Source organism: Cynocephalus volans, chromosome 1, assembly GCF_027409185.1.
Source record: "Cynocephalus volans isolate mCynVol1 chromosome 1, mCynVol1.pri, whole genome shotgun sequence".
NCBI lineage: Eukaryota > Metazoa > Chordata > Mammalia > Dermoptera > Cynocephalidae > Cynocephalus > Cynocephalus volans.
Genome location: NC_084460.1, coordinates 255,270,905 through 255,559,262, shown reverse-complemented (window position 1 = coordinate 255,559,262; position 288,358 = coordinate 255,270,905). Strand labels below are relative to the sequence as shown.

Below are 288,358 nucleotides of genomic sequence, written 5' to 3'. Positions count from 1 at the left end.
ACCAAGGGCACCAGAAATATTTAAAACCATAAATTGTAAAGTTAGAAAACAGAAACATTTTTAAGATGAAAATACCATGATTCAATATGTGTTATTTTTCATTTTGGGCATGAAATAATAATTCCCTTCGATGTAGTTTTCCACAGAGATGAATGAAGGAGAGTAACTTTCATCAAGCACCTTATCAAGAAAGCTCTTTACTTTTGTAGTAGAAAAAAAATTACATATAATTCTCCAGTGCCATCTGTAATTTGCTGAGCGCTTTGCTAGGGAAAGGTCTATGTTTTTAGAGCAGCATCTGGGGCTGGGCTGAATTGTTCATGTAGCAAGGAGTGGGACAATCAAGGCTGTGAGGAGGATACAAGAAAGGAGACACCTACCTGCAAGGCTGAACTCAAGGTTAGGAGAAAATAGACCTTGTGGCCAAAATCTGGGGGAAAGATCACAGAGAACTTTAAGTGAAATGCTGTGTGCCATGTGATGCAACCCCCTGAGACCTTGCAAATCTTCACTGAGTACACCCAAATCATAATATACTTCCTATAAATGGATTTCCTGCCAATGCTTGTGAAGGAGTTTAATTTTGTATCAGTGTTGTAGCAGCGTTAGCCTGAGTGGATGAGAGGGTACTGTACATCTGGGCTATACCTTAATTATCTTATTGGGAACTAACAGAAATCCTAGGAAGTATGCATTATTATTATTTTTAAAAATATTTTTATTGACAAATAAAAATTGAATATATTTATGGTGTACAAAATGTTTTGAAATGTGCACACATTGTAGAATGGCCAAATCAAGCTATTTAACATATGCATTTACCTCACATTCTTATTTTGTGTGTGTGTGTGTGTGTGTGTGTGTGTGGTGAGAACACTTAAAATCTACTCACTCAACAGTTTTCAAGTATACTATACATTGTTATTAACTATAGTCACCGTGTTGTACAATAGATCTCCTGAACTTATTCTTCCTATCTAACTGAAAATTTGTGCTCTTTGATCTGCATCTCCCTGATCCCCCTCCAGTCCCTGATGAGCACAACTCTACTTTCTGCTTCTATGACATCAACGTTTTTAGATTCCACATATAAGTGAGATCATGTGATATTTGTTTTTCTGTTCTTGGCTTATTTCACTTAGCAAAATATCCTCTAGGTTCATCCATGTTGTCACAAATGACAAATTTCCTTCTTTTTCAAGGTTAAGTAGTATTCCATTGTGCATATAAGCCACACTTTCTGTATCCATCTATCTTCTGATGGACGCATAGGTTGATTCCATATTTTGGCTACTGTGAATAATGCTGCAGTGAACATGAGAATGCAGATGTATCTTCAACATACTGATTTCATTTCTTTTGGATATATACCCAGTATTGGGATTATTGGATCAAAATGGTAATTCTATTTTTAGTTTTTGAAAAACCTCCATATTTTTTCCACAATCGCTGTATTAGTTTTATATTCCTACCAATAGTGTATGAGGGCTCCCTTTTCTTCATATCCTTGCCAACACTTATTGTCTTTTGTCTTTTTGATAATAGTTATTCTAACAGGTGTGAAGTGATAGCTCATTATTCTTAGTTGCCTTTGAGGAAATTAATGCCCAGAGAAATTAAGTAATAACCTATGGAAAAAACATAGGCTGTCAAGTAGTAGTAAGTGATAGATTTTGAGTCAGATATCACATGGTAAAAACTTTCTATACTTTCGTCATAATGCCTTCTGTCATTTCAATTTGATTTTATGTGAGACTTCACACAAAAGCACATCGTATGTCCACATTGCTATTGTAGGTCAGAAAATACATTGCTATTGTAGGTCAGAAAATAACCAGTGTTTTGATCCACCTAGTTTGAAATCTATCTTTCCTTAGAATATTATAAAGAAGAGCTATTTGTACCTTCTTCTGGTTTGTGGATGGTAGTTGAGAACCACCCAGTCATTTACAGTGACATTCTTGGCAAAGAGAAAGTTATAATCATTTTGCAAAATTGGTGGTTGTGATATACAAGGAGTAATGTTTTTCTTAGTTCCTGAAATCTCATGCTACTTGTTCGTGTCCACAAACTGGTAGAGGGTAACACTCAGCTCTCCTCAGATCCTCCGTGAATTCCATTGTCTGGTTTTGAGCTCCAAAGCTAAAATCTAGAAAACTTGGAGTAGAATCACAGGAAAGCTACTACATGATTAAATATTTGAGAATTGAGATTTTTAAGGACAATTTGGGACTAGTCAGTCTAGAGAAGAAAATGCGAGGTGTGATTTATTTGCTCTCTTCAAGTATGGAATTAATTTTTTCCATACAAAGGAAAGTAATTGTCTGTTTTCTAACCACATTATAGGCAGAATTGTTGGAAGGGCTTAAAATTTAGATTGGTCATGAAAATGGTTAAGGACTGGAGTCAGTAACCAACTAAATCTATGGAATCTCTCATTCCATTTCAGTAAGATAAGGCTAGACCTTGGTTTCAGAGCATCAAAAAATTTTAGGAACACAAGTGATTATTTTATCTAATATTCTAACTTTACAAAGGCTTTGAGAGATTAAGCCATGCTGAATAGGAAAAGCTGTATCTAACACTCAAATCTGATTTATGTAAAATTTTCTTCTTGACCAACCAAAAGCTACACAGTTTCTCCAACTTCTGTAATGTATAGCTTTATGTAAAAGAGATACTGTTTTAATGCAGAATTAAATTTATACAGAATAGCCACTAATAGTGGCATGTTTTCTCTAAATATTGTTTGTTAAAAAAAGATAAAGTAGTTCTTGTGTATTCTTCATAGTTTAGTCCATGAAAAAGTGTATTATTTTCTATATGTTCACTCACAGTTAAGAAATTTCATTTTTTAAAAATAATTAATTACCAGCAAATCTACACTTGTCAAACATATGAATTTTCTCTGAACCTCCAACATGCCAATCTTAATTGCTTCTTATTTCTTGGAGGTAGGGTGTTTGTCTGAAAAATTTTTTCTAAGTGAAGAATATGCTGAATAGAATTTTGCTGAATAGAATGACTAATATAAAAATAGCATGAGGTCTGGAAACAATTTAAACTTCTGCCACATATTCAATAAGCCAGAGAAATGGTGCTGGAACTACTGACAATTTTAGGCAACAAAATGAAGTTTTATCCAAAGAGAAGAGAATGTTATATCTTAGTGGAAACAATGCCAATTTTCTTAGAATTCTTAGTTTGGTTATTGTAATTCTGACTAAGCAAAGAGGCCATAGGCACGAAGAGCTTCCTTTTTAATTTATTTAAAAATTGCTGTGATCTAAAGAGAGTTGGAAAAAAAACAAAACCAGAACTCTATATAAATAATATTTTCTGAAAACAATAGTGGATAATATAATTTTAATTGCCAGTTTGGAACAGGGAGATCTGTAGATCTGTAGATCTTAACATCAAATATGTGAAGATGCATCTTTGTACTGTATGGTCAATAAAGACCATATAGAAGGAATCATAAAAATATTCTTTAAAAGGATGGATTGATAAAAAGCACTGGGCTATGAAACCAACAAAAATATATAATATAATGTCAAGACTTTTTTGGTGATGGGTTTGACTAGCTCACTTGATTTGATAGAATCGTTTTCATAGTTTGACCTTACAAGCATTTCTATAAATATAAATATAACATAAGGCAACATTGTCTGTATCTACTATGGCGGCCCCAGTCCATTAAATGGAGTCAGTTTTCCCTTCTGAATCACATCTCTTAGGAGCACATAAAAGCTCACACTTAGGCATCAACCCCCATTTGACTCTGCATTTGGTATCCTGGTTCCCCAGTTCCCTGGCATTCTTATTTTATTGGTCTTTTAAGATGGGGAGATGGCACGGAATTAAATTAATCAATTCCCTTTTATTCCTATATGTTTGGAACACTTCCTATTTTCTTCCTCACTCCTTATGCAATGATTTAAATGCATTTAATGTGTATGTTTTCATTTGCATGTGTTTTTGCAAAATGAATATTTTTGTACGTTTATTTTTAATAACTGGATATATAGTGATGGACACCCTGATTGCCTCCAACTTCCCATTACTACATAGTACTCTACTAAAAACATTTTCAGTGTTATTATGTAGCTGTTTAAGGATGTTTGGATGTGTATATATATGTATGTAGAATGGCTGGTCATAAACTGTACGTATACTTTATTTGACTACCTAGTAATAAAAAGAGGTTTTGGTGCAATATTTTAAGGTATCTTTTTATAGCATTTTTGCGGTATAACTCGCATACCATGAATTCATACTTTTAAATTATATAATTCAATGTTTTTTAGTATATTCACTGAGTTCAAGTATCACCACTATGTAATTTTGGAATTTTCATCACCCCAAAAAGACACTCTATTCCTATTAGCAGTCACTCCCTGTTTTCCCCTCACGCCTGCCCCTGACAACCACTAATCTTTCTGTCTCTATGCATTTGCCTATTATGGAAATCTCACATATACAGAATTATTCAGTGTACAGGATACTTCAAAAAGTTTGTGGAAAAACAGAATTAAAAGATAATATGAATCCATGAACTACTTGTTTGGCCTTTTTCTTTCTTCTGGCTTCTTTCACTTGGCATTAAGTTTCAAGATTCATCCAGAGGTGGTAGCTTGGTTTCGTTCTTCATTTCTTTTTATGGCTGACTAATATTCCATTGTATGGATATAGCATGCAAATATTTAACCATTCATCAGCTGATGGACATTTAGCTTGTTTTCACTTTTTGACTATTATTAATAATTGTAACATGAACATTGGTGTACAAGTTCTTGTGTGGACATGTTTGCAATTCATATAGGGGTGAAATAAATATCTGGGTCATATGGTTACTTTGTGTTTAACTGTTTGAGGAATTGCCAGTCCGCTTTTCAAAGTGGCTGCACCATCTTACATTCCTACTAGCTGTATATGAAGGTTCTAATTTCTCTATTTCCTCATCAATAGTTGTTACTGTTTTTCTTTTGATTCTAGCCATTTTAGTGCATACGAAGTGGTATCTACCACATTGTGGTTTTGATTTCCCGGTGGCTGATGATATTGAGCACTTTTTTTCATATGCTTACTGGCCATTTGTATATCCTTTTTTGGATAAATGTCTATTCAGAACATTGTGGGTTGAATTGTGTCCCCTAAAAAGATTTGTTGAAATCCTAACCTCCAGTACCTTTGAATGTGACCTCATTTGGATTTAGGGTCTTTGAACATGTAATTAAGATGAAATCATGCTGAATTAGAATGGACCCTAATCCAGTGACTGATGTCTTCAAAAGAAGAGGGAAACTTGGAGAAAGAACACACATGAAGTATGCCATTTGACAATGGAGACTGAAATGATGTGTCTACAAGCCAAGGAACACAAAGGATTGCTAGCAACCATCAGAAGCTAGAAAGAGGCGAGGGCGGATCCTCCCCTAGAGTCATCAGAGAGAACATGGCTCCAATGACATCTTGGTTTTGAACTTATAGCTTCTGTGAGAGAATAAGTATCTGTTGATTTAAGCCACCAAGTTTGTGACAATTTGGTAAATCTATCTTTTCTTTTGTTGATTGTTCCTTTGGTGTCACATAAGAAACCTTTGGTTAATAAAAGGTCACTCTGGTTTACTCCTGGGCTTTCTTCTACAAGTTTTGTGGTTTTGCTCTTACATTTAGGTTTATGATTTGTTTTGAATTAGCATTTCTTTTTTTTTTTTTTTTTTTAAATTTTATTTTTTCGATATACATTGTAGCTGATTAATGCTCCCCATCACCAAAACCTCCCTCCTTTCTCCCTCCCCCCCTCCCCCCCAACCATGTCCTTTCTGTTTGTTTGTTGTATCAACTTCAAATAATTGTGGTTGTTATATCTTCTTCCCCCCCCCCGGTTTGTGTGTGTATGTGTGTATGTGTGTGTGTGAATTTATATATTAATTTTTAGCTCCCACCAATAAGTGAGAACATGTGGTATTTCTCTTTCTGTGCCTGACTTGTTTCACTTAATATAATTCTCTCGAGGTCCATCCATGTTGTTGCAAATGGCAGTATTTCATTCGTTTTTATAGCTGAGTAGTATTCCATTGTGTAGATGTACCACATTTTCCGTATCCACTCATCTGATGATGGGCATTTGGGCTGGTTCCAACTCTTGGCTATTGTAAAGAGTGCTGCGATGAACATTGGGGAACAGGTATACCTTCGACTTGATGATTTCCATTCCTCTGGGTATATTCCCAACAGTGGGATGGCTGGGTCGTATGGTAGATCTATTTGCAATTGTTTAAGGAACCTCCATACCATTTTCCATAGAGGCTGCACCATTTTGCAGTCCCACCAACAATGTATGAGAGTTCCTTTTTCTCCGCAGCCTCGCCAGCATTTATCGTTCATAGTCTTTTGGATTTTAGCCATCCTAACTGGGGTTAGATGGTATCTCAATGTGGTTTTGATTTGCATTTCCCGGATGCTGAGTGATGTTGAGCATTTTTTCATATGTCTGTTGGCCATTTGGATATCTTCCTTAGAGAAATGCCTACTTAGCTCTTTTGCCCATTTTTTAATTGGGTTGCTTGTTTTCTTCTTGTAAAGTTGTTTGAGTTCCTTATATATTCTGGATATTAATCCTTTGTCAGATGTATATTTTGCAAATATTTTCTCCCACTCTGTTGGTTGTCTTTTAACTCTTTTAATTGTTTCTTTTGCTGTGCAGAAGCTTTTTAGTTTCATATAATCCCATTTGTTTATTTTTCCTTTGGTTGCCCGTGCTTTTGGGGTCGTATTCATGAAGTCTGTGCCCAGTCCTATTTCCTGAAGTGTTTCCCCTATGTTTTCTTTAAGAAGTTTTATTGTCTCAGGGTGTATATTTAAATCCTTAATCCATTTTGAGTTGATTTTAGTATACGGTGAGAGGTATGGATCTAGTTTCATTCTCCTGCATATCGATATCCAGTTATCCCAGCACCACTTGCTGAAGAGGCAGTCCCTTCCCCAGTGAATAGGCTTGGTGCCTTTGTCAAAGATCAGATGGCAGTAAGTGTGTGGGTTGATTTCTGGATTCTCTATTCTATTCCATTGGTCAGTGTGTCTGTTTTTATGCCAGTACCATACTGTTTTGGTTATTATAGCTTTGTAGTATAGCTTAAAGTCAGGTAGTGTTATGCCTCCAGCTTTATTTTTTTTGCTGAGCACTGCTTTGGCTATTCGTGGTCTTTTATTGTTCCATATAAATGTCTGAATAGTTTTTTCCATTTCTGAGAAAAATGTCTTTGGAATTTTGATGGGGATTGCATTGAATTTGTATATCACTTTGGGTAGTATGGACATTTTCACTATGTTGATTCTTCCAATCCAAGAGCATGGAATATCTTTCCATCTTCTTGTATCCTCTCTAATTTCTCTCAGCAGTGGTTTGTAGTTCTCATTATAGAGATTTTCACCTCCTTGGTTAACTCAATTCCTAAGTATTTTAGATTTTTGGTGGCTATTGTAAATGGGCAGGCTTTCTTGATTTCTCCTTCTGCATGTTCACTATTGGAGAAAAGAAATGCTACTGATTTTTGTGTGTTGATTTTGTATCCTGCTACTGTGCTGAAATCATTTATCAATTCCAACAGTTTTTTTGTAGAGGTTTTAGGCTGTTCGATATATAGGATCATGTCATCTGCAAACAGGGACAGTTTGACTTCATCTTTTCCAATCTGGATGCCCTTTATTTCCTTCTCTTCTCTGATTGCTCTGGCTAGTACTTCCAACACTATGTTGAATAGGAGTGGTGAGAGTGGGCATCCTTGTCTAGTGCCTGTTCTTAAAGGAAAAGCTTTCAGCTTTTCCCCATTCAGGATGATATTGGCAGTGGGTTTGGCATATATGGCTTTAATTATGTTGAGATACTTTCCCTCTATACCTAACTTATAGAGGGTCTTTGTCATGAATGAGTGCTGAACTTTATCAAATGCTTTTTCAGCATCTATAGAGATGATCATATGGTCCTTGTGTTTGAGTTTATTAATATGGTGTATCACATTTATTGATTTGCGTATGTTGAACCAACCTTGCATCCCTGGGATGAATCCCACTTGATCGTGATGAATAATTTTTCGTATGTGTTGCTGTATTCTGTTTGCTAGTATTTTAGTGAGGATTTTTGCATCTATATTCATCAAGGATATCGGCCTGTAGTTTTCTTTTTTGGTTATATCTTTACCTGGTTTTGGAATCAGGATGATGTTTGCTTCATAGAATGAGTTTGGGAGATTTGCGTCCGTTTCAATCTTTTGGAATAGTTTGTAAAGAATCGGTGTCAATTCCTCTTTGAATGTTTGGTAAAATTCTGCTGTGAATCCATCTGGTCCTGGGCTTTTCTTTGTTGGGAGCCTTCTGATAACAGCTTCAATCTCCTTTATTGTTATTGGTCTGTTCAAATTTTCTACGTCTTCACGGCTCAGTTTTGGGAGCTTGTGTGTGTCCAGAAATTTATCCATTTCCTCCAGATTTTCAAATTTGTTGGCGTATAGTTGTTTATAGTAGTCTCGAATGATTCCTTGTATTTCAGATGAATCAGTTGTAATATCGCCTTTTTCATTTCTAATTTTTGTTATTTGAGTCTTCTCTCTTCTTTTTTTTGTTAGCCATGCTAATGGTTTGTCAATTTTATTTATCTTTTCAAAAAACCAACTTTTTGATTCGTTGATCTTTTGAATTGTTTTTTGGTTTTCAATTTCATTCAGTTCTGCTCTGATCTTAATGATTTCTTTCCGTCTGCTAACTTTAGGATTGGATTGTTCTTGTTTTTCTAGTTCTTTAAGGTGAAGTGTTAGATTGTTCACTTGCCATCTTTCCATTCTTCTGAAGTGAGCATTTAATGCAATAAATTTTCCCCTCAATACTGCTTTTGCAGTATCCCACAGGTTTTGGTATGATGTATCATTGTTTTCATTAGTTTCAATAAACTTTTTGATTTCCTGCTTGATTTCTTCTTGGACCCATATGTCATTAAGTAGAATGCTGTTTAATTTCCATGTGTTTGTATAGTTTCCAGAGTTTTGTTTGTTATTAATTTCTAGTTTTAATCCACTGTGGTCTGAGAAGATACATGGGATAATTCAAATTTTTTTGAATTTATTGAGACTTGATTTGTGACCTAATATGTGATCTATCTTGGAGAATGATCCATGTGCTGATGAGAAGAATGAATATTCTGAGGTTGTTGGGTGGAATGTTCTGTAGATATCTGCCAATTCCAATTGGTCTAGAGTCTTGTTTAGATCTTGTGTTTCTCTACTGATTCTTTGCCTAGATGATCTGTCTAATATTGACAGTGGAGTGTTCAGGTCCACTGCTATTATGGTATTAGTGTCTATTTCCTTCTTTAGGTCTAATAGAGTTTGTTTTATAAATCTGGCTGCTCCAACATTGGGTGCGTACATATTTATGATTGTTATGTCTTCTTGATGGATCAGTCCTTTTATCATTAAGTAGTGTCCCTCATTGTCTCTTTTTATGGTTTTTAGTTTAAAGTCTATTTTGTCAGATATAAGAATAGCCACTCCAGCTCGTTTTTCTTTTCTGTTTGCATGGTAAATCTTTTTCCATCCTTTCACTCTTAGTCTGTGTGCCTCTTTATGGGTGAGGTGGGTCTCTTGTAGGCAGCATATAGTTGGGTCCTGCTTTTTGATCCAGTCAGCCAGTCTGTGTCTTTTAATTGGGGAATTTAAGCCTTTAACATTAAGAGTTGTTATTGAAAGGTGTTGATTTATTCCTAGCATTTTATTGGTTGTTTGGTTGTCTTAGGTGTCTTTTGTTCCTTGCTTTCTGATTTACTGTTTGGTTTCTTTGTTTGTTGGTTCCTTAGGTTGTAGATAGTGTTTTTGTTAGCTTGTTTTCTCTTCATGAATGCCATTTTTATTGTACTAGCGGGTTTAGATTTTTCTTAGGTTTTTATGGCAGTGGTAGTTATTTTTCAGGAACCAAACCCAGTACTCCCTTGAGGATTTCTTGTAAGGGTGGTCTTGTGGTAGTGAACTCCCGCAGTTTTTGTTTGTCTGAGAAATATACTATTTGCCCCTCATTTCGGAAGGATAGCCTTGCAGGGTAGAGTATTCTTGGCTGGCAATCTTTGTCTTTTAGTATTTTGAAAATATCATCCCATTCCTTTCTAGCTTTTAGGGTTTGTGATGAAAAGTCTGATGTTAACCTGATTGGGGCTCCCCTATAGGTGATTTGACGCTTCTCTCTTGCAGCTTTTAAGATTCTCTCTTTGTCTCTGAGTTTTGGCAATTTGACTATGACATGTCTTGGAGAAGGCCTTTTTGGGTTGAATACGTTTGGAGATCGTTGAGCTTCCTGGATCTGAAGATCTGTGATTTTTCCTATACCTGGGAAGTTTTCTGCCACTATTTTGTTGAATATGTTTTCAATGGAATCTCCATTTTCCTCCCCTTCTGGAATACCCATGACTCGGATATTTGAGCGCTTGAGGTTGTCTGATATCTCTCTCAGATTTTCTTCCATGTCCTTGATTCTTTTTTCTTTCTTTTTGTCTGCTTGTGTTATTTCAAACAGCCCATCTTCAAGTTCAGAGGTTCTCTCTTCAAGTTCGACAGCCTGCTGGTTAAACTCTCCGTTGTGTTTTTTATTTCGCTGAATAACTTCTTCAGTTCAGCAAGTTCTGCTACATTTTTTTTCAGGACATTGATTTCCTTGTATATTTCCTCTTTCAGATCCTGTATATTTTTCCTCATTTCATCATGATGTCTAGCTGAGCTTTCTTGTATCTCATTCAGTTTCCTTAGAATTATCACTCGAAATTCCTTGTCAGTTATTTCAAGGGCTTCTTGTTCTATAGGATCTAGAGTATGAGATTTATTAACTTTTGGTGGTGTACTTTCTTGATTTTTTGTATTTCTAGTGTCTTTTTTTTGGTGTTTATTCATTGTGGCAGGGGGTTTCACAGTCCACCGGTTTAAGACTAATGACTAACTAGGATGTTGCTGTGGTTGCCAATTTGGTATGGCTCCCGCCGTGACTGCTCAGTTGGCCTCTAGTGTCTTGTGTGTGTGGTTGCCTCGGGTCTTGGGCTTCTCCGGGGATCCACCTTTCTGGTCAGCTTGTACTCTGCTGGGCTGGTGGATCACGTACCACAGGGTGTGTGATCTCTGTTGAGCTTTCACTTTCTGTACAGGACTTCTCCCCGTTCCGTGTGCTCTGGCCCAGGCTGTTAGATCGTGCAGTGGCGACCCCACCGGGTGTGTGGTTTCTGTCGAGTCTCCGCCTCCCTGGCCGCACGTCTCCCCCCTCTGTGCACACTGTGCTGGGTTGGGGCGTGTCTTCTGCACCCCTCGTCTATCAGCTGGGCCTTCAAGACCCTGCTCAGCACCGCCTCGCCCAGGAAGTCTACCAGGTTTCTGCTAGGCACAGACGACCGGTCTCTCTGGGTGCCTTTGTAGCACTGTGTAGATCTTTCTCGGGTCTTGTTCACCTTTGTATCCCCCCGGTATAAACCGAGTCTAGTGCCCGCCTGCAGCCTGCTCTCCGGCAGGTTCAAGCGGACCTGGGAACTCTCCTACCACACTATTTCCAACCAGAAATTCGTTAGGCTTTTTTCCAAACTGGTGGTCGCAGAGATGGTATCTGCCTCCCAGTAACAGGAAGTTTACCGGGGCGGAGTCCAGGGTGTGGTGGAGTGACAGTCGGCCCGCCCGTACTTCCTAGCCCTCCCAAAACTGGTCGGGACGCCCCACACCCCCAGCCCCGCCAGAGAACCGTGGAGGGAGTGGGAGAGGAGGTCGGCCCGCAGGGTCCGGAAAGCCCCGCGCCAGGCCAAGCAAATGGGCTCAGTGATGGCCGAGCAGGGCGGAGCTGCCCGCACCTGGGAAAATGGAGGCAGCACCGGGGCAGTGAGTGGCCTGGTGGTGCAGGCGGGGAGCCGCGTGGGCATCCACCCCCCGAACAGAGCTGTGCCAGGGATCACTCACAGTGCTGTGCCAGGTCGGGCGCTCGCTCTGTCTCTGGTTTGTTGCCTTCCGTGTTCTCGGCGCTGCCGCCTCGGGCTGTTCAGTCGCGGCGCCGCTCGGACGCTCCCAGGAGTCTTCTTTAATGCCGGCCTGAAACCTCGAATCCTGGATAGGGCAGCTGGCCGCCTTCAGTGCGGCCCCAGCCTCCGGGATCCTGGCTGCATCCACAGCAGCCCTGGCGCCGTGTTCCCTGTTTCAAGACTCACTTTTGCAGCTAAGAATCAGTTCTTTTCCTGCTCCACATTTCAAAGCTGTTGCCTGTAAATGAGGCAGCCTCTCCTGCCGGGGGCAAAGTGGCGTTGAGCCCCCACGACCGGCCAGCAGCAGCAGTCCTCCCTTAAGAGATGGCCAGAGGAAGGTCCACAAGTTTCCCGGCTGCCTGAGGCCCAGTGGCCGCCTTTTCCACCTCAGCTACTCCGCGCCAGCCGCCGCAGCAGCCGCCATCTTGAAACTCTGAATTAGCATTTCTATATGGTCTCAGTCTTCCAGGAATTTTTGTAACACTTAGCCCTTTGCAACTGTTCTGAAGAGTCTCTATCTGCCTGCTCTTCGCCAGGCTCAAGCAACTGGTACCAATCCAGCATATTTCCTTGTACCACTGTAATTATTTAAGTAAAAGATCACTTTTCTACTCGTCTATTTCTGAGGTCTTTCTTTTACTGGATGATGTTTTTCTTCAGTACTCTGAGGATTTTATTTTGTGTTCTTTGTGGGTCACCTGTCTTTGCTTTTTGATTGCTTTTAAGATTTTTGTTTTCTCAGTTTTACTGTGAGATATTTAGTCAGAATTTCAATTTTGTTTTTTCATTTTTTGAGTCAGAGAATTCATATCTTTTGCCTGTTTTTATTGGGTTGTGTATTGTTTATCATATTAAAGCCTTCACATGACTATTTCTGATTATAACTTATTTCCCTCCAGAGTTAACAGCAATTCTAATTTTTTCTGTGTGTATCTCTTTGCTTTTCTTTATAGTTTTACCCCCTTGTATGCATCCCTAAGCAATGTTTTCATTTTTTCCTGCTTTTGATTATATAAATATAATCATGCAATAAATATGCTTTTGAGTCTGCCTCCTTACTCTCAACATGATGTTTTAAAGATGTATTTATGTTGTTTCAAATAGCTGTAGTTATTTGGAATTGTATGCAATATAAAATGAATTTCCTCTATCCAACTTAAAAAATATTATAACAAGTTTTTGGTTTAAATTTCTAAGACTGTCTTCAGAATTTAGATAGCTAATTGGGACAGATTATAATTCTGTGGTATCTAAATAATATTTTTATCAGATAAATACCATTATTCTACTGTTTCCTAAAAAACAAAACAAAAAACCTCAAAACAGCTGTAGTTTGTTCAGTTTCATCACTGCATAGTATACACTATATAAATACAACACTACTCATTTATCCATTTTTACTATTAATGGACATTTGAGTTGTTTCTGAATTTGGGCTATTAAAATTTTGCTGTTTTGGAACATTCTTATACATGTAACCTGGTGTATACAGAGTATACAAATCCTTTGTTATTTACACATTTTTCAACTATATTCTCTTAGTGTGGCTTGCCTTTTAATATTTTTGGTGATTTTTGTCATAATTAATTTTATAGTTTATATCTTTGTGTTTGGTTTAAGAAAGTACAGTGAAGTCAGAAATAAATTCTATAATTTTTCTAGAATTAAAAAAATGCTTAAATTCTCAATTCATGTGAAATAGTTCTTTTTTTTCTGACTGCTCTGTGGTGCTCCATCTTTCATACTTAAAGTTTTTGATTATGCATGAATTTATTTTTGGGAACTCCATTCTGTTCCATTGCTTCTTTTGTATTTTTTTTGAACCAATAAATATTATATCTTTTTATTATTTTGTACAAATTTTAGAATTAACTTTTTAATTTATACAGAAAACACTCCTTTGAGATTTCTAGTGTAATGATGTTAAATATAAATGTCACTCAAGAATAAACATAGTCATAATACTGAGTTTTCCTTTCAATGAGCATAGGAAAACCATTATCTAGGTTTTCTTTAATAAATTTCATATCTTTGTAACATGTTTCCTGGAACTCTTTTACAAATTTTGTTACATTTTTCTTTGATTCTTTGTATTTCTTTTCGCTACTATGAGTTGTAGCTTATAAACATATTTTCTAGCTGTTTGTAGCTGGTATATGGGAATGAAATTGATTTTTTCTGATTGTAATTTAAAACATCTTTCTGTTATTGACTTTTAACTTAATTTCTTTATAGCCAGAGAACATAGTTTGCATGATTACAATTTTTTGAACTTGAAAGTACTTGTAATGGCACACATAGGATTTTTTAAATGATCTTACCAGAGGAACCATTCCATGTCTCTCCATACATCCCATATGGGTTTGAAGTTGCCTAGGTACCTCCACCTAGACCTGTGGTTTTCAAGACTGGGGATGTGGGAAGGAGTATGCTCTTTAGGGAAATTTTGGATATTTGTAAGAGCCTTTTCTTGTTACCATAATTGGAACTGACATTCAGAAGTTGGAAGCTGGGGGTGCTACATTTTTCTCCAGAATGCAGGAAAAAATTGTCCCACATCCTGCTTGACTTGAAGGTTTGCCGGTCAGGTAAGTGAAAAACCCATTCATAATTATTTGAGTCTAGAGACAGCTTCATTATATATGCAGACACAGACTATTTTCTGAACATTTAAAATATATAATAAATTTGTCTGTAATGCAACTGGGAAGTACATTCAATCTGCCTATAATTATTTAAGCTTTATATCTAGGTACTGAATATTAAAAAGAATCTGTGATAATCAGATGAATATTGTCCTGCTTATATTAAATCCATATTGGTTGATTATGAATAGGTACAAGGCTTTTATTATTTCTTATGCCATCTAGCGTAGTCATGGTTGAACATTTACATATTGAAATACACATGACTTTATTTTAAATTTCTTTTAAATTTTTTGTTTCCATTGCAATAGAATAATACATTGATTTGTTAAAATCAGGTATGTATGTAACTTAAATTTTTGAAGAATTATATTTTTAGAAATGTAATTAAAAATTATATTTAAAATATATATTAAAATTTTTTTTTGTAAAAGAAGGCACTGAGTCTGTCAGGGTTTAAAATCACCTATCTAAATAGAGAACCAGTTGTTGAACCATAAATGGCAGTTCATGTCATAAAGAGTTTTAAAGTTTTACCCCACTCCACAAATACATTGGGTAAGATTGGCAATAGTCTTATGCTTTTGTACAAAGGATTTAAAAAAATCTTTGTCCTGATGAGAAGATAGTAAGGTGTGTGTGTGTATGTGTGTGGTGGGGCAGGGAGGGGGAGAGAGAGAGAGAGTTTATAATGTAAGGATTAAGGAAAATAAAAGCTTTCAGAGAAAAAAAATTGAGGTAGAGTTTGGACAGGTGGTATCTTTTTTTTCCATTGTGGTTTACATTTGGTGCTGCTAATATTTTCCTTTTCAATTGGAAGGCTAGATGGGAACATCTCTAAGGGAATGGAACAGTTTCAAATTATTTATATGTAATTTTGTTTAAGGAGTCAGCATTTGGAAACTTTGGAAGAGAAGTCTTATTTTGAAATTATTTGAATTTGTAGTTCATTAGAAATTAAGGTTAAACCATTTGACAAATTCTTAGTAGTATTGGTAAAACATTAATAGAAAATAATTATATTTTTATTAAGATTGCCATTAACTATAATGTGTATGCTCTTGATTTTCATGCTTTGGGTTATGTTTAAAAATTCTTTTCTTTCATACCTCCCTGTATTTGGAATTGCTTGAATTGCTTACCTCTTCCTCTAACTCTGTGTTTTAGATGTCTGTTTAGTCTGTTGCTATAGCAATCACTACTGTGCTTCCTAATATTTGGCTGGAAGGTCAAACTTCCGTTGTAGGTGATAGACATGGCAATTTTGTCCCAGCCACTGGCCAAAATAAAGGACAGTGTGAATGGATGGGAGGATAATTACACTCTATCCCAAATTCTGTGTGAGTGTGAGCTACACGTATTACAAGCTGAAAGAACAGGAAATCTAAGCTGGGTCATGAAGCCAAAAATATAAAATAGTTACTGACTCTTAGAACTGAGACCAAAAACTAGCTAACAGACATCTGATTCATATGCATTGTATGATGGAGGAGATAGACATCTATGATTCACATTTTCTCCTGACCAACTGCCAACTCTCTTCTGACTGACCAAATGTTAAATATCCTTTGGAAGTTTTCCTGGTGTTTCTAGTCAATCTGTAAATCTCATTACTTTTTAAAACAGTCTTTCCAGAACTTCTCTTATATTTACTTTTCCATTATTTTCTGCATAGTTTTCCAGAGTGTACTTTACTTAAGATATTATTTTCAACATGTGTAGGTAGATATCAGAGTCATTTTGCTTAAAAGTATAATTTTGATTAGAAATCTATAACTTGACAGTGACATCTTGGTGTTTTCACCATTAATTTCTACTAATACAAATTAATTAGAACAATTAGGAATACTGAAGATGCTGAATGGATTCTGTGTGACTATGTTGATTGTGAGAATTATATCAAGCATATTTTTATTCTCAATAATTTTACATAGAAAAGTTTGGGCAAAGGGTCAGATTAGAAGGATTTGATAGATTTTAAAAATAATTTCAAAAATTGTTATAATGAAGTAAATGTCATATATATATATGTGTCAGTCTTTAAAGGAATTTGAATATCTCCATATAGATCTGACCTGAACTCTTGTTTCTGGCAACATTATATTCTAACCACTGAAAACACACAAATATCTGTTCTATTAAATATTTCATTGAAGGGGAATGACATTGTGTATCAGTAACTAGTTCTCATGCTTTACAATGTTCATTGGACAGAAGATTTTCATTTTATATAACCAAATTCCTACTACTGTTATGTAATTTCCCTTTTATAGATTCTAAAGGTAGAGAACATCTGGTCACCATCTTTCTTCCTTTCTTTTACTTTTTGGCAAATGCCATTAGCAGAACCCTCTCCTCTGACCTTTACTATTCAAGTCTGACCTTAAAAAGGCCCCACTTTATTTTTGTCTGTAGTGTAGTGTAGGGCCTGGAACACAGGCAGTGTATTCTTTGTTTACTTCAGCCTTGTTGGACAAATCATTTCTCAGCTTTCCCTTGATTCAGAGAGCTGGGCCCACTGATTTTCACACCACAAGTCTAAGCACTGCATCATTTTCTAGATCCAACAGGACACTCAGAAGGTGGTAAAACAGCCTCAGCTCCCCATGGAGTCTGACTCTATTAATTAACCTCCCAGTTCTAGAGACTGGGCCTCTCTCCTGTCACTGTGCTATCTACATAGTCTTATTAGCCAACTAGACCTGGCATTTGCTGGCTATTGCACTCCTAGGTTACCCTACAAAGACAGTATCTCTCTTTGATAAAAGTTTTGAATTGAAATCTGTGGGTGACTTTCTGAGAAATTGTGACTCCCTTTAACTTAACCATAAGTTGGACTGTTGAAAGGAGATAGATGAACTATGGTTTCTAGAGGTGGGAAAAGGGAGGGGAGAGGAGGGATAATGGATACAAAAGTACAGCGAGATAGGAAAAATAAGCCCTATTGGTGTACAGTCAATCCAGAAATCTATAATCAATAATGTTTTACTGCATGTAAGCAAATGACTAGAAGAGAGGAAAACAAATGTGCACATCACAAAGAAGTGATTTAAGTTTTTCAGTGATGAATAGGTTAATTACACTGATAGATCAAGACACATAGTATACGTGAGTATACGTGCATTGAAATACAATTCTGTACCCCATAAATATGTACAGTCAATATTTTTCAATAAAAAAATGAAATGCACAAAGATTAAAAAATAAAGTAGGCTTGACAGATTTAACTTAAAGTCTGCAAACTGTTTTAATTAATGTCATTTAGGATATGAAAATTTTTTGACAATGTGCAATAACAAAACCCTAAAGCCATAAAAAATATTGTGTACATATGTATTCTTTTCCTAAGAGACTTTATAGCTTTCAGCAGTGTACAGCAAAGTTTAAAAACAAATTATATTTTAGAAACGTAGGTATACTGAAAGATTTAGGAGTGCAATATCATGATGTCTATAGCCAATATAAAATAAAATTGAAGAAATAAATGCTTCCCTTGCTTTCATATGTCCCTATGTGTCTAGCACTGGGCATTTCTGATAAGCTGCCTTGTCCTCTTCTGTCTCTTCCCTTTGTGGATTCCTATGCAGAAACGGGGACCTCAGCCCAGTTACCAAGGTCCTGTGGCCCTTAAATATTCTGCCCAGAAGACAACTGCCAACCTTTTTGGCTTCCTAAACTTTGCTGGCTTCTCTCTCCTGATAGGGACCCGAATATCTTCACTTGGAAATACCATTAACAATGGAGCAATTCCAACTTTGCTTCCAGGCCTGCTAAACTCTGTGTGGTCAGTTACTGCAGCCAAATATCTCCTAGTATCTGTGTGTACTTAATGGGTAAATCTTATGGCAGGTTCCAACATCTGCTGTCTCCACATCACCTTGTGAGACCATTTGCCAAATACAAAGATGTAAAATATGAAAATTTGGGTCTCTCCTTAGTCTTTTCTGCTCATGTCGTTTGTTATTGTAATCAGAGAAGAAAGACAGTCAGAGAATAATTAAGCAAATGGGTAGTTATATTCCCTGAACTTAAAAAAAGAATAAAATCTGAAACTTGGTCTAAATTTGGGACAAAACAATTGGAATTGAGGCCAGCTTGGAAAATTGATGACATATGGTTACCATAGTGAAGTAGAACAATAATACTGTCACTGTGTGAGGTTAAACATAACCTCGGACAATTAGGACTTGAACGAATATTCCTATAAGACTCTATAAATGGACAATCTTAGAATGACATCCAGTACTCAGACACATTTTTTCTCCCACTTTCGAGAAGGAAATCAGTACCTATATTTTGCTTGTGTAATTATCTCCTAGTGCACTTTTTCCTTGAATGGTGATTATTCTGCCATCAAAGGCTAGAGTGGACCAAGGGATCACTACAGATTACTTGGCTAGGGTGTGTAAAGGGTGACTAGAAGTCATAATTTGCTCTTTTTTCTACTCAGATACAATTAATTTCTCTGACCTGCCAATCTGCTCTGTTGAAGTGTTGGGAAGAAGAGGTATAGGATAAAGTTAGAATCATCAGAATATGGACAAGAATATTGCACCTGGAGGGAGTTTTGGAGACATGTGGTCAAGCTTTTCAGCTGAGAAAATGGGTTAAGATTTGGCAGGAGATTTGCCCTGGCTCAGAGCTGACACCCAGTTATCCTGGGTCCTGTATGCATGTTCTTCCTGTTTTGCCATAATGCTCCCTGGCCACTATGCTATTTTCTGGGCTGCGGCAGTTCTCTGTGCTTCCTCTTTCAGAGAAAAGAGGAATAAAATCTCAAATACAAATGAAAAAAGAATTCTTGTAACATTACAAGTCTCTCTTTTTATACACAGACTCAAACAGATAACATCTTTTTTATAATCTTTCATTTTGAAGGTATGCTTAAGTTTAAAAACTGAATATTGCACTTTTACAGCAATCTTGGGACCTGAATTGCCATGTTAAGCAAAGATAGGACACCTCCACTTTTTACTTAATTAGTTATCATGTCCTGTTCCCAATAAAATAATCAGATGTCTTTAGCTAAGATGCCCATTTGGAAAAAAATGGTCATTTAAAATTATGAAGAAAAGCAACAATATAAATAAACTATTTTGGATACAAAATTAGACATTGTAGAGTAATTATAAGCCCAAATATTTTAGTTTTTATTGACAAGTGGAAAAAAATATGAGGCACATGATTACCCTGTCAAAGTCTGTGGAATTATCAATTTAATCATCTGGAAACATACTTTTGCACTTACAGAAATTGACTTCACAAAATAAATAACAGAAATCGCCCCAATATAACTTATTTTCACAACAAACTTAATATACTTATTTCACAACAAAAAGGATTAGGTGTATTGCTAAAAAGGATTTTCATTGGATATGATAAAATATGCACACCTCCATTTGGGGTTATATTATACTTGGAAGTTTTGCTTTTAAAATATATTCTATGGTAGCTATTAATGTATGATAATTGCTTTGAGGGCGGGGGTAACTATTATTTTTCTTTCTATCCCTGGAATCTGATCCATTTCTCTGCATATCACATATGTTAAAATTGTTTAATTGATAATGATGATGTGTTACTGTACCTGTGATAATAAGCATTACATCTAAGTATGATATGGATATTTTTAAATTTCAAATTCCAATTCAGAAAGACGAAATCTACTTTACAGCCATGTACTAGAATTAAATTTGACTATGTTGAGGCTCAGATCATGTTTTCTATATATTGAGATAAATGATATATCTTAAAAGAAAATACTGAAATCAAATAATTGAGGGAATCTATGTATGTTTGCATAATTTTTATATTTCAGGACCTCATGAATTATTTTAGCAGAGAATCATCAGGTAAGGGAGCTTCAAAATTTATGTAAATATTTGTATTATCTTTTAATTTCATTTTCCATGAACTTTTTGAAGTACCCTCATATAATAAGAAGAATTTAAATTTTCAGTGTGTGCCAAGATTAGAAGATCTTCTAAAAACTGAGGAACCCTGAATAAAAATGTAAATACTGTTGGCAAGTACTGTGGGGGCAAATTGGCTCTCTCATATTTTGCTTTACATAAATTACTACAACCCTACAGAGGACAATTTAGTACTATCTACTAAAATTATGAATGTATATAGCTTTTCATTCTGAGTACTAATCCTACAGATATGTGGATATATGTGTAAAATGAGGTACATGCAAGTCATTAACTGTAGTATTGCTTGTAATAGAAAAGCTTGCAAATACTGTCAATTCCCAACAATAATAGACTGGTTAAATAAATTATGATGAATCCAGAAAGGAAATACTATGCAGGTGTAAAAAGTATTGAGGACATTCATTTATGATTTGCAAAGATTTCCAAATTTTCCTAATCATAAACTCCTGAATTATCCATACTTACCCACCCAGTTATAGTGAGCTGTGGACAACTTTCAGCCTTTAGAAGCTAAGAACAGAAGTTCTCTAAGGTCCGGTGGTCTCTCAGGGGCTCTACATGCCTGGTTTCTCCTTTGGAACTCACCAATCTCGTTAGTCATTCCTTTATCTCGGGTGAGAAGGGAAGCCGTGGGGAATACTGCTAGCAGCCCTCATTCTACCAGGAAGAAAACAGCATGGGAGGGATAATTGTCCTCCAGACATTTCCCATCTTCCTGTTTCTTTTTTAAAAAATTTAATTTAACTTTGTCAATATACAATGTGGTTGATTATTGTGGCCCATTACCAAAACCTCCCTCCCTCCTCCCTCTCCCCCTCCCTCTCAACAACCTCATATCTGTTCGCTTGTCATATCAACTTCAAGGAATTGTAATTGTTTGTCTACTTCCCTCCCCCCTGGTTTATTCGTGTATTTATTTATTTATTTTTGGCTCCCACAAATAAGTGAGAACATGTAATATTTCTCTTTCTGTGCCTGACTTGTTTCACTTAATATAATTCTCTCTAGATCCACCCATGTTGTTGCAAATGGCAGTATTTCATTCTTTTTTATAGCAGAGTAGTATTCCATTGTTTAGATATACCACATTTTCCATATCCACTCATTTGATGATGGACATTTGGACTGGTTCCAACTCTTAGCTATTGTAAATAGTGCTGCAATGATCATTGGAGAACAGGTATACCTTCGACTTGGTGATTTCCATTCCTCTGAGTATATTCTCAGCAGTGGGATAGCTGGATCATGTGGTAGATCTATCTGCAATTGTTTGAGGAACCTCCATACCATTTTCCGTAGAGGCTGCACCATTTTGCAGTCCCACCAGCAATGTATAAGAGTTCCTTTTTCTCCGTGACCTTGCCAGCATTTATCATTCAGTCTTTTGGATCTTAGTCATCCTCAATGGGGTGAGATGGTATCTCCGTGTGGTTTTGATTTGCATTTCCCAAATGCTGAGTGATGTTGAGCATTTTTTCATGTGTCTGTTGGCCATTAGAATATCTTCCTTTGAGAAATGCCTATTTAGCTCTTTAGCCCATTTTTTAATAGGGTTACTTTTTTGTTGTTGTTGTTTCAGTTCCCTGTATATTCTGGATATTAATCCTTTGTCAGATGTATATTTTGCAAATATTTTCTCCCACTCCATTGGTTGTTTTTTAACTCTGTTAATTGCTTCCTTTGCTGTGCAGAATCTTTTTAGCTTGATATAATCCCATTTGTTTATTTTTCCTTTGGTTGCCCGTGCTTTTGGGGTCATATTCATGAAGTTTGTGCCCAGTCATACTTCCTGAAGTGTTTCTTCTATGTTTTCCTTATGAAGTTTTATTGTTTCAGGGTGTATATTTAATTCTTGAATCCATTTTGAGTTGATTTTAGTATATGTTAAGAGGTATGGGTCTAGTTTCATTCTCCTGCATATTGATATCCAGTTATCCCAGCACCATTTGCTGAAGAGGCAGTCTCTTCCCCAGTGTATAGGCTTGGTGCCTTTGTCAAAGATCAGATGGCTGTAGGTGTGTGGGTTGATTTCTGGATTCTCTATTCTATTCCATTGATCAGTATGTCTGCTTTCATGCCAGTACCATGCTGTTTTGGTTATTATAGCTTTGTAGTATAGCTTAAAGTCAGGTAGCATTATGCCTCCAGCTTTTTTTTTTTTTTTTTTTTTTTTTTTTGCTCAGAATTGCTTTGGCTATGAGCCAAGATGATGTAGAAAATCCTAACAGACCAATAACAATAAAAGAGATTGAAGCTGTTATCAGAAGGCTCCCAACAAAGAAAAGCCCTGGGCCAGATGGATTCACAGCAGAATTCTACCAAACATTCAAAGAGGCATTGACACCAGTTCTCTACAAACTATTCCAAAAGATTGAAACAGAGACAATTCTCCCAAAATTTTTATATGAAGCAAACATCACCCTGACTCCAAAACCAGGTAAAGATACAACAAAAAAAGAAAACTACAGGCCAATATCCTTTATTAATTTAGATGCAAAAATCCTCAATAAAATACTAGCTAACAGAATACAGCAACACATATGCAAAATTATACACCATAATCTAGTGGGATTCATCCCAGGGATGCAAGGTTGGTTCAACATAAGCAAATCAATAAATATGATACACCATATCAATAAAATCAAACACAAGGGCCATATGATCATCTCTATAGATGCTGAAAAAGCATTTGATAAAATTCAACACTCGTTTGTGATAAAGACTCTCTATAAGTTAGGTTTAGATGGAAAATAACTCAACATAATTAAAGCCATATATGATAAACCCACTGCCAATATTATCCTGAATGAGGAAAAGCTGAAAGCTTTTCCCTTAAGAACAGGAACTAGACAAGGATGCCCACGCTCACCACTCCTATTCAACATAGTGTTGGAAGTACTAGCCTGAGCAATCAGAGAAGAGAAGGAAATAAAGGGCATCCAGATTGGAAAAGATGAAGTCAAACTGTCCCTGTTTGCAGATGACATGATCCTATATATTGAACAGCCTAAAGTCTCTACAAAAAAACTCTTGGAGTTGATAAATGATTTCAGCAAAGTTGCAGGATACAAAGTCAACATACAAAAATCAGTAGCATTTCTATTCTCCAATAGTGAACATGCAGAAAGAGAAATCAAGAAAGCTTGCCCATTTATAATAGCCACCAAAAAAAATAAAATACTTAGGAATAGAGTTAACCAAGGATGTGAAAAACCTCTAAAATGAGAACTACAAACCACTGCTGAGAGAAATTAGAGAGGATACAAGAAGATGGAAAGATATCCCACGCCCTTGGATTAGAAGAATCAACATTGTGAAAATGTCCATACTACCCAAAGTGATATACAAATTCAATGCAATCCCCATCAAAATTCTAATGACATTTTTCTCAGAAATGGAAAAAATTATCCAGACATTTATATGGAATAACAAAAGACCACGCATAGTCGTCTTCCTATTTCTAACCTTTTGTCCCTCCAATCTATTTAACATGCTGTCAAAGAGCAGCACTCTCAAAACACAGGTTATTTTTTCCATCTCTTTCCATGAGAACCTTCAGAATGTTCTTGTTGCCTACAAAAATGAAATTTAAAAATCCTTAAAGTTGCCTTCTAGTCTTTCTAGAGTAAGGCAAGGCAAAATCTCAATCCTCACTGAATCCTCAGTACTGAGTACTCTGCCTGAGATCTAGCAGGCACACAATAGAAACATCTGAGTGTATGGAAACTAACTAACATATATATGTTGAAGGTCATAATCATTCTCTAATCACATTTAAAGCCCCACCTCCTATGCCGATGCTCCTTGTACTCTGGCCATTCCACACTATTTGTCAGTCCCTGCTCCACCATTGTACTTTTAATGCATGATGTTCCAGAGAGTAGAATGTTCTTACATCTATTTTCTATCACAATTATACTCCTCTTTCAATGTACTCAAGTGCCACTTCCTTTATGAAACATTCACTTATTCCCTTCATCAAAATGAATAGCTCCTCCCCCTTTACTCTTACAACTTGTTTGTGATTACATTAGTTCTTACATCATTCCACCTTATGTTATAGTTAGATATTTTCAAGACTACTTTACCCATTAGATTATAAGTTTCTTGAGGGGGCTTAGTTTTATTGTATATAGTGTCTAGCTTTGGAACAAACCTACAGTAAGAATTAATAAATGTTTGTCAAATTGAATCATGTCCAAATTTTTGAAAAGTGTTTATTTACAAGGCAGTAAATTTTTTATGCACAAATAATTATTTTAGCATGGGAAATATAAATTTAGTTTCTTTTGTGATATATTGGTATTTGTCAAACATTTGTCCAAATAATAGTGGGTGCTGGGGTTGGGGAAGAAAGGGTGGCCATTTGAATGGAGAATAGCAAAACTACAGAGGGTACTAAAAGTACCCTATAGGGCCAACCTTGTGGCTCACTCGGGAGAGTGCGGTGCTGGGAGCGCAGTGGTGCTCCCGCCGCGGGTTCGGATACTATATAAGGATGGCCGGTGCGCTCACTGGCTGAGCGCAGTGCAGGTGACACCAAACCAAGGGTTGTGATCCCCTTACCAGTCTCACACACACACACACACACACACACACACACACACACACACACAAAAGTACCCTATAAATTTTACTGTACATTGAAAAGAATGTTGAATGGCTTCACATTTTAATAATTAATTTCAGTGCAATTTTTGATTTGCATGAAATTTATATTTGAACTAGGCTTTTAGTATGTTTAGATTTTAACTTTGTTTTTAAATTAAGTTAATCACACATTCTATTAATCAACATTTGAAATTTATGTCTGGATTCTGAGACTCATATCACTAAAAATCTTTGGATCAGAGGTATGTGTTTCTAATACATGGGAAAGAAACTGGCTAGCTTGTTTTGTGATTGGTGGAAGGGGAAATAACACATCATTGCTTTTACCCTCTATGCCCCATAAGACATATCCCTTGGGCAGAGAGGTAGGAGGGGCTGTGCAGATGTATATATTTCTTGATGAATAAATTTAACTGTTTGTGGGTAGTAGAACAGAGGTGATAAGATATAGAATGATTATGGTGTCTTTGGAATGAAAGAGGTGTGTATTGATGCTTTCAAATGATAGGAGCTTTGTTCCTAAGTTGAGTGAGAATCTGTGAGGTACTTTACTTCCCAAGTTGGCCCCAGATTTACAGTTTTCCTGGCATCCTTCAGCAGCATTTGCTTCGGCTGCAGTGGAATCCTGTCTTTTGGCTTTTAGTGACAAACCGGGGCAGCCTGACTCTGGTAATGTAAGGGAGAATTCTCTGTGCCACAGGGCCTGCATGGCTACAGTCAGGGAGGTCTTGCTGCTGGAGGCCCAGTCAGGAGCACAACACCGGAGTTCAGGAGAAGGGGCCATGGTGTTGGTCAGCCCTGAGCATGCTCAGGCAGGTTTTTCTCTTTTGCACCCCCAGACTTAGAAATCTGGATGGCACATGTGTTTGGCTGGCTGCCCTCCAAGACATTTTAAAGCCCTGCCCAAGATCTTTTAGTGGAACAATGATGCTGGTTTAGATCATTGGCCATAGCAGCCTTGAGTTTTTAAAGTAAGTTAAGCCAACCAATATTTACACCCCTCATAAGTGAAACATTTTGTGAATGTTTGTGAAACATTCAGATGCCTGCTCACACAATGAAATGTGATGGAACTCAAACAGGATAAAATAGCTATCATCTCTGTTAAATTATAGCACACACATGCTTAAAGTTAAACTTATCTTAATTGAGAAGATTAGGGTTTTACTTTTTGAAAAGATTTTGTGAGAATAATAAAATGCCAAAGGGCAATCAACAGAGGACCAAATTGTATAAACTCAAGATTACTTAATGAGTACCTTTCAGATTGCTTCCCCACAACAGTTTCCAGGATGGTAAAATGTTAGAAGTAAGTATCGACTGCAAGGACAGTCAGTTTATGGCAGTAAGTAGTTTATAATTTAGTTGTTGGCTTAATTTGAATTATTTGTCATTGAGTGAATGAGTGAATCATCAAATAGTTATGGCTTGGATTAGTTCTTCTAAGATACCAATCTGATCATGTGTTCAGCACAGGAATAGCTGCAGTGTGGAAGCGACTCATGGAGGAATGAGGGGAGATTAGTTACCTACATCAAGCCTTCAAATGCAAGACTCTACGTGATAAGTGTCCAGAATGAAAAAAAGTCCTGTGAAAAGTACAGAGTCAGGAAAAATAATGTCTGGTGAGGCTTTCAGAGAACTTTGACTAAATTTAATTAAAATCTAAAATATGCTAAGTGTTGAGAATTCAAAGACAACTAAACTATGGACTCTGGGGTGAGGTTGGATTTTGTCAGATGGAAATCAAAGTGAAAGAGATGGCATGGAAAATGATCCAATAGAAATAAAAATGCAGTATGTTTAGGGTATAAGGAACATGCAACAAATATGAAGACACATGAAGCTGGGAGGGAGACATAAATGTCTGGATGATGCATCAGACTCTCCACATATGTGGTTAGTGAGAGAATTGATAGCTAACACTTATAGAGCACTTCATTGCCAGCTTTGGTGCCAAGAACCTGGTATGGATTACTGACATAAATTTTCACAACATCTCTTGAGGTAGGTACTGTGTTTATCTCTACTTTACAGATGAGAAAAATAGATCTAAGGGAGGTATAGTCACTTGACCAAAGTCATAAGTTAGTAGTAGGGAAGACAAGTCTGGGACAAAGGCAATCTGATTCAAGAACCACATAACCATTAAACCTTCCTGCCAACTCGTCCCTGACCTTATTGATAACAACTCTGAAATGTTCCTTAAGAATGAGCTCCTTCCCTCCATCAGCTCCACTGCATCATTCATTTAGCTCTCTCAATCTCTCAATATCATGGCAATATTCTCTAAGCTGCCTTTATGCTACCAGATGTCTTCTCTTCTAGTTCACCCTACAACTGTCCCCAGTATTACCTTTTGAAAGCACAATGCTGATCTTATCTCTTCTTTGTCAAACCAGTGTCTGACTGTCTTTAAGAACAAACCCAGACTTCTTAGCGTAGCATGTGATGTCCTTTTAAATCTGGCTCTAGTTCAACTTTCCTTTACAACCCCCATCATCTGCAACTCCTTTGTCTCCTCAAAACTCAAATATCCCAGCAGTACTCAAATATACTTTGAGTACAAAATGCAAGAGGAGTTCTAGAGTCTCTTGAAAATGTTATTTTTTTCTGATGCCTTTTGAGAGTTTTTGTAGGGGAAATGTTGAAATAGTAAGAAATTAAGCTGAAAAAAATAGAAGTTAAAAAATAAAAAAAGACAACACACAAATGGGACTATGTCAAACTGAAAAGCTTCTGTACAGCAAGGAGCACTATCAAAAAAGTGAAGAGACAACTTACAGAATAGGAGAAAGTGTTTGCAAAGTTTCAGAAGAGGAGCTAATATCAGACAGGGAGTTAATATCCAGAATATATAAGGAACTTCAAACAATTCAACATCAAAAAAGAAAAAAAAAAAAAAAAAAGAAAGACACAGTTTAAAATTGGGCAAATGACCTGAACAGACATTTCTCAAAAAAAGACATACAAATGGCTAATAGGCACATGAAAAAATGCTCAACATCATTAATCATCAGGGAAATGCAAATTAAAACCACAATGAGATATCATCTCCTCCCAGTTAGAATGGTTATTAGCAACAAGCCAGAAAATAACAAATGCTGGCAAGGATGTGGAGAAAAAGGAACTTTCCTGCATTGCTGGTGGAAATGTAAATTGGTAGAACCATTGTGGAAAACAGTATGAGGTTCCTAAAAGAACTAAAAATAGATCTACCTTACCACCGAGCCTAACTCACTACTGGGTATATACCCAAAGGAAATGAAATCAATATATTAAAAAGACACCTTCATTCCCATTTTCATTGTAACACTATTCACAATAGCCAAGAGATGGAATCAACCTAAATGCCAATCAGTGAATGAATGGATAAAAATACTGTGGTGTGTATACGCAACGGAATACTATTCAGCAATAAAAAGAAATGATATCCTATCATTTGCACCAACATGGATGGAACTGGAAACCATCATGTTAAGTGAAGTCAGGCACAGAAAGACCAATACTGCATGTCTCTCTCATATGTGAAATCTAAAAAAAAAAAAAAAAAAAAAGAAAAGAAAAAGTAGTGGTTCTCATAGAAGTAGAGTAGAATAATGATTACTAGAGGCGGAGGGAAAGGGGAGAGGAGAAGTGTTGGACTAATGGGTACAAAACTATGCTGTGTACCCTAAATGAATCATTGTGCAGTACATGCATGTATCGAAACAATACACTATACCTCACAAATACATACAAGTAAATGCTAAAGAAAGAAAGAAAAATGTAAAAAAAATGGGTAAATTAAAATTTTTTTCCAAAGTTGGTGGGGGTGAGGGGGTGGGGAGGAAAACACTGAATGGCAGGTTAAAGGGATTTGGGATTTATTAAGTAGACAATGAAGAACTATTTAAGACTTTCAAACAAGGAAATAGCCCATCATGGTAGTTCTTTAGAATTAATTTGTTGGCGTGGCAAAGTTAGATGGTAGAGAGAGTCTGTATGCTTAGTTCACTATGAATCCCATGTGCCATGAACACCGCCTGGAATATAGTAGGTGCTCTATAAATATTTGCTGAATGAATTAATTCCAGAGTACCTTCTGGGAACTTGTGTTACACAATCTCATTCTCTCTCTCCATTTTGATCTTCATTTCTCTCTCCCTCACATACATGCATACATCCTTTCATTCATTCTGATCTCTTTTTCCTTATTTAGTATTACAGGATAATTTTCTAACTTAATTATTATTATAATCATTATAATTCATATTCAGTAAACATTTTCTAATGATTTACTGTGTTATAAGATCAGTTTGAGGGGTTTTCTCATACTCGATCACATGTAATCCTCACAAGAAGCCAGTGAGATAGGTGTCATTACTACCGTTTTGCACATGATTTACACCATTAAACAGGGTGTTCTCTACATACCACAGTTATTGAAAAATTCATATCATGATTACTTTTTGGTCTCTGACTAAATCATGGTGATGGATTTGGCCCCACTTTAGTCATCTTTCCTCAAGATAAAAATAGCAAAGGGAAAGGAGTGAAGATGGGATGGTAGCTCTAGAGGGGATCAGGGTTGTGGGAAGATTTCTTTTCTCACAAAAGTAGAAGTGCGGTTACACAATCTAGGGTGAAGGAAGAAATACTATGCAGTGGTGTGAGGACAGTTATGAATCAAGACCTTTAAAGGATATGGTAGTGGATGGAATTAATCACTGAAGTGAAACCTTTAGTTAGCTTTGGAAAGGAAGAAGGATACTTATTCCCCATGAAGGAAGTAGAGAAAATAGTAGAGCTCTAAGCTCAATTTCCAACTAAGGGAACGGAGGGCATTGCAGGAAATTATGTCAGTAAGTTTAGCCAGTCTATTGAAGATCCAGCTAAAGTGACTCCAAATTGGTCACAGAAAAATTGGGGCAATTGGCTAAAGTATTACTCTCTAGAGATGCAAAAGAGTTTGGTTAAACTTCATTACTCAGTTAAGAGCATGGGTTATGAAGTCTAATTGTCTGGGTTTGAATCTTGGCTCCTCCATTTACCTACTGCATGACCTTGGCAAGTTACTTAACCTCCCTGTGCTTTAGCCCTCAACTGTAAAACGGGATGATACAGTACCAATCTCATAGGTTTGCTGTGCAAATTATATGAGTTAATATATCCAAAGCTGCAGGAATTATACTCTGTACATGGCAAGCCGTACATAAGTGGGAACTGCTGCTGCTACTTGTTCCAGTTCTCTGGCTCCTTAAGCATCTTGAATATTGTTCATTCTTTTCATATAGTGTGTTTATATTCTGGAAGATATGGCTCAACTATAGACCCGAAGTAAAATATGTTATTCCTCCCTTCTCTTTTACAACCATACCTATGTACATGGAATGATATGCAGTTTGTGTGGAGTGGTGCCTGTGTTACTTGAATTGTTTTATTTTTAATTAAATAATTAAGCATGAGTACTCAATCTAGGTTGATCGTAGATAAAAGAACTACTTTTCAAACTCTGGAATAAAATGATAAAGACAATTTATTGTTTTTCAATTATTCTCAAATCCCTTAATGAATTCTGAATTATTTTTGAATAAATAAACTTTGGATCCTGAATTACCATAGGAAACTATAACCAATCTACTCCCTGTTCATAAATTAGTTAGCTGCAGGAATTTGGGCATAACTTATAAGTAAACCTTATACTTCAAGGCCAACTAGAGAAAGAATTTAAGCTTTGCATTAATTATAGATTCATTGCTTAAAAACTGCTACCTTTTTTTGATATGACATGTAGACTATTTGAATTTTGGCTATTTTGGTATATACTTGCAATTAGTGATAATTATTGGTATGAAATTTCATCACCATCTTATAGAATTTTGGCAAAAGAAAAAATAATCTTGAGATAATACATGCCTACCCTATATATTGCTAACTTAATTTCCCGAAAGGTTATTTTAATGAAACCCTTTTTGGTTTGCCAAAGAAAACTACACAATTGGTCATTACTGTTGCAAAAGGTTAAAAAAAAATCATTGTACAATTTTGAGTTAAGCCAATTAATGATTTTTTTCCAAATTCTTTGAAATGCTATAACAGCCTCCTCTTTATTGGAATTATCTTTTAATCTATCAACTAAAATAGCCTTAAGGATACTTTAAAATTATTTTAATGACGTAGAAACATGGCTTGACCAAAAATAAAGTGAATATATTATGCAAAATGAACAAAATATGCCTAGAAACTTGAATTATTACTCAAACCACAGGAATATTTCTGAAATTATCACAGAAGAATATTGGGTCATGAATTAGTCTATTTTCTCAAATAAGGGTTAGGTTGAAATCTATAGTAGAAATTAAAAGGTTGAGATCCTGTGCGGTAGGAGACGCACGTAGCAGATATTGTCTCCTTCTCAGGGCTGTTATTCTGCAAGCACTCTTCAGATCCCTCTCTCTCCTGTGCACAATGGCAACTCTTAAGGAAAAACTCATTGCAGCAGTTGCAGAAGAGGAGGCAATGGTCACAAATGATAAGGTCACTATAGTGGGTATTGGACAAGTTGGCATGGCGTGTGCTATCAGCATTCTGGGAAAGTCCCTGGCTGATGAACTTGCCCTTGTGGATGTTTTGGAAGATAATCTCAAAGGAGAAATGATGGATCTGCAGCATGAGAGCTTATTTCTCCAAACATCTAAAATTGTGGCGGTAAGATTACTCTGTGACCACCAATTCTAAGATTGTGTTGGTAACTTTGGGAGTCCGTCAACAAGAGGGGGAGAGTCATTTCAATCTGGTGCAGAGAAATGTTAATGTCTTCAAGTTCGTTATTCCTCAGATTGTCAAGTACAGTTCTGATTGCATCATCATTATGGTTTCCAACCCAGTGGACATCCTTACATATGTTACTTGGAAACTAAGTGGATTACCCAGGCACTGAGTGATTGGAAGTGGGTGTAATCTGGATTCTGCTAGATTTCGCTATCTTATGGCTGAAAAACTTGGCACTCTCTCCAGCAGCTGCCATGCATGGATTTTGGGAGAACATAGTGACTCAAGTGTGGCTGTGTGGAGTGAAGTGAATGTGGCAGGTGTTTGTCTCCAGGAACTGAATCCAGAAGTGGAAATGGACAATGATAGTGAGAATTGGAAGGAAGTACATAAAATGGTGGTTGAAAGTGCCTATGAAGTCATTAAGCTGAAATGATATGAACTGGGCCATTGGATTAAGTGTGGCTGATCTCATTGAATCCATGTTGAAAAATCTATCCAGGATTCATCCAGTGTCAGCAATGCTGAATGCAATATATGGCATTGAGTATGAAGTCTTCCTGAGCCTTCTGTGTATCCTCAGTGCTCAGGGATTAACCAGTGTTATCAACCAGAAGCCGAAGGATAATGAGGTTGCTCTGCTCAAGAAAAGAGCAGATCACATCCAGAAGGACCTGAAAGACCTGTGACTACTGAGTTCTAGGCTGGTAGAAATTTAAAAATTACAACGTAGTTAACTGTGAGCCTTTAGTTTTCATCCATGTACATGGATCACAGTTTGCTTTTTATCTTCACTAATAGATGACTTTGGGCTCATAGAATTAAAGCCCATGCTTGGTTTAATGCTTACGATAGGAGCCCTTAAACAAATAAAATTAACTATTGTAGTATGAAAAAAAAAAAAGAAATTAAAAGGTCAGAAAAAGGGTAAAATTATCAGGGTTCATTAAAAAAGTCATTAATTATAAAAAGCAGAAGGAACTTGAAATTTTTTCAATATAATATGTATAGGGGTAGATGTACAGAGTTTTATAGAGACTAAAAATCATGATGAAATATAGTGTTCACTAAAAAAGTTGTTTTTCCTTGAATAAGTATTTATATAATACACATTCAATAATACTCCTTTGTCTCATTTTAAATTATTTTTCTTTCAAGAATGTACGTGCAAAATAAACTTTCCATTTTTACAGATCTCTTCTTCCACTGATACTCCAGTAGTTGCTGCCAAATATTTCTGAAATAGTTTAAAATATATTTCACTATTTAGCATCTGTTTCTTCTCCAATTTTTAACGCATGGAAATAGCTGTAGATAATGGAAAATTCTCTGAAATGCCAAATTTTTTTGTACAAATATAAAGTATGACATACACAGCTATATCTTGAGAACAGTACATACTAATTCATGACATTGAAAAAAGCACATACTACCATGATAAAAATTGTGATATTTTGTAAATTGAACATATACATACCCTTTTTCTAATATTTTAGAGCTAGTAATAAAAACTATGTGTTTAAAAGCATAGCTTAAGCTATTTGGGAAGTTAAATATTTTCAAATGAATTATAATAATTAATTGTATTTCTAGAAAAATTAGTATGTGTATTGAAGTGTTTCTCAGTTTGGAAGGCTGGACTGGGTGGCTTTGAACACCTCCTCAAGCTCTGTCTTCAACCACCAGAACTTTTTGAAATACCCTTGTATTGCAATTTAACAGTTTTTGACAGTGTGGCAATGATATTTCTTACAAAAAATGTGATATGTTTGAATGGAAGGAAGTAAAATTTGAGTTAGTCCATGTAGGATGGGTAGGGTTTGGACGGATGGGGTTTCAGGTGAGAGAGTCATTACCTGACTGAACACAGTGAAGCAGGAACCAGAAGGGTATGTTTGTATGTGAGGCATATTGTACAGTGAAAAGAAGAGGGCTTCATGTTGGCTAGAGCTGTATTTAAACAATAGCTCTGCCAATTACTAGCTATTTAGCTATTTAAGACAACTTTCCTCTGTAAGCTTCAATTTCCTTGTCTATAAAATAATAGTACCTCCCTTACAAGGTTATTTGCAAATATTAATAATCATGTATCTGAAACACCTAAAAGTGTTTCATGTAGAAAGTACTTAATAGATAGTAATTATCTAAAGGGGAAAACTAAGGAAGAAGTCTACACGAGCTGCATTGTGTGTCAGAGAATAATGAGGATATGTGGTGGCCTCAGTTGATGATTATACTTGATGGGGAAGAAAACAGGGCACCACTGAACATTATAGAAGATTGCAGAATAAAAATAAAAATGACATAACTCATTAATATTAGTAGCATACAATTGGGGATTAATGGATCCTTCAGTCTGGTGTGGCAAGCTATTTGGTTATAATGATAAAACAGTATGTGATTAGATTTGGAATGTTGAGATCCAACTTGAGCAAAGAAATATCAGTGGATAGAAAAGGCAAAATGCTATCAATATGGTTCTATTCATGGTGTATATTTTTGAGCATATTTTTATGTCTTACATTTTCCCTTTTATGTCTTAGATTTTATTGATTCCACTTGAGCGCTAACCATAAAGCATCCTCCGAGAATCTGGATATAAAGTAAGATTGTCCTCTGAGCATTATACTATGAAAATAGCACATATGGTTCAGAGATCTGCAAAGCTATCTTAAAGACACTGAATGACAACTGGGGCAATAGGACTGGAGTAAAACACAGATAAGCTGGTCACAAGAAGAACTGACTAGCTAGAGAAGCTTGGAAAGAGAAGAGAGTCAAGACATAAAACACTGACAGTGTGTACCCCTGGACTTTACAAGCAAGATCTCATTTTAAGTTACTTTAATAATTTAAATATTACTATTAAATACTTTAAAGATTACTATTGCTATGAACTGAATGTTTCTGTAGCCCTAAAAATCCGTATGTTGAAGTCTTAATCCCCAATGTGATGGTATCTGGAGGTAGGGCCTTTGGAAGACAATTAGGGTTAGATTAGGTCACGAAGATGAAGCCTTCGCGATGGAATTAATGCCCTTATAAAAGACGCAAGCACTTACTCTCTCTGCCATGTGAGGATACAGCGAAAAGGGCCCTCAACGAAAACCAAATCTGCCAGCATCTTGAACCTTGATCTGGACTTCCTAGCCACCCAAACTGTCAGAAATATTTGCTGTTTAAGATACCCAAGTATTTTTTTAAAACAGCTTGAACTAAGTAAGGCCCTATTCTTTTGGTAAGGCTAACCTTTATACCTTCTTCAAATGTACTAAATTTATGCCCTAAAGGCTGAACCTTGACTCACACATGTGATTAGCTTGGCTTGTTTAGTTATTTTTTGTTTCTTTGTTGTAAATATTGTATTAGTTTTCCAACACTGCTGTTAACAAATTACCACAAATCCAGTGGCTTAAAACAGCACAGATTTATTATCTAAAGTCTGAAATGGGTCTTGACTAGCGTAAATCAAGGTGTGGGCAGGCCACATTTCTTCTGGAGGCTCTAGGGGACAATCTATTTCCTTGTTTTATGCCAGCTTCTCGAGGCCACCTGCATTCCTTGTCTTGTGCCTCTCTCTTTCATCTCCAAAGTCAGAAATGTTGCGTCTTCAAATCTCTCTGACTCCAATCCTTGTTTTTGTCACCACATTTCTTTCCCTGACTGTGTCTTTCCTGCCTACCTCCTTTTCTTATAAGGACTTTAGTGATTCCTTTGGGCACCCTTGGATAATCAAGAATAATCTTACCCATCTCAGGATACTTAATTAAATCATATTTGCAAAGTCCCTTTTGCCATGTAAGGCAGCATATTCACAGTTTCCCAGGATTAGAACATGAGTATTTTGTGAGGCTCTTATTCTATTATAATTGTCAACATTTATAAAGAAGATATACATTAAAAAATTTGAAATTTCAGAGCCTTTTCAAAAATCCTAAGCTCTGTCAACCCTGGGTCTATACTCCATTATGGCAAAGATCTGCTAAAATTGAGTATCTGGTAGCTCTTTTGTAAATGGCTAGTGGCCCTTCAGTTGACCAAAGTTCATTTGGGACCACTTTACTAACTACTATTACCTGCTTGGCCTCTAAAGTATCTGAACCTTTGTTTTCTGTTGTGAAAAGGTATATATATTTTGACCCTGAATGGGAACGATAATAGCTCAGAAACACAGCATATTTTATTCCTAAATCTCATTGACAATTTCAGTTATAACAGAGATATTTTGTTCTGTAGAAAGCCTGATTAAGATTAATTCTTTTTTTCATTTAGTCCAATGACAGCTTTAGAATGGTTGTAATATATAACCTTGAGTGACATGGTGATTAAATTTATTGGATTCAAAACTGGATCTTGATATATTCAGTGTCAAAGAAATTAAAAGTCCATCAAATGTAGAGTTATAGTTATTTTGTTGCATTTAATTATTAATTTTTGACTTTCATAAATTCCATGTACATATGGAAAATTTGTGCCAAATAAGAATGTATATTTGGGTTTACTATAGTCTATCACTGCAAATTTGTTTCATATATAGTGGTTAGATGTATTGCCAAGATAACTAAAATACCAGAAATTATTCATATTTCAGCTTTTACCACAGTAATATTCTCATTAGCACATCATCAAACTCATCAACTTCTCTGAGGTGCATTCCTTTATAACCTTAGACCAATGTGATTCCTCATTCCTTTGAATTCTTGTGCCACTTAGTATGGTTATCATTTTATATATAATTTAAGAAAATCTTTCTTCCCAACAATATTAACTAATTTATTAATTTTCTTGAGTCCAGCTGTCTTTGTTTACTGTTCTCATTTTCAACAGTTATCATTTCTATGACCTTATTTTCATCCTCTTTTGTGCACTCTATAAAATAAGAGATAAAGTTGAGGGAACAATAAAAAAGAATGAAATGGAAAGGATAATATAATTTCTAAAGAAATGCTCACAGAGTATATATGGGGGAGGCAATAGTGTACTATTAAGGTATATAATTAAGAAGTAAAAGTTTCTTGAACTGATGTAAACAGTAAACCTGTAGATCAAAAGAGTAGACCAGATTCCAGAAAAAAACTAATAATAGTGATCAATTGTGAAACACATCCTGGTGAAATTATTGGACTTAAAGACAAAAGAAAGACCTCACAACATACAGAGAATCCTTCTTAGTGTACTGAAGAGCTAAATGTAAAAAGGTAAAGAAGTAAAACATTTAGAAAAATAGGATAATGTTTTTATGACTTTGAGGGTAGTAAATACTGTTTAAGCAAGACACAAATTGGTAACTATAAGGAAAAAAAATGATAAATTAATCTAAATTAAAGTTAGGAACCTCTGTTTATCACAGGTTAACATTAAGAGGGTGAGCAGGAGAACATATTTGTTATTCATACATGCATACATATGCACACACATATATGGTAAAGGTTTTATATCAAGAATACATAAAGAATGCCTGCAAATCAATAAGAAGTCAGACACCTAGTAAAAAAATTGGCAAATGGCTTGAATAGACAATTCCCAATAGATGATATCCAAGTAGCCCATAAATCTATGGGAAGGATCTCAACTTCATTTACTCACCAGGGAAATTGCAAATTAAAACTAAAATGTGATACCACTCTACATCCACCAGATTGGCTAAAATGACAAACAATGCTTAGTGGTGGAAAGGATGTGGAGCTACTAGAACTCATCAGTCATTAATGGGAGTTGTAAACTGGTACAACAACTTTGGAAAACTATTTGTCAAAATTTAGTAGTGCTGACTGTGTTCATATGCTATGACACAAAAATTCCATTCGGTATATATTCAGCATATGTTTTCGAACAAGCCTGTACAAAAATATTCCTAGCAGCACTATTTGTAATAGCCCTGTGTCAGGGAGTCCCAAGATCACCTCCAGGTTTGGTGTACTAAACAAACTTCACAGGAGTACTAACAAGACTCAACATGACTAGAGTCCTGTTCATGGGTACAATTTATGATAGTGAAAGGAACAAAGCAAATTCAGCACAGGGAAAGGTCTCATGGGGCAAACTCCAGAGGATACCTGGTGCTAGTTTCCAGAGTCTTTTCCCGAAAGAGTCACAAATAATATGCTTAATTCCTCCAGCATCAAGTTGTGACAAAACATGTCAGATGCTGTCTACCAGGGAAACTCGCTAGAGACTTAGTGCTTGGAGTTTTTATTTGGGGATGATTAAATATGCAGCCTCTTCTTGGCACATACCAAAATTCCAGACTTCCAGAAGGAAAACAGGTGTTCAGCATAAAACATATTTTTACAAATCATTTGCAAGTGAGCCCCTCTTACCAGTTGGATACTCCAAAAGTCTATCAACACTGGAATGGAAGAATGGGTAAATAAATTGTGGTATATTTATGCAACAGATTACTATACAATGATGAGAATTGTAATCCAAAACTCATATGCAACAATACAGATGAAACATAATGCTAGCCGAAAAATGTAAGACGTAAAAGGATACATGTTGTATTTTTAGTTTGTATAAAGTTCAGAAATACATAAAATTAAATACTATAGTGTTTTAAGTCACTTAGGGAGGTTGTGGATCTGAGTGTTGGTTACATATTTACTTTGTAAATATCCTTTGGGTCAAATACTTAAAATTTGTATTCTTTTCTGTATTACGTTCTATTTCAATAAAAAGTTTACTTATAGACATATTTTTAAATGAAAAAAGAACAAAGATTCTTGCACATATTTAGCAGAAGAAACAAAACTATAAAAATATGTAAAATTTAGTGAGATTTTATGCCACAAAATCTACTGAATTGTATTATATACTTCTGCACTGTCCAGTACAGTAGCCACTGGACATGTGGCTACTGAGCCTGTGAAATGAGGGACATCCACATTGCTGTATGCTAAATGTGTATAGTATAACTGTATGCTATAGCTATATGTTACATGTATGAAATATACACTAGGAGTATAATTCTTAGTAGAAAAAAGAATGTCACATGAATAACATTTTAATATTTTTACATGTTGAAATGATATATATTATTGAACACATTGAGTTAAGTAAAATGTATTACTTAAATTAATTTTATCTTTAATATGACTACTAGACAAATTAAAGCCATGTGTGAGGTCCACATTACATTTCTACTAGCAGTAATATAGATCATGCCATTAATTTCTTACACCAAGCTTGAGGGGTAAGTAGTAGTCCCATTTTATAGACGAAAAGACTGAGATTTAGAAAACAAAGAAAATATATGTATTATGTAATTTGGAAAGGTCTTTTAGCAAGTAATTAGCAGAACTAAAATGTATGTATAATTTTAGGTGCTGTGCTCTTCACCTCCTGCTCTACCCTTACAAGACCAGCAAGCATCATCTACCAGATTTCCAGAGGAGAATGAGTTTGATCCAAGAATTCTGTATCTAACCCAGCTATCAACCCTATGTAAATCCAACTTTCTTATCTATGCCAAGACTGAGGAAATATATTACTTACATATCTACCCTATCAAAACCTCTATTTAAATATGTAATTCAGCCAATTACAGAAAAGCTAAAATAAAGTATCTTTAAATGGAGAATCCACGGTGTGAAAGAGCTGGTGCTGGGCTTGGAATCTATGTAAATATAGGATTGAGTCTAATTATAGTCATAAGTAGAATTATGAAAGCAAAATATAGTTTCTTAAAATTCCTGAGTAAAAAATAATAAAATGTAACAATAGTAGTGATTTCAAAATCACAGAGCATGAAACAAAAACTAAGGTCTGTATAAGGGGATGGGACCAGGTTGAGGAAGTATGGTTAAAACAAGATGACTGACTGGGGAGAGATGATATCTCAGTGTGGTTTTTTTTTTTTTTTTTTTTTGTGACGGGCCGCACTGCGCTCAGCCAGTGAGCGCACTGGCCATCCCTATACAGGATCTGAACCCACGGCAGGAGCGCTGCTGCGGTCCCAGCGCCGCACTCTCCAGAGTGCGCCATGGGGTCGGCCCCTCAGTGTGGTTTTGATTTGCATTTCTCTGATGACTAGTGATGTTGAGCATTTTTTCATATACCAGTAGGCCATTTGTATGTCTTCCTTTGAAATGTCTGTTCATCTCCTTTGCCCATTTTTTAATTGGATTATTTGTTTTTTTTTTACTGTATAATTGTTTGAGTTCTTTATATATTCTGGATATTAATCCCTTGTCAGATGTATAGTTTGCAAACATTTTCTCCCATTCTTGGGTTGCCTTTCTACTCTGTTGATTGTTTCCTTTGCTGTACAGAAGCTTTTCAATTTGATATAATCCCATTTGTTTAATTTTTCTTTTGTTCCTTGTGCTTTGGCGGTCTTATTCATAAGGTCTTTTCTCAGTCCTACTTCCTAGAGTGTTTCCCCTATGTTTTACTTTAGTAATTTTATGGTTTCAGATCATATATTTAAGATTTTAACACACTTTGTGTTGATTTTGGTATATGGTGAGAAGTACAGGTCCAGTTTCATTCTTCTGCATACAGAAGTCCAATTTTCCCAGCACCATTTATTGAAGAGACAGTCTTTTCCCCAATGTGTGTTCCTGTTGCCTTTGTTAAAGATTAGTTATCTACAAGTATGTGGGTTGATTCCCGGGTTTTCTATTCTGTTCCATTGATCTGATAGTCTGTTTTTATGCCAGTACCATGCTGGCCACTATTAAAATAACCAAGAACAACCAATGCTGGTGAGGATACAGGGAAAGGGGAACTCTTCTATGCTGTAAATTAGTACAGCCATTATGGACAACAGTATGGAGGTTCCTCAAACAACTTCAGATAAAACTACCACATGATCCAGCAATCCCACTACTAGGCATATATCCAAAGGGATGGAAATCATCATGTTAAAGGGATACCTAATCTCCCATGTTCACTGTAGCTCTATTTACAATAGTCAAAATATGGAACCAACCTAAGTGTCCATTGATGGACAACTGGATAAGGAAAATGTGGTATATATACACAGTGGAATACTACTCAGACATGAAAAAGAATGAAATTATGCCATTTGCAGCAACATGGATGAGTCTGGAGAAAAAGAAAGAGAAATACTGCATGTTCTCACTTATAACTGGGTGCCGATAAAGAAAAAGAAAGAAAGACAGACAGAAAAAGAAAGAAAAGAACAAAACAATAAGTTTATCTTTCAGAAGGGTAAAACAAATCTAAGGATACTAGAGATGGGGGGGAAAGAAGGGGAAGGTTTGGAAGAGGGATAGGTTGGGTAAAGGCATAAAGAAAAATCGTGATCGGTAATGACAATATGCTTATAATAAAGTAAAAATAAAAATATAAAATAAGGTGACTGAAAATAAGATGATGAAGATCAAATATAGTTGTTCAAACAATAAAAGAAAATGAACAAACTAAAAAAAAAATTAAGTTCAAAGAAAAAAGTACGAATATATATGTACAGAGGAGACTTATTAGGGGAATTGGCTCGCGTGATTGTGAAGGCTGAGGAATTCCACGACAGTCTGTCTGTAAACGATGCTGGTAGCATGGCTTAGTCCGAGTCTGGAAGCCTTAGAACCAGGGAAGACAATGGTGTGATTCTCAGTCAGCGACTTGAGACTTGAGAGCACCGAGGTGCCCCTGGTGTAAGTCCTAGAACCCAAAGGCTGAAGAGTCTCTAGTTCTGATGTCCACGGACAGGAGAGAAGAGTATATCCCAGCTCCAGTGGATAGAGGAGACTTTTGCTTCTTCCTCTGTTTTTGTTCTCTCCAGGCTCCCAGCAGCTTGGATGATGCCTGCTCATATTAAGGGCTGATCTTTCCCACCCAGTCCACTCAGGCTCACATGCTAATCTCTTCTGAAAACACCCTCATGGACATGCCCCCAAATAATACTTTACCAGGTTTCTAGGTGTTCCTTAATCTCGTCAAGTTGACACCTACGATTAACCATCACAAGCATAAATATGAAACAAACACATTTTTTAATTGACTCTGTATTCCAAATACCAAAGTAAGGTAGTAGCCAGTAGATTCTAAGGGATTTAATTCCATATCTTTTATGGTGACTGCTTTTTAGAGTTCTTAGGGTCTCAAATCCTGTTGACTATTTAAAATGTTTATATCCATTGACAAGCAGCCATATGAATTAGAAATGTTAATATCTCATTTCTAACCATCCCTGTTTATCTCAACTTGTGGCTACATGTGGCTTTGCTTTAGAAAGCAATAATAACTTTATTCTTTAATGGAAGCATTTAAAACACTGTTTATCTTTTCTGGATCTCAGCCTCCAATTACGTAGAAACAAAATGAAGGCAGTCAGAGCAAAGGCTCAGATGCCAACAGGAAAACAACCATTTGTTCACTCAGTATAATAACCATATGTACTCCTGGTGCTGAGGCTATTATTACTATGTGTTTGCTTTTGACTGAAATTTTCTTGCTGTATTTTGAGAAAACTCTGAAATAGAGAACTCAGTGTATTAGAAATCTAGCTGTTTATTCTCTTAAATTTTATTGGTGTATCAGTGTTTCTGGGCCATAGCAGCCTTGAGGCGTAAACTAGGTCTCAATATTAGTTACACCATAGAAAGCATTTTTCTTGGATGTGATTCCAACTACTCTTCAGGAATGTCATTCCTCTTCCACCATATACTCCTTTGCTCGGCAGGCATTTTTCTTTTACTCCAGGCATGAATCCTGCTGTCAACTGTGAGATGTCGGCTCTTCTTTTCTCTCTTGCTTTAATGACTCCTGTCTTGCAAACAGGGAAGTTTGTTTCTCATGCCCACTCGGGATATTGTTGTGGATGCCTGCAGAAGAAATTTCCAGTTGCTTTCTGGAGTTGAGTGTTTACGGCTGCATCATGATCTCCATACTGGTTTTCCTGCAGTCTGCATGTGAGCTGGTGCGCTATCCCGGGTTGAGGACACGGATTTCTGAATCACCCACATCTTCTCTTTCTGCTACAAAGCCACTGGCTCAGTCTCCTGTCACTGCTGAAGCTGTTGTTACAGTGTTGCTAATGCCTTGCATTGCCAGTGCCCTACAGTGATTTACAGCACTTTTGGGTTTTACTTGGTATTCACTCACTCTTTTGTTGCAGCCCCCTGTCTTTAAGACGCAGGCTAGAGTGTGTAAGGACTTTTTAGTAGGCAGCATGATATTCAGAATCCCCTCTTCTTTCAGTCAATAGCCATATCCTTGAACCAAACTTCTGTTATTTAACTCACTTTTCCATTACAGACCGACTCCTTCTCAAGATCAAGTTGCTAGATAAAATACAGGACACCAATTAAATTTGAATTTCAGATAAACTGTCTTAGTTCCTTTGGACGGCTTTAACAAAAATACCATATGCTGGGTGGCTCATAAACAACAAACATTTATTTCTCATACTTAGGTTTGGAAAGCCCAAGATCAAGACACTTGCAGATTTAATGTATGGTGAGGGCCTGAGATTTAGTGTACTGGTTCATAATAGCCATCGCTATGTCCTCACATAGTAGATGGGGTAAGGGACCTCTCTGGCATCTTTTTATAAAGGCGCTAATCCCATTCCTGAGGCTCTGCCCTCATAATCTGAAACCTAATCACCTCACAAAGGACTCACCTCCAAACACCACTGCATTGGGGATTAGATTTCAACATAAATTGGGGGGGGGGGGAGTGCATAAGCACTCAGTCTATAGCAACAATGAATAATTTTTAGTATAAAAATGTGCCATACAGTATTTGGGACATTCTTATACTAAAAATTTATCATTGTTTATCTGAAGTTCAAATTTAGCTGGGCTTCCTGTATTTTTATTTGCTAAATCTGGCAACCCAATTCCCTGTGTCTTATTAATTTTGATGCCTGAATGGCCCTCCATGTAAGCCCAAATATGCCTCAATTCTAGGATAAAGTTAGTTTAGGTTCAAGGCAGGTATCCAATGTCAGAAATAATATATCTGTATGTCTAAATGTTTTCTTGCTGGCCTCTTCCAATTCAGTTATTAAGAATTACTTAGGTCAAGGTTGCAAACTCAAAAGCTCACAGAGTTCGAGCACCTGTTACAAATGAGTATACAGTCTGGGTAAAAATGAACAGGAGCAGTGTGTAAAATGAACAACAGGTCCCCTTCTAAAGGGAGCAGCCAATTGTGGCTATGTGATGATTTGGGCCCAATGATGCCTGACTTACAGATTTATCAAAAGAAACTGGAAATCTAGGTTTTCATGTGAAATTTCCAGGTTTTCAAATGTTGATAACTAATTAAAAAGTATTAAAAAATACATCTGTGGTCCAGCTTCGTTCTTCAAGCTGTCTGTTTTTAACCTCCCATTTAAGTCTTACATCAAACTTCTAACATCATAAATCTGAAGTGTTGAGTAGCAGTGTGTATGTCACATTGCTTTCAGCCCAAGCAGAAGAAAGAACAGATCCCCTTTCCTTGTGTACATAACTCACGTTCTAACCACATCAAAATCTTTCATGAAACTTGAAACATGACTGTGTATATATTGTTCCCTCTCTCTGGAGAAACATTTCCCTGCAACTTCCTTCCCTCCCCCAACTAGCTCAATGCCTAGCCTATTATAGAAACTCAGTATTTTATTTTACAAAAATGGAATTTTATCACACACAGTGTCTTATAACTTATCTTTCTTGCTTTTGAGAAAATAATTATGTCATGAATACCTTTCCATGTGTTGCTATTATAAATATTACTGCCCAAGTAAAGATATGGAAGAAATAGCTTATTACTCTGTTTTCACAATTAAAGAAGAAAAATATGATTCTGAGGCTCCTACTCACCCTGGGAATTAGATCCTCATCATTTGAGATGTGGTTGCTAATTCATGTCTCTGGTTTGTGCAAAAATTCAGGAAATTTACAAAGTGCCCAGATAATGGTCACTGAAAATGTCCTCATTATCCAAACTCTTGGGGTTCCTTAAAGGCAGGTGGCTCCACTGTCTCTGTGCACAGGCCCAGAGGGGTCTCACTGTGTTGCTTCTGGTCTCTCCTCTTCCACCAAGCAGCCTCCCCGCCTCCAACAGAGGTCCTGCCACTTCCCTGACACACCCAAATGGAGCAGGCCAGAGACTTTTCTCTCTTCCTAGTCTCGGGAAACATTTACTCTCTTGCTGCTTTGCCCCCTGAATTCCTCCACCAACCAACTCCTCCCTACCTCAGTTTTCCTAGAAAGAGCTAGGAAAGGCCTCCACTCTCTTATTTTTCTGAGATAGCAAAATCTCCTCAATGAGAACAGATTATCTCCTTGGAACAGGGGATGAAAAAAAAAATACAACTATGTGTTCTTTTCTATTCTTCAGTAATAAAAACAAAATGCATACTAAAGCTGTATAGTAGCTGTCACACATTAATTAAACATGTTATGTCTAGATAGACATATCTGTATATCTATATCTACATGTGTTCTTTTTAAAAAAGTTTTCGTTGGTTATACATATTCAAGGGGCACTGAGCTGACTGTCAGCATCTGTGCCCAAGATGAGATGATCAGATCAATACTGTCAGCATGCCCACCACCTCAAATTGCAATTATTTTTAAGATATCAAAAGATCATAAGAAATTATCAGTCAAAACGGAAGATTCATTTCGGGCACCTGAGGAGTCAAGTTGGTTCTGTATAGACATGGATGAGTATGTGTCCGTCTTAAATGCAATTTTGTACATGTGTTTTTTCCCAATGTGAACATTTTTTAGAGAGAGGATCAAAGGTGTTGGGTGTGGGTGAGAATCCCAGGTTTTCCTTAGGTTATTTTTCAGAAGAGGCTCTCCATTATCTTTCTTCTCTCCATCCTCTTATTTTCCTACTCTTTCTGGTAGAATTATCATTTCTTTATTTTTTCATGTGAAAAACATAATAAGTACCCTCTTAACAAATTTAGTGAACAGTACAGCATTGTTAACTATAAGCACAATGTTATACAGCAGCTCTCTGAAAATTTTTTCATCTTGAATGACTGAAACTTTACACCCATTGAAAAGAAATTCCCTGTTTCCCCCCACTCTTAGCCCCTGGCAACCATCATTGTACTTTCTGCTAAGATGAGTTTGACTACTTTAGATACCTCATATAAGTGAAATCACACAGTATTTGTCTTCTGTAACTAGCTTATCTCACTTAACGTGATGTCTTCAAAGTTCATCCATGTTGTGGCATATGACAGGATTTTCTTCCTTTTTTATAGCTGAAAAACATTCCATTACATGCATACACTTCCTTTTTTTTTAATCCATCTATTTTTCAGTGGGTATTTAGGTTGTTTCTACCTCTTAGCTATTGTGAGTGATGCTGCGATGAACATGGGAGAGCAACTATCACTTCGATATCCTGATTTCATTCTTTTGGATAAACACCTAGTAGTGAATTACTGGATCATATGGTAGATCTATTTTGAATTTTTTGAGGAATCTCTAAAGGTTTGTCCATAGCAGCTGCACAATTTTGTGTTCCCATCAACAGCGTACAGGGGTTTTGATTTCTCCACATCTTTGCCAACACTTGTTATTTCCTTTTCTTTCCTTTCTTTTCTTGTAATGTCCATCCTAACAGGTAAGAGCTGATGATATTACATTGTGGCTTTGATTTGCATTTCCCTGATGATTAGTGATGTTGAGCATCTTTTCTTATACCTGTTGGACATTTATATGTTTTCTTAGAATAAATACCTAAGTCATTTGCCCATTTTTAAATTGGGTCATTTGTTTTATCATATTGATCTGTAGGAATTTCCTTTGCATTTTGCTTATTAATCTCTTGTTAGATATATCATTTGCAAATATTTTCTCCTATTCTATGGGCTGCCTTTTCATTCTGATGATTGTTTTCTTTGCTGTGCAGAAGCTTTTCAGTTTCATGTATTCCCACTTATCTTTTTTTTTTTTTTTTTTTTTAGTGGCTGGCTAGAATAGGGATCAAACCCTTGATTTTGGTGTTACCAGCACCATGCTGTAACCAATTGAGCTAACCAGCCAGCCCTATTTTTGTTTTTGTTGCCTGTGCTTTTGGTGTCATATTCATGAAATCATTGAAAAAAGCAATGTCATGAAGATTTTCCCTATGTTTTCTTGTAGGAGTTTTACAGTTTCAGGTATTAAGTTTGTCTTTAATCCACTTTTAGTTGATTTTTGTGTATGGTGTAAGATAAGGGTCTAATTTCATTCTTTTGCAGGTGGATATACAGTTTTTCCAACACCATTTGTTGAAGAAACTATCTTTATACTGTTTTGTATTCTTGGCAAACTTCTCAAAGTTCAGTTGACCATATATGTGTGCTTTTATTTTGGGGCTCTCTTCCATTTTATTGGACTATATGTTGGTCTTTATGACAGTACCATGTTGTTTTGATTATTATAGCTTTGTAATATGTTTTCAAATGAGGAAAAATGTTTTCCCCTTTGTTCTTTCTCAAGATTGTTTTGGCTATTTGGGGGTCCTTTGTGATTCCATATGAATTTCAGGATTTTTTCTGTTTTTGTAAAAATCAACATTGAGATTTTGATAGGGATTGCATTGAATCTGTCTATCTCTCTGGTTAGTATGAACATTTTAATAACATTAATACTTCCAGTTCATGAACACAGGATGTCTTTCCATTTATTTGTGCATTTTTGAATTTCATTCATCAATGTTTTGTAGTTATTAGTGTACAAAATTTTGCCTCCTCAGTTAAGTTTATTCCTAAAGATTTTATTCTTTTTGATGCTATTATAAAAGGGATTGTTTTCCTAATTTCTTTTCTGGATTGTTCATTGTTAGAGTATAGAAACACAATTGATTTTTGTATTTGATTTTGTATCCTGAAATTTTATTGAATTTGTTAGTTCTCACTTTTTTGTGTGTTTGGAATCTGCAGGGTTTTCTACATAAAAGATCATGACCTCTGAAGGCAGAGATAATTTTTTTTCCAGATAATTTTTCTTCCTTTTCCATCTGGATGTTTTTTATTTCTTTTTGTGCATAATTTCTCTGGCCAGGATTTCCAGTACTATGTTGAATAAAAGTGGCAAGAGTGGCTTGTTTCTGATCATAGAGGAAAAGCTATCAGTTTTTCATTGTTGAGTATGATGTTAGCTGTAGGCCTTTCATACATGGTCTTGTTATGTTGAGGTGATTTCCTTTTATTCCTGATTTGTTGAGTGTTGCTATCATGAAAAAGTGTTGCATTTTGTCAAGTGCTGCTTCTTAATCTATTGTGATGATCCTGTAATTTTTATCTTTTGTCATTAATGTTGTAAATCACATTGACTGACATTTAAGTGTTGAACCATTCTTGCATCCAAGAAATAAATCCCACTTTGTCATAGTATATGGTCCTTCTAGTATGCTGTTGAATTTGGTTTGTTCATATTTTTTTTGAGGATTTTTGCATCTATAATCACCAGGGATATTGATCTTTAGTTTTCTTTTCTTGTGGTGTCTTTGTTGTGCTTTGGTATCAGCATCATGCTGGCCTCATAAAAAGAGTTTGAAAGGTTCCCTCCTCTCCAGTTTTTTGAAAGAGTTAAGGATTGACATTAATTTTTCTTTAAATGTTTGGTGGATTTTATCATTTTTTATCTGGTGCTGGGATTTTCTTTTTTTTGAAGGTTTTTAATTACTGACTCAATCTCCTTACGAGTTAATAGGTCTGTTCAGATTTTCTATTTCTTCATGATTCAGTCTTGGTAGGTTGTATGTTTCTAGGAATTTAACCATTTCTTCTAGGCTATACAATCTGTTAGCTTATAATTGCACATAGTAGTCTCTTATAATTCTTTTTGTTTGTGTCATCAGTTGTAATGTGTTTACTTTCATGTCTGATTTTATTTTTTTGAGTTTTCTTTCTTTTTTCTTACTGTAACGATTTTTTTCTTAGTGTAGTTAAAGGTTTGATCTTTTCAAAAACTCTTTTTGTTAATTTTTCCATTGTTTCTCTATTTTCTATTTTACTTATTTAATTGCTATTTGTGCTTCAAAATTACATTTCCTCATTTTTAAAAAAATAGATTCCTCTATTGTATTTTATCTTATCTCCTCTAAATTGAAATGGCAAGTGATTTCTAGGGAGATTATCTGATGTAAGAGAGGAAACTAACTTTATTTTTTCAATTGTTAGTCAGAGACCCTGTTGTAATTTATTTATTTATTTTTTTGGATGCATTTGTGTGTGTGTGTGTGTGTGTATATGTGTGTGTGTGTGTGTTTGTGTGTGTGTGTTTGGTTTGATCTTTAATGTTCTGGGCATTTTGGTTTAGATTTTATCCATAGTCCCCTTACTTTCCCCCATGGGGAGACAGACAGTCATTTTATGAGAAAGTTTTTCACCTTATTCCTTTTCTTGGCACCTCCATCCCCTTTTCCATGCTCTTATCTCTTATCTTCTCATTTAATACATATTTATATTATTTTTCTCAGAGGTATCACATTGTGATAGGATTTTTTAAAATGAACTTTTCATTAAAGTATAATGTACATACAGAAAAGTGCACATATCATTTGTATACAACTCAACGAACAAATTTTCTCAAAGTAAAACAGCCACACTAGGACCCAGATAAGTAAAAAGAATCTTATGAGCCACACAAGAAGCTCCCTGTGTACTTGCTTACAATCAGTACCGTCTTTCGCCTCCCTCATATTAACCGTTATTGAGTTATAACGCCACCAATGAACTTCTATTGATTTTTTTACTTTATGTGAATAGAAATATACAGTATGGAAGAACAACATAATACTTGCTTCTTTTGTGCAACGTTATGTTTGAAAGATTTTTGCATAATTGTGTATGCTTGTAACCACAATTTATTTATCCATTATGTTGTTAATACACATTTGTATGGTTGCTGGATTTGGCTATTAGGAATAATTCTACTGTAAATATTCTTTTCATGAACTCGTATGCATGTTCCTTACAATCTAATTAGCTTTTTCTGGACTTCTTGACTTACTTTTGACTTTCCAACTGCCTATCTTGGTCTAGTATTCACAGAGGCTCAGTGAATGAAGACAATGATCTCAATTTGGAAAAACCAGGAAGAGTCTATGTATTAGGCAAGTGCAGGCCAGACTGGTTATTTGCAAAAAATGCTGTTCAAGCATTTAGTTTTGTTGCACTAAATCTTGTAAATGAGATAGTCTGGAGGAGGAAAAAACTTTAAATCTGGATGAGAAAAATGCCTTTTCCAAGATGGCATCACTCAGTAATTGTTTTGGTGGAGGTTTTTGTATTTAAGTCATTTGAAGAAATTTATTGTCTAATAAAAACAAGATAATAGGATATTTAAGTATAAAACTAATTTATGTAGGAACACATTTTTAGCTGTATTGACTTAAACAAAACTTAGATATTTGGCCTTCTTAATTAAAATTCAAAATTTATTTATTTTTAGTCCTTAAATATTATCCATGAATTATTCTGGGAATACTTGAGGAGGACAATGAGAGTTTCTCAGCATAGGAATCTAGACCAACCTCATGTGAAGTAGTTCACAGGACCAAAGTTGCCTTACTCGGGTCCTGAGATCTATTTTTCACACACTCCATGATGTTCTGCTTTCAGCCTGCAACAGAGCTGTGCTATTGGGATTCTGGGAGGCTTTCTACCGGGCATCAGTGATTTCCTTTTCTAAACTACAAATACAACTGCCCCTTCTGAGCAGGAAAGCAGGCAGGTTTGCCTTGGCCAAAGTCCAATGGCCCAGAGTCAAGCCCTTAAGTGCTTTTTCAAGTACCCAGACTAGCTTCTCTGAGGATCAGTCTGCAGAGCAGTCTAAGAAGGAAATTACTGATCATTTCTGTTCTGGCATTTACTAGTACACAGCTGTTTCTTTCAATTTTGTAGGAGAAGAAACTTGAACTAGCACCTTTCCTGAATAGGAGGATACAACTGGTAGGAGATAGAAAATACTTTTCATTGACCTACAAGGGTTGGAGAATATATTACGAAAAATCATACTTTATAATATTTTTAATTAGATTTCCTTATTTTTCTATACAATAGTGTTTCTAACACCAGTTGTAATACTACAAGATCTTGAAATGTACAGGTATGTACTCTAACATTTCTTAGTATGTGGACCACTACCCCAGTTCTACTGAACCTGAATCTCTGGGGAAGGAGTCTAAGCATTTCCATTATTATCAGTTACATTAGATGATTCTGATGTGCACTAATATTTGTGGACATCTGGCTTAAATTCTAAAGCACACTTAGCTGAATTTACTCTACTAGTTAGCATCCGTTTGAGAATAAGAGAAAATTTACATAGCAACAAAATGATTGTGAGTTTTCTGGATCAGTGGAAATAAAGTTAAGCACTATTTTAAGTGCTTAATTCTAACAATGCCCTAGAGGCCTAGAGGTTTTTTTTTCCTTCAAGGCCTCAAGTCCTATGACTCAGAATCAACTCAGGGTGTGGTGTAGCTGTCTCATGAACACATTCATATTTAAGAAGATAAATGCCCTTAGATTTGAGTCTTGAGCAGATCCACATTGTAGAAAACTCCATTCTATAGAAATAAATTATAGTGGGGTTCTATCATCATTAGTTTGTCAAATTTTAGACCAACTTTTATAACATTGTCATGCACTATTTTTTACTCTTGCTGCTAGTGAGAGGCCGATGGGGAGAGAAGAGTGTGAAAAAAGTGAATGAATTTTTCTTAGGGACATGGTCTTTAGGGGAAATCTGTTCACAAGAGTCAAGAACTGCTCCTGTCTAAGCTCCATGTGTCTCCCTTTCTTTTACCTAATTGTAAGATAATCTAGATTACATTTTTTGAATAAATACCTTTTGGTAAAGAAGTCATACAGGCTTCATGCCATACACATGCTTTCAGTGTTAGTGTTAGCATGACTCATTTTTTCCTTTTTCGAATTTCTTTTCACAATCCCACTCCCTCTCCCAAGTCTTTAAGTTCCTATGTCTCAGTGAATGAAAGGATCATAATCATATCCTGAGAAGCAAAATAGAAAAAAAAATTTTTTTACTAGCACATGGTACTGTTCTTTAGATCTTTCCCCATTAAAAAAAATAATTAAAACAACTTTTCTATACTTTCCTCAGCTATTAAAGATAGCCTTTAGACTGCAACAAAAAGATGATTATGAGCAGATTTAATCATCCACAGACCGAAGCTGAACTTCAACCTTGTTTATGCTATAGTTATTTTTCATAATTTGGAGTGTTTAAGAGCGTGAGTATTGCCTTATCTTACCCGTTTGATTTCTGTTGAGACAGTGTATAAACTGCTCTCGGTCTTTGCTAACCATACAGATAGGAATTTACAGGTGGTATATTTCTAGTCACAATTCTAGAAAGGTTTTTTATAAACTTCTATGAGTTTACTTATTCATTCAATAGCTGGTTTTTGAGCCTCTATTATGGGCCAGACACTCTTCTTTGTACTGGAGATATAATTGTGAATAAAACCGATAAAAAGCCCTGATCTCTTAGAGCTGATATTGTAGAGGAAGGAGATGGGCAATGAAAACAAATGAGAATAGTAAGTTAGAAAGAAATAAGTGCTACGGAAAAGGTGATCAGAGTAAGAGGGTTGGGGAGGGCTGGGTGATGGTCCTCACACTTACGGTCTTGCCTACATACCACAGAGCATCAGAAATGGTACTGAGATGCTAAAATATTGTTTGAGTCTTTCATTTTATGTATTGCAGCTGCCAGTGATTTATTTCCTAATTTATATTCAAGACTACTGATGTCTTCTCAAATTCCTGTAAATTCAAGATCTTCCTAAAATATGTCCTTATGTGGAATAATCTATTTGGAATGTATATCTAAGGGATATTTGATTAAAAGTAATCAGAGACTGAAAATTTTCTCTTTGTCTTGGCTAATGTTGGGGATGATTTGCATATTAAATCTGCAGCAGAAAATTAATACTTGTCCTTTTTTAAAAATGCACTGAACTAGTTAGAACTGTAAATTTAGAATGCAATTGAAATAATTCTGAAGGAATTGACTAAGTAATTGACTTTGGAACTTGACTCTGAGAATCTTTACATAGTTATAATAAAGACTGAGGGAATTGGGCAACTAAAAATTATTTTTAAAGTCTTCTGATAAGATCTTAACAGACATAGAGTAAATGGGCATTATGCCTGTGGTGGCCACAGCAATATGCTCACCTGAGGTCACACCCTTCTTGTGGCATCTGCATCTGGTGACAGCCAAGTGGGCATCAAGGCTTCCATTTCAGCCCAACATGGGATACTGTAATGAGCTATATTTGTCCCACCCAGAACTGGCTACGTAATCTGCAGGGCTCAGTGCAAAATAAAAGTGTGGACTCTTGTTCAAAATCTTATTAAGAATTTCAAGTAGATAACAGCAGAGCATTAGGCCCAGTGCAGAGCACTTCTAAGAGTGGGACCCTCTGCCTGGGCAGGTTGTCTGCTCCTGATGCTGGTCTTGGCTCTGGAGCCCACAGGTGCTTGGCTGAGGCTTTGTTGGGGTTATAATGCAGTTCAACCTGGATTCTAAGGCTATTCTTCTGCTTATTAGTTGTGTAACCCAAGCAAGTTGCTAACTCTTTCTAAGTCCTAAATACTTTATAATAAAAAGTTTAAACATTTAAACTACATACTTTTCAGATTCACTTAGAACTCTAATTACCATGACATAAGCAACACTAGTATCTATCACTCTGTTTTCTCTCTCCGAGTTATATCCAAATGTTTTACCATACAGTCTACACCTTCCCACCTAAATCATCATGAATGTGATTATTTTCTTCATCCTTTTCGGTTTTGCCCTTACAGGTGTAGTTCCAGACTTTGGGGGAAATTTGAAACATTCAATTCAAGAGGCTCTCTGTAAGAAAAAGACTATAAAATTAAAAATACAAATTTGGTATGAGAGTGAATATTTATTTAGAATTAAAAAAAGAAATAATAATAAATTTGAATATAAAAACCTGAAAAATACCACAAATACAGAAGAATTTATTTGACTGAGTTTTAACCAATCTTTTTAGTGTTAATGCTTTTGGCTTCTCCTAGAATAATTTCTTCCTGTTATATTTGAGTTTTGGTCTGATCAATGATTGTAAAAAATATACAAAATACAAAATTAGCCTAAAGTTAAGGCATAAACAAGAGCCATTCAATGCATTTTTAAATGGCTACCGCTTTATTGTATTTTGGCTGATGCATATGTGTGATGTAGTTTTGTTATTGGAGCACTAGCTTTTTCAAGTGACTTTACTGCATCAGCAGTAATTTTGCATGTTGTTTGCACTGAAAGCACCAGACTTGTCAGGATAAGATAAATCAGATAACTAAAATATAATCTGATACATCACAATGCATAAAACAAGCATTTTTACACACTGAAGTACTTACTGTTTTTACTACTTCTATGGGTTTGTGTCCAACAAATAGAGGTACCTGATATATTCTATTTCTGTGCTTCTTACCAAAAAACAAAAAGAATACGTGATGCATCTGTAATTGTGTGCTCTGAGTTATTGAATATACTGCTGACAGAAGAGAAGTTTCATTTGACTAGGCATCAGTGAGAACCTAATGCTACAATTAAATTGTACTCAGCTGATTGGAAGAATTTTCCACACATAGTTACTGGTTTTACACTTTTAGACCTTATATTTTCTCTACTACCCACATAGATTCATTGCAATGTACATAGAATATGTCCACGTTAGTGTGTAAATTCTAGCCCTGAGTTTTTGTGTTCCAATGCTGGGTCAGTCAGTACAGTGGATAGGAGGATTTCAGCAAGCCATTCCTACGTTGAGCCTGCTAGCAATAACGTTACTATATGTGGAGTGAATGCTGAACCACACACAAAAATCCCACTCATTTAATAGTAAGTGTATCCTTGACTTAGCTGAATCCCCAAAATGCCTGTGGCCACTGCTACACTACTGGCGCACAAGGGAAAGTGTGACAAAGAGGAAGTCAGAGTGGCCTTAATTTGTTACAGTTAAGCTATCTTATTTTTTTTTGATTTCTTAAAAAATAAGATTATGTGCACACATTGCTAGGGCACATCCCAGAGCTCAGAAGAGTAAATCCACTTGGCTTTTATACTGATTACAGACACAGTCCTGTTTAAGGAATTTCTGACGTCCAGTCCTGGCATCTTCCAATGGTAACAAGATGCTGATGCCTTTTTTACTTCAGAAAGTAAATAAATGCAAAGTTCCATATCATTTGTAACCAATAAGTCTTAATTCTTTTTTTTTTTTTTTTCTTTTTTCTTTGTCTTTTTCATGACCCGTACTCAGCCACTGAGTGCACCGGCCATTCCTATGTAGGATCCGAACCCGCGGTGGGAGCGTTGCTGCGCTCCCAGTGCCGCACTCTCCCAAGTGCACCACGGGCTCGGCCCCAATAAGTCTTAATTCTTAAATAATGAAGCAGAGTAACAATGGCTTCTTTCTTTTTTTTTGAGACTAACTTTATTAAATCAGGCAGGCTGGATGCAACATTGTCACATAGATGCTTGCTGTCACTTTCCTCTTCTCTTTCTCTGTCTCTCTCTTTTTTTTCTTTCCCTCTCGTAAGAGTTCGTTCACCTAATTTTGCAATTTCCTCATTTGTCCTCACTGTTCAGTGAAGTATCCATAGGTCTGCCCATGCCTTTTCCTCCAGCAAATTTAGGTTTTATTAGATCCATTCAATAATAATAAAAACATACATTTTTGAGTATGTGCAATGTGTCAGAGACATTACTACGGGTTCAGAATGTTATTAAGCTTATTAATACAATAACACTCAGGTGGTATTACTATTTTTCCTGTTCGAAGAAATGGAGACAGAAAGCCTTGGTAATTTACCCAAGTTCAAACAGCTGGTAAGTGGCAAAGTTCAGAATTAGAATTTAGATTTGCTTGACTCCAGAACTTGTAATACTTATATCACTTCAGTAATATTTGAATTTCAGGAACTTGCTTGATTTGGGGGAGGTGGGAATTCCCTTAGAGTTCTATGTAATTAGCCCTTACTTTGGCTGGTTTTTGATTTCAGATAGGGAGAAAGTGAAAAAGGTGGAATTGGATTTTGGTGAATTTTGGACAGAAATTACTTTTAAAAGACTGAAAGTTTATAAACTGAATGTTAAGACTCTCCACAAAATGTTTCAAGCAGATACGAATTTAATATATGTATTTTCTAGAATAGCACTGTCCGAAAGATAAACAATGTGAGTTACAAATACAAACCACATGTTATTTAAAATTTCTGATAGCTATATTAAAAAAGTAAAAAAGAAATAGGTGCAATTAATTTTAATTAATATATTTTATTTAATCTATCAAAATATCCTCATTTCAACACGTAATTAACATAAAAATTAGTAATGAGATATTTTGTATTTTATTCTTTATTCTAACTTTTGGAGAAATCTGATGTATGTATTACTCTTCCAGCGTTCAGATGAGCCACTTTTCAAGTGCTCAATAGAAGCACGTGCCTAGTGGCTACCATATCGGACAGCAGTGTTCTCGGGATGACCAACCATCCTGGTTTCCTTGGGACTGAGGATGATCTTGGTACGTGGAATTTTCAGTTTTAAAACTGGACAGTCACAGGTAAACAGGGATGAGGTGATCACCCTAGAATATCCAGCTCTTCTTTTGTCATGTATGATAGCTATGTCTAGATTTTGTTTCCCCTGTACCTGAAGCACTCAATTAAGATTGAGTCTAGAGACCTAGGTTCAAAGTCTGGACCAGCAGTGTGTCAATAAAATTTTTCATTAACTTTTCTGAGCTTGAGTTACCACAACGTTAAACTGAAGATAATACTACCTCACTCACAGGAAGTTCGGGAAGATTATAATAAAACTGCATAGAAGAATATACCTAGATCAGGTCCTGGCAAAAGCTAATAATAATAGGTGTTAATTGAACACAGATTTCAAGTATGAGAAATACCTAAAGAAGCTCTTTCTGACATGCATATAATAGGAAAAAGTACCTTTCACAGAATTCCAAACTATCCTAGAGCCAACCAAAGTTAAACAGCCACCTGGTTAAGTACAGACAAAGAAAGTTCACTTGAGAACTCGGTAAAATATTCTAGAATCTGGCAGCACTCTGCACCAAAATGGTTCAGAATACACCATTTTCAGTGCACACTGCATGTGCACATCATATCTATAGCCAGAGAAAAGGAAGTGACATAGAAAAACAACCTGACTGGCTGCAGTTGGCATATGCTTTATATGGTCATATTTGGGTAGCATTCAGTCTTTGATTGGCTGGAGGTTTGGTTGCTATGATTGGCTGAGACTCAGTTGCTTGGTTACAAGAGTATACTCCTAGGTTTGGTTACAATCTGCTTATACATCAAGTTAGGTTACACTTTACTATATATAGGGAAATATTTATGTCAACTCAAAACATGTATGGAGGCAGCTTTAGGCTAAACTTGTTTAAAACATGCCTGAAGTTCAAACTGAGGTTGCCTGTATGCTCCATTTTAGGTGCCTTAATCAGACCTATGCTGTTTTTTTCTGTTGCTAGAAAATGGGAAATTAATCATGTTGGTTAGTCAGGCTTTGGGATTGTGATGAGTTCATTTGCGCTGCCCTGCCTTACCTTGCTTCTACTGCTCCCTCTTTTTAATAAAAAAGGGAGAAATAACTTTTAACTAACTTTTGCTAATTACACAGCAAATATCCATGATTACTTTATAAATATTAGAAAATAGGGATAGGTAAATTTTTATAAATCTCTGCTTAATGCCACATCCCAGAAATAAACTCTATTAAGATATTTTTTGTCATTTCTTCCTGGAATTTTCCCTATGGATACACACACACGTATATGCAATACAAGCATAATTCAGAAAGTTCATGAAAAAATAGAATTAAAAGATAATATGAGTCTTTTCATGAACTTTTTAAAGTACTCTAGTATATACAATTTTATACACTATGTTTTGTTTAACATGACATAAGTATTTTCCATGCTATTAATTAGGCATCTGTATTAGTACTGTTATATTAACTTATTATACATGTAATCCATAATTTATTCAACCAAGCTGCTATTGTTTCAACATTAAGCTATTTCTACTTTTTTGAACATAAAATATAAGGCTGTGAGTGAAGAACATACTTCTTTGTTTAGACATCCTTTTTAAAGGATAAATTCCTTTAAAAAAGGAATTGCTGAATAAATGAGTAGGTGCTTATGTATATTTTGAGGCTTTTGATATGTTTGATATGCTATTTTACATGTTTTTTTTCAAATTTATATCCCCAAGTTACCATAGAGTAACTTTATAATCTTTATTTACACCTTTGTTTACATGAGGTACTATTATCGAAATCTTTTTTTTTGTAAAATATAATCCAGACACTGAAAAATACTCACATGCAAATATGTATGTATATATGTATATATACGAATTATACTAAGGCAAATATCCTTGTAACTACTATCCAGGTAAAGAAGTAGAACATTTCCAGCCGCCCAGAAGCCTCTCCATGTGCCTCATCTCAGTCAGAGCCCCCTCTTTACTTCTGTCCGAAAATATATGCTGACTTTTATAGTGATCACTTTCTCGGATTTCTCTATGGTTTTATTATTATCAACTGTGTATCCCTAAGCATAATAGTTCAGTCTTGCTCATTACTTTAGCACAAGTCTTTTAAGTCTTCCATCTATGAATTCTTTCTCCTGGCCACTTCCCTTTTTTTTCCTTCTAATTTGAGGAACAAGGTCATGGCCTGAAGAGTTTCCCACAGTCTGGGTTTTGCTGTTTGCATAGCTATGGTGCAACTCTTCATTCCTCTGTGTTTCCTGTATGTATTGACAGCTGTATCTATAGACTTGATCAGACTTAAATTGAATTTTGTGGCAAGATCATAGGTGAGGTTATGTTCTCTCTTCAGGTGGCACATAATGTCCAGCAGTCTCTCTTTTTATGATATCAGACGTACTGATATTCAATATCTAGACCCATTGATTCTTTCTCAATTGCCAAATGATTGAATTTTTATTTTTATATTTTTTGTTTTTATTTATTAACTGGAATAATTTTAAAGAAATATGTTTTTCCTTATCTACTACTCAGTCATTAAGAGTTACAGTTTATATAGGAAAGGTAGAAGGAATGCCTGATTCTTTCCTTTTGTTTATCCAGTTTTCAAGATGACCAATTTATTTTAATATCATTATAAAATCATAAATTTAAAAATGTTTGTGCCTTGAACCACTGAAATTCTTATTTCTACTGAAGCTCAAATCTTTGACCTGTGGTGTGGAAGGCTTTTGACATTACTTTAATGGTCTTTGGTAGCTTATTCATTATTGCTGTGTCAACATGTTCCAGTCTTATCTTCTACATTTCCTCCCACAACCTTGAAATCACACATTTCTTCAAAAATCCCTGGTTTCTTTTAATAGGAAGTGATAGTTCAATACTCCAGTCTGGGTGTTGGGAATGCTCATTGCTACTGGGCTGGCCACTGTTCCTCATGGCATAGCATTTTAACATATTTTAGCTTTTTTGGAAATAGTACATTATATTTTTGATCCTTTTTTATTCTCTTCTGTATTCTCCTTTTCTTATAATAACTTCATGCAGGATTTAATCTTAATACTTTTCTCTTGGTCATGTTTTAGATAATTGATTTTCATGAAAATTTAGCAGACGCTTGGTTCAGATAATTTTTCTAACTTTATAGAACTCCCCTCACCCCTTTTTAAAAATCTTCCATATAGTGTTAAAAAATATGGCAGCTCACTTTCTGAGAGTTCCTGATTCTGTTCTTTTTTCCTCCCCCAACTCTTTTATCCAGAGCTTTTCTTTCATCAATGTTTCTGTAGCTTTTAATTTTCATTCCACTCCCAACAGTGTCACCTTAGCGTGAGGCCCTGCGCTGGAAGAGAGTCCTGGCAGATCAGTTTTAAGAATTCATAGCCGACAGACTGCCTCAGCCCATTTCATGGGCCTTTTGCATTAGTTTGCTATTGTAATTGACAAAATCCCTCCTAGCTCTGGTAAGTGTAGTAGCATGAAAGCAAATTGTCCCAGGTACAGACAAGAAGGGGCATATTGTCTATAGAGAATTAAAATAAAAGATGAACTACTGCAAGTTGATCTACTTTATATTATCAGCCTGCAGTGGTAATTCTAAATGACCTCACTGACAAAATAATCCTCTCACCTGGGTGGATCACCCTCACTGTGCCACCTCCTCCTCTAAGCCATTGATCTCAAATCGGGCTACCAGGTTTTTCAATGAATACTTGCTGGCAGCTATTTTGGGGTTGTCTTGTCATTTCTCAAGTCCATCAAATGCATTTACTTCCCTCCCTTTCTACTGCACAGCTTCCCAAATCATGCAGGTCTGAGGCTATTGGTGGTTTGTCTCTATACAGTTATGTATTGTTATCTAGTTTTGCTATAAATGTTGTCCCACAGGCTTTCAGTTTTACCCTCTTGTTGCTCTGTCTGTTTTTTATGTTATGGAAGATCCCAAAACTATACTATCACTATCTCTGTCATCTTCTCAGGATCCGCTTGGGTATTTTCATTTTTAATCTTTGTTAATCTGAAATGTGAGAAATGGTTCCTCATTCTGTTAAAATTTTCATTACTTGATTTTTAATAAGCCCAATAATTATTTTCTTGTCTATTTATTTATTTTTGACCTTTTTTTTCTTTTATACATGACCCGTTCTTAGTTTTCCGCATGTTTCCTTTGGAGTCTTTGCTTTGTTCTTTATGATAAGTAAGAACTATTCTTAAAATATAAACTTTAGCTCTTTGTCTACTCATGTTATAATAATAATGATAATAATTTTTAACAGTGTGGTATTTGTAATCTATTTATATTGACATAGATAGTTTTAAGCTTTGAATAAATTTCTTAAAAATATTTTTCTATATGATTTTTTGTTATATTTAGAGAGACCCTCCTACTGTTTGTTGAAGAATTTGGTAAGTTTACTGATGAACAATATTTAGTTAATGTCACCTCAGGATAAAGAACAATGAAATCTTGGAAAGTAGCACGTTTTCTTTGAAATGATACCAAGCAGTATTACTCCCATTTGTATCTCTATGTGTTCCAGTCTGTTAAACAAATAATAACTAAGGTTTATGCAGGACCTCACAATTTACAGACTTCTTTTACTTATATAGTTTGAGCCTCACAATAATTCACATAATCAGAATAAATAGCTCCCTAAAGTCAGCAGCAATGGATTTCTTTTCTAAGTGAAGTCTGCCTAATTATAATTCTCTCCTTGCTAATGGATCTGAAAGTCAGTATTAGCAGCTACAGTTTAAATAAAAATCATGGACAATCAGTTAGCAGACATTTGCTAGGAAATGGACTGTTTGCACATTACTTGGCATAGATTCCTAAAAAGAAGCAAAACTTCTGTCCCCACCCCTTAACTCTGTTTTTCCTGCCTGCTAGATACATTTCAACCAACAAGCCCAGCAGTTTATACTAATCTGAACAAAATAAGTTATAAAGAACAAATAATGTCCAAATACCACCCATTTTCTCTATCGCTGACAGCACCTTTAACTTTACACTTTGAAAAATGTTGTAGATCCCCATTTTTTAAGGTTTTCTGTGTTTGGTATTAAGTTAAAAGTTTAAGAAAGCCCTGCAGCACTTTTATTTGATCTGGGGAATTATTTCTTGAATAGAAGTTTTTTCTTTTGAGTGTCTCTTTAAATCAAAGTTATTAGTTCCTATGATGCTGCAATTCTGGTGAGTCAGAAATTGACCATATTTGGATTTTCAATTTTCTACTTTCAATGGCTTCCTCTGTCTTTCTTTTTAAGTTCAACAAATGTAAAATATTTTAATCAAGTGAAAACAGACAAGAATGTGACTCATTCTCCTTGGTTAGGGGTTGGTTTGCTGATGTCATCCCAGCCTCTGCGGCCAAAGCCTTCTGAGGAGTATAATCAATCTCGGGAATCCTGAACTCCAGTCAGCAACTAAAGCATTTTGTTCTAAACTCTCTTTATCTCCCTTTTCCCTCTCCTTTTTGTTTCCTTCCTAAATGGGGGTGGGGGGTGGGGGGTGGGGGTGGGGGGTGGGGGGTGGGTGGGGAGGGGAATGGATGAAAGGTCTTGAATAGTTTCATACTTGTCTTGTGTGTCATGTCATCGTGCCACATATGTTTCCTTTCACCCCGCATCTCTCACTCTACTGATTACTATATACTTCTGAAGGTCATTTGCTGTTCTTTATGTAGGAAAAAGAGCCAGAAAGATTTATATTTCACAGCTTGAAAACTCTGCTCACTCTCCTTCCCTAGCCTCCCTTTCAGAGCTGGCATTTTCCTCTGCTTTCATGGCTTCATTCTAGCCTCTTTATTCTGGGGGCTCTGAAATCTTTATCTCCAATGTCAGCCTTTTTAAAGGACTTGATTCCAATTCAACCTTCAACTGCCATCACTGCTTAGATGTCCTACAAGCATCTTTAAATATTCAGAGCTGAGTTCATTATTTCTACCACCTGAACCTGATCTTTTTTGTTTGTTTTCTACTGTAGTTAAAAGCTTCATCATCCACCCAGTCATCAAAACTGAGAGTCTCTAAAGTTATTTTGACTTCTCTTTCTCCATAATCCTTTTTTGTTGAATTAGCGTCCAAATACTATTGCTGCTTTCTCAGAAATAACTCAAGAATTCCACCCCTTTTTAGTTGTGAAAAGAAAGAACTTTGGAATAGGAAGCTTAGGGTTTAAATTCTGTCTACCTCTGCTATCTGCGTGACAGTATCTGGGACCCATTACTTAAAACCTTTCTGGGCCTCATTTTCCTTGTCTGTAAAATGGAAATAAGTATATTTCATATCATGTCATATCATAGGGATTATGGACTTAGAATAACCTGTTTATTGTAAGTACTACATAAATGTAGGCTATTGTTATTTTTATCATCATCATCTGCACTCACATAACACTGAGTTACTTTATATCCTGCCTAGAATATTGAAGCAGCCTTTTAACCGATCTTCTAATTCTGGTTCTTACCAATCCATTCTCTAACTCACAGCAAAATGCTTATGTCAGCCAGGGTCCAGTCAGAACAACGGAAGCCCACTAGGTATTTCAATATTGAAAATTAAAAACGTATTGATAATCAGTTGTTAGAGGATTGAAAAAAACAAAAGGAATCACCAGAAGAGTAACTGCAGAAGCTTCTACCACCTGTAGAGCTGAGATAACAGAGGCAGGAGGCTGTGGTTTCCAGAAAACAGGTTAAAATAAAGGCCCCATGAAGTGGGACTCGGTCTTGGAGGAAGAGGCACTGCCTGGATGCCACTGGTACCTCCAGGGCGGCCAGACGAGGCTGGCTGGGGAGAGCCAGAAGAAGCTCGAGTGCCATGGTTTAATGATGTTGACAAAAACATGAAACGAACTGAAAGGGAGGAGTCCCTTTTCCCTTCTACCATTCTTCCAGTTTCCTCCTTTGGCAAAGTCTGACAAGGAACCAGCTGATCAAAAGGTGATTTGCAGCATCCCAGAACAGAGAATAAAAGGAAGGATTGGAAATAACCCAACAGTTCAGTAATAAATATAGTATTCTTTCTAAAACACAGATGATTTCGTCCTCACCTTGGAAACATTAAGTGGCTTCCCATTGCCTGTGGGATGAAGTTCAGGTTTTTTAAACTCTGGTCAAAATCTACTTTTTCAGTTGTCTCCCCAATTCTTTTTTCCTCCCTTATTACTGCCCCATCTGCTTTCTGACTTCCAGGGCCAGCTACACCATGCGCTTTACTCTGCAGTTCTTGCTTCATTCTCCTGAAACATTTAATACCTGCATTGTTTTGTTTCTGTTGCCTCTTTGGCCTCCCTTTATATTTGGACCACATCCTGTATGTCCTTTAAGAACTAACTCTTCCATTAAACTCAGAGTTCCAGGCAAGATTAATGACCTGCTCCTCTGCATTTCCATAGATTATTAGTTTATTTGTTCAAACCAAGTGTGTGTTGATCTCTTATTATGAAATAGACATTGTGCAAAGCACTGTACATACAGTGATGAACAAAAGGTCCTTGGTCTCTGCTATGTAGAGTTCTATGAGGAATGACTTTGAACTGGGATTGGAACTAACTAGGAAGTAACTAGGCGAAGGAGGGTAGGTAGGAGGAGAACAGGAATGAATTTGGTTTTAGAGAAGTTGAGTTTGATACTCCTTTGAGACATCTAAGAGGGGGATTAAGAGGACTGTTACATAAATGAGTTTGTAGCTCAAAAGTTATGGCTAACTGGAGAAACACATTTGGAATTTCTAGCACACACATTCTAATGAAAGTCCTGGGGAGAAAGGAGAGTAAAAAAAGAGAAGAGGACTATGGCTAAATTTTTAGTAACTTCAACAATTAAAGGATGAGTCAAAGAGGATGACCGCATATGGAAAGAGAGGAGTGGTTAGAGAGGAACAGAAATAGTGAGATAAAAATTTCGAAAAGCTGGAGTAGCGACAGCGTTGAATGCTGCTGTGTTTTAGTAAGATAAGCATACAGCCTTCTGCAGTGGATTTCGTGACCTCATTAGTGATCACAGGGGGATCCTTTTCAGTGGAGTGGTGGCCCTATCAGATGGAGTAGAATAAAGAACAAGGGTGTGAAAATGGTGACAGCTAACGTAGCGAGCGCGTTCAAGAAATTTGGCTGAAAGGAGTGACCTATAACACTTATTTCATTGTATCATATTTATTTACCAGTTTTCAAACCAGCTAGCATGTGCACTTCCTGCGGACAGCTTATCGATATCTTTGTAATGTTAGCACTTTGACCAGAAACTGGCACTTAGTGAATACTCGATAAAGGAGCTGTATGATTAATGAAGGTCATTAAAGGAGATTAACCAAAACTGTAAAATAACAGAGCAAGCTCTTTGTGACTTAGATTTAACAGAATAGAAGCTGAAATGTTAATTTTTTTTTTCTGAATTATTTTTGGTCTAATTTTGAAGATGTGTTTCAATGATGCAAAAATATTTTGTATACTAAAAGTTAAAAAAAGAGGTTAAACGAGTAAGAAAATATGGACAATTTTTGAGAATACCATACTATAGTAAAAACTCTAATTCATATTCCTCTTGTTTAAGATTGAAAAGTCATACATATACCCTAATTTAATTACAATTTAACAGATACAAGCAGAAAACTAAGCATTTCTTTGATCAAGAATGTTGCTAGTTTCTTTCAAAATATATTCTCCAATCTTGTAAAAGCAAACATAGCAATTTTCAGTCTTTAATATGCATAAAATCCAAGGTCATATTTACAAAATCACATTTACTATTTTTGAAAGTATAAATTTCAATGTTTTGTAAAAATCATCTGCAATATTATAAGACAAATCAAGAGATTTTAATTTAGGCTTCCAAGTTTAAGAATATCTATATGTTCTTATTTAATAGCTGCTCACAAAACAGTTGAAAAATCATCAGAGAGCGTTGGGCCCAATTCTATACAAACTTTTCAAGTATGCGACATTGTTATCAGAGTCCTGCAGTGTCCCCTTTCACAGCCCTGCTGTGGCTCTCCCACATTTTATTGAACGCAAGCAACTTCCTCAAAATTGCTATCAGTGTGAACAGGCTGGGAAAATACTTTTTCAGGTAAGTTGTAAGTGACAATAAAGAAGGGTGGAGTTTCCTTCCTCTCAGTGACTATTCAGGCTTGTCTGTAGCCTTTCATGGTTTTAACAGAACTGCCCCTTAGCTTGAAGGACTTTAATTCACCACAGGACATATTTTGGAAAAGATATTTCCTTTCAAATCACATATACAGGCAGCAACTATTTCCACCTCTGCCTGCAGTTGGCCTAGAGGGCATGTACATTCCACATGAAAGTATATGTGCCCTATGCCCAAGCTGGGTGTAGCATCCTTAGGTTTCTGATAGTGTCCTGACGGGTAAGGACAACAGAATTTGGCCTAGATCTCTGTACTTGTACTCCTTTGTTGAATTTACCCCCCTGAAGCTCCTTTCAGTATTTGATTGGTTTAATGTTGATTGTTTTTGCTCTTGATATTTGTTTATGGGGTTATAGTCACTCTCCTGGCTTTGACATAATTCTAACCACTTGACTTTCTTATGGAGTCCATCAATGAATGTAAACTCACTTAAAGTAGCTCTTTCTCTATAGTTTCCCATTCCTGGTCAGCTGTATCAGGGGCACATTATAGCCACACTACTCCTGTTTCCTCCTCCCCACTCCATACTCAACTCCTCCACTTCTAGGCTGTGATATGACCTACATACACCTAATAGTCATTGAGAAATTTATTGTCGACTTAAGAGATGCTAACAGTGGTTTGTTGAATTGGGAGGGGGGGGAATTTCTCTTCTACTTTACAGGAAATAAGGATTTTGGTTGAATAGTGAGAAATTGGCTCTATAATTACTTAAAACTTTCACCAATATTTTAAAAATAAATGTGATATCCTGATTCTACTATGTTACACAAACTTCTAATTCACAAAAAATGTTCATTTCTTTTGCTTTTCTAGCTAATTATGGGACATTTAGAAAAAAAAAAAGCAAAACCCTGAAGATCTGATTACTTATAGGAATTATAAGAAATTAAAATATGAAAGTAGATAACCAACAATTACTGACATCTACTATTGGCCAGGAGTCTTAAAGGCAGTTAGTTTACTGATCCTCATAATAATTTCTCCATTTAGGGAGCATTAACTCCATTTTACACACAAGGGAAGAGTGGCTCATGGAGACGTGGTTAGGTAACAAGCAGGGCATGGGCATGAGAATCTTGGCCCAAGACCAAGTGCAAACTGCAGTTTGTGAACATTAATATTCACTTCAATTATTTTACTAAGAACTAGAAGTGGCCCACTGTCCCATTTAGAGATGTAACCTGCCATTGTAATCAAGAACATAGGATTTGGAGTTAGATTTCCTGGGTTTATATCCCTTTTTCTCACCAGCAGTGGAACTCTGAACACATTATTTAACATCCCCAAGACTCAATGGCTCTACTAAATGAGATAATCCTTCTAAAGCACTGAGCACAATGACTGGTATACAGTTAACACAAAAATAATTGGTTTTTTACTTAATTCAGACATTTTAGCTTATTTATAGCTTTCTTTTCTTTTGGCTAACCAAATAGGGAACAGAATAAGCTGTGTTTTTAAGGCAGGGGTCTCCATATTCCTCTGAGAAGGGATATGTTTCTTTGCTTCTTTGTAGATGCCTCAACGTGAAGGTGGGAGGTAGAGGTGACTGTCAGTAAAATCCTTAAGTGAAGCAAGGATGGAGTGCATTGTTAGGATAACAGTGTTAGGATTCTCTTTCCCTGTTTCAAGGTATGTAAAACTACAGACAAAGGGAATGCTAAAGATGTGTGGTAGTTTTAACTAGTTTAAATTTCCATAAGGTAAAACATTAAGATCTACTAACAGATCCCAAGACTTGGGGTCACAAATAAATAGCAAGTATTCTACCACTTCTAACTATACCATTTTAAGCCCATAGCAGACATAATTAATCCAGCTCAACAAGACAGAGACTTGTCTTTGAGCTCTTCCCATTTCAATGCTCCAGGCAGTCACTACAAGTCAATTGGGAGTTAGCTCACTGGATGAAATGTTTGTAGTCTTTGATTAAGAGGTTTAAAAAAAAATTTTTTTTTAATAGTATTGGGACAGAAATGTAAAGAAAAAATGAGTAAGAGAGATATCCTAGTGTGCTAAAATCAAAGTTTAAAGATGAAATGGATTCGCAAGTTTCAAAGTACTTGTAGGGAAGTTAGATATACATGAACTCATAATTTAGAAACAATGTGGGTTGCAGTAGGCTGTGATTAATTAGCCCAGAAAGAAGTGCTAAAAATTCCTCGGACTGGGAGAAATAAGGGACTAAGTGAATATTTAGTCATGACCCATTTAGCAACATCTTTAGGCAAAACCCTGCTTGGTGAATAAAATGGTGCTTCTTTTACATTTTCACTTTTGAAATGTTAAAGAGATCTAAACCCCTTCATAAGATAGCATAATTTACTAAACTGGAGAATTAAAGAGCTCATTTTTAGACAAGGAAAGTCATGGACTAAGTTCTCCAATTTTATTCTCAATAATTTTATACCATTGCTTTTCTGAACTTCAATGTGAGATATTTCACTTTTATTGAAATTCTCACACATATGTAACTAATTAATTATTATGTTTAATTAGGTCCTTTTTAGGCTAAAGGGTCACCAGCTCCTCTGTATTTTGTGATATACTTGTGAAGTGAGAAAAGAACTGTTGCCATGTAAGAAGTGGCTCTGTCAAGTCTCAATAATAAAACAGGAAGTATCACATTGCAACTGACAAGGTGACAGAAATGCTTAATACAGATCACTTATCCCATAACAAATTTAAAAATATTAAAATAGCACTCTGTTCTCTAAACTTGCTGATACATTGCAACTTTGGATATTTGTTTATCTAATTCAGCAGTTTTAGAGACACTAAAATATTCTACATAACAGCTGTGTTCCTATTTGCACAGACTCCACATCTGCCAAAGCAAATTCTGGTCTGCTCCCTGTAATTCTACCACTCCACCAGAGTTTCTCCTGTATTTGTGGGATGGGTGTGTTGATTATGAGTTAGAGTTCTGGCATTTGGTTCTTGACTACATTGTACTTAAGTCATTCTATGCTTTTTTTGGTTAGAACTTGAAAGCAATGCCACTTTTAGATTTGGGAGGGTGCAAAGAAATAAGGAAGGACAATTATATTATGGTTATTATATATCCTCATTATATTTCCTTGACCTGTGTGTATGTTTGAAGTATTCGTCCTTTCTCTTGTTTCTGAGGTATACATTAAAGTACTCCATTACAGATTTACATTTTATCTGTACCAGTGTGAAGTTACTGAGCTTGAATTTTATGCTTAGCATTTTAATGCATTTCTGTGCTTTTATTGAAAATAATATTTAGCAGAGGAGGGGTTTGAAATGTATCAGTTATAATACTGTCACTGATATAAAAATTGAGCTGTTAAGCAAAACTCTTTTGCATTAATAAATAATTTCACCATAAGATCGGTAAATTTAAGTGTAACAAATCACGAAATAAAAATAATCAAAACTGGTATCTAGAAAAGGTTAATAAATGGGCTTATGTTTTTGCTCCCACTTTCCCAGTCCTTCATCTTCATTCCTTGTGTCTGGTTGAATCTCCCAACAAAGATAATGATTTTAAAGATGATTCTCAAGTTTATTATGCCTACAATGAATGTGTCATCTTCCTCTAAGTGAGCTATAGAATCACACATTCTAGCCTATCTCTGTCAATTCACCCTACATGCTTATATACTGCCCTTATCATTTTTTTCATTTGCTCAGTAGCTCTGAGTTTTCAACTACGTGAATTCCAAACCAGGAGAAATGAAAATTTCTGCTGCCCCTGAACATGAACTTCTACCTGGTCTATCCAGTTTACTTAATTGCCTCTTGAGTAAGTCAGGGTTATTCCATCCTCCACACTTGTTCTCCTCACCTCTTCCATTCATTTCAAATCTTACCTATGTCTCAGGACATAGTCTGACAATCTGTGCCTTTTAACTGCGTAATTTAGTGTATTTACATTTACTGTTAATTTTTAACATTGCATTTCATTCTTTTGACTTATTGTTTTTTCTCTTTTTCTGTTTTCTACTTTCTTGCCTTTTCAAGGAGGGTGCTATGGGTTTAATATTTGTCCCCTCCAAACCTCATGTTGAGACCTTGATTCCGATTGTGGCAGTGTTGAAAGGCAGGGCTTTTAAAGAGGTAATTGGATTGTGAAAACTATGCTCTCATGAATAGCTTCAACCATCATGGAGTAATGGGTTAATGGTTTAATGGGTTATCATGGGTGTAGACTGGTGGCTTTACAAGGAGAGCACATGAAAACACTCTGGCTATTCTTGCTATGTCACACCCCGTGTTGCCATGGGATTCTGTACAGAGCACCACCAAGAAGGCCCTCACCAAATGTGGTCCCTGGTCCTTGGACTTCCCAGTTTCGAAACTGTAAAAAATAAATTTCATGTCTTTATAAATTATCCAGTTTCAGGTACTCTGTTATAAGCAACAGAAAAAAACAAACAAACAAACAAAAACCTAATACAGAGGGGTTTAGTGCATTTTGTTTTTTGTTTACATTCTACTTCCCCCTCCCACCACTAGATAGTATTTTCTACATTTGTTTTTGTTCTTTTAATTATTATCCTAGGTATTTTAACACACATATTAACAGTCTAAAATTAATAACTTTAAAATTTTATTAACTAAAAGAGGAGTTTAAAATGCTTTATTACCCAAACCCTATGTATGTGAATATATATTTATATAGTACTATGCATTTATTATATGTGTGTGTATGTATTACTTGCATTATATATAATTTTAACTTTATTTTATTTTATTATTTGACCTTGTAAAACAATTTTTTAAAAATGCAATGGATTAACATTGGATTTTTTAAAAATTGTTTTACAAGGTCAATGGTTATTTTGATTTACCCTTATACATACCATTTTTCCTTCGTTGTGTTTTCCTTTTGTGTCTCATATTTTTTCTGAGATGACTTTTGTTTCCTTCCTAAAATATATGCCTTGAAAATTTCACTTTCCTCTAATTTCTATTGTTGCTTTTGAGGGATTAGCTCTTAGCTTATTTGTTGTTCCTTTCACAGCACTTTTCCTTTATTTTCCTCATGCTGATTTTATAATATTTTGTGTTTGGTGTGCTGCAGTTTCAATACACTATGCTCATGGGTGGGTTTATTTTTATTTATCCTGCTTAGGTTTTTTGCATTTTTCTAATTTTGAGGATAAGGGTAGTTTTCAACTTTGAAAAGTTATTTGCCATTATCTTTTTGAATATTGACTCTTTCCCATTCTCTGGATGTTCCCCTTCTGGGACTCTAATTAGACGTATGCTAGAACTTCTTACTCTAATCTCTATAGCTCTTAATGTCCCTTTTATATTTCTCAACTTAGTGTTTTTCTGGGTTGCATTCTGGATATTTCTTAAGTTCTATCTTACAATTCACTAAATTTTTCTTTAGCTATGTCTTATCTGCCTACTTTTGGATTAGCTGAGTATTTTGTATGATTTTATTTTATATCCATTATGGACTTACTGTTAATACCTCATTTTAATACATAGTGGTTGCTCTAGGGTTTAAAATACTCATTTTTAATTGAGATCAACCATCACATGTAGTATTAAATCTTACAATAGTATTTTTCCAGTTCCTCTTTCACATCTTTTGTGCTGCTTTTATGGCATAGTTTACATTTTCATATGCTAAAATTGCTAGTATCATTGCTTTAGACATTCAATTATATTTCAGAGTAAAAATAATAAAATAAAGTCTTTGTTTTAATTTATTTTATTTTTTCATTTATTCATTCATTTATTCTTTTAAAAAAAATATTTATTGATTATACATATTTATGGGGCACAGAGCTGACATCAGCACCTGTGCCCAAGATATGGCAATCAGATCAATACTATAAGTATGTCCACAACCTCAAATTGCAGTTATCTTCCATGTCCCCCACCCAACTTCTCCCCAATTTCCTTTTCCCTCCACTCCCCACCACAACCCCACAACCCTAGGTCTGTTGTTTCCCTTTCCAAGTCCAATGCACCACTGTGGTCTTCCTTTCCTTTCTTCTTTCTCTCTTAGCTTGCACATATGAGTGAGGACATGTGGTATTTTTCCCTCTGTGCCTGGCTTATTTCACTTAACATGATTTTATCTGAAAATTTCATCCATGTTGCTGCAAATGGCAGAATTTCATTCTTTTTTTTTAATGGCTGAGTAATATTCCATCATATATACTTACTGCATTTTCCTTCTCCAGTTGTCTATAGACGGACATTTAGGCTATTGTAAATAGAGCTATGATGAACGTGGGAATGCATATATCCCTTTAACATGATGGTTTCCATTCCTTTGGGTATACACCCAGAAGTGGGATTGCTGTATCGTATGGTAGATCTGTCTGTAGTTGTTTGAGAAACCTCCATACTGTTTTCCATGATGGCTGTACTAGTTTACAGTCCCACCAACAGTGTGGAAGAGTTCCCCTTTCTCTGCATCCTTGTCAGCATTTGTTATTCTCAGTCTTTTTGATATAGCCAGTGTAACTGGGGTGAGATGATATGTCACTGTGGTTTTAATTTGCATTTTTCAGATGATTAGTGGTGTTGAGCATTTTTTCATGTACTTGTTGGACATTTGTATGTCTTCCTTTGTAAAATGTCTGTTAGCCTCCTTTGCCCATTTTTAAATTGGGTTATTTGCTTTTTTATTGTGTAGTTGTTTGAGTTCCTTGTACATTATGCCTGTTAATCCCTTGTTGGATATAGAGTTTGCAAATATTTTCTCCCTTTCTGTAGGTTGTCTTTTTACTCTGTTGATTGTTTCCTTAGTTGTGCAGAAGGTTTTCAGTTCAATATAATCCCATTTATTTATTTTTTCTAAAGTATTTCCCCTATGTTTTCCTTTAGTAGTTTTATAGTTTTGGGTCTTATACTGAAGTCTTTAATCCATTTTGAGATGATTTTGTTATATGTCTAGAGGTGCAGGTCTAGTTTCATTCTTCTGCATATTTACCTTTTTTTTTTTAACCATTCCTAGAGATCTTAATTTTTATGTATAGATCTAGGTTTCTGTCCTATTTCTTTTGCCTGAAGAAGTTTCCTTAACATTGCCTGTGCAGGGCTTCTAGTAATAAATTATCTCAGTTATTGTTTGTCTGAAAAAGAAAACATTTCTTCTTCATTTTGAAAGGTATTTTTGCTGGGTAAAGAATTCTTGGTTGACATTGATTTTTCTTTAAGCACTTCAAAGATGGTATTCCATTTGTTTTCTGTTTTGCAACCTTTCTGATGAGAAAACTGGTGCCTTTCTTTGTCCCTCATTACATAGCAAATCTTTTTGTTCTGGCTGTCTTAAAGATTTTCTTTTTAGCATTTCGAGAATTTAAGTATAATCGCTATAGTTGTTTTGTCTTTGGTCTTTATACTGCTTGACACTCTTTGAGCTTCTTGAATCAATGCCTTTTATGAATTTCATTATTTGGGGGAAACTCTCAGCCATTATCTCTTCAAATATTTCTTCTGTTCCGTTCTCTCTCTCTTCTCCTTCCATTTGTATTGCAACCATTTTTCTTTCTGTATTGTTAGAGTCTAGTCCGCTTAGCTATCCTGTAACCTCAGCTCTGTTGGGTTAAAGAAACATTATAATTTTGAGGATTATCTGGCTTTTAATTATTATTAAGGTGGGAGTAATTCCCTTGCCAGCTTTCCACTTCCTAGTCAGAAGTTAAATGCCATCTACTCCTATATTTATTTTGAGGTAGTATTTAATCATTTTGAGTGACGAAAGACATGAAAATTAGTATATTTTATTTTTCTACCTCTCCTTCAACTTCTATATTTGGACTAGTTAGTTTATTTATAATTATACCATCAAATTTATTATTTATGCCATCAAAGTATTACTAACAACAAATGACAGAGCATCCAGGGCTTGCCTTTATCACGCTTTGGCTTGAAGAAGTGAAGAGCAGTTATTGGAAACTGGGGAGAGGTAGCTGAAGGAAAAAGCTTCTCCACTGGAAAGAAGCCACTGTCTAACCACAGCCTGGCAGGAGAAAACCAGGGAGTTAAATACCCTGACCTCATTCTCTTCCTGCCTTCCAGTCTCCTGTGCTTTCTGTTGACCAAACCCAACAAGAGGCCAGAGGACAAGGGTGTCTGTTAATGCAACCTGTAATCATCAGCCTCTTAGGGCACAGAGATGTGCAAAGAAGGGTGGAGGATGAATCTGGTGGGGGCAAAAGGAGGGAACCAAGTATGTCTGTATTGCTTCTTTTGGCAATTTATTATATCAGGACAAATACTATATCTGTAGAAAACTCTGTTCAGCTGTATTTGCACAAAATTAGAACTTTGAGTTTTACAGTCTTTTTCAACTTGAATTCTAGGATTCTGACCATTTTATTTTATTTTATTTTTTGATTCGCCACCGTACAAATTGGTGAGTGGCTGAGATTTAAACAAACATACGTTCTGGGCTGTTCTAGATTTTAAACAGTAAAGAAAACCCTTGACTAAATGCTACCTTAATAAATCTTATTCTGTAGTTGTGGCATTATTTCATGGTCTATCTTCCTTGTTAGCAATTATCAAGTGTTTTACGTTTAAATTTTCAACGACCATTTATGTGTAGATTATACAAATTTTTGCTAAACAAGAAAAAAATTCATGAAGTGCCCAATGTTGCTTTTTTATTATATGCCTGATCAGTAGTTAATATTTATTGAAATTCAGCTCATAAAGAGTTACAAAAAGAATCAGTCTTGTTTCTTTCTCTTAAGGAGACATAGTCTACTGAGGATATAAAACATAAGCATGTGAAAAGATAAATAATAGTACACATCAGCATATAATATGTGGGGAATTAACAATTCAGGTTAATAAGTGTTATAGGATTTTAGGCAAGGAAAATATTAACATGGTTGAATAAGTAAATATAAAAATAAAGCAGTTGATGAAAAAATTATAAATTTGAGTAGAGTTATCCTGTAAATAAAAATCAGCAACTTTCTCTTGCTTCCCAACTTGGGATCTAAAAAAGTGACCATTGCTGAAAAAATTTTTAGCTTAGCTGCCAGGTTAAGAAATGGGTGGCCTAATGTTGGCCATCATTTCTAATAATTACTTGTTATTACTTAACTATATCCCTCAAAATGGCAACTTATGTATGTTCTATAAGAACAGGTAAAGGGCTGATTTTCAAACTTTAAATTTGTTTTCCATTTTACTATTATGAAAGAAATTTCTGGATGATTAAATTGACTTCTCAGATGTATCACTAATGAAGGTGTCTGATAAATGACTCTGGTCATTATATGTCTCCCATTTGTCAACTAACCAACATATAAAACTTTTTCTTGTCCTTCCCATCTGTAGCAAAACTTCTACCCTTCTGTTCATTTACCACTAGTACCAAGACTAGACTTCTTCAATAACTAGCACTTTTTGCCACATGTTTCATCTTTGGCTCTCCATATCCCATCTGGTTAAATTTGAAATTCATATGGTTTCATATTCATAAAGTCTTTATCCTTGCAATCAAATAATCACAGTCTGGAGGTAAAAGTTCCCACATAAGAGGAAAACATTAATTTGAAGCACCTGGCCATACTCATTTTCTCTGTTCCTTTAATGATTAAGCAGATTCTGCCTTAATGCATTTGTATGAACTTTTTCTGGAGTGTTCTTCCCCTGGAATTTCTCATGGTTGCATACTTTTTTGCCATCTGGATCTCAGCTTAAACACCATTTGTAAAATAAATAAATAAACCTAAGTAAACATCCTTTTAAAGCCAATTTAACAGCTTTAACATATCCTTCCTTAACCACAACAAAGTTTACAGGTGCTGCCAGGTGCCTTTGTGTACCACCCAGAAACTTAGAAAATCTCTCTAGAAACTCTTTCTACCTACTATTATTTAAAATACTTAAAATTGGGGAACAGCTTAAGAATTAACAGTAGAAAAATGGCTAAATAGTTTATAGATTGGACATATGATAGAATAGTACACAGCCATTTAAAGACCTGTTCATAGAATTTGTAGCAACGTGCATTAAATATTGATCTCATAGTGTTAATTGGGAAAAAAATCAGTACATTAAGCAAGGGACTACATGTAAAATGTATTCTCAAGTGAAAACCATCTTCAGAGAGAAATAAATAAGTGCTAATGATTATATCAGGGTGGTGGGTTTGTTAGTGAAATTATTTTCTTTATATTTTCTGCATTTTCCTTTTTCTGGGGATAGGAGGAAAAGGATGTGCTACTTTTGTAAACTTGAAAATTAAATACTATATTAAAAATGTAGATGAGAAATGGGCGTGCTTAGACCATGGTGTACAGCAGTGTTTGTCAAACTTTTGGTTTGTCTCAGGAGCCCCTTGCATGCTTATAGTTACTGAGGACCCCAAATAACTTTTTATGGATTATATCTATTTATATTTACTATTTAAAAAAGTAAAACAGATTTTTAAAAAAAGTTATTAATTCATTTAAAATAACAATAATATGCCCACTACATATTAACATAAATAATGCATTCTATGAAAATAACTGTATTCACCAAAATAAAAATAATTAATGAGAAGAGTGGCATTGCTGTACATTTTGAATTTCTCTTTAATGTCTGCTTAATAGAATACAGCAGATTCTGATGTTTGCATTTGATTTCAATCTGTTGCTATATATTGTTATGGTTAAAGTACATGAAAAAATCTGGGCTCATACAGATACATAGTTAAAAAAGGAAAAACCTTACAGACTTACCCCACCACCCCAAAAAAGTCTTGAGAGCACCCAGGTGTACATATACCCTCGTTCTCTGGAATAGAGGAAGAACAAGAAATCAGATCTGGGTTTGAGTCCTTAGGGATTTACTCACTAGTTGTGTAATTCTTTCATGCCACTTAATTGCTCTGAACTAAATGTTATCTATAAAATGAGGTTTGTATCTCACCTTCAGTTGAGACAGTTTGATAGGATGATGGTGTGAAAGTTCTTTGTGATATCAAAACAAAGACTTGGGATACAAAAAAATGTCATTTTTATATTTTCTCTATTTAATCAACAAAGATATTTTATAGTAATTATATTTGAATCTCTCGTGGTCATAAATGGCAAAGAAATAATATTTTGATTCTGTATATCACTTTTAAGTGAATGGAAAGTCTGTTTTTTTCCAGCAAGAATATCAGACTGTATCCCTCATTGTTCTTTTCTACCCTTCCCTGCAAACTCTTGCTTTCTTTTTAACTCATGTGGTTAGGCTAATGCTCAAGTTGGAAGTTCTTTCTGAGTTTAGGCTATTTGAAGAAACCCTATCAAACCAAGAAAACTTGTATTGATCACTAGTTGTCTTAGTCCATTTTGTGCTGCTATAGCAGAATACCTGAGACTAGGTAATTTATAATGAAAAGAGATTTATTACCTTGTGGTTTTGGAGGCTGGGAAGTCCAAAATCCAGGGGCTGGCATCAGGTGAGAGTCCTCTTTTTGTGTTCTGTGCCATCCCATGGCAGAAGGCAGAAGGGCAGGGGAGGAGGGGGAGGGGGGAGACAAAGAGAGGGGGAGAGAAAACAAAAGGGACCAAACATGCTTTTATAAGAAACCCACTCCTGCAATCAGAACCCACTCCATGATAACAGGATTAATCTATGCATAAGGGCAGAGAGCCATCAAGGCCAATTCACCTCTTAAAAGTCCCACTTTTAATAATGTTTCAATGGCAGTTAAATTTCAATGTGAGTTCAGGAATGGACAGATGTTCAAACCATAGCATTGGCTTTATCCTCTTACCCATTGAAAATACACTTTTAATTGCCAAAAATAACTTCAAGACCCCATACTGTTCATTCTTTTTCACCTTTTTGTTAATTTGTTTTGGGGGCTTGACAGTCCAGGGGACTGAACTCTTAACCTTGGTGTTTCCAGCAGCACACTCTCCCAATCATACTGTTCATTCTTAAGCAAATAATTGAATAGGATTCTTCTCAAATGGTCTACTGTGTTTGTATTGAATCATTCTTTATATAAAAGTAAAATAAATAAAATAAGAATGACAGTTTATATTTTATTAATTTTTAGAATTTATAAAACTATGAATAGTTTCCATAACAATATAAAGGGAGACATAAAAGGCCTTTCACCATCCCATTTTGCAAATAAGGAATTGGGCTCTGAGGACCTATGGAGTTTTCCTCATATAAAGTGATTAGTAAGAGGCTGTCTTAGGACTGCAGCTCATGTTTCCCATAATACTCTGTAGAATAGTCCTTTTAGAGATATCACATTTCAAGTTCTTAATGATACAAGATGAGTTTTTGTTTCATACTTTTTTAAAACCTAAAATTGCTTTGATTATACTAAGGTATTCATTTTCCTTTCTTCAAGATTTGGAATTTAGAAATGCATTTTATCTTTCTAAATATTTTAAAGGGCTAGTAACACTCACAGACTTGGGTAAGAGAGTAACCTACATATGTGTTTTCCACTTCTCTCTGCTGTGTTGACTCAGGCTGCTGAAACAGATGACTACTTTAGAGTGAGCTTGGAAGATGGGATGTGGTTGCTATGTGAAAGCAGAATTCAAATCTATGTATGGTTACTGATTCATCCACATTTTTTCTTGAGCTATGTCTTCTTTTGGAAGCAAAGATATGGGTGTGGTTCTACAAGAAATAAAACCATGCAGAGTAGTAGAAATGCATTTTTTTTTTTTTTTTTTTTTGCTACAAGAGTTAAGGTGTGGGAATATTATTGATCTCTTTCTGTGCCTCCCGGATGACAGAACATTCTGGAGAATCCAGTTCAGTAACTGTTAGCTTAGTGAAATCACTAAAAATTAGTACTCTGAAATATAATAATTAATATTTAAATTATCTTGAAATGCTGGCTAGACCATTGAAAGATGAAGGTATTGCTAAGCCTGGGATTTTATTGCACTGGGATTTTTAAATATTTCCTGGCATTCTTCCCATCTCCCTTACTGTACATATGTCATGCTTCCTCTTTAGAATTTTAAAGTATTAGGTTTTTATTCCCCCATTTTGTAGTGTTGAGTGGCCTATCATTTAACCTTGCTAGGCTACTAGTAATTTCTTTAAGCCATCTGATGCTTTTCCTTTGTGGCTTCCCTAACCTTCCTTCAGCCAATCTTTGTTGGCATGCTATCCATCTTTTAAAGTTCTTCTTAAATTCCATCACATCCACAAACTCTTTCCAGATTCCTTGTGACTCCAAGTCCTTTTACCTTACTCTGTTCTTCCATTTTTCTGTGTATTTCTATAATAGTCCTCATCCCTGTATAATGCATATTATGGATATCAGTATTTGTGTGTATTACCACCAAACCAGGTAAATCCTTGGTGAGCCAGGACTTGTCCTGTACACATTTGCATCCTCAAAGTAATCTCTTAACAGATGGGCACTGCATTGAATTGCATATAACTTTTGACACTGGAATCTTCCTCTTCCTTTAGTAGGATGGGCACGTTAGGATGAGCAAGTCACATTTGAAGCATGGGTGTGGTAACTGAGGCCACTGTCTTAGGAGCAGAGTAACTTCTTAAATCTTTCTGCTACTGATTATTTTCATATCTCAAATAACTAAAGTATTTTAAAAAGTTTTTAACAGATTTATAAAAATTGAGCAGAATCCAGAGTAAATCCAGGAAATTAAGTACATTGTAGCTTCTGGAGCTAACTGATGGGCCTTAGAGATTGACCAGAAGTCATTAGTAAAAGATCTCTTCTTACAAATAAATGTGTATAAATTTAAATTTAGTAGATTAACAGGAGAGAAATTGCCAAACATTCAAAGAATCCCTTGATTGTTTTAGATGTGTATTATATTTATGGAAAAATGATTTCAGATGTTCCAGGAAAAATTTTCAAGATGCCTTTCATTCCAAAATCATGGAAGTTGAGATGATGCTTAAAGGGAAGACAAGGCACCCTTATAAAATTTCATTCATGCAATAATATCTTACAATTGCAATTATTCCAGAGAAAACAAAAGTAAGTCTCTGTAAAATAACAAAATGAGATCCATGTGTTCTTCCAAATCTCATGAGATGATATCATTCACATTTAAAAAAAAAAAAATTAAAATAGTATAGTCCCAGCTCTTTTTGTAAGTGTGTGTTTTTGTGTATGTATATGTGCATGTTTTAATTAAATAATAATTAGGGCTAAATATACAGACTGCTCCTGATTTTTAAACATTATAACCAATGAGCCACTGGATCCTTGTGGTGTTTAGAATGTTGAAAGACTTGGCTACATTTTGACAGTATTTTAATATATAATTAAGACTTCAATTACTGTGATCAGAACTTATCTTAATGCATATTTATGTATTTATACCAAGGTGAATTCATTGATTACTTGAAGATATCTAAATAGAAATTATAATTCAAATGTATTACATATTTCTAAATCAACAATGTCATTTTAGCTTCTTAATGATTATTAAAGTACTGCACACTATAAAGAATTGTGATGACAGGGATTGTGAACACAAGTTTCTGCTGTTCAGCGTTAGTCAAGACAATCACTGCTGGCCATTTCCCATTTGATACATCTACACTGGGGAGGCAGATAGGTATGAATGTTTTCATTATCAACAGATTGTATAAGAAAATATTTTCAAAAAATTTAGTATTGAATTCTTCTGACATATTGATGACTACCGTAAATATTTTACCAAACACTGGACACAAATATGAAATGTAAAACAAAAATACAACAGAAATGGCACTTAAAATGGCAGGTTTATATAAAATTTTATCCTTTCTCAAGGGCCAATTTACAAAAACTTCTTGCAACTCCTCTCAAAGATGGAGAATTTCATAGCTCTGCAACACAGAACAGCAGTTACTAAAGGGGTTGAAAAAGGTAATTTTCCCTAACACACAGGAAAGTTTAAAATATTAAACAAAATATTGATGGATTTATGAAATAATGTAAAATATATCATATTGATTTCCTTGATCTCTACTGCGCTCTCCATAATGAGAAAAGACACATTTCTAAGACCTCTGGCTGCCACATAATTGCCGATTGAACAATGCAAGAACTCTGAGCCTGATGGGCTGAATGACTCCTTATTTTGTTGAGAAACAACTTGAGATTCTTAGACCTTTAATTTTTTTTTTAAAAAAGCAGTCCATGGAGCATAGCACAGTCATTTGGTATAAATGGCCTTTGGTGTTATTTAACTTCTGGACAATTTCCCTTTTGTAGCCTGTACCTAGTCCTGCCATCTAAAACGTTTCCCTCAGGGGAAGTCCTGACTCATGAACTCTCATTTTAGCTACAGAGAATTGTCTATTCCAACACAAACAATCATCCATGTTTTGCGATTTATTAGGCTTAAAACAATAAATAATGGATTAATGGTTAAGAATGAAGGAATACATTTTTAAAATGTAAGCATAAAAGATTTTTAAAAAAGAGTGAATTCATCATACATGAAACAGTGGATGAATCTTGAAATGTGACATAAAAAGCTACGCATAGTGTAATTCCACTTGAATAACATTATGGAAAGGCAAAACAATAGGGATGGAAATCAGATCAATGGTGCTAGGTGTGTGGATGGGAGGAGGAGATTGACTCCAAATGGAGGAACTTTTGGGGGTAAAGAAAATAGATTGTGATGGTAATCACATGACTGTATACATTTACCAGAACTCAAAGAACTGAACACCTAAAAAGATGAATTTTGCTCTATGTAAACCATGACTCAATAAACATAATATTAAATGAAACAAAACAGAAAAACCAGAATGAGGGAATGAGTGGAGAATAGTGTGGTAAGTGATTAAACTTCCTTCTAGTTACCCTGGTTTTTTATTTTTAAGTAAATTTAATAGTCAAATTTTCACCTAATGACAATTTACGTGTTTTCTAAAAGAAGCATTAACACAGTTACTTATTTTTATTTAACCAGTCCTTATTATCTCTTTGCCAGAAATTTTTCTAAGAGGTTTACAAATTTCTGCTCCTTTAATACTGGCAGCAATTACTAATTAGGAAGGTTATCTTACTATCCCTATTTTGCAGATGAGGAAAATGAGCCACAGAGAAAATGTAATTTTTTCATGGCCATCCAGCTGGTAAGCAGTGGGGCCTGCATTTGGATTCGGTCACTCTGGCTTCAACGTTTGTTGTCACAACCACTATACATCTGCAGACATTTTTGATGCTGCCTTTCTAGTTTTGAAATTTGAATTATAGTTTAATTATCAAGGTACGTGGAAAGAGTGCTAGGACTTGGAAACCTCTATTTGAGACCATCATGTGACTTCTGACAAGTCATGCTATCTCTGTGAATCTCACTAATAAAATGGGAATGATCATCTAGCCATATTATTTCACTGGGTTATTGTGAGTCTCAAAGAGTATGTATGCGCTTGAATAGTAGTAAAGAGTAGGGTGCTACACAAATCGATGCTATTTATCATATTATTTGTGATCTTGGCTCATAGGACTCTCCATAACTTCTAAATGTGGCTATTGATTGCCTTAAGTGATAAAACAATATTTTAAAATATAAAATTGCAAACTTTTCTGAAAATATGACTAAGCTAAAATAGAAATATTTAGATTAAAATGAAAATTCATATTGTAAGAATGTTAAGATGAAGTTAAAAATTCCTAATACAAAAAATAAAATATTTCTAATTAAGCCTAAATGTGTAAAGATTTCAGTAGAAATAGACAGATAAAGGTCACATATATTTATGAATTCCTTGCTTATGCAGGAGTCAAGTAGTTAAGGCTTTCCAATGCAAGTTTTCCAGTATATTTATTGAAAAACATCCATATATAAGTGGACCTGTGTGTTTTTCAAACCCATGTTGGTCAAAGGTTTGCTGTATATTTATAATATTCAGACTCTTTCTGTTCAAAAATTATGGTTTGCTATTTCAAAGCACACGTATGCAGAGACACAGCTGGTCAGTAGTGTCCTCTCCTTCTGCTCTATCACCAGTTTCTCTTCCTTACTAAGATATGGCTTTCACTAGGACCGTCATTTTCCTAGTCCTCTAGGGTTGACATCTTGGAGTCATCTTTATTATGCTCACTGCTGCTTCTGTCATGCCACTCAGTCATCAAGTTCTATTGATTCCCCACCAAACAATGTGCATTTGACAAATAACTACTGGGCAAATGTAAATAACCAAACAATGTCCTTAATATTAGGGAGTTTTGAATGTGGTAGTGGAAACAGATACATAAATAAAGTGTGATGTTAGAGAGGTCTACACAGAACAGGGTGGTCAGTTCTATGAAGGAGGAGGCCAGTTAGTCCAGGAAGGCAATGCTTGAGTTTGCTGGCTGTGTCATCCACCTAGATGGCAGAGATGTTCTCCTCAATTTCTCCCTTTTTCTAGCCTTTCATGATCCATCAGAAATTTTATTTCCAAAACATATCTTGAATCCCTCTGCTTCTTTCTACTTCCACTGCACTTCCCTAGTTCAAGCCACCATCATCTCTTATTTGGACTAAAAATGTTACCTATCTGGTGTCTCCACTTCCATATTTGCCTTGTTAAAATACATTCCTCACAAGCCATTCAGATTTTCTTATAATCAGTAAATTAGAGCATGTCATTCCTCTGTTTAACAACCCTTTGTTAGTTTCTCGTTGCATTTAGAAAGAAAAGCCAAACTCTTTCCCATGCCCTACAAGGTTTTAATGATAAACCTCGTGTCCAACCTTGTATCATACCATGCTAGCCATAATGGCTTTCTTTCTACTCTTGCATCTCAAAGCTTATTCCTATCTTTGGTAGGAGGAATAACGGCCCCCAAAGATGTCCACATCCTAATCCCTGGAACCTGTGAATATGTTACCTTACATGTCAAAAAGGACTTTGCAGATGTTATTAAGGATCTTGAGATGGGGAAAATTATCCTGGATTATCCAGCTGGGCCCAATGTAACCGTTAAAGGACTTCTAAGTCCTTACGACCTTTAAGTCCTCAAGTCTCTTTAAGGACTTGGGTCCTTAAAAGCAGAGAACGTTTTCAGAGAAAGTGATGTGACAACAAAAGTTGTCTCAGAAGATGCTATGTTCTGGCTTTCAAGATAAAGGAAGAGACCATGAGACAAGGAATTCAGTGAACTCTAGAAGCTTGAAAAACAGGGCGACGTATTTTTCCCCACAGCCTTTAAAAAGGAATGCAGCCCTGCTGACAATTCAATTTTAGCCAAATGAGACCCATGTCAGACTTCTACAGAATACAAGAAATACATTTGTGTTGTTTAAAGAAGATAATACATTTGTGTGATATTAAGCCAAGAAGTCAGTAGTAAATTTTAAGGCAGCAAACACCATTGGGATACTAGCACACCATTCTAGGCCATTCACACTTGCTGTTCCCTTTGCTTGGAATGCCTTTTTTTTTTTTTTTTTTTCCCAGTCCTCAATAATAAATTCTTTTCAAATTTTAGGTCTTAGCTTCACTGTTATCTCCTTAAATGGGTCTTTCCTAATGGTCTTATCTGTAACATTCCTCCTGCCACTAACTCTTAAACTCTCAAACAATAGCCTGATTATTTTATTTGTGACATATTATTGTCTGAAATTACCCCGTTTGCATATTTGCTTACTCATTTATTGTTGTTTTTATGCTCACGGTTGTAATCTCTGGGGAATCAGGGACCTTCTCTGTGTTGTTCACAGCTATATCCTTAGTGCCTTGACTAGAATCTGGCAAATAATAGGCTCTCAATAAATATTTGTTTAATGAAGGAATGAATTAGACCAGAGAGGTAGTTATTTCAGGCAGAGGTCAGAGACTGAGTGAAGTCCTGCAGTGTGAAAATGCTTTACGTGCCTGGGAAAATGTACGTGGCTGTGGGTGAGATAACAAGAGGAAAGCAGAAGGAGATGGGAACCAAGAAGAGACATTTATTTTTACTATCATTTTAAATATCATGTTACTATAACGTACAATATCATGTTATTATATCTTGTGAGTACTTGGGAGTCAGTTTTTTAAGAAAGGGGAGTAGTGGAGTAAAGGAATGCTTAACAAAGTCAACAGTGCTAGATGACCAACTGGATATAATTCGAGGGACAGAGTCTGCTCCCATGTTTCTGATCTTTGGGACTAGGATGATGATGGTTGTGTTAATTGGCATAAAGAACAATGGGAGGTAATGTTTTCTTTTTGGACTATTGAATTTTATGGATCTGTCCAGGGGGAGATGTTTAATGTAGGCACAGAAATACAGGTCTGCAGCTCAGGAGGAAAGTCTCCACTGGGATTCATTAGCATGTTAATGGAAATAAAGTCAAAAGATCTAATAGTTAATATAGCCCAAGACAATGGGCAAGAAGGGAAAAAAGCTGATAGTACAACACTAGAGAGCACAAATGACTTTGTGAAAGGAATTAGCAAACAGAGTTGGACCAGAAAAGCAAGGGGCGTAAGAAAAGTATGTGGGACCCGAGAAGCCGTGGGGGAAAGAGTTTTCAGTAAGAAGGGAGCAGTCAGAATATCAACCACAATGGGAGGAAAGAAGAAAAATCCTTGGGTTTATTACAAAGAGGTTGCTGGTGTCTCTGGCAAGGCAATAGTAGAGTGCTGGTGGTGAGCTCCTGCTGCAGAGGGCGAAGCATGCCTGGGAGTGAAGGAGTGGAAGGATGAAAGGGAGCACGGGAGGCGTGGGGTTAAGGGACACCTGCCCTTCCTTTTTTAAAAAATTATTTTTTCTTAAAAAAAATAGGCTGTAGGTGAGGAGCAGGTTTACAGGCTGCGGGAAAGGCACTAGTAGAGGAAGAAATGTGGCAGGTAGAGGAGAAGGAGGAGGACACTGTCAGAGGAATGTCCTGAAGGAGATGGAAAGGATGGGGTGAGAAGGGATCAAGCCCGAGAGGTCGCTGGGACACCTTTTCTCCTGAGACTGGAGTATGAGTGTCAGGTAGGTCTAAGAAGAGCTAGGAAGCAGTGAGAACATTGCCTTTGGAGTCATATGTCACTGAAATAGAATTCTAAATTTATCTCTTATTAGCTGAGCAAACTTGAGCAAGTAAATTTATTTGAACCATAATTCCTTATATATAATTTGAGAAAAATAATAAATACCTTTCAGGTTTGCTGTGAGCATTAGTAAAAATCCACCCACGAGGCACATATTATATTGTAATATGTATATTGTTGGGATGGGCTCATAGGAATTAGGACAGATTCTGAGGTCTCTACTCCAGCACTGAGGGCTAGAATTAGTTCTTGAAGAACTAAGAAATGGTACTATCCTCTATCCTCAATTCAACCACATTGATTAAACAGACATAGCTGGTCAACACCTATGTACATTTTAGTCTTTTCCAAATCGTAGTGTAGGTCCCTAAAGCCAAACATAGAGGAAAAGCCCAAGTTGCAAAGCAGTTAATGTTTTTTCCTGTGTTTGTTTTCCTGTTTTCTTTGAATTTAGCAAAGTGATTTTCAAGTCCTGGCCTTTCTCAGATATTCTAGAAAAAAATTAGCAGAAGGGTAATTTCCAGTCCTTATTCAGCCTATTCATTAAGTGGGAGCAGGGCACCCCTGGGAACAGTATGGATGACAGGTCATTAAAATGAGACATGTCTAAATGAAAAGTTATTTTTAGGGGTACAGGGTTAGAAAGTTGGAAACTACTTGGAAAACTGACCTCCTCTGGAATACTTCTCCAGAGATTCTAGCTCCGAAGATAAAATTCAAAGATTCTTAGATTTCTTCTATTAAGAAAAGTAGTAGTAATAATGCCATACTTAACATCATTTTACAATCTCTCATTTTTTCTGAATTTCTACTGATCTTAATGAATCCCACACATATTTATATGCTCCGGCTTACATTTCCTTGTTTCATGTAAATTTATTTTCTTGGCATCTATGTATGTTCCTTGAAAGTGATGGGCACACCTTTTATTTCTTCTGTGTCATTCTCTTGTTCCAGTGCTTAGCACAGTGAAGGGTGGGTGAACATTGCTGAGTATTTATAAACAGTTGACTCACCTGTATTGTATAGAACATATATTCTGATTCTAAGAGGACTCAAGATATCAAATGGATTATATAGAACTCTGAGGTCATTAAGATTTTGGCAAGCGTGAGTGTGGCACAAAAGTTCACGGATATTGCTTTTCAAAGGCATGTGAGACTGGGACTACCATATTCCCTGAAAATCTTGTTTAATGTAGCTTTTGCAATCTGGAACTTATATATTGCTCATTTTAATGTCACTAAACCCTGTACACTGGTCAGGACAAAGCCCTTTTCTCAAATGAGAAAATTGGAATACACAGAGATAAAGGACTATGTGCATGTTTACCAAATTGGTGAGTGGCAGAGATGTTGTTTGAATCAAGCCTTTCTGCACCCAAATGTAGTGTACCTTCCATTCCTCTCCACTGGCTTAGGTGACTATTCTTCTACATAATGAAACTCTCTTAGGACAAGAGAAACCTTAAGAGATATAGAGAGATTAGGAGAGGACCTATTTTCTTAATTCTAAGTATGATGTGTCACAAATTCATTTGTCTGAAATAGTAGTTTTCTCACCTGGGCTTTACCTGGGCACCCTTCTAATAATCCCCTTTCAGAGTATGGGAAAGGAAATTATGTCTGAGAAGGGGGCAAGAATACTTCCTACTTAGTCAGAAGAAAGGGTTAAAATGTGATTCTTTAAAGGTTTAAGGAGAAGAAGAGAGTGCTGAATGATCTAATTGTCAAAAACTAGGCTAAAAGGCTATATTTCCTCCCTAATGTCTTTTTCAGCTTATAGGGGAAAAGTTAAGGGGTGTGTGTCTGTCGGAAGGGTTAGGAAGGGGAGAACAGAACTCTTTCCTTCTCATAGGCTTTCTTAAAAAAATAAGAAGAAAGAAAAATAAAAATTTGTTTCTCTATTAAGCCCCGTCTATGCTTAAAACATAAATGAAGGAGGGAAAGTTCAGGCACAGAGACGCGTGCTCTGATTTGGTTGTTTACCATCAATCAGACCGTTGCTTGGCAGACACTGGATGGTTATGAGCCTGAACAAGCTGAAAAGGGGCAGGAAAAGAAGTGGAGGCAGCATTCTTCCTATTTAAAGCCGCATCGCTTGAAAAAAGTTTTCGCAGACTGTGCTGGAGCTGGTGCTGAAAAAGGGGGTTTGCAGAGGCTGCCCCGGGACTGGGGCTGAAAGGAGAAGAGCCCACAGCTGCCTTCATGGTGCTGCAATAACCTTAGAATCTACTTTTCACTCCCAGGAGGACCCCCATGTCTAATATTTAGACACGATGGCAAACTGGGTGGAAGCGAGACCTCTCCTCATTCTTACTGTTCTATTAGGGCAATTTGTCTCAATAAAAGCCCAGGAAGAAGGCGAGGATGGTGAGTTTGCCGTTTGCTTTGCTTGTGGTATTTGTTGCACGGCTTGGGAACTAGGTGGAATGTTAAGCTTCAGGAAAAGCGTGAAGAGGAGGTTCTGGTTTGAAGTTTGAGAAGGGGGCTGACAGATTTGCACCTGGGAAACGGCTGGGAAAGACAATCGGGATGTTTGTAAATCCGGAGCTTCTATGTCTGCCCTGGGAAAGAGTCCACATCTAGATATTTCTGGGAAAGCCTAAGATAAGTCCTTTTGTCTGAGTGTGAGAGTGGGAAGTTTGAAAGAAAAGAAGAATGCTTAAAACGGAGCCCGAGGCACTTTTAGTTAGAAGAGTTCCGTTCTGTGGGTTGGAGATTTCAGAGCAAGGAAAAGTCACTGCAGAAGCTGGGTAGGGTGGAGTCTTTTTTGTACTGAACTTCAGCTGCTTCATAAAATTCTTTGTTTAGAAAAACCTCTGCGGCAACTCTGATAACTCTGATTTTTCTTCGTCTTTGGCTCCTCATTCTCTTCTCTTTACAGACTTGCACTTCTTCACCATTTTCATTTGTGATCTTAAATCACTTTTGCTTACTGAGAGGCAGTCTCGTTTATTTCTTCATGTCAGAGGCTGATAGAAGCCAGATTTCTTAAACAGTGGTATTTTCCCACCCTACTGACTTGATTATCAGGACAGTGGTGGTTCCTGGCTGGATGGCGGATGGCAGGAAATCAGCATGCCTTATATATGACTTACCTGGCATGGAGTATTTGTATGGGCATTGTCCCTTAAACACAAGGGGTTTTTTTGTTTGTTTGTTTTGTCTTTTGTTTTTTTAAAGGCAAATCTTGCTGGGTTTCTGAATTTTTTCCTATGCAATTTCGTATGTTACAGTTGGGTTACATGGTATGGTTAAGCAACAATTCATGGCTGCTATAAAATATAAGAAAATATTTATATTGCTTGCAATGATTAATCCTTACTCTTGAGGGTTGCAATTTCAAATACAGACATGTACTCTTTTACAATAGGCCATTATAGAGTTTTGTAAGTATTTAACATCGAACTCAAGCTTTTAAAACAGCACATTCATTAACCTAACCTATTCTGTTACCATCTTTCGTATATATATCTATACACACGCACATATACATATGCATATATATTTTTTTACTTTCTGCTTCTGTATATTTTTGCTCGAAAGATGTTTGTAAAATTAATGTAGAGGCCATAAATTCTAAACACTTATAAAGAGTGAAAATAAGAATCTAGAGATGAATACCCAACAATCTGTCAGGAGTCCCATAGAGGGGGCACTTTCTAAAATCTTGGAACTTTTTATGTTCCAAAAAAAGAGGCAATTTATAGAAGGTAAAAATTCTTCAGTTTCTTTGTAATGGTGTAAAAGCATGTGCTGTTTGGAAGGGTGGGGAAGATAATAAAATAAGAAATAGAAGTTAGGAAAGGGGAGAAAAATACAGAAAAATTAAAATGGAAATAGAAAATCTGATTATCAAAGAAGGGTTTACTCCCCTCCCCCACCAAAACAACCAACTTTAATTTGAGACTTTTAAATACAACTTTCTCTGTTAATTTATATTAAAATTAATAACTTACTTTTATAAGGTATAGAAATAATTGAATGTTTCATGAGGTATATGAAATAGTCCATATGTTAAAAGACTTTCCCAAATAGTTGTAATTACTTTGTAGGAATTTTAAAAAATGAGTGGGATTTAATTTTCCTTAATAGTAATTTACATAAATGTTAAAAATGTGGTATTTGGTACAAAAAAGTCCCCAACTTCCAACCAACCCCACTCCCTCCTAGTATAACTAAACAGCGCAGAAGCTGGAATTCCAATCATCAGATTTTACAGAGAAAGTGTAATTGCTTGCACACATATTATAGAAAATAAATTCCTCTATTTTATTACCTAACCTCAGAGAATACACGTGATTAAAATTCAATAGCAAAAGAAAGTAGTTATGGCCCTAATTAAAGATAATACAGAAAAGAATTCCAGAATCCGGTAAATTCAGAGCTACTTATCTTCCCACGCATATTTTGGTTTAAGTTGATATTTTATGGATACTTGGCAATACTTTATTTTCCCTGTTCAGGCATGTCACAAGCTTAACAAAAGTGTCAGGATTTAGAGACTCCATGTGACTTTGAGTGTAGGGAAGAGCAACCTTAGGTAAATGTTTTAAATTAAAGAAATATCTAGGACACACATGTAAAGCAAGTACATTTTTCAAATTTTAGCTATAACTGAGTCATATAATTTACTTTGTGTACAGATATATTCCCTTGGAAATGTAGAGACCTGTTACCACATGTAAGTGCTTATTTGTAAGCTTTTGTTTTTTCTTTTTATGACTTCAAGGTATTTATTTTTTGTATTTGACTATGATTGTTTACCAGAAATGAGAAACATAAGCACAGTGCTTGCATAATGGAAATACACTTGAATGATAAGATAAAAGTAAATAAATAAAATTTTAGGCATTTTAGGTCAAAATCAGTACTACATCTCACTAAATTTTAAGAACCGATTTGATTTTTTAAATTCATAGAAATTGTAAGAAGAAAATTTGGGAGTTGGGCTAACTTTCGCTGAAATTAGTGCGTAACAAAAATCTGAGAATTAAGATGACAAAATCAACTTTTCAAGAGTTTAGTGTGTGTATGTGGGGGTGGGGGGCTTTGAAAGGTTCCATGTTTGCTTTTTGTATGAGAAAATACTAGAACATTTACAGTAAATTTTATATTCCTAAATAAAGGTCAACACCTCGTGAGCTATACACATTTTTGTTATTAGAAGTAGGCATACTTCTAATAACATAGGAAATACTCTTTGGTGTGAGTCATTGTATTCAATACCGGATGAGCAATAGAGAGAAGAGAAGGTACAGAAATGTACCATTTTGTTTCCAGATACTGTGAACTTCAGAGGCCAGGCAGGTGACATAAACAACTGAAGCAAGCGAGTGTTTGTACATCAATAGGGGATGATGGGGTCTGCAGAGAAATGAAGATGCATGTCCACTTTAAGGCATTCGAAATTAACGTTTTCAGAAAGCATTGCATAAGCCAAATAAAATATATCTGAGTGCCAAATTTGACTAATGGACCATAAATTTGCAACCCTCTTGTTGCAATCCTACATTGATATCCTGGACCCAAGCCAACTTCTGATTACTAAGAGATCCTTTCTATATCATGGTCTCCTGCATTTTTATTATGTTATGTCTGCCATTTATATCATTGTTAAGATACAAATATGAATAAGCAGATGCTTAACACTCACCGAAACTTGGATGGCATCAGGTTAAAGGAGCTACAGAACATGAATGCATACATTGTTCATTCATAAATTGTCTTAAACTCATTGCTATTGAAACAGATACTTTGGATCATGTAGGACATGCAGACTTTTATTTTACAGTCAGTGCTTTAATTTAGGTTGAACTTTATGAAGCAGAATGCAATAGTTCAGTAAGTTTTTATTTTCTCATGTAAAAGCAGCTTTTAAGTAGGCAATGAAATGTTGGCATTTTGGCCCCCCAAAGTCATCAGAATGTCATGCTTGTTTTAGCTCTCTACTCCTATATCCCTAGGGTTTGGTTCTTGATTTTATGGTCCTGGGTGGATGCTGGAGTTCCAGCCATTACAGGTACTTTCCAGGCATCTGGATAGAGGATGGCGAACAAAAGCGGTGACCACCCCCCTTTTTTATGGTGATTTTTCAGTCTCCATAACATTTAAATTTACTTATGCTTGGCCTGAATGTAGTCATATGGTCATGCAAAGCTACACGGATGGCTGGGAAATGTAGCCTTTTAGTTGGGTGACAACAGCAATGAAGGATGACTATTAGGAGGCAACTACAGTCCTGGCCACAATGAGCATATATGTTGGCCACTTTTAGTACAATAGATATTATGGTTTCAATGGACAGAATGTAGGTGAGTGATCAGATTCACCCTGGCTGTTGTTCATTCCTGAATAGACTATGAAGCCAAGAACACTGGATGAAAATGAAGTATTAGGCTGCATTTTCTTTGCTTCGTAATCTAATTCTCTTCAGATAAATTTAGAAGTACCTATAACTTTTGTTTTGAAGAGGATATCTCTCTCTACATATGTAGATTGGTAGATTGATAGATTTAGTGAATTCTTCACATTGACTAAAACAGTGTAGAATTTGACCATGACTCTAAGGATAGTTCGTAAACAACCCTCAGATCAGTGTTGAGTTGGTTGCATAAAGAATCATCTGGAGATAATATTAGTAATACAGATTTTAGGCTCCCCACCTTTCCAAATATTTTGTTTTAGTAGATTTGGATGGGGCTGGGAATCTGTATATTTTCAAAGCTCACCAGGTGAATCTGATTCACATTGCTGAACCCCTATATGAAATCTTTAACTGTGACTATTGATTTTGATATGGACCAATTGGCTTCTATGTTCCAAGGCGACACATTCTGACTTTGGTGACAACTTGCTATTCTTTTCATTTTACTTATAAGGCTGCCTAGTTAAAGTTTGTAGATAAACCACTGAAAATTCACCATCATTTCTGGAAACATAATCCAGGGCACAAATCTCCCTCAGAGTGGGTTTGGTGAATCATTCTACTATGCAGCGGACATGTGTTCTTCAAATATATTTCAAGGTGAATATATATTTTTTATTTTTAATCTTTTTTTTTTTACTTCCTTTTTTTTGTACTTTCAGCACTATCATCATAGGCCTGAAATTCATTGTGTTGATCATTCTAGACATGCATATAATGGAGGATGTGAGGCAAAAACAGAAAGAGGAAGCTGTTTTTTTGAGTAACTAGGATTTAGGAGATTGTAGTCATGTTAATTTTTGGCCAGAATAAAATCTTTTTAATCATTTCACTCCAGATTGAAGGATAATTTGTGCATCACCACCAAGTCTTACATGGCATTCATAAAACGTTTGAACACAGATCAGCTACTTTTTGATCTGATGTTTTTTGCTCTGAGATCACAACATTGAAAAGTTTAGATTTACCTATAAGACATGTAGTAATGATAGGTAGAAAAGACTAGAATTGTTAATTATTTATCGGTTTTTGGATAAATTTGGGCAAGTTATACAAGTTTATATATGACAAATCTATCTTAAATAGCATGGGCGTGGTATTCTTTGATTTGATATTCACTGTGATTTATATTCATGGAACTGGAAGGTTCATTGAAGATATGACATGACTGTGAGACATTATCAATTTACTGATAAATATAAGGTCTTTGAAATTTTTGTATAAATCTAAATGCTACAGCTAGGAAAAGTTTTTTGAGTCAGAATCAAAATAGAAAGATACTGACAATTTAGTTTTTCTTTAAATTTCTTCCCATGTAAACTTCATGCATATTTTATCTAAATTTCATGTAAGACTGATGAGCTGTTTTATTCAATATTTAAAAGGTTATATCTACTCTTGGCATTTGCATCGGGGGCAGTCTATCCTATGGAAGATTTGGCTTTGAATGTGTGACCATACTGGCAATTTTAGTGTTTTTATTTTATTTTATTGACAAATTTATACCCTTCAAAAGAAACCAAGGTAGTTTCATCTTCTACTGAATATATTCTCTAAGGAACAGTGTATCAGGGAAATGCCAATACAGCTAGATTTTCCTTACCCCCATCTTGCCTCCTACAGAGAAGGCAGTAAGTTAACAATATTAATAAATTAATGGAAATTTATCCCTATAATTTTCTGGTATAATGTTCAACTCAAAAATGCTTATGCACTTCTTTTTTCAGCTTAGATATGGGAAGGAGGAAAGACAGTCTCACACTTTTGTTTTTCTTTTTTTTATTCTCTTTTTGGGGTGTTAAATCAGAATTGTGAATTCAGTTTTAAGATGACAATGAATTTTATTCTCAGTGGAAACATTGCTTGCAGCATAACCATCATAGTCTCTTTGTGGTGTCTATAGATTAACAAGTAAAGTAAGCCTTGGTCCAACCATCATGGGAGAGAACACCTGGGTTCTGGTCCTTGCTCTACTTAGCAATTTTGTAACCTGTAGAGAGTCCTTTAACCTCACTGAGCATTTGTGTCTTTATCTGAAATACTGGGGAAATAGTATAAACCCCTGTCAATCTGATGGGACTCTTAGGAAGATCATCTGGGAAATTTACCTAAAGGTAATTTTAGGGTACTTAAATGAGACACAGAAAGTGGTATTACATCTATTTCAGTCATTGGAGATACAAACCCTAGTGGTATATTTTTTACTTTCAACAGTTCTCTGAATTGTGTGGAAGCACCTTCTGGATTTGTTCTCCTGTATTTTGTTTGTTCTCCATCTCCCTGGGGAACTTGCTCCGTCAGCCATGCTCTCTTTTCTATAACTTCCACCATTTCCTTTCTGTCCACTCTTTCCCCTTGGCCTGGACACAAGTTCAACTCTCTCCCGGGGCCTGTGTCTAGCTCCCATCCTGTCTTTATTCTTAGCCCAGCTGCTTTAAAGGAGCAGTGTAGTTCTGTCTCTGCCTCCCATGGCCTCTCTCAGCCCTCTGCACTCTGACTTTGGCCTCTCCATTCCACTTAAGCTGGTCTAGTATGATGAGGATTCAAATGTGTGATGCTCCAATGGGCCCCTTGACCTCATCTTATCAGGCCTTTCTCCTTTACTTGACACCATTGCCCACGCCAGCTTTCCTGAAATGCTACTTTCTGAAAGTTCTCCCTCGACCTCCCTGACCTTTCCTGCTCAGCTTCATTCATGGGCTTCTTTTCCTCTTTTCTTCCTTAGCACTTTGTTTTTCTTCACTGGCTCTCTCTGGATATTCTCTTCCTAGGTCATCTAAAATCTTACACACACTCAGGATTTGCCTAACGCCTGAATGCTGACGATTCTCAAATCTCTCTCTCCAGCCCTGATCTGTCACGTGAAATCCATAGGTGTGTATCCAACTTCCAACTATCCAGGGCATGGCCCAGAACCACTTCAAGTTCAATGTATTCAAAATTCAATTCATTATCTTTCCTCCAAGATTGGGTCCTTTTTCTTAAGTAGTCTTTACGTCCGTTAATGGCAACATCGTTCTCCCTGGTCATTCAATCAGCAAAATTTCACTCAGTCACTCCGCTCTACCATTTTATCTGCTAAATATTCCTCACATATATCTCTTCATCTTTACTACAAATGCCTCAGTTCAGACCCTTATCATCTGTCCCTGGATTATTGCAATAGCATCTAAATTCATCTCCTTGCTTTCCATGTGTCCACTTCCCACCTGCACGTAGATAGAAACCCTCTGTGGCCAGTGTGATATAAAAGTAAAAATCTGACCTTGTCTTTACCTTCTTTAAAACCTTCCATTGGCTCCCATAACTGGAAGAAAGAATGATGTTCAAGCTTTTTAACTTGGCATAGAGGACCTTCTTTGGTGTGGCTGATTTCTAGAATTTTATATCAGTTACCATTCCCTGCCTCAAAATAAGGAATTGCTTGCAGTTTCCACCTCTCTCCTCCCCCCTTTTCCTTTTGCTATCCCTACTGTCAGGATTCCATTCAGAACTCACATTTTCTCATGAGTGGAGCTAAGTGCTCTTTCTCTGCCATCTCACAGCACTCAGTAAACCCTTCCCACGTGTGAACCATATCATATAGAGAATGCTTTCTTTCCATGAATCCATTTTGCACGTTCCTGCCAGCTTAGTGTTCCTAAGTCTTATTTTTATTATTTCAGTCCCCAGTTTAACAAATTATTCTGACTTGCCATTGCCTATCACATCACACTTAACACCTTACAGTGACATTAACTCTTCGTGTCTTTTAAAAAAAATAAAAAAACAACCCTAAGAATGCCAAAATTATTCAGCTGAATTTAGAGGTACTCACGATCTTCTCCACCCTATCTAAACAATTACTATTATTTCTATTATTGTTACTTAACACTATTGATTGTGGCACACCATATGGCATCCTTTCTCAGGTCGGATCTAACTTTTTACTGCTCCCACATCTAATTTTTGTGATTTAGGTATTTCTGTACTTCTCGTTTTATCTTCCCTCTGCCTATTGGCATTTTCTTTCAAGTTCTATTTCAAATATTATGTCTCCTAAGAAATTAGGGGATTCTAGTCTACAATAAATACCCCCTTTCCTTTCAATGACGTTCTCTAAGTGCTTCAGGTGCGTGTTGGTGTTAACCGATGGCACATTTCTTGGGAGGTAGAAGCCATGTCATGAATTTTTACATGTTAGGTACATGATAGCTATCCCATGCATATATGCCAATTGAATATTATCTGTAAAAATCTAAAAAAAAATCTCATCCGTCATTCAAGTTTGAGTGAACTGAATTTAAATTCAGGTTTTGCAAATTATATTTGCATATTGTTGAGCAATTTTCTTGATTTCCCTGTGTCTTAATTTCTTCATCTATAAAATTGGACTTAATAATACTTTTCTCAAAAAATCATTATAAAGACTATTATGTATATAAACCATCTGCGTGGTAGCATGGCTTACAACAAATAGTAGAAGTTCATTAACTGGTAGTTAATATAATTATTACATTACTATTTAATAATAATAGCAATAGTAACAAATGCTTATTGAGTGATTATGAGAACCAAGAAGTTAGGTGTTATGGAATAATTGAACAACTTTCGTTCTCAAAGAGATTAGAGTTTATTATAAAACTTAAAATGCAAATCTTAGCTTCCATTCTACTGTGGTCATTTTGACAATACATCAATAATTTTGTCTATGTGTCACTAAGCTCTTTTAAGCTCACTTAAAAATTTTACTTTTCAAATAGAAGGGCTAAATCGTATTGTCTCCTTTTGTAGGTTTACTACTGGAGAAAACAAAAGAAAGAAAAGGAAAAGCTTCTTGCCACTGGAGACTTTCTAATGACCCTGGGATTTGAAGCTTCACTGCCCCTGCCCCCATTTAGCTCTCTGTGATTGTACCCAGTGTGTAGCAAGCCAAGCACAATCCACTCCATGCCTCAGTGCCACCTCATGCCTGTCTACCAGCCCTGTCTGTCTCAGAGTTTATTTTCTGAAAATATGATAGTCATAAAAGTCTCTATTAAAAATTGAAAGCTTATTTTCCACTCTGCATTGCTCTGGGTTTCAGGAATGAGAGGAATTGCTTCACGGCACAGGGATTTACAAGGCAGCTCCCAGGACTATTCGGATACAGTTGTGGGGGTGACCATCTTTTCCCAGACTCTGCAGCAGGTCTCTTCATTTTCCAAAGGCTGTTAATTTACTTCACTTCCTTCACTCCCAGGAGATTCTTGTGAAATCGACTCCAGAAAGCAGAAACTGGTGTGGGATATAGGCACATAATTCATGCTCACACTTTCCTGACTTTGCTGCCCTTTCTTTCTTGTCAGTCTTTCAAACTTAAAAAATAGAATTGATGGGTTTAACTTGAAGGGAAAGATGCAGGTACAATTTTGCCAGATCATATATAGCTATTAAATTCCTTAGTTAAGTCTTCGATATTCAATGTGGCTGTTCTGTGGCCATCAGCTTCAGATGTTTTCATTAAGGAATTCAGGAAATATGGATGGTTCCTGTAGTAAATATAATTTATTTATAGAGATTTAATATTTTCATGTATCTTATGTAGTAGTTGTATGCTTATTTGCTCCTGAGGTAGAAGAACCTGTCAGATTCATTTATGCTAGTTTGAAAATATTTTTAATCCTTTTCTTTCTCTTTCTTCCTGGAGTTTTATATGGAAGAAATTGCAAGTTACAGTTTAATTTAGGACATCATGTTTCTTATGTTGGTACTAAATTTTTAGCTAGAATTTAAGGTAAGATAAACTGAGGGTAACTGTCTACCATGGGAAGATGAACTGCAGAGAAGTTGCTAGTTTTTTGGCCTTTGGCTATGAATACAAAACCTCTGAAGTTTCAGCAAAGAAGACCTATACTTTCTTTGAGAGAGCAGAAGGGTCTTGGCCATTGCAAGGCGAGTGAGAGATTCTGAAATAAGAATTTTCTTTTACATGAGTTTGTCCTGGGGAAAAAAATAATTGAGGTCATAATGAGAAAGAACTGAAAATTCTATCAGAGAGCTTGTGTTCAAGTTTTAAGATGCTACAGTGTTATATCTTTCTAGGGGTTTGTAAAAAATCTCAATCCTTTCTCTAATTTTTCCCTACTTCCCCTTGAATCTTGATCTCTATTGATTAGATCAGGCATGTTTTTATTTGTGACTTTTCCCCTCCCTCAAGCATGAACTGAATTTTGCTTAGAAACCAGTCATAGATTCCTGAACCAATGGAGCAATGGAGCTCTCACCAGCCCGGGAAGGTTTCATTATGCTTAGAATCTGTTATTTATTTATTTATTTATTTAAAGTGGGGGAGGGTATTCTTTTATGTAGAGGATGAGACTAAATTGAAACAGAATTAGTTCTATAGATATAAATCTATGAACACACTCCAAGTTTCAATGTGGATATTTGTGTTTGGGTGTATGGAGGATGACAAAATAAAATTAAATTAGTGTGTTTCAGGCTATTTTAGTACATTTAGCATATAAATAAGTATGTTTCAGAAACTTGCCAAACGTACAATTCACCCGAGCTCCCCAGTGTACCTATCCCTATCATCTGTTCCTTGGGTGCAATCCTGATCTCGTGCTAGGAGTCAGAGCAGACCCAGTTCTAAGAAAACAATTTTGAAATAGTTGACTTATCTTATTTGTATTTTTTGCAGGAAATATGCTTTCAACCCCCACTGTGTTTGAAGGAAAGGCATTCAAGATTCTAAAGTCATCCTTGCCTTTCTAGGGCCTCACACTGTAGCTCGATCTGGATGTTACCTTCCCAAATTTTTCTTCAAATTACAGACTTTTTCTTCTAACCTGACCTCCTGTCAAAATTTACCCATTTGGCATCCTCTTCTTTCCTACTCCACAGCAAACCAAAAAAGTGCACGTGCCCTCTGTGGTTGTTGTCCTAGTGCACAGATTTAATAATTCCCCTGTAACATGAGCTCATAATATGGTAATTTACCTTTTAAGGTCTTTTGCTCAATATTCTTTGACCATAAGAATCAGCTGACATGGTGGCTCTTGGTGAAAACCCCAGTATCACAGAGGGACTCTGTGGTTCACACTATAGGAGGATGAAATTCAGCCATCATGGATACTCTGTACTTGTCCATGGAGGTTTCCACAGTCAAAATATTAGAATCACTTCAAGTGTCTTCTAATAGAAATGAAAGTTTCGTAGGATAATCAAAACGAAATTTGCCCAAGAAAATTTCCACTGTTTTTGAAGAGGACTTTTGAGTTTGCCGCAAATTTGCCCGAAATTGCCAGATCATATATGCCCAGAGTGACCTAACACAGCCAACTGAATTTTAGGGACATGCTTCCCAAAATGACAAATTCCTTGAAACCATTTCAGGATGGATACTGCCCTACCACCTTTTCCTTCTTTCCCTCCCTGCAATGTCACTTCTTTCCTGCCTGAAGTGATTTTTTAAAAAATTGATTTTTTTCTCTCTGAAATTCTTCAATAGCAAGTTTCAAGTCACACTAAATGGAACCTTATGCCTCTATGGCAATCAGGAGGATGTGGAAGACATGAGAGGGGGTATGGAAAGCATTTTTTAAACAATTAATTTTTTTAAATGAAACATAATTGATTATACCTATTTATAGGGTACAGAGTTGACTATCAGTATTTGTGTATAGTATGTGATGATCAGTTCAATATTATTAGCATGTTCATCCTTACAAATCACAATTATTCTTTGTGTCCCTTACCCAATTACTCTCTAATCTCCCTTCCCCTCCCCTTTTCCCAGCTCTAGTAACTATAGGTCTGTTCTCTCCTTCTGAAAGTTCAAAGTTTTATTGTGGTCTTTCTTTCTTAGGTCCTGCTTAAACATTAAGTTCATGGGAAGAAGGGTTCTTTGAGGGTAGGCAAGAGAAACCAATTGACAGTTTGCTCAGATAGCCTTAGTGAAATACACTAAAATGTAAAGCTCCATGCTAATTTCACATGACCATATGTATATGAGGTCTTGTGAGATTTATTTAGAGTATTTCAAGGAATTTGTGGAGGTATGTGACATCTCTAAATTTTTTGGTTTTTCACTCTTCTGGTTTTTTTTTTACCCTGTATTCCTAAAACACAGTCATTTTAGAAAAGATAAACTGTGCCACAATACTGTGTGTCTATTTTTTGATCTAACAGCACACACACTGTCAATTAGGTCTATAGGCAGTAGGAGTAGGACACTGACTCAGCAGTGAGATTATTTTGATTCTGGGAAATTCCCTGAGTTCCTAGTTATTACCATTTTTCTACATTTCAGGGCTTTTTACAATAAGCAGTTCCTACATTTAGAACTTCTTTTTCATTTAATCAGTTAACAGAGCCAGGGTCTACATAGTCTCACGTTTGAGGCCTGACTTTGCCCTTTGCTGACCTTGTAACCTAGCAATTTACTGTCTTCCTTGCGATTCAATTTCCTCATCTGTCTATTGAAGAATTGAATTAAATGCTTGGTGCTTTACGGGCAGTGAGGAAACGTAGGCATTACTAATACTTTTAGGGCAGATTTCCTGATTGGTCTATTGCAGATTGCTTTTTTTTTATAATTTTTATCAGACCATTCTAAATGATTAGGTTTGATAGGAGGAAGGATGGGGGAGTGGGGAATTCTAGGCAACTGGGGCATAATGGGAGGGACTGGAGGTAAAGTATTTGGAAGATTCAAAATGACAATAACAAATTTTTATTTATCTCATGTTTTTCCCTTGGGTCAGGCCTGTGCTCAACTCTATTATTCACAAAGCAAGTCTGGGAAAGCAAACCAGTAAAAACCTTGAAAGTTATACTTTGGTATTAGGACACAGTTCACAAACTTGGTGGTACATATACTCAATTTAAATCTAAATCTTTTTTTCTAACATATAGATTTTGGCAATTGTTTGCACATTTGGCACCGGCAGAGTTGTTTGAGAAAAGTGGAACTTTGCTCAATACATAAAACATTTGTTTACTTTACTGATATTTTACTGATGTCAAGATAGACCTATTTAAGCCCTGGGGCAATGTTTTTGGAATGAATGTATGCACCTTGCCTGAGCAGTGAATGAAGAGAAAGCAGTTGTTTAAGTTCATTTACTTTCTATTCAGCATGGCTAAAGGGTCCGCAATAGCACTGGCCCCAGAGTCAGATGAATGGAATAAAGTCCTGACTTATTTTTTCTTTAATAAATTCCTTATAAATATTATGTGTGGGAACCTTAATTCTCTCATTTACAAAATAGAGATACTAATTTATAATTTTCTACCTTACAGGTTCAAAATAGAGTCCATAGTATCTGTAGAAATTTTTTGTCAGCTATATAAAGGTAGTGTTATTATTTCAGTATGCCTTTATAGTGATTAATGGTTACCTAAATGCAAAATAAATTTGATCTTTTAAGTAAGCAATAATGTTAGTAACTCAAAGAAATTTAAGACTCTTCATGGAAATAAAAGCAAAGTTGATTTTTTTTTTCCAAAATTTAAAATCTTGAATTGAAGAAAGTAAAAGAGCCTGCTTATATCACTAACCAGAACACCTCCCAAAGCCCCAAAGTGGAAATTAAACAGAAAAAATGTAAGAATAGAGTCTTTGACTTGAGGATAAACAGAACAGATGGAAACATAAAATGTGATTAAAAAAAAAAATGTGTGTGTATATATATATATATATGTAACTGGGCCGTAGTCTCTTTACAAGCAAAAATGTAGCTTCCTGGCAGAAGGCTGAATCAGTATTATTATTACTTTTTTCCTTATTCATCTCTCATCAGGAAGCCTGTCTTGAAATCAAAGTTAAGCTCTCAGGGCCTGTTTGCAACATGGTATCCCTTTTCCCAGGGTCAGAAGGTGACTTGGAGCTAGAAGCTTAAACTGCTGACAAATATCCACAGCAATCTGGGCCAAGTGTTTAGACAAAGGTTCCATCATCTCTTGGGCTTGTCTACTTTCTACTTTACTCTCTGCTTGTGCAGAGAGAAACATGTAGTTAAAGAGATGAGGGACTCAACTAAATAGACTGTTACTTTCTTTCATGAATAAATTGTTGAAATAATTTTAAAGAAAAGCTTCTAAATAAAAACTGGGCCAGGACACAGGAAAACTGCATTCTAATTACATTTCTGTCATGGGCTAAGTTAGTGATTTTGTGGAAGTGACTTAAATTCTGCAGGCCTCAGTTTCCTCTGATGCAAAACTTGTGATATATTATCCAGGACCACTGTCAACACTGAAAGTCTATTATCATAGAATATTTGATATTCTATCATAAAGTTACTCACATAGGTCAGATATGTGCTATAATACTGTACTGTATAATACTGTAATATGAGGGTCTCATATACACATGTTGGTAGATGGATATGATCTCCGTGGTTAATATATATTTTCATACTATTAAATTAGGATTTGAAGTTTTGACCCAGGTTTATAGTTATTTCCTTAACTATGGTTCATTTACACAACTCCCAATTTGTAACTTTGCAAAATCATCTGCTCGTCAGTGAATGTCTCTATAACAAAGTTTGTAGGCACTGCTGAAAAAGGAGATGATCGCAAAAAAAAAAATTCAGAATAATCTGATGTCAAATTTTGTAGATTTCTGATTGACTTTGAATTTTCCAATTACAAAAGAAAATATGTAAATGTATCATGTGTTGTGTTACGCTGTTACAACCATACACTCCATGTTCTCTAAATGTTTTTGGTGGGAGAGTTTCGATGCATGCCTTCTTGCCCTTATAGCTGATGGATTTGTCTTTGCAGTGCTTATTTTTCCCAAGAATCCTTGAACCTACTAAAGTGGTATTCCATCTAGAATAAGAATAAGAATGAGAAGGAGAGGAAGAGAGATTGGGAAGGGGGAGGGGAAAGAGGATAATCCTCCTCCCCCTCCTCCTCCTCCCATGGTTTTGGGTGTTTACCTTAGGAGTAGGTCATGGAATTGTCATACTTCTTCTTGATTCCACTTATTTTATACTTCTTCATGATTTCTTGTTATCTTTTGCAATAATGCTTGCTGGGAGATATGTAAGTGTTTATGCGAATATTTAGAATGTTCGATTTATTCCATTGGGTATTTCTGGAGCACAGAACTTTTCGGAACATGTTGCTTGCCCTTCCTTATCTTCAGGGAAAATGACACTCCATTTCTGTGTTTCTTTCTCCTATTTTCCTCCTTCATTAATACTGACTGACTTCTGTAAACATCTGTGTTCCTAAGTCTTGCTAGGATTTCACTCCCAAGTACTCTGGGAAGAAAACAAGCTTCCTATGTCTTTACAAGAAGTGTGTTTGTCTAATTCAAATGCATGAAACATTCAGATTTAAAGTCTGATGAGATTTTAGAAAAACTACTCACAAATACTCATAGCAATGTTTAAGTCATAAATTCCAGCGGGGGGAAACTGTTAGGTTCTAGCTTAACGTAGACTTTAATTAATGAGATATTTGTTCATCTTAAAGCACTCGACAATAATTTACTTCTTTGGGAAATATAAATCCCATTCTATCTTCAATAGCCATTATGAAAGTGTGTCAGTAGCATTAGAATTTGCTTTGGATGAGTCTGAAAAATTTTACTTCTTATTAAAAGAAATAATTTTCTGATCTCAAGTGGTGGTGATTTTGACTTGCTTTTCTCTATGGTGGAGTTTATCCCCACCGTGCAACCTATGGGTCAGTTACTTTCACCTACTCATTGATTTGGTAAACATTTACTAAGTCCCTACTGCTTACCAAGTGCTTTACTGTGTGATACAGAAACAAGTATTTAATTCTTGCCCCCAAGAAGTTAATCATCGAGTGAAGATGAGACAAATAAAACAAGGACAATACCTTGTGTTCTGTGCTGTGGTGGAGGCAGGACAAAGGAAACCAGGGGAGCATTAGAAGGCTCCCTACCACATACTGCCTGAGTCGGGGGAGGGCTGGCATGAGAGATAGGGAAGGTCTCAGCAGAGAGCAGTCATTTCTCTATCATTTCCCTTGTCTGTATTCCAGCCTCTCCTTCACATCCAAATCCTTCAAGTCCATAATCAAATCTCATGTGCATCATCTCTGAAACCTTTTCGAATACCCCAGGCATCTTTGTTCTTTTTTTCTCTAAACTATAACTCTTTCTATAACACAATTAGCATTTAATAAATCCTTTTATGCATTGTTCATTGTTTTAATTTCACTTATTGTAAATGTCATTAATCTCTTAGTTATATTATATGCTCCTTAAGGGTGGAGACTATCTCTGAAATCCAGAAAGTCAGATTCAGATCCAGTTCTATGCATATTGTAAGTACTTAATAAATGTTTGTGACTGATATTTCCAACAATATATATTTCTGTTATCTTGATGGTTCAAAATCAAGTGCTTTCTTTGTTAATTGTCAGCTTGTTGCCTAATTATATTATTCAGCCTTGCCTAGGTTTTTGTATATTTAGCGGTGTACTTAAAAACATGGAACCAGCTTTTATGTATGGTTAGCTGTATTTAGTGACTTTTTGTCTAAAGCCTCATAAAAATATGTACTTCAAATCTAAATGGGAACAAAGCTTATTTTATACCTTACCTATTTTATTTATAGTGACTTTAGTCAGCCTTTAGGGACACACAGATGATTAACACACTATCCAGTACTGAAGGAATCCATAGTGAGGGGAACAGACATATGAACAAATAACTGTGACACAGCGTAATAAATATAGTGAAAAAATAGGAGGAGTATCTAACCCGTCTGTGAGAACGTGGGCCAGTTTCCTGCAGTAGATGGACTCAAAACATAGATGATGGATGTGCAGTAACCAGAAGAAATGATACAAGAGGGAGGAGGAAGAGGATGGCATCTAGATAAGACAAAAACACATGAAGAAATTCCCAGAAATATTGTATTAGTCCATTTCTGTTGTTTATAATGGAACACCTGAAACTGGGTAATTTATAAAGAAATGAAATTTATTTCTTACAGTTTTGGAGGCTGGGAAGTCCAGGGTCCAGGGAACACATCTGGTGAGGGCCACCTTCTCAGTGGGGGCTTCCTACAGGGTCCCATGGCAACACAGGGTATCACAGGGTGAGAAGGCAAGAGCTCTTTCATGTGCTCTCCTTATAAAGCCACCAGTCCACACCCATGGTAACTCATTAATCCAATAGTCCTCATGATCCAATCACCTCTTAAAGGCCCACCTTTCAAATGCGACAATCCAAATTCCCACCCTCTTAAAACAGTTACAATGGGGATCAAGTTTCCGACACATAAACTTTTGAGAGACACACTTAACTCATAGCAGATATTAATTTGCATTGTTTTGCAGGAAACTATAACTCCTTTAATGCCTTGGTGCATGAAATGGAAGGAAGGAAGACTTTATTATTAGAGTCTTGATTTTTGACTATTTATTGATTAATTATAAATTCAGTATGTAGTAACAGTGGAGATAGTGGGTATAGACTACTGTTTTTTCTTTCTCTTTCCATTCTGAAGCTGGGTTATGAAGGGGAGATAAAATATAGAACGATAGTTGGAACAAGATGTAGAGTTGAGTGAGGATTTTTGTTTTATTTTGTTTCTAAAAGGGAGTGGGATTTTTATAGGTTTCTTTCATGGAAAGGAAGATGTTGAAGATACAGAAAGAATGAAGGCTAAAGATTGATCAGGATATAAAAAGTCACAATGTTTTGGTGTAAGGTTAAGGGGTTATCCTCAAGGGGGATATTGGATATTATATCTTTGACAGTAAATGCACAGAGACAAAGATGCAATAGTAGTTTCAGGTGAAAGAGCTAGGTTTGGAGTATAAGGTGTGGGGGTGGGAGGCTATGATAGTTTATACCTGAGTACAACATCTATTTTAATTGCCTCAATTATTTTAATACATCAATTGTATTAAATTATATATAGTGGGATGTCTTTTGAGACCAATTGTTCTACCTTATTTTTCTTTTTCTAGTATGATATGAAAATTATCAGCAAATCATTTGTTTTTAATGGGAATTTTAAATAATAAAACAGTGGCTCATAATGCTCTTGCATCATGATACATAATGTCTCCTTTTCTGACTGGGCAATGTGCTGTTCTTTTGGATAAAGTCGACTTAAACCTTCTACTAGTCCCTAACTCCCTCTGTAAAAGGTCAGGTGTTACCAAATCACAATAAAAAAAGATATGCTTTCTCAGAGGCAGGGCTAAAGTTTTCTTTGTTGGCCAATGGTCTATACTCTGTTGACGTGTGTTTTTAGAGTTTTTTGCCTCTATAAATAAGAATATCACACTTTATGTAAGTAAGATTGTACAATTCAGGAAGTATATCCACTCATTTGATGTACATATTCTAAGAACTTTAGATTACAGATGAAGAAACCGAGATTTATAAGGAGTAAATGATACAGAGAATGTTGGACAGAGATATAGACCCTAGGTTTTCTGGCTCTCGGTTTAGGGCTCTTTCAATTGTATTCTATGGAGAGGAGAAAAGGAAAGGAGTGAGACAATTTCAGTCACAAAGAACACTCCACGCTATATGAAAATCATTTGTGTTCAGTGCCAGTGCCACATTCTTAGAGACTTCAGTGAGACCAAACCTATGGCAGGCAATAATTAGAGAAAGTATAATTCGATCTTATAGGGAAAATGAAGCTTAGATTTTTTTTCTGTCCTGGAAGTTGCAAATATCCATGAACAGCCATAGCGAGGAAGAATTAACCACATCACTTTTAATTTACCCAACTAAAAAATTTACTTGTGATGAAATCAGTGTAAGCTAGAATCTGCACAGAGATAAAAACAAATGCAATCATAGGCTGTGTGACCATGTAAAAGCCAAAAATAATGCTTGCTTAGTATTCATTGAGGCATCCCTAATTATCAGTCTTTTGCCTTAGCTTTATATACTCCACTGATTAGAAAATTAGTGAAATAATCATTGGCCACATATTTATTGAGTGTTTCCTGGTTCCCTGGATGCCAAGCGCCATGTTAGACAACACAAGTAGAAAGAATTAGAAATGGTCTTCATACTGGGAGTCTCAATATGAGAGATCCAAATAGCTGTAGATTTTTGTAAAAAGAACTAATGAGTATTTAACTAACAACAAGCTTAAGCAAAGGCCAGACATCTGAACTAAACATTTTCAGTAGGAGGATCTCTAGTGAAAATGTTTATTTGCTGAGAAAATATTTTTCCTCCTGCTGCAGTGACATTTTTGATCAACACATTTGTTCGAGTTTCCATGAAGGTAGTTACAAATGAGTTAAAAATGTAATCACCTGTAGGAATGTTTTACCAATTTGTGTGAATGTTGCCATTTACAACCAATCAATCCACTGATAAATATTTATCTGACTTCTGTGCACCAAGCCAAGAACTATGGCACACTCAATCTATATATATATTTATTAATAAATTCATAAGTAGAATTCTTTTTCCTCACTTTGGGAAGTTTCCAACTTAGTTGTAAAGTAAACACTTGAAATGATTAGGCTAACAAATAGGACACATTAGCACTGAACAAAAAGATGTTCAACTTTTGGGAATAAGCCCAGAATCAGTTCAGGAAAGAGAAAAATCATCTGGAGTTGTCAGGACATAAGTGAAGTTTTCAGAGAGGAAGCAGACAAGACAATATAGTGTTTTGGAAGCCATCAGAATGGTTCTTAGAAGAGATCAAAAGTGACTGTATTACAGAAATCCAAGGAAGGATGACAGAAAGGCAGTGGATCTGGCAGTGTGAAGTTTTCTCAGGACCATTGAGAGGATAGTTGTCCATACAGTTAAGAACCAAATTAAAATTTTCGGAGGTCAGATCTCTTATGTAATCTGACCTAATTTCTTATAGTAGCCATTTAGGCAATATATTTGACTAAAGTTCTACTCAGCTAATTTCCTTTAGTTCTAAATTGTTTTCTAATCTTAAGTACCTTTTGGATATTCATGAAATAATGAATACAATTTGTTGGTGTTTGCACTGTGTTAATATTCTTTAGTGCTAGGAAATTTTTGTAGAACTAGTAAGGCATTATGCAAAAGCAGAGGACTGTGATCAGTGGATTTAATAAAGAATTACATAAAATTTTGATTTAATGATATTTAATCTGTATGTAATGATAATGTTGTTACCATAAAAAACCATGAATTTCCATAATTACTCAATAAAGTCATTACTATGGAACCAGTCATTGCACATATCTTCAGCTATTACTGTGATGATTCTCATTAACTCATCTGCTATTTACTAGATGATTACCTAAAAACTTTGTAATTAAAATTCAGCAAACATTTATTGGACATACACCATATTCCACGTATTGTGCTAGGCTGTAGAGATTTACAATGTATAAGATGTAGTCCCTATGTTCATTGAACTTATAATCTACCTATAGATCTAGACAGAAACAAAAATATAGAATGGGGATATTTAAAAAATTTAGTTGTCTCAAAAATATTTTACCTATTTAGGTTAAGAGCAAATGATATATGTATGACTAATATCAGATTAAAAATAGTTCACTGTTCCAGTGACTTCATTGATGGTAAAAATATTAAGTTATTTGTTCAAACCAGGACATACCAGAGGGTGTAAGGCATTTTGACCAAACCCTTGGCAAAGTTTTATTTCAAGCAAGAATACCACAAAATATTTAGTTCCACTGAAGAATTAACCCACATTTTGTTTTTGTCATCCCAAGCACGTTACATTCCAATCTCCCTTTTACTGGAATGTGTGAATATACTTTGAAGTAGACAATAGTCTGGATTAGAATTACATGTAGTCTACTTGGTCCAGTCGGCTGTGCAAAGTAGTGCAGACATCACCTTCTCTAGAAGTTAACAGAATCATGTGCTTGTAATTATTGTTGAAGACATATGATGAAATTATATTCTTGCTCTTTTTAGCCCTCTTCATTTAAATGTCCTTAGAATGCCCTGTTAACTCAATTAATATTTTAGATTCTCCTGTACCACTGTTTTATTTTTTGCATTTGCTTTTGTTTTGGGTTAAACTTCCAGGTATGTTATTATTTGTATATGATTTAATACACGTGGAAGAAACACATTTAAAAAAGAAAGAAAAATAATACAGCTTTCACTTTTAATGTGATCTTATAATTTTTAACATTATTTGTATTTGGAGCTTCGTATATCTCATGAAGCTCACTTAGAACATTCTGCTGTGCTCTGTGATATATATACATTCACACGCACATATCACAGTTTCATTAAACTGTGTGGAATGTTTGACTATTTGTTTCAACCCAGGCTGAGTGCTGTCCATTGTGGAGATAGGTGAAAAATACAGACAGGGAGTTAGAACTACTACACAGTTATATTAACAGTTGCCTAGACTGAATTTTCCATTTTGTTACCAGATATTATTTTTCAGCTACCATGACAACTAATTCTCAATCATATTTCCATTGTTTTATTGCAAATTATTACAGCAACTTAATAGACCATATGCTTATTATAATCCATAGTGTGAATTAATCCTTGATTTTGAGCTAGCTATTTTGGGAGATTCAGAGGTAATGTAATTTTACTCTGTTAATTTAGTGAAATTTATTCTTAGATAACAGACTCAAATTTATAGCATAAAAACATAGTTGAAAGACATCAATATTTTGGGGGTATGCAAAAATAACATTTACTTTTTGTAACTGTGTCAATGTATGATAATATTTTACTTATATAAGTCAGTGTTTCATTGGTGCAGTCTCTCCAAAAAAAACAGGATAATCAGACTCTTTTAAAATTAATTTATGAGGATAAGACCATCAACATATATCAGAAAAACTGAGCATATTTGAAACTTTCAAGTCTTGACAAGGCCTTATGAAAGGACAATCTATTTAAAAGAAGAGTTAAAAATGTTGATTTGTTTTCCATTGTAATATGAAATATAATTCTACATTCTTTTCTTTAAAAATTCTATAATTCTCATTATACATAGTCAAAAATTGTTTGCCTAAAAAGGAATTTTAAAATATATTTATTCAACAAATATTTATTTATTGAGAATAATCTGACAATTCATGGCACTGGGAATACAATAATGAGCAAGTCTCTGAGGAAATGAAACTTGAATTTTACTGCAGGGTGTGGATGGTAAAATAATGGTACCCCTCAAAAATGTCCATGCTGTAATCTTTATAGCCTGTGGATCTATTACCTTGTATGGAGAAGGGGAATCAAGTTTGTAGATGACATTTTGGTTGCTAATCAGGTGACTTTAAAATAGGTAGATTATCCTGGATGTACTGGCAAGGCCCAGTGTGATCACAAGTGTCCTTATAAGAGAAAGAGGAAGGCAGAAGAGATTCAATCAGGGAAGAAGTTGTGATGATGAAAGCAGGCATGAGAGCCAGAGAGAAATTTGAAGATGCTACTCTTCTGGCTTTGTAAATGAAGGGGCCATGAGCCAAGGAATGCAGGTGGCCTCTAGAAACTGGAAAAGGTAAAGAAATGGATTCTCTTCTAGGGTCTCCAGAGGGGGTGCAGCCCTGTCAACAACTTGATTTTAGTTCAGTGGAACCCATTTTGGACGTCTTTCCAGTACTATAGCATAATAAATTTATGTTGTTTTAAGCCAGTAAGTTTGTAGAATAACTTGTTACAGCAGCAATGAGAAATTAATGCAATAATATTGAAGTGGAAGAGGGAATTGGAAGAAAGAACCAGTGAGATAGACTGGCTTGATGTTGCTGGCTTTAAAGATGGAATGGAACCATGGTCCAAAGAATATATAGGCAGCCTCTAGAAGCTGAAAAAGGCAAGAAACTGAATTCTCCACTAGCGGTTCTAGCCAGCTCCTTAATTTTAGCCAGTGAGACCCATTTGGGACTTCTGACGTCCAGAACTATAAAATAAATTGTTGTTGATTTAAGCCACTAAGTTTGTGGTAATTTCTTACAGTAGCAATCAGAAACTAATACAGAGATATAAGACAATAAATGAACAATATATATGTATATATTTTTTAAAAGAGATGCTTTCAGATAATGTGTCATAAAGGGATTAAAACAGGGTAGGATTTTGGAACTGTGCTGTTTATATAATATCCATTAACCACATGTGGCTATTTAAATTTAAATTAATTAAAATCGATCACTAGCTATTAGTGTGGCTAGTGACTACTATTATGAACAGTGCAGATAATAGAACATTTCCATTATCACAGAAAGTTGTCTTGGACAGTGCTGTTCTAGTGAGTGACACTACTTTATATATGGTGGATTCAGTTTGTGTGACGATTCAATCTGGTGTGTAAAAGACTAAGGGAATGACATTCCAGCTGAAGGAGCAAAATATGCAGCAATACATACTATAAAATAGATAAAACAGCGAATGTGGTATAGAGCCTTTAAAAATCTCTCCTAGTGCTCCAGAAACATGATTATTATTTTATATTAAGGTACAGTACTCCCCTTTGTCTGTGGTTTTGCTTTTCGCAATTCCAGTTACCCATGGTTAATTGTGGTCTGAAAATATTAAATGGAAAATTCCAGAAATAAACAATTCATAAGTTTTAAATTGGTTTTCAATAGTAGCCTACCAACACATCACAGTGCCTCCATCATTCGCCTCACTTCATCTCATCATGTAGGCCTTGTACCATCTCACATTGTCACAAGAAAGGTGAATACCATACAATAAGTTATTATGAGAGAGAGAGACCACATTCACATAACTCTTATTATAGTCTATTGTTATAGTTGTTGTATTTTAATATTAGTTATTTTTGTTAATCTCTTACTGAGCTTAATTTATAAGTTGAGTTTTATCATAGGTATGTATGTATAGGAAAAACATAGTATATACAGGGTTCAGTACTATCCGTGGATTTAGGTATCCACTGGGGGGGTTTGGAACATATCCCCACTACTATACTCATAAGTACTCATTCATTCATTCATTCATTTATTCATCAAGCATTTACTGACAAACTAATTTTGTAACAGGTTTTATGCCAGGTAAAATACAAGGGTACTTCAAAAAGTTTGTGTAAAAAATGGAGTTAAAAGATAGTACAAATATTTCCTTGATCTTTTGAAGGCCCCTTGTACATACAACAGTGAATATGACAGAGATGCTAAACTCGTGGAACTCACATTCTGGCAGAATTCTCTTTTTAAAAATTATGGTTCACTGTGATGGCTTCAGGGGTCATTGATTCTTTAGGTGGGGGAGCTAAACTGCAATTTTGTATCATGCTAGGGAGGGTCAAGGAAGAAGGGAGCTGGCAAGATTCTACTATGCCCACTTGTCCAGTACTAATGACATTTGCCTGGTCATTTTGTGAAACTGATTTAACTCTGGCATCAACACATGGCATATCAGTGGAAGAAGCAGAAGCAGGAGTTATGAATTATGACTTCCCTAGCAAATGAGCAGCGTATTTCTTAAGCTTTAAGTCTTTCTGCAAATAAGTCTTGCACTAGAACTTCTCTTGATAGTGTGTTTTTGTTGTTATTGCAATGCTGTACATTCGTTTCATTGCTGTTTTGCAGTTTACAGTAGTGATATTGACTTCAACTATCATGTGTCAGAGAATGAGAAATAGGGTTTCTGGTGTATAATCCCTGTAAGGAATCCAGGGGAGGGGTGTGTGTGCTTTTTTGTTTGCTTGATAGTTTGTTTTAATTTTTCCTTTTAAAATATATTACTTCAGGATACTGTAACATTGACTCATAAAATATATTTTTGTTAATGTGATAGAAAGTGCCAAAGTTTGCAGTCAGTGGGTTGCAATTTTCCACAGCCAAATGCTGGAAAGCTGTTACTCAAAGGTAATGCAGAATCTCAGGGGGTCTATATGGGAACTACCTTATAAGGCAAATGCATCTTACCGGTGAAAGTGATGGAGGATGATTTCCAGATGTTCAAATGCTTGTTTTGGCAACTGCTACAGAAAACTGAGACATGTGTTGCCAGAACAACCAGAAGGGATATGAAGCACTGATGTAAGAGTGATCAGGCACATGGAAAGCAAGGCAAGCAGAACCCAGAGAGCGTAGATATAGGGGAGATAGTGGAGCCAAGAGAGCAAATTTTGGATCCCCAGTAATTGCATGTAGTAAAAGCACATCTGCCTCTGTACTTGCATGCACACCCAAGCTTATCGCTGCTGTGCACCCCACTTTCCCCTTCCTGTACCTTCTTCATTATCTTTCCTGTAATTACTGATGTCGATATGTTAATCAGGGAAACTCTTCCTGGCTAATATGTTTGTAACATATTATTGGGTCAGTGAAACGTGCATAATTGGAGTCAAGCAGATTTATCTTCAAATACTGAGTTCATTATTTATTACCAGGGTGTTCTTGACTAGGTTGCTTAACCTCTAAACAGTTCAGTTTCTTTATCTGGACAATGGAGGTTATAATGTCATTGCTGCAGGGCTGTTGTGAGAATCAGATGAAATAATGTATGTGAAATGCACACACGAATGAGTTTCTTCTCCCTTCTGACCCCCTCCAACCAACTTTCAGAATTAACATTGTATTTTTGTCCGGTTAGGAAAAGCACATTTTCAGAAGACATCTGAGAATTGAATGTAAAGTTGGCAGACTCACAGATTGGATATTTTTAGTCAGATTGACTTTTTGTGAGCTCTTAGAATAGAATCATATAGGCAACCAGGTATTTTGTCTACAAATCAGGTATCCTCCCACAAATTGTTTTTTAAAAGGTGAAGAAAATGGAAAAATAAAAATCCATTCTTCACTGAATATTTCTTTTCACACACTATCTGCAGTGCTTTTTTTCCTCCATTTTTTTTTAACCTATGTGTTGATTTTAAAATGCAGACTATTAACTGCCATTCCAAACTAGTTAACCAGTTCTAAGCAGTACAAGATAAATAAAATTGCCTATTCGCCTCCAGGTCTTGGTGAGATCTCTGACCTTCATTTCTGAATCAGTTTGATTTCCTCCCTTCCTTCAGCAATACCCTCTGCTGCGGCTCCTGTGTGAAAAAGAGATTTTTCCAATCTCCCTTCTAAGCCTCGTCCTGGGCCAGAAAAAGCTAAGCTCTTCCAAAAAGTCAGCCTCTACAGAAGTTTGAACCTAAAAACCTAATTCATACTCCAACTATTTTGCCAAGGGGTGGAGCGATGGGGGGCTAGGATAACAGGAAGTGATCCCGGTGGGGAACTGCCTCGTTCCACACCCGGCCACCTGGCAGGTTCCACTGTGACTTTGCTGGGAAGCTTTTGAAGTCTGTATTTTAAATTGAGCTACATAGTGTGCTGGCTTTCCTGCCACTTCATCTTACCACATTAAGTGTCTATGCCCTTTGCCATCCTAATTCCTCTGAAGAAACATTGCAGAGATACGATTCAGATATTTTTGTTATCAAGACTCATTGTTTGAAATTCATAGGGTGCTGACCTTACCTATTATGGTATTTGGAGTTAGAAATTTCCTGCTTAAATCCTAGCTCCTTCATCTACTAATTGCATGATCATATATTTTAAATCATACACGTATCAGGCTTTACATCTATAAAATGTAGAGGATAAGAGTACTTGCTTTACTTTATAGTACGTATGGATTAATCATCTGTGTCAAAGTACGTAAAGCAGAGTAGATGACTACTTTCTCAGTTGTTCTCTGAGATTTTGAAAAATTCTGTTTGTAGTGTATTGTAATTATTAAACTCTTTCTCCTTACTGATTCAAGACATAGATTATTTTTATTTCTTTGTATGCTCTTAAGGAAGCAAAGGAACACCACAGTTCCATTTCTAATATAGCCACTTGGGTCTTAGACCCAACCATACAACTTTGAGGTGAACTCCGTAGTTAGGTAATTTTTTTAAAAAAGCAAAGTGTCTTTTAAAATCAAAATGGCTTTTGTATCATTTCTTACTGAGAAATAGTTTTGCCAAAGCTACTGAGAACTATACAAGATGTGTCCAATCAGTTCAAGAAGCTTAATTACAGCAGAGTTTTAAAGGTAATTATAGAGAATAAATTTAGAGAAGGTACATTAGTGGTTTTTATAGTTAAAAAGGTAAGAAAAAGAGTTGCAGAGGAATATGTGTTTTTATGGTCTTACTTAGATTTTAACTTAAACACAGCTTGGCAACTCATTGTGGGATATGGGTAAACTAACTGAAATGGGATCTTAAAAAACCAATAGCTAAATGTCAGATGTTTATTTAATTTGAAGATTTTCAATTCCATCACTTCTCTTTAAACATTAACCATGCATTTGTGTTTTTAATCATGGATACAATAGAAAATAAGACAGTCAAAACCCAGTTATTTTCACTATTGCTTTTCTTGAGAGGATATGTTTTCTGGATTATTGGTGTCTTCACTCAGATGAGGGCTTCATTTGTCGTTATGCCTTATTAAGCATAAAACATAAAACCATTTGGGGACCTGCTATAACACCATTTGACATAGAGATTATTTTACTTTAAAGAAGGTACATTTTGAAAGAATGTCCAGGGAAGATACATGGTAATTCTATTGCAATAGAAAGGGTAAAGGGATTGAATTTATATCAGAAAACATAAGAATAAAGTAGGGGTGGGTGGGGCTTTTTAGTGTGTCTTAAAAATGTTTGAAGGGGTTATCTGTGTAGAAATGGATTAGATTTATTTCTTCTAACTCCAACAGGTCAAGGTAGCTCCGTATGGTAGAAAGTATAGGTAGGTCGATTTTGGCTACTGGGTAATCCATGACATATTCATTGAATTACATTAAAGACTACTCTGCTGCTCTGCTCTGTATTTACACATAGAAATACTCTCTAAAATGCCATTTTGGATTCCTTATGGAATATTTTTTCAGCACTTTGACCTAACTGAAAACACAAGGGGATCCCTTTGAGGTATGAATTCTCTATCTCTGGAAGTAACCAAGCAGAGGCTTTATAGTCATTTATGAATGATATAGAAGGAATTCATAAAATGTTGGACTAAATTGCTTCCTGTTCTCTTCTGTGTAAATGAATTTAGCATTCGAGGAACCAAAGATAAGTTCCCTACATTCATTCTAGGACATAGATCTGATAATAGAGGTTCTAGTTAATATCAGGGAACATTTCTTGTGTACAGAAACCTTTTTATCTTTCAAGGATATTTTTTTAATGGAGGTGAAGAAATCCAAGCCTGGTTTATATTAGATTTTCTTATAAGATAGAAAATAATGTAACCTACAGACACACTGGCATTTTACACTAACATTTTAATATTGAGAACGTTTAACGTACTTTAAAATTGCATCTTCAACAATGTTTGTGTCTGAAAGAACTCTAGTTGACTGAACTTCAAATAGAAATCCTTTCTGTGCACTGTGTTCCAATAATTTTATACTGATGTGATGGAATGAGAGTTGTGTTTGTGCCCTAATGTGTGACAATCAGCACGAGCTCTTGCTTCATGTGCTCAGTTGCCTGTCATCTGAGAGCATTCTGGATATAATATATTTTCTGTTAAGCCATCTCCAAAGTACAATTGTTATATAGGAAACAATTACAACTGTTTAGTCGCTAAACAATTGGTTGCTTTCATTTGACCTTGTTGTGGACTGTGAGCCTGTTAGTTTGATTCCTGAAGGCACACACATTGTTCAGGAATGTTTGCCAGCAAAGAGTGAGGGCTGGTTTTCCATATTGACCTCATACATAATTACATAAATTAAAGCAAACCATAACAACTGAGGGTACACATAAAATGTACTTTACAGAGAGATTTTAAAGCCCTTGCATTGCACTAACCTTGAAATTACATAGCCTTATGCCATATATATCATTTTTGAAAAGTGTATGTTTAAGTTTCTACTAATACTTTACAAAGAACACTAAATAAAAGGTTCTATTTCGATAAGCATTACCATGGAGTTTTTCTCTAGAAAAACTTGTCTAAGAAAGAGGAATGCCAGCATGGAAAGCCATGTTTTTATTCTGGAGGTTAATGACTTGATAATAGAAATTTCTGTTAGGCTTCCAAACTGTTTTGAAATCACTAACCATTAAAAAAAAAAAAAGGAAATGTAGAATTTAGATCTCAACACACTGAAAAGATCGGCCATTTTAAATGCGCTTACAGTTTCTTCATTCTTGCAATATCAGAATATGTTGATATTTAGCCAAGTCAAATTTAATGTTATAATTAATGTTTTTCATATGTAATTTTGGGAGGTAATAGTGTGGTAGATTTTTGTTATTTTTTTAATGTGAAGTATTCACAAGACCTTTGCCAAAAAAAAAATTGCATTCTATGTGACTATTAAAAGAATTATAAACTTTCAGAATTAAACGGAATTTAGACTCAATATTAAAGATACCTACAAACAATTTCTTTTAGATTGTAGAAAGCCCAAAGTTTTAGTTACCCACTAAATATTGATATTCCAAGATTATTAATTAGCAAGTATTTTCTGCATTTATTTCATTTTCTAAAACAATCCTGCTTTAAGTTTACAGAAATTTATTTCTACTTATCTTCACAGCTAGTTTTTTTTTTTATTTTTTATTTTTTTTATTTTTATTTTTATTATTATTATTATTATTTTTTTTAATTTTATTTTGTCGATATACATTGTAGCTGATTATTCACAGCTAGTTTTTGAAGCAGCATATGAGATGTCATGGTGGGAAATCCTCTGCTTATAATTCACACATTGTTTCCTTTTTGATAAGGAGAAAGTTGAAATTGCTTTGGCTGGAGCAATAGCATTTTTCATTTTTCAAAACTTTTATTGGAGTACAAGCAGTATTTCTCATTGAAGATCATGTCAGAATTAAAATGAGCTTTATGAGCACTCATATCTTTTAGGAATTTCCATTTTTGGTTATGGCCATGGTCTATATGAATTAATCTGTATGTGGGATCAAGTTTGTACAGTGAAGTTTCTTTATGGAAAAATGAAGATTCATCTAAATCTATGATTCTAGAATATGTGGGGGTAAAAGACTTTTAAAGGTAATCCCCAATGTCTTCATACCTTGTCTACTATTCCTAGGTTTAGCTAAATCTTTTTGATTATTGTAGCATTTTATGATTTTCTAAGACCATGTTGGTGGGCATTATAGATTTTATGTTTATTACCAACTTTATAATGTTATTTTCTTCTTAATACTATATTTACATCATTCAAGTTTCAGCTCACACCCTTCATGGCTTAGTAGACTTCACTGGCCTATCAAACTCTTCTTGGCTTCTTCATCTTCCCAGCCTGGAAGCCCCGTGTCTTTTGCATGGATTCATCCAGAGGTCTTACCTCCCTTGTGGCTGTGCTTGCCCTTTGTTGGACTCTTTTTACCTCTATGTATCTTTCCTTAGATGTGGCAACCTGAACCACATGACATACTCCAGATCCAGCCATATTATGACTGTTTAAGTGCCAGATACTACTTTATATATGATATATATTTAATATACTTTATATGTATATATACATTTTTTTTTCTCTGCACAAATATGTTGGCTTTTAAAACAGGACTAACTTCAGGAAGAACTGTGCAAAACCTTTGAGATTATTTTTCTGAATTTTTCCCATCATAATGCAGCTTGTCTGCTAGCAGAAATTTAGATTATCCTTCCTCTAATGAATAGAAATGTATTTTTCTGTGACTGCAAGTATGTTTTCCACAAAGGAGTTCATTAGCCTTTTATCTATCTACTAAGAACATCACAGAAGTTTTTAATGATAATCACTCACAATTTTTTTTTAATTTCTAGAAGAGTTTAGGGTTCTCCAGATATCGTTCTAAGGATTTGTGATAAAATGCTCCAGAAATTCTCCACCGGCTCCTTTGGTAGAGGCCCAGAGAGCAACAGAGGGCATAAAGCTTCTCTTTCTCATCTCCTCACCTGTAAGACTTTGCAGGGGCCCTGCGTTATTGGGAAAGGCATGTAGATGGATAAGGTAAAAAATATCTTTGATATTATCTATAACCCCAGAGAATTCTCTGCACACTGTTTTGCCTAGAAAAGTTACAGAATTCCAGTCCTTGAAAGATCCCAGTACTTCTCTACCTGAATAAATACTTTTTGAGCCATACGTGTTGTTTTCTGACTCTAAGCCAGCTTCTTAGACTTGTCAAAACATCCTCCTAAATCCCACAGTGACTCAATCTTTAGGTAGTGTTGGTATGAACCTTGTCAGAGACCTTTTGAAATGTAAATAAACTACATGTACCAGTTCTCTCCTGTCCAAATGCTTTCTTAGCTTGACAACTCTAATAGGTTAGTCAAGCATTATTTCCGCTTCCAGGACGCTGGTTCCTCTGTGAGTTCTGTTGCCTTAAGTACATAGTTATCCTCTCCTTTATAACAGAGGAAGTAAGTCTTAGATTTCCAGGGTTTTCACTAGGCTTTGTGTTTAAGAATGGGGATGATGCTGACAGTTTGTCTTTTCTGGCTTGGTGAATTTGTTACCGACAGGTTATGTCTTGGCTCACTACTGAACATTTCACCCTTAAGTTCTTTCATAATGTTTGTGTAGATGCTATAGCATCTCAGGTATTTATCTGTGTCAAACTTTCTAATGAATAAAACAATGTGTTTTTGGCAATTTGATATAGTATTTTTTACATGCCTACTTCAATATACAGTTTAAGTTTTGACATTATCAAGCAAGTACACGAAAACAGAAAAGAACTAACCATTCTTTGAGTATTCCCCAAATGTACCATTTTCTATTTAGGATTCCTTTGGATTCTGTGGTTGGATTCCTTCCTCACTTTGACATTTTTAAGGATCTTGTCATTATTGCCTTTGAAGTTCCTCACGAGATAGTTTACAAATATTTTTCTGGTCTGCCTAATTTCTAGTCGTATCTGATCTGTCATATTTTGGAGGCTTCCTTTTCCTCTTGATTTGGGAACATTTGATTTGGATGCCTCTTTCTCTCCATGAAGGCAGCTTTTACTGTAACAGTTTGCAGTGAAAGCATTTTTTTTTTTTTTTTTTTTTGCATCTGGCTTGTTTTTATGATTCATGGCAAAAAATTTATTTTAGGCTTCTAATGGTGTATTTTAAAATAGTCTCCAGACATTCTGTGGTTTATTTTATTTTAACTATTTCTTTTTACTTTTTAAAAAAATAATGGCCACATTTTCCTAAGCTTCGTATCCTAAAATTAAATGATTTTATATGGCATTCCTTCTTTTGCCAAATGCTGGGCCTAATCGTTGTGAATAGTGAATAGATGGAATGAGCACAGATGATATGGCCTGCATCACTTCCTGCTCAAATCTGTCTAGACTTTGAAAATCCAATTTAGCAAACAGATGTCTATAATCACTTGTATCTTTCATGCCAATGTGCATTCTATATACCTATGAGATGACAATATAAATCCACATTATTATTACTTTATCAAATGTTTGTACTTCCTTAATTGTTATGTATTATTGTTATATACTTTTGCTTAGTAAGATTCTCTATAGCATAAAGAATAAGATCCAAATCCTTTAGTTTAACAACAAAGACCTTTCATAATTCAGTCCCTAATTACCTTATCTTAATGTACTTCCCACATGAACTCTTTTTTTTTTTTCTTTTTCCCAGTATAGTTTTTCCTAAATGGTATCATTTCACACGTCCCTACCTTCTCCAAGATCTTCCTGGAATGCCCTTCCCTATCTTCTTCATTTTTCATCTGTTTGAATGTTATCAAGATGTCTTCACTGTAGTCAGATGTTAGGTGTAGGACACACTCCAGTTAAGTTGCGCATAATTTCCCCCACATCCATGGTCCTTTTGCCTTCTCTGTAATTCTACTGTCTTGCTCTGTTTGAGTCCAGGTGTGAGAATAATTACTTCACTCATGTACACGATAAAGTCCACTCATGCCAAGTCTTTGGTCATTTAACAAATTAACTGAAGATTTAGAGTTCTAAGGAAGAGTTGCATTATTAAGGACTAAGGTCTCAATTTCTTTCTTTCTCTGTCTTCTCTCTCATTCTCTTTTTCTTCCTTCCCTTTCTTCTTAAGGAAAAAAAAAAAAATCTTCCCTACCTCACACATTTTTGTAGCCTGATTTCACCTTTCATACAGGTTTTCTGCTATACTCTAAGAGATTAGCAAAGTATATTTTTTCCTTTTAAATATTATACTTGACAAATAGAAATTCTATTGAGTAACATCTTCTTCAGCTTGTTATCTGACAATAATTTTTAAAGTGCCTACAATTATCTAGGCAACATAGTAGATACTGACTATATAGTGGGAAAATTGCCGACAGGTTATTGCAGTCTCGAAGTTTCTAATTTAGTGCATGCTCCAAACAGCAACACATAACTGCAAATTATTTTATTTGGATCCCCAGTTTGATTTGGATGTCATCCTATGTACTACCATAGCATCCAGTAATACTTCTATTTCTACACATAACCATGTGTTATTATAATTAATTGTTTGTGGATTTTATTCTACCAGTCTGAGAACTCTCAGAAGAGGTACTATGTCTTATTTCACTTTGCATTCTTGCAGTCAAGTATACACATATGATACTCAACTGTAGTACATAGTCAATCGATACTAGGGGTTGTGGGAATGAATTTTATATTTTCAGCTTAGTTGCATTATTTTAGTGAGCTATAGTTTATTTGCATTACTGCATTCTACTATAAGTAGAAAATTCAATCAACACTGCCTTGAACCAGTGTAAAAAACATAAATAGACAAAATCTTTTCAAGGAATAACTTAATCTTAATTCCTGATGTATGTGATTTCTCACATTATTTTACTCATTTTAGTAATATTGCTAGTGGATTTATAGTTCCCATGTAATTTTTCTAACCCATTCTAAATACAAGAATCCTCCCACATTCTCTCCAATCCCATTTATGCAGAGTCTGAGGTAGGGAAGTTTTTATGAGAACATGGAAACAGTTATGGCTTCCACTGTTCCATACATGTAAGGATTAAGAAAGAATTCTGCAGTGCTCTGAGGGCAATTCTGGTCGTGGACCAGGTTAACTCAGCTTTCCATGAGGTTCCAAACTGAAGAAGAGCTAGTTCAGAAAGGATCACTGTTTAATAAAAGGAAAATTGTGTGCTAATGTATTCCAGGAGATGATGAAATCTCTTATCTTATTAATTTGGCAGTGCTGAGTTCCTCTTCTGTAGAATGTAATTTCCTTTCTAAAAGATACAAGGCATCTGTTCCTACTCAGAACCAAATGGGGACTTCTTCATCCGCATCAGCAAGCCAGGCCTGCTTAGTGCTCAAACTGTACTTACCGCTCAGGATATTCTACTAATGCAGACTAGTTAGTGCATCTGTTGTTTCACATTATTTGTTGAAATTATAAGCCCCTACCATCTTCCCAAATTCATTAGAATTAAAAAAAGATAAACATATATGTATTTTTAAAATTTAACAGGATGGATAATAGATTTTATTTAGTCAGATTATTTGAAAACTCTTGAAAAAGTAATATATACATATAACATATATGTTTGTATTGCATGTATGCACATATATCTTCGTTTTATCCCATTCTTTCAGCTTTATGTGGTTACAACAGGGGTATTGCCACCTACTGTGACCTTATGAAGCTAAAATGTATCACTATAAAAACACAGTCCACTTGTCTAATTCAAAATTTACAATAAACAAGCACTGATTATTTGTTTTTCTACCTTCTCCTTTGAGAAGATGCTTGCTCAAAAATAAAACTTTTGCTCTCCTAAGTAGGTAAAACTAAGCAAACTCCCAACTATGTGCTTGCTTACTGAAATTGACATTCCTATTATCAACATATGCTAAACTGTATCTTTTTTCTTTCCTTTATTTACGTATCTTTTGATTTGTTGAATTGTTCAGAAAATCCTCAAGTACTTTTGAGTTTACTGTTTTTAGAGGCTCAAAAGTCTTGCATCACAGCAACACAGTTTCTTGCAGGGGAAGAATGCTTTTGAGTGTCCACACCCCTTCCTATAACCATCTGGTTTGCAGATGATAAATACAAGCACTAGGTTTCCCGCCCCCTCTCCCCCCGGCCAAAGATCTGGGAAACAGATTAGACCTAAAATTCTACCCTGGTGATGCTCAATACATTAATATTCATTACTGTGTCAAATTCTCCAAGAATTCAGCTCTGCAACTGTATGTTATTAAAAGACTGAACACAGAATACTTATGATATACCAGTTATAGGATGTTTTCCATGCTGCTATAATGTCTTCATTGTTTCCTGCAGCATAGCTGTATCTTACTCTTATTTATTTATTTATTTATCATTATTCAATGTAATCGATTTTTGTGACCCTTTACCAATTCCTCCCTTTTACTCTTTTTTCAAGTTCAATTTAAGACCTGCTTCCTCTTTGGAGTCTTTCCTAGTTAGTCTAACTCCACACATCTCTCTTTCATTGCCTGGACCACTTGCATTCACATCAAATCAATGGTTCCCAAACAGAGTGCAAGTTGTTTGATAACAAAATTCTTTTGGTTTTGTTTTATAGTCACAGTATAAGGAACACAGTGGATGTTAAGGACCTAGGTTTTGAATGAATACATTAATTCCATTTAAGAAGCCTCATTCTAATAGGGAATATGGGAGAGACTTTAATAGGATGGGATTAAGTTAGGAAAAAAACTCTACAACTGAAAATATTAACCTCAATAATAGGACAAGGGCTAAATTTTACAGAGCTTTTGTCTGAATTGAAAAACAATGCTACCTCTGGGCTACCTTAGGCAAGTGGACAGGACCCTTATGTAAACAAAAAGGCATCCTTCCTCTAGTAGGTACAGCCTCAAGCTAGGCTCATAGCATGACAAGGAGAGCTTGAGTTGAATGTTAGTCCCCACCAGTCCCCTCAATTGGAAACTTTGTGAAATGTTCAAACCACAAACAATACACAGTAGCCCTCCAAAAAGCTATACAGATGATGCATGCAAGTGGTTTAGGAAGTAGCTAGCACTGCATACTCTGGGTGGCATGAAGCTAGAGGCTAAGCACCTAGGAATTATATGTGTCACACATTGGGAGATTAATGTGAAAGCTTGTGGCTGATGTGAAAAAAGATTTATTATATTAAAAACCTATATGCTTAATATTGTTAATGAAAATTATATTTAACAGAATGACTAGACTAGACAATGGGCAGGTAGGTAAGAAAGCAATAGGTGAGTTTAGTAAGGTGCGAACAACAGTCAGAGTGAAGAAAATGCAGTTCTGAGGATAAATTTGTTACTGAGCCAGAGTGCAACTGAGGGCAAATGCCGAGATTTGAGGAAGGTGGCATGGTGAAGTGCCATTTAAAAAGACAGTTTTAGTAGCTACACTTAAAATAGATTACAGGGTAGTAATGGTAGAAAGAAATATGCAGGATGTCTGTGGTATTGAAAGCAAAAAGAATGGGGGAGTAATTAAGGTAAAATATGAAGAGAAATTCTGGTTGACTCTTTGTGGGCATAAAATCTGAGGATGTGTGCTCTGGAAGTTAAGAAGATGGAATGGATAATAATTATTTAAATTACTATTTGTTGATGGATGTTAATTACTATTTTGAGACTACCATTTATTGTCTGATAAGTGTACTTAATTAATATGTACAGTGCACTATTATAAATAGGGCAAGCACATAGTGTTAAGGTAGCATTCAAAAATAATTCCTCAGTATAGGTTTAAAGTATTTTCTTTTATTGTAGAATCATTTAATTTCCTCAATTTACAACCTACTTATGATTTTTATTGCATAAGATGACTTTAGAAATTACCCACCTTCTGAAATTCCATGATCTATGAGAGTGTTTACTGAAATACAGGACATTAGTCACGAGTGGTACATGAGCTAATTTCAGGTAGCACACAACATTTTGTATTTGCAAGTTATATGTTTATATCTATATTAGGAAAAACTATATAACTTATCAAAGGAGATTTATCTGGGACAAAGTTAAATTTAAAAAAAAGGGAAGAGCCAAATTAAAATAGATTCTAATGAAATTAACACATGAATAATGATAACCGATAGGCACAGATATAGAAAATTTATAATTATAGTGAGTCAGTTGACTGTAGTATGGGAAATACTAATCTACAGTCAACATCATCATAAATGTTAAGCACTTATCTTAAGAATAAGAAAATAAGGAATTTGGGGGGAATTATAGATGTTTAGACATATCTAGTTTGAAGAGTAAACTTGTTTTATCCTAGGTAGGAATTTACTATTTAAAAAATATTTTTTGTTTAAAACTATTCTCAAGCATAACATCAAAACATACAGTTTTAACTTAAATATTTTAGAATAGTGTATATCCATTCTGATTAGAGATTGTCAAGTCTATGCAATATTTGTAATATTTAAATAGAATGGGGTGAAACTTAGGATGTAATTATGTCATATGTATGTTATCTCTTAGCATAGACAGAAGAGATTTCGGAAAAGAGTTTGGCAGTATCTATAAAATGACTCTCCATAAAGCATCTCAATTTTTTTCCCCTTAGTTTAATGAAGCTCAACTTTTGGTCTTTGCTCCTTGACATACACTTCATTATGAAATTAAGAAAGTGAAATATATTGAATAACTAGATTTCTTCAATGTAAAAGAGATGGCTTAATAAAGGCTTACTAAACTATATAATCTCCTTGATCCAATTAAATGAACAGTTAACTTCATTTATAGGTCAGAATACACCTTAAGAATCCAGAGGAAATTTAGCAGTGCATTTCCCTCTTTTGATGTAGCACTGGCAAATTTCAAGAATTCAGGGAAAAGTTGGTAGATGAGAGTGCGCTAACCTTAGAGCTTGCTTTAACCATGTGACCTATGTGACTATATAAACTTATTCTACTTTATTGGGTGAGATGAGATTGTTAATTAGAGCCACAAATAAATCATCCCAGTAAGATGGGTATTCCAATATATATCAACAACATAGTTTTGGTTAAAGTGATGGAGCATATCTTCTGCAGCCACATAGCTAAGGCTTTGGAACTGACTCTTCACTAACTCGATGAAATCATTTTGCGTCTGTGAGCCCCAGTCTCTTTATCTGTAAAGTGACAATGTAGGAAAATAATTCCTATGTCTAAAGGTCATAAGCATTTACCAGATAACTTCTGAAAACTGCCTTTTATAAACACTTAATACATGGTGGTAATTTTTATTACAGGTGTCCTTAAGCATATTAATTCAGCAACGTTCTCATTGATCTGTTGCACACTACATTTTCAGCTCATTTCTAACTCAGCCTCACACCAGACCATTCGGAATCCTTAGCTCATGTTTTTTCCATCTCTGCCAGTCAAAGTCCTGCTTTACTTCCCAGTGTAACTTACTTTCAGCACATCTTTGTTAAAAGGAATACATCTGACTATTTTATTGTTTCTTTTAATAAAAGAATGATAATTAATCACTAAAATATTTTAAAATCCCAAATGGGCAGAGTATAATTTTTTAGCACATTTTAAAGTAGAATATTTGAATCTAGATCAATTAACAAGGAATATTTGCATAGTGATTAATAGTTTAAATCCTTTTTAAATGTAATTTATCTCATTTCATTTAAGATAAGAATTAATAAACCCGTTTCCTAAATTGGAAGAAGTGAGCCTTAGAAAAATAAATGACTTACTCAAGGTCTCCCTGATAGTAATTACTAGCATTGGGTCTTCTGAAGCTAGAAACTGTTTTTTTCTAGTTGCATTAAGCCTCTACAATAAGAAATGACACTTAAAAAGAAGGGGCGGGGGTAAAGATAATAACCTAACAGGAAATTAGTATGGAGGTTTAAAGCTCTGACTATAGACTATAGCAGTATACATTTTGAGCAAAGATAAACTTCCCCTTTCTCTCTCTTCCTTTCGTTATGTATATGCTTATACACACAGGTACGTGAATTTTCTGCATCTTTATCATTAGCTTTGTTGAAACGCAGTGGTATCTCTAGTTTACTTTCTGCTCTATAAACGTATCTTTGCTTCATAATCATGTGCCAAATGTACCTCCAAGCTTAAAATGTATTAATGCTCAGAACAGTTTTCTAATCTGTTTAGAAGTAATAAAGAAAAGAAGGCAACATGGCCCTCAGGAAAGGGCTCTGGAGTAGGAATCAGCCATCTCTGTTCAGTGTTGAGGCCTCAGACATGTTCTTTGTGTTTAAAAATGCTGAAAATTTTTGGTTTTATATTTTGCTCTATGTGGTATTGTATGGAATATGTAGGTATGTTAAAGTGAGATTATTTTAGTATAAATTAATTTTTTAAAAGTTTGATGCTTATTTTTATTCTTGCTTTTTATAACTGGACAATTGTAGAAATGCTAGGCAATTCTCCTTTGATCATACTTTAACATCTAGTTATTTTTTTAAATACACCTTTTAATTTTAGAAGTTTTAGATTTTCAGAGCAATTGTAAAGATAGTGCAGACAGTTCCCAAATACTTCAGACCCAATTTATCCTCTTCTTAACATCTTATGCTATAATAACAACTAATGAACCAATTTTGATACTTTGTCATTAACTAAATTCCATACTTTATTCAGATTTCTTTGGTTATTACCTAATGACCTTTTTTTTTATTGTTGTTCCGGGATCCCATATAGGATACCATATTACATTTATTTGGCATGTCTCCTTAGGCTCTTAGGCTCCTTACACTGTGACAGTTTCCCAAACTTTCCTTGTTTTTCATAACTTGACAGTTCTGAGTTCTGGTCAGGTATTTTGTAGAATGCCCTTCAATGAGGGTGTGTATAATTTTTTTAAATTATTTTTTTTCTTTTAACATTTACTTGTACATATTTGTGGGGTACAATACATGCATATACTGCACAGTAGTTCACTTAGGGTATATAGCATAGTTTTGTACCTGTTAGTCCACCACTTCTGGGGTTATGGGTGTTTGGGAGGAAGTTCTCCAAGGTAAAGTGCCATACTCAACTATTAGCATCATTTATCACCACTGCTGTCAAACTTGATCACCTGGCTGAGGTAGTGTTTGTCAGGTGTCTCAACTGTAAATTTACTATTTTCCCCCCTTTCCATACTATGCTCTTTGGAAGGAAATTGCTGTGTGCAGCCCACACTTAAGGAATGAAGAGTCTCTCTTCATTTCCTTGAGGATGGAGTATCTACATAAATTATTTGTAATTCTGCACATGAGATTTGTCTATTTATTTATTTATATAAGTATGGACTCATAGCTATTTATTTTATACTTTTGTTTAAATTCAATGCTACTTTGCTTATTCTTTTGGTCAAATTGTTCCAGTTTTAGGCATTAAAATCTCCTCCAGTTAGCTCCTGTGTGTCTTTGATATATCCCCATCATGTAGGCTCCTTTTTTTTTTTTTTGAGTACTTTCTTAGTTTCTCACAATGTAAGATGCTCCAGGCTCATCTTGTATACTTCCTGGCCCAGTCCTGGAATCAACTATTTCTCCAGAGAGCCCTTGTTCCTTTTACTGGAGAATGGTATCAAAACCCACAATCTGAGACCTATGTGTGTTTGTTGTTAATGGAGATTCTTTGCAAGAAAATATGTATTTATATGTACATTAATCGATGTGTATACACATCTATAAATATTTCAATGAAGTATGTATTTGTTAATATTTTGAAGCAGGGACAATAGAAAATCCTTGGCTTTTATAGCATTTCTTCTCATACTTTTCATATATGGGGTATCAGATAAAACAGAGGCAAATCAAGACATATTAATGAATAGGATAAGGGTAGAGCTAGCCAGAGACTGGAGAAATAATCTCTTAAAAGTATACCCTAAACAAGAGGTCTCTATCTGTAGTCCTCAGGCTGAATTAAGTCTGCACATATATTTTGTGTGGCTCACACAGTGCTTTAAAAACTATTTGAATTACATCATCAACACTTAAAAATTGGGAGACATCAAATGCAAATAATGATTTTTAGGTTCTCTTTAAAATTTGTCAGGTCTGTGATTCTGTGGACCCACATTATCTATGCACCAGTCGCCTTGTACTTAATGGTGGTTCAAACCTTGGTGAGGATTGCCCAAGCTCCCATTCACCAGCCCATCTACTGTCCCCACCTCCACCTCACTGTGTTCTGGACACTGAGGAGCCAGCTCAGGTTCCATTCCACATGCACTGTTGTTTTTCTATACTAAAGAAGAAAGGGAAGTATTTCTTGGATCTATGGTAACAAATTGGGAGAATGAAAGAAAGCATTTTCATTTTCCTTTAAGTGAAAAAATCCCCATTTGTTTAATATACAAAGTGTGACTGCATCAAAATAATCCTACTTAAAATTCCAGTACAAAATAAACCCAGTCCACTGAATATGGGCTTTTGCTTTAATCCTTGCTTCTCCAATAGTGATCAGAACATGTCTTCCTGGCACTTCTACAAAATGACTTCTTTAAGAAATACGAACCAATGTAGAATTTGGATTTTGATGTAGCCTTGATGTATACGTTGTTATTATTTGGCTTAGATTTTTAAAAGCGTTCTTAGACATCGCTCATGTAAAAATATAATTTTATTTTCTAAGACAATTTTTATACATCTTGCACAACACCGTTTCATGTAAAAGGCTGATGATAAATAATTCACCCAAGATCTATAAACCACACTCTCCTTATGTTCGTGTTTTTGCTTGCAGAGATCAGTTGGTAGTTTTATTCAGAAGGGACATTAATGAAAAAAAAAATTATGGATTGTAGAAGACAGATTTCTAGTATGCTAAATATATGTAATATAGATTCAGCATTTTATTTGATGTCTGACTTCTGTTTTTCAAAATGGTAAACATTATGAGACAATAAAAAGTTGGACCATCAGTAGTTAAAATAAAAATGAAGTTCACATTATAAGTAGCTAGGGGTGAAGCAAGCTTACAGGTTGCTGTATTTTACTGACTGAGCCAAATTTAATATATTTGACAAGACAATGGGCTTATGGCAAGAAGACAGGAAAATGATTGCAGTTACCTGAATAAAGATGAGTTTAGTTCAAATTCCAAGTATAAGAATAAATATGGTATGAAATAAATAAATATTTTATAAAATAAAATTTAAAAGTACAAAAAAATAAATCAAATTTGGGAATTTGACCACCTCTCTTCCCTATCTCCCATATTATCAATTTATTATTAGTATTGTAAGATTTCACCATGTTTATGCATGTCTGTCTGTTTATAGATATAAGTATACAAACATAAGATTTTTATGTACATATATGTAATTTATAACAAAGAAAATCCACAGCCTCCCATCTACATAAAAGAAAATATCTACACCCTCAATACACACATATGAAACTATATTTTTTATGCATAAATATATGTAGTTTTTAATATATTTATGGATATTTTTATATCCGTAACAGTAATGTTTCTAGTAGAAGACTCTGATCAACTTATTGCAAACTTCTTGTCTGCAGAGCAATATGTTGGATTTTCACATACAAGTTAATTTTCTATAAACATATGCAGCATATATTAGCATTTAAAAAATAACTGTGTTGAATACAGGTTGAGTTAATCATTAAGATTTTGGACTTTTAGTTCTGAGAAACCAGAATTTGAGTCAGCACCCAACCTCAGTAGGTCCCACACTACTAATCATTTTATTTATTTATTTGAATTCCAATTTTATTTATATTTATTTTTGTGGGGTACAGTGTGTTGTTTCAATACATGCATATACTGCACAATGATTCACTTAGGGTAGATAGCACAGTTTTGTATTTGTTGGTGCACCAATTCTCCTCGGCCCGAACCCTCTACCCTCCCAGCCTCTAGAAATCATTATTCTACTCTCTACTTCTATGAAACTACTTTTTTTTTTTTAGATTCCTCATATGAGTGAGACTATGTATTTGTCTTTCTGTGCCTGACATACTTCACTTGATATGATGGTTTCCAGTTACATCCATGTTGCTGCAAATGATAGGATATCATTTTTTTAATAGCTGAATAGTATTCCATTGTGTGCATATACCACAGTTTTTTAAATCCATTTGTCTGTTGGTGGGCATTTAGGTTGATTCCATCTCTTGGCTATTGGGAATAGTGTTACAATGAAAGGGGGAGTGCAGGTGTGTTTTTGATATATTTATTTCCTTTGGGTATTTAGCCAGTAGTGGGAGCACTGGGTTGTAAGGTAAATCTAGTTTTAATTCTCTGAGGCACCTCATATTGTTTTCCATAATGGCTGTACCAATTTACATTCCCACCAGTGTAGGAGGGTTCCCTTTTCTCTGCATCCTTGCCAGCATTTGTTATTTTCTGTCTTGTTGGTAATGTAATAGCCATTCTAATTAGAGAGAGATGATATCTCATTGTGGTTTTAATTTGCTTTTCTCTGATGGTTGGTGATGTTGAACATTTTTTCATGTTCCTGTTGGCCATTTGTATGTCTTCTTTTGAGTAATGTCTGTTCAGGTCCTTTGCCCGTATTTAAAATGGGTTATTTGGTTTTTTGCTGTGGAGTTCCTTATATATTTTGGTATTAGCCACTTGTTTGATGCATAGTTTGCAAACACTTTCTTCCAATCACTTTATTCTAATGCCCACCTGACCACTGCTCTTCTGGGGAATGAATGTGATTGATGATGATCTGTTTCTCTGCTGATCTTCATTATTGATAAAAAAGCTTACACCTGCAATAATACTGTCTGGTTTCAAATCCAGAGCCCATCACTTATGAGGTGTGTGAATCACTCTGAGCTTACTGTCAATTACCTCATGGGGATGATACTATGTTTGTTGAGGATTAAATGAAATCAAGTATGTACTTAGCACATATTAAGCATTCAATAAATGTAAAGCTTCTATTATGACTTTTACTGCTACCATATTATAACTACTACCAATTTAAACAAAATCCTTTTAAACTGAATTATCTTTTATTTTAATAACTTATAAAATCAAAAAGATCAACATCTGAATGCTGAGTCACCAGTTGTTTGTTATTGATCTAGAAATTCTTAAGTGGATAGATATGGCCATAGGGGTTTGCAACTGTTTGAAGCTGAAGTAATTGAAAGACATTAGCCTACAGATTATTAATAATAAACTGCCAAGTGGAGCACTATTTTCTGTTTTTAGTCCCTGTTTGTAAGCAATGCTTATGACATAGAGGAATAGGTTTGTCAGAAATCATTGCAGTACCTCATTTGTGAGCTTGAGTAGTATTTCTCTTACCAGGAGGTACCCTGCAGCTTCATGAAGCTTTCAAAGCACTTACGTTACTATTAAAAACATCCAACTGCCTGTGTGGCAATATTCTGTTATAAAATATCTCCATCATAAATTGCATATTACTTAAGTATCCAGTTTAGGGAAGAAAAAAGTTGCTAAAGGAGTAGAGGTAATAGTCCAGAAATCTATGACGATCTGTGGTAGGTTCTGTTTGGTTGGTTGGAATTAAAACTTTTGTATTTTTTTTTTTTTTTTTTGTCTTTTTCGTGACCGGCACTCAGCCAGTGAGTGAACTGGCCATTCCTATATAGGATCCGAACCCGAGGCGGGAGCGTCGCTGCGCTCCCAAGGCCGCACTCTCCCGAGCGCGCCACGGCTCGGCCCAAAACTTCTGTATTTTTAAATTAAGCCCGTTCTTCTTTATTATTTGACTGTAGCCATAATTGTAAGCTGAAATGGAAAACAGAAATATAAGAATAACAAGAAGAACGATTATGACTTGAATTGAAGATTTATTACATGTGTTATGTATATTCCATATAACCAAGATTGTGAAGCTGTAGATAACGGATACTGTTCTTAAGGGCAAGATGACTTTCCACAGTTTCGAAACTAATGTTTCTCATAACTTCTCAGACTGTACTAATATCATGTGGTGAATAAGGCATGTAGGACCTAGTGCTATGACTAACGAAGGAGTAATTGAAAGCAGGAAGATTTCAGTTTATAAGTCTTAAAACTGATTATCCAGCCCATCTCCTTTTTAGACGAGTTTGATAAATATACACGGAACATTTTTTGCATAGCTGTTTATGATGCAATTTGCTTCATTTTTCCTGGAATCTGCCCTTTGCTTGGTGTTTGGTAATTCTCAAATTCCAAAAGGGTGTTTTAATGTAGGTTTTTTTACTCTATTAGTTCATCAAATTTGAATTTGCTTTTTGCAAAACTGATGACAATTATTTATTCCGACACAGTCTAGCAAATTGCCAAGAGGTTTTTATGTTTATATCGTTAATTACATTAGAGGGATTTTCAGGCTCAGGTTATAATTAATATCACCTCTCTCACCAGGTTGCCTGACTGGTGAGAGAATGATAAGGCACTCAGTGACTGACTTTGAAAAAGAATGGAGGGCAAGGGGTGCAAAACACTCTCAGAGGGTTGTGAAGGAAACGACAGGTCTCCCAACCTGTCTTGATTTCAAAGAATGCTGATCAGCATACCATTTTTGGTATTTCTTTTAATTAGTAAACGAAGAGCTTTCAGGAAGTGTGAAGTGATTCTATATGGCTGTGTCCTCACTAGGCTGTAAGGTTTGTGAGAATGAGACGGTGATTTTGACAATAAGTTAGATGGACAGTTAAAAATTATATTAAATATATATTTTATTCCTATACTTTGTGATTTGGTTATTTGAATTTCACTCATTGTTTTTCAATCCTATTATTCTTTTCTAAAAATATTGATGGTTTTTGAACTAAATAAAAGTACAGTCAAATTATTAGAAAGTTAAGATAGTTTTTACTTAATATTTGAAGCCAGGGCTAACAAGGTTATTTATAATAATCCCTTTAAGTGCACAAAATTCATTTTCTCTGATTAACAGAAGTTTTAAAAAATATATAATCAGGTTTTTAACCTTCCAAAAACAAGTTCCCTGTTTTTTCTCTGGTTTTCTGAAATTGTCTGTACCAAAGTGATACTGTTATTCTGGAATGTTGATGTGGTAGGAAACTTCTACTTATGTCTCTAAAAACTAGGCCATGATTATATATCATAAAAATAGATGCAAAACGTGGCTATTCTGGCCTCTTGAGGCCAGACCATGACCATGTCTAATCACATGTCTGTATATCTCAATAACTTTTTTTTTTTGAATAACAGACATTTTAATACAATTGAGGTTCAATCAATGAACCCCAGCAGATTAATTAATATATACCTTATAATCAAAATCTATCATTCTCTGAATTAACCAAAAGTTCAATGTTCATATTTTATTTTTTAACCAATTACATTACACAGAATTGTCTTATTTAAAATATTCATATGTTATTATGAGAAATATATAATTACTGGTTTACATATAGAATTTCCTCCTTTCTCCTCTATTTCGTTTTATCAAGCGGTGAATCTAGCTAAATGTTTTATATATATATATATATATATATATACACACACACACACACAAACACCCACACAAAAGACAGTACTTCAAAAAGTTAATGAGAAGATTTATATTATCTTTTAATTCTATTTTTCCACCAACTTTTTGAAGTACCCTTGCATATATATGATGAAATTCTCTTGGAAGGACTCTAAAACTTACTGAATCATACTCATGTATTTATTCTTGTCAACAATTCAGTTTTTAGATGCACATTTCATTAGCATTGCTAGATTTTCATCTTTTTGGACAAAAGAGGATACCATCAATGTGTTTTTCTGAAGCCCAATTGCATGAAAATTCATGATATATTTTCCCTCCCTCAGGTCCAGACAGACTGAGTGTCTTGTTATTGAGCTCCCGCCCTATTTGCTGTCTTTGCTCAACAGAAATCCTCAGTATCTGATGGCAGCTCAAAGCTAGCCTTTGACCCTAAAACTTTTGTCCAATCAAATATCCTAAGCCTTTCTAGCTTGGTATCGTAAGATAATCTAACACTTGTTATTAGTAGAAATATTATACGCTTATGTATCTGTTCACTTATTTTCTGATTTCCTCCACTAGTGTGTTAAATCTTTGAGGACTAGATTTTTTTCTGTCTGTTTACACTTACATTCCTAACACTGGTATGGTGCCTAGTATACAGAAAGTATGCAACACATGTGTTGAATGAATGAAAAGAAATATATTGAGCTTTTTGATATGACTTGGGATGTATAAACTGGATTCATTGTTCACAGTCATTTGTGCAAAAGGCAAGCTTGTAGACTGGTTTATTTTATGAATATTTCTTCATCTGTAAAATGAAATGGAAACTTATCTCTGTAGAAGAGATGCTAGATATATGTGAAATTTTTTTCAGAGCCAAGGTGGCTATTCAAATATGGTGGCAATCTTCTGATTTGATTTCCTCCTTTCCCTTTTAGTCCATGCTGCTACAGTGGATAAGCACTATGTCCCGGATTCTCTGCTAGATTTCAGGAATACAGCTATGAACAAGATAAAGGCCCTTTGCCTCAGTGGAGAGTGTATTCTAGGTAGTAAAGCAAAAATTGGGAATGAAGATGATCATTATTTTTAGCAATAAACACCCTTCTGAAGTTGAGCACATATTAGGCGCTCAGTAAGTCATTGCTAAATAAATGAGTAAATAAATTTTTAATGAAGTTTTAAATCAAAATTTAATCCCTTTTCACTTATTTTTGTAAATGAGAAAATCAAACTTTTTCATAGACTATTCTCTCACAATATCTCAGTGACTAAACAATTTGGAGTAAATTTTGCAAAAGCACACACATTGGTTTTAACAGCAAAATACTTCCATCTTCCCATGAATTACTAGAGGAAGAAAATTCTCATGAGAAACCAGATGACTGATTCTTTCAGAAATGAAAGTATTCTGAATTTGTCCATTTTGTGTGTGTGTGTGTGTGTTTAGGCTGACTTTTATGGGGATCCGAACCTGTGAACTTGGTCTTAGGCTGCGTTCTAACCAACTGAGCTAACCAGTCAGCCCCATGAATTTGTCCATTTTGAAATCAAATTGGTGATTTACAAAAGTCAACATCACCTAGCACCTGGTAGCTTTTGCATGTAAAAGAAATAAGGGAGTTTATAAGATGAGAAAAAAATGAAATTTGGCATAAAGCTATTATTTTATTCATGCCATTTTCTCTTTATTCCTGTATAATTTAAGGAATGTCTCAGAATCATCTTTCAAAATAAAGGAAACTAAAAAGCCATTCTTTAGTTACTTTACATATTTCATATTCAGAACATGAATTTTCAGATTTTGTTAGTAAATCATTATAGGATGGGTCCCATTTGGTAAAATGTAGAGTACATTTTCTGCCAATTTATGAAAGAATAGAAAATAGGCAGAAGACACAGCTGACAGACTTCCAGCTTTAGTAACATTAGCCATCTGTTTTCTATAAGGTTGCTGTTTTTTTTCTTATTAAATTCTCCATGTGAAATGTTTTTCTCGAGATTTCTTTTTTTGGTCTGTGACTTCTACCCAATGATGAAACTCACCAGGGGACCATATAGGCGCAAATGGATTCTGAGAGAGCTTTGCAACTTCTTGTATTCACACCAGAATCTCACTGTACTGATCTAAACTGGACCTTTATTCAGGGAGACTCATTACTAGAATACTATGGAGTCCTGATGATTAAGCCAATTTTAATTTAAAGGTGTTTATGCCTTTGCAACAGATGATTGATGAGAGAGAGATCAGGTTTGTGGTGGTTCTCAGTGGTGGACTTTCCTGTGGAGGACAGGGCCATTTAGCTTTTACCTGGTGTTACAAGGAAGCAGCAGAAAATATATTCTTTTCTAACAAATGGACTTAAGAAAGGCCCAAGTGAGAATGATCATAAGGAACCACAGTTTTCTTGTTGTTTCTTCCATTTAAAGAAAGTAGCGCAGCACTGGAAGTGCTTATTGTGAGAACAACAATAATTATTTCAGAATTTGACATCAAAATACTAGGGAAGCTTCTAAAAAAATGTAGATTTCCAGTTTCAGAACAAAATCAAAATCACCAGAGGTTGAGTCCAGGAATCAGTATTAAAAAAAAAAAAAATTCTCTGAGTGATTCTGATGCAAAGTCAGGTTTAAGAAGCACCAACTGAAAAGAAAATTAAGGTTTTAAATAAATACATAAATAACCTGTCAATGCGAGGCATACACAGCATTTAAAAGTCACAAAACACATATCATTTTTATGGGACTGATTTTGGATAAAATCTTTGAATGAAGGAAGAACTGAAAGATTATAAACGTGTGGTCATAAAAATAACCTGAAGCTTTAAATGGCTCTGAGATGATACTGGGTTTGCCTTCCAGTCCTGTAAGCACAATACCACCTACTTTTTAAAAACAGAACTGGCAAGATATGGGTTATACTGGCAGAAGTCACAAAATATTCTTCCATGGCTTGAAAGCCTCTTGTCAAGGTGTCATATAATTAGATTAAAAAACTTTCAACTGTGATTTATATTAAACGTATTGCTGTGGGCAGGTAGCTCAGGTATTGTGGCATTAACAGGCCCAACTAACTGCTACAATGGCTTTGTCTAGTATCGTATGCTAACTCAGAAAAATTCCTCTTGCCTGACAGAAATCACCTTTCCCCTCTTCCCTACTCTTATCACTGCTGTTCCCGAAATCTGAGTGCACTTCTGTCTGGTGATATTATTTATATGGACAGGCTTGACCTGAGGGTGTTTTGCGGGAGAAGCAGGATTCCTCCACAGTGATGATAGCCCTAAATGAATGGATTTCTGCCAAGGTAGTGTAATGGGTGGTTTCTCTCTCCTCCCTTGCCCCACTCCAGATTCTGATAGGCCCTGTAAGGGGGAGACAGATGAGCATAAATCTGCATTTGATATACATGTAAATGGGTTGAAGCAGGTGAAAGAAGTCTGAAAACTTCTCTGTTAAATAATCATGTTTTGTGTTTGAATAACATGCATTATTTTTCAAAGCACTTTCACATGTGTTTGAGTTTTAGAATGACATTGGGAGAGGGTATATTATCCCAATTGTTTAGATGAAAAAAATTTAGGACCAAAAAAGTCATTTGCCAAAAGTTACATAGCAGGTAATTTTCAGTGCCAGGGTAAAAAAGCAAAATAAAACATAAAGCTCAGGTTTCCTCAACTCCTCAATTTCCATTCCCCCTGCATCATTTTGCCTCTTAGGGGTTCCCAATGATTAGATTAAGAGGCAAAATATATCTGAAGTTCTTATCAGAGCTGCAAATTTACCCTCTCTTTCTCCATTCCGCATTTTCTTGATGTGGGTTGGCAAGGTCCTACTCACCCTGAGGATGGAGCCAAAGAAAGAGGACTGAAGTGTATCAGAAATCTGACACCTGACGCTGCCGTTCCTTCCACCCCTGTCCCTTTCCCCACCACTCAAATTCTCAGGCGACACATCACTTTCACCAGAAAATCTAACCCAATCCTCCTTTAAAATTCTTTAAACAATGCTTGGGTAGACTCCTTTAGCATCCTGTATTTATTTTTATCAAGATATTTATCATTATGTACTTTAATTGTTTGATTATCTATATTTCTTATTAGGCTATAGCTACATAAAATTAGAATGGTGTATTTTGTTTTGTTCAGCTCTAGTACCTAAAAGAGAATGGCACATAGTAGGTGCTCAATATTTGTGGGGTGGATAAAGACCATCTACTTTTTATTATAATACTACATCTGTAACGGAAATTAGGTTTAACTTACACTATTTTACTTACCTGCTTTACTAGGAAACATAACTTACTCCTCCTGAGTTTTAGGAGTCAAAGAGATGATTTCCTCTTTCCAAATTCTACAGAATGTTCCACTTGATATGCTCTAAGTGCCATATCACTTTTCTTAAAATCCATTCTTGTTTAACAGCATGAAAAGGAATAAAATATTATAATTTGTCTTTAATTTTAAGGAAGAGAAATGATTTCTTTTTAAGATATTAATAATATTTTTAAAATAAAAATATTAGTTAGCCTAAATAATAAGTGAGAGAAATTTTCCGTAATATGTTCCCATTACAGAAAATATTACCATTGTAAAGAATCCACATAAACAGACTTTTAGATAACATACATTTTGCTACCTTATGATCACATTGGCTTTTTTCCTTTACTGTATTTCTAATCACTTAACTTTTAAGATGGACAAGCTGAATGATTGTTAAGCTAAATTAATGTCCAATAAATTTAAGTATAACCTAGTTCTTATATAAGAATCAATTTTTAAGTTTCTGACATATTCAGGAAACTGTAAATAGTGGATTGAGTTTGTAATTCATCATCTGCAGGCTAGCATAAAGTGGTATAAAGTCATGGCTGGGAGAGGATTAATCACTGTTCTTTCACATTCCTTTGAGTTTGGGCCAAACTCTTCACTTACTCGATGAAGAGTTAAAGGAATCCAAAGCCTGGGGCTCATATGGAACAAGGAACTTTCTCTTAATTTATGAGATAAGGTAGAATAATGTTGAATATATGAATTCTGCTATACATGCGATTTGGTGTGGATATGGAGAATGATTTCCTAACTCCCAGAGAAGTCGCTGGTAAATGTAGATGGGCATGAAATAATGCCTCTAAATCTAACATTATGTTCAGCAATCCAGATGCTGCAAATGCTTATTATCCTGTGGTTGAACCTTCACAACATCAGAGAGGTCTCAACTGTGGAGACATTCTTAAGTTTCTTCTTGTATCCAGCACTTGTCATCTCATTTGATAATATGGTCCAGTCATGAAAAGTTTGGCTGAACTCACAATAAATCCCATCAGCCTTCATCCTTGACATTTGGCCAGTTAGATTCCATTAAATAACTCTTAGTCATTGCTATTCCATTAATACCACAAGAATATCGAGAGTAACACAATCGTCTTCCGTTAAGTCAGTATGCAAACGGAGCAGATTTAGCTTTTTTTTTAGTAGATAACATGCCCTCTTATGCTGTTGTAAAACAAAATGAACAATCACATTTATTCCGTTATTTGCTTTTATTTCTAAACCTCCTTGCCAGCCAAATCTATAGTGACTAACCTGGCAGTTACTAAATAGAGAAAAAGTTGAAGTTGTAGCTTGGTTCTTAGAGAAAATTTCTATTTTTCAAATTACTCAGCAAAGATTTACAAAACAAAACAAAACACAGTTAAGAACTTTTGTAAAGACTAGTTTAGACTTCAGAAAAATGAAAGAAAATGAATACCTGACTATAATGTAATTTAAAAAGCAGGCAGTTGATAGTTCGCTTTAAATTATACTTTTCAATGTTGAATTTTATTGAATTTTTTCCACAGTGTCTTTTCTAGTATCACCTCTTCAGTTTAAATAAAATAGAGAGCATGATGTATGTTGTTTGCTATGAGAGAATTCATGTGTATGCAATGTGAGTTTAATATTCTGCGGAAACATTTCATTTCCTGTACCCTATAAACTAATCTAAAAAAGAACAAAATAATAGTTGGTATGCAATCATTTACTATCCATACGCATTAAAATGTCTGAAGACTTATTCATGTCATGGAGATAGTTTCCCCCCATCAATATCCTGTGAGGCCTCAGGAAAGCTGGGGGAAATTTCACCGGATATTAGGACGGTAGCGTTTGGTGGCTACGCAGGCAAAGCAGGAAATGAAACACTGACCATTTAGAGTCGGGAGCTGAATAGAAAGAACGAATGGAGTTCACATTCTTAGTATGTTTCAGTCGCTTCCCTTTGATAACACATCTCAATCTCTCTCTTTTCCCATCTCTAAGGTAAACCATGCTCTATCTATTTTTGGCTTTTTCATTCAAATTAATCAACAATCTTCTTCCCCTGCATCCTTTACATGAGCTCTATTAGTCAATTTACCAATGCCACTTATTCAAAATCCACATTTAGAGTGTGACTTTAAAACTTTATGTATGCAAGTTTATCTTCCCTTTATTCTTTTTCTAAAGAAGCAGTCTGGGTGTCTAACAAAGAGCGTAGTGGTTAAGAGTGTGTGGTTGTTCAAATATGGGCTCTGCCACTCACTAGCTTTATGATCTAGGTTGACTCCAAAACTCTGCCAGGGCAGTTGTAAGGATTAAGTAGAAAATGTTCATAAGGCACTTAGCACAATTTTTGGAACACAATAAATAGCAGATATCAATATTTCTACTAGGTTGTTCTTCCTTAATATTCACCCCAATGTGCCTTAAATAGCCTTTAAATTTTTTCCAATCAAATTTATTTTTATAAAATCTTTATTTCATTCAATACAGAGACCATACTCCTATCCTGTAGGTATCCATATTAGTTTTCTAAGTATGCTCAATAACAGAGTACAACAAGCTGAGCAAATTGGGTGGCTTACAACAACAGAGATGCATGGCTGGTCTCTGGGTCTTTTCTCCTTTTTTCTCCTTGCAAGGACACCAGTCACATTGGATTAAAGGGCCCACCAGACTCCAGTATGACCTCATCTTTAATTGTATCTTAAATGACCTTATTTCAAAACAAGGCCACATTCTGAGGCACTGAGGGTTAGGACTTCAACATATATTTTGGGGGTACACAATTCAACCCATAACAGTACCCAGGAGATGTTACTTCCTCCATTCATTCTGGAAAGGTATTTTTAAATTTTTGTAATACCTTATCACACCCATAATTAACCAAACCCTGCATCTCATGGATTTACCCCTTTATCTTATTCCTAGAACTGCTATTTCTCCTAACTCCAGTATAACATTTTAACTAGTGGCCTTTGGTTCCATCTGCTTCTAATTCATCTTTAATTCTGTTGTTAGACTAATATTTCTGGAAGGCACTTAAATAATCTCCTGTTTATTAACTTTATTCATTTATCCAACAAGCATATATCGGATGTCTTCCATGTATCAGGGACTGTTCTACACTCATGATATAGAGAGAAATTATATGTTTTTCACTTTCACGAAATCTACACACCAAGAGGGCTTAAATGTAAACAAACAAATACTGTAAGAGAATGTTGCAGGTACTTTGTTAGGTGTATAGACAGGATGAGATACAGGCACAAAAAAAGAGACTGGCTAAATTTCATGTGGGGAGGTCATAAAAACCTTCCTAGAGGAAGAAGTATCACTTTTGCCAAGCATTAACATCACCTCTTTTTTCTGTAAATTAAGCCTTCTCCTCCTGATCCCACATATGCGGGTACTTCAAAAAGTTCATGGAAAGATTCGTATTATCTTTTTTTTTTTTTTTTTTGTCTTTTTCGTGACCGGCACTCAGCCAGTGAGTGCACCGGCCATTACTATACAGGCTCGGCCCCGTATTATCTTTTAATTCTATTTTTTCACGGGCTTTCTGAAGTACTCTCATATATGACATGTTTTTTCTCCTCTCTATGCCTCTGTTAGGTGTTTCCCTGCCTTCTTTTCAGGCAGAGTCTTCCTCACCCCTACCATCTCAAATACCTTACAACTTTGAAGCCCTTCTGAGATAATTTCACCTTGTTGTGATCCCATCTTTTCTGATTTCTTATGCATAATTCCTCAAACCTAGTATCTTACATAAACTGTTCTCTGCCCTGACTGATTGTGGTCATTGGAGAAATAACTGGATAGAAAATACTTTATAAAGTTCTTAGTAAATATTTGTTAGAAGTATGATTTTATAACCTTCCCTCTTATTTTCTCAACTGAAAGCTCTTCTGGAGTAGCTTGTGTGTTTTTTACTTTTCTATCTTTCTGGCATGGCATACAGTCAAGCGTGCAGTAAGTGGACTCTTCATAAATACTTAAGTAATCTGTGAAAAAGGTATAAATGGATTTTCTAAGTATAAAATAGAAGTGAGCTTCTAGTACAGGTGTTAATATCTTACTTCACAGTGTTTTCTAAATTACTAGTATCCACAGACAAAACTCAGCTTCTTGCAAACTAGATTATACAACTATTATTTTGACTTCCTAAAATGTCAAGGCAGTATAATCCAGAATTTTGTGTCTAAATTTGAAAAATGGCTGTGGAATTGGACCTAGAAAAAACACATTTAAGGTTTATCCCACTGTTGCCAGAATTGGTCGTCGGCAGCCAATGATTCCCTCCGTGTTGCTGTGCCACTGTTTTGGCTTCTGGAATTCCGGCCGGCTTTACCCATGGATGCGCCCTGCCCCTCCTCCTCCAGGGCCACCTATGGACTCATCAGTTGGTTTAGAAACAAGAGGAGTGCTGTTGTTTTACCCTCAGGCAAGGGAAGAGATGGTAAAAACATTAAAATAGGAGTAATGGGTGAGAGGAAGTACCCATGTTGCATCTGGCCAGTTGGCAGAGAGGAGTTGGTTACCAGTTACCAGTCACCAGTGATGAGCAAAGAGTAACAATATTATACAGCTTGGAAGTGAATTTTTGGAAGAAACCACTTTGGATTTTAATTTTCTCACTTAAAGAAAAAAAGAAGCCCAAGAAACAATAAATTAAAGAAAGGGAATAAGGAAATACAGAAGTTGAATCACAGAACCCTTTTGAATTCTCTAACCCCCTGCCTAGGTGAGATGCCCCTCCTAAGTATTTCTCACGGCAACCTGGGTTTGCCTCTAGTTTTATATTTGAACAACTGTGTTCTAATAGTCTACTACTGCACTGGTTCCTTCACTAGTCACAGCTCCTTCAAGGTAGGAAGGAATTCATTATCTTAACTGTATTCCTAGTGCTTGGCAAAATAACAAATAGATAATAAATATTTGTTGAATAAATAAACTATATTATTAAAAATGTGTACATTATGTTATTTTAAGGTTTGCTTTAAGAGTCAAAGAATTATTTTATAATGTTAAAATATTCTTAATGCTAAAGGTACTGGAAGACTAAAACATCCAAGGAGCACTGAAACCCACACGGGGATCTCAAAACTGTGACCTTAGCCTTAGGCTACCACAACCTGAGGGCTCATTGTGCATTTATGGGTTTCCACTGTCTCATTGCTATGCACTCACACTGTTCTGCTGCCCTAGAAATATGTTTCCTTACCAAATAGAACATGGAAGGACAGTCAAATAGATGATAGACTCTTATGAAAACTTAAGGTCATTTGAAATTCTGAATTCCTTTCACGCCTAGCTTATTTGAAGTCTGCTTTTATAAACACAATGTTTTTTTTTCCCAAATAACTGAAGATTGTTTTTGTTTTACAGTCTAGGAAATCCTCAGGTTGATGTTCTCAAGACTTAGTTGTAATTAATGAAAATAAACAGCATTAGGCAAAGACTTCTTAAAACACAGAGGAAGATTTCCAGGGTAAGGACAATAATTCAAAAGGCCCCAGGACATATAGAGAAAATAGAATTGAGTTTATGAAATTTCAGTGTACCAAAGAAATACACATATGTGCAAAATTATTTTCCTACAAGAAAGTTCCATTATTTTTTTGCAGCTTCTGTATATTTTGATTGTTTTTGGCAAGGTAGCTGGACTCCAAATATCTCATTCCCTGCTCCAAAGTTTGCTCTTGTACTAGGAAAGTATTTAATACAATTTGCTGGAAAAATAAATATTGACTGAATGGATTAATTAATGCCCTATTCCCTTTGCCAGATTGACTAATTTGTTGGGATTAACTTTAAGCAGCACTTTAAGGCAAACTTATTTGTGATATCCTTGAATATTTATTTTCCCGCAAAGTAAAGGGTCATATTTTACCTTTTTTATACGTATTTTATCTTTTCCTATACATTAACAAATAGAGCAATTAAGGCACACTTTTCCTTTATTCATTTAGTAATAACAATTTAACTATTAAACAACTTAGTTAATCTTTTTGTCCATGCTAAAAGTTATATTCCTCAGTTTAACAAGTGTTCTACATTTTTCTCCTCTGATCTCAACACCTGCTAACCACCGTGTCAGCACAAAATAAGTGTTCCGTAGCTACTTGGGATTAAACAAACTATTAAAAGTTTTGAAAACCCTAAATCTTCCCAAAGATATTTAAAGAAAATGACAAGAGAGTTATTTTCCTTTATAGATTTTTTTCATAGTCACCATGTTTTAAGAAATTAAAATATGAATTAAGCAATAATGATAAAATTTAGAATTTAAACAAAACCAAAAGGAATAGCATAAAATAATTATTAATAATCTAAAGCTTTTGAAATTCTAATAAAGCTTGCTCATGCTCATACTTCCTTTATGTGAGTGTTTTAATTTAATCTCCATTTATTCGCTTATTAAAGAAAATGGCAACTTCTCAGAAGCACATGGATTTACAAGTCAAAATCTTGCATTCCACTCTTTGTATGTTTCCTATCTAACCACAGAATAAAGAAATATCTCTAGTTTAATTCCGTTGCTTGCTAAAGAAACTTGGAAATCCCTTTTCTCAACGTAGTAACGCTATATGGGAAGAAAATGATTGTCTTGGTTGTTGGTTTTCTTAGCCTCTTTCTCCTCTCCTTCCTCCATCTCCTCCTCCTCCTCTCCCCACGTTCTTTTCTTGTCTTTTGTTCTCACCACAAGCATGGAAATTTCCCAATGAATAGCTTTGCTGTGCATCTAGAAAGTTATTAATATAACTTTCCAGTGAAGGTGACAGCTTCTTTCTCCTGCTGAATATTGCTGGGGCATTTGGCTGATTTTGAGATGCAATGCATATTGAGCCTTGACCTTAAACCTGCAATAATAAGTTGGCTTCTATACAATTATGGATATACATTGTAAAGGATGAACTGAATATGAGGATGAAGAGATAGATTTAGGTTCTGGAACAATGATTACAGTCTTTGATTTAGAGTCCGTTACGTGCTCTGGAATTGAGGTAAATGGCACTTGAAAGAGAATTCTAAAAGGAAGAGTAAAATTCATTTTCATTTCTGTTCTTCAGTGAAACCACCTAATTTTTTAATAATTGTTAAATCTATGTAGATAAGAGTAAAACTGAGTACTAGTTCAGGTGGCTTGGTATATCAAAGTGGATAAAATTAAAAAGTGTGCTTTTAGGATGAAAAGTACTAGTACTCCCCTCATCAACCCCTGGCCTCCAGAACTGAGCTCCAGAGGCGATACTGCAGATAGAGGCAACCCTATAAATTCCTCTTAGAAACTTCCTTCGGAATACTTTAGAATTCTTGGTAGCAAAATGAATGGGATCAAAGAGCCATTGAGAACTGTGGAATGTTGAGTTGATTGTAAAAGAAATTGCAACTTGGTCAATGCAAGAGCAGTGAATAAAGAACAAGTGAATAAAGAATAAATAAGAAGGAATAAGCTGACTATTATGTCTGGATTTTTTCTAGAGGCCCTAAATATTCTTCTGTATCAGGAAAGACGGAAAAAGAAAGAAAAATTCAGCTGCAAAGAAATCCTAAGATACAGAATTGAATTGATTCTAAAAAGTCCTATCATATAAAATGTTTAATTTTATACCCATCTGAGTACGCCACAATGAATAGTTTCTTAAAATATAATAATTCCTTTTAGTTATAAAAATGAGTAAAAATATATGTTCTTCTTAGGATATGATATCTGGAATGAATAATATTAATACTTAATGCTACCACAATACCAAGTATTTTAAATCCTTGTAGGTATGGCCTACATTTGAATAAGCAGCTAAAAAGTGGGCTTCTCTAAAAGTTTTTTAATAGCCCAGGATTGAAGCAAATCACTTTGCATCCGATATGGTCTCTTCCCTGGTATTCTTATAATTGTCTTTAAATATAAAAGTCTCTTATTATATACCAAAAAGTATTGCAAAGTAACCCCATCATCTAAAACTTCTTAAGCAAACAACTAATATTCAACAAGTTAATTCAACAAATTTTAACTGAGCATCTGCTACAATCTTGACACTATTCTAGGATATTGGGATATTACAATAAATAAAGCAAAATAAGTTATATATGTCCTTTGGAGTTATAATTCTATCATGAGGAGACAAACAATAAACATAATAAATCCAATAATATAGTAGGTTTCAAATACTACATTAAAAGAAAGAAAGAAAGAGCAAAAACAAAAGAAAAAATAAAGAATAAAAATCATAGAGAAAAAGTAAAGGACAAGAATTGGTGAATTGACAGTGTCATGGTTGTACATGTGTGTAGTATTTGCCATTTTTGGAAGGCTGTCAGAGTACGCTTCATGGAGAAGGTAGCATTTGAGCTAAAACTTGAAGATAAAGGAAAACTGTAATGTAGATACGATGTATTGCTGAAAGTTTGTTAGTTACATAACATTTTCAGACTACATAAAAGCCATGATGCTACCCATTTGAAAGGAAATAACAAAGCAGAGTTTTGGTTCTCCTCTTTATTTCAAGCAATATAATGCTGGGGAGAGATTAAGCGGACAGACTTCATTCAAAACAATTCAAAACTGTTCATGAATTAAGGTAGGCAGGCACATTTGGCATAGCACATGTACCTAACTTATTCACTGAAGATTAATATTTAAGAGTAGGTCTAGGGTTTGCTACAGAAATTACTACTGAAATTTATAGTATAGAATATAAGGTGGGCCCAATTCTCTCTGTGATGTTTTTGCAGCTATTCAGGAGTTTGAACCATGAGTTTGGAAAAAAAAAATTCTATGTTGAGTACATTAGCAGCCTGAAAGTTGGTCTTCCAGACAGAATTGTAGATGAGCAGTGCATGTGCAGCATGCGTAGTTTTAGTTTCACATTTTGGCCACGATCATTTCAATTTCCAAATGATACATGGAAACAAACTTAAGTCATACCTAATATGAGAATTTTCCTTTTTATTTTTTCCATTTTAAGTAAAGTAAAAACAGCAGTTCTACTATTTAACTGAAAGGCTTTGCACATGAAATTGAAAAGTGTTTAATAGTTGAACCTTCATAGGCAGTTTGTTTAAACTTGTTTTATTTGTATGTTGCACTGAACTTCTGCGTATGAATTGTCTCCTTTTTACTTTATCAGATTTCGAGAAATTTTTCAGAGTTAACTATTATATTGCTTTAAAATATAAACCGTGATTGTCCTTAGTGGAATAGAACTTTAACTCAGCCCAAATAATTGTTGAATGCCTTCTCTTGTGCAGTTGGTACAATGAAGAAGAGGAGAGCATAAAAAAGTAGAAATTTGGCATAAAAAATGTTTAAATTGGGTGTGCTGATTGGAAAATAAAAGTCTGTGATGGATTGAAGAATAGAAGATGTCCAACCCCACAGGCCAGTTCCATACTTACCTACCCACCCACATCCCACAGACCTTAAGGCTGAGGTGGAAAAAAACTGTCAAAGTATGTAACAGATTCCCCTCAACTATCCCTGGCGGCTTCACATGTATCTGACTTTTAAAACTTTAGGGATTGGAGAAGGAAAAAGAAATAATGAATGGGAAATTATTGGCCTTTACTCAACAGGGTTTAAAGGAAGAACTGAATGCTCTCCCTTTCTGTCTTTCCCTTATGGTAATAATCAGCGCCGAAGAGCAGAGGAAGGAAGGGATTTCTTTGAAAGAGTCTCTGGAACCCAGTCTAGCAGCCAGGGCTGTTCTGTGCATTGCTAAAGGCAGTGTCTGTGGTTTCGTCCAGAGGGACACATGGGGCTACTTTGTTGCCACTTCCTTTGTCCCACAAGTCATTGTCTGCCCACTTCATGAAAGCACCAGCTGACAGTGCCATGACTATAGTCCTTCAAGGGTGTTTACAGCCAGAGAAACTTTAAATAATGTTGCCCCAACCTTCAGAACCTCAGAAAGGACCTACGTCAGCTGGGTCAGGAAGGCTGAATGAAGGGTTGCTGTAGCTCTCCGAAAATTGTTCTAAAATATGAGCTTCGGTGACTAACACAACCTTCTTTCTTGCTGGCTACAAAGAGGTCTGGACATCAGGGACACACCTGACAAAAACCACCAGTGACCCATTTCCCTTTCATTGAATATAGGGGTTTGAAGTGCACATTCTCCCTGGGAAAACTAGGGAAGGATGAAATATGCTATCTTCTTTAACATGCACATCAATGAACTAGTTTCTTCCTTCATTCACATATTCATTCATCCATACTACAAATATGTTTCTCAATTATGTGCTCATTATGCGGCATTAGGTGTGATGGTTACTGAGATGAACACAGTTATGGCTTTTGAGGAGCTCACAGTACAGTGGGGGAAAATCATCTGAATAAACACTTAACTGAAAAAGAAATTAAAAATTTTTGTAGCTCAAAAGCACTCTACATTATTTTGGAAAGGAGAAACTTTAGTTAACTGCTGTAGAATATACGGCATAGTTTTAGGGACTTTTATTTCATGTATTTTTTAACATCTCTAAGTAGACCCCAATAATTTCTTACACAAATAGAACCACATCTCTCTTGGCCAGTCAGAAAGTTTCAACATGACATTTTTCTATGAAATCTTTTTTGCACAATGATTATATGAAGGAATGGAGGGGGAGGGCGTGGGCCATAGTTTGCAAGCGACAGTTCTGACAACTCAGTTTCTAAATTCTCTATTATAATAAGATGGTGGATTTGCTCTGCCATCTAGTGATTAAGAACCGAATTCTTACAACTAAATTTAAAAGCGCATAAGATTTATGAGAAAACAAACTTAAGAGGATATGTGAGAAGCATCGAAGAATTGAGTTGATTTCAAATAAAATGTGGTCAGATAAAATACATCTTTTCTTTCTGTGATATCAGTGCCAGGATTTTTGTGGGAATGACTTCACAATGGATTCAATTTGTTGGAACATTTGGTAACAGTAAAAGAATCCTGTAGCTTGGAAGATAAACATTTTGGAAGTTATGACACCATGGAAATTATAAAAGAGTGACAATACTGTAAGATTTCTATCAGTCCTACTCAATTTTACAAATGTTAAAGAAACATAAATCGCAAAAAATACAAGAACTGTAAAATTGTGGTTTTGAAGTTCTTTTTCAGATTGTTTAGAACATACTTGTTTACTCAAGTACCTTAAGACATCATTCTTTTTAAGTTCTGGGTCTTAGTCCTAGGCCTTAGTTGTCAGCCTGGGTTAATTTATGATTTGGGTAGAGGAATCAGGAGAACAGTATTAAATTTCTCAGAATGTCATTTGAAAATTTTAGTTTTTTAAATTATATTTTTATTCATAAAATAATTGTGTCATGACATCTTCACTGCAAATTTTTTCAACAAATTAGCTACAAGTTTGTTTTTTATTTAACTTTTCTTTTCATTTACGTAAACATCTATATAGAAAACAGAAGGACAGTCTAATCATATGGTGTACAACTACCATGTAGAAACATGAAAACTGCAGGACACCCTGTATTTTCTGCCTACTGTTTCCTTGTACGTGTCTTTCATTCAGGCATGAACAATGAGTTCACTACGTCTTCGAACCCTCTATGATGTGTATAGACACTTGTGTGGGTGAAGAGGCAGCGTTTAGCAGCAAATGTGGTTTTTCATCTCCTTGCCATTTAAAAGCATTCCAATGAACTTTCCATATCATCTTAAATTTAATTATAAATTCTCAGGGGAAATGGACCAGTGATGACTCAGAGTATAAAACTAACTTTTAACATTTTCATTTAAAGAAAGTAATGCAATGGCCTACTTTGTTGCCCCTTGGGTTGAGGTCATATTTTAAACTTTCAGGAAAAACTGCCCTCCTATATGTTAACACAAGACTGAGAGAATGTGCCTTTTTATTCCATCCCTGAAGGAGCTACAGAGAACAGTATAAGTCTCCTTTGATATTTAATTGACAACATTATTGCATGTCATGTTGATTTTGTTTGTTTTTCATATTCTCGATCTACTTGCAAATACCTAATTATTTTATCAGTGATATATACACACATATAATATAACATATATCCCACAATAACACATATTGTATTATAATACTATATAAATTATTATATAGCATATGATATAATACTTTACATAGTAAATTAACTATATTTATTTATTGTGTAAACAAATATAGCACTCCACAATGTTATATAAATATAACATGTACATAATGTTGTAATATATATGACATATGTCATATATATGTGTATATATACACGATATTCCAAAATGATAACGTATATTTTGGAGGACAGAACACATATGCTTTCATTATTTTGCACATTTGGTACTAGGCACACATCCACTTAACCCTCAGTAAGTATATTTGAACGTTACCATCCCCAGGGTGTAGAAAGAGAGAAACAAGCTAATTGAATTTATGGTATATCTCATTTTCAGGCAATGGTATTTAATACCTGTGATTGGATATTTCCTTCTCAATCATAAAACTTAAGGAACAAAGTTATTTGTAATTTATTTACTTAATGGAATTGTTCAGTGAAGTATGGATGTAAGTCCATTTTAATACAGGTTGTGTTTTTGGAAATGTTCAGCATGGAACTACATTGCTTTAAACTGATTTTTCATCTAGTCACACTGATTATTTGATATATACATTTGTTATTTTTATTTTTCAAAACAGTCTTGCATAAAAGCATATTAAAACATAAATTCTATTTTCTCCTAGGTTTTAAATGCCTGTAATAGCACCATGTTTTAAATGCCTGTAATAGCACCATGTAAACACAACTAGTATTGTTTTGTTTGTTAGCTATGTATTATCTGATAAAAGTCTTCTGATGAAGATGAAACAGATGACAAACTTTGTGCTCTTCTTATAAAACAGCACACAGATCATGAGAATGTGTGGTTATGCTCTGAAAGCAATTTTCCATTTGCCAAATATCTGTGATGAAAGACTAAATATGTGAAACAAGGTATTTCATAGAACAGTGAGAAACTGTTATTTTGCCAGCTTTACTGAAGTATCATTGACAAATAAAAATTGTATAAGGTAGATTCTTGGGTTGATATCTTTATCCTAAACTGAAATCACTTTCATCTGCAGTTCTGCGTTATCATTTGAGTATATTTATATGCCAAACGATAATCTTTCATAAACTGATTACAAATACATTTTTTAAGTTTCCATTTTTACAAAGTAAAAAGTTAATGCTATGCAATTAAGTTATTGAACCATAATTCTGATTAATTAGTGAATTAATTCATAGCTTTTCGTTCGCCAAGCATTTATTGAATGGCAGGAAGCTCTATGAACAGTATGGTGTTAGGCATTAGAAATAAATGAACAAGACACACCTTGTCCTTACCTTCAGGGACTTACTGTCTAGTGAAGAAGATAAGAAAAATACAAATAAAAATGAATAAATAATACTAAGTGTAATAAATTTCATGAGGGCAGTGACTTTTGTCTGTGTGTTCACATTTTAGTAACTCTTCAATTTCCTTGCATGTAACACATGGTGATTGAATGAATAGCTGAATGAATAAGTTCGTTAAAGAGATTTTAAAATCATATCAATTGGGTAAATGAAGTCTAATTTATACAGGGTAGTCAGAAAATAATTTTTTGGAGGAGGTGACCATTAAGCAAGCCATGAGAGCCTGGGAGGAAGGAGGCAGAAGTTGTGTCAGCAAAAGGACCAAGTCGTGCAAGGACTGGGAGGGAGGCTTTTAGACTTCATAAAGCAGTTTTGAATTTAAATAGTTGGGAAGCTCCTGAAGGATTTAAGCAAGGGTGACTTGATCCACATTATGTTTTAAAATGTTAGTTTTGTTTCTTATAAAATCTCAAAGTTAAAGATGTAATATATGTGTTTACTTGGTAGTAAATATATAATAGAACCACTATTACTGTGTGTACATGCATCTTTCCAATCTTCCTTGAATTTTTATCTTAATATAAACAAGTATTTGGCAGATATTATATATTAATTGACTATATTGTTTTGGTTATGGCTTTCCTTAATTAATTTTGATGAAAAGATAATTAACTTATTACCTGTATATATTTTGTGTTTCTGTTACAGTTTACTAAGCACCTTTAGTTTAGGATGGCTAATGGAAATCTATTTCACTAGATGGCACACATTTTTTTTTTTTTTACTTTTTGTTTAAAAATAATTTTTTAAAGTTTTTCTCCATAGTACATGAACACATATTATCTCCTGTTGTGATATTTACTAATCTAAAGTTTCTAGTGAGTTGAAAGTCATAGAGAGTTCACCAAACACTAAAATTATATATTCTCTTTTGAACTATTCTTCTTTTCCCCTTTTTCAAATGTTTATTTTTATCTCTTTTTACTGATCTTATATTTGATCATTCATACCCTCAAAAGTAAAATCTTATAGAAAGAAAGCTCTGCTTAAAATATATACCTACTTGGGATCACTTTTTTTTCCCTTCCCCTATCATGCGAGGATGTAAATATTATAAGCATTTCATGTGAATTATATATTAGTTTGTATGTAAATACTAAATAAAATAAGTTCATCTGTGTTTTATCTCCTTAGGAGATTACTTCTTAGCATAGAGTTTTTTGGAATTCACAAGATGACTCACCTTCTTAAATATTTCCCAAATTCCAAAATTTCAGATTACTAACCTCCTTTTTTTCTTTTTATTTTAGAAGGATATGGTGAAGAAATAGCCTGCACTCAGAACGGCCAGATGTACTTAAACAGGGACATTTGGAAACCCGCCCCTTGCCAGATCTGTGTCTGTGACAATGGAGCCATTCTTTGCGACAAGATAGAGTGCCAGGATGTGCTCGACTGTGCTGACCCTATAACTCCCCCTGGGGAGTGCTGTCCTGTCTGTTCACAGACCACGGGAGGTGAAGGTAGCAATACCAATTTTGGTAAGAATGCTTAGGGCCTACTCGGAAATGACTCACCTTTTATAGTTGCAGTGTTTTTCGCTCTCAGGATTCAACAATCCAAGAGAATAATTAAGCAACTTATTCAGTGGCCTTTGAGATTAATGTTTTTGCTCACCCACTTTATCTAACATTAGACAGAAGCAGATAGTAATTTCCTGTCTTAAATATCAGAAAAATTTTTGGCTGAATTTTAAGTGGCTATATCTAATTTGAGTATTTCTTGTACCACTTAAGATGGTCATTTGTTACCATATTCATGATGGGTGCCTTCAAGATATTTTTTGACTCTTTTTGGAGTCCATTAATGCCCAAGAAGAGATCTAGAAAGCACATCTATCTTCCCTGGTGACAACTTTCTCTTAGGGAATGGAATAATTATTACTAATGTAATGTAAAACCACAGCAGCCTTTATTATACTGGCTTGTAAATGCAGAATGCTTTTCATGTTGGCTAGGGAAGATGAGAGAATCAAATAGATTTCAGGAGAAAAAAATTATATAAATTACTGGTTTTTAAAATTTTGAAGAAAAAGTGTCTGTATTTAACAGAGATAATGTATTTGAGTATGAGTACATATGTTGAAGAGACACATGTAAAAGAAACAAGTTTGTGTTTACGTGTTTTAATGAACTAGGTAAGATTAATATTACACTTCTAGGTTATTTGCAGGCTGTCATGAATGGAGACTTGCATGCATCATTGTCAAGACAATGTCAAGGGTTTATTCTTTTTTCAAAATTCCATTGCAAATAACAACAAATATGAGGAAGAGCTCCACAATATGTACTAGGGTATTTCAAAAAGATCATGAAAAGATTCGTATTATCTTTCAATTCTGTTTTTCCATGAACTTTTTGAAGCACCCTTGTATATAGAAATATTAGACAGCAATTTAACTATTTTCCTCTGGGATATTATTCAACAGTAACAGTGGGTCTTGACTTAATACCTAAACTCAATTTTTGGCAACATGATAAGGAAGATATAATAGGCAGAATGAAAAACAAGACATATAAGGGACACCCAAAGCAGATGCAATCTTCAAAAAAGCCCAATAAGAAAGTAAAATAAACCTGGGGAGATAAGCAAAGCGTAAGTGGGAACAATGGTGGCAAATATCAGAAAACACAGCAAAATATACAACCTCTTGCAAAAAGCTGGTCTAGGAAAGTGCAACTCATTCCAAGAAGAATAATGAAGAAAAGCTGGCAGCAGCATTATACAAAGATACTATAAGCAAAAAGGTAGGAGAGTTCAGTTAAATCTACAAGATAAGGAATGCACTGGTAAATATGTTACTAGAGATCTGATAAGAATTCTGACCAACCATTTTATCATGAACTAAATAATACCTAATAAAGCAATTGCCTCTAAGAAAGAGGGCCATAAAACAGGAAGAAAAAAAAAAGTCAGGAAAAAAATAGAAGGAAAACTAAAACTATCATAGGAAAACAAAGATGAAATAGGAAGGAACACAAAGAGAGTTGTTTTTAACAATATCTTGTGTAATAACACAAGATTTATCTATTACCTATATTCCTTACTGTATTTTGTGCAGTACCTTGAGATATTGCACAAAATACAGTAAGGAATATAGACAATAGAAATGAGAAGATCAAAATAATGAATTAAACTAAAAAAATTTTTTAAAGAATTAGAAAGAAAATAATAGATTTAGAAGACAGGCAAAAGACAACCCTGAAGAAGAGTCCCGAAAGAATAAATTAATGCATGGAGCAAAACAAATAATTATATAAGTACAAGATGACCTTTCCAAAAGAAAAGTAAACTTTAATTTATATATTAAAAAGGCAACCACGTGTCTGAAATAATTGACCAAAAAGAGTCAACATACAAGGGAACTTCAAAAGTTTATTGGGAAAATGGAATTAAAAGATAAAAATAAGAAATATAAACTTTATTTCTCAACATAAAGTCCATCAAATTCAAAACACTTTTGTAAGCTCTAATACCAGACGTTTAGTCCATCCCTAAAAAAGTGAGGGCCATGGGAATTTAATCATGTCAATGTAGTCTTTTTACATTATTAACTGAAGAAAAATGGGTGCCCTTTAGAGAATTCTTAAGATTAGGAAACAAAACAAGTCAGAAGGAGCTGAATAAGGTCTGTAAGGTGGATGCCTAATGATTTCCCATCGAAACTCTTGCAATATTGCCCTTGTTTGGTGAGAGGAATGAGCAGGAGCATTGTTGTGGTGGGAAAGGACTCTCTGGTGAAGCTTTACCAGGCATTTTTCTGTTAAAACTTTTCTAAATTTCTAAAAACATTCTCATAATAAGCAGAAGTTATTGTTCTTTGGCCCTCCAGAAACTCAACAAGCAAAATGCCTTGAGCATCCCCAAAAACTGTTGCCATGACTTTTGCTCTTGACCGGTCTGCTTCTGCTTTGACTGGACCACTTCCACCTGTTGGTGGCCATTGCTTTGATTATGCTCTGTCTTCAGAATTGTATTGTTTCATCTTTTGTTATAATTCTTCAAGGCAGTGCTTCAGGATCTTGATCCCACTTGTTTGATATTTCCATTGAGAGTTCTGGACTGGTCTCAAGTTTATCTGGGCACAACAGTTTTGGCACCCATGAGGAGAATGTTTGCTCAACTGTAATTTTTCAGTCAGAATTGTGTAAGCTGAATCAGTGGAGATGTCTATGGTGCTGGCTCTTGTTTCTGCTTTTAAGAAACAGCAGTCAATCCTCTTCAATTAGGGCACAAACAAGATACATTTTGTCCTTGTAAATGGATGCAGATGATCTACTGCTGTGGTTTTCATCTTCAACATCATTTTGTCCCTTCTTAAAATGAGTTATTCATTTATAAAACTTATGATTTCTTTGGGGCATTGTCTACATAAATTTCTTATAAAGCATCAATGATTTCACTATTCTTCCACCCAAGTGTCACCATCAATTTGATGTTTGTTCTTGCTTCAATTTCAGCAGAATGTTGCTGTGACAGGGGCTCTTTTCAAATTAATGTCTTATCCTTCTTTGTGCCTGAAACTAGATCTTATTCAGACATGTTATAACAAGTGAGTATGAGTTTATTTTGGTGCAAAAAATTTTGCAATCCATGCATAATTTTAAAAATAATACCCATTTTCCATGAACTTTTTGAAGACCCCTTATAGAGACATATCATAGTAAAGTCACTAAACTATAAAGACAAAGAAAGAATTTTTTGGTCTATCAGAGAAAAAGAACAGGTCATTTATAAAGAGAAAAAAATATTCAGGCAGATCATAAACTTCTCTACAATAACATCCAATGTCAGATAGTGGAGCAATATCTACAAATTTCTAAAATAAAAAAGGGAACTAAAGTTTAAATATAAATTCATTCTTTCCTTCAAGTATAAAAGCTACAGAAAAAGGTTTTGAAGACACAGGAACTTTGGGAGTATGGTTTCCATAAATTTCTTAGGGAAACTACCATGGGACAAGCCCAAGACAACCAAGACTTAATTGGAGAAACTGTCAAAAGAACTTATGCAAGCATTGATTATATTTAACTCTAGAAAAAGACTTAAAACAAAAGTGTGAATTAGGGTGACAAATAAGAAAGTAAAGAAAGTGTGAACTAGAGTGAGTTTGCTAATTCTTCATCTTTATGGGTAGAAATCAAATAATATTATTCAAGCCTGACAAATTACATAGACAAAGTAGTAGCACATTTAACAGTACAAAGATACATGGTAAGAAAGGGTATGTTCTGTTTAAAATTAAATGCTAGAAGAAAAGGTGGGGGGCATGTAAGAAAAGGAAGCACTGTCATTTATCTCATTGCTTATTTTAATGGAGCTGATAGAAGCTGTCTAAACAGATACAGATCTAAGAGCAATGAAAAAAAAACAATGTTAAGATAAATAGTAGAGCCAATATATAAATCTTTATAAGCATCAGAAGTACTAAAACACCAAACCAAACAAAAATTCTTGAAAACATGATGAAACATTTTATTTTTAAAAAGGTAATGACAAAGTCATAGCTCTGTGCTCATATGAATAACAAGAGAGAATAAAGGTATGTGTTTTCAGCATCCATGTGAAAAGATTAGAAAAGAATAGACAAAATAAACTGAAAATAAGTAGAAGAAATTATAAAGAAAAAAATCAGAAGTTGGAAATTAAGAAAACTGAAATACAGTGGAAATAATATGTAAATCCAAAAGACGTTTCTACAAAAACACCAATAAAATAAATTAACCTAAAATAAGAAATGATAAGAAAATAACCGAATGAAAGTAAAAGAACATAAGAGAATCATAAGAGGTTTACAAAACTTTATCTTAAAATGTTTGAGAATTTATACGAAATGGATTATTTTCTAGGACAATATAATTTTCTGTCTAGCCCTGGTAGGAAGAGAAAAACTGAACACGTAGAATTGCATCAAAGAAACAGAAAAATTTGCAAAGCAGTGAGACCCCTCTCCCCCCAAAAGCAGTAGGTCCAGGGAGTTTCACAGTTGTGCCAGACCATTAAAAAAGCAGATGATTTTAATGCTTTTAAAAATCTTCTTGAATAGTGAAAGAGAAGGCAAATTACCAAAGTCTTGCTATGAAGGAAATATATCACTGATAGCAAAATAAAATGATGATTGCACAAAAAGGAAAATTCTAAATAAAATATTAAATCTGTCACCTTATTAAAAGAATATTTAGTCATGAAAGAGTGGAGATTAATAAGCACAAGAATAATTCAATTTTTAAAAAGCTGTTAACAGCACCACATGTAACCTTACTACTGCTGCTGCTGCAAACCCCCCCCCCATTAATATAAGTAATTATCTTAGTAGTTCTATGAAGAGAAAGTGTATGCATTTCTCAAAAATTGAAGTAAAGGTATTTGACAAAGATCAATAAATATTCTTGATAAAAATAGTAATGTGGTAAGAAATGGACATTCTATTAATATAATAAAATACTTCCATTTAACCTTAAAAGCTTCATTATGTTTAATACTAGAAGCATTTCCTCTATACTCGGGGATAGAACATGAATATCTGTTACTACCACTATCATTTAATAGCACTCAATGTGCCTGAACAAACAATTAGATATGAAAAAGAAATCAGAGATTTAGAAATTAGAAAATAGCTAATACTATCCATTTGCAGTAAATATAATTGTGCGTTTACGAAACTTAAGGAAATTGAGCAAAAAAATTACTACAAAATAAAAGAATTTAGTAAGGCAGTGCAGTGCAAAATTAACAAGCAGAAATTGAGTTACTATGTCTAAAAAATTACATCATATGACAAATAATGGGAATTAAGATGCCTCATTTATATAACAACAAATGCCTAAGGATAGACTTAACTTTAACATTTAACTTGCACATTTAACTTAGTATGAAATGTACAAGATCCATCTGAAGAAAACCTACTACTAATTCAAATGAAAACTTAAAAAAAATTAATATGCTATTATGTTCTTGGTTAGGAAGAGTAAACATTAAAAATGCATTAATTCTCCATTAGTTAATTAATAATTTTAACATGATCCTAATAAAAACATACCACACTTTTTTTTTTTTTAGAATCTGATGTGTTGTAAATCAAAATTTACATAGAATAAACAAGAAAGGATAGTCAGGTAAATCTTTAGAAAGAAGAGCAATTAAGTGATTTCTAGCCCTACAAGACATATTAAGATGACTTATTTAAAAAGTGTGGTCTAGGTACATGACTAGATAGAGTTCAGTGGAATGAAATAAAAAGTCTTGAAGTAGATCCAAATATACATGTCAGTTTGAATATGATAAAGACGACATCAGCAGTGGAGAGTGCAATGGCTGGGAAGTCACCTGGAAAAAACTGAAGCTGAATGATAATCATACATCCTACACCAAGGCAAATTCCAAGTAAAGCAATGATTTAGATGATAAAAATTAAGTCATAATGGTTTTAAAGATAAAACAGGAAAATTGCTTAATAGTCCTAAAATCTTCCTATGTTAATTTTGACTCAAAGTCCAGATGCCATAAAAATGCATAGAAATAATAAACATTTGCATAACACAAAACATGAGCAAAGTAAAAAAAAATTGCAACTCAATCCACAAATAATTGATATCCTTTACATATAAAGAGACCCTATATATAATTTAAGAAGTCAATGACCCAATCAAAATATAGGCAAAGGAAATTAATTAACAATTTTTTAAGAAGAAAGTACAAATAGTTTCTCAACATATGATAATGTGAATTAAAATAAATGTGAATTAAAACTACACTGGCCTATTATGTTTCACCTATCAGATTGGTTAAAATTAAAATATTTGATAACACATTTAGTATCACAGTGTATTCCTTTGTGGAAATATGAACATTGATTATGAAATTATAAAGTGGTATAACTTCTATGGAGGGATATTGGTCATATACATCAAATTAAAAATCCCTGTAGTCTTTTACTCAAATAGACTATTGGGCAATTCATCCTATAAGTATACTTTCATGTGGTCATATATATAACCATTATTTGTTACAATATTATTTGTTATAGCTAGCATGATCATTCATCTTGGTTTGGCCAGGACAACCCCACATTACACCATTTTCCTTGACAATAAACAATAGCCCTCACTTTCATTCTTAAAAGTGTGTTGGTTGAGTGATAAATTATATCTTAGTAAAAGCAAAAGACTAGAAACAATCCAAATTTTCATTACGGGGAAAGGTGAAGGTTGGTTAGAGTATGATAGATTCACACAATGGAATTCTATAAAAATTTTTATAAAAAACTATAAGGAAATTACATGCCAATAGGCAAAGATCTCTAAGATTTAAAGGTCTATAAGATACACAGACAAATGAAGAACGGTATGCAAAAAGAAATTTTAGAACAATATGTAAGAAACCAATAAGAGTTGCCTCATGTGTAGGGGTGGGGGGATGAAAACAGGGAAAAGAGAACAGGATGAAATGATATTTTTCACTGTATAATTGTATACCTTTAATGCATTTTTGCTTTTGAACCATACAAATGAAAAGCCTTACTCATAAAAAGTATAACAAATAAAAATAGAAAATATTAATTAAAAATAATTTATTATAACTTTAATAGCTAATTTTATAATTTAATGAACTTTATTTATTTTTTATCAGCTGGGCGGTATGGGGATCTGAATCCTTGACCTTGGTGTTATAACACAGCAGTGTAACAATTTAATGAACTTTAAATGCTATATAAAGGTTATGAAGAATATTGACATCATGTCAGAATTTTTCAAAGGGATGCATTACATTGCCTTTTATGGAAATATTGATCCCAAACAACTTTTGAGTTCTGCTTACTGGTAATAAAGTAATCTGTTTAATTCTAACTCCACAAGCAACTTATTACTGAAAGTAAATATTTAGCAGATTCTCGGTAATTGTTTCTTCATGAAATAACATACTTATTCTTTTCTTTTTATAGGTAGAGGAAGAAAGGTAAGTTTCACTTTGCATAGTTTCTTTTTCATAAACAGAATTCTTTCAAATGCTATCCACACAGAACTGGACACTGAAATGTTTGTAAGCCTTTTGTGAAGTACAAAATACCATGTAAATATCTTGTGACAAACATATGAGCACAATTCAGTTATTGTGCTTATAGATTTCAGATGCCCCTATTCTATTCACTTTATGGTTAATTTTTCTTTGTATAAGAAAGACCTGTTTCTGCCTGAAAGACCATTGTATGCTTTGCACTTACCACTGTGCTAAGTATACACTTTACATATATTAGAAGCACAATACACATTTGATGGAAGAAAATAAGGAAGGACAAAAGGAAGGGAGGAAGGAAGGAATAAAGAATGTCGGTTCTACTTCCATGGGTATGTGGTCCCTCTTTCACTGGTTGGGAAGTAAAGATCCAGAATTAACTAAACATTTCACCAAACACCCATTGCTTCCCTCTCCCACCTTCAGGAAGCTTAGAATCTAATCCTGGAGACAATCTTTACGCTCAAGAAGACGGTGGTAGGATATAGCCGTGACCTAGTATGGCCGGCCAGCTTGGCCATGTGTCATCTGGACGTGGGTAATCCTCCTGAGTGGGGAGAGTTCTTTGTCCCCTGGGAGTGCTCTTAGTTTTCTGATTATCTTGAAAATTATGGCATTTGCTTCAATCTCACCCAAACGGGATGGGCACAGGGATGAAAAGAGTGGTAATGGGCAGTGACTCCAGTTTCCATGGCAGATGTTAGGCAATTAGTTTTGCCATTGAGTCCATCATGTGATTATCAAGATTATAAAATATTTTAAAATTTTCACTTTACAAAATCTTGCCAGGTGTCAAATACCATTGTAAGGATACACTTAGATTGTGCCTTTTGGGAGTAAAATTTGGGGATCTAGATCAAAAACCTTAAAAATCTGTATGATCTTTAATCCACAAATTTAACTTCTAAAAACATATCATCAGGTATCAGTCAGAGGTGCCACATAAACATAAGGGTATTCATTGTAAGGTTAGTTTTCAATTCAAAAATGAAAATTAAAAAAAAAATTTTTTTTTCCTTTTTTGTGACTGGTAAGGGGATCGTAACACTTGGCTTGGTGTCGCCTGCACTGTGCTCAGCCAGTGTGCGCACCGGCCACCCCTATATAGGATCCGAACCTGCGGCGGGAGTGCCGCTGCTCTCCCAGCGCTGCATTCTCCCGAGTGCGCCACAGGGCCGGCCCTGAAAATAAAATTTAGGAGTAAAACAATGAGCCATTGTTTATGTAAATCAGAGTGAATGTACACGATGGAAAACTAGGAAGGCCAGAATGTTAACCGTGGTTATCTCCTGGGTGTTGAGTAGGATATTTAGTTTCTTCTGTATATTTCCTCTATTTTCAATATTCCCTACTATGAACACATATTATTATTATTATTATTATTATCAGATGACAGAGTAATACATGTGAAAGAAGAAATTAAATAAACTAAAACTCATTCCCCTTATTTTCCTCCATTTTGGATATAAGGGTTAAATTCATATCATCTTCGCAATTGCCTAGTGAAAAACATTATTTCATATAATGTTAATAGAAATTGATATACTCAAGAAGAATTTATTAGAACTTTTATGCGACACACTGAGGATATAAAGTAGATAAAGATGCAATCATGACCCTGAGGAGACCAAAATCTGTTGGAAGACAAATCCTGAAATAAAAAATATAAATTAATGTATAATAAATATTTTCACAATTCATCCAATATTATTTAACTTGTGTACCTGATATTATGCAATGAGAATACAAAATGTGAGAATCTGAAGTTCTAAAATCAAAATAAATTCCATCTACATCTATTATATTTGCTACATCTATTATAAATATTATGAATAAACTGACCTGACTTTGCTTTAAGCTATGATAGTTTCTTGTGCTATTTTTGATTTTCCTATGCAACTGATTTTTTTTTAGATTTTTCTTAGATATTGAGAATTAACTGGCTAAAATTATTACATCTTTTTAAAGATGAGCACATTTAACTTATTATTTTTCATATTCTTCCATAAGTTCTAAAAAAAAAGGGTGGCAAGCAGCTCAGGAATAGTGTCTGATAAGTTGCTGTAAACTATCTGTCATATAATAAGAGTGTGAAAATTAAAATATATAAAAATTTCCAGATTTCCTTTTGTGTTTTAAGTCTGGGTAATTTTTCCTATGGTGTCTTATCTTTACTTCTTTTCATCACAACTTTTTCTTGCTCTAGTTAACTCTGGATTTGATTTCTGTAAAAACTGACGAAAAATAGCTTTACACATTTCCTACACTGGATTGATTTTTTTTTTCATGTCTTTCAAATTAGTAGTAATTTTTTTATAAATAATTTCTGGCTAAATATCCTAAAAATGGATTAACTTTCTCATTTTTTACATTTCTTACATAGAAATTCCCAGGGTTTACATGGCATAGTCTAGTGTGACATGTTCAGGCCCAACGAGCCATTACATTTTGCTAACTGAATTTTTTTTTTTAATTTTGTAGGGACAAAAAGGTGAACCAGGATTAGTTCCTGTTGTAAGTATATGGATATACATAGTTTTCATCTGCCTTTAATGAACTTAGCTATAGTTGCATATTAGTACTTATATATGTACTCTCAAAAAAAGAAATTAGTTATTTTATTTATTTTTTTTTTTTCTTTTTTTTTTTTTTATTTTAAATTTTATTTTGTCGATATACATTGTAGCTGATTAATGCTCCCCATCACCAAAACCTCCCTCCCTTCTCCCTCCCCCCTCCCCCCCAACAATGTCCATTCTGTTTGCTTGTTGTATCAACTTCAAATAATTGTTGTTGTTATATCTTCTTCCCCCCCCCCCGGTTTGTGTGTGTGTGTGTGTATGTGTGTGTGTGTGAATTTATATATTAATTTTTAGCTCCCTCCAATAAGTGAGAACATGTGGTATTTCTCTTTCTGTGCCTGACTTGTTTCACTTAATATAATTCTCTCAAGGTCCATCCATGTTGTTGCAAATGGCAGTATTTCATTCGTTTTTATAGCTGAGTAGTATTCCATTGTGTAGATGTACCACATTTTCCGTATCCACTCATCTGATGATGGGCATTTGGGCTGGTTCCAACCCTTGGCTATTGTAAAGAGTGCTGCGATGAACATTGGGGAACAGGTATACCTTCGACTTGATGATTTCCATTCCTCTGGGTATATTCCCAGCAGTGGGATGGCTGGGTCGTATGGTAGATCTATTTGCAATTGTTTAAGGAACCTCCATACCATTTTCCATAGAGGCTGCACCATTTTGCAGTCCCACCAACAATGTATGAGAGTTCCTTTTTCTCCGCAGCCTCGCCAGCATTTATCGTTCATAGTCTTTTGGATTTTAGCCATCCTAACTGGGGTTAGATGGTATCTCAATGTGGTTTTTATTTGCATTTCCCGGATGCTGAGTGATGTTGAGCATCTTTTCATATGTCTGTTGGCCATTTGGATATCTTCCTTAGAGAAATGCCTACTTAGCTCTTTTGCCCATTTTTTAATTGGGTTGCTTGTTTTCTTCTTGTAAAGTTGTTTGAGTTCCTTATATATTCTGGATATTAATCCTTTGTCAGATGTATATTTTGCAAATATTTTCTCCCACTCTGTTGGTTGTCTTTTAACTCTTTTAATTGTTTCTTTTGCTGTGCAGAAGCTTTTTAGTTTGATATAATCCCATTTGTTTATTTTTCCTTTGGTTGCCCGTGCTTTTGGGGTCGTATTCATGAAGTCTGTGCCCAGTCCTATTTCCTGAAGTGTTTCCCCTATGTTTTCTTTAAGAAGTTTTATTGTCTCAGGGTGTATATTTAAATCCTTAATCCATTTTGAGTTGATTTTAGTATACGGTGAGAGGTATGGATCTAGTTTCATTCTCCTGCATATCGATATCCAGTTATCCCAGCACCACTTGCTGAAGAGGCAGTCCCTTCCCCAGTGAATAGGCTTGGTGCCTTTGTCAAAGATCAGATGGCAGTAAGTGTGTGGGTTGATTTCTGGATTCTCTATTCTATTCCATTGGTCAGTGTGTCTGTTTTTATGCCAGTACCATACTGTTTTGGTTATTATAGCTTTGTAGTATAGCTTAAAGTCAGGTAGTGTTATGCCTCCAGCTTTATTTTTTTTGCTGAGCATTGCTTTGGCTATTCGTGGTCTTTTATTGTTCCATATAAATGTCTGAATAGTTTTTTCCATTTCTGAGAAAAATGTCTTTGGAATTTTGATGGGGATTGCATTGAATTTGTATATCACTTTGGGTAGTATGGACATTTTCACTATGTTGATTCTTCCAATCCAAGAGCATGGAATATCTTTCCATCTTCTTGTATCCTCTCTAATTTCTCTCAGCAGTGGTTTGTAGTTCTCATTATAGAGATTTTTCACCTCCTTGGTTAACTCAATTCCTAAGTATTTTATTTTTTTGGTGGCTATTGTAAATGGGCAGGCTTTCTTGATTTCTCCTTCTGCATGTTCACTATTGGAGAAAAGAAATGCTACTGATTTTTGTGTGTTGATTTTGTATCCTGCTACTGTGCTGAAATCATTTATCAATTCCAACAGTTTTTTTGTAGAGGTTTTAGGCTGTTCGATATATAGGATCATGTCATCTGCAAACAGGGACAGTTTGACTTCATCTTTTCCAATCTGGATGCCCTTTATTTCCTTCTCTTCTCTGATTGCTCTGGCTAGTACTTCCAACACTATGTTGAATAGGAGTGGTGAGAGTGGGCATCCTTGTCTAGTGCCTGTTCTTAAAGGAAAAGCTTTCAGCTTTTCCCCATTCAGGATGATATTGGCAGTGGGTTTGGCATATATGGCTTTAATTATGTTGAGATACTTTCCCTCTATACCTAACTTATAGAGGGTCTTTGTCATGAATAAGTGCTGAACTTTATCAAATGCTTTTTCAGCATCTATAGAGATGATCATATGGTCCTTGTGTTTGAGTTTATTAATATGGTGTATCACATTTATTGATTTGCGTATGTTGAACCAACCTTGCATCCCTGGGATGAATCCCACTTGATCGTGATGAATAATTTTTCGTATGTGTTGCTGTATTCTGTTTGCTAGTATTTTAGTGAGGATTTTTGCATCTATATTCATCAAGGATATCGGCCTGTAGTTTTCTTTTTTGGTTATATCTTTACCTGGTTTTGGTATCAGGATGATGTTTGCTTCATAGAATGAGTTTGGGAGATTTGCGTCCGTTTCAATCTTTTGGAATAGTTTGTAAAGAATCGGTGTCAATTCCTGTTTGAATGTTTGGTAAAATTCTGCTGTGAATCCATCTGGTCCTGGGCTTTTCTTTGTTGGGAGCCTTCTGATAACAGCTTCAATCTCCTTTATTGTTATTGGTCTGTTCAAATTTTCTACGTCTTCACGGTTCAGTTTTGGGAGCTTGTGTGTGTCCAGAAATTTATCCATTTCCTCCAGATTTTCAAATTTGTTGGCGTATAGTTGTTTATAGTAGTCTCGAATGATTCCTTGTATTTCAGATGAATCAGTTGTAATATCGCCTTTTTCATTTCTAATTTTTGTTATTTGAGTCTTCTCTCTTCTTTTTTTTGTTAGCCAAGCTAATGGTTTGTCAATTTTATTTATCTTTTCAAAAAACCAACTTTTTGATTCGTTGATCTTTTGAATTGTTTTTTGGTTTTCAATTTCATTCAGTTCTGCTCTGATCTTAATGATTTCTTTCCGTCTGCTAACTTTAGGATTGGATTGTTCTTGTTTTTCTAGTTCTTTAAGGTGAAGTGTTAGGTTGTTCACTTGCCATCTTTCCATTCTTCTGAAGTGAGCATTTAATGCAATAAATTTTCCCCTCAATACTGCTTTTGCAGTATCCCACAGGTTTTGGTATGATGTATCATTGTTTTCATTAGTTTCAATAAACTTTTTGATTTCCTGCTTGATTTCTTCTTGGACCCATATGTCATTAAGTAGAATGCTGTTTAATTTCCATGTGTTTGTATAGTTTCCAGAGTTTTGTTTGTTATTAATTTCTAGTTTTAATCCATTGTGGTCTGAGAAGATACATGGGATAATTCCAATTTTTTTGAATTTATTGAGACTTGATTTGTGACCTAATATGTGATCTATCCTGGAGAATGATCCATGTGCTGATGAGAAGAATGAATATTCTGAGGTTGTTGGGTGGAATGTTCTGTAGATATCTGCCAATTCCAATTGGTCTAGAGTCTTGTTTAGATCTTGTGTTTCTCTACTGATTCTTTGCCTAGATGATCTGTCTAATATTGACAGTGGAGTGTTCAGGTCCCCTGCTATTATGGTATTAGTGTCTATTTCCTTCTTTAGGTCTAATAGAGTTTGTTTTATAAATCTGGCTGCTCCAACATTGGGTGCGTACATATTTATGATTGTTATGTCTTCTTGATGGATCAGTCCTTTTATCATTAAGTAGTGTCCCTCATTGTCTCTTTTTATGGTTTTTAGTTTAAAGTCTATTTTGTCAGATATAAGAATAGCCACTCCAGCTCGTTTTTCTTTTCTGTTTGCATGGTAAATCTTTTTCCATCCTTTCACTCTTAGTCTGTGTGAATCTTTATGGGTGAGGTGGGTCTCTTGTAGGCAGCATATAGTTGGGTCCTGCTTTTTGATCCAGTCAGCCAGTCTGTGTCTTTTAATTGGGGAATTTAAGCCTTTAACATTAAGAGTTGTTATTAAAAGGTGTTGATTTATTCCTAGCATTTTATTGGTTGTTTGGTTGTCTTAGGTGTCTTTTGTTCCTTGCTTTCTGATTTACTGTTTGGTTTCTTTGTTTGTTGGTTCCTTAGGTTGTAGATAGTGTTTTTGTTAGCTTGTTTTCTCTTCATGAATGCCATTTTTATTGTACTAGCGGGTTTTGATTTTTCTTGGGTTTTTATGGCAGTGGTAGTTATTTTTCAGGAACCAAACCCAGTACTCCCTTGAGGATTTCTTGTAAGGGTGGTCTTGTGGTAGTGAACTCCCGCAGTTTTTGTTTGTCTGAGAAATATACTATTTGCCCCTCATTTCGGAAGGATAGCCTTGCAGGGTAGAGTATTCTTGGCTGGCAATCTTTGTCTTTTAGTATTTTGAAAATATCATCCCATTCCTTTCTAGCTTTTAGGGTTTGTGATGAAAAGTCTGATGTTAACCTGATTGGGGCTCCCTTATAGGTGATTTGACGCTTCTCTCTTGCAGCTTTTAAGATTCTCTCTTTGTCTCTGAGTTTTGCCAATTTGACTATGACATGTCTTGGAGAAGGCCTTTTTGGGTTGAATACGTTTGGAGATCGTTGAGCTTCCTGGATCTGAAGATCAGTGATTTTTCCTATACCTGGGAAGTTTTCTGCCACTATTTTGTTGAATATGTTTTCAATGGAATCTCCATTTTCCTCCCCTTCTGGAATACCCATGACTCGGATATTTGAGCGCTTGAGGTTGTCTGATATCTCTCTCAGATTTTCTTCCATGTCCTTGATTCTTTTCTCTTTCTTTTTGTCTGCTTGTGTTATTTCAAACAGCCCATCTTCAAGTTCAGAGGTTCTCTCTTCAACTTCGACAAGCCTGCTGGTTAAACTCTCCGTTGTGTTTTTTATTTCGCTGAATAATTTCTTCAGTTCAGCAAGTTCTGCTACATTTTTTTTCAGGAAATTGATTTCCTTGTATATTTCCTCTTTCAGATCCTGTATACTTTTCCTCATTTCATCATGATGTCTAGCTGAGTTTTCTTGTATCTCATTCAGTTTCCTTAGAATTATCACTCGAAATTCCTTGTCAGTTATTTCAAGGGCTTCTTGTTCTATAGGATCTAGAGTATGAGATTTATTAACTTTTGGTGGTGTACTTTCTTGATTTTTTGTATTTCTGGTGTCTTTTTTTTGGTGTTTATTCATTGTGGCAGGGGGTTTCACAGTCCACCGGTTTAAGACTAATGACTAACTAGGATGTTGCTGTGGTTGCCAATTTGGTATGGCTCCCGCCGTGACTGCTCAGTTGGCCTCTAGTGTCTTGTGTGTGTGGTTGCCTCGGGTCTTGGGCTTCTCCGGGGAGCCACCTTTCTGGTCAGCTTGTACTCTGCTGGGCTGGTGGATCACGTACCACAGGGTGTGTGATCTCTGTTGAGCTTTCACTTTCTGTACAGGACTTCTCCCCGTTCTGTGTGCTCTGGCCCAGGCTGTTAGATCGTGCAGTGGCGACCCCACCGGGTGTGTGGTTCCTGTCGAGTCTCCGCCTCCCTGGCCGCACGTCTCCCCCCTCTGTGCACACTGTGCTGGGCTGGGGCGTGTGTTCTGCACCCCTCGTCTATCAGCTGGGCCTTCAAGACCCTGCTCAGCACCGCCTCGCCCAGGAAGTCTACCAGGTTTCTGCTAGGCACAGACGACCGGTCTCTCTGGGTGGCTTTGTAGCACTGTGTAGATCTTTTTCGGGTCTTGTTCACCTTTGTATCCCCCCGGTATAAACCGAGTCTAGTGCCCGCCTGCAGCCTGCTCTCCGGCAGGTTCAAGCGGACCTGGGAACTCTCCTACCACACTATTCCCAACCAGAAATTCGTTAGGCTTTTTTCCAAACTGGTGGTCGCAGAGATGGTATCTGCCTCCCAGTAACAGGAAGTTTACCGGGGCGGAGTCCAGGGTGTGGTGGAGTGACAGTCTGCCCGCCCGTACTTCCTAGCCCTCCCAAAACTGGTCGGGACACCCCACACCCACAGCCCTGCCAGAGAACCGCGGAGGGAGTGGGAGAGGAGGTCGGCCCGCAGGGTCCGGAAAGCCCCGCGCCAGGCCAAGCAAATGGGCTCAGTGATGGCCGAGCAGGGCGGAGCTGCCCGCACCTGGGAAAATGGAGGCAGCACCGGGGCAATGAGTGGCCTGGTGGTGCAGGCGGAAGCCGCGTGGGCATCCACCCCCCCGAACAGAGCTGTGCCAGGGATCACTCACAGTGCTGTGCCAGGTCGGGCGCTCGCTCTGTCTCTGGTTTGTTGCCTTCCGTGTTCTCGGCGCTGCCGCCTCGGGCTGTTCAGTCGCGGCGCCGCTCGGGCGCTCCCAGGAATCTTCTTTAATGCCGGCCTGAAACCTCGAATCCTGAATAGGGCAGCTGGCCGCCTTCTTCAGCGCGGCCCCGGTCTCCGGGATCCTGGCTGCATCCACAGCAGCCCTGGCGCCGTGTTCCCTGTTTCAAGACTCACTTTTGCAGCTAAGAATCAGTTCTTTTCCTGCTCCACACTTCAAAGCTGTTGCCTGTAAATGAGGCAGCCTCTCCTGCCGGGGGCAAAGTGGCGTTGAGCCCCCACGACCGGCCAGCAGCAGCAGTCCTCCCTTAAGAGATGGCCAGGGGAAGGTCCACAAGTTTCCCGGCTGCCTGAGGCCCAGTGGCCACCTTTTCCACCTCAGCTACTCCGCGCCAGCCGCCGCAGCCGCCGCCATCTTGAAACCTCCATACTGCTGTATTTCTGCACTACTTCAAGTAGTCTTCTAAATCCTAAATGGTTTCCCTGCCACCAGAAATTAGTTATTTTATAAACAAGTTTTTAGTATAACACAAGCAAACCACAATTGAGCAATTATTTAATAGGATATTTAATATTTTGTACTCCTGATTTTATAGTCCCATGACTAAAAGATAGAAAACCATGGTTTTTCAAAATTAAATATATTGCATGTGGGTATAGAGTGATAGGTAACATTAGTATTAGTATAGTAGTTTTATGTTACACGCTTTTGGAAATATGTCATGCTTTGACCCTGATTGGAATTCTGTATTGCTTAAAGATACTAAAAACTTCCTCAGACTTCTAAATGATCAAAAAATATATTATTAAATATGATGAAAGTTTTTCAACCACCATTCATTAAAGGAGTTATCGTCAGTCTGTCAAGACAAAAGAATATGCAGGTTTATTTATGTGACAGTGTTAAAGTGTTTACATTTTTGCTTTGCCTTCAATATGCTTGTTTTTTTTAACAAAGATTATTTAAAAAGTAAACCATTCGTATTATTTTCTTTCAATTAAAAACACTTATGTGTATTTACTGTGTTAGTTGCTAAGTGCTTTATAAATATCTATCTATCTTGACAACTCTGTGAGGGAGATAATTTCATAATAATCACCACCATTTCATATTTAAGTTTCCATTTAATGTTCCATGAAAAAGAAACTTAAACACAGAGAGAATAAATAATTAATTCAAGGTCACTTAACTGGTAAGAGGTAGTGTCAGGATTTGAATCCAGGCTTCTTGGCTCCAGTGTTGGTTCTCTTAATTACCACCCCAGTCCTGCCTCCCTGTATTACAATTCAAATTAGATAATAAGGAGGAAATACGCATCAACTGACAACATTTTTTTGTTTTTTAAAAAATCATTGGAACTTTTGTTATTCTTGTTTGTTTGACTATTGAATTCTCTGAATCTCTGTAGAAACTTTACAGATTATCTTGTTTATTGTTTAGGTAACAGGCATTCGTGGTCGCCCAGGACCTGCAGTAAGTAGATTCCTACAAAATTTGTGTTACTGTAGTGTTTTTTGAGATCCTGAATATCTTTACAGATATATCCATGAGAAGACAATAGAATGTAAACAATGATGCTCTTTTTCTTGAAACATTTTGTCTTGAAACATCTTCAAATTTAGGCATTCCTTTGCAGCAATGAGTGACACATTGAGGACCATTCATTCTGAAATTGATCATCCTTATGGTTCCTCATGTGTTAGTGCTGCTATCGGTTATGTGAAAGGCAAAAACAATCTATTGTTAATTTTAGATTGACCTTGTTCATTGAAATTAGAGCATACTTGTCTGTTGTTTCACCGTGGTTAAAGGCAGACTACTTTTATCTGTTTAATAAAATTAAATCACAGTGCAGTGGAATTTGAGAAATTATTTATCAGAATAGCATAGGTTTAGTATAAAACACTAATTATTTCAGGTTTGGATTATCAGCAGCATTTATAGGTAACTATTTGGATAATAAACACACACACACACATTTTATGTAAATTTTAAAACACATCCAATCAACTTAAGTAAAATACCAGTACACCTTTTACAGACCTACTCTAGTCCTGAAGCTTTTGCTTTTAGATAATGCTGTATGTTGCATTGAGGAAATGCAAAATCTAATCTTCATAACTCAATTGAAATTCTTTTTTGAAGAGAAATAAAAACCACCTTGCAATTGCTATTTCGGGGCGGGGGGGGGAGGATAATTTCAGATATCAGCACAATAGCACCACTTTTGAAATAAAATAGTCATTTGTTATTTTAAAGGAGAAATAGTTTCAATTATGATTTGGAAATCATAGGTGGGTTTTAGATATACAATGGAAAGGACACAATATTGTAAATCAAGTAAAAAAACCGCACAAAGATGCTTGCACATACATAAAGCAATAGTAGGCTTAAGAGGCTTTTCTTTCCATTGCTTTCATCAGCAGCTTGAACAGTGACAAACAATATGAGGTATCATGTACCAATCTGAACTCATGCATTCCCTTGGATAATCGATCATTTGGGGGCTGCACATTTAAGTCGTTCTCCAAATCTGAACTGCATGTTTTTGTGCCCAGAATTTTGTGGCAAAGGCTTTACCTGGGAGAAGACAGAAAAAATGATCCTTAAAAATTTGCCACTACCAGTGACACACTACTATTCAGAGCTCCATGATGCTCTTATGTGGCACCTAATTCTTTTCAGAACTTCGTGCTTCAATGCTAAAATAAACAATATTTCTATATATACAGACATTTTAAATGCACATGGATTTATTCTCTGTGGTATTCAACTGAACTGAATTAAGAAGCGTGATTTCTGTTTTCTGATTTTCTTTTATCAAGCAAACCTTTAAAACAAAAACATCTAAAGTATAAATGTTTTGCAGGCATAATCATCATTTTTTGTTTTAGGGACCTCCAGGATCACAAGGACCAAGAGGAGAGCGAGGCCCAAAAGGGAGACCTGTAAGTTGGCAGGGGCTTCCTTTTTGCATATTTGTACCATGTGAGTCAGTCTGCAGGGTGCTGCCCCCGGGCTGCACCAAGGAGGTGGGGGCGCTGTTGCTCTTTCACCTGCGTATATATTTTTTATTGAAGTGTATTGATTATACATATTTGCGAGGTACAGAGTTGAACATCGATACCTGTATACAATGTGTGATGATAAAATCAGGGTAATTAGCATATTCATTGTTACAAAACTTAATCATTTCTTTGTGATGAGGACATTCGATCTCCTCTCTTCTAGCTGTTTGATAACATGCAGTAAATTTTTGTTAATTGTAGCTGCCTAGCTCGACTATGCAACCAGAGAATTTATTTTTCCTACCTAGCTGTTATGTGTCACCTCTATCAAATGTGACAAAGAATTCATGTCATGAAGTGACTGTGTAACTCTCCTGATTCAGAGGAAATTATCACAGGCTAATAATTGCCTGTTATCTTATTAGACAACACAAATGTGATTTCCTCATCCTTTATGAGGTCAAATTAAAATAAAGTAGAATTAGAGAAAACATAATTAACATGTTATTTTCCGAAGTAGTGATCCTTGAGTAAACAATTCCAAGAATGAACTGTTGAGGTGAAACACCCACATTCTGTGATCTGTGATTGCTATGAGAATAACCAAACTGGATAGAGGAAAAATAAATTACTAGAGAATAATATTTTCTTTTAAGTAACTGTACAACAAACTTATTTCCTAGTTAGTACTCTGCCTTTTTCACTGAGCAGCTGCTGCAGAGATGTCAAAAGAGTAATTTTAAAATTAACACCATTACCATACAAAGGGGACACCTTTAAATTTAAATAATCACCTCTATACGTTTGAGGTAAAACATGAAGATATTACATAATGCAACCCAAATATTTTCTCTTATAACCTCCCTGTAAAGAATAAGTATTGTTCTCCAGTTTTATGATTACAATTCTTTTTTTTATATCTTCCCCCTAAAATCTAATGTCTGCTATATTAAATACATTAATAACCACATTAATTAAATAACTAGATTAATTTGTATTTTGCTATCATCCCATTTCAATCAGAAAAATTTGTTTGTGCTGTTTAATTTTCTCTCTAATGATTTCTACTAAAATTTAAGCCTCAAAGAATTTTTGGCCTTCCAGATATGTATTTATCCATATCTGAATGGGAGAAATAGATGAGCAAGGAAGCAACAACTTTGAGTATATAAATGAGAACAAAGCATATTTTAGATCATGTCCCTAGGAACTCTTGCTACTAGCTTTGTCTTTGTTACTATTTTATGATTTTATGCCCCATTCTTCATTGCTGATCTGCTGAACTGCCTCACTAGTGTTGGTAGCTTAGTGCTGGTGGCTCTCCAGATGTCTGTCCAGGGTGTAGAATGACTGAGACAGACAGAAGATAACTTCAGTCGGGTGGAGGGTGAGTGGTCATGCAGAGAAGATTTTTCGTCAGGGTACTTGTGCGTTTGAAGTAATTGATAACACTGGATCCTAAGTCCAGGTGGAATTTTCTGTGGGGATACTGGTCAGACTTCCAGAATTCTTGGTTAAGATTCAGTGAGTCTACCCTCTAACCCTCTTACTTCTCTTCTCTTCCCTACTTAGTGTGTGATGTGGTTTATGTCCTATCTTGGTTAGGCCTGAGAAAATCAATGTGAATTGGATATGAGTGTGTGTGGATCCGTGTGTGTGTGTGTGACAGAGAAAGAGAGAGAGAGAGAGAGAGAGAGAGAGAGAGAGAGAGAAGTGGGGAGTAGTTATTTATGAGGAATTAAGCAATTAAGTGAGTCCTGGCAGATACCCAGGTAAGAAATCTCTTCCTCTCTTAATCCTAGCAAGCAATGTTGTGACAGTGATGTTTAACAACCAATTCTTTTTTTAAAAAATGTTTTTGACTTGTAGCTTTTGCTGATTTTCCTGGTGTAAATACTCCCACCATGACTAATTTCAAGCCACCGGCATAACATCACAGAATACCCACAGGTAGAATGTTTTACCTCAGGTCCCAAGCCTTCCAGGAGCTGCTTAGCTGGACTAAAGTTATGGCTGCCACTATATAGGGTGATATTGCAAACGTAAATGCCATTTTTCTTCCCTGCTTCCATTTCTATCAAACAATACAGAAGGCTCACAATGTACAGCAGTTTCTCAAGCTCGACCCTGATGATATTTTGGGCCAGATAAATCCTTATGCATTGTATGATATTTTGCAGCATTCCTGGTTTCTACCCACTAGATGCCAGTAGCAACCCCCACCCCCCATAAGATTGCGAGGTTGCCAAATCCAGGCAAAATTGCTTGGGATTGAGAACTACTGATATAGAGACTCTTGCGAAGCCTTAATACTAGCCAGTGATCATCATGACTCACTCATCACATGTCCTCAGTTTTAAGGGTACTGTCTAGGTAACTTCATAGCCACAAACTAGCAACCTGTCAGGAGATGTACAGTCAGTAGTGTGCTAAGTACTAATGGTTCTACAATATGACACTTAACCTTTATAGGTATCAGTTTCCTCATCTGTAAAATGGCAAATATACTAGTTCGTACCAGCTCTAACATTTTATTGTCTGTGTGTGTGTGTGTGTGTGTGTGTGTGTGTGTGTGTGTGTGTGTGTGTGTGTGTGTGTGTGTGTGTGTGTGTGTGTGTGTGTGTGTGTGTGTGTGTGTGTGTGTGTGTGTGTGTGTGTGTGTGTGTGTGTGTGTGTGTGTGTGTGAGAGATACTATTAACTAACAGCAAATAAAATTCTGGGCTTTACCCTTTTCTATTTGTGGACGTCGCCACCTAGTGGCAATCTACAAGTACTTTTTATTGTAGATTACTGCTTGAGCTTTTAGAGTATCCTGGAGGATGAGAGAAAATAAGTAAAACATTTACCTTATATAAAAATTATGTGATTCAGCTCACTTGGAAATATAAAAATATATCTCTTTAATGGATTCTCAAATTACAATTTGTTTTTAAAATTTATCAGTAAACATGCTCCTGTTTTATATAATTTTTTATTCTCACTTGTAATCTTGTTTATTTTGCTCACTTAATCTTGGATAAATTTCATAAATTCTTATTAATTTTAATCTAGATTTGTGTACGAGTAAATAGTGGAGGCTATTTAGAGGGGATGCCATGGAAGCACAGAAAAAATCAATGAAAAATGAATCTATAGATCAGATTTGGAAATATGATTATTAATCACAGAAGACTAGAGAAGGATACCATATATTTTGAAGATTAATATTACCCAAACTTCTCTCTACTCCCATTGACACTAAGTGTAGTTTTTGTTTTGTTTTTGGAAATCTCGCTGGGAGCAGAGATCATGTTTTAGCTCACTTTTTGCATGTAATAGTAACCTTGTCATCAGTTAACAATTGAACATTGCATAAACACGTTAACGGTTTTCCATGCAAGGCTCTATGAATAAGTCAGACTATTACTTTGTCTACACCGCCATTAAGGATATACATTTTCAGCTCATGTTGCCCACATTCATATGATCCAGGACAGCAATTAAAATCAGCCTCTATCATATATAATGAAAAGAGTGAAGTGAATTGTCAGTAGTTTAGGAGTCAGAAGGGATTTGATTTTTAAAAGATGAGAATAATTTTCTAAGAATAGAAAATGTAAATATAGTAGACATATTTTTTAATTTAATATAAATAGAATATAAATATCTTTTAAATTAGATAAATTACCTTATTTATTCCACTACTCTAAGAAGTAAACATGTCTATATGAATATTTGAATATATTAAAAATATTAATTAAATTTATGAATAGTTATTAGGCCACTCTGCTCAAAACCGTCACATGCAACCACTCCCTCTGCCACCCCAGCTTGTCCTGTGTTTACTCCCTCTGCCTTATCAGCTCATTTTTGAATAGCTTATTGTGGGTCAGTAGGTATTCTCATGTTTAAGCATGGGAAGCTTCTTTTACTATTAAACTCTAATTCGCTTACCATATTTTTCTTGATTCCTGCTTCTAATAATAAAAACTACATTATTGTATGACTTCTTTGGTCCTTTATTTCTTTTTAAAGCCTGCTGAGACGCTTCAGGGTTAACAAGCCAGAAAATACTTAATAAGACTTGTGGGAATGATGAAGTTAGGGGACGGAGCTTTTCCAGAACTGAAGACGTGGCTGTTCCCCAAGCTGCCTCCAGAATGTGGGTTAGGAGGAGGGTGGATTTTGGCAGCTGGAAATCGTTGCTCACTTCTCTGAAACTCAGGCTTGGCTGGATCACAATGCCTTTGCCTCTAATTTCTCATTGATCTAGTCCACCTCTGGGGATGGGAAGGAAAATACAGTGTACCAGACTTAATGTACTGAAGAGGACTGAAATATGAAAATGTAATAGGCATGTATCGAGTGTCTGCTGTGTACCTGCATGAAACAATTAGAAATATTAAAAACCCCCCACAAACTTCAAGCAAGGGGCCCTACTTTTTGGGGTGTGAGGTAGGGAGGTTAAGCAGGCACACGCAAAGTTATCCTAGAAATTGTTGATTAAATATCCTTGAATAGCAAAACAACCAAATGAGGAAGCTCATTCAAGAATACTGTTGAATGAAAACAATTTTATAATTATTCCAAGAAGGCTGATTACTGGGGATTTAACATATCAAGTAAATTCTTACCCATATCATGTCCCAATGGCAGTGTCGACATAGCTGATGAAATTACTGTAGGTGGCTAGGTTGCCATTCATTTTAAAAATAATCAATTCTCCATAACCATTAAAAAGTATGTGCTTTTAGCTTCCTACTAACTACATACTTGGCAGTGGGTTCTAATTGCTACTGGAATGTTTTCCCAGGGTCCTCGTGGTCCTCAGGGAATTGATGGAGAACCAGGTGTTCCTGGTCAACCTGGTGCTCCAGGGCCTCCTGGGCATCCGTCCCACCCAGGACCCGATGGCATGAGCAGGGTGAGTTATATGCAATGTTCAAGGTCATATTTAGGTAATATATTAAATTATTGATTGGTTGTTATGATTTTTAATTTTGTTAGTTCAAATATTGACGCTTGACTGTAAGAGTGGTTAAATGAATTCAATACTTTCGTGAACAACAATAAAATTGATAAATCAACAGCAAATTGTTGGAAAATTCAAAGTAGCATTTTTTAAAGGGCTGCTTCAAATTATTTGTATTTCTTAATGCCAGTTCTGGACTCTATGAACTTTGTTCTTTCTGTTGATTCTATAGGACGACTAACATTTTTCTCCTATGAATTGGAAGAGAGATAGATCTCTATCCATCTGTTGTTCTGTAGACTCAGAACACTGACAACATCTGCACCACATCAAGAGAGGATGACACATCCGTGAGGATGTACATGACGAGGCTGTTGAGTTGACACTAAAAATACTACCTAATTATTTCCCGAATTTTAGTTTTCTACCTGAAGTAAAAATAAAACAAAATGACTTTTTATATCTGCCTTTTTGAATTCTTAATGGCAGACATAGGGGATTTATGATTAGATTTCACAGCATAACAAGGGAACGTATGGAATCCGAATGGGATTTTGTTTTTACAACAGTTCACACATCTGTTTCTCAAATGATTGTAAAAGGAATTGCCAATTAATTTTTTAAAATAATAAACACATTCTTTTCCCACTAAAATCTGGAAATTAATATAACTCCTGGAATGTATATAAACAATTTTGATCAGATTGATTACCAGTGTTAATTAAATGTGAAAGAAAATGGTTAAAACTGTTTCCAATTCTTGGACCATTCAGGGATTCATTAAAAGGGTTACAAAATTTTTATCAACTCACATAAATACAATTTAAAGTTAAAGGCCTTGAACAGAGAAAGAAGAATACCATCTACATAAAATAATGTGAAATGGAATCTGGAATCTATAGAAAAAATATTTTAAAGGCATCTTTTAGGCTTTGTTCAGATGTTTGGCATGCTCTTACCATGGGAGGAAATCAGATAAAGAGATTTAAACTTGACATCAGTTAGACTGGCTCAGGACTTATCAGAATGATCCATGCTTTTGTCAAGTATCAGGCATTGGTCCCATTGCAGCAGTTGTTTTGAAGCAACATACAAAATACTAGGGATGAACGGTCAATCAAAGGCATCTACAGTAAAAAACAAACTGAATCTTTTTCTGTGCTTTAAAGTCAAAAGTTTAAAATGATTCTCAGAATAGTCGATAGAATAAGAATACAAATTCCTGAGAGTGTACATTTCTCAGTTTAAAAAGAATGCTGATGTATGTCTTTTACATGTTGCTTTTACAGCCGTTTTCAGCTCAGATGGCTGGGTTGGATGAAAAATCTGGACTTGGGAGTCAAGTAGGACTGATGCCTGGCTCTGTGGTAAGCATAAACTCTACCGATAATCAAAATACTGGTGGAAAAATAATTATAAGAAGAGAGGCTTGAGTTAGTTAGTGAAGAAATAACGTGTCTTCTCAAATACATCCGTTTATCCATCCATCCACCTGTTCATTTAATTTATTTATCAAACCCTACTTTGTGCCAGTTAAGAGCCCAGTGGTGTTTCATTCATAACTATGCAAAATATTTGTCAACATTAATAATGTCTGTATATTTCATTTAATACTTGACAATAAAGGATTTTAAGACATGTAACCACCTCACCACAACAAAAACTATGCCTTTATAATTAAAAAAACAAGACTAAACTGTTTTGTGGTACTGTTGGAAACAGTGATTTGGCAAAACTTTAAAATAAGAAATGTTTTGCTATTCCATTTTTCTTGTTTTCTACTCATTTTAAAATCGCTGGTTGCCTTATTCCAACAACTCTAAGGTTTCCTGGCTGGACCTTCTCTTATCCCTATCCTCTTGTGAATTTCAACAGCCAGAAAGATTCCCATTTTTTTCTGGGCAAGTACTTTAACCTGGTATTTAGAGCAATGCAATCTCATTAAATGAATTAACACTTTTCAAACAGATTCTCCCATGCTTTTTTGCTCATAGTATCATTCAAAAGCATCCCAGATTAATGGAATTTCAGGCAATAAGAAGTGTAAGATCAACCCAGAGATAACCAGCCCTTCTACCCATCCTTAAGGCCAGCATCATGCATACCTCAAACATTGCTTGTATATTTTTAAAGGTACTGGTAGTATAGTGTCATTCAGTGATTATCTTGAGATATTTTTCTGAGATATATGAGTTTTTATCCTTTTGAAGTTTAAATTACATATGTGTTTGTTTATTCTTTAAAAGGAGCTTTATTTTCTTACTAACTCAAATATCTGATCAATTCAAAATAAAAATTTAGGTGTTTTACCCTAAGAATGAACTTGATTTTAATTTAATTAACTTTATTTTTTTAAAGTGTGACATTTAAAAATTATATGTACATATATTAACAAATTTTTTAAAATTGTATTTTCCTTTTCTTCTCTTCATTATGCTTTAGAATAATCATTTCATGTTTAAATGAGCAAAGCTTTGTGGATTCTTTCAATGTACATTGTGAAAGAAAGAAATAACCTAGAAAACTTCATGCCCCACATAATTTTAAACTGACATTTAAAATAATCTAATCATTATTGTTGATGGCTTCATAAACCTTTAATTCAACTTGTTCATTTAAGTTACAAAAGTTATCTGCTGTGAAGCCGAAGAATTAAATAGGCAGTTTGATTACTTTATGCCTGCCAAGATTTTTCTTTATTTGGATATTCTGCTTTAACAGAACCACCCTTTAAATATGCAAGTTTTCTTGTCCTAAAGATACTGGGTGTGTATAGACATATTGTTAATTTCTCTTTATGACACAGCGGGAATTATAAAATTATCTCAAATGTTGTGCAAACTTTAATTTCAGATGTACAAAGGTTGTACAAGCTTTCATTTTTTGCATTTAGCTGCCTTCCAGATGACTACAGATGGAGAATGTTATCATCCCCTTCTGTCAAAGCTTCACTTTTCCAGATTCTAAAGCTAATTCAATGTTTTTGAAATGTTGGACCTATGCAACTTTTTTTCTCATTTGTTTTTAAGGGTCCTATTGGCCCAAGGGGACCTCAAGGTTTACAAGGGCAGCAAGTAAGTCCTTTTATGATTAAATCACATACTGTAACAAAAAAATACAAATAAGGTCAATGTGACATGGCTGCTTTTGGCTGGCCTTTAAATTGCATATTGTGATGCTTACTTTGAATGGACTGTATTAAATCATTTTTGCTCACTTAGAAATAGATGCAGTATTTTTTTTCAGTTTCTTCATGAGGCTAAATTTTTATCATGATTTCTTTATTAGTCTTGTATTACAGATTAGAAAACTGAGTTATAGACAGATTAAGTAACTTGCTCAGAGTCACCTAGCTGGAAAGTGATGGAACCAGCAGTCTGAAAAACTATACTATATATTGAAGAGTATAGGATTTAGTATTCTATTTTCCTTTGGTTTGGTTATATAATTTGTTCTCAATTTTAGGGTGGCGTAGGACCTACAGGACCTCCTGGAGAACCTGGTGATCCTGGACCAATGGTAAATGTCAAGTAAGCATGTAGACCCAGTTACATATGAGTCCACCATTGTAATGATGCCACGAGTTATTTGTTTTACTGGGTTCTCTGTAATGTAGCAAGAAATGAAATCCAGTTTGGGAGCCCTGTACTTAAGCTGTATATAAGAGTATTTAAATTCAAAGTCTTATGGATTGTACTTAAGCTGTATATGAGTATTTAAATTCAAAGTCTTTGAATATGGTCAGTAGACAGTGTGGAGATATTTCCATTTGTGCAATTACACTTTTTTTTTTTCCTGTGAACACTTGATCAGAGGAATATAACATAAAATTCATAATAAAACTATTTTCTCTGATATTTTTCATTTGTCTCAACAATATTTTGGATTATGTCATTGCATGGTATAGGTAAATATACGTAAATATTCCTTTTCTCCTTTTGTTTTATTTTGTCATCAGGGTCCAGTTGGTTCACGAGGACCAGAGGGCCCTCCTGGGAAACCTGGTGAAGACGTGAGCTGCCTTTCTTCATTTTACTTGAACTATAGTGTTAACAAGAACATTGTGCATTAACTCCCATTTCATTTTTTTTTTTTTGCACCTTTTTATCATCCATTAAATTCAATCTAAACTGGAAAACTCAAAATGGAATTTTACAAAAATCTAAAAGGGCTCTTCACTTTGATAGTATTGTATTGTTAGCTACTGTTTCTCCCCTGCATTCTGCAGGTTTTTCATTAAGATTTCTCCCAGAAACATTAGAATTGTTGTAACAATAAGTACAACCTTTGCTGGTGGAACCAATGAAATGATCTGAAAGAAAAAGACCATTGCTCTGATGACAATACATCATCATGAAGTCTTCATTAAATGGAATTTTAAAAATGTATTAGTGGTATAACACCAATATGGCTCCCTAATGCTGAAAAAGTAATTTCTTCAATTTGATTTTTAATTAAAGTTAAGATTCATCTCCAGATTTTAACATTAAGAACACGTGATCAAAGAATAGTGTGCAGCAACAGATTAGCTTCTCTAGATTCTTAGTTGTACCAAAATTGAAGATAAAATGATGGGTAAGCCATTAATTTCTTTGTGACACTAAGCCAAATAAATATTTTCTCTTTGTGAGTCATGAGATTTATTTAAGCAGATTACATTGAATTTGGTCATAGAGAAAAAATATCTCCGGTATTTTTTTTTAATTGGATGGAAATAAATGGCAAGTAGTATTTTAAGAAGCAACATTTCAATTCAAAGCCACATGAGAATATAGAAATTTATAGCATATATGTGTGTTTAAGTGTGTTTGTGTGCAAATTTTGACATTCATAAAATGGTGAGCTAGATCAGACTAGGATAACTTATATTTGTTTCTCTTTCTGGATAAATTAATGACAGCTTTACAAACTGACTTGCAAATTGGATTGCTATCAGGAATAGAGCTGAGGTTTTTTTGTTTGTTTGTTTGTTTTTACACCATTTAGAACATTGCACATGAACTTTCTTAAGAAAACTTTTTATCTGTAATTTACTTGTCATCTAGCCTCATAGAAGAACATTTTAATCCCTCTTCACCTTCCCCAAACCTTGTTTTTTTTTTTTTCCATAAAGGGTGAACCTGGTAGAAATGGAAATACTGGTGAAGTGGGATTTACAGGATCTCCAGTAAGTTTATATTTATCAATATAATATAAGTCAAGCATATGACATATGACATAAAGACAAACTTAAAAAAATAAAGAACATTATAATTAACTCACAATTCATTGTTGGCACATGTGTTAGATACTAGGTGAACACAGACAAACAAACAATGTTAAAATATAAAATGTCACAGGACATTTTGCCAAAGTGATAGATAACTCCAAGTCCCTGCTTGGCATTGACACCATATGAATAACCAGAGAAGTACATTGCAACTTAACACGCATATTCTCCAAATCGAGTATCAAGCTTTAAGAAAATAAGAAATTTTTTTTTTCAGAAAATGTCACCAGCCTGACCTATTTACAATTCACAATATCTTAATTCTGTTTATTTAAAAAATATTTTAATTTTATATTGTCCCACCTGTCTAAAACAATAGCTCAAAAGAAAGTTTGTTTGTTAACTTGTTTTTATATTGGCAAGAGACAATAAATTGTGGACAAGATGCCTCTTTGGCTACTCCTCAAACCTTAATGTTTGCTGAAATTCTTGATTAATGTTCTGGGCCTTAAAAATCTTATGACAAGATAACGATTGCCAGCCCTCATAACACAGCCATTTTCTTCCTCTTTGGCTCATTGAAGGAACAGGTCCCTAGTTACGTGCTCCTCCAGAATTCAGAACCTGGGCTAACTGGCCATACTCTGAACCCACCTGTCATTACTTTGCTAGGCCCTCCTCTAGGATGTGCCACACAAGCAGTGGGGAAAATTAGAGAATGATAAGCAAGCCAAAATTGTCCTCAAACATTCCTATTCTTACAATTTCTCCTGCCTAAGCTAATTCAGCCTCCAAGTTACTATATTTCTTGTAATTTCCTCATGTTTCTACCACCCAGTACAACCAGTCGTCCTGCATTACTCTGTTTGCTTTCTGAAAATCGATCAGCTTTAATGCTAGGATTTTTTTTAAACAAATAAACACTGATCTTTTAAAGGAATTTATAGGGCCCTGAGGATTATTTAGTTTCAAATATAAAACCAATCCCCAGCTCCCTGCTCTCTTTCCTTTCCTCCCCCAGCAGCCTGGGAAGTCAATACAGACAAAGGCATGAGGCCTTGTCATTAACCCAGATGTCCTTTTCCACCAGTCCAGGCTGCAAACCCCTGTGTCCTACTGCACTCCTGCACACTTTCATAGCCTGGGCCCTCCGTGGGGAGGAAGGGTGCTGGCCAGCACATCCCAGATGCAGTCTGCAAGCTCAGGATAACAACGTGTGACTGCGCTGTGATGACAGTCCTGGGTCAGCAGAATGAGAACTTTTTATGAGCATTCCTACATCTGGTTCATTTTCTTGTTATATTAGGGATATGTAATCACATGAGAATTTCTCTCACAGACCATAAAAATTGAAGTTAATTAATTATTTGGAATAACATAGCTCAGCAATTCCCCTATAGGCTTATGGATGTGTACTGAGTTGCCTGCTCAGGATGGAGGGGAGCTAAATCTCAGTAAAAGGGAGCATTTCAGTTGAAAAACTTACAGGGAATTCTTGACTTGAAAGAATTCCTCAGTAGGGTTGTGTAAACAGAAGAATTAGTGGGATTTCATTTGTTCAGAGAGCATGATTGATGTTCCCTTACTGTGACAACCCCCAGAACACTAAGAAAATTTTCCTTGCAAGAGGTCACAGAAAAATTACTGCTTTGATTTTTATCATATGGGTTTCACTTATTGAGTTGCTTATTAATCATGTAAATAGGGAAGCCTATGAATATGCAGAGCAGAAAGATTTTGCCATCTGTATGAGATTGTGCTAGGACTGAGAAGTTTTTTAAGAAAGGGTTAGGTAAAGAGTTGTGAGTGTCAGAAGTATTAAACCATTTCTTCAATCAGTGGTTTATCCAATGATTATTCACTAAATGCCCACTAAACAGGCAAAAGGCTACATGCCAGGGATATGTAGAGAGGTTAATAATAATAACTGATAATAACTGATAACTTCAATATATGCCATCAGGGTGCTCAATCTACTGGTGGCAGTTGTAATGGTGATTCAATGCAAAACCAAATTAACGTAGGCAACGAGAATATGTAAATAATGAAGTCACTGGGCTATTATCTATTTTAAGAGAGTATAAAGAAAATGTTTCAAGCATCATTTCAAAATAGTTGTATCATTGGATTTGATTTTCTGTTGTATTTCTATTTTTTAAATTTATTTAATGTGCTTTGGTGGAAGATGCACAGAATTAGCAGATACTAAGAAATTATAGAGTCAAGAAACCAAGTCATTCTCACATATTCTGACCTTCCTTTCTATTGAATATTTTATTTCCCCATTTAGTTTTTTAAAAATCATAAATCCACAAAACTTCTCCTGAATATGTGATTTAAAAAACTCCTGATTGCATTATAATAATATCCCTGTCAGATTCTACTGCCAATATTCAGAAATTCACAGCAAATAAAACACATTGATTTGCTACAAATGTATTTACTTTTCTACCACATATAAAGCACAACATAAAGGAGGGAAAGCATATTTTCCCTTAAATTTCTCTCCTGAATTTTTTTCCTATAACATGACTGGGTCGATTCAGATGTTGAACAAGTTGATTCACGATTATTGTCTAGTTTTTTTCTTTCCCCACACTATTAATTCTAACACAGTGATATTATTTGAAAATTTTAAAATATCATTAAATCAATACCTAGCATTAATCCATGTCTTTGTGTAAGTCATGTTTCCATTTCCAACAGCATGTTTACTTTGTTAATTTTTGATCACCCAGGTATACTTTGACAGAGCAGTGTAAATTGTTCTTTTTTCTTCTTTAGAATGTTGGTGAAAAACTGTGTATCAGATGTTTTCTGGAATAAAAATGTGTATTAAGCAATTTCTTATTAAAATGCCTTATTTATTTTTTATTTCCCTAGGGGGCTCGAGGCTTTCCTGGGGCTCCTGGTCTTCCAGGCCTGAAAGGTCATCGAGTAAGTTCAATCCACTGTAATCCTCTCAGATACTATGGTTTACTGAGTAGGGTCTGGGAAGCATTACCTTTGAAATCTTTACAAGTCCATTTGTCAATTGTTCTTAACTGGCTGTGGTTGCAGTATTCATCTGTGGTCAATGAAATCACAATACTTCCTTATGTTACCTTTGAATTTCATTTGATTCTATAAAGAAATATATTTTGAGTTCTTACTAAATATTGGATACTATGCTACAAAAGAGGAAACAATGATGAATGAGAAAAGTCTCTGGCTTATAGCTTCAGGCTAATAAAAAACACAGTTAAGAAAACAGGCAATTAATACATAGTGGAATAAGTGACACGATACAAGCAGAGAGTGCATTAGGTCGCAGGAGGGGCCCAGTCACCCCAAGTTTGGAAAGCAATAGAATACTTCTTTTATAATTCAAGATAATTAATATGTAACTATTATATATTGTGTGCATATACAACCTATCTATCTTTCTATGTATCTATCTTTTACTTATCTATCTGAAAGCAAGGCTGATATTCATTCAATATACACTGACTAGCCTCTGTTTTGAGTAGTTGATTAAAGTGTTTGCTGCTGTAGCAGTTATTAAATGTTTTGAATATCACCCTGGATATAACTCATATTTTATAACTAGATGAACTTTATAACTATACGTTTCAATATACACTGACTAGCCTCTGTTTTGAGTAGTTGATTAAAGTGTTTGCTGCTGTAGCAGTTATTAAATGTTTTGAATATCACCCTGGATATAACTCATATTTTATAACTAGATGAACTTTATAACTATACGTTTCCTCTAAAACCACCATAAGTTTTTTATTTGTAGCTATAGATTAAATTTCTATGAAGTCACAAATGTTCGAATGGTGAGAACATTGCAAGTTGAAAATTTTATTAAAAGGGGAAAACTCTAGTTTTCTTTGAATAGACTTTCAAAAAAAGTTGAGAATTTGGAAATATTTTAAGCAACAACTTTAAATTTCGGATTTGTTTTCATAAGGCATTTTTTGTGAGCTTATTTTTGTTTCTTTTATCTTTTGCTATAATTTCTTTGTTTCTTTTATCTTATTTTCTTTTTGTTTCCGCTTTTGAGAATCACAAGAACAGGATACAAATACAAATTTATGTTTTTCTTCTCAGGGACACAAAGGTCTCGATGGCCCTAAAGGTGAAGTTGGAGCACCTGGTTCCAAGGTACTTGCATAACACCTCAATGTAACCTCACTATAGCCTTTCAGTTTTGCTTCAAATGTTTACAGATTTTTCAGAACTACCTTAGATAATTCTGGATGAAAGAAGGCTATAAATAAATAAATAGTTAGGTAAATAAATGTAATTTTTCATAGATAGGGCAATGGCTTGACCAGAATAGGTGACATGACCAGACCGTGCCACCAAGAATAGCCACCATGGCATTAGGTTTCTGCCATGAAAGATGGGTGTTGTCTTTATAGGAAGATGGCCCTATGAATCTGCTCTCTAAAAGACATTCCCTTGTTTCTCTTCTTTAAAAGTTTCTGAGAGATTTAGATGTTTTTTTAGCCCTGCTGCTTAGTACCTTTTAATCCCAGGGCCTTCTGGCCATTGTTTCTTCCCCAAATTGATTTATGTTTCTTGAGGGAGAGAAAAATCAAGGTAGTGTAAAGGAAGCATCATAAGATATAGATGTGGAAAAGAATTTGGTTTTAATATTTTTATTTCTAAGTCTCTTATAATAGATCGTAAGGAAATATTACAGTCAATTTCAGCTTGTAAAGTTTTACTTGAGACATATCAGGCGTAGACATATAATTACTTCTTTGAGCTAATTACTGTGGCTATATGTGATAGTTTCCATCAATCTTGCTTAAATCCCCACTTTTATTTTAGACTTATTTCTATAGAAACTACATTTTTATTGCATTTTAAGTAAAAGTAATAAAGTTCCGAGATCCTTCATTGAAAGTACACTTTTAAATGTCTTCTTTGAGAAAATGCCTTTAAAATTATATACACTTGGAACAAAGTGATGTAAATATCAATTATAAGTTCTCATACTATAGTATAGTCTCATTTTGGCTTTAGGGTGAAGCAGGCCCTACCGGTCAAATGGGAGCCATGGGTCCTCTGGTATGTATTTGTTTCTTTGTTATTTCTTTGCTTTTTAGATTATATTAAAAGAATGTTTAAATGATAAAATTAAAAAGACACAAAGAACATATGTTAGCTGGTGAAATAATCTTGATTACTGGCTGATAGACAAGCATAACAAGAGAATTGGACCCTTAGAATGAAAAAGACTTCCTGCATTTTATTGATTTTCTTAACTGTTGAATGCTCTTATACTTTTTCTATACTCAGTGATCAAATCAAGATTATTGTAGATTCAGCTTGTTAATGCTAGGTTAAGTAAAATCTGTTTATGTAAGAGGTGGTAGGTAGGTTACACATCTCCACAGGTGGAGAGTTTTGAAAAACTGCTCCTAAAAATATTGCTGCTTGGTGGAAAATTATATTGTCTCAACCTCAGTGAGTAGTGTAGTCAAATTATCCTTAGGGTTTAAGTTAGGTGCTTCAAGAGGTATTTTTTCTTTCTCATCAACAGGGTCCCAGAGGAATGCCAGGAGAGAGAGGGAGACTTGGGCCACAGGGTGCTCCTGTAAGTATACCCTCTTTTATTTATACTGCTGAGATGTGTATTTCAACTCTTTTTCAGGTTCGCTTTACTGAATATGCCTTTTTTTTTTTTTTTTGTCCTTTTTGTGACCGGCAGCACCGCACTCAGCCAGTGAGTGCACTGGCCATCCCTATATGGGATCCGAACCCGCGGAGGGAGCGCAGCGCTCCCAGCGCCGCACTCTCCTGAGTGCGCCACGGGTCGGCCCTGAATATGCCTTTTAAGCAAGATTAAGAGTACTTGTTACTGACTTTTTTTTTTCTTTTTCTTTTGGAATAAATTTATATTTACAGAAAAGTTGAAAAGATAGTATAGTGAGTTCCCATATACCCTGCCTGGCTTTTCTTAATGTTAGCATCGTACATAACCACAGTACATTTGTTACTTACTTATTTAAATACAAAAATTAAGAAAATAATGAAAACATAGCAGCATGGAATATAGTTCATAGAAAACATGTACTATGGATAGTAATAAAATTATAATACCTGGAAACATTTATCATGCACTTGCTATGTGCCAAGCATTCTTCCAAGCAGTTTATTTCATGTTCATCACAATTCTAAAAGGTAGGTACTATGAGTGTACCCTTTGAAAGGTCTGAGTCTCTTGATCATTTGTCTTTGATTTATTTTAATTGTACAGATTAATAAATAACTTTGCTGTCTGATCATATATCTTGAACCTGGGTAGGTGGCATACTGCCAGTTTTCTTCACAACTCTCTGAAGGTTGAGCTATGCTGGCTAATATTTCAATCTCATAGTCCAATACATTGTACCTACTTTGCTTTTGATAGTTAAGGATTGCCACCTCACCTCTATTATTTCAAGATCATATCATCCCCGTTACTATCAGGAATCCCAGCTTTACAGCATACCCTACTATTGCGCCTAGCCCACAGAGGACAAACACCTCAGGACTTCTCAATGGTACCAAAGACAGGCCCTGGTTTGGAAAGAGTAAGACCCTCTCAGCAGGCCATTCCTTATTACTTTGGTAACAGAGTGTCCTATGGGAATATAGAGAATAATGTAGAATATAGCCAGCTGTTGGCTTATCCAAGCTTACATAGTATATCCAATCTAGTATGTTCACTTTTCTGTGCTTTCTTCTACTATCTGCCAAGGCAGTTCTGGCTTTTCTACCTAAATATGGGCCATTGCTCTTTCTAAGTTGCCAACAGTCATCTCCGATGTTAGTAGTATGTCCCAGGGTCCTTACCAGGGTCTTAAATTGTATATCATGGGAGAGTGCTTCCAAATCATTAAAGTTCTCCAACTTTATATCCTGTCCTTCTTGATCCAGCACCTTAGGATCTACACCCATAAATTCTCTCTTGGATCTTGCCTCTACATGATGTTTAGGTCTTAGAGATCTTTTGGTATATAATCACGTTTTTTTAAAAATCAGGAATAATACTTCCTTCAGGGGGTCTGAGATTTCAAAGTTCTTAAGTATGTCAACCAGATATCCCAATGCCAAATCTCAGGGTCTCACTCCTTGCAATCCAGGACCTTGATCATGACATTACAGACTTTCCAGTTTGAGAATTCAGTCTTCTCAAGAGCTCTTACACACTTACCATTAAGTCCTGGGCCTAATATTCAGCTTTTTTACTCCTCTGTGGTTGCAGAAGATGAGAATCTTTTAAAATACTGCCAAGGAGCTTCACATTGGTGATTAATCACCATCTGCCTTTCAATGTCTTTCTCCAAAAGATGCAATCAGCAAGACATGAAATTCCATTCCCCTAAACCTCTATTTCCCCTAAACCTTCTCGAATGCCTGAGATATTGTATCTGTAGTCCATGCCCTCACACTTGCACGCTATCTCAGTTCACCACTGGAGACAATATTTACCATTGTAACACTACAGCAATGTCAAGTGTGACCCATATTCCATCTATCACCAGTTGACCAATGAGGAATTTAGCTTAAAAATTTCATTTTAGAGTCTGCTTTCTTGTGCCACTTCTGGAACCAATCAGCTTTGTATAAATGTGTATTTTTATTGTTAACCTGGTGAAGATTGTTGTCAGTTTACTTTAATATTTATTCTTCAATTTTTAATGTGGAAATTTTTTGTTAAGCAAATGAATTATAAAAAAAAAATGGTAGAAAATTTAATCTTATCCTCTTTTGTCTCTTTTTTCCCCTAATTAGGGACAACGAGGTGCACACGGTATGCCTGGAAAACCTGGACCTATGGTGAGTTGTATTACTTTCATATTCATCCATTAATATATTCACTCATTCTTCCATTTGTTCATTCACAAACAAATGGAGCACCCACTATGCTCCAGACACTAGGAAGAAAAAGATGATAATCACACAGTACTTGTCCTTGAAAACTTCTCTATTGAGGAAGAGAGATATATTAATTAATATTGGTTGCATAATGCTATTGCTAACTGCTATAATCTAAAATACAACTTGAGGCATGGGAGCATAGAGAAGGAAGTAGCTAAACCTACAGTGTAAGAAGGATGTCAAGGAAGACTTAAAAAGGAGCAACTTACAAGTCAAATCTTGAAAGATGAGTATATAAAATGGGTAAGAATACAGCATGGTCCATAGGAAGGACAGATGAAAAAACATGGTGAGCTCAGGGAAGTGCTAGGAAGGTAGAATTGGATTGGGAAGGAAAAGCCAGATCATGACGCACTGTATTTACCATGTGAAAGGTTTTTTGAGCTCTTTTCTATTGTAGTTAATGAGAGACCACTCATTGATTTAAACAGAAATGTCATGACTAGAAAGATCATATGCTGGTAAATGTGGAAGATGAGATAGAGATGACTAAGACTGAAGGCTGCAAGATGAGTTTGAATACCATTGGCATAATCCCAGAGAGAAATGATAAAGATGTGAACTAAAGTTATTACAGTCTTTACAGAGGCAGACTGCACGTCAATGAACTAAGAAATTTTAATAGACACGGCCCATTAGTTTTTTGGCTTTAAGGAGATTGGTGGTTGATGTAATTTATCTGAGATTGGGAATGCAAGAAGAGGAACAAGCTTCTGTTTGTGGATTTGGGTTTAGGATGGGAAGAAAGAAGTTTAATTTTGTGATTGGATATGCAGGAGTGGAGCTCAGGATAGAGATTTGGATTATAAATATAGGTATGGGAATTTTTAACATACAGGCAATAAATAAAGCCATGAGAATGAAAGTGTAAAATGGAAAGAGAAATGATGAGGTCTCAGGGTGTGCTAATATTTCATGCAACATGCTTCTCATGCTCAGTACTGAAAATGCTATTGTATTTTGCTCCAGACCATCTTGTACTATTTTATAGGTTAGCTTCTGTAATTATGAACATTTAGCTCACATTTGAAGATGAAAATCTGAACATTTATTTAGTTCCTGGTAGTAAATTATGAACAAAGGCAAAGTTTTGTAATTTGACAGATTTCTAGCACATCACTCACCGTTTTTCTCTCTGCCTTATTTGCACTATAGTAGTTCTATGTGTATAGCCTCAACTGCTGCTCATTAAATGAGCAGAGGCACGAAAGACCCTAAGAGATCTGTGAAGATAAAATAGATTGTAGTTATAACCAGTGGCATAGATCAACTCTTTATTCTTATAGTTTCACTCTTATTTTGCCAAGAGCACTTAAATTATATCTCTACAAACAAAACAAAACTAGAAATAATTTTTTTAAATGGTCTAAAAATGTGAGGTTATTTTATGAGCTATGAGGCAGTTGATTCATTGATTTGATGCTTTCCCCATCAAATTATGTAACTTTAATAGTGATGCCCTGATTTTCAAAAAGAAGGTATTAGTGAATTCTAAAATAAATTATTCCATATATAATTAAGACTGGTTACTAGTAAAATATACATACTAATAATATAGGCATCATGTAGTAACCTTTACGCTACTCATGAAAACAGTGGCTCTCAACTTTGGCTGCACATTAGAATTACCTTGGGAGCTTTTTAAAATACTGATGCCAAAATCAGTTGAAACATATTCTCTTAGAAGTGGACTCAGAAATTAGTATTTTTTTAAAGTTCTCCAGGTGATTTTACAGGGTCATTAAGGTTGATAACTGTTGCACTAAAGCAAAAAGTAGGGCTTTGTAAATACACAAATGTATTTATGAAATGTTTTCCATATTCCCGTTTTTTCAGACAAATTTTATAGTTATTGAAAACAAAATTGTTAGTGGAAATGCACCTAACTGAATAGTCCATGGAACAATTTTTATCTTGTTGAAACAGCAGAAATTGAGTCAAGTTCCCAAAATAAATTGTGCTAATAGAACACTAAGGAAAGAAAATCTTTGTGTGTGTGTGTGTGTGTTTGTGAGTGAGAGAGAGAGAGAGAGAGAGAAAGAGAGAGAGAGAGAGAGAGAGAGGGAGAATTAGTTGTAGGGTATATGTAGGGTATAGTCATGATCAGTGTGGGTCAATACCGAATGATTGTAAAGGAAAAAAATTTAAGCTTTTAGTTTTTCCCATATGCCAAAAGCAAAATACGATTAGAGTGACTGAAATTATTTGCTCCAAGGATCTTTTCTCCCTTGTTACTCATAAAATGGATACAAAATATAGGACAAAAAAGTATACTTTAAAAGGCTTTTATTGATTCAAAACTGATATAGTTAAAATATTATCCTCAAAGAAAAACCAGGATAACCTAGAAGAGAATTCCTTTTACACTCATTCATTTAATTTCAGCCTCTAAATTGCTGATTTAAACTGATACGTGCCTTCCCAAATATAGGACAGTGATAAATAGCCACTTATTGCCTGAAAAATTTCACTCTAAAATATTCAAATAATTTTAAGCATCATTTTTATAGAATGAAGTACTAGATCTTGGTAAAAAATATAACCTTCTGACTTTATTACTTAGCTCACACAAAGAAAGTACATCTCTCAAGAGAGAGTTGTTTCAAACAATTTGTTTGCAACCAATAATTTTATGAGTTGCAATTGAGAAATCCAATTGTCAATTATCAATTATTAATCCAATTATCACATTTAATGCCTCCGATAGATCTTTAGCACTACTTTAGATCAAAGTTGGAAGGTACTTGTGATAAGATTACATTATTATCTTTGTGATTTTAAAATACGAAGCAGGTTATTCCTATGTTATGTGTCAAAATGAATGTTATCAAAGACTAAAAAGATGACCTAATTAGATTGTAATTAAATACATATCTGATTACTTTTCTGGTTTCATTTAATAGGGTCCTCTTGGGATATCTGGCTCTCCTGGTTTTCCAGGGAATCCTGGAATGAAGGTAAGATATTAATCTATTTAACTTTACTGGATTACATGAGTCCCAAAGTGAAGAATGCAGAGAAAAAAATAAAGAAAATAAAAAAGTGAAATTAACTATATAAAATGTAATTAAAGGAAAATTACTTATAATCATACAATTGTAGTATCAGAGAATCTGTTGTGTTAGGACTCTAAAACCAGAACATTAAACTAGTTATAAAGGATAAGAACTTTAAACTGAATTGGAAATTTGTTCTTGGATAGTGTGCCTAGGAGTGATAAACAGCAGAATGTTCTAAAGAATAGAAGGTTAAAATAAATCAGAGGTTGTCAAAAGGCTGTTCTTTCACACAGTACTGGCTACCCACCCCTGTTTTTATGGAACTGTTAAAGGAGTGGGCAGGGAGGATGTTTGGCTCTCTGTGTGGGAATAGATAAAAGTACTCTGCTGGGATGACTTACAATTGTAGCAAGTCACAATTTGTTCTTTCTCTCAGTTCTTTGGGATAAATTCAAGGATTACAGTAGGAGGATATTAAGATTATATCAGCTAAATCAGTGAGTCTGATTACTCCTCACACCCAGTTTTCCCTTGTCAATAATTTTCTTCATCCGAAAGAAAAGATTTATTCACAAGATGCGGCTGTACAAAAATGACTGTGGCCTTGGGCAGCACCTCACCCTCTAAACCTTGTTTTCTCATGGAATTTTGTTGAGGACTAAGTAAGATAATCTATGTAAATCCTTAGCATAGTGCCTGATTCAGAGACACCTCAGTATAGGTTCATGCTTCTTATTAGTAGGACTACTCAAATTGGATTGAATTTAGAAACTAACCAAAAAGTAAAAAATAAAAAAAGTTTGTTGCTGATGTTTCAAATGCTCTTTGAAATGTGAGAGTCAGCAAGTCAGATTATTCTGAAGGCTCTCTGTCTCTGATGCAGTATTTAAACTGTGCCACAGGGAAGTGGCTGCTTTAAAATGACACCTTAAATCATCTCACTGACCCGTCTCTGCTTTCCCTGAGAAATAAGTGTGAACTCAAGGGGTGAGATCTTCTTCATTTCCCCTCTGAATCCCATCTGCTTTCTGAAGTCCTAATCTTACTACTGCTGACTCTGGCCCCAACCTCGCTATATCCCCCTCAAAACATGCAAAATCCCTCCCCTGTTCATGTGAGACCCTCAACCCCCCATTTAAGCTGTGGCTAGGGAAATAAGGAAAGAATACTCAAAAACCTGGGATGACGAATTAGCAGAAGGGGATTTCTGCTTCTACTGTGGCAGCTAGGTAAGACTTCACTAGCAATCACAGTTTACACAGCCTTTCACTCTGGATACCTCTCTGTCCTCCTGGGTGTTTGTATTCCTGATTTTTGACTACTGAAAGCTGCTTAATAAAGCTCAGACATCAAGCACAACTGTTTCTCTGAGAAATTGCTTCCCGGTTTTGGCCTAGTTCTTCCCACTGAAAAGTCCCTGTGTCTTTGTTTTTGGCCAGGGTTCTGCTATTCCTATAAGGTTCTGCCATGGTCTCTGGCTCTCTGGATGAAGAATGAACTTTCACATCCAGTTTTCTGCATTTCAATGAAGGGTGATAAGGATTCAATATGCTTTATGGATACCGATGAGCCCTCTAAGGCTCAGAATTTTAGTTTTCTAACCCCCTAGGAGTGGGTCCACATAGGTACATAATATGCCAGATAAAACACAGAAAAAAAGTTAGCTTTGAATTTCAGGAAAACCAAGAATAAATTTTTAGAATAAGTATGTCTTAAGTATTGCATGAAACAAACTTATACTAAATGTCGTTTGTCATTAGAATTAAAACTTAACTGGGCATCCTGCATTTGGGCCACTCTTGGATTGAAATGAAGGTTACCTTGACCGCTTCCTCCTGCTCCTAATACTGGCTTTTAAAAAAAAAATATGTTTTAATGCCTACCCCCCCTAAAAGTGTGTCTTCTTCAGTAAATAAGATTTTGTTTCTATGCTGCCAAAATTCAAATTCATTAGACAATTTGTAGCACAGGTGTTTTCCACTTTCCTGATAAATGTTTCCCTGAAGGTCAATGGAATTGAATTTTTACAAATCAAATCATATCTTATACTCCTAAACGTGAGTTGTTGTATCTCTTATGTAGCAAGGAAATACTTCCTTGTTCTGTAATGATGATATAAAATTTTATATAGATTTTTTTATAATGAGTCTTACACATTTAGAGAAATATTGTTTGAATCCTGCATCACATTTTAGCTGTTATTGGGTTTGTTTGTTTTTTTTTTTTTGAGACATTAGGAAATAAATTGATTTTTATTCTGATGACTACATCAAGACTTGAAAAATTTAGGCTTACATTTAACAGAGACAACTGCAAGCACGGTGGATCGGGTCAATTTCTCTCCCTCATTTGATTTGTCTTGTTTAAAGAGTCAAATGTCCTTCTGCTGTTTACATTGAAGTGGGCTTGAAGGACCTGAAAATTTGTCTAAGAACATATTAAAAGCAAACTATGTAGGGGAAGAATATCTACTCTCATTCTTTGAGTAACTTGGTAGTGCCTGGTGCAGGGCTGTTTGTAGTTTTTCATTATGAATCTAGATTTTGTCAAATGTTAAATATCTAATAAATGAAAAAATCTGATAGATGTGGTTAAAAAGAAAAAAATTCTAGATTTTGTGGAGGTTCAGAGGAGAAGGAACGTAAGCTGACCCTGGTGGATGTGTAGGATGCTATAACTGGAGATTGGGATGTGGAGAACATTCCTAGTGAAGAAGCCACCAGCATTCTCACATAAGAAGGGAGTGGGGAAGTGAGTCCACTCCTTACACTAGGTGAGGCACACATCCCTGGTAAACTTCTTTGTGCTCTTGGCCCCTGTAAATATTTAGTTTAAAATGTAAAACTCCAAAAAAGCAATCAACTTTGTACCACGCCACTGTTATATTTTTCTTAAATGAACATTTCCCCTTACACCCCTTTAGGGAGATGCAGGTCCTACTGGGGCACGAGGCCCTGAAGGTCCTCAGGGGCAGAGAGGTGAAACTGGGCCACCAGGTCCAGTTGGCTCTCAAGGTCTTCCTGTAAGTATCTATCCTATCTAAGAACTTGCCCAGAAAACTGGAGACTTTTTGTAACATCAGAGCAAATGCAGCCTATTTTAATATATTCTCTTTGAATTCTGAATGAGTGCTTAAAACTCATGAAAAAAACACATTTCCTTTGTCAACTTTGCCTATCTTATGTAGAAGGGAATTAGACATAGAGGTGATTTTTATGATATAATGGTGGTCAATTTATTTTTTGCAATTTTTTTGCCTGCTCTTGGAAGATGGGTGGACATCTGAGTATCACCCCGTATGTGCCTAGATATCACTTAATATTTCTTGATTTTTTATGTGCCTTTTAGGGTGCAATGGGAACTGATGGTACACCTGGTGCCAAAGGCCCAACGGTGAGTTACTGCATTTATGTCATGTGAAGTTCAAATGGACATGGTCCTTTGGACATTGACCCTAGACTGCTACTTGAGCTTCTGCTCATCATGCCACACTCTTGCTGTCTGATAGGGCTCTCCAGGTGCATCTGGACCTCCTGGATTGCCAGGGCCCCCTGGATCTCCAGGACCTCAGGGCAGCACTGGACCTACGGGAATTCGAGGACAACCGGTAATGTATTTGAAACAACTATTATCCTTTACTGTAATCCAACGAAAAGAGCCAAGAGAAATCATATGTGATGTGATACAGTGACACATGAATAATGTGACATACAAATGAGGGAAATGAAAATTAGAATCTTTGTAAAGTGAAAGTCAAACATTAATGTGCAATTTAGATGTTTGAATTCTGAATGGAACATTATTGCAGTATGTTGAATTTTAGTGTTTTTAAATTTAAAATAATATAGTCATAAACTCATTGTCCATGTTATAGAATTCTGTAAATAGTTGAATAATAAATGTCATGAAAATGTATTGCAAGCCAGTGTGAGGAAATGTGGAGGTTTAATAGAGATTTATAATGACAACTTGGTTAAAAATGGGCTCAACAGCTATTTCTTGAGAGTTATTCTTGAAGAGTGATTCAACATATTGTTCAAATTGAATGAGTTTCCATACTTTACAGAAATTATTTATTTGGAAAAATATTGTTATAAGCCATAAGAAATAAACACATTGAGAAGAGCTGTGTTTATATAGCTTTGAGCTTGATGTATAAAAATAAAAATTTTCTTTCCTAGTACTACTTTAAACAAATATTTTAGATTCTGTTCCAAGTAATGTGGTCATGCTGATAAATCTTTTTTAAGTGTTGGTAACAGATTTATTAAAACATGAGTGTTGCTGGTATGTCACATTTTATTTTATCATGTTCTGAACTTAAGTACCTGGTTCCTGCAGCATAAACTACAGTTTGTATTTAAGGACACACGTACAGAAAACCCCAGAACACTCCAAAGGTGAAATGCCCTATCTGAAGTTGCCAAAATCTCAATAAATAGAACATTAACATAAAATTATTTTGATTATGGGTGAACAATTTTATATTCTAAAATAAACCCTTAATAGATTTATCTATGGAAGTTGTCATTGTTGGTTCTAATTATCAAATTTGAATAACTGAATAATAATGATTCTAGTACATATGAAAAAATTGTAAACTAAATATCTTGAAGACCACTGTGAAATAAACTGCTACCAAATTACATAGGATATTATAAAAATTCACGTATTTTCTACAAGGTTTGCAAAATTTTAAAAATGATTTTTATTATACTACTCATTCAATACAACTCAGCTATAGAGAATTTTTAAAGCTTATTCACTGTAATAAATTAGAGCAGGTTGGCTTGGCTAAATGTCCTGGTTCTTAGCAAGTATTGATATTTTTATTTTAGGGTGACCCAGGAGTTCCAGGTTTCAAAGGAGAAGCTGGCCCAAAAGGGGAACCAGTAAGGCTTCACTTTTTTTTTTTTTAAATGATAAGAGCATAAATATTGTTGAGAAGTGTACAGCTCAAAATGATCAAGTATTTAAAATAATAACAACAAGAATTATAAGAGCTTGGGATGGAAGTAGTTTGTTCAATATACTTCAAAATGTGTGACAGACTTCATTAAATGAGTTTTCCAGCTGTAACCCACTTGTCCGATGGCTCTTTCTGCTGACTGTCCTTCTATTTTTAATAGGGGCCACATGGTATTCAGGGTCCAATAGGCCCACCTGGTGAAGAAGGCAAAAGAGGTCCCCGAGGTGATCCAGGAACAGTTGGTCCTCCAGGCCCAGTGGGAGAAAGGGTAAGTTTAAATAATAAATTACATTCTTATAGTTGTGGGGGAATTACATGAGTCAGTTTTAGGGTAGTAAAGAAAACTGGGGCAGTTAAGATAAATGCTTGCAGGTGCCTCGCATAGTTTGGCTTTGTTATCTGGGAGTAAAAGGAGCCAACTGTCTAATCATTCTTCATTCATGTGTTCAACTGATATTTATTGAACAACTACTTTATGGCAATTTGAGGTATTGGTGCTTGGGATACACCAGTGAACAAGAAGGCTATGGTTCCAGTCTTCATGTCAGGGTTAGTAAACATGAGTGGGGAGGTAAACAATAAAAAAGTCAAGAGGTAAATAAAAATATATCCACACATTTTAACAAGTCCTATATACACATTAAATAACAGGGTGATGTGGTAACAGAGGGTAGCTACAGGTATATGTCAGTGGGATAAAGTTAGATTAGGTAGTTAGGATATAGGGACCTCTGAGATGACAGCATTTTAGCTGAGACCTGAAAATGAGGATGAGCCAGCAAGAGAACTTGGGAACAAGAACATTCTTAGCCTAGGAAAAAGCAACTGCAAACCAGGAGGCCAGAAAGAACTTAGTGACTTGAAAGATCAAAAGAGGCTGCTGTGACTGTAGTGCAATGAAACAGGTCTGAAAGGAATCACAATAATCTCTCATTTGTATAGAGCTTCAGCGAATGCAAAGGGCTTCACATACAAGACAGCATTAATGCGTGTCATGGTTGACATTTTCATTGCTGTAGATCATGACTTTGCCTCTCATATTAGATATCAGTTCTTCTCTGTTTACAATAGATTGTTAGAGTATTTTTTCATTTGAATAATTATTTGGATCAGTGCTTAATATATTCTTCAAAATTTAAAATTTATCCTGTCTACTAAGATTTTTTTTTCTTATACATATCTATTGCTGTGTTGGTTTGATCATAGCTCCTTTAACCTTCTATTACTAAAATTAGAAAATTACCCATTTGTATATTATAAAAAGATCAACAACAATTAAGAATCACATTTTGGTTATTTGTAGGGTGCTCCTGGCAATCGTGGTTTTCCAGGCTCTGATGGTTTACCTGGGCCCAAGGTGAGGTTACCCCATCAGTGTTGGTATTCATGTGGGTGGTGCTCCAAAGGATGTCATTTTCCAGAGTGGTAATCCAGCTGTGGCCCCCATGGGTCCAGATCCAGAAAGGAGATGGACACATGTGAGGCCTACCCCAAACTCCTCTTGTGCAATTTCTGCATTAAGAAGTCTAGGGGAGAAGGATGATAGAGGAATTTGGGAGTTTTTTCCAACTTTTCAGGGACATTCCTAATAAGAATAGGTTATAGAACTTTAGCTTATATATGTTATTTTCTTTAGTTTTTAAATATATAATTATGTATATTTTGTACATATATATTTTCCTTTAAAGAATTTAGAATCTTTTAAAGTTCTGTTTTTTTAAAAAAAATTGTGTTATTGGAGTGAGCCTATAAACATAACTTTCATTAGTGAATGATGAAAAATCTCTGCTTTATAAGAAATCCAAACTAGAACAAAATGTGCAATGACATTGTTTTCAAAGAAGGCTTTGTAACTACTTTGATAAAATATTTGTATGTTATATTAGTGCCTTGATTTGTAAACAAGAATTTTATTTATGCTTGCTTTTGTTTCTCTGCACTCCTTTTTTCTGACATGTCTGCTTTGCTTTGGAACAGGGTGCTCAAGGAGAGCGGGGTCCTGTAGGTTCATCAGGACCTAAAGGAGGCCAGGGGGACCCAGGACGTCCAGGCGAACCCGGACTTCCAGGTGCTCGGGTAAGAACACAGCAGTTATTTGCTATATCAACCCAGGAGAAATGCTCCTGAGCATTCATTGAAGGGCTTGTTTGTTCAATTTATCTCGCTTTCATAATATTTCCTTGTTTTTATGGTTTTAACCTGATTCATTATTTTTTAAATACTGGTGTGTTACTTTTATCATGTATAGAAAACACAGTCACTTTTAGTTTTTCTTCCTCAAAGTAATATTTATAAATAGCTTTACCACTTGACATGATAAAAATATCCCATTTGTTACCTTTTTAGAATTTTTCTTTACTTACAACTTAAGAGAATTTATCAACAGAACTCTTGACAAATTTCATTTTAACAAAACGTCACTTGAAAATTCATTTGAACGATGGAATTGTCCTTCTATTCAGTTGTCAACAATACCCCACTATTTTTACTCTTTAAAATCTTTACTTCAATTGCAGGGCAGCAACACATTGACAGTTGCTTTTCACTTTTAGGGTCTGACAGGAAATCCTGGTGTTCAAGGTCCTGAAGGAAAACTTGGACCTTTGGTAAGTAATTTAAACAGAAGTGCACAAATATTAATATTTCTCAGTAGACATACAACTTAAATGATAAGATATTCATTAGAGGTTATTATTTTTTTTTTGATCATGTGGATGCTGAACATGTTTACATGTTTAAAAGTACTTGGAAGAAAATTTTTAGGATCAATGTGTTTTCAAAATGACCGAAAAGTTCAAAGTTTATTGAGTTAAATGTTCGAGGTTGAGATTGCTTCCTTGACATCAGTGAAAAATTTGAATGATGTATTTTTTAATATTGATAAAATTTGTCTGTTAGAGATATTCTCATTTCTTGATGTCCTTCTAATTTTACATGTTTAAAAGATACGTAGGCATGAATTTTGACAGCTGATGTATTCTGAACTGTTCCCTTATATTGTAGTGAGTATGAAATAGAAGTCCTGAATTTTTATTACTGCAAACCAGATTAAATGAAAGAAGAGATTTTTTCTATTAGTGTGAATGTCAAGAGAATAAAATCTCTGTTCTAAATACTCAAAATACTTCACTTTAAAAAAATACTTGACTGTTCTGATTCATTAGGATAAAAATGTAGGATAATTTAAAATTTATATAACTTTTATAGTAAACAAAGGCAAGTGACAATCGGTGAGGTGATATTTACAGAGAACTTAGGTAAAACTCACATGGCTCCTGTCAATTCTTTAGGGTGCTCCAGGGGAAGATGGCCGTCCAGGTCCTCCGGGCTCCATAGGAATCAGAGGGCAGCCTGGGAGCATGGGCCTTCCAGGCCCCAAAGGTAGCAGTGTGAGTACAGTGTATAATAATCTCATCACAATCCTCATTTGGAACAGGCATGTTTTTAGCAAGTTGATTGGATTTTGGAATAGCTTCATTTATTCTTTAGGGTGACCCTGGAAAACCTGGAGAAGCAGGAAATGCTGGTGTTCCTGGTCAGAGGGTAACTATACATTTATGCTAAAATGTGTATATATATATAAATATATAAAAATATATATAAATGTAATATATATGTTTGTGTGTGTGTGTGTATATGTGTGTGTATAAAACTCTCCAAGTTCTCATGGCCTCACCTCACAAACTATCTGTGTGATACTAGGGAGCTCCTGGAAAAGATGGTGAAGTTGGTCCTTCTGGTTCTGTGGGCCCCCCGGTATGTAACCTTTTAGTGAGAATATATATACATTGCATTTTTAAATGATGTTTGCCCAAGACTTTACTTATGAATAAGTTTCAGAGAAAGTGAATAAGAATGTACAGGACAAAAGAATTTCCGTTATATATCTTATTTTGATTTCTGTGATATGGTGTTTTCTGCCTTTTAAAATATAATAATTGGTCTTTTAATTTTAAACTTCTTTAAAAGTCTAATGGCAAAGGCTATCTCACCATCTTTATAAAGCTACAGTTGAAGAATATGTAACTGAGGAAAATAGTGTTTGGCAAATTAATATTTCATAATGTGTTTTATTTAAAATATTAGAATACTGGATTATATCTACCCTCTTCCAATAGTGTATCTTACAAAAATTTATCTAAGCTGGTTTTTCATCAAGAAGGCAAAAAGGAATAATATTTATCCTTTGAGGTTATATTTTAATCCTAGAATTTTAAAATTAAGGGTTTATCTGAAATATTTTGGCATATTTATTTGTTTTGGGGTGGAACAGTTTAAATATCTTTCTAAAATGTTAGCTTTCTTTAGTCATTCTAGTTTTGAGGTCTCAATTAATAATTTTATGACATCTAGAAATAAACTACAATAAAAATATGACCCTTTTTGAATAAATATATAAAATTCATGAGTTTTTCCATATTTAATTTATCCAGTTCCCCATAGTTGATTGCTGGAGACAGATATTTTGTGTTTAGATCAAGAAATAAGTATATGTCATCATCTCTCCAATGGCTTTAGAAGATATTTTCTCACCCAGGGGGACTTCAAACAATACCATTAAATGACTTTTAATAGTAGTTTATTATCTGGCTAAAGTAAAAAACATGCGATTGGAAGAATACAAAGAAATATTAATATTTGTAATGGTTCACATAAACGGGAAACAGACATAAAGATCTGGCTGTATTCATGATTTTCTTTCCTTGGCCACTTAGGGTCTAGCTGGGGAAAGAGGAGAACAGGGACCTCCAGGTCCCACTGGCTTTCAGGTATGCACTAATTCAGTTATGGTTGAGTGATGTAAAATTCTATATTTTCCAAAAAAGTCATCCCTCTTTTAGTAGATAGGATAGACTTTTGGATAAAGTCAAATATTTTTGATCAAAGAGAAGGTACATGCTTCTTCTGAAAAACTGATCAAAACCCCAAACTATTTTTTTATCGACACATAGTTGGTTGAACACATCTGTGCAAACCCCAAACTATTAACAAATTAAAAATAATAAAATATTCCTGATATTTTAACAAGTTGTATTAAACTATTTTAAGTTTATCTAGTATTATTGGCACGGTGACTAAATTTTTTTATTGAATAATTTTTTATGATATATCTACATTTATTGGTTTGTACATTATTTAGTGGCACAAATAATCATTATTTGTGAAAAACACTTTCCGTCTTTCAGAACTGACTTTCAATAATACTCTAGCAGTCTAAAATATTTTTCTTGGAACCATAAAATCTCTACAAATATGAAGAAACTCCTGTTATACTCTTATCTCTTTTTTGCTAAGTGGTATGCAGATAAAAATCTAACCCTATAAATTGACTAGTTGCCGTGATTTGTTAGAGGTAGTTTTCTTCTTGTGTCCAAGCAGTATACTTTGCTTAATGTGTCTAAACAATATCTTTCGTTTGAAAATATAGTCATGGAGACACTATGAATTGTAAAAGGTAAACTGTTAACATTGGTAGCCTATTAAACTTTTACATATTCACAATTTTATTTGCTTACTTTTGTTTCAGGGGCTCCCTGGTCCCCCAGGGCCTCCTGGGGAAAGTGGAAAGCCGGGTGATCAGGTAAGTTTTTAAATAATAATAATAGCAACACTGCAGATCACTAGCTCATATCACTTTTTATGTGTGAGGATCTGTTCTGATTTTCTTTACATATATAATTTCTTTGAATGCTCAAAACAACCCTGTGTCCTTTTGCTATCTTTGTTTCACAGACAAGGAAAATGAGGCACACAGATGTTAGATAACTTTGTCAAGGTCACACAGCTGATATGATTTGAACCCAAGTCATCTTCTTTCGAAGCGTGTGTTTTTAATCACTGGATATACCTTACCATAACTATAGAGTTTCACTGCTGTACTTATAAACAGTTATGAACCGATACTAACCATTATATTTGTCACTTTACAGGCACATAGATTATTTAAGTAATTGATTTGCTGAACACTCCATGTGCTTGGCACTACTAAGAACTAGCCTTAACCTGCTGAACTAGGTGAAATGAACCTTGCCCTTATATTACAGTATAGTAGGAGGTAGAGAGTGTAGAAAGATAGTTTCAATAACAGTGTGTTCTAAATGCTGTGTTAGGGGAAGCACTATATGTATGGATACACATATAAAGATGCACCTAATTCAGACTTGGGGTTTTAGGGAAAGTTCCCCAGACAAAATAATATCTTGCATGAGATAAGAAGGATGAATGATGGTAAAGGTGGAGGAGAAAAGGTAAGGAAATACTCCAGGAAATGGGAACAGCATGTGCAAAAGCTTGCCGATCAATTTAAGGCAGTGAAAAAAGCTCACTAAATTAGAAGTGAGCAGTCCAATTTGAGGACGGTGGAGAGGAGGCTGGAGGGGTGGGTCAGGGGCCAGATTATGTAGGGTCTTAATTTGGATCTAACTTGTTCTTCATCATTAAAGTAATGGAAAGATGATGAAGGGATTTTAAGGAGGGAGTAATACAATCAGGTTTGGGTTTAAGGAAGATCATGCCATAGTGAGGATAATCAGTTTCAGGAGATAAGACTGGAGGCCTACTTGATAAATTCGTCATCTTATCAAAGAGAGAAGTTTTGAAATGACAACCTTTCCTTAAGTTACAAAAAAACCCAGAAACTTTTAATGTAGACATGACCGCACTGGTTTAAACCCACAATTCTTAGTAGAGTGCTTTGTCCATATTACAGGCTCAAGAAAGATTTCCTAAATTGGATACAATTAAATTGGTTCTTTCTAAAAGATTGGCTCTTCATGGCTTGTTACATTTCTTTCCTGTACTTAAACTTTTTCATGTGCCATTAGGAAATAAAAGGCATTTAGCATATATTTTATTGTTTCTAAAAAAACTAATGCACTGTCTTTGTGAGATAATATTTTGCATGTTCTCATTGCCAAAAATCAAGTACTCATGTATAATATAAATTTTTCTGGTAAAAATGTTTCCATCCAATATGTGTGATATTTTTTCATTTATAAAAGCACACATATGTTTCTTTCTTCAATATTGTGGGGGTTATTCACTCTTCTAATGGTACATTAGAAGAAATTATGTGTATGATCTGGAAAGATTTATAATAAATGCCTAAGAGCTAACTCAAAGCTTTTGTTCCATTTTTAAAAAATGTGTTTATAGGGTGTTCCTGGAGATCCCGGAGCAGTTGGCCCATTAGGACCTAGAGTAAGTATTTTCTCCTTTGTGATTAATTTTGTTCCTCACTGGCTTCAGTTTAAATAGGCATCTTTAATCTTAAACCTAATTTTATTATTTTAACCATTAAATTCTTCTACTGGATGAAAATCAGTTTTATGAGAAATATTTTGTCCTGTGAAACCAGCATATCCTTTCTTCAAATTCATTTCTTATCCCCACATTAGAAAATTGAGCCTTAACAGTGGCTCGTTTCTAAATTTTTCTGCAGGAGAAGCCTTTTGCAGAAATATTTTTAACTCATTTTTAGATCAATTGAGATTGTTTGATATTCCAATTTTGTGCTAGGGAGAACGAGGAAATCCTGGGGAAAGAGGAGAACCAGGAATAACTGGACTCCCCGGTGAGAAGGGAATGGCTGGCGGACATGGTCCTGATGGTCCCAAAGTAAGTACAGTAGTGATCGTGGTAATTTTAAATGCTCTAAAATTACTGCTCAATAAACACACGATGGTACTAGAATGCATTTCTCTTGTTTTGCAGATAATTTGATTATATTACTTTCTTCTTTAATAAATATTTAATGTGCCTACTAGACTTTTTCCTTGGCACTAAAGAATGGGCTAAAAAGAAGTTCCTCTTCTGTGATGGGGATATGGACTAGTGCACATGGTGATTCCCAGATGCAAACACATTCCTAATGCTAATTTATATAAGTTTAATTAGTGGCTCCCATGAATAAGAAGAGGCAAGAAATAGAAACATGTATAATTTATTAGGTGGCATCCCTAATCCTGTGAACCATTTTTTTCTTGTCTCATTTTCCACAGTTCTGCTTTCTACATATATGAAAATATGTAGTTTTTGAAATCTTAAAATACAGTGTGTCGTAAGGTGAAACTCAGTGCCTCTTCCTTTCCAGGGCCATTTCCTCATTGTCAGAAGATAATGTGGCCAAATTCAGTATAAACAATGAAGTAGAACTTTTCATGATGATGTAACATGAGATTCCTTATCTTTTTCAGGCACCAGTCATTGAACAAGATCTATTTCAATTTAATCACTAACTTATCCTCAAAACCAGCCTAATATCACTGATTCGTTAAAGAAAGAATTAAGATAATCCTCTAAAACTAGTGTCTTCTTTCTTTATCGGTAACTGTGTAATGTTGCCAATGAAGGAAGAAAAAAAAAGGCAACCCTATGATTTTTATTTGAATTGGTGCTCAATTTTCTGTAAAGAGAAAAGTCAAAACATAAACCAATAATCAAAAAAACAAATGAGATTATTTTATTTCAAAAAAATCTACTCAGAGACAATGCTCCCAAGTGAAACATACAAGCACTAAATTGAGCCATGTGAAATTGCTGACATTCAAATATTTGTGAGCTGCTAAAACAGCAGTTTCACGTGGTTTAGTCTAATATACTGGCGTGGTCACTTCTTTGGTCTAATATATTGGCATGGTCATTTCAGGGCAGTCCAGGTCCATCTGGGACCCCTGGAGATACAGGCCCACCAGGTCTTCAAGGGATGCCGGGAGAAAGAGGAATTGCGGGAACTCCTGGCCCCAAGGGTGACAGAGTAAGTCTGGATTTTTCTCAGTTTATTTATTTAGATTTTCTACTGATAATGATTTCCTGATCATGCTTTTACTTCTACCATTCTGAGTCACAAATCATTTATTTATTTATTCTCCTAATAAATATTTATTGAGAAATTGGGCAGTGCCAGGCACTGCTCTAGGCTCAAAGGGATACAGCTATGAACATAACACTTAAGCCTCTGCCCTTGTGCAGCTTCCATAAAAGATTGAGGAAGAGGAAATTAAATGAATAAATGGCATTTTGTGTGTTTTCCCAGGGTGGCATAGGAGAGAAAGGTGCTGAAGGCACAGCTGGAAACGATGGAGCGAGAGTAAGTGAAAATGGTGCTTTCCTAGCCCGGCTAGGAACCAATGTTTTCATCATCACATGAATTTGCCTGAACTTTACATGATAAAGTTGATCATGTTTCCTCAGTAGTTAGGATTTGGAGAATGATGACTTTTGAGATTTGATGTTGATTAACCGTGAATATTCATTTTGCTTACCCTGAATTGGAGCAAGCCGAAAAGTAAAGTCATTGTTGAAAGAATGAAATAAAACATATTTATTGTGCCTATGAGATAGTGGCTTTAAAGGGTGGAGTCCTCTTTGTCTTTTATTTTGAAAGCAATGTTTATTTCTGTTAAAACTGTGATCTACTGATCTGGCCTAGACCTCATTTCAGCACAGGCAAGTGGAGCTTTGTAGAGTCGCCAAAGTTATGATAAGTGTTTCTCAATTTTCTGGATTTTAGGGGTGAGAAAATTTTTGCACAGGGAATCATCATTAATGCTTTTATCAATAAAGAGACTGAAACAGTAGAATGTCAAAGGATGGTTGATCCCAAATCATTTTTTAATGTTATACTGGAAATTAACATTTAATAAGCTTTAAGTCTTCAAAATTAGAATGCATTTATGATCCCAAGGACAACCAGACTAGAAGGACAATATATTTTCAGACATGAATGATTTCCTCATGTAAGAGTGGCTAGTCACAGTGGCTCAAACATCAGAAACAGCATTTCTGGAATAGTTTCTGATATTCAGTGAATAATTTCTTTTTCTCTATGACATGGTTTGCTGTTAGTTGCTATGTTGTGCCCTGGCAAATAGCAGTTGTGTGAAAAAGAAAGAGATGACATTGAGCCACTGCTTGTTTCTGCACATTGAGCCATTGTTAATACATTGGTTATATTAGCTTTTGCTTAAGAAAATGAAATGAAATATAGAAAAGTTTTACCTTAGTGATAATTATTATTTTTTTAATAAAAATCTAATTAAGGGTGAAATAGTTTAGCAAATTATGAATTCAAGATATCTCTTGCCTTTTAGTTAAATACAGTATTTGATTTTATATTTCATAAGCGATCCAAGTAAATCTGATATATTGTTTCTATTTTACATCATGAGTAGTGCAGTACCGTTTGAAGAAGTAATGCATTGACAGTTTGTTTTAAGGGGAAATCCAAAGTGTGTATCTATTGTGCCTATGAATTAACTTTGAAAATGCAGCATAATCAGATCAGGACATAAGCAATGACTACTCTATTTTTAGTTTCAGAAAAGGAGCAGAGCAGATCATTTACTGCAATCTCATAGTAAAGAAAAAAATTGAATAACGTCTTTTATCTGTATGAAAAAATGTCTGTGAATATAAGTAATGAAATGATCTTTATATTTAATCAGCCCTTTAAGGAACTCCATTAGGTAAATTATTGGAAGAATATTTTGGAATATTGGAAGAAGGCAAATATTGGAAGAAGGTTCAGAGAGTATAAGAACGCAGTTTTCTCGTGTTCTTGTCAAAAATGTGAAAGTCAAAAGTCATTTTTGTTCTTTAAGTTTCTTCAGTAATACATACAGAAGTTAAATGACAAAAGAATCTTTAAGCTGATATGAAACAGCAATAACACAAATATCAGATAGAGAGCTTGTTTTTGAAAGGATTCCCTCAGTTTGGAGATTGTGACCCTGTGTCAAGAAGAGCTGGGCTGTGTCCCCATGTGGTAGCTGTCTTATGCTCTGATTGTTACAGAACACATCAACCCCAATAGAGCCAGGTGGCGACACTCTGTTTCAAAAAGAATGCAGAAAATTGAATGTGTTAGCACAATTTCACTTTTTTAAATAAAAAAGAATGATACTTTGCTATTATGTTATAATTTAAGAAAAGCCTCTTTTCAATCTACTCAAATTTCAAAATAGATATTAGTAAAATTAACTAGGCTAGGAAACACAGAAACATTGTTGAAGAATAACATTAATTTAGAACTAATGTTTGAAGGCAGTTTTAAGTATGCACGAGTTTTGTTGGATGAAAGAAATTAAAACTTTCTGTAGACAAAACCCAGTGGAAATGGCTTTTGACTAGACAGAAAAATCTTGAAAATATACAGATTATATCATTTATTATAGGTAATGATTTGCAAAAGCAGCCAAACTACACAAAACAGTCCCTTCTTTTTTGTTTGTTTGCTTAAGCATGGGGATTTCTGTATATTCTTTTCCTCAATATGTCTATGTTTTGTTAATTGACAGGGTCTTCCAGGTCCCTTGGGCCCTCCTGGTCCTGCAGGTCCCACTGGAGAAAAGGTAAGTTACAAGTTGTTACAAAATCATGAGGCCTGAACGCTGGCTCTTTTCGTAAAGTTTTGTCTTCTACAACAGCCAACTAGATCATCTCAGAGTTACCCCGCTTTCTGCTCCCACACTATGTGTGCCAAATGTCCTACAATTGCATTATGTGTTGCTGCTGCTTTGGACAATAACCATCTAAAATCTGCTTTTTAGGGTGAACCTGGTCCTCGAGGTTTAGTTGGCCCCCCCGGCTCTCGTGGCAATCCTGTAAGTGACGGTATTTTGATGTTCTTTAGTGTGAGATCGAGCAATAAAACAACTCATTATTTTGGTTTGATAATTTATGTAAAAGTGTGCCTTTTGGTTTAGGCTATTTATAACTTCCTAGCTTTTAAATTTTTACTTTTCTAATTAAACTTAAAAAATTATCAGTTATACAATCTATTAAGTCTAGGTAAGGACCTTATTTACTAAATAATTAAGAAGCTTCTTTGAGACTTTTGAGCTTGGAAATTTTGTTCTATGACATATATCTTTATTTCTCCCTTAAGGGTCTTTGAGCAATATGTCTAATTTCTTTATATATGCATTTCTAACTCCACCAAATTTATATAATTGTATTTTAAAATATGATTTCTGTTTAGAACAATGTATGAAATCTATAGTAATCTGTCTTCTTCTAGGGTTCTCGTGGTGAAAATGGCCCAACTGGGGCTGTTGGTTTTGCTGGACCCCAGGTATAATTTTCAAAAACTTCTAATTTACAAATGAACATTCCTCATGATATAGCAGTGAGTTTAGTTATCATTGTCATATGTTCTGAAGGTATATTAAAAATTCTGGAAAGTTTACAGTTTTCTAAGCAATATTCTCATTTCAGCACATTTTTTTCATTGAATGGCACAAAAATTGATGAGTTTGCCCTACTTGAGCTTTTTAAGTATCTGTTACAATAAAAATGTGGTGGGATAGCTTATTTCTTCAGTTGTCTTCAAAAATCTCAGTAAGGCCTCTTTTTCTTCTTCTATACTTTAATACTGATTACAAACCACCCTTTTTCAGTGTATGAGTAAATGATATGTTAGTAATAATTGCTATAAAATACTATGTCTATAGTGTTATAATCAATTGCTCATTTCTACACTTGCCTATAGGGTCCTGATGGGCAGCCTGGAGTAAAAGGTGAACCTGGAGAGCCAGGACAGAAGGGAGATGCCGGATCTCCTGGACCACAAGGGCTAGCAGGATCCCCTGGCCCTCACGTAAGTTGAAGAAGAAGGCAAAACTTAAATATGGAACCCAATGTTTGTAGAGTACGTTCAGCCTATTTTGCTTTACTACAATGCTCTTTTCTTTGTTTCTTTCTGTTTAGGGTCCTAATGGTGTCCCTGGACTAAAAGGTGGTAGAGGAACCCAGGGTCCACCTGTAAGTTGGTTTGATGCCTTGTGAATAATGCACAGCTAGGTCTAGACATGTGCTTACCAGCCATGTAAAAGTTACTCTTCATCTGACTGTAATAACAAATTATTACTTGTTTCAACCATACAGTAGTGCAAAGGGTACTTAACTTAGACGGAGATGTGGGTTAAAATCAGTTTTGTAATTTTGTAGACACAGCTGCCTCATATGTATTATAAATATTATATTATCTATGTAAAGGGATAAGTGAATAATATGAAAACACTTCATATAATTCATTTATATAAAATATTAATGTGATTCTAGCCATACATGTGAATGTTCAAGATACCTGAAAAGTGGAAAGAAAAAAATAGTTCTCTTCCTACCAATTAATACAGATTCATTCTCGAAAACATAGGATGCATGCAAAGAAAAAATATATTAGTCACAGCATGAAAGGGAACCTAAAGGCCTAAGTCTTCCTGTGGAAAATACATGTAACAAGTTAATACTATTATTTAAAAATTGCTTATATGATGTTATATGTTTAGGGTGCTACAGGATTTCCTGGTTCTGCTGGCAGAGTTGGACCTCCAGGCCCTGCTGTAAGTCAACTCACTGATTCAACCCATTGATAGTGGTATAATTATATGCATACACATGCATATCTATTTGAGCTATTTATCCCTTTATTTAATCCCTTAAAGGCTTGTTTTTCTGTTTAATGACTCTTATCCCAATAATTTATACTGGTATTTCATCAAAGCATATTCACATTTAATAATCCAGTATTACAAAGGAGTTTATTTGTAAGTCCCTTTTAGCCCCAATGTTTGATGAGTATTTTATTTTGGTACTAAATACTAAGGGTATTATGTGCTAAAAATCATTCTCTTCAATTAGAAAGCATCCCTGATACTTTCTTTAATAAATATTATTCTTATTACAAGATCAGGTTAGAAAGAATAAAATATATATTCATTGTTGGAGAAAAGTCTTAAACAAGTTTGAAAAGTCAGGTTAATTTCACCACTTTTTAAATGATGATTCAAATTGTCTGCAAATAATATTTAGACTTTCTTCTGGGGACTGAATCTACAGCTGTGTTTCCTTTGCTTTGTTTAAGTCTACTGAATGACTGATTATCTAACAAGAAAAATGAACCTGAGAGGCTTGGACATCTGCCTCTGAGGCAGACGTCATGCTTCAGTCTCTCTTACTTGGCTTCCACTTTCCCCTCCTGGGTATTTCTTTTTATGTTGTACTAGGGAGCTCCAGGACCTGCAGGACCCTTGGGGGAACCGGGGAAGGAGGGACCTCCAGGTCTTCGTGGGGACCCTGGCTCTCATGGGCGAGTGGGAGATCGAGGACCAGCTGGCCCCCCTGGTGGCCCAGGAGACAAAGGGGACCCAGGAGAAGATGGGCAACCTGTAAGTTTGGCATCTTTGTTTCAGACTACCTCTTGTTGAGCTATTTCCAGATAGAAACCCATAATCACTGCCACAAAGAAACTGTTTAAATATTATGCTGGGCACATTTCTAAATCCTTTAAGTGCATTATGCTCTATAGATGTTAAATTTGCACTAATGTACTCTAGGAAAAGAAAGCATATGTATAGATATAAAAAATATAACAGTAATGAATATTACATCTAAAAATTAAACTGAAAAAATTCTTTGCTAAATGTTCTCTTTGAAGAAAATTAATAAAATATATATATATTATTTTATTTAATATCCCAGGGCCTCTAAATATTAATGGTTAGATGGATTACTATTTCTTTTATTTTTAAAGTTTCTTTTTGCCTTTTTAAAGAGAATAAAAATATTTCTCTGAGTAGTTACCTCTTTCATTCAGTCAATATTCACATTAATTTTCAAGTTCCTTTCCACCCGATGAGGTGTTTTCACCTTAAATAATTTTAGAGGCTCTGTTTGGATTACAACTTATGATGATTCATCTATAGTATGCCTTTGTGAAACAGAGAACTTTTTTTAAAAACCAAAAGTCCTAAAAGTCCATAGTAAAGCTATGATCAATCTATTGTAAATTCTTTTGATACAGTTTTGCCCTTGAAAATTTCTAATTATAGTTTATCCTCAACATTAGGGTCCAGATGGTCCCCCGGGTCCAGCTGGCACAACTGGGCAAAGAGGAATTGTGGGCATGCCCGGGCAGCGTGGAGAGCGAGGCATGCCTGGCCTGCCAGGCCCGGCGGTGAGTAGCTGCCCTGGTCAATATTTCATCTAACATGTGCAATATAATTTATGTGGAGAGAGTTGATCTTTTTTTCTTAATAAATAGATTTAATTAGTCTTGTACTGACACAAATTTTGATTTTCTTAAAAACCCTTTGATCTTAAATGTCAAATTATTAACTACCTTGCAAAGTCTTTGAAAAACATATTTGCTTAACCCTGGGACTAGAGAAGTAGGCAAATAAGGATATGGATTTTTGGTGACTTTTAAATCTTTCTTCAAAGATTAAAAAGATCCATGGAGCTAGAGGAGGGGGATAATCTCCTGGTGAGTAGGTAGCATCTTTTAAAAGAAACATGCTTAATAAAAACCTTTTTATTTCACAATAAACCATCAAAGGGAAGAAAGAGTTGAGCTAAAGTAATATTAGAGGTGAATATGGGGTGAACTCTGAAGAAGACTCTGAAGGTAATCTCCTGTTCCCTGGAGGGTGCTTAGCTACCTCATATTCCCTGGAGTATGGGTAAAAGTCTGAATCAATATTAGCTTTGAAGAAACTAAATTTTACTGCTGAAAGTTTATAATACTTGAGAAGAAAATTAATGATGTTTTTATATGGAATGTAGACAGAGGGATATAATCCTGGGATATTGGGGCTAAGAGACATCTGAGTAGAAGTCTGAAACCAGCAAATTAGGACTTAAGGGATGTCTTATTGTTATCAGAAGTAAACTGAGGACCTGCAAGTAAAAATCTCTCATTAGTGAGACTGAAGTACCAGAAGACAGAAATAAAATGAGTAGACAAAGCAGTAGTGAAAAAGGATGATGCAGATTTCAGAAGGGCAGCCAGGACTGACTCTGGTACATGTGATTAGAACCCAAAATGCATACCTGAACTGGTGGCAACGATGCTTTTTGGTATCTCTGATATGTCAGGAGGAGTGTGGTAAGAGGTGGACTGCCTCTAAGAAGGTATTGCAGTGACATAGGTGTTTCAAGATAATGGACAATTATTATTATAGGAGGGACTGAGATATCATTTGAATAAATATAGCCTTCATGGGAAATGGCATTCTTACATTTCTTCAGAAGCGGTTGACATATTTATATTTTTCTTTCAGGGCACACCAGGAAAAGTAGGACCAACTGGTGCACCAGGAGATAAAGGTCCACCTGGACCTGTGGGACCCCCAGGCTCCAATGGTCCAGTAGGGGAACCTGGACCAGAAGTGAGTATTGCAGTAAAAATAACTCTTGTTTTCTGGGTGTCATGGGGACAAATTTTTCACTCAGAGATTGATTTAGAAAAAGCGATTGCACCTTTGACCTAAGGAAGCTTCTTAGTGATGTTATTTGAGGCACTCTACTTCCCTAGGGAGTTGGCTAAATGACATAAAGAAAAGGTAACGAGATTGGTGTCTTTGCACTGACTTTCATCTACTCTGGAGCTAAGTCTTTTAGTTGACTTAGGTTGTTGCCAAATTGTTTTGAGGGTGAAAGGACACATCCATTTATCTTTCCTCTTGTTATTATTTCATTATGTAATGGCATATTTATCAAAATTGCCAAGTTTTATAGTGATAGGATTAATATAACTATTACAGCTGTGAAAAGGGCAAAGTAGAGATCATTGTACTTAAATATCACTGTAAAGTAGCATTATGGTTGTCATGTTTCTTTAGGCTCTTTTGTGAGGAAATAGGGTTTTGAAAGGCAATTTGATAAGTTAAAGTTTGGGATATCCTGTGTTCAGAGATTTAATGAGTGAATCACCAGTCAGTGTCACATTTTCTTGAAAGAAATAATCAATGGTTTTCAGAGCAATTTTTGATTAAATAGTGAAAACATAGTTCTGGAAAATATTGAAATAAAATAGGGAGAGAAGACTATGTATTTTAAAAAAGAATTTAAATAATCTACTCAGTTTTCTGATTTCAAAACTTTAAGAATATTATTTGGATAAACTTAAGAAGTATAAGTAAGAACAACCATTCATTGATAATACAAACAAAACATAAAATGGCAAGAATGTAATTGTGTATTTATTTCAAAATAGTTGAGAATTGTTTTCTTTTTTAAAATAAGAAATAGAAATGAAGAATTTAGATTAAGTAAGAACATGTTAATTTTACAAGCAATTCAGAATAATAGAAAAGATGGCAGAAGCCATTTTTCTACTGAGATTTCCACAAATGCTAAGTTATATTTACAGAAGAGAGGTGTAAAACAGGATGTCATTTTTCTGACAATTGGAATGAGACTTTTTTCATTACTCACTTAATGAGTTTTTCAAATATTATTCTTTATAGGGTCCAGCTGGTAATGATGGTACCCCAGGACGGGATGGTGCTGTTGGAGAACGTGTAAGAGCAATTTCATTGGTTAAAAAATCTTGAGTCATGTAAATCTGAAATCTTTGTAGTTTAGTATTACACTAAAAAACTTGCATTTATTCTCATAGCTCCAATTCAGTTCTGATATTTCTGATAATAACAGCCCTTTTTGTAGGGTCATAATTTTGGTAAATCTTGTAAAAGAAATGAGATTTGAATACACAACAAAGTAAGATAGCAATTTTTACTAGAGTACAAAAGTAAATTTCTTTCATCTGTTGTACATCATACAGACTTTGGATGAAGATACATATGGAGTGTTCTAAATTTCAAATTCATTCACAAAAGTATGAAAGCTAAAATAGAGCTGTGACATCTAAATTTCTCTACTCACCCCCTAAATTGAATACTCTCTGAGGATATAAACCACGTGGCTTTCTAAACATTGTGTATTTCATAATGTGTTTTTGAATTAGACATATACTGAACTGAAAATAACCCCAATTTTATCTGAAGCTCCCCTCCCTTTTGGAGCACAGTTGTCTCAGGCTACATATCAGGCCGCTGAAGGCAAAAATCGCCCCAACCCCAAAGTCTGTTATGAGGTAATGGCTTTTCTATGCTAAGGGCTCATTATATAGCAGAATGGGCGTTGGAGCCAGACAGAACTGATTTGGAATCTCGATTCCCTAAGTAACTGGTTATGTGATCTTGAGCAAGTATTCTGAACCTCGGTTTTCAAATACTTTAAATATAATTAATATCTATAGCATTTGTATGTTAAATAACATGTTTAAAGAACCTAGTACAGGGTAGGCACTCAAAAACATCCTCAGGCTGACAAAAAGGGAAAGAAAGAGTTTTGGGCAGTCTTGGGCTTTCTTCGTCTACTGTAACCACAGGGACTGCAAATTCCCTTGGTGTCTGGGATTTTCTCTTGGTCAGTACATACTATCTAGTGTAGAAGTCTTCAAAGATTTTGCTGATGCATTCCCTGAAATAATTTAGAAAATCTATGAATCCCTATGCACATTTTAAGTTGTCATCACATATTTTTAAATCAGAAGTTTAAATAGTTGCAAAGGAGGTAATTCCTGGTAAATTCTAAATATGCCTTAAATGTATTTTTTTTCAAAACCTTGGAGTTGCCAATTTAGCTTATTCAATTCATTATGTCTGTTCTATAATGTAATTCCTAAAGTTATCCTGGTTGCCAAATTAATCCCTTAATTTTTCTAGTCAAATAATTATTTTCATATATGTTTATATAACAGTGATCTTACCTCTGACTTCTTAAAGAGACAAGTAATATTTGGAGCCATTTCATGATTGGGTCATCTGGATAAAATAGGAGCAGACTCTTGCTTTCCAAATCACTCTTAGCTTTATTCTCAAGTGGAAGTCCCTCAGTGTTTGGCTAGAGGTATTTACACCTCGGGGCCTTGCACCATGATAAAATTGCAGATGGTATGATGCCTGCTTTCCTTTCACAAAATGACAGAAGGGTAATTATTAAAGTCTAAGTGGGGAAGGATGCTCAAAAATCAGTTTTCTGAAAAAAAACACATATAAAGTTCAAACTCTGGAAGGTGCTTTTTAAAAAATTTTCCTTGTTTTCACACTCTTTGGAAAGTCTTTGTGTATTCCAAGTATACAGGCACTCCAGTTTGATGACTGCTGGTCTAGGAAACATGTTAATTTCTGGAGGTGACCACTTTTACATGCCAGTAATCTCAACTGTGGGAGCAATAGGGTGCAGACAAGGGGACTGATGAGATCTGAAATTGAGGAGAAGTAATATTATTCTTTGCAATTTGATTTACTAATTAGTAAAATACGTTTTTAAAAGGTGTATTTTTTTCTATTATGTCATACCATTGTATGACATGTATATTATTGTTTTAGAATAAATGTTAAAAGAATAATATCATGGTTATTCTTGTCAGGGGGATCGTGGAGACCCTGGGCCTGCAGGTCTGCCAGGCTCTCAGGGTGCCCCTGGGACTCCTGGTCCTGTTGGTGCTCCAGGAGATGCAGGACAAAGAGGAGATCCGGTAAGGAGGGAGTCCATTTCACACTGACAGTTATGCACATTGATATGCTGTAAGCTACACATATGCGTGCACACAACCACACGTGCATTTGGATAAGAACTCTAAACAAAGACTGTTAAACAACCGATTATGAATTAATGTATTTTTTTTTAGTTTTAAAGGAAACATTTCATTTATAATAGTTATTCAAAGATACTGATGCATTGACTTCCACCATCTAAAGATGCTGTGATTTATAGAAAATGTAAGATGTATATAAAATTATAAAGGTATGACAAATTTCAGCAATCAACTAAGATAATCTTCATTCAGTGAAGCCAATGAATAAAATTGACTATAAAAGTGTCACACAACCATACATGTGCATTTGGATAAAGACTCATTACAGCAAGTAATGTCTGATAATCTCCTAAGATAATCTTCATTTAGTGAAGCCAATGAATAAAATTCATTATAAAAGTGTCATTGCATTACAGTGAGCACATTCTCACTTACATATGGACATTGGCTTGATTTCAATTAGCCATGCAAGTATACATATATATAAGCATCCAACTACATTTTGCCATCCTATATCTATATAATATGTGCATATCTTTTTTACATACCAATTTTTGTGAAAATTTCTTCTAGGGTTCTCGGGGTCCTATAGGACCACCTGGTCGAGCTGGGAAACGTGGTTTACCTGTAAGTTCTCTGTTTTTCTGTAAAACATATGTTTTCTTCCATAAAATATACTCCTAAAGAAGTATGATTTAAGATTCATAAAAAATATCAAATTCCTCAAGCTTAAACAAAAACATTAATTTAAAATAATGAGTACATATTTGTTTCTCTTTTTTAATTGAAAAATAATTGATTAAACATATTTGTGGGGTACAGATGCTTCTATCATTTTAACACAGCTCCTCTGAATTGAACTATGAATTCTTTCAATAATCAATGAAGACTTTCAGAATCACAGTTTTTTCCCAAAATGATAAGAATAATAGTGCATTTCTGTCATAGCTGTTCTTAAAAGCACAAAGGAAAATGGATTTGAAAGCTCTTTGTAAACTTTGAAAAGTGCTATTCAATATTATGTTTTATTTTCAACTAGACTTTCCTAACGTTGCTCTGATCATTTTGCTATTTGCAATCTCTTTGAGGTTAACCATTATTATATAGTTGTCTTATTATGAATGAATTATCTTATATGGTCTAATAGGTAATGTTTCTTTCATATTCCTCATATAAATCAGTGATTATACTCATAAAGAAAAAATATATCCTTAAAATCATGACCATATTATTAAATCATATTTCTCAGCTTTGATTTGAGCTTGACTGGCAAAGATTTCATGGTTGCATGGCATGTCAAATGAATGGTTTTCCAACCAGTTACAGAAACAATGTAGTTTTTCTTTCAATGAATAAACGAATTCTAGTAAATAATTTAAATAGATGATTTCTGGTTTAGTTTATTTTCAGTTATGACACTTTGGGGTATCCCCCAAACTAAAATAATCTTTCTAACATTATTAAAATATTCAGGCTGATATTGGTATTCAAATTTACATTGCTGTACGAAGGTACTTCAAAAAGTTCATGGAAAGATTCCTATAATTTTTTAGTTCTATTTTTCCATGAACTTAATGTAGTCTCATTTTTTTATTATGAAAAGCTTTTTTACTGTCTGACAATTAGGAAATCCTAGTTTTGATAAAGAACCAAACAAAATAAAAACAAAAAACAAAAAAGGAAAAACCCTGAGAACCAGTTCATTTGATGATTCCAAAGTCAGATTAATAGGGTTCCAATTCTTTTTTAGAAAATTCTAAGTACAACAGAAACTGACCCTATAGTAGGTGATCCTATGCCACTTGTCAGTTTACTGTGAACCAGTGGATCACTGGAGCTGTTTTTATTCCTAGGTCTAATGCTATTTAGATAGGTAAATAATTCCATATAAAATACAATATTTAAAATAGCAGTAAATACAATTGTAAATTATAAAATTGTAATCAATTACAGTCTCAATAAGTAATATTCATCCATGATTCTATTTCTAGGGACCCCAAGGACCTCGTGGTGACAAAGGTGATCACGGAGACCGAGGTGACCGAGGTCAGAAGGGCCATAGAGGCTTCACTGGTCTTCAGGGTCTTCCTGGTCCTCCTGTAAGTAATTCCTTTAAGTATTATTCTGCCCTCCGTGTGAAAATATGCAGGTATCTTGACATGAATATTTATCTGTCATAAAACAGATGGATGTTTTTGTATCTTATTTTCATTTCAAAGAATATCTTGATGAATAACTACCCAGTTACTGATATAATTGCCCATATATAAGCTATAATTTTGCAGGGAAAAAATAAAGCAAAGAACTATATTTACCTTTATTCCCACAGTTGTCTTTAATATTGGTCAATTCATGTAGACATTGTGGAGACTGATGACTTTATCAAAGTAGTTTACGCTGCTGAAATCAATGACAGAACACTTTAAAAAGCTGAGAACATCACAATGCAGGACATAACTAATTTGGCAACATTCTACATTTTATTCCTACTTAGGGTCCAAATGGTGAACAAGGCAGTGCTGGAATCCCGGGACCATTTGGCCCAAGAGTAAGTAATAAAAATTAATAAGTTTCAGATGTAAATAATAATGCTGTTGGTGACATACTGCTAAAGCCTGACTATTATTTTCACAGTATTGAAGCTGGAGTTGGCTCATGTTCTCTTAAGTTGGCAGCAAACGTATGAGACAGACCATTCAGCAATTAATTTTAAGTAGACATATCCTGAAATATGACGTATTACCTCATGGGCCACATTAAACTCTCTTACCTAGAGTTTGGATATATCCATCTGTTAGTTCATTCTCTTACTTTCAATTAATTTAAATTTCCATTAAACTTCCATTCTTTGAAATGATGTAAGAGACCCACTATGATGTGGAGACAGATTTTGAAGCTGGAAATATTTTGTTTTTTAAGTAATTGTGATAATGACTCAGAAGTGGTTTGCATAAGGCTAATTTGGAAGCAAATCATAAATAATGTCAGTATTTGAAGCCTTTAGAAATTCTACATTAGTATTGATGCAGTCTCTCATATGTGATAAATATGATAAGACAATTGACCCACATATTTAGAAAAATAGAAAAAAAAATCTAGAAAAATCAATTAGAAAAAATTCTGCTAAATCTAAATATAGCGTAACCAAATCATACATAAAATTGAGAAAGGTGGTATAAAAATTACTATGATGTCATAAGATTTTGAGGTATAAGCACACAAATTTCTCTTACAAACACTTCAACTTCTGTCATCTTACTCCTAGTTAATTGAATTTCCAACTAAGTTTACAATATTTGAGATTTGATGAAATAATTACCAATAAAGTAGATTACTAGTCCACCGAAGTTTTTAACTCATACTAGTCTTTTACCATGCATGGATGATGGGAAATTCATGGGTGATGAAATCATAAATGTTATAAAATGCCAGAAGTTCATTTATTTGTTATTAAGAAAATGAATCTGAGAAATCATTGCGATAGCTTGATATGTAAAATAGTTATTTGGGTAGAGAAAGGCATTGTAAAATTTTTTTCATAGAAGTTAAAATACAGTATTTGTTTCTTTCAGGGTCCTCCAGGCCCAGTTGGTCCTTTAGGTAAAGAAGGAAACCCTGGGCCACTTGGGCCCATTGGACCTCCTGGTGTGCGGGGCAGTGTAGGAGAAGCAGGACCTGAGGTAAAGTCACAATGGTTTGAATGCAGGAAATGCTATTGGTTTCAATAGGTTGGCATATTTGTATGTTTCTGTTGCTTATAACAAAATACACTGGGTATTTCATAAAGAAAGTGGGTATTTTATAAAGGAAATGAAATTTATTGCTTACAGTTTCTGAGGTTAGGAAGTCCAAAGTCTATCTGGTGGTGGTGACAGTGTCACTTTGCGAGATGATGGAAGCAGAGAGAGCAGAAAGAGAGGCAGACTCTTCGTGCTCCCCTTTTAAAGCCCACCAAGTCATGACCACTATTTTCAATCCATTCACTATGGCATGGTCCTATAATCTAATCATCTCTTCAAGGCTCCACATTTCAGTTACCATAATAGGATTTCCCACCCTCTTAACCGTCATGGTGGGGGCCAAGTTTCTAGTACATAAAACTTGGGGGACTTAATTCAAGCTTCAGGGAGTTTTGGGAGGAAATAAGATAATCTACTACAGTTGGATTCCATCCAAGTAATGCCCGTGCAGCTTGTTGGACAAGAGAGTTGAGGGACCCTGAAAACAAACCTAGAAGTCACACAAGAGCTTGTCTCTTGAAACTATTTCAAATATCTTAATAAGGGTTGTTTAGAGTATATAAAATCAGAGTCCAAGGCTGTGACTTAATGTGATACCAATGAGAACAAATTGCAAGTTATGATTGTATTTATAGTTAAAATTTTTTAAATGTTGCTTTGCTTTAAATGGCAATATTCTAAATGTCTGTGAGATGTATCATTTCGTGAAAACTTTATGAAAATGCTCAAATAGTAGGAAATTAAAGTTTTCTCCATTGAAAATGGCATTTAGAGAGGGTTTCAATTAAAACTTTTCACAAAAAATTCCAGTAGTATTGACTTCGGGATGATATTAAGCTCTAAACTACATTAGTTAGACTCTTGCTTCTCAGGCATTTGGAAAACATCTTCATACACGTATCTTCCATGCACACGTGTACTCATGTGCATATGTATGTATGATCTTATGCCTCCCTCTGATGTTTCTTTCTCTTTGGTCTTATTTACCTTCTCCTCCTTATTTTGTCTTTTCCCCTTAATGGCAACGCCATTAAACTAAGTATTTATTATTCATAATGTGGATCAAATAGCCTAATATTTCCTACAGTCAAGAGGAATGTTTCTCACTTATTTATTGCTCTGTGAGTAGAAAACAGTAACGGATTGGAATACCTTTGATTTATGTGGCTCTTGATTGACTTTATTTTGTGGTTCAGTGGTCCTTGAGAGAAAAAGAACCCTTTCCTCTGCAATTAGCATAAAGGAAGGTATGGAATCAGGAACTTAGAGAGAGAGAAAGAAAAAAAAGAAGCATATCTAACTAGCCTTTTGAAGGTGAGGAAACATTAGCACTGAGGTTAAGGTAACTTGTCCATAGCCATGAAACAAGCAGCAGAGCCGGGATTAGAACTCCATCCTTCTGACTCCCAGGTATGTGATCTCGACATGAGATGTGGACCTTGTGCCTCTTCAGGTTGTCACCTAGTTCCTTCAAGCTGCTGAATTCTTCCCTTGGGAAGTGGAGAAGGGAATTAGCAGAGGATCCACTTTTTAGCCTCTGTCACTTTTGTCTTTATCTTCCTGTCACTCCAGCAGTTCTTATTTGGCAAAAAGTCAGAAGACCTCTTTATGTCAATAAAAAGACTAAAGGGAATGTTCTTCAATTTTGTTTAGTACAGAGGATTTTGATGTACACATTAATTAATGCTTATAAAAACTCTTCTTGTGTTCTCTTCTTTCCCCATTTGGAAGAAGAGGGAAATTCTCTTATTTCTTGTGGCTATTTCCTTGGTATTAACATGTAGCCTTATAGAACTAGCACCCTCAACTCCCCACATCCCTTGTTCAGCTTCTGTCTATAAGTACTTTCAAAACATCTTTGTCATACCTTGCCCCAAAGAGTTTGGAAATGCCTGAAAAACAGTTACACATCATTTCTCATCCTCAGAATGTCACAGCTTGGCAAGCCAGCCGCGTATAGTTATAAAATGGCATGAATCATAGATCACCCAGCATGTCAAATTGGAGTGTAGCATTGTAACTCCCTGCTCACCAAGTCCCACCAGTTTAGGAAAACAAAAACAACGTGGTAAGTGTCTTTCCAATTTCTTTTTAATTAGGGTCCTCCTGGTGAGCCTGGTCCACCTGGCCCTCCGGGTCCTCCTGGCCACCTTACAGCTGCTCTTGGGGACATCATGGGGCACTATGATGAGAGTATGCCAGATCCACTTCCAGAGTTTACTGAAGATCAGGCAGCTCCTGATGACAAAAACAAAACTGACCCTGGGGTCCACGCTACCCTGAAGTCACTCAGTAGTCAGATTGAAACCATGCGCAGTCCTGATGGCTCTAAAAAGCACCCAGCCCGGACTTGTGATGACTTAAAGCTTTGCCATTCCACAAAGCAGAGTGGTGAGTAGACAGTGGCCCATCTGAGCAAAACTGATGGTTTCTAATTGTGTCATTCTCAACTGCATTTCAGAATAGTGTATGGACTTTCTACTTAGTGATAGACACAAGGGATAAAATGGTAAATATGTTACAGACCTTATGGTCTAGTGGCGGAGATAATTACGTGAAAAATTATAGGGTAAGATAATATGTACTGTAATAAACAACATATTCTATTAATAATCCAGTTTCATCGTGGTAGATCCATTTGCATGTAGCTGTCCTAAAATATTGATAATTTGTGGAGTAAAAGCATTTTGTGGTGATAAAAATGTAGAAAATATTCACTTAAGCATGGTTAAAAGTATTTACGTGCATGACCTTTCAGAGTTTTTAATATGCTAACATGATGCTAGATCATCAAGAGTTGAATAAAATATATATTATTTCATAAATTTATTTGAATATGGAATTTCTTCCATGTAGTTTAATGTTCTATGAATCACAGTTTTGAAATCTCTGCTGGCAGGATTACTTTATAATTAAGTTCTAAGGCATTTTGGAATAAAATAGTTCGTCTGCCCTTGTTGCATGCACCATGCTTAAAGTTTGTCTTATTCTATCATTTTGATTAATCCAATAAGAATTGGAGAAAGAGAGATCCTAGGCCATAGGAATGAGCTATGAAATACTAGGAGTTTCAGTTAACTTGGGCATGACATTGACAGAGATAGCTAAAATTGCTATCTTTGAAGATTAGGCAATTTTATTCTCAACCTGTACTTTGCATCTTACCACTCTCCTTTTATTTCTTTTAAAATATATTTTTAATATATTATATATAAACACCCATATGTATGTATACACACACACATATATGCACAAATACATATTTGTATATTTATTTGACTATATGTCTAGTACCATTAACTCATTTATGTGCTTTATTCATAGTTTTGATAATATATTATTTTATTACATTCCAATTACAATTTGCTTTAAAATATTGGTTTTATAAATTTAATGGGAACATATTAATTTGGCCAAATCCACTTACTCACTTTAGGTGATCTCTTTTTTGGTATTGTTTTCTCATCTATGACATGGGGATAATGATATTTCCTTCACATGAGTGTTTTGAGCCTTAAGTACATGGTCTGGCAAAGTGTGTTAGAACAGTGATTAGCACATAGAAAGGCCCCAAATGTGGAACAATTACTTTTTCCTTAAGGGATACTCTATCTTAAAAGATCGTTAATCAAATTCATATTTTCAAACCTTCTGTTAGTTCTTTTGGAGACTCATACTCATGTTTGAGATTCTCTTTATTTAGCAAATATTTTCTTTTTGGAAAATAGGTGAATACTGGATCGATCCTAACCAGGGATCTGCTGAAGATGCAATCAAAGTTCACTGCAATATGGAAACAGGAGAAACGTGTATTTCAGCAAACCCATCCAGTGTACCACGGAAAACTTGGTGGGCCAGCAAATCTCCTGACCATAAGCCTGTTTGGTATGGTCTTGATATGAATAGAGGATTTCAGGTAATTTGATATGTTTACTTAAACTTGTATTTTTTACTTTTCATTATTAATTGCATTTTTGTGTTTATTTAGGACTATGCTGTTAGTTTTGACCAGGCTTATTTTACCATATTTATTTAGAAGTAATATATGAGAGTACTTCAAACAGTTTATGGAAAAATAGGATTAAAAGATAATACAAATCTTTCCATGAGCTTTTTGAAGTACCCTTGTATAGTCATGCATCACTGAATAACTTGGATACTTTCTAGAAATGCGTTGTTAAGCCAAGTTCCTTGTTGTGCAAACATCATAGGATGTACTCACGGAAACCTAGACGTTACAACCTACTGCAAACCTAGGTTGTATAGTATAACCTGTTGCTACTATGTGAGTAATGTGTTGCTCTACCACGGCTATGATGTCACTAGGCCATAGGAATTTTTCAGCTCCATTATAATCTTGTGGGACCATTGTCTCAAAGGCAATCTGTTTTTGACCATGAAACTTTGTTATGTAGAGCATGATTATATTCTCATTAGTTACAATTGCAATATCATTGCATGAACAAAGTTTTGCTATAAGTTAACATAAATTTTGAGCTATAATTTTTCCATTGATGGAATGTAGAAAAGTAATTATTTTTAAAATTAGTTCCTCTAATGTATGAGGCACTTGTTGTGGAGTATACTTGAAGGGATCTTTCCACAGTTGAAAGAATTATAATGCTTAGCTTTAGGAGACCCAGGTGACTCACAGCTTGATCTCGTACTGACTTTGGGCCCTTATGAAGTCACTAAACTTTCTGGAGCCCCTGTTTTGCCAGTTTAAAGTGAGGGTGATAATATTTATCCCATAGTCTTTGTATGGATGTAAAGTGCTTAGTGTGGTGTCTAATATATGGTAAGTGATAAATAAACATCAGATAATTACCATAGTAAAAATTTTAATAATTGATTCATTTTGTAAACTTTGTAGTATTATTTAAACTTAAGGCATTTTTGTAATTATATGAATTCTATTAATATTTTTCTGAGTCCCAGTCTACCCTATGATTCTGTCATGGTCCAGTGTTTAGGGTCTCATCTGACCTTGCCACTTTCAACTGCAATATGACTATTTCATTCCAGATCTCTTTATGGCAGCCTAACTCTGAAATTTGCTTCTCACCTCTGCTCCTGACCTTTCCCCAGAACTCATGTTCAGAGTAAAAACAATATGAAAACAGTATGAGTGTGTGAAAGATATGCTAGAATTTACCATTATTTAATGAGAAAGAAATTTTAAAATTTAAATATAAACATTTGAACTATAACCTAGCAAATAAATATTATATAAAAATGTCAAATGCGAGCATTAAAAATGAAGTTCAAAGTAGAAGATGAATAGGAAATAGTCTGTGGGAATTTACTTGCATTATTTTTGTTAGCTAATGGAAAAGTTTTAATGCATATTGTGGACAAGTATATAACAGCTGGGGAAAATATTTTACACCAATAGTTAATTCCTAATTCTTATTATAATTAGCAATAAAATAAGTTATTTTTGATACAGATTTAAAAATATTTAAAAATATTTAATTAAAGCAGATTTACAAATACTTAAGCTTTCTCTGATGAATTAAAAATTATTGTTGGTTTTATCACCTCTTGTTTGGGGTAGTAAGGACAGATGTTGTTATTTGTGAATAGTCATAGAAATTTTAAGATATTTTTATATGTGTGGGTAGAATAGCTTATTATATGACAAGAATTTAAGTAATACTCTTCAAAATTGATTGATCTGCAATCAATTTGTAGCTATCTATCTATATATGTAAGGCACTATGAAACCCCTCAGTACTGCATATAAAAAAGACCCTTTTTGTTCTTCTAGTTTGCTTATGGAGACTACCAGTCGGCTAACACAGCCATTACTCAGATGACCTTCTTGCGCCTTTTATCGAAAGAAGCCTCTCAGAACATTACTTACATCTGCAAAAACAGTGTAGGATACATGGATGATCAAGCTAAGAACCTCAGGAAAGCTGTGGTTCTCAAAGGGGCAAATGACTTAGAAATCAAAGCAGAGGGAAATGTTAGATTCAGATATACAGTTCTACAAGACACTTGCTCTGTAAGTACCTTTTGATCTACGTTGAACTAGTTGAAGAGAAAAAATATTTTTGTTAAAAATACTGTCATGACACCAGGAATAGGAGCAAATTTACCTTGTAAATAAGCACAGTAGCAGTTCGTTTATAGTTTTCTTTAGGGTAAACTTGAATATGTGTTAGCACATAAAGCATGGTAGAGGTTTTAATACCCAATAGTAAGAAAGGATCAGATCCCTAAGATCTGATTCAGCTCTTCTGCAAACTGTCTTGGCTCTTCTGCAAGTTATATAACATTAGATTTCAGTTCCATGCTTCAAATTTCTTGATTCTAAAATGTATTATCAATCTAAGATACCTTAAATTTTTTACTGATTTGTGTGTCTCCCCACTTGCATGTTTGGATATAAAGCAAGGGAAATATTGAACAATGAATTATAGTTTCATTTGTGAAAAGCAAAAAAAGGTTTTATACTTTATGTTGCCAGTGACCGTATGGGAAGCTGCAAAAGAACAAAGGGAATTTATTTACTTAATGCATGAAAGAAATACCTACCACAAGTAGTGGTAGGTATGCTAGTACCTCACTTTACCTTATCAGTAGTCTTACTTTTAAGTAGTGCTCTAATAACCATTGCTCTTACATTTTAAAGGTGGGCTGGGGGCGGCGGGTGGGGGTTGTTTTCTAACATCCTCGGAAACATTTTTATATACTATTAACCCATTGCACCATTTAATTCCAGAAGCGAAGTGGAAATGTGGGCAAGACTGTCTTTGAATATAGAACACAGAATGTGGCACGCTTGCCCATCATAGATCTTGCCCCTGTGGATGTTGGCGGCACAGACCAGGAATTTGGTGTAGAAATTGGGCCAGTTTGTTTTGTGTAAAGTAAGCCAAGATACATCGACCATGAGCACCACCATCAGTGACCACCACCGTTCACAAGAACTTTGTTTGAAGTTGATCCTGAGACTCTTGAAGTTACGGCTGATCCTGCATCAGCCCTGTATATATGGTCTTGAGTGCCTGGCCTCCTTCTCCTTCAGAATATTTATTTTACTTATGATCCTCAAGTTTTAATTGATTTAAAATATTTTTCAATACAGCAGTTTAGGGTGAAGATGACCAATGACAATGACCACCTTTTAAAAAAAGTAAACTGATAAATAAATAAATAAATCTCCGTTTTCTTCAATTTATTTCAGTGTAATGAAAAAGTTGCTTAGTATTTATGAGAAAATTCTTCTTCCTGGCGGGTAGCTTAAAGAGTGGGGTATGGAACACCACAACGCGTGTTTATCTTGCTTGGCTGCAGTTTGAAAAAGAGAAAGTATTACCCTTTTGTCCCCTCTCATTCCCAGATTATCAATTAAAAATGAAATCAAAATGTTTAACTTTGTGATTGAAACCCATGTGCATGTCTTGACATTGCATATTATTAAGACTTTTTAAAGAAAATCTTTTAAAAATGCCAGTTTCTCACTGTCTTAAGTGCAATTTTAAAATAATATATATCCAATGGAATTTCAGGAGAAAAAAGTGAAATTACTTCAATCTCTTAAATCGTTGTAAAGGGTGATAAGTTTAGACTTCTTTCTCATTCCAATTTAAAGGTATCTTTTCCCTCTCGACTCAATCTATCATTACAGATAGAAGTTACATGAGTATACCATTGAATACATTTATACCTTCTTATTTAAGAAGACATGGAATGCAAAATACTTTACACATACAACTTGATAAACACATGTCCAGGATCCAAAGTTGAGACTCTTTCACATGTACAATCTTATCATCCTGAAGCCTATAATGGAGAAAAAGATCTAGAAACTCAGAGTTGTGGAGCTGACTCTAGTCAAATGTGATGATTGGAATTAGACCGTTTGGCCTCTGAATTTTCGCAAGAAAAATGACCCAACATTTCTTAGTATGAGCTACCTCATCTCTGGAAGCTGGGATGGACTTACTATTCTTGTTTATATTTTAGATACTAAAAGGTGCTATGCTTCTGTTATTATTCCAAGGCTGGAGATAGGCAGAGCTAAAAAGTATTATTGTTATTATTCCTTTAATGATGGTGCTAAAATTTTTTCTATATAATTCTTTAAAAATAAAGCTGGTTTCATCAAATACCATTTGTGAAAACATAACTGTTAGACTCCCCATTTCTGAAAGAGCATTGTTCCCATGCCTTTTTACTGTTCCTCTGTCAAACTGTATCTGGAATGCTTTGTAATACTTGCATGTTTCTTAGACCAGAACATAGAGGTCCCCCTTGTGTCTCAAGATTTTTTTTAAGTTGCATTTGTTGGCTCCATTTTTATTTTTCCTTTAGAAATAAACAGCTGGGACCATCCCAAAGGACAATCCATACACACAACTTTGGTCATGTATCTCTGCAAAGCATCAAATTAAATGCACGCTTTTGTCATGTCAGTGGTTTTGTTTTGTGGAATTCCTTTGAACATATTAGATTTATTTTATTTCCAATAGTGAAAAGTAAGGTGTTGTGGTATTTTTTGTTTGCCCTTTGTTTAAAAGGTATAACATGTGTCTTCCATCATGTATATACAGGCTTATAAATGAAAAGCTATTGGCAACATCACCCACAGAGGCAATATGACACTAATTATCACTGTCTATGCCCTTAAAAATGTCAAGGTAGTGTTATGGATAAAAAGGGAAAGCAATAGATTTTTCATGGTTGAATAAACTGTGATAACAAAACATGTCTCAAAGTGTATCACGTATGAGTTTAACCTAACTGTTTTCAGAGTTTTATTTTTAATATTTATCTCACAACATCATTTTTTCCCCAAATAGGGTGGTTGTTATTTGCGCTCTATATCTTGAATTTGAATACTTTTATAACTAAAAACATTTATAAGTTTTGTTGGGTTTCCTCTAAGTCCAACCTATACAGGTGTACAAGTTCAGATAGAAGAGACAGAAACGTGGTGATTCTACTAAGTCAAAACTACTAACAGTTTCCAACTACAGAAATACCAATTACTACTCGGAGCTCAGGAATTCCATAAATAAAAGGCTACCCAGACCATTCCATAGCCCTCAAATTTCTTGCCTACATTCTAGATCTACAGGTCCCATTAGACCAGTAGATTTCTTTACCTTCATGTTCCACAGGCATCTTGAATTCTTTATCACCAAAAGTGAAATGCTCTACATTTGGGGAGGATGGTGGCATTAATTTATTATTATTTTATTTTAAAATAAAAATAAAAATTATGAAAATTAGCAGAAGTGGAGAAAAAGAAGAAAACAAAACACAAACAATGCTGAAAAGTTCCAAATTTATAACACAGAATTTGATAAATTCTGGCCAGGTTCAGTGTAATTTGTTCTGAATGGGAAAGAAATTCATGGAAATTATAGAAAACATCCCTTCTCAAGAAAATAGGGTTATATGTCAGAAAGCAAAAAAAAAAAAAAAACCCAAAACCAACCAAAAAAACCAAAAAAACAAAAACAGCCAATGATTGCAACTATTGCACTTAAGAGTTCCTATCCCTCCATGAATAAAAAGCATCGGAAGACATTTTCCTTTGAAATTATGAAGATTTCAAGAGAGATTAAAAATAATCTCTTAACATTCAATTTTGGGGCTGAATTCCAACAATGGCAAACCAAGCAATAAAGAGGCAAAAACAAACTAAAAAAACTGTGGAGCCTGGGGCATGCCAGTCAGCTGAAATAAATCAAAATGGCTGCTCATTTAAGAGCAGCTTTTCTTATTATCCGCCTTTGTCGATGCATCATTTTATTCAGTTATTTAAGTTTGGCATTCCCCAGGAATCAGTCTTATTCTTTTTACCTCCATATTCAATACTGTCTCATCACCCGCCCTTACCCATGTCCATGGCTTTAATGATTATATGTCAGTAGCTCCAATGCATATACCCAGCCCAAACCTCCCCCTGGAGCTCGAGAAATGTATATCCAAATGCTTAACTCACCATCTTCATTTGGGTCTCAGAGGTATCTGTAGCTCTGTAAGGTCAAAAACAAATTCATGCTATTTCTGTTTCAAACCTGGCTTGTTCTCTATTCTCTATCTCATGTGATAGCCTCATCATCCATTCATTCAGGCAGGCAAGAAATGAAGTCACTCTTGTCACCCCCCACCCCACCATGCCAGAGTCCTGGCATTGCTAAGGATTTTTAACTCTCCTTAAATGTTCCTTAAGGCCATTGCCTTCTCCATCTCCACTGCCACTATCCTAGTCCACATAACCATTATCTCTCACCTGGCTTCTTTCCAACAGGTTTTTAGGCATCCTCTCTTGTCCTTTTCTGAGTCATTCTTCTCACCATAGCCAGAGGGATCAATTGGAAATACATAATTGACTATGTCACTCATCATTCTCCCCACTGCCCCCCACAGCCAACACAACGTGTGCGCACGTGCACACACACACACACACACACACACACACACATAAGCACACACTCATTTTAAAGCTTCAGTGGCGTTTTCTAAGATAAAGACAAAAATCCTCAAACTATGAGGTATTGGCATGACCTGACCCCTGCCTACTTCTTACGCTTTATTATGCCACTTTCCTCTTTACTCTCTGCTCCCCTCACATGGATTTTTGTTCTTTTCCTGAAAGCTACTAGATTCCTTGTCCTGCTGAAGGCCATTTGTACGTGTATTCCCTTTGCCCAGTTTACTTGTACTTAGCTTCTAGGGCTCTGTGGGAATGCCACGTCCTCTTGAAATCCTTTCTGGGCTCCTCACCCCTCTCCAGAACACGGGTTAGCTAAAGTCTCCTGTTGTAAATTTTCTTGGCACCTCGTACTTTTCCTTTATAGCATAAGTTTAATGTTTTATATAGTTGTGTGCTTATTAGATTAACACTGGTCTTTTCTAGTAATTGTATTTATTTCAAAGCCAGGGGCTGTTCACACACGATCCAAAAAAGTCTTAGTATCTGTGCATGTTCAACATACATTTATTGAATGAATGATAGGAAATTATATATTGTGTAATTGAAAAAGTACATTTGGAGAGTATTCATACTTGATTTGTGTACTAGGATGAAACACGTATTACTACTGTTACGTTATTTTACTGTTTCTGTTAGTATTGTGAGACCAAAAGCACATAGAAGAAATGATTCTTAGCCAATGGTAATGGCAACATAAAATCAAACACATCAAGTAATTTGCAGAACCTGATTGAAAAAAACTGTAATGCTTAACTGAAATGTAAAATACAATTAGGGATAAAGCTGCCTTACTCTCACATAGTGAAGCTCAATATTTGAAAAATGTAATTATTTTTCCTAAATTAATAGATAAATACAATTCCATTCAAAATCCATATAGAATCTTGAAAATATGAAATATGACAGAACCATTCTAAAGTTTATTGGGATGAAAAATATGCAAAAAAAGTGATAATTTGTGCAAAACAGAAATGGTGAAAAAAGATGAGGCACTGGCCCTACTAGATATTAAAAAATAGTAAAGAAACTACTGGTCCTGGGGAAAGAAGGGTATTTAGAAGTTAATCTATGTATATACATATCAATATTAGAATTTAATATATGGTGAAATTAATTTCCATTTATTTAGTAAATTATATTAATTAGGTAGACATTTATCATTTGAAAGCCTGCATGCTTTCTTCCTTAATTTTTATACCAAAAAAATTTACAAATGGACTGAATATTTAAGTTTTAAAAACCTCTAAATATATTAGCACAAATTATCAAGTAGTTTAATAATCTTGGAATGGTAATGAAAACAAATATATAAAAAATAAAGTAGAATGCTGAAAGATCAGATCCTATAATATGTTTTAAATCTATATTATAAAACTCTCAATAAGTATGCTTTAAAAGCATGTTTGAACTGAGAAAAATATTGTTAATAACTATGACAGAAAAGGTTTAATACAGTCTACTTACAAAGAAAACAATAAAAAACAAAAAATATGGAAAGTTCTACATAGATAATTCACAAAAGCCATAACATAAAGGTCAATAAACATGTGGAAGACATTTAACATCATTAGAAATAAAAAATGCAACAGAAACAGTAAGATAGTAAATTCTATCAGAATTTGACAAATATTAAAATGTCAGATAGTATTAAGTATAAAAGAAGATGTAAGAAAACACTCATATACTTTTTATCTGTTTTTCCCACTGGATTGTGGAAAGTATAGTTAAAGTCATCTTCTCATATTGGTTTACTTAGAGTTTCTATATATTCAAAAGTTTGTAGTGGGGCCAAAAGAGAGCTAGTGGGTAGGAGAAAGAGCAGTATACACTAGGGTAGACTCCAGTGCCATCAATTTTAGCTGATGACAAGTAACTTAAAACATCATTTGTAAATAAATATAAATACATATATAAAATAGAGTAAAACTTAAAATTCACATGACAAAACGATTTCACATTGGTAGCAAATTGATTTAGACTATAGCCTAAGAATGCTGTGGTTATGTGTTTTCCATGTGTACTTTATGTCAAATATTGGTATTTTTCCTTTGGAATAAAAAATGATTACCCTGCTGACGGTACAGGAAGTCACTCAATACTTTATTTGATGTTTCTACCACTTAGTAGGTAAAACAAACAAACCAAAAAACGAAACAAAACATACCAACTAAACTAAATAAGTACATGATGTTAACTGATATTAATGGTGTATGTACAGGGGAGCATAGAACCTAGCCATCTAAACTAGGCTGAATTTTGCTTATTCTTAATGAGGTTTGAGGGATTAAGACAGTGTCTTGAAGAATGAAGAAGGCATAGCAGACATAAATTTCAAAATTGCAAAACCTTATGTAATTTATGCTTACAGTTCTCTGCTGGATTTTATTTTGATGCCATTGACAAAAACCTCAAATGATATTTAAATTACATGTTATGTAACTATCTTACAAGTTTAAAAAAAATCCTAGATTGCATTTATGTTCATCAAAGAATCTGATTCATCACAATTTAAGGAGTGCATACCAAAAGCATATGCATATAGTCAATTATAGTTAAATGCCACGGATATTGCAAGAATTTGGCCTGCACATATGTGAAGTAAAAAATGTAGATTCAGGTGGTACTAAGTAGAGGAAGGTAGAGCTGCAGTGGTAATGTGCAAGATTTTCCCAGCTGCTGAAACTGTTATGTGATAGATTTTATAATGAAAGACAGCTGGAGATACAGCATGATCACAATTGTTAGCCAATTTAATGAGAAAAAAGCAATAGAAATTGAAGACATCTGTGGTCAGATTTGAGCCCCAAAGGTTCAAAGAGGAAGTGAGTCCAAGCCCTCCCTGAGACATCTGACACGTTTTCTGACATGATGTGTTTTGCGGGTTCCTACAGGCGGTGACTGCCTTCACTCTTTTAAAGCTGCGTTTTGCTGATGCCACTAAGGACAGTTTCTAGGCGGTTTAAATTCAAGGCAAAATTTGAAAACCGGGCCCAAACTGTTTTTATCAATCACACTAATGATGCCCTCCTTCTGTTCAGTTTCCTTTCTGTTCTCATAGCCCTTGAATTAATTTCAACCCAAGCCCTTAAAATGAAATCTTCCTTTTTTTAAACCATTCACAGCTACAGGATCCCAAACCAGACTCTTGGTGATGCTTCCTCCCCATCCCCCTTCCCTCCACACACACATCATGCTGTCCTTTTCCCCTTTCCCTTGGAAGTTTTGCTCCCTAATGATTTCATTCTAGAGCCAGATGATTTCATCAGCCATCTGCATAAGGATAATTTCCAAATCTACTTAGCTGCCCCTGACCTAGTATTCTCCAATCAGTCACACATTTTATCATGTTCAACCACCCTTCCAAATGAATCATGTTAACTGCCACGTAGAACACTGTAAGACTGGAGTTGTGCAACTTTCCACTTAGCCCTTATTAAATGGAAACATCTCTTGCATGACTTCTGATGTTCTCCTTCAGCTGTCCCTATTTTCCCCCCGTAACCTAATTTTCCCAGCAAGTCTTTCTACACTCTGTGATTCTTTCTTCAGTCTAGCTTGAAGAAATGAGCTCTGACTCCTTGCTTAGATTCTTTAGTCTCATCTCTTTCTTCCCTAAAATGTAGATTCACCCTTCCATCTTCCACAATAGGCATCACTTCATTGCCTGACCATGGCTCCCCACATTTCCCCTGACTTTGTGCTCTCCTTAAGCAACAGCCTTCCAATATTTGAAACCTATATATGGCTCTACACTGAGAAGCAGGAGAAATAAAAACTTATGACCTTGCTATTCTAAGCCCTCTAGTCTGACTATATTTCCAGCCTTCTCTCTCACAACACTACCGCATGAAACCCAGGCTCCATCTGGTCTACTTTAAATGGCCAAATAAGCCTCACAGCTCTGCACTGCTTTCCTGACAGTGTTTTCTGTGGTCCTACTTTCTCTCTTTACCTGAAAACATTATATTATTTAATGTCTGCCTCACGTGCCACCTGCCTCATGTAGCTTTTCTTGAGAACCCCTAAGTGGATAAGATTAATCCTTCCTTTTGCCTTTCTAGTACCTTGTATCTCTTAAATATAACTTATTATGTTGAGGCTTGTGACATGATTATTCCTGCTATCATGTTTTTACTAAATTTCAAGGTTTCTTGTTCTCCTTGAATCTTCTTGAGAACTCGATTTTGAGCCTTGTATTTAATAATTACTGAATAATGTTGCTGAATTGAAATGAATGGATTTAGGCAGCCTGGATTCTTCACTGTCCCATGAACATGGGATAATCATTCCTGCTTCTATTTCTCCTCTTATGGTGTTTCTTAATTCAAAATGACTTTCTTTTTCTCTACTGTTTACCCAGATCATTTTCTTCCTTACCCAAATCTCATTTTTCTCCACTGTTTACCCTTCTTTATTGCACAAGTTCTATCTTTGAAAAGAATATTGTCCTGACAATATAATTATCACTGGCCAACTCTTTCTCTGATTGATATCTACTATCTATACCTCTTATGATAAACTGCACACAATTTAGCCCTTAATTTTTCATTTTGAATGCTTTTGTGCCATTTCATATGGGTTAGATCTATCTACACTAGACAATACACTCCTTAACAGGAGCAATGACGTGTTGTATTTCCCTATAGTATTTAGCAGAGTACTGAACGTGGAGTAGGAGTTTATGATGGATAATATGGTGCTGCACTCATATTTCCTCTCTAAAGCCAAAGCATTGATCTCTAGCCACTGGGCATATTTGTTACTGAGGTTTTACAGAAGTGTTCCTCTTGGAGAACTGCTCTCCGTCACCAAGACTGAAGGTAACCTTCACACCTTTTAGGTTCTGCCCGAAAGACAATGCCTGTCTGACTCAGAAATACAAAGACCCATCCCTCTTACTGTGAATTATAGCAAGTCTGCAGGCCCATCTCTGTTCTAGAGCTTCTTAACGGATCCCCTGAAACCTGTGTCAATTGCATGTGCGTCAGCTTCTCCCTCTATCCAAACCTGCCTTTCTCATTTCCTTACAGATTTATCTTGTCAAGATGATTCTCCAATAATTCTGCATATAACTCACCATCTTAGTGTCTGTTTCTAGGAAATTCAACCTAAGGCATAGCTTAACATCTTATTTTTTCTCCTACTTATTTAATTATGAAGTATCTCATTTTTAAGATTGCAACAAGCATAGCATGGCTTTCAGATCATCACTAAACTGGTGTGAAATACAATTCCCATTTCTCAATTTCATGGAGCGCAAAGGGCAGCCTGACTTCAGTTGTTAATCATCCTGTCAGATATGGTCAAAAGATGCCAAGTAATTCAGTGCATTTTAGTGAAAATACTCAGGAGTTTAAAAGGGAAATACGTTTTTGAAGAAGGTTTAAAGAGATGAGAAGAAAAGGGAGGAGCAAAGATATCAGAGAAGAATTTGTTTAAAAAAATATTGGCCATGGATGATAGTCATTTTTTTTCCTTTATGGCATTGACTCAACAACAGATTCTTCATAAGATTTCTGAAAACCTTCAGAAATCAGACTGGAGAACGTAGAGATTTGGGGAGAGCATTCATGTATGCTCTGTCATAAAAAATGTTTTCAGCAGTATTGTGTCAAGCTATCTTAGTGGGTTATGACTCAATGGAGATTAATGTCTGAAAGGAAAAATATTTTTCATAGTTTCTGGCTCTCTTTTAAAAATAGGCACATTCCTTTAAGATAGAGCCCAGACAAATATGATTTTATACAAACTAGGTAAAGTTTCTTTGATGTGATTTCTGACTCCAGAACCATTACTTTTATTTTTTATATTTTACTTTTTCTTAATTTAAAATTTTTATTTATTATTAGCATGTTCATTCTTACAAATCATGATATTTCTTTATGCCCTTTGCCTGACTTATTGCTTCCCAAACTCTCACCCTCCCTCCCCCTCATCTCTGGCATCCTTAGGTTTGTTCTCTCTTTCTGAAAGTTCAATGTATTGTTGTGGTCTTTTCTTTCTTTCCTTCGTTCCTTCCTTCTTCCCTCCTTCCCTCCCCCACTCCCTTCCTTCCTCTCTTCCTTCCTTCCTAGCAGCCAGTTATGAGTGAGAACACGCAGTATTTCTGTTTCTTTGTCTGGCTTATTTCACTTAATGTAATTTTCTCGAGCTCATCCATGTTGCTGCAAATGGCAGAATTTCAATCTTTTTTATGTCTGAGTAGTACTCCATGGTGTATATATACCAAATTTTCTTTACCTGTTGTCCGCCGATGGACACTTAGGTTGGTTCCATATCTTGGCTGTTCTAAATAGAGCTGCAATGAACATGGGAGTGCAGGTATCCCTTCGATACGATGATTTCCATTCCTCTGGATATATACCCAGCAGTGGGGTTGCCGGATCATATGGTAGCTCTATCTTTAGATGTTTGAGAAAACTCCATACTGTTTTCCCTAATGGCTGTGCTAATTTACAGTCCCACTGACAGCGTAGGAGAGTTCCCTTTTCCCCTGCATCCTCCCCAGCATTAATTATTCTCGGCCTTTTTAATAATGGCCAGTCTAACTGGGGTGAGATGATATCTCAATGTGGTTTTGATTTGCATTTCTCTGATGATTAATGATGCTGAGAATTTTTTTCATGTACCTGTTGGCTATTTGTATGACTTCCTTTGAAAACTGTCTATTCATCTCCTTTGCCCATTTTTATAGTTGGATTATTTGTTTTTTTATGTACAGTTGTTTGAGTTCTTTGTATACTTGATATTAATCCCTTATTGGACACAGAGTTTGCAAATACTTTCTCCCATTTCGTAGGTTGCCTTTCCCCTTTGTTGATTGTTTCCTTTGCTATGCAGAACCTTTTTAGTTTGATATAATACTATTTGTTTATTTTTTCTTTTGTTGCTTGTGCTTTTGGGGTCTTGTTCATAAAGTCTTTGCACAGTCCTATTACTGAAGTGTTTCTCTTATATTTTCCTTTAGTAATTTTATAATTTCAGGTCTTATATTTAAGTTTTTAATCCATTTTGAGTTGATTTTTGGTATATGGGGAGAGGTACAGGTCCAGTTTCATTTTTCCACATATGGATGCCCAATTTTCTCAGCACCATTTATTGAAGAGGCCGTCTTTCCCCCAATGTATATTATTGCTGCCTTTGTCAAAGATCAGTTGGCTTTAACTATGTAGATAGATCCCCAGGTTTTCTATTCTGTTCCATTGATCCAAGTGTCTGTTTTTATGCCATTACCATGCTGTTTTGGTTACAATAGCTTTGTAATATAATTAGAAGTCAGGTAGTGTTATGCCTGTGGCTTCATTTTTTGGCTTAGGATTGCTTTGGCTATTCAGGGTCTTTTGTTGAGGAACCATTACTTTTTAAAAACAGTTTCCTCTATATTTTTCCTTATATTACCAAAATTTAAAAATGCATTTTTTTCACAGATAAAATGGTATCATATTAAATGAGATAAGCAGCACACAATATTGTATACATAGTGTTGTCACAATTATGTTAGAATATGCATAAAACACTTTAAGGGAATGTCCACTGACATAAGACATGGTTAATCGATTTTCCTTTTTCTTTTGTTCATTTTCTAAATATGCTATAATGACTGTGTACATTCATCCTTAATCTTTATAAAATACATTTTATTTTAAACAAAGAAGTAAAATAATTTTTGTTAAAAGGCCAGTTTGAGTGTGAAGAGAGTTGTGTTCAATACTTCATCATGAAAGAAATGATGTGATTGAGAATGAAAGGATGCATTGCATCTCTGTTTGGCATTTATAGGACATAGGAAAGTGATAACCTCACTTGAGCTCACCTTTTAAAATCTATAATTAGTGGCCTCTAAACTTACCTATGCTCTTAATATAATTCTAAAGTGTAGATGGCAGCCTTTTTTCTTTTTCCCACTTTGCATCTAGGCCTTTACATTTTCCTGGTTTCCTTTCATTCTTTCTCTGTCTCCTTTGCTGCTCCCTCCTCATTTCACTGATTTTTGGTAAATGTTGCAGTACCACAGGGTTCAGTCCTAAATTTTCTCCTTTCTTTCTATACTCAATTATTTGATGATCTCATCAGCTTCCGTGGATGTAAAAACCATACATATACTGAAACTCTTAAATTTATTTCTCTAGCCTGGACTTCAGCTCTGAATTTCAGCAAGTCTACCAAGGTGATTGATCAACATCCAAAATGTAACATACCCAGCCTGAAATATTGAGTTCCTCACATATTTTGCCGTGATAGTCTCCTTCATCTTGGTTACTGGCAACTCTATGTTTTCAGTTACTCAGGCCAAAAGCCTTGGATTCATGCTTGACATCTCTCTTTCTCTTAGACCACACATCCAATTTGTTAGCAATTCCTGTTGGCTCTGAATTAAAAATGTATCCAGAACACAACTATTTCTCATCACTTCCACTATTACCACTGTGGTGGAGACTGCCCTATCCTTGGCCCAGACTGTTGCAATGAACTCCTAACTGCTGTCATGGATTCTACCCTTAACACACTACATCTCAGAAGAGCAGTTACAGAAATACTCTAAAATTGTAAGCCAGATCATGTTGTCCATTACCACAATGGCTTCTCATCTCACTGAGAGCAGTGGCCTAAATCCTCACAGTGGCCAAGTAAAAGTAGGTTGACTGTACAATATTATCAAATCAGGATATTTATGAAGGTTCTAAAATGCTAAATCTTAGGAGACATCAGGAAAATAGGTATAAACTGGGACTTTCCAAGATTAACTTGGACCCGTGGTTAACTTTCCTATAGGACTCCTTCTGTCCCCTTCTCTTTTTTTGCTGCCTTCTCTTATACTCATCTTCCATGTGCTGACTTTGCTCCAACCGTATGCTGTTTGTTCTTCCTTGAACATGCCTCAAATATTCCTCTCCTTAAGTAATTGCTATTCCCTCTGCCTGAAATGATGTCTTTAAGAGCTGCAAATTGCCAGCTTCATTAAAGATATTTGAAAACTTGGATGGGAATCTCAATTAGGCCATAGAATATATGGGTCTTTAGTTCCACAAAATCATATGTAAATCTGTGGGTTATCTTCAGTTTAATTGATGGCTAGAATTGTGAAAATAGGTGAGATGAAGGAGAACTATTAGAATGACTACTGGTACTCGATGACTGAGTAGAGGAAGATGATGGAGATAGAGAAAGAAATTTCCTCCATCAATGGGAGGAAATTCACTTAGGTAAAATATTATGTCTGTTCTTGGTACATATTAGATGCTCAATAAACATTTTATGACAAATGACTTACTCAATAAATGCATGCTTACATGAATTATGGTACCTGAATTAGCTATGATAATTCTGAAAGTGAAAAATCCAAATCTCATCTCAAGTGACATTATGAATCCCTAGGAATTGGTGATAATTTATAATTAGGACAATGCTTGGCCTATGTTAAGTGCTTATCAGTTGTGATACTATTGCAGGAGACTTCCTCCAAAGCACTAGACTTCTGCTTCATTCAAGGACACTGAGTCTATGAACTATCTCATAGTCTGGGAACTGGGTGAAAGTTTTAGGGCCCGTGTGGTTACTCTTTTACCCGAATTGAAATTTTTTTGTCACTATTTAAAAACAGTATATGACTCTCCCAGGCAGCCCACCTAACAGAGCTTATGTAGTAGGCCCATTATCAATTCGCCACCATGAAAGATACTTCTAAGTTAGACTTTTTTTTTTTTTTTTTTTTTTACCATGCTTGTCCTGCTGTCTCTTACAATTATCAAGCTATCATTCTCATTTTGTTTCTGGTAGTCTAGAGCTTCCCTTTATCCTCTGCCGATTGAGATATGGTCATCTCCATTGAGATCAAGAAGCCTATTTCAGCTGAGTTTTTCTACTTTCATATCCAGATTACAGATTCACTTACAAGGAGGTTTTCAAAGGTGCCAACACGTATCTCACCATGTATTTCTCAAGACCTTAGTGCTTCACTTTGAGAATACAATCAGAAGGTGAGTGGTGTGTCACATACAATAAATTCATTCCAATATTTCTATGTTCTTAAGTTTTTTAATTACATTCTCTACTTGCCAGTAAGTTTGCAATGTCTCAAAGTCATTTGGTTAGGGCTACCTCAGTGACCTGGGTTCAGTCGACCAACCATGTTATGGTATAAAATTCCTTAAGTTCTCTGTGACATTCATATATTGATAAATATTGTCCAAATTTCGCCAGTCTTTCTTGTCTAGTGTCTCAAACCACTCCCACGTATTACCCAGATTTTAGACAATATAAATTAATTAAATCCTTTCATTCTTTTAATGTGTAAACCTCTTCCTGAGACTGACCTTTTAATTGCTACCTCCTGAGGTATTTTGGGATCTGAAACTAGTTATAAGTCTGGAGACAATAAGTAGTGTTAGAAATGAGGTATGAGGAGAAATGTTTTTTTCTTATGGACATCTTCTTGCATTTTAAGAATGGCAGAAAGACAGAAATATTACCAGGCTAACGGGGACTAAGGGTCCTATTTTAGATGGTTAGAAAAATTTTATGTTGAAGTTTGGAAATCTGTAGAATTAAGGTTTAAATTTTGTAGAGGGTTAGAAATCTTGGTTCTCATTTGATTTTTAGAATAGGGTTTTTAGGTAATGCATGTATGGGGCAAAAGCTCTCGGCCAGGGGGCAAATGCCCACAGCTAGGGTGGCAACAGCCCATCTAATCAACTCTAGTTACTGTTTAGGTATGGGATTGTATAATTTAATGATTTTAGAGCTAACAGGTGGTTGACATACCAATCCTGTTAAGAGATTTTAAAGAATTGCTGAAGGAAAAAATGTGAAAAAATGTTTGCTAAGGGCAAGCTGTTTGTTGGTGGAAACTTCAGAGACAATTATACTTAGATTTAAATGATATTACTAGTTTCCATTGCTTAAGCTATACTTACACATATATAACTTTTGTCACATTGCCCATGTCTTTGTGTCCTTTTGAACTGATTGAATCAACTGATTTTTCTTGTGAAACTTCCTTGTCTTTACAATGAAAAACAGAAGTTAACTTTGAATCGGGGCCATACTCAGTTTTCTCCTTCTAGCAGAGGAGTTGCTGAGGTGCAATCCCTTTGGGCTTCTCATTGCATTCATGTTGCTTTGAGTAATCTTTTTTTCAATCTCTGTTATACAGTGAGAGGTGTAACAAAATTTGGTTTTTAGCTACCTCAGTCCTTTGGCAAAAAGATGAGTTCTATTTTTTTTTTAAGAAAAGTATTTATTCTTTTATTTCAGCACAATTAGAGAAAGGGCAGAGCTTTCCTTCTGTGCCTTGAGCCAAAAAGCTAGGGATTTGAACTTGCCATTCTCTTTCTGTGCATCATCAGTAAAAGCAGACACACTTACATTCAGTCCTGCACTTTCTCATGAAATGCAAACATATTGTTGGATAGTAGAGGCCACTTATCTTCTTAAGCCTTGACTTCAAAGTGCAAATCACTCCATGTGATCATAGATGATTAGTCCTATTTTATGGACTTCCAAATTCTCATTTCTGGATACAAACTGGATTTTCTTCCTTTTACCCCTAACTAGTACAAACATTTGGTCCCAGAGTCTTTCTATTTTCCTGCATTTCTGCTGCCTGCCATTTTTGCTGTTACCAATTGCCAGCCTAGTCAGTATTCTTAGTTGCAAACAACCTAAACCAGCTTTGGCTGATTTAAGTAGAAATGTAATTTATAGATCTTATCTGAAGTTCAGGGGAATTCAGAGAAAGCTATGGAATTCAGGTTCCTACAATGAACAGAAATGAAGTGAATGCTGACACTCAGAGTGATCTTCAAAATCATACTCCAGAAACAGCTTGGTGAAGCCATCACAAACACTGGATACTAGATGCCATTTCTGGCACTATTGGTCAGGCTTCTTTTGAAATCTGACTATTGCTGCCCCAACTGCAGCTGTGACCACCACCAGAGTGGATTTTCTATTCTCCTTAGTTTTTTGCATCACGTTTATTCTATTTTGGTAGATAGAATAATGTCCTCTCAAGTATGTCCACATACTAATCCCTGGAACCTGTGAATATGTTATGTTACATGGCAAGAGCAAGAGGGAATTAAGATTACAGATGGAATTAAGGTTGCTTATCAGCTGACCTTGAAATGGGGAGATTATGAAATTGGGCCCAATGAAATCATAAGGGTTCTTATAAGTGAAAGGGGAAAGCAGAAGAGCCAATGTCAGAGTAACGTAATGGGATAAAGATTTGACCAAATATTGCCAGCTTTGAAGACAGAAGTGGCTCGAACCACAGAATCCAAGCAGCCTTTTGAAGCTGTGAAAAGGAAAGAAAGTCTTGCTTGAAACCTTAATTTTAGCTCAGTAACACCCAGTTTAGATTTGACATCCAGAAATATAAGACAACAAATCTGTATTGTTTTAAGTAACTAAGTTTGTGGTAACTTGCTATGGCAGTAATGTGAAACTTACACAACTATCTCCAAGTTGAAACTTTCAGGTGTGTATCTCTGATTGGCTAAGCCCAGGAAAGCAAGTGTCTTTGTGGCTCCTAACCTCAATCAAGACTCTGCAGTAAGATGGGGCTTTAGATACCTGGTAGCAAATAAATAAGTAAACAATTTTAACTCTAGCTTGTTCATTAAACTGAATATTAGGCATCAATAACACTCAATGAGTTAGAGCTATATATATAGTGAAATGAACTACTTTTCATGATATGCTAAGTTAAAAATACAGGAAGCCAAAGATTGTGTTTCATATGCTTCTCGTTGCCTAAAATCAAACTCCCATGTAATCTGTTAATTCATACTATTGGCTTTCTCTCTCCTTCATTCTCTCTCTATGTATATATGTATAAATATATATAAAATTTATATGTAAATGTATGTAATAGATATATAAATAAATATATAATATATATTATTTATATGCAAATACAGTATTCCCGAAAAGATGTAGAACTTTACTATTGGTTGCCTCAAGGTTGGATGATAAACGAACTAAGAGTCCTGATGTTTGACTGATGTTATTTTTGATTTTGAAAAGATCATTATTTTTATTAGCCATATAGAGTGAGCAAATGTCAAACTGTAAAGCCAAGTGTGAAAGACCTACTATGTATGATAACTAAAAATATTAAAACTTTATGGTAGATAAGGGGTTGATCAAGAGGTCAAAGAGGCAGTGTGTAGAGATGGTAGAAAAAGCCTAAGCTTGCAATTACTCTTAATATTTTATTGAACATTGCTTATTTGCATATTTATTTTTTAATTGTCAAATGAATTTGTATATATTTATTATGTACAACATGATATTTTGAAATATGTATATGCTATGGAGTAGCTAATTGAGATAATATGCATTACTTCACATACTTATTTTCTGTGCTAAAATCTACTTTTAGCAATTTTCTAGATTGTTATTAATTATAGTCAACATGTTGTATAATAGATCTCTTGAACCTCCTATCTTTGACCAAAACCTCCTCTACTCCACCCCACCACCACTCAACTCTACTTCTATGAGTTCAATTTTTTTAGATTCCACATGTGAGATCATGCAGTATTTGTAAATTATTCTTAATATTAATGTGTTTCTCCAGGCTCATCTTACTTCCTGGTAAATTACCAGCATATTCCTCCTTGATTACTCCCACTTTGGAGACACCCCAATTTACTATGTTATTATTTCCAGGGATTGACCTTTCAAACAGAATGCTCTCAGTTTCAATAAGCCCAGGGATTCTACTAAATATGATCTAAAAATCTGCAGGATTCCCCACTAAATATTATCTAAATTCTGAACAATTGTTATATTATTTCATTGCCCTAAAAATCATTATGTTATTAAGATAGTTAGAATTTAATATTCTTTTTTAAGAAAATCACTAAAATTCCTCAGTGTAGACATGCATTTGTTAAATCTATGAAAAGTGACAAAAACCAGGAATATTTTAATATGATATTTTATTATGGGTGTCTGTAAGAAAAAAAAGATCAACAACCACATACAAGCTTACAAAGTTAAATTTCAACACATTCTCTGTGTTATTGTGACAAAAGCAGCCCCACAAATTGTTTTTCGTTGTTGACTTTTACAGGATAAAGGGAGAGAAGTCCCTGTGGCACGCCAATTAATCTTTCTGAGAGGAGACATGTACAGATGTTGTGCATTTATGTTTTGAATGCAAGCTAACAATTCTGATCTAGTTTTAAAAGTGAAAGTACATTAGCACCATAACATGTGTCTTTAAAGCCTTCCCAAATATTAGTAATCTTGACCAGCAATGACAAGAAAAGAGAGAAGCACCTTTAAAAGCAGTTGATATCCAAGATTAAAATAATTGTGGCTTTTAAAATATTTCTTTAAATTCTTGCACTCTACTATACTTTTTAAAATCAGTATTCTAGGAAATTAATCAATGAAATTTACAATTTTGGCCAACTGATGCACATTTTGGTTTTCTGGGACTCATAAAATTCACCTGTTTCTGACCAGTTGAGGTAGTTGAAATAGGGAGGTCTTTTCTAATTTCATGTTTGACTATTTCAGAAGGAAAGGTTATCTTTTACTGGTGAGCATAGTCATTGCTCTGCAAATGGGCTAGGATTCAAAGAATGTAACACAGTGTTATTGTAAGAGTGTTGAAGTTTATTTATTATAGCACCATTGAGACATTTTGAAATTGGGATTGGTAAAAAAATAAAACAAAAAGCATTTGAACTGTATTTGGTGGAACAGAAAAAAAAAGTATCCTTTTTTCATCAAATTATACTTTTTCCAAAAATTTTGGAAATAAATAACTGGAATTTAGTTGGTCACTTGTACTGGTTGACAAGATTAGAACTAGAGGAACACATATGGAGTGTGACATTTTTTTCTTGGGTTTCCAATAACGTTTGGTTTATAAAAAGCAAACAGGGCCAAGGTCCACACCAAATTCCTGATCAGGGCCACCAATGTCATAGGGTGCGATATCTACAATAGGTAGTCTCACAGCCTTGCGTGTTCGATATTCAAAGACAGTTTTGCTCCATTCCCCAGTATGTCTCTGTAAAAAAGGGCAAAAGAATGTAAGTGATCGTGATACTACAATTATTTAGACAATTCCTCTTACCGATCAAGTTAATTTTTTGGTTGTGCTCTTGGGGAATTGTTAGTTTTGCTCCATTTCAAAGCTATAATCCTCCCAGTTGATAAACAAAATTCTTAAACAAAAGCCACTGTGGGCCTTCGGGGTAAACCCAGCAGGGAGTTCACCATAGGCCAGGTCATTCTTAGGAGGCCTGGTCTGGTCATTGCTACGAGATATATAGTTGGATTATTAAAAAGTGGATAGGTCACTCACAATGGAATTTGCTCATATTAGAAGTGAGTTCTCCCTTTGTTCATAAATGACAATAACAAAGGATAGATTTGAAGTTAACTTTTAAAATTAAAAAGAAAAGCAGAGATTTTAGATTGAGTCCATATGACAGGTATTATTATGCGGAATGTATAGTAACCTTCCCAGTTATCTGATAAAGTTTATAGTATGAGCTTAAATCTCAATTGCTTTCATTTCAACTAGTTTTCATCTGGAGGTTAGGAAGATTTATTCACACTTTGTGGTATTTAACCTTCCCTGCAATGAATCAATAGATGCCATATAATTCACACCAAATGCCAAATAATTAGCATGATTTAACTAAAAATGCTGAGTGCGTTATGAGCCACGTTTATACTTACAGTGCAACCATCCTCCAGAACTGTGTATATGAATTTGCTATTTCCTTCAGCCTTGAATTCGCCTTCATTTGACCCCATCAGCTTCAGGGCTTTCTTTACATTCCCACTGGCCTGATCCATGTATGCAATGCTATTCTTGCAGTGATATGTGATGTTCTGGGAGGCCCGGCTGGAGAGAAGTCGGAGGAATGCCAGCTGTACATCGAGAATGTCTTCAGGAAGTTCAGGATTGCCATAGTTAAACTGTATGAGGGAACAAATAAAACTGATCAAACATTTTAGTTGTAACTGTTGTGAGGAAATCATGTATTGTTAGAATGGATATTGTAATATAAAATGTTCATATACTTTGTGTATGAATATTTTGTACATTAATATATTTTTATTGCACTCAGAGTAATGTTTTATTGCACAGGCACAGGTGCTGATGGTCAGCTCTGTGCCCATGAATACATATAATCAATTTAAAGAATAAATAAAAATAAAGTGAAAGAAAAGTATTTGCATACAAAGAATAATTCAGTCCAACTTAGCTCTTGAGAGAAAAGTTAGAAAAGTTATGAAAGGATAATCACCTGAACATATTAAAATCATATATTTATTATGGAAAAATAGAATTGAAAGATAATACCATCTTTCCACGAACTTTTAAAAGTACCCTTGTATTTCAGAAAAGTGTATTCTTGCTTACCTGAAAACCACCATCCATGGACTCTCCAAACCAAACATATTTCTTCTCACCGCTAGAATCTATAAACCAGTTCTTACGTGGGACATTGGAAGGACTGGCACTTATGCATGTTTCCCCGGTTTCCATATTACAGAATACTTTGATGGCATCCATCCTGCAACCTTGATTAGGATCAACCCAATATTCTCCTGAATAGTCACAAAAAGAAAGGCAATGAAAACTGGTTATAAAATCCAGCAATGAAATTTGGACCACAATAATTTTGTTTGTTTACTGTGTAAGGCATTCATAATGTTTTCTGCTGCTAATGTATTTGTATTTCATATATTTGTATTTTATGTATAGCATCATAGAGAAATTGTTTAGATTGAAATTGCTGAGGTAAAAGAGTTAGCTATAATTATAGAAACAATTGAAATAAAATATAACATCTTGGTTTTGAGTAATGATGATATACCAAGCCAAGACTTGATTGGTTTATAGTATTTGCTGAAATTTTTTTTTTTAAGATGACTAACTAATATAATTTTGCTTAATAATGTAATCTGGTTTTCTAATTCAGACTTAATGCCAATAGATTTAAACTTAGAGTTCACATGATTGATGGTTGTCTTCTATTTTAAGTAATTTCTAGAAATTACTCATAGCAAAGGCAATGTTCCATGTCAAGATATTTGAAGGGTTTAAAATAATATTGCGTTTCAGAAAAACTTTACCCAACATATGCAAAACCTGAAACTATTACAATATTCAATATTCAATTGAATATTCAATTTTGAAATTTTATTTCTTAATTTGAAAAATTTAATAAATCTATTAACATAAATTAAATTGCAATAAACAAATATTGCAATAATTAATTTACAATTGTCTGCATCAAATTACATATATTTAATCTTGAGAACATAATATATGTCACTTTATCAAACAAATAACTTTGTGATGACATTTGGAAACATACCAAATTACAATTTGTTTTAAACTTTCTACAGAACTGTCTTTAAGTTTTCCTATATTTGGAATATTTTGAAGTCATTTATGTTATATTTTAAATACATCTGCAGGGTTTACTTTTTCTTACAATATCAAGCAGCTTCAATTCAACTAACATTCTTTAACTTCTATTTTGGCTATAAAATATTTTCTATTGACAGCGAAAGTTTCCTCGTCCTCAAATTCTAATATGAGCAGTTTCCTCCATAATCCTTTTGCCACGAGTGTGAAAGACTCCCAAACATACCACTCTTGAGTTCAGGATGGCAGAATTTCAGGTCTCTGCAGTTCCGAGCAGGGTTTTTACGAGAACCATCAGGACTAATGAGGCTTTCTATTTGTCCATTAACAGATTTGAGTGAAGACATGATCTCTTCAGTGTTGATTTTGAAATCCAGTGGGTCATCTCCATAATATGGGGCAAGCAGACCAGCTTTTTCACCACCAGGCCCAGCAATGGCAGCCCCAGCCCCAAAACCACAGCAAGGACCAGGGGCACCAGGGGGTCCTGGAGGGCCTGGTTGCCCTGGGTGGCCTGGGGAGCCCTAGAATGGGTAAGATAAGTATCATTGTATTTGTTTGGTCTCCGTTGAAAGTATATGTTGCTAGCCCAGGAAAATGCATTAAAAATAAAAGTCATACATTGTCATCATAATTATTTTAATGAAGGTTAACTTGTGTGCTTTTGTGATCACATGATAACCAATTTATAACAACTACAATTTATTAACAAAAAATGTACTGTTTCACTATGTAAGAATGCAGTGTCAGAGCACAAATTTTACTCTATCATTCTTCCTTCTGCATAAATGATGTAAGCAAATAGCCCGTGAAGTTCAATTCTGATACTGACAGAGCAGAGGGGATAAAATCAGGGAACTACATTCTTTTATAAATTTTTAAAATTAAAAAAATTTTTAAATTTATCAATATACAGTGTAGTTGATTGTCATGTCCCTTCACCAATTCTTCTTTTCCCCCCATCCAGGGAACCTACATTCAAACCCCAAATATGTCATTAACTTTGTATCTTTGGGTTGATTACTTGATTATTTGTGCTTCAAATGTCACACATGTAATTGTGGGGATAATAGTTTTTATTCCCTTTATCCCAAAGTCATGGGATAGGAAAGCATTAGGAGAAATTGTATCAGTAGCAAAACAGGAATCATGGAAGCTATTTGAGAAGTTAAATGTACTACACGTAAGCAAATCATTATGATTATCATGATTATGAGACCAATGCTGCCATGGTTCTTTTGTTAATTGGGCACATGCCATTATCTAACATCTAACAATTATCTAATCAAACTATTAAAAATATTCTTTATCTTCTATTCTATTGTCTTATAGTGTGGTGGAAAAAGTCTTGATGTGGTAGAGAATGGCTTCAAGTTGTTGCTCCAATCAAGAGATTGCATTGTGTTTGACTCATTATTTCAGTTTAAAATATATGCAGTGTTTCTGACTGAAGATTATAGCAAATTAAATACACGTACACATAAGTGATGTCTTACCTCAGATCCTCTTTCACCTCTGTTACCTCGAGGCCCTGGTGGTCCAATAGGACCTGGATGTCCACTGGTTCCATCTTTGCCAGGGGGCCCACTGGGTCCAACAGGTCCCTAAGAAATTATCATAATATCACAAGGCTAGAATATGTTCCTGAAGTGCAAGCATTTTAAAAATGTGGATCTTCCAATATCATTCTATGGTACTTACTCTGGGGCCTGCAGGTCCTGGACTACCAACTGCACCCTGGTGACCGGCAGGCCCCTGGAAGGAAAGGAAAGGTGAATATGAGTGAAGACCCTAGAAAGGTTTAGGCGATGTTCTCTGTATGTTCAAGGTCAGATCAAGAATCATGGCGATCATGACAAAACACGGTTTTCTCTTTCTTTAACCTCACATGTATTTCATGCAACTGTTATTTCAAATAGGCCCTCAAATTCATCTTTCATCTCCTTGAGCATATACTTTTAGTGATGGAAAATTTCTATATTCTTCGTCTCTGAAATTTGCCTAGCTCATCAGTTAAAATTCATTGAAGGGGATTTTCTGACAAAATGGATGCACTTACTGGAGAACCTGGGGCACCAGGATTACCAGGGAATCCTCGATGTCCTTTGATGCCACTAGCACCACGTTCACCCGTTTCACCTTTGTCACCACGTGGACCTTGGGGACCCTTTAGAAACACATTCAAATTAAGGTCATATAAATGCACACATATTGAAAAATAAAATATAAGATAACAACAATTACTCTATGGCATTATATTAACTAGAAATCCCCATCAAGAGACACTTCATACATGGAACAATAAAAATTGTTTTTGTGGTTGTTTTAATTTTGGACTACTAATTATATGGAACCCTAATAATTGATGTTCATATCCTTGGTCCTGAGGAAATTTTAGATGCTGAATTTCTTTCTGTATCGCCAAAGGAGAGATTATATTTGTTCCACAGTTATATATTTTGTCATCCCCTTTTCCTGAGCATGTTATAAAATAGAGTAAGTTAAATACACAAAACAAAACTTACAGGAGCACCTCGGGAACCAGCAGGACCGGGAGCACCAGCAGGGCCAGCAGGACCCTAAGATGAAACAAACTCATGAGCAAACACACACGGAATTTTTATTCATTGATACAATTTTGTTTTTAAAAGTTAGTAATTTCATTGTGATGAAATAACAGTATGCATACTATTATTCAAAGTTAATATTGCTTTCTCCTTAAAAGTGCTTTTCCTGTTTATATTTTTACCAGGAGATCTAAATAGAAAAGCTGTCAAGAGTCCCATTAATTCAGTCTCGCATTTACCCAGCACATAGACAGTTGGTCTGGTTAATACTGTATCAGATTTTAGTAATGAATTCTTCATTGACCACTGCTAGAAACTTCTGGTATATCTTTATCAGCACATTTGTCTAAGGAATAATGACTAGCATAAAAACTAAAATAAATGATAGCAGATATTTTGGTTGGCAGATATGACACCTTACCTCCTACCTACAAATTTCTTTACTGAGGGAAATAGATGAGTAAAGAGAGAGGGTGTTTATCAGAACTCACCGTTTCTCCTCTGTCGCCACTCTTCCCAGCTGGACCAACAGGACCAGGTGGACCTGGATGACCGGGAGCACCAGGGGCACCAGGAGAGCCATTTTCACCACGATCACCCTGTGAACAAGTGCACAGCTCCAAAATAAATACAAAGGTCGCTTGTTTTAATTACACAAACCTATTGTACATATATTTGTTATACCTTGCCACCAGGAGATCCATCTCGGCCAGGCAGACCATCTGATCCAGGGTTTCCCTGATTTAAAAAAAAGGAGAAAGAAAATCAAGTTTCTTGAAACCATCGGAATACCATCTAAGTCATGCATTCTTGGTAGGGCAGTATAGTTCTCAAGGGGTGAAAATTGGTTCCTGGGGGTGAGTAATCTTAGATATTACAATGAGATGTGGCCTTCAAAGGGTCACAGTATCTAAACAGGTATTTAGTATATCTATGTTACTAAAATTTCATGGAGCAGAAGGGGGAAGAATGATTAGGAAAAAATGTCTTATAAGAGTCCTTAAATGGGAGCTAATAAGACAGTGACCTAAGCTGATAATGGAAACCCATAGTTTAGCTTAATTTAGTCATTCCACATTGTATACATATACCAAAACATTATATTGTACCCCATAAATGTATACAATTATGATTTTCAATTAGAATAGTAGGTATACAAAACTTTTTAAAAATAAGAAAAAACTGGGCCGGCCCCGTGGCTCACTCAGGAGAGTGCGGCGCTAGTAGCACCGAGGCCGTGGGTTCGGATCCTATATAGGGATGGCCGGTGTGCTCACTGGCTGAGCATGGTGCAGACCATGCCATGCCAAGGGTTGTGATCCCCTCACCGGTAAAAAAAAAAGAAAAGACTAACCACAGATAATTGAAGAACATTTTCATCCAGAAGAAAACATAAATTGGTGCTTCCCCCACTAATTTGTTTCATAATTTAGACAGAGATCAAATTCTCTCTATTAATGATTATTAATTGGGTAAATGTAAATGACTACAGGCCTTTAAGGCTATTCTAAGTTGTCACAGAAAAATATATCTGTTATTAGAGAAGGACAGAGAACTTTGCTATGTGGCTGTATTTACACTCTTATACATTAAGGCTCAATTTGAGCTTTTCCTTAAATAAATTACCAAATTCTACCTAGATGTTTGAGCATTTCCTAAGAACTGCTACTTACATCTCTTCCAGGTTCACCAGCTGTACCCGCCAGACCAGGAAGACCCTGGGGTCCAGGAGGACCACGTTCACCATTTTGGCCACTAATTCCTGGTTTCCCACTTTCTCCCTGTGTACAAAGGAATAAAAGACATTTTATTTGGATTTAAAAGATCAATTAGTATGATGTTATCAGATGTCTTTCTCAGAAAAATCTTGATATAGTCGATTTCTATTGATTTTTTTTTCTTAAAACTATGCCCACCATAAAAGGTTTGAGGGAAACAAGCTTCTTACATTTTCCAACTTGTGCTGTGACTCTAGATGCCAAAGGGCTGAGTAATTACATCGATAATCTTATCAATGAATACATTCTAATGGGAGATGTATAAATAAACTTGGATATTATAAGGAAAAAAATCATGATGAGCCATGATGAAGCTATAGGTTTATGGTGACCATTAGAATTAGGTTTTATTGCACATTTGTCTCTATCTGAAGAATATACACTTACTAGATATGTCATAAATTAAATACACTTAAATATCAAATTTTAATTTCATGACAATATAGCTGACATTTTGTCAAAAGAGGTGCTTAAAATGTCATAATGTGAACCTTAGTAAAAATAGAATTTCATTATCCTACTTACTGAATAAATATGTTAGATAGTAAACAGGAGAATGTTATCGTAATACTAGTGAAAGAAAACCAGGAACACAAAATGACTTGAGGGGATAGATAATCGGCATCAATTAAAGGCTTTAATAGATCTGTAAGCTAACGCTATCTCTCCTTTCAACATCAAGAGTCAACAATCTGAAGAATGTTCACAAGTTTCCTAACAGAGGTGTTGAAGATATATTTCTGTGATACCGATTTGTTTGTGTTTGTGTTCAAGGCTAGTCTATAATGTGCCTTGTTTTTGTGTTCTGAAGCCATTTAATAAAATGTATGCTTCAAAAAATCTGAAAATATATTAAAGGAAGGTCATCTCTTAGATAATTTGCACCAACGACAGGACAACTTTTCAAACTTGATTTAGTTAAGTGATCTCTTAAGACTTTCAAAGGAAGCAAAAGTCAAGTGAAACATGGCACACTCACCTTGATACCCTGAGGGCCAGGGCTTCCCCTGGGGCCTGGCATTCCTGGTGGTCCTGCAAGACCCCGTGCTCCTGTAATCCCTGCAAGTCCCAGTGGGCCTGGAGCTCCCTGTTGTGACAGATAATGACTTAGCTCATCTTTATGTGATTATGTTTTTCTCTATTGAGTTTATGATTTTTAAAAAAACTAGTATTGTCAATCAACAGAGCAAAGAAGCCACTCACTGGAGGGCCTTGGGCGCCAGGTGATCCCTTCTCTCCTGGTTGGCCAGCGTCACCTTTTGGTCCAGACACTCCAGGGCTGCCAGGAGCACCACTGCTACCTGCAGGACCCGGAGGTCCATCCTTGCCTGAAGGACCACTGGGGCCTGGGGGGCCTGGGTTACCCTACAAAAAATGATCATTTGAAATTTGAATATTTATAATGAATAAATGAATTTTTTCTTCCCTCTTTTACTTACTTTAAAATAATATTTTTGTGGGATTTAACAGAGATAAGTAGTAATGTGTAAGTTTCTCATTCTATATATACATGAATGCTCTTTCTGAAATACATGATGAAAAAAGATTTTTAAAAGTACTTACATTATTACCAGGAGGACCAGGAAGACCACGAGCACCAGGGAAGCCAGCAGCACCCTGTGAAATTATAATATATTTTTAAATTTCAAAAGTAGAACAAATAACTATGCACTACAAGCAAATTGAAGCATAAGATGTAGATATGCATTCTACTTTGAAGTCACTTATGATTTGCTTTTTCTCTCTTGGAATTTACATATAACTCATGTATGAGTGATTACAATTTCATTCTCTCTTTACGGGTCTAATGTGTTTAAAGAAGTTTTAATGTAGATTAATATCAAGGAATGCTTTTCAATAATAGTTAAGAGAATAATTAAGAGGACCAATACTTACAGGACCACCAGGACTGCCACGTTCACCTTTGACACCTTGGGGACCAGGAGGACCCTATATGAAATGAGGGAGAAAAGGTCTATAACAACAGCACCAAAATCAAAACTTGGGAGAAGCATTATTAAGTCGTTAAGTAGTAACTCTATGAAGAGGTTAAAATAACTTGAATGAGCTTCAGACTTAGAACTATGTTCCTATGAAGATTATACTCTTGCCACCATGACATGCTACCTCAGTATGAAATACTAAATTATTGATAGACATAGGTGTTTTCCATTAGAAGGGAGAGAGAGAGAGAGAGAGAGAGAAAGAGAGAGAGACAGACAGAGAGAGAGAGAGTACTTACAGCAGGCCCAGAACCTCCAGGGGGTCCTGCAATTCCAGGAGGGCCTCCTTCCCCTTTCTCACCTGGAGCCCCTCTTTCCCCCTTAGCACCAGGCTCTCCATTCTGTCCCTGCATGCAGAAACGACAACCATCTGTCAGCTGACGTCCTTTATCATACACTTGGCTTCTCATTATTTCTCTTCAGAATATAGAATTCTTCAGATGGAAAGACGTTGAAATAAAATAGAAAAAGAAGGCTCTCTGAAGACACGACAAAACATAGTCAATCAAAATATTTCCATGACGAAAGAAATGATCAAGAAAGCATAAGATGAATATTATTTGTTATTAGGAAGAAAGTCTTTCCAAGGATTGTGCATTTGAAAATGAGCACCAATAAATTCATTTGAGAAAAACTGGACCTATTTTAATTAATTATGAAAATTATAGAAGTTCTTCCATTATGAGATGATACCAATTTTCAGAGTGCTTTTATTTTATTTTTATTGAAACATAATTGATTGTACGTATCTGTGGGTTACAGCATTGTATATCAATATCAGTGTTCAATATGTGATGCTCAAATCAGGATAAGCAGTATATTCAACATTGCACGATGTAATCCTTTTTTGTGGCCTTTTACCGATCTCTTGCTAACCCTCCCTCCTCTGGCGGCCTCAGTTCTGTTCTCTCCTTTTGAAAGTTCAACAAATTTTGTGACTGTTGTGTCTTTCTTGCTTACTTTTTTATTGACTTGTTTATTTTGGGGGGGTCTCACTTATGACTGAGGACTTGTAGCATTTCTCTTCCTGTATCTGGCTTATCTCACTTCACGTAATATTCTCGGTTTTCAGAGTGCTTTTAAATTCATGATGCTGCTTTAGCCTCACGACCCAGGCATAAAGGCAGGATAGGTGTTTTTATTTCCATCTTTTAAAAACTAAGAATGGGGATCGGATAAAAAAATAAAAGGAGTAAAATAACCCCACAGGGAGAATGAGTGGCTGAGGGGGACTAGAACCCAAGCTTGACTTGTACATCTGCTGTTTTTCAGCAAGACAGTGATTCTGGTCTGTGTGATATGTATGTTTAAATGTTCATACTTACAGGAGCACCAGGGAAGCCAGCAGGTCCTGGTGGTCCAGTTTCACCTCTGTCACCCTGAAGAGAAAAATGTCCCCTTAGTCACAGTGAAGATATTTTGCACAAGGAATGTGCCTCACTCCCTATATCATTTTATTTTTCCTTCAAGCAGGAAATGTACAAAGGTAACTAACATAGTTTAACCTCTGAAGACTTTTCCATTTCTCAACAAAATTAGGGGTGGACGATACCAGAACCATTGATTTTTCTGCCTTTTATTGTATTGTGATATCATTTGCAGGAAGAATAGTTTGAGGATTTTGAAATACTTAGCACATTTAATTATGTAACTTCTAAAAATGTAAGTATTTAAAAATATAGTAAAGAGTTCATTGAAAAATAAATTAATTAATTGATTTTAAAAAAACATCTACTATATTTCTGTCCTGAGTTTTAATCCCTGAATGTAGAATAGTTTAGATCAAGAAGGAGCCTCAGGCAAAGGTCTTATAGGTTTAAGAAACACTCATTTACAAATGTACATTACTTATGCAATTTTTATAGTTTTTCAAGAGTTGTTTAGGAAAAAAAGGCATAATTTAAAATTGTTTCTTGTGAATTTTAGATTTAAGAAATTTAACATTTCCTTGTATGTCATACAGTTCCTAATGATAGTATTCCAAAATTGAGGCTCAGGGCAGCTGGGGAAGACTTGCAAAAAACGGAAGCACAAGTATCGACTGCTTGTGTGGGGTTAAAAAATATGCTGAAAATATCTTTAACACTTACAGGGCCACCACGAGGTCCAGCTATACCTGGAGCTCCAGGTGCACCACCTTCACCCTGAAAAAAGAGAAACATACAAACAATATCACCACTGTCCTACATCCAAACAAGTCAAAGACATTCTCTTTTTGTTTCCAAATAGTGGTAAGTGTTACCTTATCTCCAGGCTGGCCTGCTGGGCCGGGAGGACCAATGGGACCAGCAGGACCCTAAAGAAAATAGGATATTTTTAATTTTGAAGATTAAAAAAACATCATTTTTTCATATTAATTAAACAGAAGGTATAGACATTATTTATCTAATAAACTAGATAATATTATTTTACAAATTGAATGATATGCTTTTCACTCAGCATATAAATACTGCATAGCTTAGTAAAGTTTCTATGAGGATGACCCTGTAAGACAATAGGATTCAGCAGCAGTGTGTTGATTCATTTATTTTTAGCTCTATTGTGGAGGATAAATAGGATGTGATGTAAGACCTTACAGTAATATCTTTTTACAATTAAAGTATATTCCTTTATTCAACTGCTTGATAATTTTAAATGTTCAACTACAAGTATCATTATATCTATTAAAATTTCAATGTAAAATTTTCAAATATTAGTTATATTGCATAAAGGAAGTATTAAGCATCTTTCTTTTAAATTGAATGATAGCTTATCTATATAGTCTTTCAAAAGTAAAGTATTTATAAATTTCTTTAAGGCAACTACAGTAAATATGGTATCTATGAAATAACTTAATTGTGTTTATTTGCTACAGTCATGTCTAGAAATGTTTGCTAATGTGAATAGAATTGATGATAATGTTGTTTTGTTTGTTTTTAACTTTTACCTTGAAATAGTTGTGGATTCACAGGAGGTCACAAGAAATGTATAGGGAAATTCTGTGCACCTTTTTCCTAGCTTCCTTCAATGTTAACATCTTATACAACATGTCAAAACTAAGAAACTGACATGGGTACAATTGGTAGAGCATATTCAGATCTCACCAGTTACACAAGCACTCCTTTGTGTGTGTGTTTGTAGCTCTGTACAATCTTATCATAAGTGTAGCCTTGCATGACCACCATCACAATAAAGATTTTCAAATGTACAATCACCATAAGACTTCCTCAGTCACCTCCTGTAGCCACATACATCTTCTCAACTCCTGGCAACCACTAGTCTGTTCTACATCTCTACAATTATGTTATTTCATGAATGTTACAGGGATAGAATCATGCAGTATGCATCCTTTTGAGGTTGACTTTTCTTCACTCATCTTGATGTCCTTGAGGTTTATCTAAGTTGTTTGGTATCAATAGTTCATTCCTTTTCATTGCTAAGTAATATTCAATGATATGACTGTACAACCAGATGATGATGTTTTTTCCAAAATCAGAAAGTCACTTAATGAGCAGTATTGATTATCTTGGATTACAGAGACTCGCAATCTTTACCTTGTGGCCTTAATCATACTTTAAAAGCTTTTCCATTTTTAGGTCACAGTAGAACTATCAGGTAGTGGTAGATATAAACCAGGATTTTAAACAATTAAGTGATATGGGTCTTTTTAATGTTCAGAAGGTGGTAAAATGTGGTCTAATTTATCATGAGAATTTTTTGGAAAATGAAAAAGTTGAAGTGATGACTGGAGGGTCCCATGTCACACGTAGACAGGGCCTGTTTCTCTTCACTGAGAATACTCACCCTTGGGCCATCCTTCCCGGGAACACCATCAACACCCGCACTGCCTGGCTCACCCTGTCAAATTAAAGCCAATGTTATCAGATTAGAAGTATTCTCAGTGAAAATCTGCCATGAAGAGGAGCAACTTCATTATTTTCTGGAATCTCTGTTAGGTGTTCAAATTAATAATTGCTTCAGGAATTCATCCCACATTTCACTTACTATAACATGATAATATTAATTTCATATTAATAAAATTAGATTTTTTTCTAATTTTATTAGAAAGTGGAAATTTTAGAAAGTAGATTATTTTCCAGAGTGTTGCTTTACTTTAACCTATAATGTCTGTTTTCTTGCATAATTAGGAGAAAACCAGTCAGTACCTTATCACCTTTTGGACCAGGCCCTCCAGGACCTCCTCTTTCTCCAGGCATCCCTTGCAGACCAGGACTACCAGCAGTACCAGGTGGCCCAGGGGGACCAGCAGGGCCCTGGAATTAAGGGAGAAATAGTAAATGGCAAGAAGGAAATGGAGGGCATTTTCTGTAATCTAGGTGAATTAAATTCTGCTGTTACCTTTCCTCCTTCGGGACCAGGGGGACCAGCTCCACCTCTAAGTCCTGGGGACCCTGCCAGTCCAGGAGGTCCACGTTCACCAGGGGCACCAGCATCACCCTGTGATAGGAAAGTGTAATATTTGTATTAGAAAACCCAATGCTAAAAAAAAAACAAAAAAAAAACCACCTTAAATTGTATCATTTTGAAGTAGGCCACTAGGTTCTTAACTTATATTTTGGACCAGTTTGTAAATTTTCATAGTTATAAAAAAACATTTGACCAGCTGAGTGGGAACTGGAAACTTATTCTAAACAAGGAAACTCAGATACTTGGTCTGCCTAAGTATGAGCTGTCATTGAAACACTTATTATTATTTCATTCACAAGAGCAAAAGTTCTACCAAAACAGTATTCCTATATGGAGTAAATGCACTGGCAGTATTTTTATTTCTATGTTTTATTTCAAGCCCATGGTTGACTCTATAGTGCTTATTAATGTCAGAGAATTAGATTTTCCAGATGTAGCAAATGTAATATACTGAAAATGACTTGTTTCCCTAAATGTATTCCCCAAACATTTGCAATGTTGCTCTTTGAAGGAAAGAGTATTTTGGCTTGAAAAACTAAAAATGTATCACTAATCAATTACTCTAGAACATGCTGAAGTAGTTAGAGAATAAATTGAAATATTACCTTGCCTCCTGGAGCTCCAGGAGAACCAGCATCACCCTTTGGACCCTAGGAGATTGGTGTTATATGATTAGGCCTCTACCAGAATGCATGTTATATAAATATAAGCAAAGTACATATTTGACTTGTTTGCATATTGCATAATTTTTCAAATCTTGAAACTACGTGCTGTTTTTTCAGTTCCTTTATTTTATGGTAAAACTCAAACTCTATGTAACAGTTAACTTTTAAATGATTTGTCTTTGTTTTCTTAATGAATATTTCAAAACTAAATGTTAAAACTCAGATATCATGGCATGAGAAAATGCAAAAGTTAATAATTGATAAATGATTATTATGCATTCTTTTGGCTTCTGAGTTTTGAAAAATGAAATGCTACTTACTGGTTCACCAGGCTTTCCATTTTCTCCTGGAGGACCACCAGTACCAGGCAAGCCCTACAAAAAAATCATATTTGTGTTATATAATTACTTCAAACACTGCTCACAAAAAAAAAAAAAAAAAGCTTCTCATACATAAACATGTTTCTGCAAGGTATTAAAAAATGGTTTTAGTGGTCTTTTGGGGGGCAGAAAATCTGTGCTATTCAAAATCCAATGACAGATGTGAAAATCATATCTTACAAACCTATGTTCATCTCCCTCAATTTTGTTGCTGCATGTAAAAATATATAGAGGGCTGGCCAGTTAGCTCACTTGGTTAGAGCATGGTGCTGTAATACCAAGCACAAAGATCAAGGGTTTGGATCTCCATACTGGCCAACAGCCAAAAAAAAAAGTAAAAATATATTGATGAACGTGGAAAGACAGATTTAGCTCTATGGATTTACACTATAGTGAAAAAATAAATGTAAATTTATAGAATTATATGAGTTTAGTTAATTTGTTAAGTAACTTTTAATAAACATGTCACTCTGAAATACACGTGGAAGATATGCCTATCTATCAACATTGCTTGACATTTTATTTCAAGATGGAAAACAGACTCATAAATTAAGCTCCAGATGAATTGTAATCTATTACAGTCACAAAACATTTGAACAGTCAATTTCCTGGACAATTACAGTTATGAAAGGAAAGTACTGAGTTGTCTGCTAAAAGCAAATATCTGATGACGTTTAATTAACAAGTGCTTACTTGTAATCCCTGTGGACCAGGGGGTCCTGTGTCTCCTTTGTCACCAGACGGTCCCTATATAGACAAATATAATGATACACTCCATTATAAAATGTCCTTTCATATTCAGTCCACACAATTTCCATTTCAGCAGGCCCATTGCTTAGTTTAAAAATTAATGGTCGAATTGAAGGGAGAGTCTGAACTCTGGAAGTGACCCAAAGCAGACATGTACAATAGAAAGTTTACTAAATTCAGAATTTGGCTCGTTAACTAAATAAGCAAGTGTCATAATTGCCTTGGTAATCTATAATAAAATAGTGTAAGAAATGTAATTTCTAGAGCCTTCCCCTGCCCCACCCTCCACTCTACTTCTGTCTCCAATTTATGGGAGTAAACTTACTGTAGGTCCAGGAGGACCCTGAGGTCCGGTTTCACCATTCTTTCCAGCAGGACCCTAAAAACAACAACAGTTAGAGAAGCAGAGATGATGCAGGTAATGGAGAGAAGTCATAAGGTTGGAGATGAATGAAATCTATTGGAAGGCTAGAAATAAGCTGATGAAAGCTACATACCTGAGGGCCAGGTCCTCCAGGGCCACCTCGTTCTCCATTCTTGCCAGGAGCACCCTAAAAAGCAGGTGGCCAGTATTGACTCATTCTCAAAAGGAAATCTCTAGTCACATTGTTCCCTCATATTTTTGACCTGCTTTGTCCCCATATACACACACAACCATAACCAAGTACATATTTAGCTTCCTTCTACATGCTGTTTGATTTTCCTACACTCTCCATGCTTTGAAGAGGAGACTGAGTTTTGGCCACATCTGCACTCTCATATGGAAAATAAAAGGCCTTCAGTCAGATATTTTATTGAAGAAAATAGTGAAGGAACTCACATCATTTCCTTTAGGACCAGGGAACCCCATGACACCAGGCTGACCTCGGGGACCAGATGGTCCTGGAGGACCTGGTCGACCACTTTCCCCTTGACTTCCCTAATGAGAAAAAAAATGACGTTAGTAAAGGTTTGATGACAATCTGATCAAAATGTACAATATATATATACATATGTTCAAGTCTAGGCCAAAATATACATTTCATTTATACTGGACTTGTAAAATAAGATTTTAAAGATGTACATACGGGAGGTCCTGGTTTCCCATCACTGCCTGGTCCTCCTGGGCTTCCGGGCACACCCTGAGTTAAAGAAGTCAGTTTTCAGGCAATTTAAGATGAAAATTTTATGAAGTACAACATATATTATTTGCACAATTTTGAGATTTCCACTTACATTTGTAACCTCATATTTACACACCTTTTTCTTCTGTCTCTAAATTGTCTTAGGTGTTCTAATTTCTGTTCTCCCATGATCTATTCTGGCCTAAGTTTTCTGAAAAGAGTTTTGTTTTGTTTTGAGCCTTTAAAAGGTGTTGCTTGATTTAAGTTGCCTTTGATCCATCTTCATTTAACTTGCTTTTCTTCTTAACTAAATTAAAGTGTCATTCAAACGAATGTTTCTCTGTACCCTTATTCCTGGACCTCCAGGGGCACCGTCTCGGCCAGGTTCTCCAGCAGCTCCTCTAGGCCCCGCAGGGCCTGGACCACCACGCTCACCAGGGGCACCCTAAGTAGTGAAATAAATAAATATTTTAAATAGCCTTCATTAACCTAGACATTGGTGATATTTAGGTTATAACTAGAGAACTTCATTTGGTTTCTTAAAGAGAGTTGGTGTGTTGCTAACATTCTCTCTATAAAATCACAGTTATCTCTGTTTGGATAGCCTTGTTAAAAAATAATTTTCAAGCAACTATAATGAATCTCACATGCTTAAAAAACAATATTTAGTGGACTTAACAATATATTTCTGTGCATCAAAATCAAATATCTTTGATGATATGAAATTATATTTGCATATCACTTTACAGTATTTAAACAACTTTCAGGCATTTTAGTTTGTTTTATTTCACTGATGCTGAGATAAATGATTCCTAACTGAGCGATAAGTTAATGGATTCTCATAGAGGATAAGTGACTTACTTTAGTTATGAAGCTAGGAAAGTGGCTGAGCAAGAGTTGGAATCATTGTTTTACATTGGGAATTTTTTTTTTTAACTCCAATATATTTCTTTTAAATATTTAGGTTTTCATTAATGGGAAACAGAAGAGAAAAAAAAAATACCTATTTGTAGTATTAGCATTTAGAAAAAGAGAAACTAAATTTATTTACCTTTTCTCCTGGAATGCCATTTGGTCCAGCAGGTCCTCGGAATCCAGGGGCACCCTGGAAATAATGAAAGTCGAGTATTTTCAGTACAAAAGATGAACACATTTCATAATTCGTGACTGTCAATATAGATAGTCTCATGTTATAAAAAGCCTTAAGAAATATTTGATATTTGGGATTGGGAACTCGACTTAAGAAAAACAATGGTAGCCTCACCCTGAAGGTGAAGTTTCATTTGGATGATAGTAATGTTGTTTTTCTCTTTGATGCCCTATGGAAAATGTACCCTTTCTCCTGCAGCTCCTGGAAGTCCATTTGCACCAGGTTCTCCAGGTGATCCATCTTTGCCGTCTTCACCCTTAGCTCCTGGAATACCTGGAGAACCAGCTTCACCCTAAAAGAAGATAGCAAAGTAAAGGAATTGTGACTGAATTGAGTACTGAAATTTTTACCTGTTTATTTTCTAATTATGTTGCATTTTTCTAAGAAATAGCTACATCTGTTGAAGTAATACTTACACGTTCACCGCGTGGTCCTGGATCTCCTTTGGCACCATTCTTACCAGGTTCACCCTATAGTGAAACAAAATCTTTGTTTTAAAACAGGGAGGATTTGGTGAGCAAGATCATCACCAAGAACATATAATTTAGTTGTAAGGCCAGAGTGAAATCAATATAAAATCAACTGAACAGGAGCCCAAAATTTGCTATTAATGTATTTGCTGTGGGAATTAAGCTACACCTTTCAACAACAAAGAAATAAAAAGTCGACTTACTGCACTACCTCGCAGTCCAGGAGCACCATTAGTACCAGCTGGTCCTGGAGGACCCCGGGCTCCCATCAGTCCAGGAGCTCCAGGAATGCCAGCGGGACCCTAAGAACAACCCAAGCACACTAACATTAGGCAAACTTGAACTTTCTTTTCAGAATGTCTCACTTAACTATCACAAATCTATTGCCATGCAAAATGCAAGAGAAACCAAAAGCATGTGTGTGGATGAGATGAGGAGGAAGTGAGGGGCAGCTTACCATTTCACCTTTGCCACCAGGACTACCATTGCTCCCAGGAGGGCCCTAGGGCACAAAACAAAGAACATGTAAATAATAATGCAAATAGTGCATATATATTTGAAGTTGTTTTTTTGCAAAATAAGTTTATTGGTGGGTGTTATGCTTTGTAGACATTAGGTGAGTCCTCCAACTACAGCCCAACATGTAGAATGTAGGCAAAAGAATTATCATTATCTAAACAAATTAGAAATAATATACACTTGGTCTAAATTATTAAATAATAAATAAACAAGTAGAAAAGGTTTTCAGTTTTGCTTCTTCTCTGAATTTTTCTGATTGGTGATTAGTTTGTGGTACGTTCTTCAAAGTATCAGATAACTGTCTCATCCATCCTCTAATTTATTCTGTGTTATATAAATGTAAAATCTGTGAATGCTAAAATAGTGTAACCCTTAAAAACTACCTTTTTTACTATTAATCAAATCAGTATTTATCACAGTAAAATCACTATAGAGCACTAAGCAACTTTTTCTTTTCAAGGAGCCAATTTTAATTGGTAGTGACATTGAAACATATGCTTTCATAGAATGAGTGGAACAGCATCCTCACTCTCAAATGCCATATTTGCTACTTACAGGAGGACCTTGAGCACCAGCATGTCCCTGAGGTCCAGGTTCTCCTCTTGGTCCAGGGGAGCCACTTGAACCAGGAGACCCTGCAGGTCCAACTTCACCCTAAGGAATAAAACCCTAAGTAGTCAGTTTCCCTTGCCACTTCTAATCACTTAATCAGCTCACCCTTCAGTCCTGTTAAAACCCATTCACCAAAGGCTGGAGTAGTATGACTACATACAGTAGCTAAAGCAAGAAGACATTAACCATAAAGGGAGAGAAAAGGGGGGAATATGTGTATGACTGTGTTATCTCCGTTTTCCAGAAAGAGTCTGGCAAAAGAGGGAAGGCATCAGAAGAGTTATCAGGATAGCTGAATGCCAGGGTAACACTCTTTTTAGAATCAAGAATAGAGCTTTAAAGTTCTGTAGAGATAAAAGTTATTGATTTGACTGGTTAAAAAAATAATAATTTGCAAGAAGCAATCCAACACTTCTCTGTTGTCTCCAAGATATCTTTATATTCTTCTATAGAAATATATGCTTACCTTAGCACCAGGGGATCCAGGGAATCCTGCAGTTCCAGGGGAACCAGGGGGGCCCTGAAAAAATTAAACACAATTTCAAGATCTCTTAATCAGATAAAAGAAAGCTAACATTACTAGTAAATAATAAGTGAGCACATGTAAAATACAGAAGACACTTATGCAGATAAAAATAGTATTCATCATTCATGGATGAACATTATATGGCGAAACAATGTGTTAAAACAAAAGAGTGAAATCTAAAGTTAGAAAAATCTGGATGTCTCCTCACTTCTGCCATGAATTCTGTGACTTTGTGCAGATTACTTAGCCCTGAGCTTTTGTACTATCCTTTACAAAATGGAGGTAGTGTCATGATCTATTTTGCAGGGCTCTTTCAATTGCCATAGGCAATATTAGATATTAACTAACATTTTAAGTATCATGTTAGCAATTGGTCAAGCATACTAAGGAGTGTCAGAACTTAGCTCAGTGTCCGTTTGAATCAGATGCTTATGTACAACGTTGAGTAATGGGTCTACAACAAAATTAATTGTTTTCATTTTTTTAAATTATAAAAATAGTCAACATAGAAACTAATATATGTATTAGTTACATACTATGTATATTATAATATAAAATAATCTACAGTCCATAATCTTTCATTACCCTGGAACAAGTCAGGGTTAAACACAAAGTTACTTACTGGTTGACCATCGCTACCTCGAGCACCATCATTGCCTCGAGCCCCCTAAAAAGAGAAGTTTGTTTCAAATATCTTGATTCTGAAAGGCTGGTCACAAGTAACATTTTGACTTAAATTCTGTCTCGACTTTGTTGAATTTTCCTCAAGTATATTAACATCTTCTTACTAATTATATATCTTTAGAATCAAATTGTTAAAATTCTGATATATACAGCAATGATCACATGTGGAAGGAATGCTTTTTGTGTTTTCAGAGCTGAATACAGATATAATGGCTTTAATGATATACACAAAGTTAATACTTTAAAAATTCTCAACAGAGACAATAATTATAAAACACTTATTTCCCTGTAATTACAGCCAAAATTTTATTGAGGTGACTTTGAATATAATTTTGTAGAAAGAACATTTTCCTGCAGATTTTCACGGCCTGAAAACCTGAAACACTTATCTGTTACTTTGGGTTGTATTTGTGCCATGTTGGTAACAATGCTCACCGCAGCTCCAGGAAGTCCTGGCCGGCCTCTCTCTCCAGGAGTCCCTCTTGGACCCTACAGAGTACAATTGAAAGTATAGTCTTTAAACTTGACATGTGTAAGAACAGCTGGGGGGAAAGCAAGGCAAATTTTGGGTTAGATGGAGGTTAATAGTAAAAGTGAAAATTATATAATAAGAAACATAATTACCATGGGTCCAGGAGCTCCATTTTCACCTGGAAGACCATTTTCACCCTAAATGCGTATAATATGTTACTATTTTATATAACAGGCAGAGAGTTTTATAGTTTTTTAAAACATAGCATATTATGGAAAATATTATGAAACCTACCTAAGGAAAAAATATACATTTAACAATATCAAATTTCTGTTAGCATTTTATTTCATTTATCAAAAACCTCAGTTTCTACTTGTGGAATAAACAGAAATAATCCATGAATTACACTGGGATGTTCAACCACTTCTAACCTAGACTCTTCATATTATCAGCTTTCATAGAAGCTTTAATAGACTATCTCCATTAGTCACTGTTATTCAGCTCCTAATATTTAAAATTCAGGTGAATTTCAGGAAAAGTTAAGCTCTACAATATAAATCTTAAATATAGCTTTAAAACTTAAGTGAATTTACTTGTAAAAATATGATTTTGTTGTGATTTACCTTTAATCCAGGAGCACCTGTTTCACCCTTTTCTCCATTTCGTCCATCAAAGCCCTACGAAATGTATAAAAATAGTAAAACTATTAAAATCCAGAACAGTTGACAAACTTTACATTGATTTTTTTATAATTAGCTTTTACTACATAGCACTATTTGTAACATTAACTTAAATAATTTAAAACTCTTTTAAATGGGTTGAATACATTTAATTTTATTTTATAGTTAAAAAAATAATCTGAACTAAGTTAGAAAGTACTATTTAGTCCAATTACAAATTTGCCTTAACTGTAGAGTAGCAAACATCAGTTTCATAGATTTTATTTCTATTAAATTGATAAATTATGGGCTCAGTTGGTTGAATCTACCTAATGTTTTTCACAGAATAAAGTTGCTCCAATCTATAAATCATATCAACTAAGTAAATGCATAATATATATATAGTTAGTAATATTTTTTCATTTTGTCCTGAAAGTGAGGATAACAGAATTAAATTATCCTTTCCCAAGCCTTTCCATACACTTAAAATTAGCTCAACTATTTTGCATAAAATAACTAGTCTGGTCAACAAATAAAGTTGATAGACTTTAAAAAAAAAATAAAATCCACTAGTTGTCAGAATGGACCATTTTTTAGCACATAGATTGTCCTATAAAATTGGTTAGGCAAATAAACACAGCCAAATGGAACAGATTATAGGCAATTTAGAAACTCTACTTACTCTGTGTCCTTTCATACCAGGGAAGCCAGGCATGCCAGCCGGACCTTTGATACCCTAAAAATAATGAATGGAAGAGATATTAACAAGCCTTCAAATAGAATCAAAATCCAATAGTAAAATATTTGCCTTCTATTTTTAAGTTTAATTCAATTTAATTATATAATAATTTTCAAGCAAAGATAATTGTGGTTGCTCCAACTAATGTATTAGGTGCTGAACACTTACTGGAGGTCCAGGCAGTCCTCTCTCTCCAGGTCGCCCAGGTCTTCCTGACTCTCCCTAGGTGGAGAAATAGAGAATGTGTAGGTGCTAGTGTATAAGAACATACACTGTAGCCAATGAGTGAACTGATCACTTTGCATTTTTCTCACCAGGGACTCTTTAAAATGGTTGGGCTGAACGTAGACTTGTGAAGTCAGCTTTCTCAGTGTGAGGAATGAGGGGGGCCTTTCTCCCTCTGATATAAATTTATAAAGAAATAGTGCAGGTGTCTCTCATCACTGAAATATTATGACCCTTCCTCAACCCAATGAGAAGAATTTGTCATTGGAAATTAAATGGGAAAAAATAGCATAGTATTAAAGGTGTTTGTAAGTCCTGAAGTTCATAAAGTACTGATAGCAATTTCTTCATTACAAGAGGCAGAAGAAGAAACTTATATCTCCTCTGATTAAATGATATATTCACTGGATGAGTCTTCCTGCCAGCAAAAATGTGCAACTGCAAATTTGGCGGTTCTATTAGTTTGGAATTCAACAAATGGTATATATAGCTAAGCAAACACTGTATAGAAACTCAAAGATTGTTGTGAACTACAATGTTGTTAAGACATCAACAATTTTTTAAATAACGTTTTTCCCTCTGAGATTCTGGCATATGGCAAATGCTGTTTAGAATATTCCAAGTGGAATTTTTTCCCTGTACCTTCATTCAATACTTTTAAACTTACATCTTTTCCGGCAGGACCAGATGGACCTATAGCACCAGGAGGTCCTGGAGGGCCCTGAAAACAAGGAAGTAAAAAACAAATATATTTGTAAAGTTTTGCAATTTATTATTACATACTATGTGTATTCCTGAAGAAACCTCTTTTTGGAAAATACTTTCAATGTTCATGAAAACAACACTGAGTTAATATTATATCTCTATTATATACAATTTTTATGGTTTCTTAAACTTATTTTTAATAAAAATTTAAAGCATCGTATATACATATTTTATACTATATGTGTGCATTTATAAATCCAACTATAGGTCAACATTTTGGGGATAGTGAATATATCTAAATATGAAGGTATTTCTAAATATTTTGAAATATAGTATTAAAATAATTCTACCTTACTTGTTTATTTACACAGCACATCCTTCTGGAGAATTCAACTACATTATACTTATCTCTACTGTATTAAGTTTAAAAATGTATACATATATATAAATATATACACACATACATATATATGTAGAGTAGATACAAGGGTGAAATGAGTGTCTACACAAAAATGAAATCTGTATTTAATAGAGGATTTGTATCAATTCTGGGAAGTGGGCTACTGTGATGGCTAATTAACCAGGGAATTCCTATATTAAGTAGTAAATGTCTCTAAGATATCTAAACTGTTGAAAGAGTTCAAAAGACCTTTGAAACCAGTTCAAGTATCTTAAAAAATGCTATTTATTATTTAAAAATTTTAGTGTAAATTTAATCTACACTCTGTAGGGATCTATGCCTCTTTTAGAAAATGGAGGTAGTTTCTATATAGGTTGTCAATTTATTAAATATAGATTTAATTGTTACTTACTGAAGGACCAGCTTGCCCCGGTTCACCAGGGGGACCTTGGTATCCTGGGGAACCCTAGTAAGTAGAATGATATGCAAATGTTTAAAAAGTAACATAATCTTCATATTATTTATTTACATCCTGAAGGCAGTAAGAAATTGGGGTTTGTGAATGTAGTCAGCTAGTTTTATTCCAGTTTAGAAAGATTAAAACCAAAATATTTTTCATCTCAGAATAAAGTTAATGTATTCCATTCCATTCATTTCATTTCATTGTAACTGAATTGCTTTGAACTTTAAGCCATATTATAAGTAAATTAAACATATGGTTTAATTTTACCAAGGTTTTAATTGGTAGTTGTTGGTAGAAATGAATTAACTATGGAATTCTAACATCTTTGAAGGAATATTCAGTATCTTGCTTGTGACTTCTCTACTTAATTGTAATTATGCATGCTGGAATGGCTATATTACAGCAGGGTGTATACTAATTTCGTTTGTATATACATGAAGAAAACACCACTAATGGCTATACTTACAGGGGAGCCAGGATGACCAACTGTGCCAGGGGGACCGGGGGGGCCTGGGGGGCCCTGCAATGTAAATTTAAATGATAAATACAAAGTAAATGAATGTGAAATACTCTTTATTCATTTATCAAAGAGGAGAGTCTATTTAGAAATGATGGTGACATCTTTAAAAATGCAAACAATTGTTATTATCAAATTTTATAACCATTCATGGGTATGATTAATTTTATGAGATCTACTATGGAAGTCTCAGTAAGAAAACATCACTCTAAATGAAATTCTCACAGAATAAATAAAATTTATTGACAGATGTCATAAAATGTTGATCAGAACGCCTAAAGAAGGAAATTCAAAATCTGGAAAAATCAGCACAAAATGCTATGAGAATCCTTGCAATACTGGAGGGATACTGCCCTGATGAAGAAACTATTTATTACCTGGCAACCAAACTCACTGTGGAAAAATATTTGCATACTATAAATCCTATAATCCAAGTTTCTAAAATAATGATGTAAGTGAATCCCAAAGTTCATTACTATATTGATATAGATATCACAGTGTCAAACTCACATGGAGATTTAGATGTGTACATGAGAATCATACATAGGACAATGATAACTTGAGATAACAAGTTAATTTATCATTGTTCAGAAATACGGAATAAACTAGAAAACCTTCAGTTCTGTAGCACGCTGTTTCTAAATACTGATAATGAATTTATGAAACAACAGTTTGTAATTAAATTTTCTCTTGTTAAACACTTCTGCAATGTCAATAAGTGGTGGATTTATTTATTTTTTATTTTTCACTAAAAACTGTGTATCTGATTTAAAAATGAAATTAGTAATGTGAATGTAGCTAAGAACTGATGTTTACACAAGTTAATAAATTTCTCTGTATGGGTTTGAAAGATACCAAAAACTCACAACCCCTAAAACTGTAAGAGATTTATAAGATTCTTTTTTTTTGTAGTTTACAACATATCGATTCTAAGGGTCTTTCTTCAACACGCCGTCTGGATCTATTGGCAAAAATTTTGTCCTCTCTAGTTTTTGGAAGTCACAAATATGAGGTCCAATGATCTGGGCAGCAATCCTCCACAATCCCAGAGAATCCAGTGCCACGTTTTATTTACATTGACATACCTGTTACTTGCAGTGATAATACAATCTCTCCTAATGTTGCTTCCCTTAAGAGGCTTTCTATAGCAAGCATCATTTACACCGGACACCATGTATAATGAACGTGTGCCCATTTTGCTATTTTCTTCTATTAAAACTCTAGGTCATTTACATTGAGAGAAACCCTCTGGGTACAAGGTAAATAACTATTATTTAAGGTAGATGAACTTAAAGAATCAGTGAAATATTTGTGTTTGATTTGAGAATTGGATGTAAGACATATGATATTGGACATTCACCACTTAGAATGCCACGTAGAAAGTAGCACTTAATGAATGAAAAGACATAAAAAGAAAATTCTGAACAACCTTAGGTGAGAAATAATAACAGTGAAAATGAAAAGTAACATTTGATTAAAATTAGGGAACATAGGAGAGAGAGACGTAAGCATGAAGGCAGGTGGTCCCCAACACACATGACATGTAAGGAGGAGTGGCAATACAGGCACAGCACGACAGGAGGCGGGGAGGAGAACAAGTTAGGATAAAAGGGCCATGATAATGCTACCATTTTCTTTTCCAACCTTAATAAGAACTAATCTATTTTGTACAATTCCAGAAAAGCACTGCATTTTTGGAAGAACCACCATTCAAGATTTAACAAACTGGAAGGCCAAATTATGCTCTAAAATGCTGAGAAACATTTGTACATACGGCTGGTCCAGGATAGCCAGCGAGTCCTCCTATTCCTGTTCCAGCCTTGACATCATATGAATCAAACTGGGGAGAATAGTTCTGTAGCAAAAAGACCAGACAGATACAACGATTTTAATAGGGAGATCATAGTTATTTTCAAAAATATTTAGAAGTGCATGCAACATCAATCATCCACCGATAAAAGGTTTCTGCAAGCTAGAGGATGTGGTATATACTAATTAATTACCCTGTTTATCCAGTCTCTCTATAGCTTTAGATATTAAATATCCTACAGAAACACTGGCTTGTGTAATGCACAAATCTTTCAACTCATTGTATTCAATGTTAATTCCCTCAAATTTGTTCCTATATACTCTTACTCAAACTATTATTTCTAAGCAATATCTACAGCATTATAAACATAGGATTATCGACTGTTTGAGGGTGAGTCTTGATATTGTATAGTCCAACCTTCTCATTTTGAATGAAAAATGAAGTAAGATTACTTTTCCAACAGTTAATGATACAAGTAAAATTCATATCACCTGGCTTCTGGTTAATACACCTAAAAGATTCACCCCCAAATAAACATACCCATCGAAAATAAACAAAAGAAGAGTAGAAAGGTTCATATGATTATAGGTTCTTTTGGTGTTTATTTTATTTTGAGTTCTAGGTCTAAAGTTGGGTTCTATTTGGTTACCAGGTTATGAATAAGTCAGACAATATCTTTTGCTTGTTGAATTGCTTTTTGAAAAGCACATTTTTAACCTCATAGAGATTTATCATATATGTTTTCTAGTTTGCCTAACTTCATGCAGCAGAAATTTTGTCATATTTATTTGTTTGGTTATTTGTTTTACATGCAGTTAGTTGATTGCAATGCTTCTGGAGGAGCTGGCTGTTCTCTGAAGGCTTAGCAAGAGCAGTTGCATAGGCATGAATAATCCTGTTGATTTGAAGTCAGTAAAGAATATTCACAGCTCTTCAACTGCTTTTTGTAAAAAAAAAATAACTTCCAGAGTCTTTACCATTAGTGTAAGAAGGGGAATAAAGTATATCTGTAGCACTTCCTAAATTCTGTATGTTATTTCTTTTGGGAGTTAATAGTTCATTCTGAAACACAATGCATATGTTAAATACCTGCTAAGAAGTTGGGAAATTTTGCAAAAATATGTAAATATTAACAATAGCATTTTGAGTAAGAGTGAAGAGTGAGTACTTATAAAGCACTTAGAATAGTGCTTAGCACATGTAAGCACTAAATAAGAATTTGCTAAATACATAAAATCAGAGAATAGATATAAAAGTCCACAATAGCGAGATGTAATATAGGCTTAAGAAAGAAGATGAACTAGTAGTTTCATAGAGGGAATCTTTCAGTCTTGTAATTTATTACCTGAGGACCAGTAGGGCATGATTCACAGATTCCAGGGGGGCCAGGAGAACCAGGGGAACCTGGTTGTCCTGGAATACCAGGGTCACCATTTCTCCCAGGAATACCAGGAGGGCCCTAAAAAAATATCAGAGGTAAAAATAAACAAAACAGTGAGAAGTCCTAGTGACTCAGAATCATTACCAAATTTGTAGCTTCTCTGCTTTATAATATTAAGAATCAATATAAAATATTTTCTTGGGAGTAAATACACTTTTATACAAATCATGTGAATAATTTAAGTGCAATGCATTCCTTTGTATATTGATCTATATTTTATTTTTCAAACTGATAAGATAAAGACATTATATGAAGTTAGGGAAATTTTAATATTTAGATGTGTGATTATGGATTCTCAGTTTGTCATTTGGTGTCATCATTCAAATGTGTAGTACTAAAGAAAATGTGTTAACTCTGAAAGTTAAAATCTGGAAAGGATACAAAAAGAGAAAACAAAACAAAACAAAACAAACTATTCCTGGCACTATCATTAGCATTAACTCTGTCCTACTGAAGAATGTTACTTACTGGATCTCCCTTGGGGCCTTGAGGTCCTTGACCATTAGGAGGGCGAGTAGGCTGAAAAAATGGAAAAGATACAGATTTAAAAAGACATATTTACTTCTTAATCAAGATTACATTCAATCTCTAGCTTTAAATTGGAATTGCACCTTTTACTTGTAATACCAACATGACTATTTGACAGACATAACTTTTATTTCCCTTCAGTCTCTTATGATATAGGAGCTATTCATGTGTTTAAATACGAATCTTGAAGATGTACAATTTTTTCTTTAAACTTACAGCAGTTGGAGGCTGTGGGCAAACTGCACAACATTCTCCAAATGGGATTTCTGGGTTAGGGCAGTCTAATTCTTGATCATCACATATTATGTCATCGCAGAGAACAGATCCTGAGTCACAGACGCATATTTGGCATGGTTCTGGTTTCCAGACATCTCTATCCGCATAGGACTGACCAAGATGGGAGCACCCTCCTTCAACAGCTGAAAAATGAGTTAGATGATATGATTTTTGCTGAGAAGGAAACTCTTCTGTTTTGCTGAGATGTAATGTTTGTTATGCTGTCATGACTCTTTACAATAGCCAAGTGGACATAGTATGGAATAAATCATTTCTTCCTGTCACTAGAAAATCATAATTTCCTTACATAATTTTCTAAGTAGAAAGAGACCACTTAGAATACCAAATCTCTTTACTAACATAAATTTGACACACCATAGTCAATTTTCTTTAGGACCAACAGCTATTTTAATTTCATTTGTAGTAAGGACTTAACAGCAATGGATATCACACAAGCATTTAAACATTTATTTATTAATTGTGCAATTAAAAATAAGCCTTTCTACCCAATTGCTATTCTTTGCTTTAACAGTAGATGGGAGCATTAAACTAAAAAGATGATTTTGTCACTAACTTTGTCTGGATTTTATTAACTAAATTGAGAAAACTGACCTAATCTTTGCAGCATAAAACTCTTCCAGATTTTCCTGGGAAAACTTTAACAAAGCTTATTGTACTTATTGAATGTCACTGCTAGCTCTGTTAGGCATTAGTAGGTCAACATGATATGACACAATACATTGTATATCCAATATGGATATAAAGAGGTTTTCAAGTCACCAAAAAAAAAAAAAAAAGAAGAAGAAGAAGAAGAAAAGAAAAAGAAAAAGAAAAAGAAAGAAAGCAAAGAGAAAAAACAATGTTTTTAAAACAAATATTGGCAAGAAATAAGTAAAAGTAAGAGGAAAAAATATGAATCAAGACCATGTGTATTTGTGGCCTAAAATGGTAAAAAATTTGCTTCAACCAAAATTTTAGACTTGCTTCCTAATTATATGCAAGGTACTGAAATTTCATAAGCTTTCACAATGAATCAGCTTAGGGGCTGCCAAAATAAAACCTGGTCTTAATTCTTAAAGCATTAGCTGTGGATTGTGGTTCAATACAACTTTAGTTCTTGAGAATTACTGTGATAGTTTGCCAGTGACTCAGTAAATAAATGCTGTTTCTAAACATCTACAAAAAATTTTGCGAACAACAAACGATATATTATTCTGTAATTTGTATTTTTTGTGAAACATTGAAATTTTTATTTTCTCAAAACCAAGAAATTTAAAATGTCTGCTGAGGGAGGCCTGCTTTGGAGGGAGCAAGTAGTTTAAAACTACCCTTTTTGCTGCCTGGTGGCAAAGAAGCATTTTAGTGGTCATGAGATTTTTCCATCTTGACACTACATACGGCCACAAAGATCATCTTTTTAAGTTTTTGTTTCTATATCCTCTCCCTATCTGGAATAATAATAATTTAGGTTTACAGTTAAAAATTTTTGAGTTTAGAGGTTTAGCTGATTTGGTAGAGAATTTCAGAATGTATAGACTCTCCACAGAACTGAAATTGCTTCCATGTCTCATTTCCATGTAAGAATGCAGATACAAATTTGATGATCTTGTGTGACACACCCTTGATCAATTCAAGAAGTGTGAAGATTCATTCTTACTTTGTATTACAATTTCCCAGTGTGGTCAACAGCTATGAAAAGAAAGCATGATTGTTTCATTGCAATTTTAAATAGGCAAGAAAGAATCTGTTTATTTAGAGAAGTTATTCTAGTTCCTTCTCCATGTTTGAAACACATATACGAGAACATGGAAAAGTTATATTTTCTAAGCTTTTAAAGGATCATTTTTTTTATTCCTAGTGAACATAAAAGCTGAATACCAAAATACTTATCTCAGTGCAAATGAAATAGGACTATTTGAATGGTGTTACGGAAAATATATTCAGGAGAAGAGCAATGTTGTTCATACTATTATGAACAATAATACTATAAGAGGGTCTACACATTAAACTCATTTGTTCTGTAAGCAGAACTGACATCTTATATTTAAGAACTAAGTTCATTGGCTTGCGGGAAAGGTCTGATAATTTTCAGATGGAAGATTTTCAGTAAAATCACTTGAAACACATTCTTTCATCTTTGCATTAGTACCCCTTTCTTAAAATGAATCATTTTAAAACTTTCTTGAAATCGACTTAATAGAAAATGTTCCTACAGATTAGTTTCAGCTCAAGATTTTCCCATTAATAGTGTGGATTTCAAGCCCCATCTTCCCACCCCTGAAAATACTGCTAGTTTGTACTAATTATTCTTTCAGGTCTTTGTCTCTGGATCAGGAATATCTTTGTACATTTAATACAGCATGTGGGTTATAATAAGTAGCTATTGAACACCAATGGCATATTAAAGACAAGTGAGGATTAGTTCAAGCTAGGTTCAAACATTTCATATTCCAAATATCTTCTCTTCCTATGTTATTAACCTGCCTTGAAATGAACAGAAATCTTTTTTCTCCCTGTGTATTCATCCTCCTGTGGTTCTTTCTCATTGAGGGTGTCCTCACATCACTAGAAATACAGCACTTTCCATTTGCTCTGCAAACTACTAAACAAGCAAAATATTGACTTATGAAAATTGTAAACTAATTTGTTAGAATTGGGTTAAATGCAATGTTGTATAAATGAAAAATGTTGTTTAGTTGCTTCTTTCCAAACATTATCAGAAACCTTGCATAGCATTCTTTTTAAAACACAGAGGCTTCAATATAAAGGCTTAGTTATTTTAGTAAACTTTTCCTTTTTTTTAATTGCTATATTCTTAGGGTAATTTTTTTTCTTCTCACTTACACATAACAGTTAACATGATGTATATATGCTTTATTTTACTTTAGAAAGTCATGTAGTTCAAAGTACAAGAAGAAAGTTGGAATGCTTAAAAAATAAGAATTAATGCAGTTTTGTGTATTGCCATAACTTATTTTACATCTATCTGAAAGAAATTTGGCTCTCCTGAAAAGTCAGTTCCTATAGAAACTTGTGGTTGAAAATCAGCCCTTTCTCTGTTTCTTTACCCCTGTCACCTTTGCTGCAAGAATGAAGTTTTGTACTCTTTCCTGTAATTTGTTGTTCTGTGCATGACAAGACATGGTTAACAATATGTTCTGCTGGAAACTAAACCTCTTACACAGATGTCTCATGGCCCTCAGTTTAAGTGCCTAGTTGTATGTGGGAAAATAATGGCAAAGCCAAGAAAAAGAGTGTTTTGTTTTCAAGAGGTATAAAATGCTCTAGTTAGACATTTGCAGCATTTAGAAATAGAACAGAAGAAGGGATTCAAAAATATATCATCTCATATTATTCCCTTCTTTTCTTAGATATTTACATTCAGAGCAGCTTTGATAAAAAGTAAGTTAAATATGCTTGCAAACATATTAAATAAAAAGTAAATAATCTCGTTTTTACTACTGGACAAAGTAATTGATTTTCCAGTCACTTCTTTTATTGTCGTTTAACTAAGTCTCCCTGCTCCAATCTGTAATTAATTTTAAACTCTACCTCCCATGCCAATTGATGTTTCTGTTCCTTATTACAAAACATAGTTCTGAAATAAATTTACTTGTGGTCACACAAGCAATGCATTAGACTAAATCATCTCCTGGCTGGGATCTAAATTATAAAACAAAATAAAGCTAGCACATGATATAATCCACTCAGCTTCTTCTTTTCTAACTCTCTGTTTTATAACTTCAGAGAAAAATTAAACCAAGTAACTTAATTTTATACATCTAGATGTGCTTACAGCTTACTTTTTTATTGTTTTTGTTTGCATTCTTCTAATGTTAAACCATGCTGACCTGAAAGAATCTTATTGCTGTGGCTAAAAAAATAATGCAAATCATGCTTGTCCTAATACCATTTTTGGAGTAAAAATGCTTACCTAAAGAATTTAATTAAATTGTTCATTTAACTTGAGTGACATGATTTTTTTTCTTTTCTCTTCTTTCTAAATCTTTATCTGAGAAAAGGTGTTTTTAATCTGAAAATCTGAAAATCACAGATGTGATATGTAAATTATCACGTTTTTGTTACTTTAGAAAGTTGAATATTTTGTGAGTGTGGTTCAGTTTTCAACTGAAATATGTTTGGTTTGGCAGTCAGTGTTTGGAAAACATATGTTTTTATTAAATATGTTTCTGTTGCTTATGCATTTATCATAATATCTTAAAATATATTAGATGAGTTAACAAAAAGGACTCTGAAGGAAGTATCTGTAGACATTACAGATGGATAATTTCAATTAAAAATGCTGTTTCTCATGGACAAAGTAGATTCTGCTTATTCTTGTCCCCACCAGAAGAAAAAAAAGAAAACTTTATGTATTTCTAGATATTCCTTGGTTTAATTCTGAACATTTCTAGATGTTCCTTTGCTTTATTCTTTATAGATATATAATTTTTATGCCTCCAATTAGAAATTTCCTTTAGGTTGGTTAATATAATATTTTATTCTGCCAAAAATAAAAATAATTAGAAAATTAGAAAATTAAAATATCGTATATGTAACCATCAGCAATTATATCTATAATATAGTGTGATTAGTGTCAAATTACAAGAGAACTGAAGAAAATATACTCTATTTGTTCTATTACAGTTGGCAAACATCTTTAAATTTTCTACCTTGATAACCAAATTTTTACATATTAAAATTTCTTATCACTAAGTCACTAAGTACTTTAATTTTCTCTTTAGAGTAATTTTATTTGCCAATGTAAATAAAACTAGTGCTAGGCAGAGCTTGCATGGTGCCTCCTATGTTGTAGGCACTGTTCTAAGTGGTTTGCCTGTCTGTTTTACTTAATCGCCCTATGAGTTGAGTGCTGTCATAATCTCATTTTACAGATGAGGAATCTGAGACACGGAAACCTTCTGCAATTTCCTCAAGGTTACATGGTCCAGGGTAAAACTAAGATTTGAATCTAGAAAGACTTTCTCTAAATTTGATATTCTTAACTACTGCATTCTATTCCCTTTCTGCTGTTTCAAAGACTGGGTAGGTTTAGAGAGATCAACTTCAAAGCTCTGTCCCATATAGTTTGTAAGCCCTGCAAGGTTAAAATCAGAGTTTCAAAGGGTAGATTTTTAAGGGATAGCAGTTCTTTCCAAGATAGCTATTCTATCTTGTCTCAAAACAGGAAGATAACATCTGGAGTTGAATTCTATTGTTTATTTTCTCTTGACCTTATTAAAAAGAGTTCTATCTCCAAGGTAACCCTGATGACATTCAGACCACCAACAGGATAAAACATGTGAGTCAGAAACCCATCATACATTTTACTATGTACAGAGAGGTAGGATTCTAACATTAACAACAATAATAAACAGAGAAGCATGCTATATCCAATGCAAAAACATGTTTAAGATGTCTCACTAAGACACTAATTTTCAGAAAACATAGTTGCTAAAGGAGTCATATTAATGAACTTCTAACTTCATTAGACGTTTCTCTTGAATGAAACTTGGACATTATGAACATTCTATGCAACTGCATAGAGCATTTCTATGATTTTAATTTATTTGAAAAATGTAGTCTCTGTGTGTCATCCTCTACACCAAACACTATAGGGAAAAAAAAAAGCTGCAGAAAAAGATATGCCATTTTACTGAAGCAGTAATTTCTCAGAGCTAGTGTTCAAGGCAAATTTAACTTTTAATAATTTCTGGATCCTTTATCTTTGATTTTTACATCTTTTGGGCATTTTGACTTTTGCCCTCTTTGAACTTTTCATTTAGTTCATTAAGATTATATTTTAAACAGCAGTGCTTGACCTTAGTGATGGAAAAAACAATGGTTTTATTAGTTAATCTGAAAGGAATTCACTTCTGCTGTGTATTCATTAGGCACAGACAGGAATTCTTTCTAGTGGTTAATGTAACTCCCCAAAGTGCAGTTAACAAATGATTTGTGCAAGAATAGCTATCTCATTTTTTCCGTTGTCATCTTGACATGAAACAGGCAAAGTTTCCCCTTTAAAAATTCTGCATTTTTTTTTTTAACCTTTTTTTTTTTTTTTTTTTTTTTTCTTTTTGAGTGTGGAAAACAATGAGACTGAACTCTTTCTTAGGGAAAACTATTTTACCAGAAACAGTTCAGAGACATTTCCAGAAAGTTATTGGAGACCTGGAAACCTTACAAACGTTCCTTATGTCTAGCAAAAGCAATAACATCTTTCATCGATAAAGTTTTAGCTCTTAAGCAATCCACTTTAATCACTTCAAGGCGGTGATATCACTTGATGTTACAAAGTAAAAGACCTGGCTACGTAATCTTTCAAACTCTGCACAAAAGAAGAGTCATCCACAATGGAAACCATGCGGTTTCGGGTAGATGGCGCTCTTTTCTCTGAGTGACAACTCAAAGTCTGTCATGTGACTCACTATAGGTGTGGAACAGGGTCTTTCCTGAGGAGCTATCTTTCAGTCTCAATTACAATTCTGGTAAATTTATAGCCAATGGTTTTTGATGTTTTAAAATATGTCTGTAGATAAGACGTCAACTTAGAATCTGAATTAGTTAAAAGGCACTTAATCACAGTCTTTCCTTCTTTCCCAGAACTGTCCCTGTGGCTTTGCTCTCCTCTCTTGTAATGCCAAGATCCTTAATTACAGAGTTTAATCAGAATATCTATTTACTTACAGGCCTTTAGGTCATCTGATATTGAATACTCTGGAAGTGGCAAGAAAATGCGAGGTATCATGAACAAAACCCACAAAATTTTGTATCAATAATACTTTATTAAAATTTATAATATCACAGAATAGATGATAATTTCTTATGATTAAATCATAAGCTTCTGAGACTCTGGGTTAAAAAATAAATTTACCAGTTTAAAGTTGAGTATTAAACAGATAAATACCTACCCTTTTTGGACTTCTAGGAAGGCATTAGCTCATACATTTTTTAGGACAATATATGATTTTTTAGTACCTTTTTTCAATGACAAATAGTCATAAAAATAAGAAAATTCAGATACTCTGAGTTTAATGTATATTTTGTGTTTTCTAATCTTCTAGGATTTAATATAATTTTTGTTCTAGTCTAAATTCTGTTATTTTCTAGTGTTCAAATCTCAACTTATCCATCAAATCCATGTTTGATGACTGACACTAACATATGTGAGCAATTATGCAGTCTCTCCTCTTAAAATTACAATTATTTCTAGTGACTTTATGCTATATATTTTTTTATTAGTTCAGTATGTTTAATTGTAGGGACACCACAAACCAGAAAATTTTAATGTTACCTGATTAGTTTCAAATTCTCTCTTAAAGCATAATGGAAAGTAGACTCTCATAACATGTAATAAGGAACTGATTCTTTGAGTACATTTACAGTTTTGAAGTTCTGAAACCACTAAATACCCAGTTCATTTTGGTAGAATTATCAGTGTAGCAAAATATTGAAGCTCAAACATTAGAACACTTTTAATTAAAATAAGGTTTCTCTCCCTCCCTGAATGAAGCAATATTACTTAGTAATAGTTGTCTATACATCTGTCTATAAGCAGTGAGTTCTACTTATGTCAAATAAAGACTGCATCATAGACATGAAAAATATTTTTAAAAAACAGCCATATGTGGAATTTTGAAAATGGCCATAACATTTAAGCTCATTTTCAAAAAGCCTTTGAATATTGTTACTATTGTGTTTGTGTGGGAGAGTGTATATTTTGCAACATTTTATCAGTAATATACTAATTTCCTTAGGAAAGCAGTGTTTAAAATTTAAAATACACACATGTAATATTTTAAAATCTCATCAAAAAATAGGAATTCAGCTATGTAACATTAATATTGGCATTAGTTATGTAAATAGTAACTTTGCCTGGCAGCCACTAGGTGGCGGGCGTTTGAACTTAAAATTTGGCATGTTCATATAAACTGCAGGAAATATAAAACAGAACACGTTTCTCCATTGGTAGAATAAAACACACGAGTTAAATAAAACTTTCACAAATTTGTGCAAAGACTAAAATTTTTTGTGAGAACATGTTTTATGTTCACTCCAGAAAACTCCTGCGCGTGGACTAGAAGTTAGCGTTCATAAGAGCTGTGCTGTTTCTGGAGTTATTAGGTTATTTACAAGGAACCCCAACCTCAGAACTTTATGTTCTGAGTATGCTGTATATTCAGCTACTTCTTGTAACCTCCCCAAAGCTTATCCACCAGCAGAATTTTCTTGTAAAACCCATAGAGAACATAAGATGCACTGTCTTAAAACACCTGAACTTTTTTTTTGATATGACAAAAACAATAATCTGAACAAAATTCCTTTCAACTCTTTTTGAGCTTAAGAGCATATAAACATATCAACAAAATTTCGCAGCATTTTATTTTTTTCAGCTAAGGAGAAAAGGGAAAATTAAAAAAATATATGTGATAGGTGATGTCAAGAAAATGTAAGTATCAAATACTCTTTTTCTCTCTAAAATTAGATTGAGAAGAAAAATAGCCTTAGTGCTTAGAAAAGATTGTAACCACTAGGCAACTACAAATATTTTGTAAATCTTTTAAACTAAAAAGCAAAGGTTTGTAGTCTTTTCAGTAAATAAGAACTATGATTTTTTTCTGCTCAGAAAGATTTGAACTTCCAAAAAAGAGCAAGTCTTTGTTGGGGTGGTGGGGGCTGGTAGTCATTTGGTATCATAAGGAAGGACTGGGAGTTTAGCATCTTCTGGGAGGGATAGGATAGGGAGAGATAGTTAGGATAGGATAGTATGGAGAGAGGGATCAGAAAGCAAGAAGGATTGAGAGTTTAGGGTAAAGAAAGGGTGAAGAGGCAAAGGGAGGGAATGAAAAAAGAGATGGAGGCAGGGCTCCTGGGGGGTATGGAGGGAGTGACAGGGAAGGAGAGACAGAGGAGGAGAGATGGGCTTGCCTAGGAAAGGGGTGGGGTGATGAGTGAAGGAACAAAAGGGGGAGGAGGTCTAAGGAGCCAAAAGGGGTGGAGTGATAAGGAGGGGAAAGGAAGGGAGAGGAGGAATAAGGGGGAGAGGAAACTAAGGGAACAAGGAATATGGGTGTTTCTTTTCTTTTATGGCCTTGGGCTGAATATAACTGAAGAAATGACATTGGGTGTTTCCTCCCCGCCCCCCGCCACAACTTACATGTATTACCTGTGAGGACACCAAAGATATTTGCTATTACAAACAAAAAAGCTAATTCACATACACCATATTTGCAAAAACTATGGGTTTAAGTGTAATCATGTTTAATTAAGTACAAATAGAAACTGATGTCTAATAATTTCTTCTAGCTATCTTTAAATTTAGCATTTAAATACTTAGAAATAAGTATTTGATTTATTTCACAGAAATATGAAAGTTTGTACTCTAGTTAGTCTAGTACTCTCATAACTATGAGGAACACAAGAATTAAAAGAAATATTTTCATATAAATAATGAGACAAATGTGTATTTTGGGACAGAGAAATTAGAACATGAAAACCATTGCATGCTCTTATTACAAAATATAGCAAACCAGCTCTTTGAAGTGAAAAGTACTAGTGTCTATACCTTGTTTAGAGTAAAGTCAAAACATGCCTGTTGAAAACATTTTTAAAAATATTCTGTTCTTTAATGGGAATGCAGTTAAAATGTAGAACGTGTGGAAAATGGAAATATGGATTAATCAACTATGTAAGTGCTTGAAACAAAATAAAAACAGGAACGATGAAATCTTTTTAGCAGTTTGAACCCGTTTAAAGAATGTTGATAGATATTACCTTGTTGTCATTTTACAGAAATAAATTCAAAGATTCTAATAATATGCAGTATCTTCTGTTAGACTCTTGTTAATGCATGCTATTTTTAAAAATGCATTATCTTATAGAGAAAACAATACTCAATACTCTATCTTTACAAAGAATCCAGCACACAAAGGGGAACATAAAATTATTATACAAAGGAGAACATAAAATTATTACAGGAGACCAATAACTTCCAGACTGCCTAGGGAAGCATTCCAAGATGTTAGCACTCCAGGAGTGGAACTTTTAAAAGCCATTTTAGAAAGTTCCCAGTGCCTTTAACATGAAAACAAGTTAGTACAAGAAAATCTCTGTGTTAAACAACCAGAGAATTTTTAAATACACACACGATGCTATTCTTTTTAAACAAATGTGAAAAGCACAATTACGGTCAGTTCAACATTTTACAATTGGAAGGTTATACAGGAAATTATCTGTTAGGAGGTTGATTGCTCCCGTTACACTTCTTTGTGAGAGACATAAAGACAAAAACCCCATAAAGTTTCATGAAATCAGTGCCTACTCACCTTCCTGTTGTGCCAAAATAACAGTGGGATGAAGCAGAGCGAGAAGTAACCAGGTCCCCTTTTGCACAAAGCTCATCATGTCTAAATATCAGACATGAGACTCTTTGTGCAAAAAGGAGAAAAGAAAAGCAGTTCAAAGTAGCACCATCAGTTGTTCCCTGCCCTTCAGCACCGGGCCCGTCATAAAACTCAGCCACTGAGATTCCTTTGCTTTGGCCTTAAATAGGAAAAAGTTTGGCTTCCTTTACTTTCCAGCCCCTTTCTGAAATATGAGAGCAGCACCCATCCCCTTAGCAGTAAAAGAAATGATTAATATTTCTTTTTCCCTTATAGAAGACACAACCCAGAGTAAGAAAAATAGCACATCTGGAGCTTGTGTTCATCTGCTTATGTATAAGTTGTTACATATTTTATTATCACAGATAGGTCTGTAAAACTTAAGAACATATATAGAAATGCTCTGCCTTGTGTTTTAATATATAAGAATTAAATGCATGTTTTTTTTAATTCCCCTTATAACACTCACAACTGCATAACTTTGAGAAATTGCTTGATGTCCATTTCTTGGGCATGGCTAATTCACAAAACTTATCTTCCTAGAAGATTTTTATACTGGAATTTTGCCAGAATCCCCTCTGACTCAATTTAATTAAGGAACTGTAAGAGATTAACTGAAAGAAAAGCCTCTCCTGTCCCTTCTACTCATCCACCTACCCTGGGTCCTGGATGTTAAATTTCAGGCAAGTGTCAAAAGACTAAGTTTTTGAGCTATGTTGGAACGGCATCCTAAAAGTTAGATGCTTATCTATAGCTGTTTCCATTCCTCACAAATTTCTTTAGCAAGCCAGGGTATTTTCTCAGAAGATTTCCAATGTTTATGCTGCTTGGGAAAGCCAGAAAACAATTTTCTAAGGAAAAATTCAGCCTTTTCATCTCTTAACTTTATAAGAAACCGGAAGAGAAGTTTACCACATGGGATAACAAGAGTACCAGAAGAAATTCTCACTTTATCTGGATTGCTATGAAGATTAGCATAAATATTTCTAAATTTAGACTTTCATATGTGCATTTTCCAGGTCCTCATCAGCATGGCTTTCCACTGTATTTCTGGAACTACCTAAGGAGTAATTTCTGGGTCATATTTGAAAGGGGGTAAATACTATTTATAGGTCTTTGATAAATCTCTGCTGGAAAAATACTTGTCCACCGTATTTCTAGTAATCAAAATATTTCTTTACATCCTGTTCATCAGTCCATAATTCCTTCATTCATCTCTACAATCTGCACTAGGTGTTTAATTCTAATCAAAGCCACATGCATTCATTGTTTCCATGTTAACTTGATCGTGTTTATCTCCATGCAGATACATGCAAAATTCTCCTCGTTTCACACCAATTCATGGAGATCATTTCTCACTGACCCAACTCAAAACTTTCCCTCCTGGGGAAATCATCTCCTTTAAACCTGTTTTCATCTTCCTCTTCCTTCAGCTCATGTTACTCAAGTTTTCCTCAATTCATTTTCTATGTATTTTCCCAGGTATACATCAATTTTATAAGCATGGGCAATGGTACACTTACCCCTTTCATCACTCGTAACAGGGAGCAGAAACCAAGATGCCCCAGTTTAGATGACATCATCTGATGACAGGAAAAGAGAACTAGAGTAAGACCAATCTCTTTTACATCTTCTGCTTTTAGATTGGAGAGTCACTGCTGGAGATTTTTAAAAAGTAACTGCTGAGAGCAGTCAGGAATATAAGATTTTTTACTGGATCACAGTAGAGATGTTGGGAAAAGACTGTTACATGCACCTTTCTGTCTTCCATTCATCTTTATTCCATACTTTAAAAGAAATTCTCTTGTGTCCAAACAAATTTAGAAACATGATTACCTCATGGTATCTTTGGTACCTACATATCTACATAAAAATTCATTTATCTATATTAAATAGATTTCCCTTACTATTATAAATGATGAATAAAAATTGAAATCTGTTGAGTTTCAACATTAGAATTATTTTCCAGTGTGAATAATTAGAAATGTTTTTTTTTTTTTAAATGCCTTTGTGCTTTATTTCAGGCATTACATGTAAAATTTCTATTGAGTTTTTAGTTGCTGCTATAATTCTTTGTTTAGCCTTTCAAATAAAAGCCTTATACTCATGATAAAAGTTTGTGATTGATGGCCTTAAGAAA

At 35.0% G+C, this 288,358-nt stretch overlaps 2 protein-coding genes and 1 pseudogene across 2 annotated transcripts; 2 read left to right on the top strand and 1 right to left on the bottom strand.

The window, feature by feature from the left end:
• Window positions 1-31,673: 31,673 nt before the first annotated feature.
• Window positions 31,674-32,665, top strand: LOC134382018 (L-lactate dehydrogenase B chain-like; annotated as a pseudogene).
• A 55,148-nt stretch (window positions 32,666-87,813) lies between these two features.
• On the top strand, window positions 87,814-229,282 carry COL5A2 (collagen type V alpha 2 chain; the record flags this gene model as incomplete). Its single annotated transcript, XM_063086042.1, has 54 exons — window positions 87,814-87,916; window positions 153,180-153,410; window positions 160,871-160,884; window positions 163,423-163,455; window positions 171,363-171,395; window positions 172,817-172,870; window positions 177,724-177,834; window positions 179,172-179,249; window positions 180,912-180,956; window positions 181,348-181,401; window positions 181,841-181,894; window positions 182,996-183,049; window positions 185,975-186,028; window positions 187,187-187,240; window positions 188,111-188,155; window positions 188,631-188,684; window positions 190,868-190,912; window positions 193,918-193,971; window positions 196,937-197,035; window positions 197,362-197,406; window positions 197,522-197,620; window positions 198,852-198,905; window positions 199,143-199,250; window positions 200,286-200,339; window positions 200,960-201,058; window positions 201,535-201,588; window positions 202,273-202,371; window positions 202,472-202,525; window positions 202,685-202,738; window positions 203,698-203,751; window positions 204,510-204,563; window positions 206,138-206,182; window positions 206,501-206,599; window positions 207,630-207,737; window positions 208,017-208,070; window positions 210,280-210,333; window positions 210,532-210,585; window positions 211,002-211,055; window positions 211,473-211,580; window positions 211,691-211,744; window positions 212,272-212,325; window positions 212,989-213,150; window positions 213,831-213,938; window positions 215,044-215,151; window positions 216,232-216,285; window positions 218,202-218,309; window positions 218,943-218,996; window positions 220,361-220,468; window positions 220,864-220,917; window positions 221,942-222,049; window positions 224,209-224,500; window positions 225,838-226,025; window positions 227,880-228,119; window positions 228,840-229,282. Coding segments are annotated over 54 exons (4,512 nt in total), but the record flags the coding sequence as incomplete, so codon positions are not given.
• Window positions 229,283-246,534: 17,252 nt separating this feature from the next.
• COL3A1 (collagen type III alpha 1 chain) lies at window positions 246,535-286,332 on the bottom strand. The gene is made up of 51 exons (XM_063094978.1): window positions 286,162-286,332; window positions 275,774-275,976; window positions 275,498-275,548; window positions 274,934-275,047; window positions 273,553-273,633; window positions 271,728-271,781; window positions 271,211-271,264; window positions 270,361-270,414; window positions 269,637-269,690; window positions 269,412-269,465; window positions 268,694-268,747; window positions 268,223-268,267; window positions 268,034-268,087; window positions 267,537-267,581; window positions 266,855-266,908; window positions 266,332-266,430; window positions 265,715-265,759; window positions 265,461-265,559; window positions 265,204-265,257; window positions 264,972-265,079; window positions 264,689-264,742; window positions 263,984-264,082; window positions 263,602-263,655; window positions 263,355-263,453; window positions 263,032-263,085; window positions 262,860-262,913; window positions 262,478-262,531; window positions 261,725-261,778; window positions 261,345-261,389; window positions 260,671-260,769; window positions 260,478-260,585; window positions 260,116-260,169; window positions 258,575-258,628; window positions 258,423-258,476; window positions 257,658-257,711; window positions 256,572-256,679; window positions 256,226-256,279; window positions 255,893-255,946; window positions 255,533-255,694; window positions 255,309-255,416; window positions 254,225-254,332; window positions 253,236-253,289; window positions 253,043-253,150; window positions 252,510-252,563; window positions 252,044-252,151; window positions 251,686-251,739; window positions 251,481-251,588; window positions 250,211-250,508; window positions 248,971-249,158; window positions 248,280-248,522; window positions 246,535-247,602 (listed from the first exon to the last, which is right to left on the bottom strand). The coding sequence occupies exons 1-51, from the start codon at window positions 286,238-286,240 to the stop codon at window positions 247,456-247,458; spliced, it is 4,401 nt and encodes a 1,466-aa protein (XP_062951048.1). The 5' UTR covers window positions 286,241-286,332; the 3' UTR covers window positions 246,535-247,455.
• Window positions 286,333-288,358: the final 2,026 nt, after the last annotated feature.

Bases quoted from the DNA above. Each gene is read 5' to 3' on its own strand.
- COL3A1 (XM_063094978.1), bottom strand. From the start codon at position 286,240: ATGATGAGCTTTGTGCAAAAGGGGACCTGGTTACTTCTCGCTCTGCTT. The intron at 267,582-268,033 runs GTGAGCATTGTT...TTCTCTTTTTAG, and splicing joins CAGGACTTCCTGGAGCTGCG to GGGGCTCGAGGCAATGATGG. The intron at 266,431-266,854 runs GTAAGCATATAT...TTTATTCCTTAG, and splicing joins CTGGATCCCCTGGTGCTAAG to GGTGAAGTTGGACCTGCAGG.